This window comes from Myotis nattereri (assembly GCF_964212035.1).
Source record: "Myotis nattereri genome assembly, chromosome: 9".
NCBI lineage: Eukaryota > Metazoa > Chordata > Mammalia > Chiroptera > Vespertilionidae > Myotis > Myotis nattereri.
Window position 1 is genome coordinate 3,784,017 of NC_138084.1, and position 243,793 is coordinate 4,027,809.

Genomic DNA, 243,793 nt, shown 5'->3' on the forward strand with positions numbered 1-243,793 from the left:
ATCCAAATATGGGTGAATTGCAAGGAGCCAATGGCTGCCTAGGAGGTGGAGCTTTTGATACTGAGTAGCATAGAAACTGACCATACAGAAGCAAATCTGGGTCAACGGTGAGGAGCCAATGGCTGCCTAGGAGGCGGAGCTTTTGACGCTGACTGGTATAGAAACCCACCAATCAGAACCAAATTGGCCTGCAGAGCAGGGCAGTTGGAGGTGAGATCAGGCTGGCAGGGGAGGGCAGTTATGGGTGATGAGGCAGACAGAGGCAGTTAGGGGCGATTAGACTGACAGGGAAGGGCAGTTGGGGGTGAGATCAGGCCAGCAAAGGGTAGTTGGGGGCAATCAGGCTGGCAGGGAAGAAGAGTTGGGGACAAGATCAGGCTGGCAGGGGAGTGCAGTTGGGGGCAACCAGGCCAGCAGGGGAGGGCAGTTGGTGGGGAGCAGGCCTACAGGGGAGGGCAGTTGGGGGCCATCAAGCCTGCACAGGATGGCATTTGGGGGCAAGATCAGGCTGGCAGGGGAGGGCAGTTGGGGGCGACCGGGCCAGCAGGGGAGCAGTTAGGTGTTAATCAGGCCAGCAGGGGAGTGGTTAGGGGGCAAAAGCGGTTAGGGCAATCAGGCAGGTAGGCAAGCAGTTAGGAACCACCAGCCCCGGATTGTGAGAGGGTTGTCCAAATGCTGACTTAGGCCCGATTCCTGTGGGATTGGGCCTAAACCAGCGGTCCCAGAGTGGTCCCAGATTGGAGAGGGTGCAGGTTGGGCTGAGTAACAACCCCCCCCACACACACACAGTGTACGAATTTTGTGCACTGGGCCTCTAGTCATTTATATTTCCAAATACACACAAGCTCAAAACATGATACCACCCCAGGAAACTTCTTTTTTAAAAGAAGAGGAGGTGGACTTGCCCACGGAGCCCTGTGCACAGTTAGAAGCAAGGACTCACTGTTCCCGTGGCAACGAGGATCACCTTTTCGACACAGTGCTGAGTGGAACGTGAGAATGAGCACTGCAACACAATACACTTCCATCAATTAAAGATGTCCCACCGAACCCAGGAATGCACGTCTATGAGAGCCAGCCCTGAAAAATAAACTTTAAACAGCAACAACAACAACAAAAAGAATCGCACAGAGTGAAGAACCACACATGCAGCACACCGGATGCTGGCCGTTGGGAAGATAGAGTAAGGGAACCAACACAACAACACCCTACGAGAGAGGGGCCTGCAGGCGGGCAGGCTGCCAGGAGCTAAGGGTCTGGCTCTCCTTCCAGCACTGAAATCTCACTAGAGCAGCGGTTCTCAACCTTCTAATGCCGTGACCCTTTAATACAGTTCCTCATGTTGTGGTGACCCGACCCCCAATTTCATTGTTACAAATTGAACATAATTAAAGCATAGTGATTAATCACAAAAATATGTAATTATATATGTGTTTTCCGACGGTCTTAGGCAACCCCTGTGAAAGGGTCGTTCGAACCCTACAGGGGTCGCGACCCACAGGTTGAGAACCGCTGCACTAGAGGAACAATGACTTCATGACAGACACAGCCAAGTCAGCTGAGTCAAAACCAAGAACTCGAGAAATCCTGGTGTAGAATCAGAAGCGCACGTTCTGTAATCCGGGCGCCCGCTCTGTGCCTCTGCTTGTTCCTGCGTGAGGCTGAGGATGGTGTCCACCCTTGTCCAGTGGCTGGAGGAAACGTCAAAAGGTTACTGTTCGGTGACACAGGAAATTCACACGGCAGAGGCCAGACCGTTTCCGGCCGCGGCCACACCCCGGCACCTGCATTGTCCACGGACGCTTCCTACACGCAGAGCTGGGTCCCTGCCGTGGAGACCACAGGGCCTGAGGACCTAAGCCTTCCCTCTCGGGCCTTTACAGCAGGTTTGCCGGCTCCTGTCATAAAGGGATCGGCAGTGCGGCCTCCTCCCTCCCTCAGCTCGGGGACCAGCAGGAAGCGCTGGGAAGAGCTGCCTCCCTCCAGGGCAGGGCTGGGGGTCCGCAGGCAGCACAGGAACCGGGGCCCCTCACCCAGCCCAGGCGGGACAATGGCGAGGCTGAGCCTGCACCCACGGGATTGTTGGACAAAAGGCCTTTATCCTCCCCACAGAAACAGAGCCACAGAGGGCTGTGGAGCAGCCATTTTCTTTAACCAGCAAATTAAAACACGCGATCTGGCCTCCAATATTCACATTGGAAAAACGACCTAAACAACCATTGATAAAAACCAATTGAATAAGTTACTCCCCACCTATACGTACAGGCAGTACAGAGAAGGTGGATTTTCATGAGCAGACATGGGAATACTTGAAAAAAAGTATGCTGAGAAACATTATTATCACCGTTTTTGCTTAAAATACATGTTTATAGCCAAAACCGGTTTGGCTCAGTGGATAGAGCATCGGCCTGCAAGGTTCGATTCCGGTCAAGGGCATGTACCTTGGTTGCGGGCACATCCCCAATAGGAGATGTGCAGAAGGCAGCTGATCGATGTTTTTCTCTCATCGATGTTTCTAACTCTCTATCTCTCTCCGTTCCTCTCTGTAAAAAATCAATAAAATATATTCTTAAAAAAAATTTTTTTAAATAAAAAATAAAATACATGTTTATACATTTATAAAGCAAAATGTATTATACACTATGTATGACCTGAGGAAAAGACACCAAACTGTTGTATATTATGTACTGTGGGGATTGGGACTTTAATATTTTATACTATATGATTTAATTGGTTTTCTACCAACATGAGTTCCTTCCCTAATAAAAAATGTTTTAAGATATTTAGATGGGCAAAAACCCCTCATGATGATGAACTTGCATTTTTTTTAACTGCAAAAGGAGGACATTATCTGTCACCTTGAAACCATCTCCCATCTGGAACCTGAAACTATGGTCATGTTAATGCTGCTTAAAAATGAGTAATATTGCCCAGCATCGACCTATAAACTAGGAGGTCACGGTTAGACTCCCTGTCAGGGCACGTGACCAGGTTGTGGGCTGGATCCCCAGTAGAGGGCGTACAGGAGGCAGCCAATTAATGATTCTCTCTCATCATTGATGTTTCTATCTCTGTCTCCCTCTCCCTTCACCTCTGAAATCAATAAAAATATATTTTTAAAAAATAAGTAACACCGCCATGCTGGTGTGGCTCAGTGGTTGAGCATCGACCAATGAACCAGAAGATCATGGTTTGAGTCCCAGCCAGGGCACATGTCCAGGTGTCAGGCTCAAACCCCAGTAGGGAGTGTGCAGGAGGCAACCGATCAATAATTCTCTCTCATCATTGATATTTCTCTCTCTCTCTCTCTCTCTCTCCCTTTCTCTCTCTGAAATCAATTTTAAAATACTCTTTTTAAAGTAATACTTAAGCCCTAACCAGTTTGGCTCAGTGGATAGAACATCGGCCTTGGGACCTAAGGGTCCCAGGTTCAATTCCAGTCAAGGGCATGTATCTTGGTTGCGGGCACATCCCAGTAGGGAGTGTCTAGGAGGCAGCTGATCAATGTTTTGCTCTCATTGATATTTCTAACTCTCTATCAATCTCCCTTCCCCTCCGTAAAAAATCAAATATATATATATATTAAAAGTAATAGTTAAATGTAACATAAATCAACAAAGCAATTTTTTAACAAATACAGATGGATGTGTATCAGATCTTGGAATTAGGAAAGACACTCTAAGGATAAAGGCCAAAGAATAATGCATAAATTAAAAGATGAAAAGGTTTTACAATTTTTTAATGTTAAAGTTCCTATTATTGAAAGTTTCTATTATTGCCAGTATGTTCATACTCAGGGCCCGGTGCACAGAATTCATGCACTGGAAGGGGGGGGGGCGGTCCCCTGCACCCTCTCCAATCTGGGACCTCTCAGGGGATGTCCAACTGCTGGCTTAGGTCCGATCTCAAGGATCGGGTCTAATCCGGCATTGGGACATCCCTCTCATAATTATGGACCACTGGTCCCTAATTGCTCACCTGCCTGCCTGCCTGGTCGCCCCTAATTTCTCCCGTCTGCTGGCCTGGTTGCCACTAACTGCGTCCCCCTGCCTGCCTTGTCGCCTCCAACTGTCCAGCCACTAGGCCAGCCTAGCGGCCCCTCACAGCCTGCCAGGCTAATCACCCCCAATGGCCCCCCTGCTGGCCTGGTCACCCACACAGCCTGCTTGTTCAGTCGTTTGGTCGTCCCTTACTAACCCCCCTGCAAGCCTGGTTATAGGCAGCCATCTTGTGAGGGTGTGAGGATTAATTTGCATATTACCTCTTTATTATATAGGACTAGTAGCCCTGTGCATGAATCTGTGCACCAGTAGGCCACTAACGCCCTCCTGTAGCTCTTCCCCTCCCGCTTGTAGCCAATAGGTCACTTCTGGGTTCCTGTAGTTCTTTGCCCGCTGCTCTACCCTCCTCTAGCTCCCCCGTCTCCCTGCCCCCCGCCCCTCTCATAGCTTGCTGCCCTGTCCCCTCTTGTAGCTCTCTGCAGCCCGCCTGTGTCTCAGTGGTTCCCTGGCCCACCTTCTTGCTGATCTGTGATCTGGTCCTGAGGCCCTTGGTCGTTACCCCTCAGGGCATAATGGCTAGTTAGCATATTCCTCTCTTACTATATAGGATTTTCTTTTAAGGGAAAATGATCCCCCACCATCCCAGGTGCCCAGGCAGCTGTTTCACACCCTGTGATGAGATCAAACCGGACTAGATCTGGCTGGACTGGAAGGAGTCAGGGCCCCAAGCAGGTCAGCATCCTATGATCCGCCGAGAGAAGTGGAGCTGGACTAACCACACCCTCGCTCTCAGAAATCTGAATCAAGAAATGAAAAAAAATATAGCTTTTTGGCAGTAGGGGCTGAAACTGAAAAATCGTGATGTAAGGAGGCAAGGAAGGCGCCAGTGGACCATGGGTGGGAGGAGACACCACCCAAATAGAAGCCCCTGGTAATAGCGGGAGAGAAGGGAGCAGGCATATGAAGAGAGCTGGCTGAGCCCTGGCCGGAGTGGCTGGTGGCTGGGCGTTGACCCATAACCAAAAGATTGATGGTTTGATTCCCAGCCAAGGGATATGCTCAGGTTGTGGCTCTATCCCCGGTGAGGGGCTTGTAGGAGGCAGCCAGTCGATGTTCTGCTCTCACATCGATACTTCTCTCTCTCTCTCTCTCTCTCTCTCTCTCTCTTTCTCTCTCTCTCTCTCTCTCTCTCTCTCCCTCTCGCATATAAATATATTTTTTAAAAGAAGAAAGGAAGAAAAAGAAAGCGAGCCCAGTCACATCCATTTGAATGGCAGAGTGGAGGTGCGTAAACTCCGGGGGCTGAGATGCCTGGAACCACCTTGACCCTGACACCTCCCAGCTCTAGGCCCTGGCAGACCAGCCTCATGAAGCTCCTGATGCTGGGTTTTCCCAGAATCCCCTTCCTCTCCACAGAGGTCCTCAGACTACACCTGCTCTCCCTGGACTAGGCTAAGTGGGTGCTTGTTTCTTAGAGAGCCAGACTAGCCCGAGGAACACAGCCCGAAGCTGCCCTCCCCTGCAGAGCCGGTTCTAGAAAGAGCTGGGGACTTACCGAAGCCATTGTGCGCCAGGGCAGGGTCTGCTTTCTGCTCCTAGTGCAACAGGTTTTATACTCGAGTGGACACTTTCGCTTTCATTTTCCTTTTTATTCAGAAGGACTGAACACTAAATGGTTAAAGGAACTCTCAGCATTTCTCTAAGGGGACAGGCCCACGATTTCTGACCTCAAGGCCTGGAATGGCTGGGCCCAGGAGCCCCCCGGAAGCGGTGAGCGTCGCAGGGAAGCCTTACCCCTGCCCTGCCCTGGACACGGGCTCCCACTGCAGGACGGGGCATGGGAGGCCCAGTGGTCAGCCCCAGGCCAGCGGGGGCCCTGATCTTAGACCCGCCCCACGAGGACAGGAGCCACGGGCAGCCTTCGGGGCGGGACCCACGGGAAGGCCTCAGCAGGCGGGAGCCTGGCCCTCGGGGAGCCCAGGGCTCAGTGGCCTCGGGGTGCATGTGGCGGGAGAAGCAGAGCTCCCCTGAGAGCGGCCCCCCAGCCTGGCCCGCGCTGTCCCTGGCACAGGAGGCGGGGGCGGGGCGCAGGCTCAGCCCAGCAGCTCCCGGGCACCAGGGCCCAGGCTTCTCCATCCTGTGGGTCCCGCTCTGCTGCGATGGTGGCTGTGGTGGCAGCAGCCTCCAGGGCACGTTCTCACCGGGCCCCGCCCAAGGGCATCAGAGCTGCTTTCACTCCCTGGTCTCCTCTGAGCGGGGAGACCCTCACCCACAGCCCCCTGCGGCCCGGCCCCGCCTTCCCTGTGCAGGGCTGCGCCCGTTTCCATGGGAACCCGTCCTGGGCAGCGGGCAGGGGCTTCCCCGGGGCTCAGCCAGGTCTGCGGAGGGGCCGGTGCTGCCCAATGAAGGGAAGGCAGGGCTGTGGTGCCAGGCGATGAGTGATGGGTATATGTGCGTGTGGGGTGGAGCGGGCAGGGGAGGTGGCTATTGGCCAGGCAACCAGCACCTAAGCTGCGCTCACCCCTCCCTCCCCCTATGCACGCGACTTTGTGGGAGCCACAGGGAGGCTGCCCAGCTCTCAGGCATCAAGGGGAGAGGGAGGGGGGGAGGTATGGGTGGGGAGGTACTTGGCAGAGCCCTTTCATTCACCAGAAAGGCACCGCCTCTCCCAGCCTGACCCCCATGACCCCCATGACCACCATAATCCCCATGACCCCGCTCCGGCTTCCCTGGGCCACACAGGCTCCCGACTCGCGGGTCCAGCAGCCACTGGTCCTCTGGCCAGGAAGGCAGAAGGGCCTCTGGGCAGCATCTGCCTGTTTCCAAGTGAGTTTCGCTCAGAAAGGCGTCTAAGAGGCCCGGAACGCCAACCTGCCCGCCTGCAGGTCATGCTCTTCAACGGGTGTCACCTGGGCCACTGCCTGCCCTCCCTCCCCCTCATGCCCTCCTGCTCAGGGTGAAGGCCTCACTGTGCCAACCTCAAGGCCGTGAGTGGGGCCCGAGGGCCCACGGGTGGTGCCTGCTCCTCGCAGGCCCGTCTGCAGCTGCTGGGCCATGGACTCCTGCCTCTGAGGCCCGTGTCCAGGCTCCATGTGCTCAGGTGGGTCTGCAACCACGGTCTCGCCACTCCCGCAGCTGCCCCCCTGGGGGCCTGGCCTGTGGGCATCAGCTGCTCTGGGGTTCGGTGCCTCCCCAGCACTGCTGTTCTTGCTCCTCCTTCCTCCCAGGCATGTGTCTGCCTGATGCCGCGCATTCCACTCTCAGGGTCAGACGAGGACAGCTCTCGCCCCCATTAGCCCTGGTGTCCAGACTCACACAGGATCCCGGGAGGGGCTGATCCAGCGCCTGGGGTGCAAGGAAAGCAGCCAGCTGGGGAGGCTCTTACAGGAAGTGGGGTGATTCCGGGAAGGCAACTGCACATTCCAGAGCTCAGTCCACCTGCTTCACTGCTTCTGGGAACCACTGCCTCCCCCAGACCAGGCCCCAGCTCACTGCCCTGCTCCTGGGACAGTGCCCAGGCCTCACCTTAATCCAACATTCCCTTCAGAGTGAGAAATGCCCTTGTTCTCCCCCAGAAGGACACCAACTCGGGGCCTGCCTGGCCTGAGCCCTGGCCCCCTGGCCCTCCAGCTCTCCTGTTCCCACAGGTCCTGCCCTCCTGTTCCAAACCAGGCCCCTCTCAGGACCCAGGAGATGCAGGGAGGGAGGGCTGAGCACACAGGACCCCCTGATGGAGCTCCAAGCCCAGAGGGGGTGAGACAGGCACAGGGACCACAGCAGAGCATGACCACGTGGGGGGAGGTGGCCGTCCCAGGGCTGGGGCCCTGAGCGTGGCAGCTGAGCCAGGGTGGGTCTCAGGGCAGCTCCTCAGAGGAGGGGTCTGTCTGTGGGGAGGAGAGGAGGAGTGGGTGTGGGACAAGGGCTGGGGGCAGAGAGAAGGGGGCGTGCAGAGGAGCAGATGCCAGAGGGAGATGTGGGGAGGGAAGTCAAGTCCTTCAGCCAGCCCGGGGGGCCGAGGGCAGGGAGGGTGAAGAGGCTGAGGAAGGGTTAGGAGGGGCTGTGGCTGCCCAGGGACATCCTGTGCCCTGAGGCCAGAGGAGGATCATGGACAGATGGGACATGTGGGAAGGACACCGGGGGCCTGGGGGACTGGATGTGGAGGTGAAGGGACAGGGGGCAGGGAACCTTCTAGGGAAACTGTGGGTCACAAATTAGGGAACTGGTGCCCTGAAGGGAGTCATGGTGGGAGGTGGACGGGGAAGTGAATTCAGGACAGAACCCCGTCTCACGATCAGAAGAATCTGCTTGTCACTGACCAAGTTCTGTACGCCGTCACCTACACTGACAGAGTGGAAAACGGTCAGAATGGATGGCAAATAGTAAGCGAAACCCACCTAATGCAGACGGCACTTAGGAGGCTGGGAACAGGGAGTGTGAGTGTGAGGCCCGGGCCCTGCTGTAGTTCAGGCTGCCCCTGGTTGAATATTGAAATGATTCACCAACACTTTGAGGACAGGGAAACTCCCGTGTGACACTGTAAGGATGGGTACGTGTCATCATAATGTGTCCAGATTCATAGAACGCACCACACCCAGAGCGAATCTAGGGCTAAACTTAGGTCTTTGGGTTATTACGATGTGCTGATGTAGGTTCATCAGTTATAACAAAAATACATGGTCTGGACAGGGATGCTGATAATGGGAGAGGCTCTGCATGAGTGTGGGATGGGGGCATATGGGAAATCTCTGTACCTTCCGCCCCATTTCTTTATAAACCTAAAATTTATCTAAAAATAAAATTGAGTCTTTTATAAAACATAACCTCCTCAGCGTATCCCTCTGCTAGCACCTAGTGTGCCCTGGGCGTGGTCTCTAAAGGGGCGGGTACCCTTTCCCTCCTCTTCCTCGCCTGGCCTCTGCCACCAGTGGCCCCACTGAATGGCCGCTCTCCGTGGTGGCAGCACAGCCCCTGACACTCTGACTGGAGACCTGGGGCGCCCCCTCCCCTGGGCTGCGCCTTCCCGGCAGGAGAAAGCTGGGGCCCCGATGCCCTCGGTGCACAGACTCCAGGCGGGGACGGAGCTCGGGCTTCAGAGGTTGAAGGAGGAGAAGGACTTGTACTTGCTGCCCAGCACGGCCCTGCTCAGACCCCAGGGGGAATGTCCGCCTCCGTGCGGGTCCGGGAGGGTCCATGCGGGCCTCGCTCCCAGGCTGCCTCTGGGTCAGAGGGCACAGCCGCTCTGTGGGCCCAGCACCCAGCGGGTGGGATGGGAGAAGGCTTTCTCGCTTCCGGGCCTAAAGCTCCCCCATAGCCGTGGGAGGCGGGGAATCCGGGACTCGGGTCTAATGGGAGGCGTGAGCTCCGGGCTCTAATTCCAGGCAGGAAATCTCCCCTGGGACCAGCCCCAGGCTCCCAGCAGCTCTGGAGGGACCCCAGGGTGGTGCCAGCTCCGCCCCCTCCCCTGGGTGCCCCTGGACCAGGGGTGCGGAGCCATGGAGTTTGGTTCACCCACAGTCCCCTCCAAGTGAAACTGCCTCTGCCTCCGGGGTCAGGTGTAAACCATGTGACTGGCCCCATCAGTCAGAACTGATTGGCTACGTGTGCTCACCTGACCCAGCAGCAGCCAATCAGGAGGCTGAGCCAGGAGTAAGCTGAGCCAATCAGATTCTCTCTCGGGAACTGGAACAGGGAACCCAGGAGCTGCAGGCACTGAGGAGGGAGGCTGCTGAGCTGATGCGGAAAGAAAGGCCGGGGAGCGAGGAGTCAGGGGACCGGCGCCGCTGGGGAGAGGACGGTACTGATTGTTCCAGAACCAGGAGGAGGAGAGAGTGGCAGGAGGAACGGAGCCTCGGCCACTGGGGCTGCGTCACAGTCATGGCCGGGAATCCAACCCAATCCCAGCCGCTGAGCCCCGGCGGCCAATGAGACCTGCTCTGGCCTCACAGGTGTGTCTCCCGCCCTCACCCGTCCTCGCCCCCCGAGAGGAAACCTGGGAAAAGCAGAGAATGGCCGGGACGCACTCAGGCGGCTGGGGAAGAGCCCGGCACTGAGCTCGGCTGCCATGGCCACCCCCCGGCTGGGGCTCAGCACAGACAGTCATGTCTCACCGTCCTGGAAGCGGACAAGTTCAAGGCGAAGGTGCTGGCAGATCCAGTTCCTGGTGGAACCTCTTCCTGGCTTGCAAATGGCCACCTTCTCACTCTGTCCTCACATGGAGGAGAGAGGGCTCTGGTCTGTCTTGTAAGGGCACGGACCCCATCATGCCCTCCCGCACCCTCGCCACCACCCCATGACCTCCTCTGAGCCTCATGACCTCCCAGAGGCCCAGCTCCAAACACCATCACATTGGGGGTCAGGGCTGCAACGTGAATGGGGGGTGGGGCGGGGGGCAGGGGCGAGGTGGACACCAAGCATTCAGACCATGATAGAGCCCAACTGTGTCTTTAATAGCATTCACACCAGCCGTATTCCCCCCATTAAATCTTCCTGTGCTTTTATAGCTCCATTGAAAGCAGCCTGAATGCTTGGCTGCTGTGTCTGGATTGTTGATTCATGAACCAAGGTGTTTCGAGTTCAATTCCCGGAGTCTCTATCCCCAGGAGGAAGCGTGCAGGAGGCGGCCAATGATGAATTTCTCCCATTGATGTTTCCCTCTATTCCCTGCTCCTTCCTCTGTTTCTTAAAAAAAATAAAAAATAAAAAAAAATAAAAGTCAGTAAAAATATATTTTAAAAAATTTAGCCGAACTGATTATACAACAGTGAAATCGATAGGAAACCCTAGCCCCGATGGAAATGCAAGTCTTCTCCATACTAGCTGGTTGCCAGTAGGATGATTCCGTGGCCTCACCACTTTTTCTGCTCACCTCAGTTCGGCAGGACCATCAATAGGGACTGATCGCAGCCATGCCTGCCCCTAGGACGGCTGATATCACGCCGCCTGCCACAACCGCTTCGGTGACCTGCAGCACAAGACATGAGGAGTCACACTCCACGTCAGGGGCCCGACCACGGACACACCCACCAAGAATCTTCACTCAGGAGAGACCCGTGTCCCCTTCAACGGAAATACAGAAGGAGCCGGTGTTTGCAGGGCAACAGGCCACCAGGAGAGCGGAGAACAGGCGGGGAGGGAACGGGTGGGGGAAGGAGCTGTGGGTGTGAGGGAGACAGCAGCCCTGTGGGTGCTGAAGGCTCAGAGAGCCACAGGGGGTGCCGTGGGAAGGACACAGGCAGTGCCCGGACGGGCTAGGTTAGGGCTGGCCACTGGGAGCCTGAAGCCAGTGCAGAGTTGGAGCAACCCCCCTGTGAGCTCTCAGGACCCAGGGCTGGGCCGGGATGGTTCTGGGCGGCCCAGGAGCTGAGCCCGGCCCAGGCACAGCGTGGGCGCTGGGGGAGGAGCTGCTGATCCCATGTCGTGACTGGGCAGCGGCTCATGGAGCGAGATCACCTGCTTCTGCGCTGACCGGGGAGGGTCCTGGACAAGGAAGCAGACACTCGGACAGCAGGGATGAGGCGGTGGAGACCTCAGGATGGTCCCTGAGGGTCGTGCACTCGGCAACACCGTGTGAGCCACCCCTGCCCACAGCGCTGTGCTGGGGAAGTGGGCCAAGACCCTGAGAGCGGCTGCTTTCCAGGCGTCAACACTGGGCGCGACTTCCCAGGCTCTCAATCATCTCCATCTGCCCCAAACCCTACTGATACCCGTGTTAGATGCCCACTGTACAGAGGGGAAGACTGAGGGGGACAGGGGAAAGAGCTCCCCAAAGCCACCCCACGCCCAGTGACAGGGACCAGGACGCCTGGTGTCCTAACAAGCCCGCCTAAGCCTCCTCCGCCGGAAGGAAAAATGCTCAAAACAGAGCACATGGCAGGTTTCTGTGGAAGATCGTGACTTGGCGCCACGTGAGCGGCTGGGGAAGGAAAAGCCGCACCGCCCACTTCATTCAGAGACACTCAGACCCGCTCCCACGTGTCCACGATAAACACACTTTCCTCAGCTCCACTCTGACTGGCACAGTGGTGACAGGTGTTTTAAAGGGTGCGCAACGGAGGGGGACAGCGGGGTTCAGGAATCCGTGAAATGAAAGTTTAAAGAAGGGCCGGTGAGCATCAGTGTGGTTGGGCCTGGTGTCAGCCCGCTGGACGGATGGAAGCCCGGCTCCCAGCCTCCCACGGGAGAGGAGGCAGAGGCCGGGCCCTCCTGACACTGCATTTCTCTATATATATTTTCTGTTAAGAATAGTTTATTGATTTGAGAGTGAAAGGGAGGGAGAGGGGGAGGGGGAGGAGGAGGGGTAGGGAGAGGGGGAGGGAAGCATCCATGTGAGAGCACATCGATGGGCTGCCTCCTGCTCACACCCCTGTGGGGATCAAGCCTGCAACCCCGGCGTGGGCCTGACCAGGAACTGAACTGGCGACCTCCTGGTGTGCAGGATGACACCCAACCAACGGAGTCACAGGACCAGGGCGGAAGAGGACATTTCAAAGGACAGAGCCCAGGTCCTTGAGAGCGACACTCCTGAGCTGCAGGCCATACTTGCCTTTCCCGGGGCAGAGGTGGTTCCCAGTGGCAGCCCCTGTCAGTAAGCGCTCTGAGAGGCGCTCAGGGCCTGGCAGCCTTCCGCTTTTCCCGCAGGCATTTCAGGGGGCTGGGGCCGGCCTAGGGGTGCCCACTCGCTTATGAAGGGAGCTGGAGGGAGTCTCTGTAGGCACAGAACCAGGGAGAAGAAAGGAGTAAGAGGGAGACAGACAGAGTTACCGGTCGTGGAAGGAGCTCAGAAGAGAGGCGCCAGGGACAAGCTGCTCAGGGAAAGAGACCTTCCCGAGACCCTCCAAAGCAGAGCAGATGGCCAACCACCCCTGAATAGTTGGGGTCCCCCAGATTGGTCTTTGGGGGTTCCAGTGTTGTATTGTAAATCATCGAATGAGATACAAGATACCTTAATGAGCCAATTAATTAGTGTTGTGGACCAACATTCGCGAGAATAAGACCACCGACTCCAATTAGGTCTTAAACAGCAAGCGAGGATTTATTGAGCTGGCCAGCGACTACAGTTACCGCGCCCTGCCAAAGCTGAGGCTGAACTGTAGTGCCCACTACAGGAGTTACATTTCATCATTAAATTCTGTGGACGCCCAGAGAAAATGTGTCTTTCAAATTCTGGGCCCCCCAATATGGAGGAAACTCTCTTTATTTATACTTTCTCCAGTCCTTTGTCTCCCAAATTTGGAATGAGACTTCCGGGCCTTCTGAAAAAGAAGGCCTGCGTGCTGGGAAGGGGCCATGAGACCATATCTCAAGGCCTGGCCTGATGTCAGTACCTTCCTATCTCTGTGTTTTAGGAACAGACAGCACAGCATGACCTGTCTGGCCAAAGCGCCAGATATGCAGCACATTCCCCACTGGTTTATGTACATGAGTCAAATCATTGACCCTTTTCGGTCTTTGTTGGGGAGGGAGTTATATTGACCCCTGAGGACTATAATCTTGATAGAATTAATTCTTTGCCGAATAAAGTCAGTGGGCCTGTTTATATGATAAGGGCCAGGAGTGATCTTTAGAGGGTCCGAAGAGTCCTTGGCTCTCTATTTTGCCTGGGCTGTCTTAAGCCGGGTGTGATGAAGCCACATCAGGATCCCATCGACCTTGACTGCCGTGGGAGTGGTCCTTTCCAGGTAGGAGTCAGTCCTTGGGTGGCAAATTTCTTTACCCAAACAGAGTCACCAGGTTGGAAGGGATGAACCGGATACAGACAGATCATCTCAGACGTGCTTCTGGTCTGCTTTCTGGGTAGACTATAAGCCTGAAAGAACTTGAGTAAAGATTAGTTATGGATTTCAGCTTTTCTAGATTGGGTTTCCATGTAAGCTGGTGAGGTGAGTAGGTCAGGATCTGGAAGAGTCACTAGAATCTGTAGAGGCACCATTGGTTTTAGGGCAGCCTCCTGAGCGGCTTTATCTACAACCTAGTTCCCTCTTGCTTCTGGGGAGTCCCCTTGTCTTACATACATAGAGGTGGAAAGACGTAGTTACATCTGGCAGTGCCAATTGGCCCATCGTCCTTGCTCTGCTCATGTCTGTCTAACTGCCTCCTATATTCCCTCAAGGATCCTGGCTCTGAATTCTTTCAGGGAAAATGGGCGTTGGATTTCTTCTGTAACTGCTTCATGCTGAGGAGGGACAGAAGTTTCTCTCAGAGCCAAGAGGTCCTTGCTGTCAGTCAGAGGGACGATGAGGCCTGGGCACAGAAGGAGGTGGGCTTGTGACCAGAAGGAGACAAACTTTAACAATTGGTCTGGTGGAAGGGAAAGAAAACATGTCAGTTTTAATAACCTCCATTGAAATAGGGTTTTTCTCCTTAAAATTATCCCTCTGTTTATTAAAATACTAATTCAATTTGGCCTGATTGTTTGCATAAGCACAACAAGAATGGTAACTGACTACCTTTGCTGGAATTTCATGATTGAATCTTAATGTGCCCCATAGGGACAGGAAGCCAAGCCATCCAGCCGCCATCAGGCCTGCCTGCAGTATCTGCTGCCCATTGTCCTTGCTTTAGGCCCTTTTCAGTAGCCCTCCTACTCGTCACGGCCCAGAGTGCATGGGGGTTCTGTGCTCCCCTTCCACTCTGACCAACTGCCAGTGATGGTAGGGCATGGGCCTGACGCTCCAGTGCCAGCTATTTTCAGGGCTCCCAAGCAGGTTTTCTCTATGGCACTCTTATTGGCTTCAAGTCTTCAAACCTCAGATAGGGCTCTTTAAAACATAATACTCCAGTCAAAGTTTCCAGCCAATAAAACCACTATTGGAAACTGGTATTATTGAATTTATGCAAAGAAATGTATTGCCATGATTTATTTAGCATTGCCAAATTTCATAGGAATTACATAAGGAGAAAAATATACTGACCTGCTTTAAGATCTTCTGACTTTCCTTGCCAGTCCTTTTTATGGACTCTCCAGAGTTATAACAAAACAGCAACTGTTGGAATTCTTTTATCAGTCCCCCCTAAGTACTTTGGCATAACTATTTACCCTCTGTTTAGGGAGGCAGAATGAAAATTATTTACTCTTTCTGGCTTACTGGCCTGTATCATTTAATTAATTTCCTTTCAACATTTCTCTTCTCCTTCTTATTACATACACAGTCTTTCTAAATTTCATACTTTCAAATTAGCCTTTAAACCTTCTTTCTATGTCCTTTGAAAATGCATAACCATGCCTCAGACCTTCTACTCAGTAATTCCTTATTCTTAGAAACCTCAATCCTTTCATGATTACTATAAAGTAAACAGCCAGTATTTCTTAGATCACTAAGAGCAGGTGCTTCCTTCCCTATGTAATTTCAAGTATACTGTATTAGTCTAATTTAGCATTGGAAGGGTTAAAGAGAACAAAACGGGACAGAGAAAAACTTACTGTGCTTAGTAGCAGCTTGCGGCCTTGAGTCCAGCATAGTTCAGATAAGTAAAAATAGCAAAAAATATCTCTCCCTGCTCTCCCTGCTGACTCGCCCCCCCCTTTTTCTGCATTAACCATTTCCTTAGCTGCTCTCCCTCCTAGATTTTTCCTTCTTCCACTCTAAGCCCCAGAGGCTCAAATCCTTCTCCTCTTTTACCACTTTTGACCTCTCTGGCCATCCCCCTTTCCCCCACCCTAAGGCTCCTCCATCTCAGCAGGCTGAGAGCCTACTACGCTAATTAGTGAATCCTACCGGCACTACCCCATCTCACACCCGCTCCAGAGCAGTTTTCGGCTCTCTTCCTCCCCGAGTCAGAGTGGATGCTGTCCCTAACAGAGACCTACTGTAAATCTATCAGGAAGGGCAGGCAGGTTGCAGGTCTCGGGACCACATGATAAAAATCCAGCAGTCCCTCTCCCTCACCCTACACAGGCCATGAGAAAATGTACTAGTCTTAACCTAACAAGCCTTTGTTTAAACTTCTCTGGGTTGCAACCTTATACCTTTAAATTAACCCTAGACTTCTACAATTTTAACCTAACACAGCAAAATCATACATCAGAGAAAAGCAACTAAAAGTTCTCTACTGTCTTCCCCTAAAGCGGGGTTTGCCCTATCTTTAAACACATTAAACAACAGAACAAATACTCTCATGTGTACAGCCAGACAGCACAAAGTAGATTTCGCTTCATACAGACTCTCACACTTACATTCATACACCAGACAGTCCGAGTTTTTGACTTCTACCAAATGTTTAGTCAGAGTTTAAGCAATCCAACCAATTCCTGACTAATTGCCTAAGGGAGCTCTATGGCTTCCCAGGAGGTGATCAAGCTCCCCTTCCACCCACTTGGAGTGGGCCTGACTGGTAGGGGGTCGACGAAGACGACTGGCCCTGACCCATTTTGACAAAGACAAAGACAACAAAGAACAAAGACAACAAACACAGTGCAGCCTAAAGCCGCACAAACCAGGGACCCTGGCCACCATCGTGGCCGCGGGTCAGGACCAGGAGTACCGCTGCGTCCAGCACTCCATATAGGTCCTTCCGTGGGACGTACCAATTCCAGTTTAATGACCGGTCTTCCTTACCTCTCTCGAGAGTCCAGGCGGCTTGGTTTCCGAATTGAAAGCTTTGGGTGGACTCTCCTCCACCTCCCTGGGACCCGGGATGGAGACTGGAGGCCTCCTTGGTAGTCATTCCCCACAGGGATGTGGGGTATCTCGCTGCGTGCCTGGCGATAAATGGGGGAGAGCCTCCTTCCTTAAATAGGGGGTCCCTCTCACCCCTGCTGGAGATCTCACTGGGGGCCTCCAAATGTTATGGGTTCACTTCAGCAAGACAGACCACTGACTCAGAATTTAAATTTAGGAGCCTTTATTGAGCTGGCCAATGACCACAGTTACAGCACCCTGCCGAAGCTGAGGCTGAACTGCAGTGCCCACTACAGGAGTTACATTTCATCATTAAATTCTGTGGACGCCCAGAGAAAATGTGTCTTTCAAATTCTGGGCCCCCCAATATGGAGGAAACTCTCTTTATTTATACTTTCTCCAGTCCTTTGTCTCCCAAATTTGGAATGAGACTTCCGGGCCTTCTGAAAAAGAAGGCCTGCGTGCTGGGAAGGGGCCATGAGACCATATCTCAAGGCCTGGCCTGATGTCAGTACCTTCCTATCTCTGTGTTTTAGGAACAGACAGCACAGCATGACCCGTCTGGCCAAAGCGCCAGATATGCAGCCCAGCACAATTAGGAGTCATTTATTGCACACGGCCCAGAGGGAGGTGTCTTTTTCTAAATCTCTGAGCAACCAATACAGGAAGATTGTCCGTATTTATACTTTTCGAGCCTCTTTGTTTGCAGATATTACAAAGGGCTTTGTGTGAGTTATTGTTACAGACAGTTGTAACCTTGAATACGTACTGAGTTTGTACTTGGCAGAATTATTATCAGTATTAGTCTATTACATTGGATGGCTAGCTTGCAAGGTCAGACAGTTGAGTTTATCTTTTTCTATTATTTGAACTAAAAACAAAGTCATTTTACAGAATAACAGACTGTCTTAAAGTGACAGAGTTTATAATGACAGAGTTTATAGGACTAGGGAATGTCTAACAATAGCAGAGAATTCAAACAGCAGTTTTATACAAGATGGAGGTTACTATGCTTCACCAGCACAGATGCATGATAGGCAGCCCCGGACCCACAGCCTGCAATGCCTCTCTCCTAGGCTCAAAGGAGGGAGACCCCACAGCAGGGTCCCCGGGGGCACCAGGGGGCACTTCCCAGTGGGTTCCCTGCCCCTCCCCTTTCACCATAGCCCTTCTCCCCCTCACAGAAGAGGAGCTTCGTCCTCACCGACTGGGATCTACAGCCTTGGCCGAGGCGTTAGGTTCCAGCGAGGATGAGGCACCCACTGCTTCCAGACAGACCGGCCGAGGGAAGAACCAGGAGACCACATCCCACCCCAGAGAGGCTCCCTCCACCTCTGTTACTTTAGATGGGAATTCCCACCCCAGACAGGTGCCATGGAAACCTGCTGTAATGTATTCATTTGAGTTGGGGGGAGGGGGAAGCCAGCTTTTTTCCTAAAAGAAGTGAAGTCTGGCCCTAGCCAGTTTGGCCTCAGTGGATACAGTGGAAATAAGGGTGCCAGGTTCAATTCAGGTCAAGGGCACGCAACCTTAGTTACAGGCTCATTCCCAGCCCAGGATGGGGCTCATGTGGGAAGCAACCAATCGATGTGTCTCTCTCACATCAATGTTCTCTCTGTGTGTCTCTCCTCTCCCTTCCACTCTCTAAAAATCAGTAGAAAAATATCCTCAGATGAGGATTAACAACAAATAAATGTAAATAAATGAATGATATTAGGTCTGCTTTGGCTGACTGGTTGGCAGTAATGCCTGCTCTGACTATTTAAATGACATGGCAGGCATTTTCCATTAACTGCGTGAGCTAACTGTGCAACGCCAAGGACGTGGAGAAAATAGACACATGTGTACCACGAACCAAAAATGCCGTCCTCTGAACTCTTTAGTATTTATAAACTGTTTAAATGTTTGATGTCAGCTAAGAATGTGTGAGGGGTATGTGGTTTTTCAAATTATCTGAGACCAGGAGTCTACACACTATGGCACAGGGGCCCAAGCGAGGCCCCTGCCAGGTCTGACCACATAATTGAGTCGATACCCCCTCCCCTGGGCACTGACCTTTAGGCCACTTCACAACCGACATTCCCTTTTGCTTAGACCACATTCCACTTGCTAAGACCACATTCCACTTGCTAAGACCACATTCCACTTGCTAAAACCATTGTCTTTCCCCTCAGGACCAGCCTAGAGAATTCTCCGCCCAGAAAAAGCCTGCCTGGAGTCCTTTAAAATCTCTGACTCCCGTGGGTGCTGGTGCCATTTTGGGGTTCAGCCCATTTGGTATCCAGATGACCTAATAAATTCATAATATAAATGGCTAATATGCTAAATGTCCTTCCCAACTCTCCAATCGGTCGCTATGATGCACAATGACCACCACAGGGGCAGATGCTCAATGCAGGAGCTGCCATGACGCGCACTGGCCATTTACAAAGAAACGACACCATGGGCCTGGAAACAACAAAGCAACACTCAGCTTCCCCCAAGTGGGACACAGGCTCCACCACCAGCCAGGAGCGACAGCCCACCAAACTGCATTAAGGCTGCAGAGAGCTCATGGTGCAAAATGTGGCCCACAGCCCCGCCCCGCCTGGAAATGGTCACTGTGGATGCCAGGTAATGACGTCACGCAGCAACGCCTGGCTTCCTCTCCCTAGCAACAGGCCATTTAACAATAAACAGCACTACGAACCTGGCGCCCACAAAGCAACACTCGGCTTCCCTCAAGTGGGACGCAGGCCCCACCACCACCCCAAAGCAGCAGCCCACCAAATGGCAGCCAACACTGCCAAGACCCCAAGGCGTAAAATGCGGCCCCCAGCCCAGCCTGGAAATGGTCACTGTGGGCTCTGGGTAATGAAGTCAGGTAGCAATGCCCCGCTTCCTCATCCTAGCGACCACTAGCCTCCTTGCAGTTTCTTCAGCCCAGCAACAGGACTTGCTTTATAGCCAGGTGCAAACATTTTACACTTTAACCAAATGTCTGTACAGCATTTTCCCGTGTTTCATCTCATTTGATCCTCTCAGAAGTCCTGGAGTAGGTAGATGGGAGACTCCATAGAATCCTATTTTTTCATTACCCAGAAAATGGAGATTTAGAAAGTTTAGAAACTTGACCTGACTGAAAAGAAGTAAGAAATGGTGGGCCTTGAAAATGACTTCAGGTTTTCTCACTGTGCAGAATATAGTCAAACACGGCTGCAGTTACATATTTTACCTTTGTTCTCCCTACATGATCTACAATAATAATCTGCTTCATGTTGATATTTACTGCTTTGTTGCTGACAATGACCTGAAAGAGAAGTTGGGGTGCTTCACTGGGCTGGAAAAAGTTTAGCTACATCAGAAACCAGGTCTAATTAAGTGAGTTTATCTATATATATAAAGCTCTCGCTGGCGCCAATCACACATGTGTGTTTCCATCTGTCATTGTCAATCATGAATTTGGTTGACACTTCTATTAGTATTATAGAGAAAAGTTGAATAGCAATATTTAAATGTTTCTTCTAATTAATTTCCTTTCAATGTGTATGAATTCATGCACCCCACCTCTAGTAAATTCATAATTCTTTACCCCTTTTGACCTCGTGCATTCCTCCTTCGGCAATTCTAACACCCACTGCTGTTTTTATAAAAAGCTTTTTTAGGAATGGCCTTACCCACTCCATTAGGGATTGTCTATGACTGCATTTCTGATACAAAGCTGTGGAGTTGAGTGGAGAGACAGAGAACACGTGGGCCAGAGCCAAAAGGTAACGTGGCCCACATGTCTGAGTGATACGGGCTTGATAGAGCTCAGGTGCATGTAATTGAGTAGATTTGAAACTCGTGAGAACTTTGTAACTACGCCCTTACTTTGCCTCGTGGAATCTGGCTATAAAATAAAGAGACAGCTTACAGGCTGTGGCACTGTCTCTCTCCATCAGAGAGGGCAGCATCCCACCCAGACCCAGCTTTCTCTTGTCTGTCTTCTCTAAATCCTTCAGATCCCCCACTCAGGTCCACCCTTGGCCGTGCTGGTGCGGCACACTTAAGAAATAAGGCGAGCCCCCAAGTTCAGGGGTCCTGTAGAACACAAAGCACACTCAGGAGCCAGGCAGCCAGGCAAACATCTTTCTCCTGCAGGAGGGACACACCACATGGTCTGGGAGCAACTGAGCAGGCGGCTGCTGGGCTTTTTAATCCCAATGCACGTGACCTGTCCCTCACTCCTGATTGGAGCTCAGGCGCTCAGTCTTTCATGATTGGCTAATTCAAAGGGAGGAGTTGGCCTTTGCCATTTCAAGATGGTGGACCCCAGGGGAGCTTCAAGCCATGCAGCCAAAATAGTGGCTACCATGTCACTCGGTCCAAAATGGGAACTGCCTCCAGTGGTCAGCAAACTCATTAGTCAACAGAGCCAAATATCAACAGTACTTCTTCAAAATAGACTCGCCCAGGCCAAAAACCGACTTCTGCGCATGGGCCACGAAGTTTCAATCGCACTGTATGTGCACGCCCGCACGTGTATTTTGTGGAAGAGCCACACTCAAGGGGCCAAAGAGCCGCATGTGGCTCGCGAGCCGCAGTTTGCTGACCACAGGCCTAACCTATTCTTTAACAGAAGAGATGACTTGTTTCTTCTCACATTACTCAACCTCCACGAGTCTATTAAGACGCAGGTGTTCGAGCAGGTTGTCCATAGCGGTGCTGAGTAGCCTCCTCCTCAGACTCTGTCCCAACCACCAGGCACTCATTCATGGAGACACGAACTGAAGGCTCCTCAGGGCCACACAGTGGGCACCTGGGCCAGGCACCCTCCCTGGTGGCGACCACACAGCTGCCAGTGGGACATTTCCATCACACGCACCCACTCACCCAACAGCACCTCAGGCCAAAGGGCCCAACAGGTCCCCACTCCCGGGTGTGGGCACGGGGACTGGTGAGGTTGAGGGACTTACCCCAGATGGCTCAGCCGGACAGCAGTCTGCCCTTCCCGCTCCCACACCCGCCCCCAATCGAGGCTGCTTTTCTCCACGTTCACACGCCTTCCCAGCGAATGAGTGTCCGCCCCACAGGGCATCCTGTCCCCATGGAATGAAGCCTGCTCTGTCCCTCTGCTCCTCCTGTCCCCGTCCTTCTGGCGTCACTCAGCCCAGCTTGCTAATCAGAGGTCTAGTCATGCTTCCCTCCTCCTTCTCCCTCAGCCCCACATCCAAGTACCAAGTGCCTTGAATGCCACCTTCCTCCATCCCCCTCCCTCTAACATGGGTCCAATTCCACCCAATCTTACCCACTGGTGTTGACCAGTAGGACCTTCACAGGGAAAATCGGGCAATGATTTACCTAGACCCTCAGAATGCTGTCCACACCCTTTAGGCAGCTCATGGTCCAGTTCTTCATCCTCGTCCCTCTCACCCTCATCCCTCTTCACCTTCTTGTCTCCCTCCTCCCCCTCCCCCTGATCTCTCTTCACCCTCCTCCCTCTCACCCTCCTCCCTCTTCTCTTCCCTCTGTCTGCTCTATCTGAGCTACCTGTGCTTCTCCACCTCACGCTCTCTCTCCGGCTCCTCTGACGCCATGTTCTCTCTCCCTCCTACACCCTCCGAGCCCTCCCCGTGTGACACACAGTCTCCTCCCAGCAGACAGTCTCTCCTCTGGGCACCTCACTGCCTCAGGCTGGACCAGCTGCCCTCCTCTGTGCACAGATGGCTTGGATACAACTTTCTGTGCCTCTCTGCCAGCGCCTCTGGTTTGGGATGTACGGGGAATGGTAAGAGCAGGGCATGAGGACCAGCCTTCCCAGCACCTCTACACTCACAACAAGGCCAAATACATTTTGGTGAAGGTCCTTGAAGAAGGTCTCCCAGCTTGGAAGCCACAGTGTGAGACCGGACTGGCTGTCCGTGACTTTCAGAGCACTGGGTTCCCACTGCCACTGTCCTGGGCTGATGATCCCTTGGAATGTGCTTCCAGACTGAAAGGTGCTCTTCAATGCCAGAGGCTAAAACCAGCAGTAGTTAGCATTAATGCAAAAAGACCCATTGGAAGACCAATGGACTTTGATATTTAGCAGGGCTGAAAATCAGCATAATATTTGCCCTGCTGTGAGCTCAACGGCTGAAGGCAATGCCCTAACATGATAATCCTTTTACTGTTTCCCAAACTTTACCTTTGATATGCCTGTATGCATTTCTGAAGGGCAAATGTGTATTAAAAGCTAACAAGGCCAGGGTTTCAGTGAGCTTCTCCTCTAGAAAGAGGTTTTACCTGGTCACCTATGCCTTCTAAATTCACATTTCTTGTCTAGTGTTTTCATTTGTGCATCACACCTTCTTCAGATCCTGAACACTAGCCGTGAAAGTTTGGGGCACTTTAAGGAAATGATACATCTGGGTTCACTCCTCATCTCATGTCAGATACATTGGAGAAGTTTCCTGAACTCTGTGTGCCCCATTGCTTGCTGTCAGGACTTAGTGAGCTAAGAGCCCTCACATGCTGGGCATTCCTCTAGCATTACTGTGAGAACCAATATGCAGTATTACTGTGAGAACCAATACTGCAGCATCACTGTGAGAATCAATACTTCAGCATCACTGTGAGAACCAATACTGCAGCATCACTGTGAGAACCAATACTGCAGCATCACTGTGAGAACCAATACTGCAGCATCACTGTGAGAACCAATACTGCAGCATCACTGCGAGAACCAATCCTGCAGCATCACTGTGAGAATTAATACTGTAGCATCACTGTGAGAATTAATACTGTAGCATCACTGTGAGAATTAATACTGTAGCATCACTGTGAGAATTAATACTGTAGCATCACTGTGAGAATTAATACTGCAGCATCAGTGTGAGAATTAATACTGTAGCATCACAATGAGAATTGAGGCTGCAGCATTACTGTGAGAATTAATGCTGTAGTATTAATATAACAATTACCATGCAGGCTTCACTGGGGGTTCCCCAAAATCCTACCCATTATTTCACTCTAGAAAGAACCCCAGAGGGTAGAGGGTCACCCTCTGGCAGTGGCCACGATGGGTCTTCTCTGCCTCCTCTGTTCCTGCTCCTGTTACCTCCCTCCCTGCCTTGCCCACCTCCGTCCTGCTCCTCAGTGCCCTCCCAGGGCACCACGGCTTCATGATTAGAGAATTTTTCAGCTTTTCTGTGTCTCTGTGTCTGACCTCAGCGAATGAGAAACCTCCTGCAGCCTAAACCCCAGGCGGCCCAACCTGAGACCAGGGCTCCATACTTTGCCCCATTCCATGCCGGTTCCCGGCAGGTCACGCTCACCCTGGATGTTTCTCCTGAATTAACTTCCTCATCCATCTCCCATCCATGACTCGGTTCAGGGCACCCAGTACTAAATTGTGTGACCCCACAATTTCCTAACAAGGTTCCCTGCTTTCCCTTCACCTCCACATCCAGTCCCCCAGGACCCCCGGTGTCCTTCCCAAATGCCCTCATCCCGAGCAGGAGGGCATGAGGGAGGAGAGGGCGGGCAGTGGCCCAGGTGACACCCGTGCGAGAGCATGGCCTGCAGGTGGGCAGGTGGGCGCTCAGGGCCTTCAGACGCCTTTATGGGCGAAACTCACTTGGCAACCGGGAGACGCTGCCCAGAGGCCCTTCTGCCTACCTGGCCAGAGGACTAGTGGTCCCATCTGTCCATGACCCTCCTCTGGCCTCAGGGCACAGAATGCCCCTGGGCAGCCACAGCTGCTCCTGACTCTTCCCACCCTCCTGGCCCTCTCTGCCCTTGGCCCCCGGGCTGGCTGAAGGCCTTGCCTTTCCCTCACCACAGCTCCCTCTGGCCTCTGCTCCTCTGCACCCAGCTTCTCTCTGGCCCCAGCCCCTGCCTCACACCCTGTGTATGTGTTCCCCCACGTCCCGCGTGGTTCAGGGTTCAGGATCTGGAAGAGGAGCCGCACACAAATGAAAGAGAAGAGACAAGAGACAATTTGGAAATAATGGGGGGCCAGGTGGGCAAGTCCAACTCAAGGGGGAGGACTTCCACTGGTACGCAGGCCTCGCCAGCCTTTTATTCACCTTTAGATACACATCGAGTTCTTAGGCAGGTTATTGTGGTAACAGCCAGACTGTCTTAAAGGTCAGTAAAAATTAGAAGGATTTACTCTGAAACTATTTGATCAGGAAATAGCTTGAGCCCCCATTGTCTGGACTAGACAATCGGTGCTTAACTCTGGCCCTTGCCATAGGTTCAATTTTCACCAGCATTCCGGGATCCTTGTTTGCACTTCTCTGCTAGTGAAGACAATGGGTGGCTTCGTGCAACGCCCACTCCTCCTCTCCTCCCCCCAAAGAGACCCCTCCTCTGAGGAGCTGCCCTGAAGTCCCAGCCTGGCTCAGCTGCCACTCTCAGGGTCCCTGCCCCGGGACCGCCACCTCCCCCCACGTGGTCATGCTCTGCTGTGGTCCCTGTGCCTGTCTCACCCCCTCTGGGCTTGGAGCTCCATCAGGGGGTCCTGTGTGCTCGGCCCTCCCTCCCTGCATCTCCTGGGTCCTGAGAGGGGCCTGGTGTGGAACAGGAGGGAAGGACCTGTGGGAGCAGGAGGGCTGGAGGGCCAGGGGACCAGGGCTCAGGCCAGGCAGGCCCAGAGTTGGTGTCCTTCTGGGGGAGAACAAGGGCATTTCTCACTCTGAAGGGAAATGTTGGATTAAGGTGAGTCCTGGGCACTGTCCCAGGAGCAGGGCAGTGAGCTGGGGCCTGGTCTGGGGAGGCAGTGGTTCCCAGGAGCAGTGAAGCAGGTGGACTGAGCTCTGGAATGTGCAGGCGCCTTCCCGGAGTTGCCCTAATTCCTGTAAAGGCCCTGCCCAGGTGGCTGCTTTCCCTACACCCCAGGCACTGGGCGGGCCTCTCCCAGGATCCTGTGTGAGTCTGGACCCCAGGGCTATTGGGGGTGGGGAGCTGTCCCCATCTGACCCTGAGAGTGGAATGCGGGGCATCAAGCAGACACAAGCCTGGGAGGAAGGAGGAGCAAGAACAGAGGTGCTGGGGAGGCATGGACCCCAGCAGCAGCTGAGACTCACAGGCCGGGCCCCCAGGGGGGCAGCTGCGGGAGAGGGGAGACCGCGGCTGCAGAACCACCTGAGCTCGTGGAGCCTGTACAGGAGCCTCAGAGGCGGGTGTCCATGGCCCCGCAGCTGCAGCCGGGCCTGCGAGGGGCAGGCACCTCCCATGGGCGCTCAGGCCCCACACATGGCCTCGGGGCTGGCACAGGGAGGCCCTCACCCTCAGCAGGAGGGCATGAGGGAGGAGAGGGCGGGCAGTGGCCCAGGTGACACCGTGGAGGAGCATGACCTGCAGGCGGGCAGGTGGGCGCTCAGGGCCTTCAGACGCCTTTATGGGCGAAACTCACTTGGCAACAGGGAGACTCTGCCCAGAGGCCCTTCTGCCTACCTGGCCAGAGGACCAGTGGTCCCATGTGTCCATGACCCTCTCTGGCCTCAGGATACAGGATGCCCCTGGGCAGCCACAGCCACTCCTGACCCTTCCCACCCTCCTGGCCCTCCCTGCCCTCCCTGCCCTCCCTGCCCTCTCTGCCCTCAGCCCCAGGGCTGGCTGAAGGCCTTGCCTTTCCCTCCCCACAGCTCCCTCTGGCCTCTGCTCCTCTGCACCCAGCTTCTCTCTGGCCCCAGTCCCTGCCTCACGCCCTGTGTATGTGTTCCCCCACGTCCCGCGTGGTTCAGGGTTCAGGATCTGGAAGAGGAGCCGCACACAAATGAAAGAGAAGAGACAAGAGACAATTTGGAAATAATGGGGGGCCAGGTGGCCAGTCCTCAAGGGGGAGGACTTCCACTGGTACGCAGGCCTCGCCAGCCTTTTATTCACCTTTAGATACACATCGAGTTCTTAGGCAGGTAATTGTGGTAACAGACAGACTGTCTTAAAGGTCAGTAAAAATTAGAAGGATTTACTCTGAAACTATTTGATCAGGAACTAGCTTGAGCCCCCATTGTCTGGACTAGACAATCGGTGCTTAACTCTGGCCCTTGCCATAGGTTCAAGTTTCACCAGCATTCCGGGATCCTTGTTTGCACTTCTCTGCTAGTGAAGACAATGGGTGGCTTTGTGCAACGCCCACTCCTCCTCTCCTCCCCCCAAAGAGACCCCTCCTCTGAGGAGCTGCCCTGAAGTCCCAGCCTGGCTCAACTGCCACGCTCAGGGTCCCTGCCCCGGGAACGCCACCTCCCCCCACGTGGTCATGCTCTGCTGTGGTCCCTGTGCCTGTCTCTACATCTGGGCTTGGAGCTCCATCAGGGGGTCCTGTGTGCTCGGCCCTCCCTCCCTGCATCTCCTGGGTCCTGAGAGGGGCCTGGTGTGGAACAGGAGGGAAGGACCTGTGGGAGCAGGAGGGCTGGAGGGCCAGGGGACCAGGGCTCAAGCCAGGCAGGCCCAAAGTTGGTGTCCTTCTGGGGGAGAACAAGGGCATTTCTCACTCTGAAGGGAATGTTGGATTAAGGTGAGGCCTGGGCACTGTCCCAGGAGCAGGGCAGTGAGCTGGGGCCTGGTCTGGGGAGGCAGTGGTTCCCAGGAGCAGTGAAGCAGGTGGACTGAGCTCTCGAGGGTGTAGTTGCCTTCCCGGAGTTGCCCTAATTCCTGTAAAGGCCCTGCCCAGGTGGCTGCTTTCCCTGCACCCCAGGCACTGGGCGGGCCTCTCCCAGGATCCTGTGTGAGTCTGGACCCCAGGGCTATTGGGGGCGGGGAGTTGTCCCTGTCTGACCCTGAGAGTGGAATGCGGGGCATCAGGCAGACACATGCCTGTGAGGAAGGAGGAGCAAGAACAGAGGTGCTGGGGAGGCATGGACCCCAGCAGCAGCTGAGACTCACAGGCCGGGCCCCCAGGGGGGCAGCTGCGGGAGAGGGGAGACCGCGGCTGCAGAACCACCTGAGCTCGTGGAGCCTGTACAGGAGCCTCAGAGGCGGGTGTCCATGGCCCCGCAGCTGCAGCCGGGCCTGCGAGGGGCAGGCACCTCCCGTGGGCGCTTGGACCCACTCACGGCCTCGGGGCTGGCACAGGGAGGCCCTCACCCCCAGCAGGAGGGCATGAGGGAGGAGAGGGCGGGCAGTGGCCCAGGTGACACCCGTGGAGGAGCATGACCTGCAGGCGGGCAGGTGGGCGCTCAGGGCCTTCAGACGCCTTTATGGGCGAAACTCACTTGGCAACAGGGAGACTCTGCCCAGAGGCCCTTCTGCCTTCCTGGCCAGAGGACCCGTGGCTGCTGGACCCAAGAGTTGGGAGCCTGTGTGGCCCAGGGAAGCCGGAGCACGGTCATGGGGGTCATGGGGGTCATGGGGGTCATGGGGGTCATGGGGGTCAGACTGGGAGAGGTGGTGCCTTCCCGCGCCCCTGCACACAGAGCTTCTTGATGGAGGGAAGGGCTCTGCCTGGTCCCTCCCCTCCTTGCTGGCTGCCCCCTCCCGCCTGCAGTGCGTCTCCCCGTTTCGCTCCCCCTGATGCCTGCGAGCTGGGCAGCCTCCCTGTCGCTCCAGTAAAGCCGCATGCACAGGGGGCGGGAGGGGTGAGCGCAGCGTAGGTGCTGGTTGCCTGGCCAATAGCCACCTCCCCTGCCCGCTCCACCCCACAGGCACAGGCACCTCCACAGCCCTGCCCTTCATTGGGCAGCACCGGCCCCTCCGCAGACCTGGCTGAGCCCCTGGGAAGCCCCTGCCCGATGCCCAGGACGGGTTCCCATGGAAACGGGCGCCGCCCTGCACAGGGAAGCGGGGCCGGGCCGCAGGGGGCTGTGGGTGAGGGTCTCCCCGCTCAGAGGAGACCAGGGAGTGAAAGCAGCTCTGATGCCCTTGGGCGGGCCCGGTGAGAACGTGCCCTGGAGGCTGCTGCCACCACAGCCACCATCGCAGCAGAGCGGGACCCACAGGATGGAGAAGCCTGGGCCCTGGTGCCCGGGAGCTGCTGGGCTGAGCCTGCGCCCAGCCCCCGCCTCCTGTTCCAGGGACAGCGCGGGCCAGGCTGGGGGGCCGCTCTCAGGGGAGCTCTGCTTCTCCCGCCACATGCACCCCGAGGCCACTGAGCCCTGGGCTCCCCGAGGGCCAGGCTCCCGCCTGCGGAGGCCTCCCCGTGGGTCCCGCCCCGAAGGCTGCCCGTGGCTCTTGTCCTCGTGGGGCGGGTACATGATCAGGGCCCACGCGGGCCTGGGGCTGACCACTGGGCCGCCCATGCCCCGTCCTGCAGTGGGAGCCCGTGTCCAGGGCAGGGCAGGGGTAAGGCTTCCCTCCGACGCTCACCGCTTCCGGGGGCTCCCGGGCCCAGCCATTCCTGGCCTTGAGGTGGGAAGTCGGGGGCCTGTCCCCTGAGAAATGCTGAGTCCCTTTAAGCATTTAGAGTTCAGTCCTTGTGAACAAAAAAGGAAAGTGAAAGCGAAAGTGTCCACTCGGGTATAAAACCTGTTGCCCTAGAAGCAGAAAGCAGACCCTGCCCTGGTGAACAATGGCTTCGGTAAGTCCCCAGCTCTTTCTAGAACCGGCTCTGCAGGGGAGGGCAGCTTCGGGCTGTGTTCCTCGGGCTAGTCTGGCTCTCTAAGAAACAAGCACCCACTGAGGCTAGTCCAGGGAGAGCAGGTGTAGTCTGAGGACCTCTGTGGAGAGGGAAGGGGATTCTGGGAAAACCCAGCATCAGGAGCTGTCATGAGGCTGGGCCTGCCAGGGCCTAGAGCTGGGAGGCGTCAGGGTCAAGGTGGTTCCAGGCGTCTCAGCCCCCGGAGTTTACGCACCTCTACTCTGGTGCTCTGCCATCCACATGATGTGACTCCGTTGGCTTCCTTTTTCTTTTCTTTCTTATCTAAAAATAATTTTTATTGATTTTGAGAGAGAGAGAGAAATATCGATGTGACAGCAGAACATCAACTGGCTCCCTCCTGCACGCCCCTCACTGGGGATAGAGCCACAACCTGAGCATGTCCCCTGTCCGGGAATCAGACCATCAACCTTTTGGTTATGGGTCAAAGCCCAGCCACCTGCCACACCGGCCAGGGCCCAGCCAGCTCTCTTCATATGCCTGCTCCCTTCTCTCCCGCTATTACCAGGGGCTTCTATTTGGTCTGAGTTGGTGGTGACTCCTCCCACCCATGGTCCATTGGTGTCGCTCTTGCCTCCAAACTAGTTTTTAATTTGCATTTAAATTGCATTGAAACGATTTTTCAGTTTCAGCCCCTACTGCCCAGAAGCTTTTTTTTTTTCATTTCTTGGTTCAAATTTCTGAGCGAGGGGATTTGGTTAGTCCAGCTCCACTTCTCTCGGTGGATCATAGGATGCTCACCTGCTTGGCGCCCTGACTCCTTCTGGTCCAGCCAGATCTAGTCCGGTTTGATCTCATCACAGGGTGTGAAACAGCTGCCTGGGCACCTGGGATAGTGGGGGATCATCTTCCCTTAAAAGGAAATTTGAACATAATAGGCAGTAATAGAAATTCCCAATAATAGGAACTTAACATTAAAAAATTATAAAACCTTTTCATCTTTTACTTCATGCTTTTTTGGCCTTTATCCTTAGAGTGTCTTTCCTATTTCCAAGCTCTGATACACATAACTCTTTATTAGTTAAAAAATTACTTTGTGGTTTTATGTTACATTTAACTATTACTTTTAATATATATATATATATATATATATATATATATATATATAATTGATTTCTTTACAAAGGGGAAGGGAGAGGGATGGAGAGTTAGAAACATTGATGAGAGCAAAACATTGATCAGCTATCTCCTGCACACCCCCTAATGGGATATGCCTGCAACCAAGGTACATGTCCTTGACTGGAATCGAACCTGGGACCCTTCAGTCAGAAGGCCGATGTTCTATCCACTGAGCCAAACAGGTTAGGGCTTAAGGATTACTTTTAAAATATATATTTTAAAATTGATTTCAGAGAAAGGAAAAGAAAGAGGGGGGGAATATCAATGATCAGAGAGAATTATTGATTGGTTGCCTCCTGCACGCCCCCTACTGGGGTTTGAGCCTGACACCTGGACATGTGCCCTGGCTAGGAATCAAACCATGATCTCCTGGTTCATGGGTCGATGCTCAACCACTGAGCCACACCAGCATGGCGGTGTTAAATATTTTTTTAAAATATATTTTTATTGATTTCAAAGGGGAAGGGAGAGGGAGAGGGAGATAGAAACATCAATGATGAGAGATAATCATTGATCGGCTGCCTCCTGCACACCCTTGCTGGGGATCCAACCCACAACCCAGTCGTGAGCCCTGTCAGGGACTCTAACCGTGACCTCCTAGTTTATAGGTCCATGCTGGGCAATATTACTTATTTTAAGCAGCATTAACATGGCCATAGTTGCAGGTTCCTGATGGGAGGTGGTTTCAAGGTGACAGATAATGTCCTCCTTTTTCAGTTAAAAAAACGCAAGTTCATCATCATGAGGGGTTTTTGCCCATCTAAACATCTTACAACATTTTTTATTAGGGAAGGAACTCATGTTGGTAGAAAACCAATTAAATCATATAGCATAAAATATTAAAGTCCCAATCCCCACAGTACATAATATACAACAGTTTCATGTCTTTTCCTCGGGTCATACATAGTGTATAATACATTTTGCCTTATGATTGTATAAACATGTATTTTAAGCAAAAGTGGAGATAATAATGTTTCTCAGATGCTTTTTTCAATTATTTCCATGTCTGCTCATGAAAATCCACCTTCTTCTCTCTAGTGGGCAGTACATATGGATGGGGAGTAACGTATTCAATTGGTTTTTATCAATGGTTGTTCAGGTCGTTTTTCCAATGTGAATGTTGGAGGCCAGATCGCGTGTTTTAATTTGCTGGTTAAAGAAAACGGCTGCTCCACAGCCCTCTGTGGCTGTTTCTGTGGGGAGGATAAAGGCCTTTTGTCCGACAATCCCGTGGGTGCAGGCTCAGCCTCGCCATTGTCCCGCCTGGGCTGCGTGAGGGGCCCCGGTTCCTGTGCTGCCTGCGGACCCCCAGCCCTGCCCTGGAGGGAGGCAGCTCTTCCCAGCGCTTCCTGCTGGTCCCCGAGCTGAGGGAGGAGGCCGCACTGCCGATCCCTTTATGACAGGAGCCGGCAAACCTGCTGTAAAGGCCCGAGAGGGAAGGCTTAGGTCCTGCAGGCCCTGTGGTCTCCACGGCAGGGACTCAGCTCTGCGTGTAGGAAGCGTCCGTGGGCAATGCAGGTGCCGGGGTGTGGCCGCGGCCGGGACACGGTCTGGCCTCTGCCGTGTGAATTTCCTGTGTCACCGAACAGTAACCTTTTGACGTTTCCTCCAGCCACTGGACAAGGGTGGACACCATCCTCAGCCTCACGCGGGAACAAGCAGAGGCACAGAGCGGGCGCCCGGATTACAGAACGTGCGCTTCTGACTGTGCACCAGCATTTCTCGAGTTCTTGGTTTTGATTCAGCTGACCTGGCTGTGTCTGTCATGAAGTCATTGTTCCGCTAGTGAGATTTCAGTGCTGGAAGCAGAGCCAGACCCTTAGCTCCTGGCAGCCTACCCGCCTGCGGGCCCCTCTCTCGTAGGGTGTTGTTGTGTTGGTTCCCTTACTCCATCTTCCCAGCGGCCAGCACCCGGTGTGCTGCATGTGTGGTTCTTCACTCTGTGCGATTCTTTTCTTGTTGTTGTTGCTGTTTAACATTTATTTTTTCAGGGCTGGCTCTCATAGACGTGCGTTCCTGGGCTCGGTGGGACATCTTTAATTGATGGAAGTGGCTCCAGAAACCCTGTCCATCTCTTCTTTGTCCCCCAAAGAGCTCACTTCCAGCTCAGCAGCCCCAGTAAAGGAGGGACTTTCCATCTGTGCGAGGAGAGCGCCCTCTTCCATTTCCTGGAGGAGATGCTCAGAGGGAGCTTGCAGGCTGGGCTGGGGCTCCTTACAGGTCAGGTTCTAGAATGTTCCCTGTGAGGACTAACCTCAGTCTGTCTCTGGTTTTTCAGTCACAGGCTGAACCGAAACCAGGAGACCTGATTGAGATTTTCCGCCCTGGCTACCAGGACTGGGCCGTCTACGTGGGGGATGGCTACGTGGTGCACCTGGGTCCTCCAGGTGAGGCTGGTTCTCCGCTGAAGCTCAGGGCAGAGGGGGGAGTGTCAGCGGCTGCACACTCGTGCGCTGTTCTCACCCAGTGCCCGGATGGTGAGCTCTCCCTGGCCAATTGCTGCATGAGGTTCCCTGGTAGGTCTGCAGCCGCTCCTCTTCCTCAGCAGCGAGTTCGTGGAGGACGGACTGTTGGCCTTTATTCCAGGTGATACTGGGGTTCACTTCCAGCCAACCCACTGTCCCAGGGAAGCACCCCTTTGTGTGTGCTCCATGTTCTGGGGGCAGATGAGTAGGACACAGCATACAGCTGGCTCAGAGGCATGGAAGGAGCGTGGCCTCCCACTTAGCAGAACCCGTTTGGGGTCCTGGGGCCTCCGCTTGCCGACCTGTGACTTGTCTGTGTGACTTGCCCCCTAAGCTCAGCTGCCCCCTCTTTAGAGCAGATGAGAACCGCACCTCCCGGTGTGCAGGGTGGGATGCAGGACCGCACGGGGGAGCTCAGGCGGTAAGGCAGGTGCCGGGTCAACCCCCCTTCCCTCCCAGAGCTTCGTGGCATTAAAGCAAAGGCCGAAAGCTTGGGAACCACCAACAGCAGGGAACTGGCCAAATAAAATCGGTGCCTGCATTTCTTGGCTGATGGTGCAACCATTACAAACAGCTGTACAGCAGGTATGGTTATACACATGTGAATTTTAAAGCCAAATGCAAGCTTTAAAAAGTGAGGCTTATTGAGGAATAACTTACTGTTTTATTTTTTTGTTAATCCTCATCTGAGGATATTTTTTTGCATTGATTTTTAGAGAAGGGAGAGGGAGAGAGAGAGAGAAAGAGAGAGAGAGAGAGAGAGAGAGAGAGAGAGAGAGAGAGAAACATCAATGTGTGAAACATCAATGTGAGAAACATCTCGCCCTCTCTGTGTACAAGACGATGCTCCAACCTACTGAGCAACACTGGCCAGTGTAAAATGCCCTTTAAAAAGAAAATAAGAACTGGTGAACTAAAGAGTACACACACTCACACACACACAGCCAGTGAATGTAGAAGCTGGTCATTGGATGAACTGGCTGTTCAGAGATTGACGTCATACCAACAAGGTTTTTTGTGAGCCCAGCTCCATCCGGCAGGTCCACTGGCCCCTCCCTGAGGGCTCCAGGGCCCATTACTCTGCCTTCTCCTGTCAGCTTTCCCAGAAGCCTGGGTGAGGCAGGAGGCGGGCGTCCTGTTAGGGCAAATCTGAGAATTCAGAGCTGGGAGAGTGTGGCCACCACCTGACCCAGGCCCTTCCATCTGTAGTGATGACAGCCCCTGAGAGGAGAAGGACTGGCCTGAGGCCACACGGTGGGTGGGGCTCTGGGTTGGCAGGTCAGGCCTGGGCTTCCCCAGCAGCCTCCTTTCCTACTATTGGAAACATGTCACCCTGGCCGCTGAGGGCCCACCCCGCTCTGGCTGGGCTGCACCTGGGGTCTGTGCCCCGTACCCTCTGCCCCTCCTGCATCTTTCAGGGACAGCAGCGCCCACAGGGGCCTTTAGGAGAATCCACATCCTCGGCTTTAGAAATGAGGGAGCCAGAGTCCAGGGGCAGCTGTGACTTCTCCAAGGGCACCCAGGCGGGGTCGGCCTGTGTTTGAGGTTGAAGCCAGGCAGGGCCGGCCTTTCCCCAGCTCATCCTCACTGATGATGCCCAGGGCAGTGGGGCTGCCTGCTTGCCCGCTCTCAGCCCCGACCATCGCCTTCTTTCCTCTTTGGGAACCACAGGTGACATCACAGGAGCTGCGTTGGCCAACCTCATGTCCTCCGGGTCCGGGAGGGCCATAGTGAAGAAGGAGCTGCTGTCCGTAGTGGTCGGGAAAGACAAGTACCGTGTCAATAACAAGCATGACCGGAAGCACAAACCACTGGATCCCAGCGAAATCGTGCGTCGGGCAGAGGAGCTGGTGGGGCGGGAGATGCGCTGCAATCTGACCAGTGAGAACTGTGAGCACTTTGTGAATGAGCTGCGCTACGGAGTCTCCGGCATCGGCCAGGTGCGTCCTCACCCGTGTCCCTGTCCCCAGGAACCAGACCATTCCCTCCGCTGACAGTGGCCAGGCATCCGTGTGGGCACCCGGGGTGGAGGCGGAGGCACAAAGGAATCAAAATAGCAGGGACAGAATCCATGCCCTCAAGGGAGTGACAGTCGGGGTAGGGATGAGGGTGGGGAGAAGTGCCAGTCGCTGTGCAGACCAGTGAGGTTCGGGGGTGATGTTGCAGCCATGACAGTCACCCCTGGCCCCTCCCATAGCTCTAGAGGAGGGTTTACAGATGGGGAAACTGAGGCTCATGGTGCTTTCCTAGCTCACCCAAACTCATTCCACCACTAGGCATTGAGTCTCTAGCACCTGACAGCCATGTGGAGAGGTGGGATTTGAACCCAGGTGCCTGATCCAGGAGGCATCACGGAAGAGGTGACGCCTGAGCTGAATCTGATTTAATTGTTTTGATTAAATTGAGGCTGGAAAATGAGCTGGAGATGACCAGAGAGTAGGGGTGACATGCACTACAGGCTGAGGGAGGAGGAAAAGTGGGAGCCAGGAGGAGGAAGTGCCACACAGACGTTTTCTGGGAAGGGCCAGGGGGCGGGGGGGGGACACCTTTCGGGCTCTGGACCACATGGGCTCTGTCTCTCCACTCTATTCTGCAGCTTTGTGCAGGAACGCAGTCGTGGACAATCCCTAACGGAGTGGGTGAGGCCGTTCCTAAAAAAGTGTTGTATGGAAACAGTGGTGGGTGTTAGAATCGCCGAAGGAGGAACGCACTAGTCCAAAAGGGGTAAAGAATCATGAGTTTATTAGGTCACCTGGAGACCAGATGGGCTGAGCCCCAAAATGGCGCCCCCACCCAGGGATGGGGGGTCAGAAGTCTTAAAGGACTCCAGGCGGCTTTTCCTGGGTGGAAAATTTTCCAGGTCGGTCCTGAGGGGAAGAATAATGGTCTTAGCAAGTGGAATGTGGTCTAAGCAAAAGGGAATGTCGGTTGTGAAGTGGCCTAAAGGTCAGTGCCCAGGGGAGGGGGTATCACCTCAATCATGTGATCAGACCTGGCAGTGGGCTCGCTTGGACCCCTGTGTCATAGTGTGTGGACTCCTGGTCTCAGATAATTTGAAAAACCACATACTCCTCACACATTCTTAGCTGACATCAAACATTTAAACATTTTATAAATACCAAAGAGTTCAGAGGACGGCATTTTTGTAGCTTGTACACATGTGTCTATTTTCTCCACATCCTTGGCGTTGCACAGTTAGCTCGTGCAGTTAATGGAAAATGCCTGCATGTCATTTAAATAGTCAGAGCAGGCATTGCTGCCAACCAGTCAGCCAAAGCAGACCTAGTGTCATTCATTTATTTACATTTATTTAGTGTTAATCCTCATCCGAGGATATTTTTCTATAGATTTTAGAGAGAGTGGAAGGGAGGGGAGAGAGAAACATTGATTTGAGGGAGATACATCGACTGGTTGCCTCCCCCCTGAGCACCATCTAGGGCCGGGGATGAGCCTGCAATTGAGGTACGTGCCCTTGATCTGAATTGAACCTGGCACCCTTCTTTCCACTGTATCCACTAAGGCCAAACCGGCTAGGGCCAGACTTCACTTCTTTTAGGAAAAAAGCTGGCTTCCCCCTCCCCCCAACTCAAATGAATACATTACAGCACGTTTCCATGGCACCTGTCTGGGGTGGGAATTCCCATCTAAAGTAACAGAGGTGGAGGGAGCCTCCCAGGGGGGATGTGGTCTCCTGGTTTTTCCCTCGGCCGGTCTGTCTGGAAGCAGCGGGTGCCCCATCCTCGCTGGAACCTTACGCCTCGGCCAAGGCTGTAGATCCCGGTCGGTGAGGACGAAGCTCCTCTTCTGTGAGGGGAGAAGGGCTGTGCTGAAAGGGGAGGGGCAGGGAACCCACTGGGAAGTGCCCCCTGGTGCCCACGGGGACCCTGCTGTGGGGTCTCCCTCCTTTGAGCTGAGGTGGGAGGCTGGCAGCCTGAGGTCGGGGCTGCCCATCATGCATCTGTGCTGGAACTCCGAGGGCCAATCTGGGGACCCCAGCGTTTCAGGGGTGGTTGGCCGTCTGCTGTGCTTCCGAGGGACTTGGGGAGGTCTCTTCCCCTGAGCAGCTGGTCCCTGGCGCCTCCCTTCTCAGCTCCTTCCACGGCCGGGAACTCAGCCTTGCTTATCTCCCTCTTACTCCTTCCTGCTCCCTGACTCTGTCTACAGAGACTCCTTCCATCTCCCTCCGTAAGCGAGTGGGCGCCCCTAGGCCGGCCCCAGCCCCTGAAATGCCTGCGGGAGAAGCGGAAGGCTGCCAGGAGAAGGGACTGGACAGCCAACCTCTGAGCCGGGCCCTGAGCGCCTCTCAGAGCGCTTACTGACAGGGGCTGCCACTGGGAACCCCCTCTGCCCCGGGACGGGCATATGTGGCCTGCAGCTCAGGGGTGTCGTTCTCAAGGACCTGGGTGCCGTTCTGTCCTTTGAAATGTCGTCGTCCAACCTGGCCCAGTGGCTCTGTTGGTTGGGTGTCATCCTGCGCACCAGGAGGTCGCCAGTTTAATTCCTGTTCAGGCACACGCCCTGGTTGCAGGCTTGATCCCCGCTGGGGTATAAGCAGGAGGCAGCCCATCGATGTGCTCTCACACGGATGCTTCTCTCTCTCCCTCTCCCTTCCTCTCTCTCAAAATCAATAAACTATTCTTAACAAAACATGTAGAGAGATGCTGTTAGGGCAAAGTAACCAAAGACGGGACACAGACCACCAAGCCCTCGGGAGATGCAGAAATTCCCCTTTATTCCCAATGCAGGGCTGCAGGCTCAGGGGAATCAGTTTCCCAAAAGCTGAGCAAAACCTATTCTGCTGAACCCAGATATATCTGTCCCTAGATTCTGTTTCTTGCTTCTGGGTCTCTGTGTGGTTTTGTCTAAAAGCTATTTTGCTGCAAAGTAGGTTATAAGAAATCTTCTAGCTGACACCTGACAGGTTCAGAGTGGGCCGGGGTCTCGCACCTATGACATGAGGCCATAATGGATCAAAAGAGATTTGATTCCCGACACCTGGGTGCAGGTAGGCTGAGACCGAGAAAGGCGTCCGCGGAGAGAGCAGGGAGAGACAGGTTTCTGTAGATCCTTGGTGGCTGCAGACGCTCTGCAGACGTGGGGGTCTGGTCCGTCCTTGGTTCCTCCCATGCCAGGTGTCTCCTGGTTATCTGAGCTGTGCTGTGCTCAAGGCTGCAAGCTTTCTGCGAGATATCTGCTAAGTCTTTCTCTGCCCCGTTTTATTCTCTGTAAACCTTTCATTCCCACTGGGAACATCTACGTCTGGGTTTCAGTTCAAGACTCTGCAAACTTATTGTTCCAGGATGTGAGTTTGCACCGTGCAGCAGCGAGGGCTACACGGATTATAGATCAGCAGCATCCTGTCACGGCTGGGGGTTGGGTTAAGCTGTCTTCACAGTTCCTATCATCACGCCTGCTGTCCTTATCCATCATAATGCAGTGTCAGGAGGGCCCGGCTTCTGCCTCCTCTCCCCTGGGAGCCTGGGAGCCTGGCTTCCATCCGTCCAGCGGGCTGACATGGGCCCAACCGCACTGATGCTCACCGGCCCTTTGCAAATTCTCATTTCCCGGACTCCTGAGCCCCCGCTGTCCCCCTCCATTGCGCACCCTTTAAAACACCCGTCAGCTCTGTGCCAGTCAGAGTGGAGCTGAGGAAAGTGTGTTTATCGCCGACACGTGGGAGCGAGTCTGAGTGTCTCTGAATGAAGTGGGCGGTGCGGCTTTTCCTTCTCCAGCCGCTCACGTGGCGCCCAGTCACGATCTTCCACAGAAACCTGCCATGTGCTCGGTTTGAGCATTTTTCCTTCCGGCGGAGGAGGCTTAGGCGGGCTTGTTAGGACACCAGGCGTCCTGGTCCCTGTCACTGGGCGTGGGGCGGCTTTGGGGAGCTCTTTCCCCTGTCCCCCTCAGTCTTCTCCTCTGTACAGTGGGCATCTAACACGGGTATCAGTAGGGTTTGGGGCAGATGGAGATGATTGAGAGCCTGGGAAGTCCCGCCCAGTGTTGACGCCTGGAAGCAGCCGCTCTCGGGGTCTTCGCCCGCTTCCCCAGCACAGCGCTGTGGGCAGGGGTGGCTCCCACGGCGCTGCCGAGTACACGACCCTCAGGGACCATCCTGAGGTCTCCACCGCCTCATCCCTGCTGTCCGAGTGTCCGCTTCCTTGTCCAGAACCCTCCCCGGTCAGCGCAGAAGCAGGTGATCTCGCTCCATGAGCCACTGCCCAGTCACGACATGGTATCAGCAGCTCCTCCCCAGCGCCCACGCTGTGCCTGGGCCGGGCTCAGCTCCTGGGCCGCCCAGAACCATCCCGGCCCAGCCCTGGGTCCTGAGAGATCACAGGGGGGTTTCTCCAACTTTGAACTTGCTCAGGCTCCCAGTGGCCAGCCCTAACCTAGACCGTCCAGGCACCGCCTGTGTCCTTCCCCCGGCACCCCCTGCGGCTCTCTGAGCCTTTGAGCACCCACATGGCCTCTGTCTCCCTCCCGTTCTCTCCCCGCCTCTTCTCTGCTCTCCTGGTGGCCTGTTGCCCGGGAAACAACCGTTCCTTCTGTGGTTCCGTTGATGGGGACACAAGTCTCACCTGAGTGAAGATTCTTGGTGGGTGTGTCCACGGCCCCGCCCCTGACGTGAAGCGTGACACCTCATCTCTTGTGCTGCAGGTCACCAGAGCGCTCCTGGGTGTCGGCGTGGGGATCCTCACCACGGCGGGCAGTGCTGCTGTCAGCTATGCACCTGGCGTGCTGGGAGGCTTCGCTGTAATAGGTGTGGCCATCACAAGCCTCATCAGGGCCCTGCGGCACTGAGGCGAGCAGACAGAGCGGTGAGGTCAAGGCATCATCCAAGCGGCAACCAGTTAGTCTGGAAGAGACCAGCGTAGCCAGCGGTGGTGGGGTTTGCTTTAGAGAATCCACTCAGTTTTATACTCATTTAGGCCAATGTTTTTAAAAAATATGTTTTTATTGACTTTTTTTGTTTTTGTTTTTTTGAAACAGAGTAAGGGGCCGGGAATAGAGGGAAAGATCGATGGGAGAAATTCATCAGTGGCCGCCTCCTGCACGCTTCCTACTGGGGATCCAGCCTCCAGGAATTGAACCAGACACACCTTGGTTCATGGAACAACACTCAACCACTGAGCCACAGCAGCCAGGCCAGTCAGGCTGCTTTCAATGGAGCTATAAAAGCACAGGAAGATCTAATTGGGGAAATACGGCTGGTGTGAATGCTATTAAAGATACAGCTGGGCTCTGTCTTGCACTGAATGCGTGTGTCCCCCACCCCCACCCCCATTCACGGTGCAGCCCTAACCCCCAATGTGCTGGTGTTTGGAGCTGGGCCTCGGGGAGGTCATGAGGCGCAGAGGAGGTCATGGGGTGGTGGCGAGGGTGCGGGAGGGCATGATGGGGTCCGTGCCCTTACAAGACAGACCAGAGCCCTCTCTGCTCCATGTGAGGACAGAGCGAGAAGGTGGCCATTTGCAAGCCAGGAAGAGGTTCCACCAGGAACTGGATCTGCCAGCACCTTCGCCTTGAACTTGTCCGCTTCCAGGACGGTGAGAAATGAATGTCTGTGCTGAGCCCCAGCCGGGGGGTGGCCATGGCAGCCGAGCTCAGTGCCGGGCTCTTCCCCAGCCGCCTGAGTGCGTCCCGGCCATTCTCTGCTTTTCCCAGGTTTCCTCTCGGGGGGCGAGGACGGGTGAGGGCGGGAGACACACCTGTGAGGCCAGAGCAGGTCCCATTGGCCGCCGGGGCCGGGGCGCAGCGGCTGGGATTGGGTTGGATTCCCGGCCATGACTGTGACGCAGCCCCAGGGGCCGAGGCTCCGTTCCTCCTGCCACTCTCTCCTCCTCCTGGTTCTGGAACAATCAGTACCGTCCTCTCCCCAGCGGCGCTGGTCCCCCGACTCCTCGCTCCCCGGCCTTTCTTTCCGCATCAGCTCAGCAGCCTCCCTCCTCAGTGCCTGCAGCTCCTGGGCTCCCTGTTCCAGTTCCCGAGAGAGAATCTGATTGGCTCAGCTTACTCCTAGCTCAGCCTCCTGATTGGCTGCTGCTGGGTCAGGTGACCACACGGAGCCAATCAGTTCTGACTGATGGGGCCAGTCACATGGTTTGCACCTGACTCTGGAGGCAGAGGCAGTTTCCCTTGGAGGGGACTGTGGGTGAACCAAACTCCATGGTTCCGAAGCCCTGGTCCAGGGGCACCCAGGGGAGGGGGCGGAGCTGGCACCACCCTGGGGTCCCTCCAGAGCTGCTGGGAGCCTGGGGCTGGTCCCAGGGGAGATTTCCTGCCTGGAATTAGAGCCGGAGCTCACGTCTCCCATTAGACCCGAGTCCCGGATTCCCCGCCTCCCACGGCTATGGGGGAGCTTTAGACCCGGAAGCGAGAAAGCCTTCTCCCATCCCACCCGCTGGGTGCTGGGCCCACAGAGCGGCTGTGCCCTCTGACCCAGAGGCAGCCTGGGAGCGAGGCCCGCATGGACCCTCCCGGACCCGCACGGAGGCGGACATTCCCCCTGGGGTCTGAGCAGGGCCCTGCTGGGCAGCAAGTACAAGTCCTTCTCCTCCTTCAACCCCTGAAGCCCGAGCTCCGTCCCCGCCTGGAGTCTGTGCACCGAGGGCATCGGGACCCCAGCTTTCTCCTGCCGGGAAGGCGCAGCCCAGGGGAGGGGGCGCCCCAGGTCTCCAGTCAGAGTGTCAGGGGCTGTGCTGCCACCACGGAGAGCGGCCATTCAGTGGGGCCACTGGTGGCAGAGGCCAGGCGAGGAAGAGGAGGGAAAGGGTACCCGCCCCTTTAGAGACCACGCCCAGGGCACACTAGGTGCTAGCGGAGGGATACGCTGAGGAGGTTATGTTTTATAAAAGACTCAATTTTATTTTTAGATAAATTTTAGGTTTATAAAGAAATGGGGCTGAAGGTACAGAGATTTCCCATATGCCCCCATCCCACACTCATGCAGAGCCTCTCCCATTATCAGCATCCCTGTCCAGACCATGTATTTTTGTTATAACTGATGAACCTACATCAGCACATCATAATAACCCAAAGACCTAAGTTTAGCCCTAGATTCGCTCTGGGTGTGGTGCGTTCTATGAATCTGGACACATTATGATGACATGTACCCATCCTTACAGTGTCACACGGGAGTTTCCCTGTCCTCAAAGTGTTGGTGAATCATTTCAATATTCAACCAGGGGCAGCGTGAACCACAGCAGGACCCGGGCCTCACACTCACACTCCCTGTTCCCAGCCTCCTAAGTGCCCTCTGCATTAGGTGGGTTTCGCTTACTATTTGCCATCCATTCTGACCGTTTTCCACTCTGTCAGTGTAGGTGACGGCGCACAGACCCTGGTCAGTGACAAGCAGATTCTTCTGATCGTGAGACGGTTCTGTCCTGAATTCACCTCCTCGTCCATCTCCCACCCATGACTCACTTCAGAGAACCAGTTCCCTAATTTGTGACCCACAGTTTCCTGACAAGGTTCCCTGCCCCCTGTCCCTTCACCTCCACATCCAGTCCCCCAGGACCCCCGGTGTCCTTCCCACATGTGCCATCTGTCCATGATCCTCCTCTGGTCTCAGGGCACAGGCATGCCCCCGGCAGCCACAGCCCCTCCTGACCCTACCTCAGCCTCTTCACCCTCCCTGCCCTCGGCCCCCCGGGCTGGCTGAAGGCCTTGCCTTTCCCTCCCCACAGCTCCCTCTGGCCTCTGCTCCTCTGCACCCCCCTTTTTTCTGCCCCCAGTCCCTGCCCCACGCCCATTCCTCCTCTCCTCTCCACAGACAGACCCCTCCTCTGAGGAGCTGCCCTGAAGGCCCCGCCTGGCTCAGCTGCCACGCTCAGGGCCCCAGCCCTGGGACGGCCACCTCCCCCCACGTGGTCATGCTCTGCTGTGGTCCCTGTGCCTGTCTCACCCCCTCTGGGCTTGGAGCTCCATCAGGGGGATCCTGTGTGCTCCGCCCCCCCTCCCTGCATCTCCTGGGTCTTGAGAGGGGCCTGGTTTGGAACAGGAGGGAAGGAACTGTGGGGGCAGGAGGGCAGGAAGGCCAGGGGGCCAGGGCTCAAGCCAGTCAGGCCCAGAGTTGGTGTCCTTCTGGGGGAGAACAAGGGCATTCCTCACTCTGAAGGGAAATGTTGGATTAAGGTGAGGCCTGGGCACTGTCCCAGGAGCAGGACACTGATTACCAGGATTGGGAAGGGAAGCTGTTACTACAGAGCCTGCGAGCACCGGGGGCTCCCAGGGATCCTGTGCACAGCGTTACTCACACTTGACATTCTGGAAGGGCAGTGAGCTGGAGCCTGGTCTGGGGAGGCAGTGGTTCCCAGGAGCAGTGAAGCGGGTGGACTGAGTCCTGGAGGGTGCAGGCGCCTTCCCGGAATCGCCCCTCTTCCTGTAAGAGCCCCGCCCACTGGCTGCTTTTCCTGGTCACCAGGCACTGGGCCGGCCCCTCCCGGGATCCTGTGTGAGTCTGGACACCAGGGCTAATGGGGGCGGGGAGCTGTCCCTGTCTGACCCTGAGAGTGGAATGTGCGGCATCAGGCAGACACATGCCTGGGAGGAAGGAGGAGCGAGAACAGAGGGGCTGGGGAGGCATGGACCCCCGCAGCAGGGGAGCCCCACGGCTACATGTCCTACAAGGCACTGGTCCCCCAGAGAGGATTGATCTGGCTCAGGACGGCATTGGTGCTGAGGCGGAGAGTCTCTGCCCTAAGCCCTCACTAAGAATACAGAAGAGGAGGCCAAGCTAATGAGTCCATAACTGGGGTTAATGGAAACAAAAAATACTCAGTTAAGATCAAAAGCAGAAATAGAAAAAGAAGGGAATAGAGAAATCATGGGACAACTAGAAAACAACATGTTTCTAAATAACCCCTGGGTCAAAATGAAGCCCTAAAAAATGTTAAATTGATATTAACAAATAAATATACAATAGATAAAAATCCATGCGATGCAGGGACAGCAGCAGTGACCGGGAAATGTGTACCGTAAATGCTCGGGGAGGGGGATTGGAGGGAGAGGAAGTCCCCGATTACTATTCCAGCTCCACCCCAAGAAACAGGAAAGGGGAGGAGAAAAGCAAGGCCAGGGCAAGGAAGGAAATAACAGCGCAGAAGCCAGTGAAGCTGACACACAGACAGAACCGAGAAAATCGAACGAACAAACGCTGGGTCGTTGACAACATCGCTTATGTCAGCAAACTCCTAAAAAATGACAAAGGAACAGAGAGAAGACACTGATTACCAGGATTGGGAAGGGAAGCTGTTACTGCAGAGCCTGCGGGCACCGGGGGCTCCCAGGGATCCTGTGCACAGCGTTACTCACACTTGACATTCTGGAAGAAATGGGCCAATTTCGTGAAAAAGCACAACGCACACACCTCAGTAAGAAGAGAATCCTCACCCCTCTTCAGGGTGTTTCAGTGGAAAGAACCGCTCACGTGCTGGTCGCACCCACAGCGGAGGCCTTGAGGGGGACGCAGTCAGGAAGGTGGGCGAGAGCCACACCCACAGGCCGGGCCCCCAGGGGGGCAGCTGTGGGAGAGGCGAGACCGAGGCTGCAGACCCACCTGAGCACCTGGAGCCTGGACACGGGCCTCAGAGGCGGGTGTCCATGGCCCCGCAGCTGCAGCCGGGCCTGCGAGGGGCAGGCACCTCCCGTGGGCGCTTGGACCCACTCACGGCCTCGGGGCTGGCACAGGGAGGCCCTCACCCTCAGCAGGAGGGCATGAGGGAGGGTAGGGTGGGCAATGGCCCAGGTGACACCCGTGGAGGAGCATGACCTGCAGGTGGGCTGGTGGGCGCCCCGGGCCTCTTAGACGCCTTTATGGGTGAAACTCACTTGGAAACAGGGAGACGCTGCCCAGAGGCCCTTCTGCTTTCCTGGCCGGAGGACCCGTGGCAGCTGGACCCGCGAGTCCTGAGCCTGTGTGGCCCAGGGAAGCCGGAGCCAGGTCATGGGGATTATGGGGGCCATAGGGGTCATGGGGGTCAGGCTGGGAGGGGCAGCGCCTTCCCGCGCCCCTGCACACAGAGCTTCCTGGTGGAGGGAAGGGCTCTGCCTGGTCCCCCGCTGGCTGCCCCCCTCCCGCCTGCAGTGCGGCTCCCCCTCCCGCTCCCCCTGTGGCCTGAGAGCTGGGCAGCCTCCCTGTGGCCCCAGCAAAGCCTCCTGCACAGGGGGAGGGAGGGGTGAGCACAGCTTAGGTGCTGGTTGCCTGGTCAAAGGCACCTCCCCGGCCCGCTCCACGCCCTCTCCCCCCCCCCCCCCCAACGCGCACACACAGGTACTCAACTTGCACATGCACACATACCGCACAGACACACCACACACTCACACGCACAGGCACCTCCACAGCCCTGCCTGCCCTTCATTGGGCAGCACGGGCCCCTCCGCAGACCTGGCTGAGCCCTGGGGAAGCCCCTGCCCGCTGCCCAGGTCGGGTTCCCATGGAAACGGGCGCCGCCCTGCACAGGGAAGCGGGGCCGGGCCGCAGGGGGCTGTGGGTGAGGGTCTCCCCGCTCAGAGGAGACCAGGGAGTGAAAGCAGCTCTGATGCCCTTGGGCGGGCCCGGTGAGAACGTGCCCTGGAGGCTGCTGCCATCACAGCCACCATCGCAGCAGAGCGGGACCCACAGGATGGAGAAGCCTGGGCCCTGGTGCCCGGGAGCTGCTGGGCTGAGCCTGCGCCCCGCCCCCGCCTCCTGTTCCAGGGACAGCGCGGGCCAGGCTGGGGGGCCGCTCTCAGGGGAGCTCTGCTTCTCCCGCCACATGCACCCCGAGGCCACTGAGCCCTGGGCTCCCCGAGGGCCAGTCTCCCGCCTGCTGAGGCCTCCCCGTGGGTCCCGCCCCGAAGGCCGCCCGTGGCTCCTGTCCTCGTGGGGCGGGTACAAGATCAGGGCCCCCGCGGGCCTGGGGCTGACCGCTGGGCCGCCCATGCCCCGTCCTGCAGTGAGAGCCCGTGTCCAGGGCAGGGCAGGGGTAAGGCTTCCCTCCGACGCTCACCGCTTCCGGGCGGCTCCCGGGCCCAGCCATTCCAGGCCTTGAGGTGGGAAGTCGGGGGCCTGTCCCCTGAGAAATGCTGACAGTCCCTTTAAGCATTTAGTTTTCAGTCCTTGTGAACAAAAAGGAAAGTGAAAGCGAAAGTGTCCACTGGGGTATAAAACCTGTTGCCCTAGAAGCAGAAAGCAGATCCTGCCCTGGTGAACAATGGCTTCGGTAAGTCCCCAGAACTTTCTAGAACCGGCTCTGCAGGGGAGGGCAGCTCCCTGCATTACATGAGGGCCTGGGGCTGTGCTCCTGCTGGTAGCTCCAGGCTGTCTCTAAGGCTTCCATGGAGACCCGTATGTTGTTTAAGTCTCTTTCGCTGCAGGACTGGGAGGTGTTCGGGCAGAGGGAGCCCCGCTCTGGGTCTGGCACCGTGTGGGGTCAGGCGCCATGTGGGAGGGTGTGCGGTGTCTGTGCTGTGCCCGCCTGAGCTGAGGAAGGAGCTGGAGTGTGGGCTGATGGGGGACCTGGGTCTTGGGGAGCAGTGGGTCCCGGAGCCCTGGCCTCAGATTGGGCCGCCTGGGGTGAGGGCTGCAGGAGATTTCTTATTCACTTAGGTCAGACACAGAGACACAGAAAAGCTGAGAAATTCTGAAATCATGAAGCAGAGGTGCCCTGGGCAGGACACTGAGGAGCAGAGAGAGGTGAGCAAGGCAGGGAGGGAGGGAGGAAAGGGGGTGAGGAGGAGACAAGACAGAGAAGACCCCCTGCAGCCACTGCCAGCTGAGTGTCCCTGGGCAAGTCCCTCTGCCTCTGATCCTGTTTCCCCAGCTGAGCAAGGGGTGCTGCTTCCTGCCCCTGGGCTGTGGGAGGTGGCAGTCATGGTGGGGAAAGTGCCAGCAGAGCCTGCTGCCTGACTGTGTGAGCCCCGTCTGCCCCCTCCCCCACCCAGCTCCGGAAGCTGGGCAGCCACACTAGGGCCTCCTCAGAGCTCAGTCCCCTTACGAGGCTGTCAGTTCCTGTCCCTCAGGTCGGCATCTCCGAGGGCGGGTGCACCGGGGCTGGAGGGGCAGAGTGTGAGGAGAGCCTGTGGGCCAGGCACAGCCAGGGCAACAGGCATGTGAACACCTGCGGGCAGTGTGGGAGGCAGAAGCTCAGACTCGGCTGCCCCACGCGACTGGGATGGGCCTGGGCCGCAGCCTCCGGGAAGGGGCTTTGCACACAGCAATCCTGTCATCACCCTCCAGACACGTGCACAATACACCCACGTCTGCATCCTCGTGTGTGTATGTACACGTAGCACATACAACACACATGTGCACAGTACACACAGACACGCATACATTACACACACTCTCTGGACAAGTCTTCACTCTCCCAAGGCACAAGGTCATGTTTCCAGGCTTCCCTCCCTCGGGGCGACCAGATTCCAGGCTCCCAGTTCCCCAAGGGCAACCTCTAAAAGCGCCAGAGGCTGAGGGCCTCACAGGGGCCAGAGTCCCCTCCACACGCTCAAGGCGCTGACATCAGCGTGGACTCCCCAGCCCAGCTGCAGCTCCAGCCCGGGCCTCCGCAGCTCCCTGACATCTGTCTCACTCTCCTGGCTGTTTCCTTGCAGTTTCGTGAAGAGCCCAAGCCTGGAGACCTGATTGAGATTTACCGAATTGGCTACTCGCACTGGGCCCTCTATGTGGGCGATGGTTATGTGATCCACCTGGCTCCCCCAGGTAAGGGGGGTTGAGAGTGTGATTGACAAATATTTATTAGCTTAATGAGAATGATTCAAAGCCAAATGTCACCCTGGAACCCACATTGGTTTCTCCCTGGGCAGGGCTTGTGCTCACTGTACATCCGTGTCCCTTGGGGGCATCTCAGTGGTCCCTCGGGTCCTGACCCAGCAGGGAAAGAGGTCCGTAGGCCCCAGGGAAGCCGGGATGCGCCCGCATTGGACGCTCTCCAGCTCCGGCCCCGTTAGCTGGGTGCTCAGACAGATTTGCCTAAACCAGCAGCGTCTCTGGGGGTCCCGCTCTCAGGAAGGGACTGCCTCTCAGCGCTGTGTCCTGTTGCTCAGAGGATGTCACAGAACAGGGCGTCCTGAGAGGGTTTCCTGAACACCCTCCACGGAGCAGCTCTCCCAGGTCCCACATCACAGAGAGTCTCACACAGACGCACACGAGCACCTGGGACCTGGATGGACCGCGGGGACAGCAGAAGCAGGATGACAGCCGGTCAGAGGAGCAGGCAGGCCCCACACTGTGTATCGACCATGAAAGAAAAGTGCTGGGATGAGACCGCGGGCTGGGAGCACAGGGGCTGGGGCCCTGCAGAGCAATGGCACCCACACCTCGGACAACAAGCGTTTGCATTCTCGCTGGACAGAAACCGTCTCATGATCAGAAGAATCTGCTTGTCACTGACCAGGTTCTGTGCGCTGTCACCTACACTGACAGAGTGGAAAACGGTCAGAATGGATGGCAAATAGTAAGCGAAACCCACCTAATGCAGACGGCACTTAGGAGGCTGGGAACAGGGAGCGTGAGTGTGAGGACCGGGTCCTGCTGTGTGAGTGCAGGTGGTGTTTCCTCAAGGACGGGTGCTCAGTGCAGCCTCAGCCTCGAGTCTCAACACATACAGGGAGCCCGCTGGTTCGCTTGCTCTTTAGCTCCCTCCTCTTAGACAGCAAAACCCGGGCTCCAGGTCAATGGGATTTGGACGCCACCAGCTGGAAGCGCTGTGTGGACTCTCCATGTGGCCAGAGCTGCCAGAAAAGGCTGATGATGCCTCAGGGTCCAACATCGGTTGTAAAACGGAGATGAGAGTATTTACCATGAAGTTCAGAAGGAGAATAAGTGAGGGAATATATGAAATTTGCACAGCAGAGTCTGAAACACATTGGGGACTAAACAACTTTGATCTCTTTATGAAACACACAAGTGCAAAGATGAACAAATACAATTTAATACCATTGTTTACGGTGGATAAGCTATGGACCAGCCAATACTAGGGACTTGGTCAACTAGATGATGTCCATTCATATAATGGAACACAGTGGCAGCCACTGACCATCACAATATTGATTAACATGAAAAGTATTACAACTTGTTAAGGAAAAGAGCAAAATCACTGAAACCTCCAATCACGTTGGTGAAGGGACAGAAACCAAAGCTCAATAGCAGATTCTTTTCGTGCTTCCTCCCTGCCTGGAACCCTCTCTCCCTCCCTGGCCTCCCCTGAGTTCCTGATACTCTTGTGTCTGATTCCAGATGAGTACCCTGGGGCCGGCTCCTCCAGCCTCTTCTCCGTGCTGAGCAGCAGAGGGAAGGTGAAAAGGGAGCTCCTGAGTGACGTGGTGGGGGGCTGCCGCTACCGGGTCAACAACCACTTGGACCGCGAGTACTCACCCCTGCCCGTGAACAAGATTATCAGTTCTGCGGAGGAGATGGTCGGTAAGGAGTTGGCGTACAGTGTTCTGAGCAGGAACTGTGAGCACTTTGTCACCGATCTGAGATACGGCAAGGCCCGCAGCCCGCAGGTAAGGCTCTCACTGGGGGGCTCCCTCTCCCTTCTGGAGGTCTGCTTGGGGTGGGGGTGACAAGGCAGAGGCAAGAATTACCCTGAATAATTCAAAGAGGAGCTCTCAGGGTATTGTTGGCTGGGAGTCAGGATGTTTGAGCACAAATCTCGCATCTGCTTTTAATCTACTCGGAGGCTTTGAACAGGTCACCTCCTTGTGACCTCAGTTTCCCCATGTGCAGAAGGAGGGATGTTTGGAGGACCTCTGGGGCTCTGGCCACCACTGTCCCTTTAGGATTCTTCACCTCTAAGACCCACCTAAAGGCAGCTCCTGATGCCCTGTGTGCTGTCAGGGAAAGTCTGGGCCAACCCGGGACCATGACAGGTCTCCTAAGGCCCCAGAGAGCCCTCGGGCAGGAGATGCTCATGGTCTGCGGCCCATGTAGGAGCTGGAGGACATGTTCTGTGAGGTCTGGGCACGTCCTACCGCTCCCTCTTCCCTCTTAGCAAAGCACAGCTAGTGAGAGGCAGGAGCAGATTCAATGCCCAGTGCTCCCGGCTCTTTCTGCTGAACCACAGCACCTCCAGGGCTCACAGCCCTTGTGACTGGGTGACGGGCAGCCTGGATGGAGGAGATCAGGGGAGGAGGAGCAGGATTGGGAGAGGAATTAAGGATTTGATGCTCAGGTGGGGTGTTGAGGTGACCAGTTAGACATCCAGGTGGACCTGTTGAGTAGCAGCTGGACGTGTGAGTCTGGAGTGGGCTGAGGTGGGGCTGGACATAGAAGTTTCCAGGCTGCTCTTGGGAACAGTACACAGAGCACAGTGATCCCTGAGGCCATGGCTTCCCATTGTCCCCCCTCAGCGCTGCCACCACCTCCCTCTGCAGAGGTGGACTAGACCACAGAGTCATTCCACTTTTACCCCAGAGCTCTGGCCCCAGGAGCCCCCCTCCCCTACCCACTCCCGTGAGGACCAAATTGCCCCACCCTGGAGGCTCACACAGAAAGATCCCATCACTCCATCCGGCCAGTTTCGGGACACACCCGGACAAGCCCAGCACTAACAAGTGGTCACACCTTCGGCTTCCCAGGGAAAGGGTTGTTGGGCCAAGGCCAGCATCTCTGAGAGGCCAGGCCGCGGGAGGTGGGGGTGGGGGTGGGGGGTTGGAACATGAGTGTGGCCTTCAGCCTCTTTGGCGGGAGGGAGAACCTGCCTGGACTTGCTGTGGACTCTGAACCTGGGCTGCTCACTTTCAGGCAGAAAAGTTCGTGACCGGAGCAAGTGTGACCCTTGGAGCTGCAGTTGTGGCTGCTCTTGCCTGTTCTGTTATGAAGAAGCGATCCCAACACCAGTGACAGCCTGAAGGGGCACAAAACCCCACATTAGAAGCTGCTGTAGAGACGACCTCGCACTGTCCTGTCCCCCTAACCCGAGCTCTCGGGCAACCTGTCATTCTGTCTCTCACTGTCCCTCTCTCACTGGCTGAAGGATGGACTGACTGTGCCAAGACTGAGGAATTCATACGTGAACCTATCTACCCTCCAGGGAGGGGTCCCGCTGCTTCTGTGGCGCCCAAAATTGAACGGAAGCACCTGGGCACCTGGTGGGGACCCAGCGTTTTCTGTCCGTGTGACCTGGGGAAGCTCTGGACTCTCAGAGCCTCAGTCCCTTCCTCTCTGAGCCGGGGAAGTGACCCGCTCGAAGGTGCACCGTGAGGATCAGATCAGGTGGTGGGTGGAGGACCCCAGCCCCTGTCCGGCCTGTGGCAGGGGCTCCATGGATTGTCTCCTTGTTCCCTGTAGACTGACCACTGTGCTCAGCAGCCGTCACTCATTTACTCTCCTGGTGCAAAGAGAAACACACGATGACCTCCCGTGCAGCCCCGCCGTCTGTCCGTGAAACCCCTGATGAGGCGTAAACATCTCCCAGCGTCTTTCCAGTGCCTCCTACCTCCTCCAGCCAGCCCTCCTTCTAGAAGTTTTGTTTTTCTTTCATATTTTTTTCAGAGAGGAAGGGAGAAGGAGAGAGAGAAACATCAGTGATGAGAGAGGATCATTGATCAGCTGCTTCCTGCACATCCCACACCAGGGACTGAGCCACAACCTGGGCCTGTGCCCTGACGAGGAATTGTACTGTGACGCAGGGTTCATAGATCAACGCTCAACCACTGAGCCATGGGGCTTATTTTTCTTTTCTAACTCAAAGGTCAAGTCCTCATCCATCTGGATGACCACATGGAATTAAATCATCTTCCCATGCCCAACTTGCCATGGCTCAAGCTGCCCCTGGTTAAATATTGAAAATGGGTCACCCCCACTTTGAGGGCAGTGAGACTCCTGTGTGACACTGTAATGATGGATACGTGTCATTATAACGTGTCCAGATTCATAGAATGCACCACACCCAGAGCGAATCTTGGGCTAAACTAAGGTCTGTGGGTTAATGATGTGCCGATGTAGGTTCATCCGTTATAACAATAATACACGCTCTGGACAGGGATGCTGATATTGGGGGTGGCTCTGTGTGAGTGGGGGGTGGGGGGACATGTGGGAAATCTCTGTGTCTTCCTCTCAATTTCTCTATAAACCTAAAATTTCGCTAAAAATTAAATTAAGTCTTTTTAAAAAAATTAACCTCCTCAGCGTATCCCTCCGCTAGCACCTAGTGTGCCCTGGGCGTGGTCTCTAAAGGGGCGGGTACCCTTTCCCTCCTCTTCCTCGCCTGGCCTCTGCCACCAGTGGCCCCACTGAATGGCCACTCTCCGTGGTGGCAGCACAGCCCCTGACACTCTGACTGGAGACCTGGGGCGCCCCCTCCCCTGGGCTGCGCCTTCCCGGCAGGAGAAAGCTGGGGCCCCGATGCCCTCGGTGCACAGACTCCAGGCGGGGACGGAGCTCCCCCATAGCCGTGGGAGGCGGGGAATCCGGGGACTCGGGTCTAATGGGAGGCGTGAGCTCCGGGCTCTAATTCTAGGCAGGAAATCTCCCCTGGGACCAGCCCCAGGCTCACAGCAGCTCTGGAGGGACCCCAGGGTGGTGCCAGCTCCGCCCCCTCCCCTGGGTGCCCCTGGACCAGGGGTGCGGAACCATGGAGTTTGGTTCACCCACAGTCCCCTCCAAGGGAAACTGCCTCTGCCTCCAGGGTCAGGTGTAAACCATGTGACTGGCCCCACCAGTCAGAACTGATTGGCTCAGTGTGGTCACCTGACCCAGCAGCAGCCAATCAGGAGGCTGAGCTAGGAATAAGCTGAGCCAATCAGAATCTCTCTCGGGAACTGGAGCAGGGAGCCCAGGAGCTGCAGGCACTGAGGAGGGAGGCTGCTGAGCTGATGCGGAAAGAAAGGCTGGGGAGCGAGGAGTCAGGGGACCAGGGCCGCTGGGGAGAGGACGGTACTGATTGTTCCAGAACCAGGAGGAGGAGAGAGTGGCAGGAGGAACGGAGCCTCGGCCACTGGGGCTGCGTCACAGTCATGGCCGGGAATCCAACCCAATCCCAGCCGCTGAGCCCCGGCCCCGGCGCCAATGGGACCTGCTCTGGCCTCACAGGTGTGTCTCCCGCCCTCACCGTCCTCGCCCCCCGAGAGGAAACCTGGGAAAAGCAGAGAATGGCCGGGACGCACTCAGGCGGCTGGGGAAGAGCCCGGCACTGAGCTCGGCTGCCATGGCCACCCCCCCGGCTGGGGCTCAGCACAGACATTCATTTCTCACCGTCCTGGAAGCGGACAAGTTCAAGGCGAAGGTGCTGGCAGATCCAGTTCCTGGTGGAACCTCTTCCTGGCTTGCAAATGGCCACCTTCTCGCTCTGTCCTCACATGGAGGAGAGAGGGCTCTGGTCTGTCTTGTAAGGGCACGGACCCCATCATGCCCACCCGCACCCTCGCCACCACCTCATGACCTCCTCTGAGCCTCATGACCTCCCAGAGGCCCAGCTCCGAACACCAGGACATTGGGGGTTAGGGCTGCAACGTGATCAGGGGGAGGGGGTAAGTGTGACACACACATTCAGTGCAAGACAGAGCCCAACTGTGTCTTTAATAGCATTCACACCAGACGTATTTCCCCAATTAGATCTTCCTGTGCTTTTATAGCTCCATTGAAAGCAGCCTGACTGTTCTGGCCGCTGTGTCTTGAGTGTTGATCGATGAACCAGGGGTCTCATGTTAAATTCCCAGAGGCTTGATCCCCAGTAGGAAGCGTGCAGGAGGCGGCCACTGATGAATTTCTCCCTTCGATGTTTCCCTCTATCCCCGGCCCCTTCCTCTATTTCTAAAAAATAAAAATAAAAAAGTCGATAAAAACATATTTTTTAAAAAATTTAGCATAAATGAGTATAAAACAGTGAAATCAATTTGAAACCCCACCCCCGCTAGCTATGCAAGTCTTCTCCATACTAACTGGTTGCCACTAACATGATTCCTTGGCCTCAATACTTTTCCTGCTCACCTCAGTTCCGCTGGACCGTCATGAGGGCCCCGATCATGGCCAAGCCCATGCCGAGGACGCTTGTAAGCACGCCACCTTTCAGGATCGCTTCAGTGACCTGTAACACAAGACATGGGGCGTTACACTGCAGGTCAGTGACCGGGCCACGTTTACTCAACACATTCATGTTCACTCAGGAGTGACCCGGGTCCCCTTCAACGGAACCACAGAAGGAATCATTGTTTGCAGGGCAACAGGCGACCAGGAGAGCAGAGAAGAGGCGGGAGAGAACGGGAGGGGGAAGGAGCTGTGGGTGTGAGGGAGACAGCGGCCCTATAGGTGCTGAAAGGCTCAGAGAGCCGGAGGGGGTGCCATGGGAAGGACACAGGCGGTGCCTGGACGGTCTAGGTTAGGGCTGGCCACTGGGAGCCTGAAGCAAGTGCAGAGTTAGGGAAACCCCCAGTGAGCTCTCACGACCCAGGGCTGGGCCAGGATGGTTCTGGGCGGCCCAGGAGCTGAGCCCGGCCCAGGCACAGCGTGGGCGCTGGGGGAGGAGCTGCTGATCCCATGTCGTGACTGGGCAGCGGCTCTTGGAGTGAGATCACCTGCTTCTGCGCTGACCGGGGAGGGTTCTGGACAAGGAAGCGGACACTCGGACAGCAGGGATGAGGCGGTGGAGACCTCAGGATGGTCCCTGAGGGTCGTGCACTCGGCAGCGCCGTGTGAGCCACCCCTGCCCACAGCGCTGTGCTGGGGAAGCGGGCGAAGACCCCGAGAGCGGCTGCTTCCAGGCGTCAATACTGGGCGGGACTTCCCAGGCTCTCAATCGTCTCAATCTGCCCCAAACCCTACTGATACCCGTGTTAGATGCCCCCTGTACAGAGGAGAAGACTGAGGGGGACAGGGGAAAGAACTCCCCAAAGCCACCCCACGCCCAGTGACAGGGACCAGGACGCCTGGTGTCCTAACAAGCCCACCGAAGCCTCCTCCGCCGGAAGGAAAAATGCTCAAACAGAGCACATGGCAGGTTTCTGTGGAAGATCGTGACTGGGCGCCACGTGAGCGGCTGGGGAAGGAAAAGCCGCACCGCCCACTTCATTCAGAGACACTCAGACATGCTCCCACGTGTCGGCGATAAACAGACTTTCCTCAGCTCCACTCTGACTGGCACAGAGGTGACGGGTGTTTTAAAGGGTGCGCAACGGAGGGGGACAGGCTGGGATTCAGCAGTCTGTGAAATGAGAATTTGCAAAGGGCCGGTCAGCATCAGTGAAGTTGGGCCCGGTGTCAGCCCTCTGGACGGATGGAAGCCAGGCTCCCAGGCTCCCAGGCTCCCAGGGGAGAGGAGGCAGAAGCCAGGCCCTCCTGACACTGCATTGTGATGGATTAGGACAGCAGGCGTGATGATAGGAACAGTGTGAAGACAGCTAAACCCAACCCCCAGGCGTGACAGGATGCTGCTTATCTATAATCAGTCGCCCTCGTGGCTGAACAGTGCAAACCCACATCCTGGAACAATAAGTTTGCAGAGTCTTAAACTGAAACCCAGGCATAGATGTTTGCAGTGGGAATGAAAGGGTTAAAGAGAACAAAACGGGGCAGAGGAAGACTTGTTGTGCTTAGCAGAAAGCTTGCAGCCTTGAGCACTGCATAGCCCAGAAGACCCTGACATGGGAGGAAACAAGGACAGACCAGACCCTTGTGTCAGCAGAGCGGCTGCAGCCAGCAAGGATTTGTGGAAACCTGTCTCTCCCTGCTCTCTCTGCTGATGCCTTTCTCGGTCTCAGCCCACCTACACCCAGGAGTTGGGAATCAAATCTTTTTGATACATTGTGGCCTCATGTCAAAGGTACGTGACATTGGCCCACACGGAACCTTTCATTTGGTGTCGCAACCTGGGAAGGTCTAGTGAGGGGTCCGGTAAGAGCCATCGCAGGGTTCCAGCAACCGGGCACTGGGCACTCAGAGAGACCGTGATCTTCCGGCTCCTGAGCTCCCCTTGTGTCCGGGGAAGGCTCCCCAGCCACACTCCTGCATGGCTGAGCTTCTGCTGAACTCGCGACACTGACTTGGGCCCCCCTAGCCTTCCTCCAGACCGGTCTGGGTCGGGCCGTGACTGGAAAGTGGACCTCTCCTGCCTTGCCTCCTCCCGCATCAATACAGCGCATAGATTCATAGGTAAGTGGCTTTAGTCTGTTTTCCTCCGACGGACTCTCCTGTCATTTGGGTTTGGAGCCAGGCTCCAGGCTGATACTGTTCAGCCGCCCCCCCCCCCCCGCCCCCGGAAATCCAGCGCTTGTCAGGACAGGTCCTCAGGGACCAGGTTCCCTCGCCCCCTCTCCTGACCTGATGGGGACGCCTGTCATGGAGGGAGGGCTCCGTCCGTTTCTGGTGAGCATTAGGGGGAGACAGGGACGTCTTCTCGGCCTTAACTTCACGGAAAGCAGACCTTGAGCCACCGCCAGTCGCCATGGGGAATTCACAGGCGACCATTCTCCGCACCACACCCCTGGACTGTCTACCTAAAGCCTTCAGACCCTAGAAATCTCGCTGGTCTTCTGGCCTCAGTAAAACAGCACTTTTGACTTCCACATTGTAACTGACCTGGACAGTTCCGCCGCAGGCAGGGCAAGTGGCCTGAGGTCTGTATGTCCAGGCTTCTTACACTCAGGGACACCGCCTTCTCTCTGTCACAGCTGCTCTCCCTCACGATTTTCCTTCTTCACTCTGAGCCCCCAGAGGATCTCAGATCCTCCTGCTCCTTCACCACTTTTGATCTCGCCGGCCATCCCCCGGTCCCCTAGCTTAGGGCTCCTCCATCTCAGCAGCCTGAGAGCCCACCACCCTGCCCAGCAGATCCCACCACCACCTCCCCATCTCACACCTGCTCCGAGCAGGTTTCACTCTTTTCCTCCCGACTTTGGCACGAGCCTTAAGTGCCCCCTTCGGGAAATTGCTGGCGCCAAATCTGGCTTCATGCCCAGGCCACACAGCATAGAGCAGACCATATGGTCCAGCCTGCAAGCAGCTCTGCCCACATTAACCTGGCTTTTACCCTCTTTGGGCTTCCTGACACTATTTTCCTCCTCCTCCTCCTCCTCCTCCTCCTCCTCCTCCTCCTCCTCCTCCTTGAGCCCTGCTTTTTAAAATTAGTTACGAAGTTTATAAAAACAAGATTACAAGTCTTAGTTAACCAAACAATAGGACAGTTTGTCCTTAGCCAGGCAAAGGGACCCTATGGGTCTATACCCCAGGAAATAATCTGAATTTACTCCTTAGGTGTCCACAACAGCCCCTCCCACGCATGAAGCGGACAAAGAGGAATGTCAACCCCATCCCCCTTCTTTTCCTTTATATATACCCCTAAAGACGGGAATGAAAGGGTTACAGAGAATAGAACGGGGCAGAGAAAGACTTGTTGTGCTTAGCAGATATCTCGCAGAAAGCTTGCAGCCTTGAGCACAGCACAGCTCAGATAACCGGGAGACACCTGGCATGGGAGGAACCAAGGACGGACCAGACCCCCACGTCAGCAGAGTGGCTGCAGCCAGCCAGGATCCACAGAAACCTGTCTCTCCCTGCTCTCTCCGTGGATGCCTTTCTCGGTCTCAGCCCACCTGCACCCAGGTGTCGGGAATCAAGTCTCTTTTGATACATTATGGCCTCATGTCATAGGTGTGCAACCCCGGCCCACTCCCAACCTTTCAGGTGTCAGCTAGAAGATTTTTTATCACCTACTTTGCAGCAAAATAGCTTTTAGACAAAACCACACAGAGACCCAGAAGCAAGAAACAGAACCTAGGGACACATATATCTGGGTTCAGGAGAATAGATTTGCTCAGCTTTTGGGAAACTGATTCCCTGAGCCTGCAGCCCTGCATTGGGAATAAAGGGGAATTTCTGCATCTCCCTAGTGCTTGGTGGCCTGTTTCCCGTCTTTGGTTACTTTGCCATAACAGCATCTCTCTATATATGTTTTTTGTTAAGAATAGTTTATTGATCCTGAGAGAGAGAGAGGGAGGGAGAGGGAGGGAGAGGGAGAGAGAGAAGCATCCGTGTGAGAGCACATCGATGGGCTGCCTCCTGCTCATACCCCAGCGGGGTTAAGCCTGCAACCCAGGCCTGTGCCTGACCAGGAACTGAACTGGCGACCTCCTGGTGCGCAGGATGACACCCAACCAACACAGCCACTGGGCCAGGGCTGATATTTCAAAGGACAGGATGGCGCTCAAGTCCTTGAGAGCGACACCCCTGAGCTGCAGGCCACACATGCCCGTCCCGGGGCAGAGGGGGTCCCCAGTGGCAGCCCCTGTCAGTAAGCGCTCTGAGAGGCGCTCAGGGCCCGGCCCAGAGGTTGGCTGGACAGTCCCTCTCCTGGCAGCCTTCTGCTTCTCCCACAGGCATTTCAGTCCTAGGGGCGCCCACTGGTTTATGGAGGGAGATGGAGGGAGTCTCTGTAGACAGAGGCAGGGAGCAGGAAGGAGTAAGAGGGAGACAGACAGGCAAGGCTGAGTTCCCGGCTGTGGAAGGAGCTCAGAAGGGAGGCACCAGGGACCAGCTGCTCAGGGGAAGAGACCTCCCCGAGTCCCTCGGAAGCACAGCAGACGGCCAATCACCCCTGAAACGCTGGGGTCTCCCAGATTGGCCCTCAGGGGTTCGGGCACAGATGCATGATGGGCAGCCCCAACCTCAGGCTGCCACGCCTCCCACCTCAGCTCAAAGGAGGGAGACCCCACAGCAGGGTCCCCGCGGGCACCAGGGGGCATTTTCCAGTGGGTTCCCTGCCCCTCCCCTTTCAGCACACCCTTCTCCCCTCACAGAAGAGGAGCTTCGTCCACACTGACCAGGATCTACAGCCTTGGCCGAGGCGTAAGGTTCCAGGGAGGATGGGGCACCCGCTGCTTCCAGACAGACCGGCCGTGGGAAGAACCAGGAGACCACATCCCCCCCTGGGAGGCTCCCTCCACCTCTGTTACTTTAGATGGGAATTCCCACCCCCAGACACTTCCCATGGAAACGTGCTGTAATGTATTCATTTGAGTTCAGGGGGAGGGGGAAGCCAGTTTTTTTCCTAAAAGAAGTGAAGTCTGGCCCTAGCCGGTTTGGCTCAGTGGATACAGTGGATACAAGGGTTCCAGGTTCGATTCACATCAAGGGCACGTACCTCAGTTGCAGGCTCATCCCTGACCCTGGATGGGGCTCAGGTGGGCGGCATCCAATCGATGTGTCTCCCTCACACCAATGTTTCTCTCTGTGTGTCTCTCCCCTCCCTTCCACTCTCTCTAAAAATCAATGGAAAAAATATCCTTGGATGAGGATTAACAATAAAAATAAATAAAAGAATGAGCTGAGTCTGCTTTGGCTGATTGGTTCGCAAAAATGCCTGCTCTGACTATTTAAATGACATGGCAGACATTTCCCATTAACTGCATGAGCTAACTATGTAATGCCAAGAACGTGAAGAAAATAGACACATGTGTACCAGCTACGCAATATACCCTGCTCTGCAACTCTTTTGTATTTAAAAACTGTTTAAATGTTTGATGTCAGCTAAGAATGTGTGAGGGGTATGTGGTTTTTCAAATTATCTGAGACCAGGAGTCAGCAAACTATGGCACAGGGGCCCAAGCCAGCCCACTGCCAGGTCTGATCACATGATTGAGTCCATGCCCCCTCCCCTGGGCACTGACCTTTAGGCCACTTCACAACTGACATTCCCTTTTGCTTAGACCACGGTCCACTTGCTAAGACCATTATCTTTCCCCTCAGGACCCGCCTAGAGAATTCTCCGCCCAGAAAAGCCCCCCTAAAGTCTTTTAAAGCCTCTGACCCACCCATTCCTGGGTGCGGGTGGCATTTTTGGGCTCAGCCCATCTGGTGTCCAGGTGACCTAATAAACTCATAATTCTTTACTCCTTTTGCCCTTATGCATTCCTCCTTCGGCGATTCTAACACCCACCACTGTTTTCATAAAAATCTTTTTCAGGAATGGCCTCACCCACTCCATTACGGATTGTCCACGACTGCGTTCCTGCTACAAAGCTTGCGGAGTCGAGTGGAGAGACAGAGCCCACGTGGGACAGAGCCTGAAAGGTGGACCGCCCCCAGCACTTCCCAGAAAACGTCTGTGTGGCTCTTCCTCCTCCTGGCTCCCACTTGTCCTCCTCCCTCGGCCTGCAGTCCTTGTCACCCTACTCCCTGGTCATCTCCAGCTCATTGTACAGCTTCAATTTAATCAAAACAATTAAATCAGATTCAGCTCAATTATCACCTCTTCTGTGATTCCTTCCTGGATCAGGCACCTGGGATCAAATCCCACCTCTGCACATGGCTGTCAGGTGCTAGAGACTCAATGCCTAGTGGTTGGATGAGTTTGGGTGAGCTAGTAAAGCACCGTGAGCCTCAGTTTCCTCATCTGTAAAGTGGGGATAAAACAACCCTCCTCTAGAGCTATGGAGGGGGCAGGGGTGACTGTCATGGCTGTGATATCACCCCCTAACCTCACTGATCTGCACAGCGACTGGCACTTCTCCCCACTCTCATCCCTACCTTGACTGTCACTCCCTTGAGGGCAGGGATTCTGTCCCTGCTATTTTGTCTCTTTCGTGCCTCTGCCTCCACCCTGGCCGCCCACACGATGCCCAGCCTCTGTCAGCGGAGGGAATGGTCTGGTTCCTGGGGACAGGGACACGGGCTGAGGACGCACCTGGTCGCTGCGGTGGACTCCGTAGCGCAGCTCGTTCACGAAGTGCTCACAGTTGTCGGTGGTCAGCTTGTAGAGCATCTCCTGCCCCACCTTCTCCTCCGCCCGCTGCACAATTTTCCTGGGAGGCAGCGGGGAGTACTTCCGGTCATGCTTGTTATTGACACGGTACTCGTCGTTCCCGGCCACCTTCTTCAGCAGCTCCTTCTTCACTATGGCCCTCTCAGACCCGGAGGACATGATGTTGGCCAACGCAGCTCCCGTGATGTCACCTGTGGTTCCCAAAGAGGAAACAGGCCGATGGTCAGGGCTGAGAGTGGGCAAGAAGGCAGCCCCACGCCCTGGGCTTCATCAGTGAGGATGAGCTGGGGAAAGGTTGGCCCCCTGCCTGGCTTCAAACTCAAACACAGGCCGACCCTGCCTGGGTGCCCTTGGAGAAGTCACAGCTGCCCCTGGACTCTGGCTCCCTCATTTCTAAAGCCGAGGATGTGGATTCTCCTAAAGGCCCCTGTGGGCGCAGCTGTCCCTGAAAGACGCAGGAGGGGCAGAGGGTACGGGGCACAGACCCCAGGTGCAGCCCAGCCAGAGCGGGGTGGGCCCTCAGCAGCCAGGGTGACATGGTTCCAATAGTAGGAAAGGAGGCTGCTGGGCAAGCCCAGGCCTGACCTGCAAACCCAGAGCCCCACCCACCGTGTGGCCTCAGGCCAGTCCCTTCTCTTCTTAGGGGCTGTCATCACTTACTGATTAAGGGACTGGGTCAGGTGACAGCCACACTCTCCAACCTCAAGATTCTCGGATTTGCCCCTAACAGGACACCCGCCTCCTGCCTCACCCTGGCTTCTGGGAAAACTGACATGAGAAGGCAGAGTGATGGGCCCTGAAACCCTCAGTGGGGGGAGGGGCCGTGTACCTGCCAGATGGAGCTGGGCTCACAGAAAGCCTGTTCGTATGAAGTCAATCTCTGAACAGCCAGTTCATCCAATGACCAGCTTCCACATTCCCTGACTGTGTGTGTGTGTGTGTGTGTGTGTGTGTGTGTGTGTTCACTTTAGTTCACCAGTTCTTATTTTCATTTTAAAAGGGCATTTGACCCTGGCCAGTGTGGCTCAGTTGGTTGGAGCATCGTCCTGTACACAGAGAGAGCGAGAGAGAGAAACATCTCACATTGATGTTTCTCTCTCTCTCTCACACACACTCCCTTCTCTAAAAATCAATGAAAAAATATCCTCAGATGAGGATCAACAAAAAAAAAATAAAAAACCAGTAAGTTATTCCTTTTTTTTTTATTATTGCTTAAAGTATTACAAAGGGTATTACATATGTGTCCATTTTATCCCCCCGCCCTAGACAGTCCCCTAGCCTCCCCTACCCCCCAATGCCTTATGTCCACTGGTTATGCTTATATGCATGCATACAAGTCCTTTAGTTGATCTCTTACCCCCCTACCTCCTGCCCCCCAACCCTCCCCGGCCTTCCCGCTGCAGTCTGACAATCTGTTTGAGGCAGCTCTGCCTCTGTATCTATTATTGTTCAAAAGTTTATAATGGTCTCTATTATCCATGAATGAGTGAGTACATATGGTATTTTTCCTTCATTGACTGGCTTATTTCACTTAGCATAATGCTCTCCAGTTCCATCCATGCTGTTGCAAATGGTAAGAGTTCCTTCCTTTTTAGAGCAGCATAGTATTCCATCATGTAGATGTACCACAGTTTTCTAATCCATTCATCTACTGATGGGCACTTAGGCTGTTTCCAGATCTTAGCTATGGTGAATTGTGCTGCTATGAACATAGGGGTGCATATATCCTTTCTGATTGGTGTTTCTGGCTTCTTGGGATATATTCCTAGAAGTGGGATCACAGGGTCAAATGGGAGTTCCATTTTCAGTTTTTTAAGGAAACTCCATACTGTCTTCCATAGTGGCTGCACCAGTCTGCATTCCCACCAGCAGTGCACAAGTGTTCCTTTTTCTCCACATCCTCTCCAGCACTTGTCGTTTGTTGATTTGTTGATGATAGCCATTCTGACAGGTGTGAGATGGTACCTCATTGTTGTTTTGATTTGCATCTCTCGGATGATTAGTGACTTTGAGCATGTTTTCATATGTCTCTTGGCTTTCAGAATGTCCTCTTTTGAAAGGTGTCTATTTAGGTCCTTTGCCCATTTTTTGATTGGATTATTTATCTTCCTTTTGTTAAGTTGTATGAGTTCCCTATAAATTTTGGAGATTAGGCCCTTATCAGATATGACATTGGCAAATATGTTTTCCCACACAGTGGTTTTTCTCGTTGTTTTGTTGATGGTTTCTTTTGCTGTGCAGAAGCTTTTTATTTTGATGTAGTCCCATTTGTTCATTTTCTCTTTAGTTTCAAGTGCCCTAGGAGCTGTATCAGTGAAGAAACTGCTTTGGCATATGTCTGAGATTTTGTTGCCTTTGGATTCTTCTAGAATTTTTATGGTTTCCTGTCGTACATTTAAGTCCTTTATCCATTTTGAGTTTATTTTTGTGTATGGTGTAAGTTGGTGGTCTAGTTTCATTTTCTTGCATATATCTGTCCAATTTTCCCAACACCATTTATTGAAGAGACTATCTTGGCTCCATTGTATGTTCTTGCCTTCTTTGTCAAATATTAATTGAGCATATTGGTTCGGGCCGATTTCTGGGCTCTCTATTCTATTCCATTGATCTATATGCCTATTCTTGTGCCAGTACCAGGCAGTTTTGAGAACAGTGGCTTTGTAATACAACTTGATATCTGGTATTGAGATCCCACCTACTTTGGTCTTTTTCAGGATTGCTGCAGCTATTCGGGGTCTTTTTTTATTCCAGATGAATTTTTGGAGAGTTCGTTCTAGATCTCTGAAGTATGCCATTGGTATTTTAATGGGAAGTGCATTGAATTTATAGATTGCTTTGGGTAGTATGGACATTTTAATGATGTTGATTCTACCAATCCATGAACACGGTATGTTCTTCCATCTGTTTATGTCTTCCTCTATATCTTTTTTCAACGTCCTGTAGTTTTCTGAGTAGAGGTCTTTTACCTCTTTAGTTAAGTTTATTCCTAGGTAGCTTAATTTTTTTGGTGCGATGGTAAATGGGATTGTTTTTATAATCTCTCTTTCTGAAAGTTCACTATTGGTGTATAGAAATGCTTCAGATTTCTTGGGGTTAATTTTGTATCCTGCTACATTGCCAAATTCATGTATTAAGTCTAGTAGTTTTTTGATGGAGTCTCTAGGGTTTTGTATGTATAATATCATGTCGTCTGCAAATAAGGACAGTTTTACTTCCTCTTTTCCAATTTGGATGCCTTTTATTTCTTCTTCTTGCCGAATTGCAATGGCTAACACTTCCAGTACTATGTTGAACAGGAGTGGTGAGAGGGGGCATCCCTGTCTTGTTCCTGTTCTTAGGGGAAATGGTGTTAGTTTTTGTCCATTGAGTATAATGTTGGCTGTGGGCCTGTCATATATGGCTTTTATTATGTTGAGGTATGATACTTCTACTCCCACCTTGCTGAGAGCTTTTATCAAAAATGGGTGTTGAATTTTGTCAAATGCTTTTTCTGCATCAATTGATATGACCATGTGGTTTTTTTCTTTCAATTTGTTTATGTGATGTATCACGTTTATTGATTTGCGGATATTGTACCATCCTTGCATCCCTGGGATAAATCCTACTTGGTCATGGTGTATGATTTTTCTGATGTACTGCTGGATCCGATTTGCTAAGATTTTGTTGAGGATTTTGGCATCTATGTTCATGAGGGATATTGGCCTGTAATTCTCTTTCATTGTGTTGTCTTTACCTGGTTTTGGTATTAGGGTGATGCTGGCTTCATAGAATGAGCTGGGAAGTGTTCCTTCCTCTTGAATTTTTTGTAGTAGTCTGAGGAGGATAGGTTTTAGTCCTTCCTTGAATGTTTGGTAAAACTCCCCTGTGAAGCCGTCTGGTCCTGGGCTTTTGTTTGATGGAAGCTTTTTGATGACTGCTTCAATTTCTTCCATAGTTATTGGCCTGTTGAGATTTTTAGATTCTTCCTGATTGAGTTTTGGAATGTTGTATTTTTCTAGGAATTTGTCCATTTCCTCCAGGTTGTCTAGTTTGTTGGAGTAGAGCTGTCCATAGTATTTTTTAACAATCATTTGTATTTCTGTGGGGTCTGTTGTTATTTTGCCTCTATCGTTTCTGATTTTGTTTATTTGGGTCCTCTCTCTTTGCTTCTTGGTGAGTCTGGCTAGAGGTTTGTCAATCTTGTTTATCCTTTCAAAGAACCAGCTCTTGGTTTCATTGATTTTCTGTATTGTTTTTTTGGTCTCTATGTCATTTATTTCTGCTCTAATCTTTATTATCTCCTTCCTTCTGCTCACTCTGGGGTTTTCTTGTTGCTCTCTTTCTAATTCTTTGAGTTGTAGGGTTAGATGATTTACTACCATTTTTTCTTGGTTTTTGAGATAGGCCTGTAGAGCTATAAACTTCCCTCTCAGGACTGCTTTCATTGTGTCCCATAGGTTTTGGATTGTTGTGTTTTCATTGTCATTAGTTTCCAGGATGTTTCGAATTTCTTCTTTGATTTCATTGGTAACCCAATCAATATTTAATAGCATGCTATTCAGCTTCCAGGTGTTTGAGTATTTGGGGTTGTTTTTATTGTAGTTTATTTCTAATATTATGCCATCGTGGTCTGCGAAGACGCTTTTTATGATTTCAATCTTCTTGAATTTGGGGATACTTTGCTTGTGACCCAATATATGGTCTATTTTTGAATATGTCTTATGAGCATTTGAGTAGAATGTATATTCCCTGGCTTTGGGGTGAAGTGTTCTGAAGATGTCTATTAAGTCCATCTGATCTAGTGAGTCATTTAGGATTGCTGTATCTTTGCTGATTGTTTGTCTAGAGGGCTTATCCAGTGTTGTCAGTGGTGTATTAAAGTCCCCTACTATGATTGTATTGTTGTTGATCTCTCCTTTGATATCTTCCAGGAGTTTTTTTATGAATTTGGGTGCTCCTGCATTGGGTGCATATATGTTTACCAGGGTTATATCTTCTTGTTGAATTGATCCCTTTAGTATTATGAAGTGGCCTTCCTTATCTCTTGTTATGGCCTTCACTTTGAGGTCTATTTTGTCCGATATAAGTATTGCTACCCCAGCTTTCTTTTCCTTTCCATTTGCCTGAAAGATATTTTTCCATCCTTTCACTTTCAGTCTGTGTGAGTCCCTTCTAATGAGGTGGGTTTCTTGTAGACAGCAGATGTATGGGTCATGTTTTTTTATCCATTCAGCCACTCGATGTCTTTTGTTTGGAGCATTTAGTCCGTTTACGTTTAAAGTTATTATTGAAAGGTACTTGTTTGTAGCCATTTCTGTTTTTGTGTGGCTGTTTTCTTTCTGAGCTTTTTATTTCTTATTTTTATACCAGTCCCTTTAGCATTCCTTGCATTGCTGGCTTGGTGGTGATAAACTCCCTTAGCCTTTTTTTGTCTGTGAAGCTTCTTATTTCCCCTTCAAGTTTGAATGATAGCCTCGATGGATAGAGTATTCTTGGATTCAGTCCTTTGCTTTGCATCACTTTGTAAATTTCTGTCCATTCTTTTCTGGCCTGATGTGTTTCTGTTGAGAAATCATTAGACAATCTAATGGGAGATCCCTTGTATGTAACTTTCCGTCTCTCTCTTGCAGCCTGTAAGATTCTCTTTCTCCTGAACATTTGCCATGGTAATTATGATGTGTCTTGGTGTGGGTCTTTTCGGGTTCACCTTGTTTGGGACTCTCTGGGCTTGTGTGACTTTTTTCTTCCCCACCTCAGGGAATTTTTCTGATATTATTTCTTCAAATAGGTTTTCTAAACCTTGTTCATCCTTCTGTTGTTCTGGTACCCCTATTATTCGTATGTTGTTTCGTTTCATGTTGTCCCAAAGCTCCCTTAGGCTCTCCTCCTGTCTTTTAATTTTTTTCTCCAATTGCAGTACATTTTGGGTGTGTTTTGCTTCCTTGTCTTCTAATTCACTAATTCGGTCCTCCGCTTCTCCTAGTCTACTGTTGATACTTTCAATGGAGTTTTTCATTGCAGCTATATCACTCTTCATTTCTTCTTGGGTCTTACTTAAGTTGTTGATTTTTTCATCTGTTTCTTCTAGCTTCTTGCAGAGGTTGTCAATTTTTTCCTCCATCCGGTTTATGCACTCTAGGACCCTTATTCTGAATTCTTTTTCTGTCATGTTGCATGCCTCTGTATTACTTAGCTGCTTTTCTGGAGAGTCCACCTTCTCTTTCCTTTGGGGGTTTCTTTGTCTACCCATGTTTGATCTCACTGACATATCTAGATGTTGAGTCGTTCAGTGGTTGCTCCCTTGGTGGCAGTGACTCCTTGGTCTGTGGTTGCTCTTCAGGCGGTTGCGGTAGCAGCTGCTCTTCAGTTGGCAGCAGCTCCTCTGGTGGGTGCTGTTCACAGCTGTGGTGGCTCTTCTGGCTGGTGGGGCGAGGTTTCACGTACAGCTGCTGTTCCTCAGCAGAGGGTGTGGTGCTCAGGAGGTTGCTGTTGCTTGGATCTGCTGCGTTGATTTAAAGGCACAAAATACAACACAACAAGGCACCACGTACCAGGCACTATACACAAATATATTCACGATATTAGTAACCCCAAATAAAGGTGACCACCTGAATTAAGAGAATTAGGGGATAAGGAAGAAGAGAAAAAGATAAAAGAGAAAAGAAAAGTAGGGACCAAAAAAAGGAGTGCAAAAATGAAATTGGGAAAAAGGAGGGGGGAAAATAAAAGCGAGAAAAGAAAAGAAAAGAAAAAAAAGAGCAAAAAGAGAGAATAAAGTGGAAGAGGGGAAGAGACTTTTTTATATGAGGAGAATACTCCTATAGAACAGCCATTAATCCCAACAAATTCCAGCAACAGCTCCCTGGAGATGAATGCAAACTAGAAACAACCAATAATATAACAATGAAAATAGAATGGAGAACACTAATCCCAAAATAAAATAAAGAGAAAATAAAATGGCACTTTAAAAAAAAAATGGTAAAGTGGTAGCAGTAATAATACTGATTAAAAATAAGAAGGTAGTAATTAAAAGGGTAAAATCAGGTGATGGAAAAAAGAAGAAAAAAAAAGAAAAAAAATTGGTTTCTTAGTTAAAAGGTGAAAAAAGAAAAAAAAAATGCAGTAGTGACGGTCCTTCGGTTAATCTATTCTTCAGTGTGGCTCGCCTTAGACCTGCCAGGTATTCAGGAGAGTGTTGAGTTTCCCTGCGATACACTGTTCCTCTGTGTTGTAAACCACCGTCCTTATTTTAAAGCAAGCCGCATTTGTTTCCCAGACTGCCTTATTTTGTGTTTAGCAAAGAGTCAGTTTGTGGGTCAGCCTCTGGGTGGCAGTGTTCTGGGGTTGGCCTCTGAGGCTATAGGGCCTCTCTGTCCAGTGGAAGTTCACTGCCCAGAGCTGGCTGCGTAATAGTTAGTTACAGGCGCTGTGTTGTTGCTGGGATTGAAAATCCCTCTATAGGCCAGACCCTGTTAACTCCCAGGGACTGATCAGGTTATTTTAATCCTTGATCTCATACAGGGTGGAATCTGGGTGTGGCTGTGCTCCTTGCCTGGGGGTTGGGGGGAGGAGTCTCACTCTCTGGAGAGGATGGCTGCCCCAGTCCTGGGCTCAGGGGTGTCTCAGCGCTCAGTTCGCTGCCACCTCTCCCGGCCCCCCTTCTCTCCTCAGTCTCTCCCCAGATTCCACTCCTCCGCACACTCTCCCTCTCTTCAGCACAGGTGAGTGTCTGTATCCGAAATGTCCCACGAACAGGATTCAGTAAAAACAAACAAACAAACGCCAGCCGCGGAAACGGGAAAGGCTTGGTTTCTGTAAGCTTCTTTTACCGGGACTGCATGGTCTGGTCAGCTCTCCAGGCTGCCCCCTTTAGGCTCAGTCCTCTGTGATCACAGAACCCAGCTCTCAATTCCCCCTGCGGCGCCAGGAATCCCGCGGTTCTCCTTTCCCCCGTCAGGGGCTGTGCCTGTCCCAAGGGACTCGGCTGTCTGCCACGCGGTCTCCCTCCGACTCTCTGGGCTCAGAGGTCTGGCAAACTTTGCTGCCCAAATCCCTGGGTTTTTTTTACCTTTCCAGGGGAGTTCTGCTCTTCCCGGCTGTGAACCATCTCACCAGCTGAGCAATTTCGCCAATTCGGGGTGGATGTTACTAGTTTCAGCTGCTCACTCCATCTGCTCCGGGACACGACCTGGGACGCGTCTGCCTATACCGCCGCCATCTTCTCTCTCCCCCAACTTTTTTACCTGGGTTGCAGGTTTGATCCCCAGTCAATGTGTCTCAGTTATTCCTTAATAACCCTAATTTTTTAAAGCCTGCATTTGGCTTTAAAATTCACATGTGTATGTTCACATCTGCTGTAGAGCTGTTTGTAACCTTTGCACCTTCTGTCATGAAATGCAGGCATGGATTTTATTTGGCCCGTTCCCTGCTGTTGGTGGTTCCCAGGCTTTCGGCATTTGCTTTAATGCCACAATGCTCTGGGAGGGAAGGGAGGTTGGCTCAGCACCCACCAGGCCCTGCCCAGGCTCCCCCGTGCTGTCCTGCATCCCACCCTGCACGACCGGGAGGTGGGGTTCTCATCTGCTCTACAGAGGGTGCAGCTGAGCTAGGGGGCAAGTAACACAGGCAAGTCACAGGTTGGGAAGCGGAGGCCCCAGGACCCCGAACGGGTTCTGCTAAGTGGGAGGCCCACGCTCCTTCCATGCCTCTGAGCCAGCTGTACGCTGTGTCCTACTCATCTGCCTCCAGAACATGGAGCACACAAAGGGGTGCTTTCCTGGGACAGTGGGTTGGCTGGAAGTGAACCCCAGTATCACCTGGAACAAAGGCTAACAGTTCGTCCTCCACGAACTCGCTGCTGAGGAAGAGGAGCGGCTGCCAGACCTACCAGGGAACATCATACAGCCAATGGCCACTGAGAACCCACCATGCCAGGCACTGGGTGAGAACAGCGCACAAGTGTGCAACCGCTAACACTCCCACTGTAGCTGGTCATTTGTAAACAAGGATCTGAAGTCCTGCCAAGAAGAAGTGAATGTTCTATCAGGAGCCCAGTATAACTTGCCAGTGAGTCATGCTGAGTCAAGATTGCACACAATCTTGAGTTCCCGGAACATTTACCTCCCTGAGAAAGAATAAGATTACATAGCCATGGGTGTAGAGCAGAAAGGGAGGGCACAGCTGCAAGTTGTCTTCAATACGCTATTGTAATAATATAGAACAAAACGAGATTTAGTTGATTAACTGCTGACACACTAACCTTGTACCAAACCCCAATAAAAGTGATGGTGAGAGTGCAGAGTTTGCTACATGCCTGAGCAAGCTGTAGCCCTCTGTCTGGCATCAATCATCCTGTATGCTTGTCTTACCTCTGCATCTTCGGTTCACTAAACATCCCTCAACACCCACCTCTGCCCTGTGCTTATTTGGGGAACCAGCCTTACCTGGAGGACCCAGGTGCACCACGTAGCCATCCCCCACGTAGACAGCCCAGTGCTTATAGACCAAGCGGGAAATCTCAATCAGGTCTCCAGGTTTCGGTTCAGCCTGTGACTGAAAAACCAGAGACAGACTGAGGTTAGTCCTCACAGGGAACATTCTAGAACCTGACCTGTAAGGAGCCCCAGCCCAGCCTGCAAGCTACCTCTGATCATCTCCTGCAGGCAACGGAAGTGGGCGCTCTCCTCGCACAGATGCAAAGTTCCTCCTTTACTGGGGCTGCTGAGCTGGAAGTGAGCTCTTCAGGGGCAAAGAAGAGATGGACAGGGTGTCCGGAGGGGAGGTGTGGGCAGGTGTGCAGCACGGGGGTGTGGCCGAGAGGTGGGCAGACATGGGCATGGGCACATGTTATGCCAGAGCATGTTGGTGTCAGTGAGTGAGTATATGACTGCCAGGAAGTCTCAAATGCCTCATCAAGGGCCGCCCACCTTGTGCCAGTCCTGAGTGATTCTGAGTGATAGAGCCCGGACTTGCACAGCCAGACACGGTGCTCAACAGGGCCCACATTTGAGATCCATCACTCCTTTGACCACAAACTGTCATGACCCCATTTGACAGATGAGAAGACTGAGTCTCAGGAAGGTTAGGTAACATGCAAAGATCCTTACCCAGTGAACAGAGAGGAAGATCAAACCTAGTCTGCATGTTACCAATGCTGCGCCCTTAACAGGCGGGCGGGGGCAGCTGAAGTCTGGGCGCCAGGCCAAGACCCAGCTGGGGACCCTAGGGTGTGACTGGAGTTGGTGGCAGGGCAGTGCCCTTCTGGGGTTTGCATGAGCAGGAAGTATGTTCCCCTCATCCCACTGGGAATTCCAGAAATGCCCTTATCACAAAAGTTGTATTTTAGGATCGCTCAGAGGCAGCCAGCACCTCTCCTCCCTAACTCAGCTGAGTGGGGTCACAGGGACCAGACTATCACGACCTGGGTGGGTGGCTGTTGCTGGGTGAAGTGAGGATGGCTGTCAACCGGAAATCTCCTGGGGAGACATGCTTGAGAGTAAAGCTCTTGACTACAGGCGTCTTGGGACAACCTGACCAAAGATGGAAGAATTTAAGCATAAAAAAGAAACACATGAGATATGTGAATAATAATATCAATGTGTTCATAATGACACTTTAAAAATGCGTTAGTCACCTTTGGAGGATGTGAAAGAGTCATCATGTCATTTAAAAAACTGGTAAATAAAGGAAAAGATTCAAGCATTTCCTAAGTGAACTGTACTCAGACAAGCAAGTTAAGAATGACAGCGAAACCCAAAGCCACAAAACTACATTTAAAAGGTGCCTACACTTCTATATGCAAAAGTCTAGCAAACACCTGGCAGGGCAGAGGAGGGACTGTGTGCCGGGGGTGGGGGTGGGGATGAGAAGGGGGTGCGGTGCAGAGGACTTTAGCCTTAATATTAGGTTTCCATTTGGGTTTGGGGAGGGGGGAAGAGGGCTAACAAGGAGAATGTGCTCACATATGTGTAGCAGAGATTAAATAACAGCCTTTTGCATGGTGTCGGGATGCAGCGAGCGTTCGGAAATGTGACTGTTACGGAGCCAGAAGGAAGGAGCAACATGTGGAAGGGAAGAGAGGGATGGAAAGAAAAGCAGAGGGAACAGGTGAGCTGCTTGGAGAGGAGGGTGGACAAGACCCCTTCCTGAAGCCCCCGCCTCGGCCCCACACCGCTGGGAGCCATTTCCTGTCCCTCCCTCCCAGCTCCTCCCAGCCACGCAGGACAGTGTGACTGAGGAGGTGGGACAGGGCAGTGGGCAGAGGCTGCCTGCCCTGAGCCCACCATTCCTGCCTCCTCAGGAAGCTCTGGGGAGCCCTCCCACCCCGGGATAGCGGACCCTCAGGGCTCAGTAGGCGCCCGAGCCTCTCGGTGCCAGCGCTGCAGCCCAGCAAGGAGACCCACATCATCTCCACTAACAGGATTGCGGTGTTTGAAATAAAAGCTTTCTGGGCACTTACCAGAGCCATCCTTCTGTAGCCAATAGATCACTGCCGGGTTCCTGTAGTTCTTTGCCTGCTGCTCTCCCCTCCTGTAGCTCCCCCGTCTCCCTGCCCCCCGCCCCTCTCATAGCTTGCTGCCCTGTCCCCTCTTGTAGCTCTCTGCAGCCCACCTGTGTCTCCGTGGTTCCCTGGCCCACCTTCTTGCTGATCTGTGACCTGGTCCTGATGTGCTTGGTCGTTACCCCTCAGGGCATAACAGCTAGTTAGCATATTCCTCTCTTACTGTATAGGATTTCCTTTTAAGGGAAGATGATCCCCCACCATCCCAGGTGCCCAGGCAGCTGTTTCACACCCTGTGATGAGATCAAACTGGACTAGATCTGGCTGGACCAGAAGGAGTCAGGGCCCCAAGCAGGTCAGCATCTTATGATCCGCCGAGAGAAGTGGAGCTGGACTAATCAAATCCTCTCGCTCTCAGACATTTGAACTAAGAAATGAAAAAAAATATAGCTTTTGGGCAGTAGGGGCTGAAACTGAAAAATCGTGATGTAAGGAGGCAAGAAAGGCACCAGTGGACCATGGGTGGGAGGAGACACCACCAACTCGGACCAAATAGAAGCCCCTGGTAATAGTGGGAGAGAAGGGAGCAGGCATCTGAACAGAGCTGGCTGGGCCCTGGCCGGTGTGGCTGGTGGCTGGGTGTTAACCCATAACCAAAAGGTTGATGGTTTGAGTCAGGGGACATGCTCAGGTGAGGGGCTTGTAGGAGGCAGCCAGTTGATGTTCTGCTCTCACATCGACACTTCTCTCTCTCTCTCTCTCTCTCTCTCTCTCTCTCTCTCTCTCTATCAATAAAAATATATTTTTTTAAATAAAGCAAGCTAGCCGAGTCACATCATGTGGATGGCAGAGCACCAGAGTGGAGGTGCATAAACTCCCGGGGCTGAGATGCCTGGAACCACCTTGACCCTGACGCCTCCCAGCTCTAGGACCTGGCAGACCAGCCTCATGACAGCTCCTGATGCTGGGTTTTCCCAGAATCCCCTTCCCTCTCCACAGAGGTCCTCAGACTAGGCCTGCTTTCCCTGGACTAGCCTAAGTGGGTGCTTGTTTCTTAGAGAGCCAGACTAGCCCTAGGAACACAGCCCGAAGCCCTCATTTATACCAGGGAGCTGCCCTCCCCTGCAGAGCCGGTTCTAGAAAGAGCTGGGGACTTACCGAAGCCATTGTTCGCCAGGGCAAGGTCTGCTTTCTGCTCCTAGTGCAACAGGTTTTATACCCGAGTGGACACTTTTGCTTTCATTTTCCTATTTATTCAGAAGAACTGAACTCTAAATGCTTAAAGGGACTGTCAGCATTTCTCAGGGGACAGGCCCCCGACAACTCACCTCAAGGCCTCGAATGGCTGGGCCCGGGAGCCGCCCGGAAGCGGTGAGCATCGGAGGGAAGCCTTACCCCTGCCCTGCCCTGGACACGGGCTCCCACTGCAGGACGGGGCATGGGAGGCCCAGCGGTCAGCCCCAGGCCCGCGTGGGCCCTGATCATGTACCCGCCCCACGAGGACAGGAGCCACGGGCAGCCTTCGGGGCGGGACCCACGGGGAGGCCTCAGCAGGCGGGAGCCTGGCCCTCGGGGAGCCCAGGGCTCAGTGGCCTCGGGGTGCATGTGGCGGGAGAAGCAGAGCTCCCCTGAGAGCGGCCCCCCAGCCTGGCCCGCGCTGTCCCTGGAGCAGGAGGCGGGGGCGGGGCGCAGGCTCAGCCCAGCAGCTCCCGGGCACCAGGGCCCAGGCTTCTCCATCCTGTGGGTCCCGCTCTGCTGCGATGGTGGCTGTGGTGGCAGCAGCCTCCAGGGCACGTTCTCACCGGGCCCCGCCCAAGGGCATCAGAGCTGCTTGTCACTCCCTGGTCTCCTCTGAGCAGGGGACCCTCACCCACAGCCCCCTGCGGCCCGGCCCCGCCTTCCCTGTGCAGGGCTGTGCCCGTTTCCACGGGAAACTGTCCTGGGCAAAGGGCAGGCTTGTGTCTGCCTGATGCTGCGCATTTCATTCTCAGGGTCAGACAGGGACAGCTCCCCGCCCCCATTAGCCCTGGTGTCCAGACCCACACAGGGTCCCGGGTGGGGCCGGCTCAGCGCCTGGTGTGCAGCAGAAAAGCAGCCAGCTGGGCAGGGCTCTTACAGGAAGTGGGGCGATTCCGGGAAGGCGCCAGCACATTCCAGAGCTCAGTCCACCTGCTTCAGTGCTGCTGGGAACAACTGCCTCCCCCAGACCAGGCCCCAGCTCACTGCCCTGCTCCTGGGACAGTGCCCAGGCCTCACCTTAATCCACCATTTCCCTTCAGAGTGAGAAATGCCCTGTTCTCCCCCAGAAGGACACCAACTCTGGGCCTGCCTGGCCTGCGCCCTGGCCCCCTGGCCCTCCCGCCCTCCTGCCCCCACAGGTCCTTCCCTCCTGTTCCACACCAGGCCCCTCTCAGGACCCAGGAGATGCAGGGAGGGGGGGCGGAGCACAAAGGACCCCCTGATGGAGCCTAAAGCCCAGAGGGGGGTGAGACAGGCACAGGGACCACAGCAGAGCATGACCACGTGGGGGGAGGTGGCAGTCCCGGGGCTGGGACCCTGAGCGTGGCAGCTGAGCCAGGCGGGGCCTTCAGGGCAGCTCCTCAGAGGAGGGGTCTGTCTGGGGGGAGGAGAGGAGGAGTGGGCGTGGGGCAGGGGGTGGGGGCAGGGAGGGGGAGGAGGGTGGGGAAGGGCCAGGAGGGGCTGTGGCTGCCCAGGGGAATGTCTGTGCCCTGAGGCCAGAGGAGGGCCATGGACAGATGGGACATGTGGGAAGGACACCGGGGATCCTGGGGGACTGAATGTGGAGGTGAAGGGACAGGGGGCAGGGAACCTTGTCAGGAAACTGTGGGTCACATATTAGGGAACTGGTGCCCTGAACGGAGTCATGGTTGGGAGGTGGATGGGAAAGTGAATTCAGGACAGAACCTTCTCACGATCAGAAGAATCTGCTTGTCACTGACCAGGTTCTGTACGCTGTCACCTACACTGACAGAGTGGAAAACGGTCAGAATGGATGGCAAATAGTAAGCGAAACCCACCTAATGCAGAGGGCACTTAGGAGGCTGGGAACAGGGAGTGTGAGTGTGAGGCCCGGGTCCTGCTGTAGTTCAGGCTGCCCCAGGTTAAATATTGAAATGAGTCGCCAACACTTTGAGGGCAGGGAAACTCCTGTGTGACACTGTAATGATAGATAGGTGTCATTATAACGTGTCCAGATTCAAGAATGCCTAGAGCGATTCTTGGGCTAAACTAAGGCCTGTGGGTTAATGATGTGCCGATGTAGGTTCATCCGTTATAACAAAAATACAGGCTCTGGACAGGGAGGCTGATAATGGGAGAGGCTCTGTGTGAGTGGGGGGTGGGGGCATATGGGAAATTTCCTCTCCATTTCTCTATAAACCTAAAATTTATCTAAAAATAAAATTAAGCCTTTCATAAAATGTAACCTCCTCAGCGTATCCCTCCGCTAGCACCTAGTGTGCCCTGGGCGTGGTCTCTAAAGGGGCGGGTACCCTTTCCCTCCTCTTCCTCGCCTGGCCTCTGCCACCAGTGGCCCCACTGAATGGCCACTCTCCGTGGTGGCAGCACAGCCCCTGACACTCTGACTGGAGACCTGGGGCGCCCCCTCCCCTGGGCTGCGCCTTCCCGGCAGGAGAAAGCTGGGCCCCGATGCCCTCGGTGCACAGACTCCAGGCGGGGACGGAGCTCCCCCATAGCCGTGGGAGGCGGGGAATCCGGGGACTCGGGTCTAATGGGAGGCGTGAGCTCCGGGCTCTAATTCTAGGCAGGAAATCTCCCCTGGGACCAGCCCCAGGCTCCCAGCAGCTCTGGAGGGACCCCAGGGTGGTGCCAGCTCCGCCCCCTCCCCTGGGTGCCCCTGGACCAGGGGTGCGGAGCCATGGAGTTTGGTTCACCCACAGTCCCCTCCAAGGGAAACTGCCTCTGCCTCCAGGGCCAGGTGTAAACCATGTGACTGGCCCCATCAGTCAGAACTGATTGGCTCAGTGTGGTCACCTGACCCAGCAGCAGCCAATCAGGAGGCTGAGCTAGGAGTAAGCTGAGCCAATCAGATTCTCTCTCGGGAACTGGAACAGGGAGCCCAGGAGCTGCAGGCACTGAGGAGGGAGGCTGCTGAGCTGATGCGGAAAGAAAGGCCGGGGAGCGAGGAGTCAGGGGACCAGCGCCGCTGGGGAGAGGACGGCACTGATTGTTCCAGAACCAGGAGGAGGAGAGAGTGGCAGGAGGAACGGAGCCTCGGCCCCTGGGGCTGCGTCACAGTCAAGGCCGGGAATCCAACCCAATCCCAGCCGCTGAGCCCCGGCGGCCAATGGGACCTGCTCTGGCCTCACAGGTGTGTCTCCCGCCCTCACCCGTCCTCGCCCTCCGAGAGGAAACCTGGGAAAAGCAGAGAATGGCCGGGACGCACTCAGGCGGCTGGGGAAGAGCCCGGCACTGAGCTCGGCTGCCATGGCCACCCCCCCGGCTGGGGCTCAGCACAGACATTCATTTCTCACCGTCCTGGAAGCGGACAAGTTCAAGGCGAAGGTGCTGGCAGATCCAGTTCCTGGCGGAACCTCTTCCTGGCTTGCAAATGGCCACCTTCTCGCTCTGTCCTCACATGGAGGAGAGAGGGCTCTGGTCTGTCTTGTAAGGGCACGGACCCCATCATGCCCACCCGCACCCTCGCCACCACCCCATGACCTCCTCTGCGCCTCATGACCTCCCCGAGGCCCAGCTCCAAACACCAGCACATTGGGGGTTAGGGCTGCAACGTGAATGGGGCGGGGGACACGCATTCAGTGCAAGACAGAGCCCAACTGTGTCTTTAATAGCATTCACACCAGACGTATTTCCCCAATTAGATCTTCCTGTGCTTTTATAGCTCCATTGAAAGCAGCCTGACTGTTCTGGCCGCTGTGTCTTGAGTGTTGATCGATGAACCAGTGGTCTCAGGTTAAATTCCCAGAGGCTTGATCCCCAGTAGGAAGCGTGCAGGAGGCGGCCACTGGTGAATTTCTCCCTTCGATGTTTCCCTCTATTCCCGGCTCCTTCCTCAATTTCTAAAAAATTAAAATTAAAAAGTCAATAAAAACATATTTTTAAAAAAGTTTAGCATAAATGAGTATAAAACAGTGAAATCAATTTGAAACCCCACCCCCGCTAGCTATGCAAGTCTTCTCCATACTAACTGGTTGCCACTAACATGATTCCTTGGCCTCAATACTTTTCCTGCTCACCTCAGTTCCGCTGGACGTTCATGAGGGTCCCGATCACGGCCAAGCCCATGCCGAGGACGCCTGTAAGCATGCCACCTTTCAGGATCGCTTCAGTGACCTGTAACACAAAACATGGGGCGTTACACTGCAGGTCAGGGACCGGGCCATGTTTACTCAACACATTCATGTTCACTCAGGAGTGACCCGGGTCCCCTTCAACGGAACCACAGAAGGAGCGGGTGTTTGCAGGGCAACAGGCCACCAGGAGAGCAGAGAAGAGGCGGGAGAGAACGGGAGGGGGAAGGAGCTGTGGGTGGGAGGGAGACAGCGGCCCTGTGGGTGCTGAAAGGCTCAGAGAGCCGCAGGGGGTGCCGTGGGAAGGACACAGGCGGTGCCCGGACGGGCTAGGTTAGGGCTGGCCACTGGGAGCCTGAGGCCAGTGCAGAGTTTGGGAAACCCCCTGTAAGCTCTCACGACCCAGGGCTGGGCCGGGATGGTTCTGGGCGGCCCAGGAGCTGAGCCCGGCCCAGGCACAGCGTGGGCGCTGGGGGAGGAGCTGCTGATCCCATGTCCTGACTGGGCAGCGGCTCTTGGAGCGAGATCACCTGCTTCTGCGCTGACCGGGGAGGGTTCTGGACAAGGAAGCGGACACTCGGACAGCAGGGATGAGGCGGTGGAGACCTCAGGATGGTCCCTGAGGGTCGTGCACTCGGCAGCGCCGTGTGAGCCACCCCTGCCCACAGCGCTGTGCTGGGGAAGCGGGCCAAGACCCCGAGAGCAGCTGCTTCCAGGCGTCAACACCGGGCGGGACTTCCCAGGCTCTCAATCATCTCCATCTGCCCCAAACCCTACTGATACCCGTGTTAGATGCCCACTGTACAGCGGGGAAGACTGAGGGGGACAGGGGAAAGAGCTCCCCAAAGCCGCCCCACGCCCAGTGACAGGGACCAGGACGCCTGGTGTCCTAACAAGCCCGCCTAAGCCTCCTCCGCCGGAAGGAAAAATGCTCAAACAGAGCACATGGCAGGTTTCTGTGGAAGATCGTGACTGGGCGCCACGTGAGCGGCTGGGGAAGGAAAAGCCGCACCGCCCACTTCATTCAGAGACACTCAGACCCGCTCCCACGTGTCCGCGATCAACAGACTTTCCTGAGCTCCACTCTGACTGGCACAGAGGTGACAGGTGTTTTAAAGGGTGTGCAATGGAGGGGGACTGGTTGGGGGTCAGGAGTCCGTGAAATGAAAGTTTAAAATGGTCGGTGAGCGTCAGTGCAGTCGGGCCCGGTGTCAGCCCGCTGGACGGATGGAAGCCAGGCTCCCAGCCTCCCATGGGAGAGGAGGCAGAGGCCCGGCCCTCCTGACACTGCATCTCTCTATATATTTTCTGTTAAGAATAGTTTATTGATTTGAGAGAGAGGGAGGGAGAGAGAGAAGCATGCGTGTGAGAGCACATCGATGGGCTGCCTCCTGCTCACACTCCTGCAGGGTCAAGCCCGTAACCCGGGCCTGTGCCTGACCAGGAACTGAACTGGCGGCCTCCTGGTGTGCGGGATGACGCCCGAGAACGGAGCCACAGGACCAGGGTGGACAACGACATTTCAAATGACTGGACCTTGAGTGCTCAAGGACCAATAAGTACCCAGGTCCTTGAGAGCAACACTCCTGAGCTGCAGGCCACACATGCCTGTCCCGGGGCAGAGGGGATTCCCAGGGGCAGCCCCTGTCAGTAAGCGCTCTGAGAGGTGCGCAGGGCCCGGCCCAGAGGTTGGCTGGACAGTCCCTTCTCCTGGCAGTCTTCTGCTTCTCCCGCAGGCGTTTCAGGGGCTGGGGCCGGCCTAGGGGCGCCCACTGGTTTATGGAGGGAGATGGAGGGAGTCTCTGTAGACAGAGGCAGGGAGCAGGAAGGAGTAAGAGGGAGACAGACAGGCAAGGCCGAGTTCCCGGCCGTGGAAGGAGCTCAGAAGGGAGGCGCCAGGGACCAGCTGCTCAGGGGAAGAGACCTCCCCGAGTCCCTCGGAAGCACAGCAGACGGCCAACCAGCCCTGAAACGCTGGGGTCCCCAGATTGGCCCTCGGGGTTCCAGCACAGATGCATGATGGGCAGCCCCGACCTCAGGCTGTCACTCCTCCCACCTCAGCTCAAAGGAGGGAGACCCCACAGCAGGGTCCCCGCGGGCACCAGGGGGCACTTCCCAGTGGGTTCCCTGCCCCTCCCCTTTCACCACAGCCCTCTCCCCCTCACAGAAGAGGAGCTTCGTCCTCACCGACCGGGATCTACAGCCTTGGCCGAGGCGTAAGGTTCCAGCGAGGATGGGGCACCCGCTGCTTCCAGACAGACCGGCCGTGGGAAGAACCAGGAGACCACATCCCCCCCTGGGAGGCTCCCTCCACCTCTGTTACTTTAGATGGGAATTCCCACCCCAGACAGGTGCCATGGAAACGTGCTGTAATGTATTCATTTGAATTGTGGGGAGGGGATAGTCAGCTTTTTTCCTAAAAGAAGTTGAGTCTGGCCCTAGCCGGTTTGGTTCAGTGGGTACAGTGGAAAGAAGAGTTCCAGGCTCGATTCAAGTCAAGGGCATGTACCTCAGTTGCAGGCTCATCCCTGGCCTTGGTCGGGGCTTAGATTGGAGGCAACCAATCGATGTGTCTCCCTCAAATCAATGTTTCTCTCTGTGTGTCTCTCCCCTCCCTTCCACTCTCTCTAAAAATCAGTGGAAAAATATCCTCCGATTAGGAGTAACAATAAATAAATATAAATAAATCAATGAAAGTAGGCCGGCTTTGACTGATTGGTTGGCAGTAATGCCTGCTCTGACTATTTAAATGACATGCAGGCATTTTCCATTAACTGCACGAGCTAACTGTGCAACGCCGAGGACGTGAAGAAAATAGACACACATGTACCACCTACCAAAAATGCCGTCCTCTGCACTCTTGTATTTATAAACTTTTTAAATGTTTGATGTCAGCTAAGAATGTGTGAGGAGTATGTGGTATTTCAAATTATCTGAGACCAGGAGTCAGCAAACTATGGCACAGGGGCCCACGCGAGCCCACTGCCAGGCCTGATTACATAATTGAGGAAGGCCTGCGGTCTGAGGGTCCCAGGTTCAATTCCAGTCAAGGGCATGTACCTTGGGTGCAGGCACATCCCCAGTAGGGGGTGTGCTGGAGGCAGCTGATCAATGTTTCTTTCTCATCAATGTTTCTAACTCTCTATCCCTTTCCCTTAAGCTCTGAAATCAATGAAATATATTTCTTTTAAAAAATAAATCAGATTCAGCTCGAATGTTGCCTCTTCTGCGATGCCCTCCTGGATCAGGCACCTGGGTTCAAATCCCACCTCTGCACGTGGCTGTCAGGTGCTAGAGACTCAATGCCTAGTGGTTGGATGAGTTTGGGTAAGCTAGTAAAGCACCGTGAGCCTCAGTTTCCCCATCTGTAACGTGGGGATAAAACAACCCTCCTCTGGAGCTATGGAGGGGCCAGGGGTGACTGTCATGGCTGCAACATCACCCCCTAACCTCACTGGTCTGCACAGCGACTGGCATTTCTCCCCACCCTCCTCCCTACCCCGACTGTCACTCCCTCGGGGCAGGGGTTCTGTCCCTGCTATTTTGTGACCTTCATGCCTCCGCCTCCGCCCACACGATGCCCAGCCACTGTCAGCGGAGGGAATGGTCCGGTTCCTGGGGACAGGGACACGGGCTGAGGACGCACCTGGTCGCTGCGGTGGACTCCATAGCGCAGCTCATTCACGAAGTGCTCACAGTTGTCGCTGGTCAGATTGCAGCGCATCTCCCGCCCTACCAGCTCCTCCGCGTGGCGTACAATATCGCTGGGATCCAGCGGGCAGTACTTCCGGTCATGCTTGTTATTGACACGGTACTTGCATTTCCCGGCCACCTTCTTCAGCAGCTCCTTCTTCACTCTGGTCCTCCCGCAATCGGAGGACATGAGGCTGGCCGACAAAGATCCTGCAGTTTCACCTGTGGTTCCCAAAGGGGAAAGAGGCCGATGGTCGGGGCTGAGAGCGGGCAAGCAGGCAGCCCCACTGCCCTGGGCATCATCAGTGAGGATGAGCTGGGGAAAGGCCGGCCCTGCCTGGCTTCAACCTCAAACACAGGCCGACCCCCTGCCTGGCTTCAACCTCAAACACAGGCCGGCCCCCCGCCTGGGTGCCCTTGGAGAAGTCACAGCTGCCCCTGGACTCTGGCTCCCTCATTTCTAAAGCCGAGGACGTGGATTCTCTAAAGGCCCCTGTGGGCGCAGATGACCCTGATAGATGCAGGAGGGGCAGAGGGTACAGGGCACAGACCCCAGGTGCAGCCCAGCCAGAGCGGGGTGGGCCCTCAGCGGCCAGGGTGACATGTTTCCAATAGTAGGAAAGGAGGCTGCTGGGCAAGCCCAGGCCTGACCTGCCAACCCAGAGCCCCACCCACCGTGTGGCCTCAGGCCAGTCCTTCTCCTCTCAGGGGCTGTCATCACTTACAGATGGAAGGGCCTGGGTCAGGTGGTGGCCACACTCTCCCAGCTCTGAATTCTCAGATTTGCCCCTAACAGGACGCCCGCCTCCTGCCTCACCCAGGCTTCTGGGAAAGTTGACAGGAGAAGGTGAGTGATGGGCCCTGGAGCCCTCAGGGAGGAGCCAGTGGACCTGCCGGTTGGAGCTGGGCTCACAGAAAGCCTGTTGGTATGACGTCAATCTCTGAACAGCCAGTTCATCCAATGACCAGCTTCTACATTCACTGGCTGTGTGTGTGAGTGTGTGTATGTGTGTGTGTGTGTGTGTGTACTCTTTAGTTCACCAGTTCTTATTTTCTTATTAAAGAGCATTTGACCCTGGCCAATGTGGCTCAGTAGGTTGGAGCATCATCTTGTACACAGAGAGGGCGAGATGTTTCTCACACTGATGTTTCTCTCTCTCTCTCTCTCTCTCTCTCTCGCTCTCTCTTGCTCTCTCTCTCTCTCTCTCCCCCTCTCCCTTCTCTAAAAATCAATGGAAAAAATATCCTCAGATGAGGATTAACAAAAACATAAAACAGTAAGTTATTCCCCAATAAGCCTAATTTTTTAAAGCCTGCACTTGGCTTTAAAATTCACATGTGTGTGCCCACACCTGCTGTACAGCTGCTTGTAACGGTGGCACCGTCTGCCATGAAATGCAGGCACCGATTTTATTTGGCCCGTTCCCTGCTGTTGGTGGTTCCCAGGCTTTGGGCCTTTGCTTTAATGCCACGAAGCTCTGGGAGGGAAGGGAGGTTGGCCCAGCACCCGCCAGGCCCCACCCTTCCGCCCCCCGTGCTGTCCTGCATCCCACCCTGCACGACCAGGAGGTGGGTTCTCATTGCTCTACAGAGGGTGCAGCTGAGCTTAGGGGGCAAGTCACACAGGCAAGTACCAGCTCCGCAAGCGGAGGCCCCAGGACCCCAAACGGGTGCTGCTGAGAGGCCCTCGCTCCTTCCATGCCTCTGAGCCTGCTCTACGCTGTGTCCTACTCATCTGCCCCCAGAACATGGAGCACACACAACGGGGTGCTTCCCTGGGACAGTGGGTTGGCTGGAAGTGAGCCCCAGTATCACCTGGAATAAAAGCCAACAGTCCGTCCTCCACGAACTCGCTGCTGAGGAAGAGGAGCGGCTGCAGACCTACCAGGGAACCTCATGCAGCCAATGGCCAGGGGGAGCCCACCATCCGGGCACTGGGTGAGAACAGCGCACGAGTGTGCAGCCGCTGACACTCCCACCTCTGCCCTGAGCTTCAGCGGAGAACCAGCCTCACCTGGAAGAGCCAGGTGCACCACGTAGCCATCACCCACATAGAGGGCCCAGTGTTCGTAGGCAATGTGGAAAATCTCAATCAGGTCGCCAGGTTTCAGTTCGGCCTGTGACTGAAAAACCAGAGACAGACTGAGGTTAGTCCTCACAGGGAACATTCTAGAACCTGACCTGTAAGGAGCCCCAGCCCAGCCTGCAAGCTCCCTCTGATCATCTCCTGCAGGAAACGGAAGAGGGCGCTCTCCTCGCACAGATGGGAAGTCCCTCCTTTACTGGGGCTGCTGAGCTGGAAGTGAGCTCTTTGGGGGACAAAGAAGAGATGGACAGGGTGTCCGGAGGGGAGGTGTGGGCAGCTGTGCAGCACGGGGGTGTGGCCGAGAGGTGGGCAGACATGGGCATGGGCACATGTTATGCCAGAGCATGTTGGTGTCAGTGAGTGAGTATATGACTCCCAGGAAGTCTCAAATGCCCCATAAAGAGCCGCCCACCTTGCGCCGGGCCTGAGTGATTCTGAGTGATAGAGCCCCGACCTGCACAGCCAGACACGGTGCTCAACATGCCCACATTTCATATCCATCACTCCTTTGACCACAAACTGTCATGACCCCATTTGACAGATGAGAAGACTGAGTCTCAGGAAGGTTAGGTAACATGCAAAGATCCTTACCCAGTGAATAGAGAGAAAGATCAAACCTAGTCTGCATGTTACCAACGCTGCGCCCTTAAAATCCCAGAGCATCCCAGGCGGGCAGGGGCCACTGAAGTCTGGGCGCCAGGCCAAGATCCAGCTGGGGACCCCAGGGTGTGACTGGAGTTGGTGACAGGGCAGTGCGCATCTGCAGTTTGCATGAGCAGGAAGTATGTTGCCCTCATCCCACGGGGAATGCGAGACACGCCCTTATCACAAAAGTTCTACTTTAGGATTGCTCTTTGGTCAGCTAGCACTTCTCCTCCCCTGACTCAGCTGAGCGGGGTCACAGGGCCTGACCATCATGACCAGGGTGGGTCGCTGTTGCTGGGTGAAGTGAGGGTGACTGCCAACCGGAAGTCTGCTGGGGAGACATGGTTAAGAGAAAAGCTTTTGACTAGAGGCATCATGGGTCCACTTGACCAAAGATGGAACAATTTGAGCATCAAAATGAAACACATCAGATATGTGAATAATGATATCAATCCTATATAATAAAAGCCTAATATGCTAAGTGTCTGGTTGTCCAGTCATCCCATCAACCAATCAAAGCATAATATGTTAATGATATGCAAAGGCCCCTCAACTGCTCGCTATGACATGCACTGATCACCAAGGAGCAGACAGTCGAATGGTAGACCAGTCCCTATGACATGCACTGACCACCAGGGGGAAGATGCTTCGACCGGTAGGTAAGCTTGCTGCTGGGGTCTGGCTGATGGGGACTGAGGGAGATAAGCCAGACACACCCTGGAGCCCTCGCATGGTCCCTCCCCGGCTGGCAAACTGACCACATCCCTTCCTGGCCCCAATTGTGCACCAGTGGGTCCCTCAGCCTGGCCTGCACCCTCTCACAATCCGGGACCCCTCGGGGGAGTCGGAGAGCCAGTTTTTTCCTGATCCCGCAGGGAAGGCCAAGGAACCCAACTGGTGCATGAATTCGGGCACCAGGCCTCTAGTGTGTTCATAATGACATTTTTAAAAATGCATTGGTTACCTTTGGAGGATACAAAAGAATCACCATATTATTTCAAAAGCTGGTAAATAAAGGAAAACATTCAATCATTTCCTAAGTGAACTGTACCCAGACAACCAAGTTAAGAATGACAGCAAAACCCAAAGCCACAAAACAACACTTAAATGGTGGCTACACTTCTATATGCAAAGGACTAGAAAACCCCTGGCAGGACACAGACGGAGCCGCACAGAGAAGGGACTGTGTGACCGGGGGTGGTGCAGTGCACTTTAGCCTCAATGTTAGGTTTCCATTTGGGTTTGGGGGGGGGGGCAGTTAACAAGGAAAATGTGCTCACATATGTGTAGCAGATATTAAATAAAAGCCTTTTGCATGGTGTCAGGATGCAGCGAGCATTTGGAAATGTGACTGTTATGGAGCCAGAAGGAGCGAGCTACATATCGAAAGGGAAGAGAGGGATGGAAAGAAAAGCAGAGGGAACAGGTGAGCTGCTTGGAGATGAAAGATGGATAAGAACTCTTCCTGCAGTCCCCGCCTCGGCCCCACACCGCTGGGAGCCGTTCTCCTGGTCCCTCCCTCCCAGCTCCTCCCAGCCACGCAGGACAGTGTGACTGAGGAGGTGGGACTGGGCAGTGGGCAGAGGCTGCCCGCCCTGAGCCCACCACTCCTGCCTCCTCAGGAAGCTCTGGGGAGCCCTCCCACCCCAGGTAGCGGACCCTCTGGCCTCAGCAGGCCCCGTGCCCCTCGGTGCCAGCGCTGCAGCCCAGCAAGGAGACCCACATCATCTCCACTAACAGGATTGCGGTGTTTGAATTAAAAGCTTTCTGGGGACTTACCGGAGCCATCCTCCTGTGCAGCTGTGTCTGTGTGCTGCTGCCTCAGGCCCAGACTTCTGTGATCAAGAGTTTCGTTTTCCCTCTGACCCAGCCCAGGAACACAAACACCTGTACTTAAAGCCACGTCATGGGCTCCTCTCTGAGACATGTGTCCAGGTCACGTGTCAGGTAATGATTTAGTGAGAGGAGGGTCATGTTCTCCACATTTAGGTTTAGCATGTATTACCATGCTTCTAATAAATACATTTTTGGGACCGGAACTAAGATGGCGGCATAGATAAACACCGGGAAATTGCCGCCTCCCACAACAATTGAAAAATACGGCAAAGGACAGAGCAGACATCATCCAGAACAACAGGACGGCTGGCTGAGTGTAAATTCTACAACTAGAAGGAAAGAAAAGCACGCTGAGAGCCAGAGGAGCTGCGGAGGTGAAGTGCAGAGGTACGGCGGCTCGCGCGCAGGCAGAAAGGGGGTGGCACCTGAGGACGCGGCTGTCTTTTTGAATCACAAGCTCCCAACTGCTCTGAACTCCGGTTCTGGGAAGTCTCTGGGGACCCAGGACTCATACGAGGAGAAGCTGGTCTGTCGGGCAGCGGGCGAACTTGAGGGCGGCTTTCCCTCAGAGGTGCTTCAGCAATTATCGGGTCACTGAGACTCGCGTTTCCGGGCGGAGAATCAGCCATAGCTCCTTGCTCCGCCCTTTGATTCCCTGAGACCCCACCCCACCCAGGCTGCGGCAGAGGCTTTTGCATGTGAATGCACCTAACTGCAGCCGAGCCAAGCAGACCCGGAACTTCTAAGAGAAGGCCCAAGGCCCCGCAGCGGCTTGCATTGCTTCACAGCTGAGCCTCTTCGTGGCTCCTGCTGTGTGGCCTCAGGCAGAGGCTGAATTAGTACCTCCTTAGATCCAGGAGCCACTGTACCCAGTGGTCAGAGGGGGACCATCCAGATTACAACCCCTCAGATCCATAAGGGACACACTCAGGGAGCAGACTCAGTGAGCACCAAAGCCCCACTGAAGCAAGTCTTGCCCCAGAAGGGTGTCTTCAGCACAGAAGTTCTCCCACTTCAGACACAGCTGATTCTCACAGCCAATTGGCCTGGAGGTCAATTCCTCCCAGTGATCCTACAACAACCAAGGCACCAAGAGTGCACCAAGAGTGTCCACCCCAGGTAACTGGGGAGGCTGAGCCACTGGGCCCTACAGGACACCTGGCGCGCAGGGCCACTCTATCAACACAGAGAAGCAGCCAAAATGCGGAGACAAAGAAACAGGTCACAAATGGCAGAAATGGAGGAAAGCAAACGACTGGATATAGAGTTCAAGGCCACGTTTATAAGGTTTTTCAAGAATTTTATGGAAACCGCCGATAAATTTAATGAATCCCTCAATAAGTATAGTGAGACCATGGAGGACATGAAAAAGGACCAACTAGAAATTAAGCATACACTGACTGAAATAAAGAATAATTTACAGAGATCCAACAGCAGACAAGAGGATCCCAAGAATCAAGTCAAAGATTTGAAATACAAAGAAACAAAAAATACCCAACCGAAAAAGAAAAAAGAAAAGAGATTCCAAAAATATGAAGATAGTGTAAGGAACCTCTGGGACAACTTCAAGCGTACCAACATCAGAATTATAGGGGTACCAGAAGAAGAGAGAGGGCAAGATATTGAAAACCTTTTTGAAGAAATAATGACAGAAAACTTCCCCTACCTGGTGAAAGAAATGGACTTACAAGTCCAGGAAGCGCAGAGAACCCCAAACAAAAGGAATCCAAAGAGGACCACACCAAGACACATCATCATTAAAATGCCAAGAGCAAAAGATAAAGAGAGAATCTTAAAAGCAGCAAGAGAAAGACAGTCAGTTACCTACAAGGGAGTACCCATACGACTGTCAGCTGATTTCTCAACAGAAACCATGCAGGCCAGAAGAGAGTGGCAAGAAATATTCAAAGTGATGAATAGCAAGAACCTGCAACCAAGATTACTTTATCCAGCAAAGCTATCATTCAGAATAGAAGGTCAGATAAAGAGCTTCACGGATAAGAAAAAGCTAAAGGAGTTCATCACCACCAAACCAGCATTATACGAAATGCTGAAAGGTATTCTTTAAGAAGAGGAAGAAGAAAAAGGAACTCTTACCATTTGCCACAGCATGGATGGAACTGGAGAGCGGATAAATACCACAGGATCTCACTCATTTGTGGAATACAATGAACAACATAAACTGATGAACAAGGACTGATCCAGAGACGGAGAGGCATTGATTGGACTGTTGGGCCTTGAAGGGAAGGTAGGGGAGGGTGGGGGTAAGGGGGAAAGATCAACCAAAGGACTTATATGCAAGCATATAGGCCTAACCAATGGACATGGACAACAGGGGGGTGAGGGCATGAGCGGGGGGCGGGGGGGTAGAGGGTAACGTGGGGACAAGGACACATATGTAATATCTTAATCAATAAAAAATATATTAAAAAAAAAAAAAGAAATACTTTTTTTTTTTTTAAATAAAAATGCAGCCGTAACCGGTTTGGCTCAGTGGATAGAGCGTCAGCCTGTGGACTGAAAGGTCCCAGGTTCAATTCCGGTCAAGGGCATGTACCTTGGTTGCAGGCACATCCTCAGTAGTGGGTGTGCAGGAGGCAGCTGATCGATGCTTATCTCTCATCGATGTTTCTAACTCTCTATCCCTTTCCCTTCCTCTCTGTAAAAAATCAATAAAATATATTTTTAAAAAAGATTTAAAAAAATAATAATAATAAAATAAAATAAAAATGCAAATCAAAGATCACACAAAATCTTATCTATTGTTTGTTCAAAGCAGGGCCAAGGTACAGGTCAGGTAAACAAGCAGGCCTGAAAATCAGCCAGAGATCAATTAATGTCCACATGACTAATCAGAAGGATTCGGTGGTGGCCACAGTCAGCGTCACGGTCATCAGTCACCAAGTCTCAGGGCCCAGAGAAGAGGAGAGAGGAACAGCAGGGTCAGGGGGGTGTGGGGTGAGGAGGGATGGAGAGACCGAGGAGGGAGGAGCTCCAAGGAGACCCGAACACGGGGACTGACCATGACCAGAGCACACCAACAATCCCAGCAACCTCTAACAGATGGAACCAGACAAAACGTGTCATCAGAGGCGCATGCCCCACACTGGGAACAGGGTGCCCGCTCGCTCCTTGCCCTTCCCCTTCCCCCAGTTCAGAAACACAGCCCAGACCAAATGGAAACCCAAATTTACCACTGCCTGGGTGTGGAGAGGCCGCTTTCTTAGACAACAGCAACCTACCCCAACCAAAGCCCCAAATATGAGTCTCTCACTGACACCCCCTGTGGCTGTAACATCCTGGACAAAGGGGTGAGGGGAGTGGGGAGGGCCCGTCGCATCCTCATTGTGTGGCATGGGGAGTTGTAGCCAATTTCCTGAATTTTGTGTCTATGATTGTCTTGCTCTTAGAAAACATTTCCTGCGTATAAATGTGTCCCTTAAACAACATATACATATTTCGTTTGCATTTTTTGAATGTGGTAAAATCAGAATCAAGTGTCTTACGTTGCACAACTTGATGATGTTTGCCCAATATTAGGTTCCTTGTGGATTTGTGTTCATTCCCATTATGTGGAATGCAGCACAGTTTAATCATCCTCTCCTGTCAGTGCACATTGGGGTGTTCCCAGGGTGTTGCATTACAGACAAAGTTGCCATGAGCATCCTCACACAGCCTCCTAGTGCACCTGGAGTCTTCTCTAAGCAGAGGCTGTTCCACCTTTTTAACCAAGATCCACGGTAAGAAATACATTTTATAAGGAACCAGGATATATAGAGACTTCAGGCATATTAATAAAAGTCTTACCAAAATCTAGATGAGATACACTCTGATAAATTCTGTTCTTTATTTTTTCTAACATACTGACTGTGACCGACTAAACTAAAGTTATCACTGACTAAAGGGTCACAAACCAGAGTTGTTGGGTTGTATGGTATTGTTAGGCAGGATAGATGGCTGCTAGGGCAGAAGGAGAAGAAGTGGGTAGGGAAAGAGGGAATTTTTCTCACCCCCTGAATGAAGAAGTCAGCAATCTTGGGACTTGCCAAGATAAAATTGCCAATTGTTCTCATAAACTTGGAGGAAAGCCACAACAAGGTAAAAGGGGGATCTGGAAATCTAGTCTCCTGCCCACGATATCCAGCAGGGGAATCTTGAAACCTATAAGAAGTGGAAAATACAAAACCCTTGAACCCCCACTAGGCAGGGCACTGAGACTAGCTGAGTTGCTCGCTTGTGCTTTATGCCAAGTGTATTTTTAATAAATGTTCTTGCTTTGCTTCAACACTGCTTTTGGTCACTCATCTGAATTCTTTCTCAAAAGCATGACAAGAGCCAAGGCAGTGGGAGAGCCCCCTCCAATGCAAGCAGCTCTCTGGTAGCAGTATGACCTTCTTCAACTTTCTTAAAGAATGCACAATTAAGTTTCCCTTGGCAGTACACCAGAGTCACAATTGCTCAACATCCTTTTAAATATTTGTCAACATGGTAGTAATAGCATGGGATCTTTTTTACATGTCTATGTTTATTGGACATTTGTATTTACACCGTGAGCTCTGAGGTTGTTTCCAGAAGAAATTAGCATTTAAATTAGGAGACTGAGTAAAGAAGGTGACTCACCAGTGTGGGCAGGCATCATCCAATCCATTGAGGGTCCAAACAGAACAAAAATGTGGAGAAAAGACTAACTGTCTCTTCTTGAGCGGGGATGTCCATCTGTGATGCCCTTGGACATCATAGTTCCTGTTTCTCAAGGCTTTGAACTCCAGTGTTGACACCAATGGCCTTAACACCTTATTTGCAGTCCTTTAGCCTCTCAACAAATTACACCACTGGCTTTTCTGGTCCACTGCTTGCAAATGACAGATTGTAAGACTTCTCGGCCTCCATAAGCATGTGAGCCAATTCATGTAATAAATCTTATATATCCATATCTGTATCCATATCTGTATCCTATTGGTTCTTTTACTCTGAAGAACCCTAACACATTGCCCTTTGCATTTGTTAAAAAATAAAATTCAACCTTGTAAATTTGAAGATCTACTTGCTTTATTAAGGAATTTATGAATGGGGCAACATCTCATCCAGCAAGTACAAGGGCAATGTTAACATAAAAACATTCAAACCTGTAAGGATTTTTGTGAATTTATCTGAGCCAAGCTGTCAACAATTGCCGGGAAGCAGAATCTAAATGGACTGGAACAATGCTCCAGAGAATGGCGGTTTTTCATCTAATTTTATACGTGTAATCAAAGGAGGGGATATGGGAAGGTTACAAGAAATCCACTGGTGATAAATTAGGGAGGTGGGAGAAAGCAAAATGGGGAATCCTCTGGGATTGGATAAAAAGTAAAAGATAGACACATACTTAGGTGGGTGCAGGATAGTTAACAGTCAACAATTAACATGATAACAACAACAATGAAGGAATCTGTGGTCTCTGTCCTGGCGCCCAGGCACATTTGGTTGTACCCTGAGGGGTCCAGAAAAGGGGAAGTTACAAGTTACCCAGGCATTTCAAGGACATGTTATCAGAGATGCAGAAAGACAGACAGGCTCAGTTAAGGTAAAGGTTGACCTTGTCAGTGAAGATACCAGCCTAGGCGGTGACTACCCACCATAACTGCTTTTAGTTAAAGTTTAATTTCAGACCATCCTTTGGGGTTACTTTAGGTCTCTGAGTTGGCAAGATTGCCATGCAGGTCACCCCTGAGCTTGTCAGGTTAGCATTTAGCCCTTTTCGTCCACAGCACTCTGAGGGATTGTACAAAATGAAAGGTGTTTTATAGGGAAAAGGGTAGGGCAAGAGAGCTCTTCACCAAAGAAAAGAAAGGATTATTTTTTAGATCAGGACCTGGGTTTGGGGGAAAGGGAACAGCAAGGCTTTTTGTCATGCAGGTTGCCTCTTTTTTCTATGGGGAGGAGGTCGGGGAAGGAGCCTACAGGACAGATTACTTTACCGGTGCCCAATCAGAAAATTCCAAATAGGTTGATTAAGATTTAATTTCCAGAAGAAGTTGAGACTACAATCAAATCAGGTATTAAATCTAAGGTTGGTATCATGGGATTTTAGCACAAGTGATGCCATTTGGGCCTAGAGATTTCTCTATACAGTGTGTCAGTGTAAGAAACATTCAAACTTGTAAGAATTTTTATGAGTTTATTTCATCCAAACTGATAACAATTGCTGAGAAGCTAAATCTCATCAGATTAAAAAAAATGCTCTAGAAAATGGCAGTTTACCACTTATTTTCAGAAGGAAACTGGTCTTGCAAGGTGTGTCAGGCCATAAAAACTGTGAACAATGCACTGCCCTGGGTTGGAGGAAGGGGGCACGGGGGAGGGGGGCGAAGGTCATTATCGCTGGCCCCAGGACAGATAATTGGATATGGCCTGGGGACCTCAACACCTGGGGGGCTTCCTGTAAGCCCACGAAAGGGGGCAGAACCATATCTGCAAGACAAAGGCTCCAGAAGGTTATAAAAAGTGAAGCCCTCTGCGTGTTTCTTTACTCTGATTTGGAAATTATTCCCGGAGTCCACTAGTGTTAATAAACAGGGTCCCTCCCTTTCTCTAGGAATCATACTTGGTATTTCTTTGGTCTTCTGTAACATATGGTCCCCTGACCTGGGAAGCTAACTACGTTTGGCTCTTGCCTTCCATGAGTGCATGGGGTTTGGGGCCCGGGGGCCCAGGACAGGCCTCCGGAAGGCGCCCGCTGCTGATTTTAGTAGAATTGAACTGGGGGCAACTCCAGGCACTCCCGGACTTCAGCCCAGGACCCGGCCAGCATCTGGAGAAAGTGGACTGACACCTCTGGACCTGTTGACAGAATCTGTAAGGTAGGGGCCCCAGTCAGTCAGGCCCACTCCAAGTGAGTGGAAGGGGGAGCTTGATTACCTCCCCGGAAGTCATCAGACTTCATCAGGTAAATCAGGAATCAGGACTCCGGAAGTGAGTGAATTCAGATTCAATTAAGGATTTATGGGTTCACTCTTCTGTTTGTTTGTGTGTGGGACTAGCCAATTTGCTACCAAGAAGGGAGGCTGGACGCAGCCTTAACTCCTCCAGTAGGTTCTCACTGAGACGTTGGTTGAGAATTCTGGTCTGGGGCATGGGTGCCAGGAGTGCCCCCATGCCCATCTGGGGAGTTGGGCATTATCTACTCAGCTCCAGTCTGGGCTAGTCTGAGAGATTGTGAGTACGGATGTTTGTCTGTCTTGGCATAATTATCTGCTGATTAACTGGTCTGTGTGAAAGCAAAAGCTACTTTGATTTTCTATTCGCTCATCTCGTTAAACTTTTGATTTGCTGAAGGCTGAACCCGTGATGGTCTGTAAAAGTCTCAAGCAGTGCTGTTGAGTTAGTTTTCTCAGAGTCGTTTGCTCTCTATCACGGGAAGAATCAGCCCACTTAGTAAAAATTTCTGTCTATGTTTGTATACTAGGGACTTTGGTTTTCTCTGTGATTTTGCTGTGTTAGGTTGAAATTTTGGAATTCTGGGGTAGATTTAAAGGTATTTGTGGCTTTTCTTGTCTGACTGGGACTTTCAGAGGCATGGCTCACAGCTCCGCAGGGCAGAGAGATTTTATAGGCCCTGCCTCCTGCCTGTGCTGAATTAAGGATCTTTTCTTTAAGGAGACCCTCCAGGCTTTTAGTTAATTTCCCTGCACCCTTGTCTGTCTCTCGCCACCGATCATCATGGGGTTGGGACAAAGTAAACCCACTGTTCTCAATTGCATGTTGGAAAATTTTGAAAAGGGTCCGAGTCTGGCCTGCCTTTGAAAAGGGTAGGAGAGAAGCATTCCTAGGCAGTTTTCTACTGCCTCTGTTCAGGGGCTTGTTCTGTATCTCTGCACCATTGAAAGTGATTTGGTGGTATTCTGTGGTGTAAATGTGGCACGTGCCGGTGTAAAAGTGTTTTCATGTTTGTTTCTGTTTTGTTTTTTAAAAAAAAAACCTTCTAAACCTCCCCCGAGTTTCCGTGGTGATTCAGAGTTTTAAATGGGGAATGTTATCTGTCTTTATTGTTTAAATATGTGTCTTTGTTGTTTGTTTAAAATTGTTTAGCTAGTGAAATTTCTGTTTGTGTCTCTTAAAAAAATATTAATGTATTGCTAATCTGAGGAATGTTAATTATTTACATGTCACCTAAAAATTAAAGCTGAGTTCTAACTAACTGGAAAGTATGGCTTTGGTGTAATGGAGGAAGGTAAAGAGAAATGTTGAAAGTTGAATGGATGACAGGCCAGTAAGCTGGGACAAGTAGAATAGGGAAACTGAGCAGAAATCCTGTCTTCCCTAAGTCCTTAAATCCTGTCTTCCCTAAATCAAGGACATTGGAGCCATCTTGTAAATCCTGTCTTCCCTAAACCAGGGACACTTGGGAGTAAATGATTTGCATTTGCCTCCCTAAACAGAGGTTAAATAATTTATGTCAATGTATTCAGGGAGACTGATAGAAATCTGATTAGTGTCATTTGCTGTCCACACCCAAGGACAAATGAGGTTAGAAAATAAGCCTTATTTTTATTAGTTCTTTTATTCGGGTATTTTTTAAAGAGGAGGCAACCTGGTTCCTCCCTGCAACATGGGTAATACCTCCTCCTCAAACTCCACGGTCTTAGAGTGTATGTTAAGGAAGTTTAAAAAGGGGTTTCTTGGGGACTACGGAGTAAAACTAGTCCCCTGGGAGTTAAAAAGGATGTGTGAAATAGACTGGCCATCTTTTGGAGTAGGATGGCCACCAGAGGGCACATTGGATGTCCCCATGATCAGGAATGTTCACAGAATTATCACCGGAGACCCAGGTCATCCCAACCAGTTCCCTTATATTGACCAGTGGCTAGAAATAGCAGAGCTTAAGATGCTTTGGATCTGGTTTTGTGTATATAAGGAAAAAGGGCAGGACCCTCAGAAGGGGAATAAGCCTCCTATTCTGCAGGAACCCCATGAGGAAGCCCTGCCAGTTCTGCCACCTCCATATGTGCCTCAAGCAGTACCCAGTGGCCCTTAAGCCTAGCCAGGGAAGCTTAGATACACCACCTCCTTTCATCTCCCCTCAACTGGACTCTACAGTCAGTTGGACGACGTTTGCGCTCAGCTGATCGGGGACCCAAACCACTCCTGGCTTTCTAGATGCCTTTCCAAGAAATGCAGGGTCCTCATATAATTGGAGAAAACAGGACCCCACAAGAGGGGGAATCAGTCTTTTACTACCAGCCTTTCACTATGACCGATATCTTAAATTGGGGGCATCACATTCTCACTTATTCTGAAAAACTTCAAGCTAATCTTTCAGACCCAGAAGACCACTTGGGTCGACTGCAAGCAACTCCTTCTCATGCTCTTTAACACTGAGGAGTGATGAGAATAATAACAGAAGCTTGGAAATGGCTCCAGACCCAGGCCCCGCCAGGGACACTAGACACAGACAGATGAGCCAGGGAGGCTCCCAGATGTGGAACCCAGATGGGACCCGAATTCGGAGGATGGGAGGGCCAGGTTAGAGAGATATTGACTGGCCTTCCTCCAGGAGCTCCGGGCTGAGGCCAAGAAGCCCACTAATACGGCCAAGACCTCTGAGGGTTTCCAGAGGCCTGATGAAAGTCTGGCAGCCTTTTATGAGAGACACCGTGAAGCATATCGAGTTTACACTCCCTTTGACCCAGAGGCCTCAGGGAATCAAACTATGGTCAATGCAGCCTTCCTTAGTCAGGCTCAGCCAGACATAAGGAGAAAGCTACAGAAGCTTGAAGGATTTGCGGGAAAGAATGCAACCAAGCTACTAGAAAGAGCAAACAAGGTTTTCATTAATTGGGGGGCTTGGCTCCCTCAGTTGCTGGGAGTGACCAAGAGAGCCAAGCCCCCCAAGCCACCCGCTCTCGGCCCGCTCTCCCACTCAGCTCTCTGTCTGGCCATAGGCCCGCCATCTTTGTCAGATTAATTTGCATACTCACTCATGATTGGCTTGGCCATTGCAGATGTATGGTCAATTTACATATTTCTCTTTTATTAGTATAGACTAGAGGCCCAGTGCACAAAATTCGTGCATGGGGAGGGTCCCTAGGCCTGGCTGGCAATTAGGGCCTATCTGTGGGGCTACCGGTGGGGCAATTGGGGGCCCCCTGGTGGCACCCGCCTTGGCTGGCCTGGGGCCTGAGGGCTGGGGGCAGCTCCTGAGTTGAGTGCCTGCCCCCCTGGTGGTCAGTGAACGTCATAGCAACTGGTCATTCAATTTGCATATTATGCTTTTATTATATAGGATTTTGCCCTTTAGCAAAGCAGACACACATATCAAAGGTAAGGTTTGGTAAACAATAAAGGATTATCAGGTTAAGAGAATTGCCTTCAGCTGTTAATCCAGCAGCAGGGAACAATATGCAGATTTTCAGCCCTGCTGAATATCAATAGTCCATCAGCCTTTTGAGGACTTTTCGGATTTATTATGACCTGCTGGTCCTAGCCTCCAGCAAGAACCAATACTGTAGTATTACTGTCAGAACCAATACTGCAGCATGATTGTGAGAACCAGTACTGCAGCATCACTGTGAGAACCAATACTGCAGCATTACTGTGAGAATCAATACTACAGCATTACTGTGAGAGCGAATACTGCAACATTACTGTGGGAATTAATACTGTAGCATTACGGTGAGAAGTAATACTTTAGCATTACTGTGAGAATCAATACTGCAGCATCACTGTGAGAATCAATACCGCAGCATCACTGTGAGAATCAATACTGCAGCATTACTGTGAGAATCAATACTACAGCATTACTGTGAGAGCGAATACTGCAACATTACTGTGGGAATTAATACTGTAGCATTACGGTGAGAAGTAATACTTTAGCATTACTGTGAGAATCAATACTGCAGCATTACTGTGAGAATCAATACTGCAGCATCACTGTGAGAATCAATACCGCAGCATTTCTGTGACAACCAATATGGAGCATTACTCTGAGAATCAATACTGCAGCATCACTGTGAGGATTAATACTGCAGCATCACCGTGAGGATTAATACTGCAGCATCACTGTGAGAATCAATACTGCAGCATCACTGTGAGAATCAATACTGCAGCATCACTGTGAGGATTAATACTGCAGCATCACTGTGAGGATTAATACTGCAGCATCACTGTGAGAACCAATACTGTAGCATTACTATGAGCATTAATATTGTAGCATTACTATGAGAATTAATGCTGCAGCATCACTGTGAGAACTAATGCTATAGTATTAGTGTGAGCATTAATGCTGTATTATAAATATAACAAATACCCTGCAAGATTCATTGCGGGTCTCCCAAAAACCCACGTTATGACGTCTAGGAAGAACTCCAGAGGTTAAAGGGTCGCCCATGAGGGACACTCAGCTGGCAGTGGCTGCACAGGGTCTCCCTGCCCTTTCCCTTCCTAGTCCTGTTACCTCCTCCGTCCTGCTCCTCCGTGCCCGCCCAGGGCACCTCTGCTTCATGACTAGAGAAGTTTTCAGCTTTTCTGTGTCTCTGTGTCTGACCTCTGCCAATGAGGAACCTCCTGCAGCGCTCAGCCCAGGCGGCCCAGCCAGAGGCCAGGGCTCCGCTTCCTTTGCCCCATTCCAAGCCGGTGCCCAGCAGCCCACACTCACCCTGGACGCTTCTCCTGATTCACCTCCTCGTCCATCTCCCGCCCATGACTCCGGTCAGGGCACCCAGTTCTGGATTTTGTGACCCACAGTTTCCTGCCAAGGTTCCCTGCCTTCTGTCCCTTCACCTCCACATCCAGTCCCCAGAACCCACTGTGTCCTTCCCACATGTCCCATCTGTCCATGACCGTCCTCTGGCCTCAGGGCACAGGATGACCCTGGGCAGCCACAGCCGCTCCTAACCCTTCCTCCCCCTCCTCCCCCTCCCTGCCCTCGGCCCCCCGGGCTGGCTGAAGGCCTTGCCTTTCCCTCCCCACAGCTCCCTCTGGCCTCTGCTCCTCTGCACCCCCCTTCTCTCTGCATCCAGTCCCTGCCCCACGCCCACTCCTCCTCTCCTCCCCCCAGACAGACCCCTCCTCTGAGGAGCCGCCCTGAAGGCCCACCCTGGCTCAGCTGCCAGGCTCAGGGTCCCAGCCCCTGGGACCGCCACCTCCCCCCACGTGGTCATGCTCTGCTGTGGTCCCTGTGCCTGTCTCACCCCCTCTGGGCTTTGGGCTCCATCAGGGGGATCCTGTGTGCTCAGCCCCCCGTCCCTGCACCTCCTGGGTCCTGAGAGGGGCCTGGTGTGGAACAGGAGGGAAGGACCTGTGGGGGCAGGAGGGCTGGAGGGCCAGGGGACCAGGGCTCAGGCCAGGCAGGCCCAGAGTTGGTGTCCATCTGGGAGAGAACAAGGGCATTCCTCACTCTGAAGGGAATGTTGGATTAAGGTGAGTCCTGGGCACTGTCCCAGGAGCAGGGCAGTGAGCTGGGGCCTGGTCTGGGGGAGGCAGTGGTTCCCAGGAGCAGTGAAGCAGGTGGACTGAGCTCTGGAGGGTGCAGGTGCCTTCCCGGAATCGCCCCATTTTCTGTAAGAGCCCTGCCCAGCTGGCTGCTTTCCCTGCACACCAGGCACTGGGCTGGCCCCACCCGGGACCCTGTGTGAGTCTGGACACCAAGGCTAATGGGGGCAGCTGTCCGCGTCGGAGGCTGAGAACCGAATGGGCAGCATCAGGCAGACACATGCCTGGGAGGAAGGAGGAGCCAGAACAGAGGGGCTGAGGAGGCATGAACCCCAGCAGCAGCTGAGGCCCACAGGCCGGGACCCACTGCTCCCCAAGTCCCGGGTCCCCCATCAGCCCACACTCCAGCTCCTCCCGAGCTCAGGCGGGCACAGCCCAGACACCGCACATCCTCCCACATGGCGCCCGACCCCACACGGTGCCAGACCCAGAGCGGGGCTCCCTCTGCCCGAACACCTCCCAGTCCTGCAGCGAAAGAGACTTAAACAACATACGGGTCTCCATGGAAGCCTTAGAGACAGCCTGGAGCTACCAGCAGGAGCACAGCCCCAGGCCCTCATGTAATGCAGGGAGCTGCCCTCCCCTGCAGAGCCGGTTCTAGAAAGAGCTGGGGACTTACCGAAGCCATTGTTGACCAGGGCAGGGTCTGCTTTCTGCTTCTAGGGCAACAGGTTTTATACTCGAGTGGACACTTTCGCTTTCACTTTCACTTTCCTTTTTTGTTCACAAGGACTGACCACTAAATGGTTTAAGGGACTCAGCATTTCTCAGGGGACAGGCCCCCGACTTCCCACCTCAAGGCCTGGAATGGCTGGGCCCGGGAGCCGCCGGAAGCGGTGAGCATCGGAGGGAAGCCTTACCCCTGCCCTGCCCTGGACACGGGCTCCCACTGCAGGACGGGGCATGGGCGGCCCAGCGGTCAGCCCCAGGCCCGCGTGGGCCCTGATCTTAGACCCGCCCCACGAGGACAGGAGCCACGGGCAGCCTTCGGGGCGGGACCCACGGGGAGGCCTCCGCAGGCGGGAGCCTGGCCCTCGGGGAGCCCAGGGATCAGTGGCCTCGGGGTGCATGTGGCGGGAGAAGCAGAGCTCCCCTGAGAGCGGCCCCCCAGCCCGGCCCGCGCTGTCCCTGGCACAGGAGGCGGGGGCGGGGCGCAGGCTCAGCCCAGCAGCTCCCGGGCACCAGGGCCCAGGCTTCTCCATCCTGTGGGTCCCGCTCTGCTGCGATGGTGGCTGTGGTGGCAGCAGCCTCCAGGGCACGTTCTCACTGGGCCCCGCCCAAGGGCATCAGAGCTGCTTTCATTCCCTGGTCTCCTCTGAGCGGGGAGACCCTCACCCACAGCCCCCTGCGGCCTGGCCCCGCTTCCCTGTGCAGGGCGGCGCCCGTTTCCATGGGAACCCGTCCTGGGCAGCGGGCAGGGGCTTCCCCGGGGCTCAGCCAGTTCTGTGGAGGGGCCGGTGCTGCCCAATGAAGGGCAGGGCTGTGGAGGTGCCTGTGCGTGTGGGGTGGAGCGGGCAGGGGAGGTGGCTATTGGCCAGGCAACCAGCACCTAAGCTGCGCTCACCCCTCCCGCCCCCTGTGCACGCGGCTTTACTGGAGCCACAGGGAGGCTGCTCAGCTCTCAGGCCACAGGGCGAGCGGGAGGGGGAGCCGCACTGAAGGCGGGAGGGGGGCAGCCAGCGGGGGACCTGGCAGAGCCCTTCCCTCCACCAGGAAGCTCTGTGTGCAGGGGCGCGGGAAGGCACCGCCTCTCCCACCCTGACCCCCATGACCCCCATCACCCCATGACCCCCATCACCCCTGTCATCCCATGACCACTTGACCCCCATCACCCCATGACCCCCATCACCCCCAAGACCCTATGACCCCATGACCCCCATCACCCCATCACCCCATGACCCCCATCACCCCCCATGATCCCCATGACCCACATGACCCCCATGACCCCCATAATCCCCATGACTCCCGATCCCGCTTCCCTGGGCCACACAGGCTCCCAAATTGCGGATCCAGGGACCACGGGTCCTCCGGCCAGGAAGGCAGAAGGGCCTCTGGGCAGCGTCTCCCTGTTTCCAAGTGAGTTTCACCCATAAAGGCGTCTAAGAGGCCCGGGGCGCCCACCTGCCCGCCTGCAGGTCATGCTCTTCCACGGGTGTCACCTGGGCCACTGCCCGCCGTCCCCTCCCTCATGCCCTCCTGCTGGGGGTGAGGGCCTCCCTGTGCCAGCCCCGAGGCCCTGAGTGGGTCCAAGCGCCCACGGGAGGTGCCTGCCCCTCGCAGGCCCGACTGCAGCTGCGGGGCCATGGACACCCGCCTCTGAGGCCCGTGTCCAGGCTCCACGAGCTAAGGTGGTTCTGCAGCCGCGGTCTCGCCTCTCCCGCCGCTGCCCCCCTCGGGGCCCGGCCTGTGGGTGTGGCTCTCGCCCACCTTCCTGACTGTGTCCCCCTCAAGGCCTCCGCTGTGGGTACGACCAGCACCTGAGCGGTTCTTTCCACTGAAACACCCCGAAGAGAGGTGAGGATTCTCTTCTTACTGAGGTGTGTGCGTTGTGCTTTTTCAAGAAATTGGCCCATTTCTTCCAGAATGTCAAGTGTGAGTAACGCTGTGCACAGGATCCCTGGGAGCCCCCGGTGCCCGCAGGCTCTGTAGTAACAGCTTCCCTTCCCTTCCCAATCCTGGTAATCAGTGTCTTCTCTCTGTTCCTTTGCCATCTTTTTAGGAGTTTGCTGACATAAGCGATGTTTTCAAAGACCCAGCGTTTGTTCGTTGGATTTTCTCGGTTCTGTCTGTGTGTCAGCTTCACTGGCTTCTGCGCTGTTATTTCCTTCCTTGCCCTGGCCTTGCTTTTCTCCTCCCCGTTCCTGTTTCTTGGGGTGGAGCTGGAATAGTAATCGGGGACTTCCTCTCGCTCCCAATCCCCCTCCCCGAACATTTACGGTACACATTTCCCAGTCACTGCTGCTGTACCTGCATCGCATGGATTTTTATCTATTGTCTATTTATTTGTTAATATCAATTTAACATTTTTTCAGGGCTTCATTTTGACCCAGGGGTTATTTAGAAACATGTTGTTCTCTATGTTGTTTTCTAGTTGTCCCATGATTTCTATATTCCCTTCTTTTTCGACTTCTGCTTTTGATCTTAGTTGAGTATTTTTTGTTTCCATTTCACCCCAGTTATGGGCTCATTAGCTTATGGAATCATTAGCTTTGCCTCCTCTTCTGTATTCTTAGTGAGGGCTTGAGAGCAGAGACTGTCCACCTCTACACCAATGACGTCTTGATCCAGATAAATCTTAGCTGTGGGGGCCTGTGCCTTGCAGGACATGTAGCCGTGGGGCTCAGCTGCTGCTGGGGTTCATGCCTCCTCAGCTCCTCTGTTCTCGATCCTCCTTCCTGCCACGCATGTGTCTGCCTGATGCTGCGCATTCCATTCTCAGGGTCAGACAGGGACAGCTCCCCGCCCCCATTAGCCCTGGTGTCCGGACTCTCACAGGATCCCGGGAGGGACCGGCCCAGAGCATAGTTTGCAGGGAAAGCAGCCAGCTGGGCAAGGCTCTTACAAGAAGTGGGGCGATTCCGGGAAGAAACATGCACCCTCCAGAGCTCAGTCCACCTGCTTCACTGCCTCTGGGAACCACTGCCTCCCCCAGACCAGGCCCCAGCTCCCTGCCCTGCTCCTGGGACAGTACCCAGGCCTCCCCTTAATCCAACATTCCCTTCAGAGTGAGAAATGCCCTTGTTCTCCCCCAGATGGACACCAACTCTGGGCCTGCCTGGCCTGAGCCCTGGTCCCCTGACCCTCCAGCCCTCCTGCTCCCACAGGTCCTTCCCTCCTGTTCCACACTAGGCCCCTCTCAGGACCCAGGAGATGCAAGGAGGGAGGGCCGAGCACACAGGACCCCCCTGATGGAGCTCAAAGCCCAGAAGGGGTGAGGCAGGCACAGGGACCACAGCAGAGCATGATCGGGAGAGGTGGTAGTCCCGGGGCTGGAGACACTGAGCATGTCAGCTGAGCCTGGCTGGGCCTTCAGGTCAGCTCCTCAGAGGAGGGGTCTGTCTGGGGGGAGGAGAGGAGGAATGGGCGTGGGGCAGGGACTGGGGGCAGAGAGAAGGAGGGTGCAGAGGAGCAGAGGCCAGAGGGAGCTGTGGGGAGGGAAAGGCAAGGCCTTCAGCCAGCCTGGGGGCCGAGGGCAGGGAGGGGCAGGTGGGTGGGGAAGGGTCAGGAGGGGCTGTGGCTGCCCAGGGGCATCCTGTGCCCTGAGGCCAGAGGAGGGCCATGGACAGATTGGACATGTGGGAAGGACACTGGGGATCCTGGGGGACTGGATGTGGAGGTGGAGGGACAGGGGGCAGGGAAACTGTGGGTCACAAAATTCAGAACTGGTGCCCTGAAGCGAGTCTTGGGCGGGAGATAGAGAGGAGGTGAATTCAGGACAGAACCGTCTCATGATCAGAAGAATCTGCTTGTCACTGACCAGGGTCTGTGCGCTGTCACCTACACTGACAGAGTGGAAAACGGTCAGAATGGATGGCAAATAGTAAGCGAAACCCACCTAATGCAGACGGCACTTAGGAGGCTGGGAACAGAGGGTGTGAGTGTGAGGCCCGGGTCCTGCTGTGGTTCACGCTGCCCCTGGTTGAATATTGAAATGAGTCGCCAACACTTTGAGGGCAGGGAAACTCCTGTGTGACACTGTACTGATAGATACGTGTCATTATAACGTGTCCAGATTCATAGAACGCACCACACCCAGAGCGAATCTAGGGCTAAACTTAGGTCTTTGGGTTATTACGATGTGCCGATGTAGGTTCATCCGTTATAACAAAAATACACGCTCTGGACAGGGATGCTGATAATGGGGGAGGCTCTGTGTGAGTGGGGGGTGGGGGACATATGGGAAATCTCTGTGCCTTCCTCTCCATTTCTTTATAAACCTACAATTTATCTAAAAATAAAATTGAGTCTTTTATAAAACATAACCTCCTCAGCGTATCCCTCTGCTAGCACCTAGTGTGCCCGGGCGTGGTCTCTAACGGGGCGGGTACCCTTTCCCTCCTCTTCCTCGCCTGGCCTCTGCCACCAGTGGCCCCACTGAATGGCCGCTCTCCGTGGTGGCAGCACAGCCCCTGACACTCTGACTGGAGACCTGGGGCGCCCCCTCCCCTGGGCTGCGCCTTCCCGGCAGGAGAAAGCTGGGGCCCGATGCCCTCGGTGCACAGACTCCAGGCGGGGACGGAGCTCGGGCTTCAGGGGTTGACGGAGGAGAAGGACTTGTACTTGCTGCCCAGCAGGGCCCTGCTCAGACCCCAGGGGCAATGTCCGCCTCCGTGCGGGTCCGGGAGGGTCCATGCGGGCCTCGCTCCCAGGCTGCCTCTGGGTCAGAGGGCACAGCCGCTCTGTGGGCCCAGCACCCAGCGGGTGGGACGGGAGAAGGCTTTCTCGCTTCCGGGTCTAAAGCTCCCCCATAGCCGTGGGAGGCGGGAATCCGGGGACTCGGGTCTAATGGGAGGCGTGAGCTCCGGGCTCTAATTCCAGGCAGGAAATCTCCCCTGGGACCAGCCCCAGGCTCCCAGCAGCTCTGGAGGGACCCCAGGGTGGTGCCAGCTCCGCCCCCTCCCCTGGGTGCCCCTGGACCAGGGGTGCGGAGCCATGGAGTTTGGTTCACCCACAGTCCCCTCCAAGGGAAACTGCCTCTGCCTCCAGGGTCAGGTGCAAACCATGTGACTGGGCCCATCAGTCAGAACTGATTGGCTCCGTGTGGTCACCTGACCCAGCAGCAGCCAATCAGGAGGCTGAGCTAGGAGTAAGCTGAGCCAATCAGAATCTCTCTCGGGAACTGGAGCAGGGAACCCAGGAGCTGCAGGCACTGAGGAGGGAGGCTGCTGAGCTGATGCGGAAAGAAAGGCCGGGGAGCGAGGAGTCGGGCGACCAGCGCCGCTGGGGAGAGGACGGCACTGATTGTTCCAGAACCAGGAGGAGGAGAGAGTGGCAGGAGGAACGGAGCTTCGGCCACTGGGGCTGCGTCACAGTCATGGCCGAGACTCCAACCCAATCCCAGCCGCTGAGCCCCGGCGGCCAATGGGACCTGCTCTGGCCTCACAGGTGTGTCTCCCGCCCTCACCCGTCCTCGCCCCCCGAGAGGAAACCTGGGAAAAGCAGAGAATGGCCGGGACGCACTCAGGCGGCTGGGGAAGAGCCCGGCACTGAGCTCGGCTGCCATGGCCACCCCCCCGGCTGGGGCTCAGCACAGACATTCATTTCTCACCGTCCTGGAAGCGGACAAGTTCAAGGCGAAGGTGCTGGCAGATCCAGTTCCTGGTGGAACCGCTTCCTGGCTTGCAAATGGCCACCTTCTCGCTCTGTCCTCACATGGAGCAGAGAGGGCTCTGGTCTGTCTTGTAAGGGCACGGACCCCATCATGCCCACCCGCACCCTCGCCACCACCCCATGACCTCCTCTGAGCCTCATGACCTCCCCGAGGCCCAGCTCCGAACACCAGCACATTGGGGGTCAGGGCTGCAACGTGAATGGGGGGGGGGGGGGACACACACACATTCAGTGCAAGACAGAGCCCAACTGTGTCTTTAATAGTATTCACACCAGCCGTATTTCCCCAATTAGATCTTCCTGTGCTTTTATAGCTCCATTGAAAGCAGCCTGACTGTTCTGGCTGACGAGGCTCAGTGGTTGAGTGTTGTTCCATGAACCAAGGTATGTCTGGTTCAATTCCCGGAGGCTTGATCCCCAGTAAAAGTGTGCAGGAGGCAGCCACTGATGTCTCTCTCCTATCCATTTTTCTCTCTGTTCCCTGTACCTTCCTCTCTTTCTAAAAAACAAAACAAAAAAAAACCATATTTTTTATAAATTTAGTCTAAATGAGTATAAAACAGTGAAATCAATAAACCCAAACCACCCCCGCTGGCTAAGCAAGGCCTCTCCAGACCACCTGGTTGCCGCTGGGATGATTCCTTGACCTCACTGGTCTTCCCACTCGCGTCTGCCCCGCAGGGACCCGATGAGGGCCGCCACGAACAGGCCCACGCCGAGGAGGCCCACTGCCACACCGCCCGCCACGACCGCTTCCGTGACCTGCAGCACAAGAGACGGGTGTCACACTCCTCATCAGGGGCCTGGCCACAGACACACCCCCCAAGAATCTTCACTCAGGAGAGACCCGCGTCCCTCCAACGGAACCACAGAAGGAGCGGGTGTTTGCAGGGCAACAGGCCACCAGGAGAGCGGAGAACAGGCGGGGAGAGAACGGGAGGGGGAAGGAGCTGTGGGTGTGAGGGAGACAGCGGCCCTGTGGGTGCTGAAAGGCTCAGAGAGCCGCAGGGGGTGCCGTGGGAAGAACACAGGCAGTGCCCACAAGGTCTAGGTGAGGGCTGGCCACTGGGAGCCTGAAGCAAGTTCAAAGTTGGGGAAACCCCCCTGTGAGCTCTCAGGACCCAGGGCTGGGCCGGGATGGTTCTGGGCGGCCCAGGAGCTGAGCCCGGCCCAGGCACAGCGTGGGCGCTGGGGGGGAGCTGCTGATCCCATGTCGTGACTGGGCAGCGGCTCATGGAGCGAGATCACCTGCTTCTGCGCTGACCGGGGAGGGTTCTGGACAAGGAAGCGGACACTCGGACAGCAGGGATGAGGCGGTGGAGACCTCAGGATGGTCCCTGAGGGTCGTGCACTCAGCAGCGCCGTGGGAGCCACCCCTGCCCACAGTGCTGTGCTGGGGAAGCGAGCGAAGACCAAGCGAGTGTTGACCCCAGTTGCAGCTGCTTCCAGGCGTCAACACTGGGCGGGACTCCCCCGGATCTCAAGTGTCTCCATCTGCCCCAAACCCTACTGATACCCGTGTTAGATGCCCCCTGTACAGCGGGGAAGACTGAGGGGGACAGGGGAAAGAGCTCCCCAAAGCCGCCCCACGCCCAGTGACAGGGACCAGGACGCCTGGTGTCCTAACAAGCCCGCCTAAGCCTCCTCCGCCGGAAGGAAAAATGCTCAAACCGAGCACATGGCAGGTTTCTGTGGAAGATCGTGACTGGGCGCCAGGTGAGCGGCTGGGGAAGGAAAAGCCGCACCGCCCACTTCATTCAGAGACACTCAGACCCGCTCCCACGTGTCCGCGATCAACAGACTTTCCTCAGCTCCACTCTGACTGGCACAGAGCTGACGGGTGTTTTAAAGGGTGCGCAACGGAGGGGGACATGTTAGGGCTCAGGAGTCCCTGAAATAAAAGTTTAAAAAGGGCCGGTGAGCATAGGTGGGGTTGGGCCTGGTGTCAGCCAGCTGGACGGATGGAAGCCCAGCTCCCAGCCTCCCACGTGAGAGGAGGCAGAGGCCCGGCCCTCCTGACACTGCATCTCTCTATATATTTTCTGTTAAGAATAGTTTATTGATTTTGTGAGAGAGAGGGAGGGAGAGGGAGAAGAATCCGTGTGAGAGCACATCGATGGGCTGCCTCCTGCTCACACCCCTGCGGGGTCAAGCCCGTAACCCAGGCCTGTGCCTGACCAGGAACTGAACTGGCAGCCTTCTGGTGCGCGGGATGACGCCCGAGAACGGAGCCACAGGACCAGGGCGGATGACGACATTTCAAAGGACAGGACGGCACCCAGGTCCTTGAGAGCGACACTCCTGAACTGCAGGCCACACACGCCCGTCCCGGGGCAGAGGGGGTTCCCAGTGGCAGCCCCTGTCAGTAAGCGCTCTGAGAGGCGCTCAGGGCCCGGCTCAGAGGTTGGCTGGACAGTCCCTTCTCCTGGCAGCCTTCCGCTTCTCCCGCAGGCATTTCAGGGGCTGGGGCCGGCCTAGGGGCGCCCACTCGCTTACGGAGGGAGATGGAGGGAGTCTCTGTAGACAGAGGCAGGGAGCAGGAAGGAGTAAGAGGGAGACAGACAGGCAAGGCTGAGTTCCCGGCTGTGGAAGGAGCTCAGAAGGGAGGCGCCAGGGACCAGCTGCTCAGGGGAAGAGACCTCCCGGAGACCCTCGGAAGCACAGCAGACGGCCAACCACCCCTGAAATGCTGGGGTCCCCAGATTGGCCCTCGGGGTTCCAGCACAGATGCATGATGGGCAGCCCTGACCTCAGGCTGCCAGCCTCCCACCTCAGCTCAAAGGAGGGAGACCCCACAGCAGGGTCCCCGCGGGCACCAGGGGGCACTTCCCAGTGGGTTCCCTGCTCCTCCCCTTTCAGCACACCCTTCTCCCCTCACAGAAGAGGAGCTTCGTCCACACTGACCAGGATCTACAGCCTTGGCCGAGGCGTAAGGTTCCAGCGAGGATGGGGCACCCACTGCTTCCAGACAGACCGGCCGAGGGAAGAACCAGGAGACCACATCCCCCCCAGGGAGGCTCCCTCCACCTCTGTTACTTTAGATGGGAATTCCCACCCCAGACACTTCCCATGGAAACGTGCTGTAATGTATTCATTTGATTTGGGGGGACAGGGATAGCCAGCTTTTTTCCTAAAATTAGCGAAGTCTGGCCCTAGCCAGTTTGGCTCAGTGGATACAGTGGAAAGAAGGGTTCCAGGTTCGATTCAGGTCAAGGGCATGTATCTCAGTTGCAGGCTCATCCCTGGCCCTAGATGGCGCTCAGGGGGGAGGCAACCAATCGATGTCTCTCCCTCACACCAATGTTCTCTCTCTGTGTCTCTCCCCTCCCTTCCACTCTCTAAAAATCAATGGAAAAATATCCTCGAATGAGGATTAACAATAAATAAATGTAAATAAATGAATGATATTAGGCGTGCTTTGGCCGACTGGTTGGCAGTAATGCCGGCTCTGACTATTTAAATGACATGCAGGCATTTTCCATTAACTGCACGAGCTAACTGTGCAACGCCAAGGACGTGAAGAAAATAGACACATATGTACCACGTACCAAAAATGCCGTCCTCTGAACTCTTGTATTTATAAACTTTTTAAATGTTCAATGTCAGCTAAGAATGTGTGAGGAGTATGTGGTTTTTCAAATTATCTGAGACCAGGAGTCCACACACTATGGCACAGGGGCCCAAGCGAGCCCACTGCCAGGTCTGATCACATGATTGATCCGATACTCCCTCCCCTGGGCACTGACCTTTAGGCCGCTTCACAGCCAACATTCCCTTTTGCTTAGATCACATTCCACTTGCTAAGACCATTATCCTTCCCCTCAGGACCCACCTAGAGAATTCTCCACCCAGAAAAAGCCTGCCTGGAGTCCTTTAAAATTTCTGACTCCTGTGGGTGCTGGTGCCATTTTGGGGTTCAGCCCATCTGGTATCCAGATGACCTAATAAATTCATAATATAAAAGGCTAATATGCTAAGTGTCCCTCCAACAGTCCAACCGGTCACTATGACATGCGCTGACCACCAGGAGGCAAACGCTTAATGCAGGAGCTGCCATGACGCGCACTGGCCATTTACAAAGAAATGGCACCATGGACCTGGCATCAATAAAGCAACACTCGGCTTCCCCCAAGTGGGACACAGGCCCCACAACCACCCCAGAGCCAACAGCCCACCAAATGGCAGCCAACACTGCCAAGACCCCTTGGCCCCATGACGCAAAATGCAGCCCCCAGCCCAGCCCAGCCCAGAAAGAGTGGCTGTGGGCGCTTGGTAATGACATCACCTAGCAATGCCCAGCTTCCTCTCCCTAGCAACTAGCGTCCTTGGAGTTTCTTCAGCCCAGGAACACAACTTGCTTTATAGTCAGGTGCAAACATTTTACACTTTAACCAAATATCTGTGAAGCGTTTTCCCGTGCCTCATCTCATTTGATCCTCACAGAAGTCCTGGAGTAGGTAGATAGGAGACTTGGTAGAATCCTATTTTCTTTTCATTAGCCAGAAAACAGAAATTTAGTAAGTTTAGAAATTTGACCTGACTGAAAAGAAGTAAGAAATGGTGGACCTTGAAAATGACTTCATGTTTTCACACTTTGCAGAATATAGTCAAACACGGCTGCAGTTACATATTTCACCCTTTGTTCTCCCGTGTGATCTACAATAATAATCTGCTTCATGTTGATATTTACTGCTGTGTTGCTAACAATTACCTGAAAGAGAAGTTGGGGTGCTTCACTGGGCTGGAAAAAGTTTAGCTACATCAGAAAGCAGGTCTAATTAAGCAAGTTTATCCTGTATAATAAAAGAGTAATATGCAAATAGATCGAACCACAGAACAACCAAACAACCAATCAAAGCATAATATGCTAATGCCATGCTGAGGCTGCTCAACTGCTCACTATGTCGCGCACTGACCACCAGGGGGCAGACAGTCAACTGGTCAATCAGTCGCTATGACATGCACTGACCACCAAAGGGCAGATGCTCCAACCTGTACGTTAGCTTGCTGCTGGGGTCCGGCTGATTGATCAGGACTAAGCAAGATGGGCTGAACACACCCTGGAGCCCCTCCCACGGTCCCTCCCCGGCCCAATGGTGCACCTATGGGGTCCCTCAGCCTAGCCTGCGCCCTCTCACAATCTGGGACCCTCAGAAGATGTCGGAGAGCCAGTTTCAGCCTGATCCTACAGGCACTACCATTGGGAGGGTGCCAGACACAAGGCTCATGGCTGGTGAGCACTGCTGCAGCAGTGCAAGCCTCTCTTGATTGGGACTGATTGGGAATGAGCCCACAGTAGGCACAGTGGAGCCAGGATGAGTGGGAGCAGCAGGTAGGACCTGCAGGCGGCGTTGGACCGTGGGTTTTGGCCCAATCCCTGCCGGCCACCCAGAGGGACCCCATCCGTGATCAAATTCATGCACCAGGCCTCTAGTCTATATATATAAAGCTCTCGCTGGCGCCAATTGCACACGTGGATCCCATCTGTCATTGTCAATCAGGAATTCAGTTGACACTTGTATTACAGAGAAAGGGTGAATATCTATATTAAAAAATTTCTTCTAATTAATTTCCTTTCAATGTGCATGAGTTCATGCACCTGGCCTCTAGTAAATTCATAATTCTGTACCCCTTTAGGTCCGTGCGTTCCTCCTTCAGCGATTCTAACACCCACCACTGTTTTCATAAAATCTTTTTTAGGAACGGCCTTACCCACTCCATTAGGGATTGTCCACGACTGCGTTTCTGCTACAAAGCTGCGGAGTCAAGTGGAGAGACAGAGCCCACATGGGCCAGAGCCCGAAAGGTGTCCCCCCTGGCACTTCCCAGAAAACATCTGTGTGGCTCTTCCTCCTCCTGGCTCCCACTTTTTCTCCTCCCTCAGCCAGTAGTCCTTGTCGCCCCTGGTCATTTCCAGCTCATTTTGCAGTTTCAGATTAATCAAAAGAATTAAATCAGATTCAGCTCGGGCGTCGCCTCTACTGTGATGCCTCCTGGATCAGGCACCTGGGTTCAAATCCCACCTCTGCACGTGGCTGTCAGGTGCTAGAGACTCAATGCCTAGTGGTGGAATGAGTTAGGTGAGTTAGTAAAGCACCGTGAGCCTCAGTTTCCCCATCTGTAAAGTGGGGATAAAACAACCCTCCTCTGGAGCTATGGGAGGGGCCAAAGGTGACTGTCATGGCTGCGACATCACCCCCTAACCTCACTGGTCTGCACAGCGACTGGCACATCTCCCCACCCTCCTCCCTACCCCGACTGCCACTCCCTCGGGGCAGGGGTTCTGTCCCTGCTATTTTGTGACCTTCATGCCTCCGTCCCCGCCCACACGGATGCCCAGCCACTGTCAGCGGAGGGAATGGTCTGGTTCCTGGGGACAGGGACACGGGCTGAGGACGCACCTGGTCGCTGCGGTGGACTCCGTAGCGCAGCTCGTTCACGAAGTGCTCACAGTTGTCGCTGGTCAGCTTGTAGAGCATCTCCTGCCCCACCATCTCCTCCGCCTGACGCACAATTTTGCTGGGAGGCAGCGGGGAGTACTTCCAGTCATGCTTGTTATTGACATGGTACTTGTCTTTCCCGGCCACTTCAGACAGCAGCTGCTTCTTCACGATGGCCTTGTCGGTCAGGGCGGACATGAGGCTGGCCGCCCCCGCCCCTGCGATTTCACCTGTGGTTCCCAAAGAGGAAACAGGCCGATGATCAGGGCTGAGAGCAGGCAAACAGGCAGCCCCACTGCCCGGGGCTTCATCAGTGAGGATGAGCTGGGGAAAGACCGGCCCCCTGCCTGGCTTCAACCTCAAACACAGGCCGACCCCGCCTGGGTGCCCTTGGAGAAGTCACAGATGCCCCTGGACTCTGGCTCCCTCATTTCTAAAGCCAAGGATGTGGATTCTCTAAAGGCCCCTGTGGGCACAGATGACCCTGAAAGATGCAGGAGGGGCAGAGGGTACAGGGCACAGACCCCAGGTGCAGCCCAGCCAGAGCGGGGTGGGCCCTCAGCGGCCAGGGTGACATGGTTCCAATAGTAGGAAAGGAGGCTGCTGGGCAAGCCCAGGCCTGACCTGCAAACCCAGAGCCCCACCCAGCGTGTGGCCTCAGGCCAGTCCTTCTCCTCTCAGGGGCTGTCATCACTTACAGATGGAAGGGCCTGGGTCAGGTGGTGGCCACACTCTCCCAGCTCTGAATTCTCAGATTTGCCCCTAACAGGACGCCTGCCTCCTGCCTCACCCAGGCTTCTGGGAAAGCTGACAGGAGAAGGTGAGTGATGGGCTCTGGAACCCACAGCAGTTCTTATTTGGTTCTTAAAAGGGCATTTGACCCTGGCCAGTGTGGCTCAGTTGGTTGGAGCATCGTCCTGTACACAGAGAGGGAGAGAGAGAGAGAGAAACGTCTCACATCAATGTTTCTCTCTCTCTCTCTCTCTCTCTCTCTCTCTCTCTCTCTCTCTCTCTCTCTCCTCCCCACCTTCTCTAAAAATCAATGGATAAAATATCCTCAGCCCTAACTGGTTTGGCTCAGTGGATAGAGCGTCGGCCTGCGGACTGAAGGGTCCCAGGTTCGGTTCCAGTCAAGGGCATATACCGTGGTTGCGGGCACATCCCCAGTCGGGGGTGTGCAGGAGGCAGCTGATCGATGTTTCTCTCTCATCGATGTTTCTAGCTCTCTATCCCTCTCCCTTCCTCTCTGTAAAAAACCAATAAAATATATATTAAAAAAAATTCACATGTGTGTGCACACACCTGCTGTACAGCTGTTTGTAAAGGTGGCACCGTCTGCCATGAAATGCAGGCATCGATTTTATTTGGCCCATTCCCTGCTGTTGGTGGTTCCCAAGCTTTTGGCATTTGCTTTAATGCCACGATGCTCTGGGAGGGAAGGGAGGTTGGCCCAGCACCCGCCAGGACCCGCCCCCCCCCCCCCCCCCGGTGTGGTCCTGCATCCCACCCTGCACACGGGGAGGTGGGGTTCTGATCTGCTCTACAGAGGGTGCAGCTGAGCTAGGGGGCAAGTCACATGGGCAAGTACCAGCTCGGCAAGCGGAGGCCCCAGGATCCCAAACAGGTTCTGCTAAGTGGGAGGCCCTCGCTCCTTCCATGCCTCTGAGCCAGCTGTATGCTGTGTCCTACTAATCTGCCCCCAGAACATCGAGCACACACAAAGGGGTGCTTCCCTGAGACAGTGGGTTGGCTGGAAGTGAGCCCCAGTATCACCTGGAATAAAGGCCAACAGTCCGTCTCTCCACGAACTCACTGCTGAGGAAGAGGAGCGGCTGCAGACCTACCAGGGAACCTCATGCAGCCAATGGCCAGGGAGAGCCCACCATCCAGGCACTGGGTGAGAACAGCGCACGAGTGTGCAGCCGCTGACACTCCCCCCTCTGCCCTGAGCTTCAGCGGAGAACCAGCCTTACTTGGAGGAGCCAGGTGCACCACGTAGCCATCCCCCACATAGAGGGCCCAGTGCGCGTAACCAAAGCGGAAAATCTCAATCAGGTCTCCAGGTTTCGGTTCAGCCTGTGACTGAAAAACCAGAGACAGACTGAGGTTAGTCCTCACAGGGAACATTAAACATGACCTGTAAGGAGCCCCAGCCCAGCCTGCAAGCTCCCTCTGATCATCTCCTGCAGGAAATGGAAGAGGACACTCTCCTCACACAGATGGAAAGTCCCTCCTTTACTGGAGCTGCTGAGCTGGAAGTGAGCTCTTTGGGGGACAAAGAAGAGATGGACAGGGTGTCCGGAGGGGAGGTGTGGGCAGCTGTGCAGCACGGGGGTGTGGCCGAGAGGTGGGCAGGCATGGGCATGGGCACATGTTATGCCAGAGCATGTTGGTGTCAGTGAGTGAGTATATGACTCCCAGGAAGTCTCAAATGCCCCATCAACGACCCCCACCTTGCGCCGGGCCTGAGTGATTCTGAGTGATAGAGCCCGGACTTGCACAGCCAGACACGGTGCTCACCAGGGCCCACATTTCATATCCATCACTCCTTTGACCACAAACTGTCATGACCCCATTTGACAGATGAGAAGACTGAGTCTTAGGAAGGCTAGGTAACATGCAAAGCTCCTTACCCAGTGAACAGAGAGAAAGATCAAACCTAGTCTGTATGTTACCAACGCTGCGCCCTTAAAATCCCAGAGCATCCCAGGCAGGCGAGGCCGCTGAAGTCTGGGCGCCAGGCCAAGACCCAGCTGGGGACCCAGGGTGTGCCTGGAGTTGGTGGCAGGGCAGTGCCCTTCTGGAGATTGCATGAGCAGGAAGTATGTTGCCCTCATCCCACTGGGAATGCGAGATAAGCCCTTATCACACAGGTTCTATTTTAGGATCGCTCCGAGGCCAGCCAGCACCTCTCCTCCCCTGACTCAGGTGAGCGGGGTCACAAGGGCCAGACCACCGGGAGCAGGGTGGGTGGCTGTTGCTGGGTGAAGTGAGGATGGCTGCCAACCGGAAGTCTGCTGGGGAGACGTGGTTGAGAGAAAAGCTCTTGACTACAGGCGTCATGTGTCAACCTGACGGTAGATGGAACAATTTGCGCATCAAAAAGACACACAGCATGGACCTGCTGGCCGCCCTTGAGCCGGAGCCGCGAGGCGTGGAAAACGGAGCCCGTGCCCCCGAGGCAGAGCGGCTGCCATGGCCAAGTGCCCGGCCCAGATCATGGTGATGGGGCGCAGGTGGCGGGCAGAGCCTGTGCCCGGGCCCTGCGGCAGGAATTTGCAGCCAGCCCGGCAGCAGCTAATCCCCGGGGACGTGCCGGACACCAGCCTGCAGCCGCCTCTCACCTCTCCGGCCTCAGCCTCCGGAGGCACAGCAGATTCCCAGTGTCTCCGAACTGAACCCCGAGGAGATCCAGAAGAAGCACGAACACCTATTCAAGGTGAATGATAAATCTGTGGGCGGCTCCTTCTACCTGCCGTCAAAGGTGGTCCGAGCGAAGGAGCGCCTTGAGGAGGAGCTCCGGATCCAGAGCCAGGAGGACAGGGAGAAAGAGAAGAGGCCACAAACGTGACCACTGGCTCCTCCCACCCCCCTCCCCCCATCCCCATCCCCCTCTAATTTACAGCTCATTAATAAATGTCTTTTCCGCAAAAAAATAATAATAATAAAATAAAAAGACACACAGCAGATATGTGAATAAACACATCAATGTGTTCATAATGAGGCTTTCAAAATGCCTTAGTCACCTTTGGAGGATGCGAAAGAATCACCATATTATTTCAAAAGCTGGTAAATAAAGGAAAAGATTCAAGCATTTCCTAAGTGAACTGTACTCAGACAACCAAGTTAAGAATTAGCCGAAACCGGTGTGGCTCAGTGGATAGAACGTTGGCCTGCGGACTGAAAGGTCCCAGGTTCGATTCCGGTCAAGGGCATGTACCTGGGTTGCGGGCACATCCCCAGTGGGAGATGCGCAGGAGGCAGCTGATCGATGTTTCTCTCTCATCGATGTTTCTAACTCTCTATCTCTATCCCTTCCTCTCTGTAAAAAATCAATAAAAATATATTAAAAAAAAAAAAAAGAATGACAGCAAAACCCAAAGCCACAAAACAACACTTAAAGGCGGCTACACTTCTATATGCAAAGGACTAGAAAACCCCTGGCAGGACACGGACGGAGCCACACAGAGAAGGGACTGTGAGCCGGGAGTGGGTGGGGGGGATGAGAAGGGGGGTGCAGGGGACTTTAACCTTAATGTTAGGTTTCCATTTGGGTTTGGTGGCGGTGGAGGCTAACAAGGAAGATGTGCTCACATATTTGTAGCAGAGATTAACTAAAAGCCTTTTGCTTGGTGTCGGGATGCAGCGAGCATTCAGAAATGTGACTGTTACGGAGCCAGAAGGAATGAGCAACACATGGAAGGGAAAGAGAGGGATGGAAAGAAAAGCAGAGGGAACAGGTGAGCTGCTTGGAGAGGAGGGTGGACAAGACCCCTTCCTGCAGTCCCATCTCGGCCCCACACCACTGGGAGCCGTTCTCCTGTCCCTCCCTCCCAGCTCCTCCCAGCCAAGCAGGACAGTGTGGCTGAGGAGGTGGGACTGGGCAGTGGGCAGAGGCTGCCCGCCCTGAGCCCACCATTCCTGCCTCTTCACAAAGGCTCGGGGGAGCCCTCACACCCCGAGTAGCAGACCCTCAGGCCTTGGCAGGCACCCATGCCCCTCAGTGCCAGAGCTACAGCCCAGCAAGGAGACCCACATCAACACCACTAACAGGATTGCGGTGTTTGAATTAAAAGCTTTCTGGGGACTTACCGGAGCCATCCTCCTGTGCAGGTGTGTCTGTGTGCTGCTGCCTCGGGCCCAGCCTTCTGTGATCAAGAGTTTCGTTTTCCCTCTGACCCAGCCCAGGAACACAAACACCTGTACTTAAAGCGACGTCATGGGCTCCTCTGTGAGACATGTGTCCAGCTGACCTGCGAGGTAATGACTCAGTGAGAGGAGGGTCATGTTCTTCACATTTAGGTTTAGCATGTATTACCATATGCTACTAATAAATACATACATTTTTTAAAATAAAAATGCAAATCAAATATCACACAAAATCTGCTCTTTGTTCAATGCAGGGCCAACGTACAGGCCAGGTAGACACATAGGCCTGGAAACCAGCCAGAGAGAAATCGAAGTCCACATGCAGAGTCAGAAGGATTCGGTGGTGGCTACAATCAGCGTCACGGTCATAAGTCACCAAATCTCAGGGCTGAGAGAAGAGGAGAGAGGAACAGCAGGGTCAGGGGGGTGTGGGGCGAGGAGGAAAGGAGAGACAGAAGGAGGGAGGAGCTCCCAGGAGATCCGAACACGGGGACTGACCATGACCAGAACACACCAATGATTCCAGCAACCACTAAGCAGATGGAACCAGACAAAACCTGTCATCAGAGGCGCATGCCCCACACTGGGAACAGGGCGCCTGCTCACTCCTCGCCCTCCCTCTCCTCCTCCCCCTTCCCCCAGTTCAGAAACACATCCCAGACCAATTGGAAACCCAAATCCACCACTGCCTGGGTGTGGAGAGGCCCATTTTTTGGCACCAGCGAGCTACCCCCTCCAAAGCCCCAAATAAGAGTCTCTCACTGACATCCCCTGTGGCTGTAACATCCTGGGCAAAGGGGTGGGTGGAGTGGGGAGGGCCCTTCGCATCCTCATTGTGTGGCATGGGGAGTTGTAGCCAATTTCCTGAATTTTGTGCCTATGATTGTCTTGCTCTTAGAAAATATTTCCTGCGTATAAATGTGTCCCTTAAACAACATATACATATTTCGTTTGCATTTTTTGAATGTGGTAAAATCAGAATCAAGTGTCTTACGTTGCACAACTTGATGATGTTTGCCCAATATTAGGTTCCTATGGATTCGTGTTCATTCACATCATGTGGAATGCAGCACAGTTTGATCATCCTCTCCTGTCAGTGCACATGGGGTGTTCCCAGGGGGTTGCATTGCAGACAAAGTTGCCATGAGCATGTGTTAATCCTCACACATGCCTCCCAGTGCACCTGGAGTCTTCTCTAAGCAGAGGCTGTTCCACCTTTTTAACCAAGATCCATGGTAAGAAATACATTTTATAAGGAACCAGGATAGGATATATAGGACTTCAGGCATATAAATAAAAGTCTTACCAAAATCTAGATGAGATACACTCTGATAAATTCTGTTCTTTATTTTTTCTAACATACTGACTGTGACCGACTAAACTAAAGTTATCACTGACTAAAGGGTCACAAACCAGAGTTGTTGGGTTGTATGGTATTGTTAGGCAGGATAGATGGCTGCTAGGGCAGAAGGAGAAGAAGTGGGTAGGGAAAGAGGGAATTTTTCTCACCCACTGAATGAAGAAGTCAGCAATCTTGGGACTTGCGAAGATAAAATTGCTAGATGTTGTCATAAATTTTGGGAAAAGCCACAACAATGTAAAAGGGAGACCTGGAAATCTAGTCTGTTGCCCAAGATATCTAGCAGGGGAATCTTGAAACCTATAAGAAGGGAAAATATAAAACCCTTAAACCCCCACCAGGCGGGGCGCTGAGACTAGCTGAGCTGCCGACTTGTGCTTTATGCCAAGTGTATTTTTAATAAATATTCTTGCTTTGCTTCAACACTGCTTTTGGTCACTTGCCTGAATTCTTTCTCAAAAGCCTGACAAGAGCCGAGGAGGGGAGAGGCCCCTTAGACTTAGGCAGCTCTCTGGTAGCAGTATGACCTTCTTCAACTTTATTAGAGAAAAAATGCAAAATTAAGTTTCCCTTGGCAGTACACCAGAGTCACAATTGCTCAACATCTTTTTAAATATTTGTCAGCCTGGAAGTAATAGCATAGGATCTTTTTCACATTTCTATGTTTATTGGACATTTGTATTTACACCGTGAGCTCTGAGGGTGTTTCCAGAAGAAATTAGCATTTAAATTAGGAGACTGAGTAAAGAAGGTGACTCACCAGTGTGGGCAGGCATCATCCAATCCACTGAGGGTCCAAACAGAACAAAAGGTGGAGAAAAGACTAACTCTCTCTTCTTGAGCCGGGATGTCCATCTGTGATGCCCTTGGACATCATAGTTCCTGTTTCTCAAGGCTTTGAACTCCAGTTGACACCAATGGCCTTAACACCTTATTTGCAGTCCTTTAGCCTCTCAACAAATTACACCACTGGCTTTTCTGGTCCACTGCTTGCAAATGACAGATTGTAAGACTTCTCGGCCTCCATAAGCATGTGAGCCAATTCATGTAATAAATCTCATATATCCATATCTGTATCTATATCTGTATCCTATTGGTTCTTTTTCTCTGGAGAACCCTAACACATTGCCCTTTGCGTTTATTAAAAAACAAAATTCAACCTAGTAAATTTGAAGATCTACTTGGCTTTGTTAAGGAATTTATGAATCGGGCAACATCTCATCCAGCAAGTGCAAGGGCAATGTTAACATAAAAACATTCAAACCTGTAAGGAATTTTTGTGAGTTTATTTGAGCCCAACTGTTGACAATTGCTGGGAAGCAGATTCTCAAAGGACTGGGATAGTGCTCGATAATGGCCGTTTTTCATCTATTTTTATACACTGCAAACAAAGGAGGGAACATGGGAGGGTTATAAGAAATCCACTGGTGATAGATTAGGGAGGCGGGAGAAAGCAAAGTGGGGAATTGGATAAAAAGTAAAAGATAGCCTTGGCCGGTTTGGCTCAGTGGATAGAGCATCAGCCTGTGGACTCAGGGGTCCTGTGTTCAATTCCGGTCAAGGGCACATGCCGAGGTTGTGGGCTCGATCCCCAGTCGGGGGTGTGCAGGAGGCAGCCGATCAATGATTCTCTCATCATTGATGTTTCTATCTCTCTATCCCTCTCCCTTCCTCTCTGAAATCAATAAAAATATATTTTAAAAAATAAAAAAATAAAGTAAAAGACACATACTTAGGTGGCTGCAGGATAGTTAACAGTCAGTAATTAAAATGATAACAATAACAATGAAGGAATCTGTGGTCTCTGTCCTGGCACCCAGGCACATTTGGTTGTGCCCTGAGGGGTCCAGAAAAAGGGAAGTTACAAGTTACCCAGACATTTCAAGGACATGTTATCAGAGATGCAAAAAGACAGATAGGCTCAGTTTAGGTAAAGGTTGACCTTGTTAGTGAAGATATCAGCCTAGGAGGTGACTACCCACCATAACTGCTTTTAGTTAAAGTTTAATTTCAGACCATCCTTTGGGGTTACTTTAGGTCTCTGAGTTTGCCAGACTGCTATACAGGCCACCCCTGAGCTTGTCAGGTTAGCATGTGGCCCCTTTTTTCCACAGCACTCTGAGGGGTTGTACAAAATTAAAGGTATTTTATAGGAAAAAGGGTAGGGCAAGAGAGCTCTTCACCAAAGAAAAGAAAGGATTATTTTTTAGATCAGGACCTGGGTTTGGGGGAGAGAAAGGGAACAGCAAGGCTTTTTATGAAGCAGGTTGCCTCTTCTTTCTATGGGGAGGAGGACGGGGAAGGAGCCTGCAGGACAGATTACTTTACTGGTGCCCGACCAGAAAATTCCAAATTTGTTGATTAAGATTCAATTTCTGGAAGAGGTTGAGACCACAACTAAATCAGGTATTAAATCATGGGATTTTAGCATAAGCGATGCCATTTGCCCCTAGAGGTTTCTCTGTACAGTGTGTCAATGTAAGAAACATTCAAACCTGTAAGAATTTTTATGAGTTTATTTCATCCAAACTTATAACAATTGCTGAGAAGCAAAATCTCATCAGATTGAAAAAATGCTCTAGAAAATGGCAGTTTTACCACTTATTTTATACATCAGAGAGAGAGGAAAGAGAGAAACAATCAATTTGTTATTCCACTAAATTGATTGGTTCATTGGTTAATTCTTGTATGTGATTTGACCAGGGGTCAAACCCGAAACCTTGGCATGTCAGGACAACACTCTAAGCAACTGAGCTACCCGGCCAAGGCTAATGTTTGTGTTTTACTTGGCAAGTTTAACCCATTTGCATCTATGGTGATTACCAATATATCTGGAACTGGTTCTTCCATCTTATTTGGTTATTTCTACACCTTCCAGTTTTTTATGCAATTTGTTAATTTATTTTTTAATTGAACTGGGTGTTTCTGTTTTGCTTTCTTGTGTTTGGAGAATAACACAAGAAAAAATAAAATGGAATAAACATTGCTAAGAGAGTCACTTAAAATGGAGGGAGTTGAGCCGGGTCGGTGTGGCTCAGTTGGTTGAATGTTGTCCTGTGCACAAAAAGTTGCCGGTTAGATTCTCAGTCAGGGCACATACCCAGGTTGCTGGTTTGATCCCCAGATATGTGCTCAGCAGGAGAAAGCTGGCACGGAGCCACCTGTAAGTCCTGAGGAAGGGAAAGGGTGCCTGAGCTCCTCTGTCTCATCAGCAACCAGGGAAGAACCAGGGGCCTTACTAACTAAGATTCTTTACTAACCGCAGGGCTAGTCACACACAGACCCTGCAATGCTTCCCCACTAAGGGCCACTGATTACCAGAGAGAGTGTCCGTCCTCTCTCCATCCTGGTCAAAGAGTCATCTCAAGAGTCTCAAAGCAATTCCATTGTTTCCACAGCAGGAGGTTCAGCAGCGACTCAACCTCCTCTTTTCTATGCGTCCCTTCCAGCTGATGTCAAACAACCATGGAAGCTTATGTACCCGAGTCGTAACTTCTAGTGCAGTGGTTCTCAACCTTCTGACCCTTTAAATACAGTTCCTCATGTTGTGACCCAACCATAAAATTATTTTCGTTGCTACTTCATAACTGTCATGTTGCTACTGTTATGAATCGTCATGTAAATATCTGATATGAAGGATGGTCTTAGGCAACCTCTGTGAAAGGGTCATTTGACCACCAAAGGGGTCACAACCCACAGGTTGAGAACCACTGTTCTAGTGTCAATCGTACCTTCACTTACTTTTCTGCCTACATAAGTCCCTCTCACTCCCCCCAAGTCAGAGCACTGTTTCAAGGCCCGCCCTCAACAAGTCTTCAATAAAACTCTCTTCTTAAGTTTACAGAGTCCGTTTTCTTTTCCTTGACAGTCCTGTCCAGGATTCCAACAGACACATGGTCCCCTGACACCAGGACTGACAAAGGAAACATTCGCAGCACGAGTAGAGTGTCGCTGAGGAACCCACAAAAGCCCCTTTTAGAGAAATGGCCACTTTGAACACCTTCTAAGCCCAGAGAGCAGAAGCAGACCTCAAGGGACTCGCCACAAGGGGTCATTCCCTCCCCCAACCCCTCCCAGGAGGGTTGGGCAGCAGAGAGGTCAGGCTGGGGCCTGCCACACCCCAACCCAGAAGGTGTGAGGCAACCACCATGTGACCTGGCCCCAACAGGAAAGAGCTGATTGGCCTAATATGGTCGGTCACCTGACCCAACAGCAGCCAATCAGTAGGCTGAACTAGGATTTGGTGAGCTGATTCTCTCTCAAGAATTTGAACTAGGAGCACCTGACAGGCAGTGGGGAGGGACAGAGCTGAGCTGATATGGGGAGGAGGGGCCAAAGGAGGGGATGTGGGATCAGAGCCTTCGGGATTGTCCCAAGCCCAGTGGTGAGGAAGCAGGAGTTCTGGGGATGGGGTGGGGGAGGGTGAAAGCAACAAGACAGAGGAAAGATGCGAAGAGCAGAGGGGTAATAAGGCTGGTTTTTAGATTGGCAAGAGCATGTATTGAGTTTCTTTATGGCAAAGGTTTGGTTTGGTTTGAACTCCAGTGAACGTCTGCAGACTCCGGCTGCTGAGCCTAGAAGCCATCCTGGGTCTAGTTCCAGGCCACGGTCCTGACTCTCCCGTGGTTCCTGTTCTTGTATGTCCACCAGGTCTTGCTGTTCAGTGTGTCCTCACAACCAGAAACGCCCATCACTTGAGGTAACAGGAGTTGGACTGTGTTTCCTGCAAGGTCAAGAACGCAGCCGCAAAGAAAAAGTGAAAGAAGATCACCAAAGGGCCAGGGCACAAACTGGCGTCACCAGGAACAGAGCCCAGCTGTGCCCTCAACGGACTTCACACCAGGCAGTTCTGGCTGCATTTTCCCCAATAAAATCCTCCTTTATTGGGCTGTATTTAATTCTGTGAAAATACGCCTTATTATAAAAACAGAATGAAAGCCATAAACCAAACCTCAAAACCTCTAGCAAAACAAGATCCCGTTAATGTTTAAAGTAATTGCTGTCAGGACAGTCCCTTCAACTTATTGCTTTTGTCGCTTGTTTCTTGAGATCACGGCTCCAATGAGGCCCACGGCTGCCAAGCCCACTCCCGCGATGCCAGCCGCCATGATGGCATCTCTGACCTGCAAAGAGAGGAGGTGGGTCAGACTCTGTGTCGGGACTCTGAGTACAGGCTGTGCAGTCAACAAGAATGTTCAGCTCATAGAGCCTCGCATGCCCCTCGGTCTCCATAACAAACTCAGAAGTCAACAAATATTGGCAAGGAAATGGGGAGAGAGGGCTGGAAGGGGAAAGAGTTGGTGGATGGAGCCAGCTGGCCAGGAATGGGCCTGGACTTGAAGAGGGAACCTCGATTCCCCCGGCGGGTATTTAAATCACATGAATCCCAGAGGGTGGCTGTGGAAAGGACAGGGAGATGCAGCCAGGATGGCTGCGGTCCTGGCTGGCCAACAGGGAGCCCATGAAGCTAGTGTGAAGTCAAGGAGGAATTGCTACTGAATCATCAATAAACTATGACCTCCATGAAAGCAAGGACCTCGCATGTCTTGTTCATTGCTGTATCCCCAGGGTCCAGCCAGGTGCCCGACCAGCCACAAGCAACACCAGCTCCTGTGATAACGCCAAGGGAGAGCAAGCTCTGTCTTCAGCCCACAGCAATGTTCCCCATGAAGGCACAGGGCCCAACGCAGCAAAGCTCTACTTTCTCCCACTGAAGGCTTGAAAGGGTCTTGAGCACAAATAGAAAAATCTCACCCCAAAACCACGCCAGGCAGTTAAGCAGAATCAAGAACAGCAAAGGAAATAAATATATAAATATATAAATAAATAAATAAATAAATAAAACAGGAAAGGACAAGATTCTTAATCATTGTATGCCAAGAAGTTCAATGAAGACAGTGTATCAAACATCCCAGGAATAAGAAGGATGAAAATGTGGACCTGATAATCTGAACCCACAGCCTTACATGGCCTGGTCAGCGCTGCCCTCGCTACTCTAACCACAGAGCTTGCCTGGACTGTATATGTGTGGCTGCCTCAACCCCTAGGTGACCAGTGCAGGAAAGAATGTGGAGCTCCTCTAGGGATATATATAGATGCCAAATGTGTCCAGCTGTGTGAGATGTCAGGAGACACCCGTGTAACTAACATGACAAGGCACCCTTCACTGATGTTCTTAGCAGCCAGAGAATGTGATGACAGAATTGGAGGAAGCTACCGACCTGAGGTTTGACTGCTGCTCAGTTTAACTTTCCCCTAAAAGGCCATGAGGCACGGCTTTGTGGCCGCCCTGGTTCTGCTGGGTGAACTTGCTAGGAAACCGGCGTAAATCCACTTGCACCCAATGTTTTCCTGGCTCAGCTCTGTGTCAGGCGGGAGACGTGGTTGGCAGATGATGGAGGAGGCACAAGGGCCCCCAGTTCTCTACAGAGAAAAATGCTGATGCCGCTGGATCATATAAAAGACACTTTGTCAAGGCAACAGCAGCAGCCCCATTGTCTGCGGTCACGCTGTGTGCAGAGTATAATGAAGCCCAGGAGAGTGCCCTCCGGTTAGTCCTGGTGGTGCAGACGCTACAGGAAAACCATCCTGGGAGTCAGCGCGACTGCAGAGGCCACGGACGGCTCCCTGGTGCGAGGCTGGTGGGCCCAGCGCAGCTTCCGTGCTGAGACCACCGGGGTTCTGACCAGGAAAACGGGCCACACGGCGTGCGTCACAGGCCTCAACTCAGAATGCTATGAAGGAGAAACGTTAAGAAATCCATCTTTCTTTTTTAAGTGGACAAACTGAAATACTGTCAGACTACAGAAAACTCGCTGTCTATGCTACTACACAGCTTCTCTCAGTTAAGCGCCAGAATTGTTTCTGGGAAAAAGAAAATTTTAAGGTGTTTTCTGCAAATTCAGTAATGTTCTACGTGGATAAAAGAACAGTGTTGCCGAAACCGGTTTGGCTCAGTGGATAGAGCGTCGGCCTGCGGACTGAGAGGTCCCGGGTTCGATTCCGGTCAAGGGCATGTACCTGGGTTGTGGGCACAATCCCCAGTGGGAGATGTGCAGGAGGCAGCTGATCGATGTTTCTCTCTCATCGATGTTTCTAACTATCTCTCTCCCTTCCTCTCTGTAAAAAATCAATAAAATATATTTAAAAAAATAATAAAATAAAATAAAATAATCATAAAAAAAGAAATCTAACTTTAATAATTACAATAATAAAAAATAATTCCTTGCAATTTATCCAGATTTATGTAATATATGCATTACCATTGGCCACATCTTCAATTTCTATTTATTCTAATACTTTATCTGACAAAGAGTAGACTTCACAATGAGCGTGGCTCCTAGTTGCTTTTTTAAGAAGTTCTATCAGCAGGCCAGAAGGAATTGGCAAAAAATGTTCATGAAGTGATGAAAAGCAAGGACCTACAACCAAGATTACTCTACCCAGAAAAGCTGTCATTTAGAATTGAAGAACCTATAAAGAACTTCCCAGACAAGAAAAAGTTAAAGGAATTCATCACCACCAAACCCTTATTGTGGTGAAATGTTAAACGGTATTCTTTAAGAAGAAGGGGGGGAAAAGGCAAAAAATATGAACAATAATATGTCAATAAATACATGTCTATTAACAAATGAATCTGAAAATACAAAATAAATGAAGAAGCAGAACAGAAACAGACTCATAGATACAGAAAATATTTTGATGGTTGTCAGATAGGAGGGGTCAGGGGATGGTTAAAAAAGTGAAGGGATTAAGAAGTACAAATTGGGCCCTACCTGGTTTGGCTCAGTGGATAGAGTGCCAGCCTGTGGACTGAAGGGTCCCAGGTTTGATTCTGGTCAGGGGCACATGCCCAGGTTGTGGGCTTGATCCCCAGTAGGGGCACACAGGAGGCAGCCGATCAATGATTCTCTCATCATTGATGTTTCTATCTCTCTCACTCCCTCTCCCTTCCTCTCTGAAATCAATAAAAATATTTTTTTTAAAAAAGAAGTACAAATTGGATTGTTACAAAATAGTCACAGGAATGTCAAGTTTAGGAAATATAGTCAAGAATATTCTAATAACTATGTATGGTGTCAGATGGGTACAAGATTTGTCGAGATGATCACTTAGTAATTTATATGATATCTAATCACTGGGTGGTGGGGTACACCTGAAACTAATATAATATTGTGTGTCAACTGTAATTGAAAAATTAAAAATGACTTAAAATGAAAGAAAAGTTAAATTAAATTAAAAGTACTATTCAGAATGGCAGCTTATTTACAAAAGCCTATAAATATATCCTTTTTGAAGCCTGAGGATTTTTAGGTAGGTGGAAAGTCATGGAATCATTTTTTAGAAACTCAGGCATGTAAAGCACAAACCAGCCCTGGCTCATTTGACTCAGCGGATAGAGTGTTAGCCTGCAGATTGAAGGCTCCTGGGTTCTATTCCGGTCAGGGGCACATGCCCAGGTTGCGGGCTCGATCCTCACTAGGGGGTGTGCAGGAGGCAGCCGATCAATGATTCTCTCTCATCATTGATGTTTCTATCTCTCTCTCTCCCTCCCTTACCCTTACTCACTGAAATTAATAAAACATATTTAAAAATTAAAAAATAAAGCACAAACTACATTTTAGTCTAAATCCATTACCACCCTTTCTTTTAATATATATATATTGCCCTAAATGGTTTGGCTCAGTGGATAGAGCGTCGGCCTGTGGACTGAAACGTCCCAGGTTCAATTCCGGTCAAAGGCATGTACCTTGGTTTCGGGCACATCCCCAGTAGGGGGTGTGCAGGAGGCAGCTCATCAATGTTTCTAACTCTCTATCCCTCTCCTTTCCTCTCTGTAAAAAATCAATAAAATATATACATATTTAAAAAATATTTTTAATTGATTTCAGAGAGGAAGGGAGAGGAAGAGAGAGATAGAAACATCAATGATGAGACAGAATCATTGATCGCCTATCTCCTGCATGCCCCCAATGGGGGATCGAGCCCGCAACCCCAGCATGTCCCCTTGACCAGAATCAAATCCATGACTCTTCAGTTTGCAGGCCAACACTCTATTCACTGAGCCAAACCAGCTAGGGCCATTTCTGCCCTTTCTAACTGGTAAATTAAATGTCATAAATATTCTGTTGAAGGAAAATCTAATCTATTTCAAAGAGCACAGCACAAGTAAACATAATGACTGACCAGATTGTTAAAGACAAACAAAAATGTCCTCGTGGGTGAAATGGAAAGGGGACTGCCACTTGGACAGCACTTACCAAGGAAACACTGCTAGACATTTCAGCACCCTCAAACCACCACCCTCACGAGATGGGAGACGTGTGGAAGCTACATTTAGTTTGTTCACATCATGTATTGTGACCGTTACTCACTAGGCCAGTAGTTCTCAGCTGGGGACAGATGAGCTTTGCCCTCTGGGGGAAATTGGCAACAGCTACAGACATTTGTTCCTCATACCTGGCCGTGAGGAAGTGCTACTGACACCTAGTGGGGAGAGGCCACAGGTGCTGCTAACCACCTGGCAATGCACAGAGCAAGTCATGACAATGAAGAATTGTCTCCATTGTCAATAACCCAAAACGTCAGTAGTACTGAGGTTGATAAACCCTCATTTTTAGGCCAAGATATGAAAGAAGGGATGTTTGAAAACATTATAAATGGCACCTCTTTTTGTCTTGTAATATATTCTGGTTTCATTTTTTTGTGTGTGTGGGGAGGTCCAATAGAATTGTTTATGCTGTTTTATTGTTGCTGTGTGGTCATTGTTTTGTCTTTCCCGTGGGTGGCAGTGCATAGGGCTAAAGCCATAGGAAGAAAAGTGTGACGTGTCCAATTTCCAATGCTTCATTTTGCAAGAAGAGTTGAATTATTGTTTCTATAGAGTAAACGATAGAAACTATTTCTTAGCTATTTTACTCTCAAACTTGGAATTATGTTTAATTGCTCTGAATATTATTCGTGCCTAGTGACATGAAATTATGTAACGATTTTGTATTGACACATAATTCTTCATTTATATAAACCTGTGAGTCTGTTCTTTAGTCAATTAATCAATGGAAAATAATAAAAAATGAGATGACTAGGAGATATTCTATAAATCTACCAAATCTTCCTAATGTAGCACCCTGAATTTATAGAGTATCTTACTGCTTTCAAGTTTCTAGAGGGACTTTTACTTCAAGTTTATTGCTGCATAGGAGTATGGAAATTTGCCTGAAGTAAAAGCCACCTGGGAGTGAGGACCTCACTTGTTAGGCAATATCTTCAATAATGAAAACAGATTTATTTAGCATAAATTTCTCTTTTTTATGTGATAGTGTCACTGCTACTTTTTAGAAAAACTTCTTGTATACCCAAATCTATCAATAAATGTTAGTGTTCTCATTTAAAATAAATAAATAATGGAAAACAGAACAGAGACGAATAATAAAATCATAGGAGCAGTCTGGGGGTTAAACACTGGATTAACTGGAGTTTCAGAATGAGAGAAGAGAAAATGGAAATTTTCCCAGAACTGAAGGAAAGAGGTTTCCAGAGTGAAAGGAATCATCAAGTGCCCAGCACAATACATAAAAATAGCCAGAACCAGTTTGGCTCAGTGGATAGAGCGTCGGCCTGCAGACTGAAGGGTCCCAGGTTCGATTCCGGTCAAGGGCATGTACCTTGGTTGCGGGCACATCCCGAGTGGGGGGCGTGCAGGAGGCAGCTAATCGATGTTTCTCTCTCATCGATGTTTCTGGCTCTCTATCACTCTCCTTTCCTCTCTGTAAAAAATCAATAAAATATATTTAAAAAACAAATAGATCCACACAGCTATATCGTCGTGAAATTTCAGAGCACTGAAGGTAACGAAAAGATTCTATACCTTCTGGAAAGACAAAGTAGACCACATATAAAGGATCCAAAATCTGAACCATTTCAGACTTCTCGACAACAAGAGCATTCGTTATCTGACAATGAAGCAATGCCTTCAAATTTGGGGGCGGGGGGGAATATACTCTTTTGCATCAACATGCACCTAAGAACGTTTCCAATGTTTTCACACACAAAAAACAAATGGTCCTGAAGGTGCAGGAAGGGAGAGGAGGAGTGAGAGGGAACAGGAAAGAAGTTAGCTTCCCAAGAGAAAAAGAGATTCCAAAAGAGAGGGATCACGGCCAAAATCAAACTTAGAAAATGAACAAGACTGCATCCCCTGGTGCCCCCTGGACTGGCCCTGGGGCTGCGGCAGGGCTGAGAGCAGCGCCTTTCACATGAAGAGCCGTGCCAGGCAGACCTGGGCTCCAAATCCCACCGCTGCTACTGATCGGCACAGCTGCCGACCCCAGGAAGACACAAGTCCCAGGTCTGCAGACTCAACACAGATTTGTTTGGTCAAACAAATGGTCCTCGACAAGTTACTTAAGTGCTGTGAGCCTCGGCTTCTCCATCTGTAAAGTGGGGATAATAAAACCCGCCTCTGGGCCTGTGGGAAGGGTCCAACTCCCAGGCAGCCAGGGAGGCCTTGGCAATGGGGGTGACATCACCCCCTAACTGAACTGCTCTACTCTGCTGATTGGCAGTTCTCCCCCACCCTCCTCCCTACCCCGACCGTCACTCCCTCGAGGGCAGGGATTCTGTCCCTGCTATTTTGATTCCTTTGTGCCTCCACCTCCACCCCGGCCGCCCACACGATGCCCAGCCACTGTCAGCGGAGGGAATGGTCTGGTTCCTGGGGACAGGGACACGGGCTGAGGACGCACCTGGTCGCTGCGGGGGACTCCATAGCGCAGCTCGTTCACGAAGTGCTCACAGTTCTCACTGGTCACCTTGTAGAGCATCTCCTGCCCCACCAGCTCCTCCGCCCGCTGCACGATCTTGCTGGGAGGCAGCGGGGAGTACTTCTGGTCATGCTTGTTGTTGACATGGTACTTGTCTTTCCCGGCAACAAAATAAAGCAGCTCCTTCTTCACTATGGCCTTGTCGGTCAGGGCGGACATGAGGCTGGCCGCCCCCGCTCCCGCGATTTCACCTGTGGTTCCCAAAGAGGAAAGAGGGTGATGGTCCAGGGCTCACAGCGGCCTTCCTGCTGGGCACCCACCCTTGGCAGACTCAACACAGATATTTTAAATAAAATAAATGGTGATCGGCCAGTTCCTTAAGGGCCGTGAGCCTGTTTGCGCAGAGGAGCGGATGTGAAAAGGAAAAGAGGGGAGGGTCAGACACACACTGTGTGGCTTTGGAGTAGGTGCTTGTGGTCTCTGGGCCCTGGTTTCCTCATCTGAAATCAGGAGTTAGTGAAGGTCCATGATTCGTGATTTTATTTTAACGGAGAGAGGCTGGCCTTCTGCTCCCTGTGCCGCCTCAGAGGCCCTCTCGGTTATGCAGACATGGGCCCTGAGCGCACCCATCTCCCTGGGCCAACAGAGTATGAACCTCCTGCGATTCTATCGGGGCTACACCTCCTTGGCGTATACAAAGCTGACTACTGTAGGAAGGGGGAGGATTTGCACATGTCGTTCCTGCCCTTCTGGGAGCAAAGGGACAAAACCCCATAGCTGCTCCCTGCGAGGTGACGCCAGGGAGGCCCCGTGGGCTCCCCGGCACGGCCCTGGCCAGGGCTGAGGCGCTGGAAGGGGCAACATAGCAGAGTTTGGAAACCATTGCCCCGACCAAACTGCCTTCTTGCAGCTCGCAGGACCCACTGCCAGTCCAGGAACAAAGAGCTTTGCCCACAGCTCCCGTCTCCCTGTCCCCCAGCCCCAGCACAGTGGGGGCCCTGGGCATCCTTACTTGGGGGGGCCAGGTGGACCACATATCCATCACCAACGTAGACGGCCCAGTGTCTGTAGAAGGGGCGGAAAATCTCAATCAGGTCTCCAGGGTTGGGCTCTGGCTGCAAAACCAAGAACAGGGCTGTGAGAGGCGGCAGGAGGAGAGCTTGGAACCCTGGGGCAAAGGGGGGTCCCCGCCCGGTGCTGTCAAATCAGAAGCGTGTCCCGCAGAGGCTCCACGCCTGGCCTGGGGCCTGAGAACTGGTGATGAGTGTGTGCGGGGGCATGTGTGCATGTGTGTGTGTGTGCGTGCATGTGCGTGTGTATGTGTGTGCGCATGTGCATGCGTCTGTGTGTGTGAAAACCCTTCCTCCCCTCTGCTGTACCCCCACCCACATGTGTGGGTTTTCCACATCAAGTAATTCAATCTTCAGTGAACACTAACCACCACCCTTAACGCAGACCCCACAGGTTAAAGGCTCGGTCCCACGAGACTGCCCCCCGCAATTCAGGTGCCAATCACAGGTCCAACTTGTCACCTGAGCCTCTGACCAACCAGCTGTACGTTGGGAGTTCCCACAACCCCTTCTCAGCTTCAATCATTTCCTAGAGCAGCTCACGGGACTCAGGAAAACCGTTTACTTACTGGATCGCCGGCTTAGAACAGAAGGATAACACTCAGGAACCGCCAGATGGAAGAGATGCTCTGGGCAAGGATGTGGGGAGGGGCCCAGCGCCACGCCCTCACCCAGCGCCTCCCCGTGTCCGCCAGTCCCTGACAGCAGGGCTTGGATGGACGAGGTGGGCACCATTGATTCCATCATTGGCCATTAGTGACTGACAACCTCCAGCCCTCTTAACACAGGGCTGCCTCCCTGGCTCTGAGCCCGCATCACCTTACTAGCATCAATTCAGCTATGGTTGAAAAGGGCTTATTATTGGGGTTGGGGGGCGGAACCTGCTCTCACCCAATCACTCAGGAAATTACAAGGGTTATAGAAGCTCTGTGCCAGGAACTGGGGACGAAGACCAAATATGCATTTCTTTTCTTTTTTCTTTTTTTTTTTTTCATTTCAGAGAGGAAGAGAGAGGGAGAGAGAGAGAGATAGAAACCTCAATGATGAGAGAGAATCATTGATTGGCTGCCTCCTACACGCCCCCTACTAGGGATTGAGCCCGCAACCTGGACATGTGCCCTTGACTGGAATCGAACCTGGGACCCTTCAGTCCTCAGGCCAATGCTCTATCCACTGAGCCAAACCAGCTAGGACCAAATTTGCATTTCTTATTCAAGCCAAGGAAGTGTGGGGGGGAATATGTGTGTGTGCATGTGTGTGTGTGAGAGTGTGTGCAGGGGAAGGTGGGGAGGGTGCTAAAATCCGCTTAGAGGCCCACCCTGTTAGGGGAGCACGAACAGAGCTTGACAAACATTCCGAGAGGTTCGAGATCACTTTCGTTCAATATTATTGAGGTGCCAACACAGTCTGCTAAGTGCTGGGCGGGGGACATTGGGACTTGGATGGGAATCAGGGGTGAGAGCCTCTCTGGTCCAAGCCCACCTTAAATCTCTCTAATGAGCCAGGAAGCCATCCCTTTAGGACACATCCAGCGCAGTGAAGAGGTGGGTCGTGGGTTTGCCCACATCCCACCCCCACGCTCTGTGGGCCTGGCTGAGAGATTCCAGCCAAGCTGAGGAGCGGAGAAGGAGGCAGCCTTGTACGGGCTCCTTAGGGATAAAAACGACGGGCAGTGGGAATAGCCAGTCACATCGCAATGCCTGCAAAGCCAGGTCTATGGCAGTTCATTTCATTCACAGGAACATAAAAACTGAACACACAAATGCACATACGGTAAGGGAAAGGGGGGGAATTTTTCACAGGACTTTTACAGAGACTTCTCCGGTGCAGTAATTACCATTTATATTTCCAAATACACACAAGCTCAAAACATGATACCACCCCAGGAAACTTCTTTTTTAAAAGAAGAGGAGGTGGACTTGCCCACGGAGACCTGCGCACAGTTAGAAGCAACGGCTCGCTGTTCCCGTGACAACGAGGGTCACCTTTTCGACACAGTGCTGAGTGGAACGTGAGAATGAGCACCGCAACACAATACACTTCCATCAATTAAAGATGTCCCGCCGAACCCAGGGATGCACGTCTATGAGAGCCAGCCCTGAAAAATAAACTTTAAACAGCAACAACAACAAGACAAGAATCGCACAGAGTGAAGAACCACACATGCAGCACACCGGGTGCTGGCCGTTGGGAAGATGGAGTAAGGGAACCAACACAACAACACCCTACGAGAGAGGGGCCCGCAGGCGGGCAGGCTGCCAGGAGGTAAGGGTCTGGCTCTGCTTCCAGCACTGAAATCTCACTAGAGCAGCGGTTCTCAACCTTCTAATGCCGTGACCCTTTAATACAGTTCCTCATGTTGTGGTGACCCCCACTTTCATTGTTACAAATTGAACATAATGAAAGCATAGTGATTCATCACAAAAACAATATGTAATTATATATGTGTTTTCCGACGGTCTTAGGCGACCCCTGTGAAAGGGTCGTTCGACCCCCAAAGGGGTCGCGACCCACAGGTTGAGAACCGCTGCACTAGAGGAACAATGACTTCATGGCAGACACAGCCAGGTCAGCTGAGTCAAAACCAAGAACTCGAGAAATCCTGGTGCACAGTCAGAAGCGCACGTTCTGTAATCCGGGCGCCCGCTCTGTGCCTCTGCTTGTTCCCGCGTGAGGCTGAGGATGGTGTCCACCCTTGTCCAGTGGCTGGAGGAAACGTCAAAAGGTTACTGTTTGGTGACACAGGAAATTCACACGGCAGAGGCCAGACCGTGTCCCGGCCGCGGCCACACCCCGGCACCTGCATTGTCCACGGACGCTTCCTGCACGCAGAGCTGAGTCCCTGCCGTGGAGACCACAGGGCCTGCAGGACCTAAGCCTTCCCTCTCGGGCCTTTACAGCAGGTTTGCCGGCTCCTGTCATAAAGGGATCGGCAGTGCGGCCTCCTCCCTCAGCTCGGGGACCAGCAGGAAGCGCTGGGAAGAGCTGCCTCCCTCCAGGGCAGGGCTGGGGGTCCGCAGGCAGCACAGGAACCGGGGCCCCTCACCCAGCCCAGGCGGGACAATGGCGAGGCTGAGCCTGCACCCACGGGATTGTCGGACAAAAGGCCTTTATCCTCCCCACAGAAACAGCCACAGAGGGCTGTGGAGCAGCCGTTTTCTTTAACCAGCAAATTAAAACACGCGATCTGGCCTCCAATATTCACATTGGAAAAACGACCTGAACAACCATTGATAAAAACCAATTGAATAAGTTACTCCCCATCCATATGTACTGCCCACTAGAGAGAAGAAGGTGGATTTTCATGAGCAGACGTGGAAATAATTGAAAAAAGTATCTGAGAAATATTATTATCTCTATTTTTGCTTAAAATACATGTTTATACAATCATAAGGCAAAATGTATTATACACTATGTATGACCTGAGGAAAAGACACCAGACTGTTGTATATTATGTACTGTGGGGGTTGGGACGTTAATATTTTATGCTATATGATTTAATTGGTTTTATACCAACATGAGTTCCTTCCATAATAAAAAATGTTGTAAGATGTTTAGATGGGCAAAAAACCCTCATGATGATGAACTTGCATTTTTTTTAACTGAAAAAGGAGGACATTATCTTGAAACCACCTCCCATCTGGAATCTGCAACTATGGCCATGTTAATGCTCCTTAAAAATAAGTAATATTGCCCAGCATCGACCTATAAACTAGGAGGTCACAGTTCGATTCCCTGTCAGGGCACATGGCCGGGTTGTGGGCTGGATCCCCAGTAGAAGGCATGCAGGAGGCAGCCAATCAATGATTATCTCTCATCATTGATGTTTCTATCTCTCTCTCCCTCTCCCTTCCCCTCTGAAATCAATAAAAATATATTTTAAAAAAATAAGTAATACCGCCATGCTGGTGTGGCTCAGTGGTTGAGCATCAACCCATGAACCAGGAGATCATGGTTTGATTCCCAGTCAGGGCACATGTCCAGATTTCAGGCTCAAACCCCAGTAGGGGGCATTCAGGAGGCAACCGATCAATAATTCTCTCTCATCATTGATATTTCTCTCTCTCTCTCCCTCTACCTTCCTCTCTCTGAAATTTATTTAAAAATATTTTTTTAATATATTTTATTGATTTTTTACAGAGAGGAAGGGAGAGAAATAGAGAGTTAGAAACATCGATGAGAGAGAAACATCAATCAGCTGCCTCCTGCACATCTCCTACTGGGGAGGTGCCCGCAACCCAGGTACATGTCCTTGACCGGAATCGAACCTGGGACCTTTCAGTCCGCAAGCCGACGCTCTATCCACTGAGCCAAACCGGTTTTGGCTAAAAATATTTTTTAAAAAGTAATACTTAAATGTAACATAAAACCACAAAGCAATCTATAATATAAAAGCATAGTGAGCCATAACCGGTTTGGCTCAGTGGATAGAATGTCGGCCTGCGGACTCAAGGGTCCCAGGTTCGATTCTGGTCAAGGGCATGTACCTTGGTTGCGGGCATATCCCCAGTGGGGGTGGTGCAGGAGGCAGCTGATCCATGTTTCTCTCTCATCAATGTTTCTAACTCTCTATCCCTCTCCCTTCCTCTCTGTAAAAAATCAATAAAATATATATTTTTTTAAAAAGCATGGTGGGTGGGGGCCGAGGCAGAGGCCCGCGGAGGCGCAGCCCTTGCACAAATTTTGTGCATCGGGCCTCTAGATTTTTTAATAATACAGGTGGATGTATATCAGATCTTGGAATTAGGAAAGACACTCTAAGGATAAAGGCCAAAGAAAAAAGCATGAAGTCACACTAGCTGGTTTGGCTCAGTGGATAGAGCTTTGGCCTGCAGACTGAAGGGTCCCAGGTTCAATTCTGGTCAAGGGCACGTGCCTGGGTTGCAGGCTCGATCCCCAGTGGGGGTGGGGGGCGTGCAAGAGGTAGCCAATCAATGATTCTCATTGATGTTTCTATCTCTCTCTGAAATCAATAAAAATATATTTCCCTTCTTCACTGAAATCAATAAAAATATATATTAAAAAAAGAAAAAAGCATGAAGTAAAAGACGAAAAGGTTTTATAATTTTTTAATGTTAAGTTCCTATTATTGGGAGTTTCTATTACTGCCTATTATGTTCATATTTCCTTTTAAGGGGAGATGATCCCCCACTATCCCAGGTTCCCAGGCAGCTGTTTCACACCCTGTGACGAGATCAAACTGGACTAGATCTAGCTGGACCAGAAGGAGTCAGGGCGCCAAGCAGGTCAGCATCCTATGATCCACCGAGAGAAGTGGAGCTGGACTAATCAAATCCCCTCGCTCTCAGAAATCTGAACCAAGAAATGAAAAAAAAATAGCTGTTTGGCAGTAGGGGCTGAAACTGAAAAACAGTGATGTAAGGAGGCAAGGAAGGCGCCAATGGACCATGGGTGGGAGGAGACACCACCAACTCGGACCAAATAGAAGCCCCTGGTAATAGCGGGAGAGAAGGGAGCAGGCATATGAAGAGAGCTGGCTGGGCCCTGGCCGGTGTGGCTGGTGGCTGGGTGTTAACCCATAACCAAAAGGTTGATGGTTTGATTCCCAGTCAGGGGACATGCTCAGGTTGTGGCTCTATGCCCGGTGAGGGGCGTGCAGGAGGCAGCCAGTCGATGTTCTGCTCTCACATCGATACTTCTCTTATTCTCTCTCTCTCTCTCTCTCTCTCTCTTTCTCTCTCTCTCTCTCTCTCTCTCTCTCTCTCTCTCTATATATATATATATATATATATATATATATATAATCAATAAAAATATATTTTTTTAAATAAAGCAAGCTAGCCAAGTCACATCATGTGGATGGCAGAGCACCAGAGTGGAGGTGTGTAAACTCCCGGGGCTGAGATGCCTGGAACCACCTTGACCCTGACACCTCCCAGCCCTAGGCCCTGGCAGGCCCAGCCTCATGACAGCTCCTGATGCTGGGTTCTCCCAGAATCCCCTTCCCTCTCCACAGAGGTCCTCAGACTACACCTGCTTTCCCTGGACTAGCCTCAGTGGGTGCTTGTTTCTTAGAGAGCCAGACTAGAACACCTATGCATGGGGAAAAATACCACAGGCAAACTGTCTTGGCCAATTGAAAGAAAATTACAGAAAAACAGTTAATATCTTTAACAGATAAAGAGTTTTTATAAATCCATAAAATATATTTCAAGCCCTAGCTGGTTTGGGTCAGTGGATAGAGTGTCGGCCTGCGGACTGAAGGGTCCCGGGTTTGGTTCCAGTCAAGGGCACATGCCTAGATTTCAGGCTCGATCCCCAGTTGGGGGTAGGGGCGGGGGGGTGCAGGAGGTAGCCGATCCATGATTATCTCTCATCATTGATGTTTGTATCTCTCTCTCTCTCTCCCTTCCTCTTTGAAATCAATAAAAACATGTTTTTTAAATGTTTTAAAAAAATTATTCCAACACCAAAATAGGAAAAACTGGCCAAAGGGCATGAGAAATAATTTTAAAGAGAGCAATACATTACCACTAATAAAAGGCAACATATTCTACCTCACTGCTAATGAAATAAATGCAAATTAAAAACTAGTTTGGAGGGAATTAAAACAGGAATACTAAATATAGAAAAAGACGCAGGCAAACCTACTCTCATTCACTGCTGCGGGGCCTATAAATCAAAGTACAACGTCTTTGAAGGGCAACCTGGCAATTTGTCTCACTAGCCTTAAAAATACTAGTGGGGTGTAAAGGAAAGAGGAGCCACCATGACCCCAAGGTTTCTGGCCGGAGCAACGGGAGGCTGGGGGGCAGGCTGGGCTGAAATGCCACCCGGTAGCCAAAGGGAGAGGCTCGGGGGCCGCTGAGCACGTGAGCCTGGAGGTCAGGAGAGCGGCTGGGATGGGGGCCATGGCCACCTTCATGAAAACAGGTCCTCCTGGGACAAAGCCTGGCTGACCCGGCCCTGAGAGAGAATGCGGGGAGCGGGACTGGAGACGGAGCTAGAAAAGGCAGCGCCTGAGATGCTGCCAAAGGGAGCGGGATGTGGCAGAGACAGAATTCAGACCCAAGCCCCACACTCTCCACCCTCACACTCTCCTGCCAGGAGAGAAGGCTGTGGAGGGGGTGGCCTTGCAGGGGGCAGGGGGAGACAGGTCAATAGGGGTCGGGCAGAGGGTTCTCAGGAGCAAACGCACGCTGGGCGGGGACCTCGGGATGGTTTGGGGGTTTGACCAGAAGCAGGACCTCTGAGAGGAAGCCCAAGGCTGGCGTTTTTTGAAATATTCCAGGCGAGCCCTAGCCGGTTTGGCTCAGTGGATAGAGCGTCGGCCTGCGGACTGAAGGGTCCCAGGTTCAATTCCGGTCAAGGGCATGTACCTTGGTTGCGGGCACATCCCCAGCAGGAGGTGTGCAGGAGGCAGCTGATCAATGTTTCTCTCTCATCGATGTTTCTAGCTCTCTATCCCTCGCCCTTCCTCTTGGTAAAAAAATCAATAAAATATATATTTTAAAAATAAAATAAATAAAATATTCCAGGTGATTCTACGGTGCAGCCCGGGAGAGGGTGTCTGAAGGGGAGTGGGGGTGAGGCCGAAAGGTTCGTCTGAGATGAGCAGTCAGACCTCATTTTGCAGGAGGGAAACTGAGGCTGGGAGAGATGAGGTCACCTACCCGGGGTCAGCCTGAAAGTGGCAGCACGGGGGTTGGCAGCACCGCCCCTGCCCCACCACAAGGAAGGGAAGCAGATCTCACCGGGTCCGCCCTGCAACTCCGACCTAGGGCCAGTCCTCGGCCGGGGGCACCGGCCGGGCCCGAGAGGGAAGCGAGGGCACTTCTGGAGGAATTTTCAATCCAAGGGTTGAAACACAACAAAGAGAATGCTTTTCCCGGAGGCCTGTTCACGAGGAAGTATTCCAGTCCACCCATACTCGGCCCCACTTAGCCCCACCGTCAGGCGCCTGTCACTTCGGTCTTGTAATGAAATATTTCAGGCGTAGAAAAAAGGCAGCGAGTGGACTGTGTTTCAGTCGAGGTGGATTTAGTCTTTAGAAACAGTGCACTGGTCACAGCCGGGGCTCAGAGCCAAGCAGCCTGGGTTCAAATCCCGACTCTGCTACTTACTAACTGGATGGTCTGGGGAAAGCTACTCATTTTCTCCCGGCCGCCGTTTCCTCCGCTGTAAAATGGGAGTCATTAGAGCACCTGATTCCTGGGGTTCTCCTGACGATCAAATAAGTTCGTACCCATGACACACCCAGCAAGTACCGCCCGGCACGGAGGGCGCATGCTAGAGGCGGCAGGGGTTTTGTTTGTTTTGTTGGGTTTTTTTGTAACATTTTTTTAAATATATTTTATTGATTTTTTACAGAGAGGAAGGGAGAGGGATAGAGAGTTAGAAATATCAATGAGAGAGAAACATCGATCAGCTGCCTCCTGCACATGTCCTACTGGGGATGTGCCCGCAACCCAGGTACATGCCCTTGACCGAATCGAACCTGGGACCCTTCAGCCTGCAGGCCGACGCTCTATCCACTGAGCCAAACCGGTGCTGGCTGTTTTGTTTGATTTTGAGAGACAAAGAGAGGTGGAGTTGCTGCTGCACTTATTTATGCATGCATTGGTTGATTCCTGTATGTGTCCTGACTGGAGATCGAACCCAGAACCTTGGCGAGTCGGGAGGATGCTCTAACCAACGGAGCTCCCCAGCCAGGCCACAGATGGCGGGTTTGCTGCCACTGTTCTATTTTTGACTTGGAAAGGTCGGAGGCAGGTCCGGGACTAGCTGGAGACACTCGGGATGTTGTGAAACCCAATCTGGGAGCAAGTTCCTCTCCCTGCTGTGAGTGCGGCAACCCCGAGCCTCATCCCCTGCATTTCTCACACTCTGGGCAAATGTCTAGAAGCTGGGGATTTCAAAACAAAAAGGACTGCAGTCCCAGGTGGGTGCTGGGAAGGGACTGGCCAGCTGGGAGAGGGGAGTTTCCGTGACGGCGTCCTAGGAAGAGAAGAAAGCCCTGAGCACTTGGCTGTCCATCCTGGCTATCTGAGGTGCCTTCCACAGTCCAGCCGAGACTGAGGCCCTCTCTGCAATATTGCTGTGTGACCTCTAGGAGTCACTTAACCCCTCTGAGCTTCTCTGGTAGAACCGGGCTATTATGATCCAACAGGCAGGGTCCGTGTGGAAAATAAGATAACAGGGGGAAGTTGTAGAACTACTTGTGCCCAGGAGAGGGCTGAGACCTGTGCCCCAGGCAGGGTGGGTGCAGGGAGCGTGAGGAGAAGGCCTGACTGCCCAGCCTCCCCAGCCTCAGGCCCAGAGAGAAGATGGAGGAGGGGTTGGGCTGACACATTACCTCTGCCCTTGCCAGCTGCTGGGAAAGGGACAGTGTTGGCTCCAGCAGGCACCCGGCCCAGCCCCAGTGGCCCAAAGGTCACGGGTATTCTGGGGAAAAACTCATCCACCCTCCCAGGCTCTTGCCCTCCGGCCCACAGGTCTGTTCTGTGTCCAACCCCACCCCATGTGAATCGGGACTGCCCCGGACTCATCTGGAAACCACCTCCATCCCCACCAGGCACTGCTGGGGTTGTCACGCATATCTGGATCCTTAGGGCGGTCCAGCTCACCAGGAAAAGGCTCAGAGATGGGAAGTCACTTGCCCAAGGTCTCAGAGCTCTCCGAGAGGTGCCAGGTCCCAAGGCCAAGCTCTTTTCCCCAATTCCAGGCAATTCACACAAAGGTCCTGTAATCCGATGACAGCCCCATAGCACACTTTGCCTCTGCATCCTTGTACTCGAGGCCTGAAATTCTCTTGGCTGTTCCCTGGCAAACTCCTACTCATCCCTCAAGACAGTCTCAACGTCTCCACCCTCACTGCCTCCCCAAAGCCCCAGCTCAGAGTGGCTGCTGCCTCCAAAGCCACAGCCCCGCTGTCCAGTGACTAACTGTGAGCTGAGCCCCTGGGAAGGAGTGATCACTTTCCATGCCCAGCCTGCCAGCTAGGTTGAGCCACCAGCCTGGCACTTATAGGTACTCAGCAGAGGCTTGCGGCCCTCCCAGTCTGGGCTCCTTCGGGGAGGGGAGGGGGAGCTGGGGGACTCTGCAGGGCCGGAAGCCCCACTGCTCTTTGAGGAGGTCCTCTTCTCCCTGCCCCTCTTTGCTCCTTAGGTAGCTCCGCAGAGACCTGCTAGATCAGGCAAACAGGGGGTCAGAGAGAAGTGAGTCCAGAAAGTCGGAGACCAGACCAGGCCTATCCATTTCCTCATGTTCTAGACTCTCAGTTTCACTTGGATATTCACTTCCCCAGCAGCAGCTGCTCAACAAGACAAAGATTAAGGACAGAGGGTAGGAGTCGGGGGAACAGGGGATGGGGGGGGGGGGGACAGAGGCTCCTGGCCCACTTACTCTAAGCACATTTGGAACACAGACAGGAGAGAATCAGGGACACACCAGCACTGGCACTGACCGGGAGGCGTTCCGGGCTGGACAGAGGGCTCAGGGAAGCCAGGGCCCTACCATAGACCACAGCGTCTCCATCCCAGGGTGGTCTGGGGAGCTGCTGTACCAACAGCTAACCTTTGTCAAGCCCTAAGAGCCGGGCAGTGACACACCCAGCGCGGGGAGGTGCCAACCGTATTCCCTGGGTGCAAAGAGGAGTGAGTTGTCCGTGGAGAATTTTAAAACAATTGCTGAACCGGTTTGGCTCAGTGGATAGAGCGTCGGCCTGCGGACTGAAGGGTCCCGGGTTCAATTCCGGTCAAGGGCATGTACCTTGGTTGCGGGCACATCCCTACTGGGGGGCGTGCAGGAGGCAGCTGATCGATCTCTCTCATCGATGTTTCTAACTCTCTATCCCTCTCCCTTCTTCTTTGTAAAAATTCAATAAAATATATTAAAAAAAAAAACAATAAGACACATGAAAAGTCAGTCTCCTGTTTATCATCTCCACATGCTGACAATTTTAAAGACCATCAGCGATAAAATACAACTCTCCCCAAAGCGATTTTGTCGCTCTAAGTTTTTATTTCTGCAGATTTAAGTTGTATTTCTGAGATTTAATAATATAGATGTGAGCCTCAAGCTAGCCTGTTTTTATTTCTTATTCTTTAAAACCCCTGTCCTCGACATGGAAGTTTAATCAGAGCAGCCAGTTAGACCAGCGGTTCTCAACCTGTGGGTCGCGACCCCTCTGGCGGTCGAACGACCCTTTTACAGGGGTCGCCTAAGACCATCCTACATATCAGATATTTACATTACGATTCATAACAGTAGCAACATTACAGTTATGAAGTAGCAACAAAAACACTTTTATGGTTGGGTCACAACATGAGGAACTGTATTTAAAGGGCCAGAAGGTTGAGAACCACTGAGTTAGACAGTCAGCCCCCAGCACACGCTCAGCTACACGTGTCTGTCCCAAAGGTAATTTCCCCAACAGCTCAGCAGGGTCCGAGCCCCCTTTTGACAGGGTTTGTGTCACCAACATCTTCCTGTGCTGAGACAAGACAAAGAGGCTGTTTGCCCAGTGCCCCAAGAACTCAAATGGAAGTGTTTGAAAGCCTGGATCATTTCCACCAAGAACTAGACTCTCATTTGAAAGCAACGGATTAAACAAGTGTCTCCATCACTCAGCCATCTCCTCTGATTTTTGCAGGAAATAAAGAACACATGGGAGAATTTTGCCAAATAAGATAAAAACTTATGATGATTTTTCTGGTGAAGATGTTTTGGTAAAAATGTTTCAAATGTGGAGGTATTTAAGAGCCACCAGAATTGATTTTTCAGAAGATATAGGCAGTATTGCAATTTCTGGAGTGTATTATGAGATGGGGTTTTTAATGAATCTCTGACAAACTTACCCTAATGTTTATGGCCTTTCCTATTTGTATATCTGTTGTTTCATATGAGAGAAGCTTTTGAAATTAAAATTAATAAAAAGTGTTCTTCAATCAACCGTGAGCAATGATGAGCTGACAAGTTAGCTCTACTGAGTTGTGAACATTAATAAGCAAAGAATAATTTTTAAAATTTCTTTAAGGAGAACAACTTTGACAAAGTCATGGGCAATTTTTCAGAAGTTAAAGTTCCAAAACTGAAACTGTAATGTTAATTCCTTCCTGTGACCAACCTGTATGTAAGGATAACTTTTTTTCCAAAAATATGTTAAAGCAATTAGAACCTATCAAGTAATCCATTACTTTTTTCTGTTTTTCTCTATAACACTTACTTTTCACTTTTTTATTTTTTCACTGGCATGCGTTCATATACAAAGCTCCATAAAAGAAAAGTTTTACTGTTTATTATGACTATTCATTATTATTATTCATTTCATTATTATTACTGAAAACAATGTTGTCAGATGAAGGAGAGGGATATTTAAAAATGACCACCCCAGGTATCAAATATGCCAGGTGCCCCCAGGCACTTGTGAAGCTGTTTAATAATAATAATAAATCACAATCACAGTAGAGAATTGCGGTTGCGCACTTCACGTGTGTGCAGAGCACTGTTTGAGCACTTCCTCAGTCTTAAGTCATAAGATCTTCACTCGAGAAACAGAATGGATTTGAAACTTGGCCCAAGTTCCACAGCCAGGGGCTCGGGAACAGGTCCCGGGCGGGTCTGTGCCCCAGGCTGCGCTGGGCTCCCACTGCAGCCAGAAGGGCCAAGTTGGAGGGAAGCATTAGCTAAGCGCCTTTCTGACCCCTGAGCCGCATCACAGGTTTTAGAGAAAAGTGCAAGCGGGGCAGTCGCTGGCCGGGCGGTCACGAGGCGCATCAGCGGAGACCAGAAAAAGCCACTGTGATCAGACCCCAGCGGCACCTGGGGCCCCAGGTCCAGCCCCGGGAGCCAATTCAGGGGTCTGGCCTTGGAGGGGCAAGGCGCCCCTGGCTGTGCCCCCCTCTTCCTGCAGGACCTGCCTTCACCGGGGTCCATGCAAGTCCAAACACTGAGACAACCCCAGCAGGTGCCTGCTGCCCACACCTGACACCCGATGCCAGGGCGGGTGGAGGTGTGGCCTCTGACGTCAGAACTCCGGGAGTCACCACTAAAACACGGCCCGGCCCAGCCCCCGCTGCCCCACACTTACTATGGGCGCCCGCATCTTCTCTCCTGCTGTGGACCCTCAGCTGCGGGCTGGAGTTTGCTTTGTCCGCTGCGTGAGTGCCTGGGGCAGGGCGGGCAGGGGGAGCAGGGGTTCATGACGTCAGCAACAGGTAACGGCGACCCCACGATCCCAGGGGGGACAGCGGCTCCGGGCAGGGAGACCAGACCGTGCAGCCGGTCTCTGATCCTCCCGGGAACCACCGCCCCCCCCATAGGGGTCCCTCGCTTGCCTCCTCCCTGCCCTGTGGAAGGACGAACCCCCTGAAGGGGCAGAGGGGTCCACCGGAGACCTGGGAGGCGGGGGCGCAGCTGCGGAGCGCGATCGGGTCGCCTGCCAGGCGGCCGCGCCCCAACTGTCAGCTGCGCCACCGGCGGAGGTGCCGGGAGGCGGCCGCTGCTCCCGAACTTGTGGGCCCTGCCTCGCCCAACTTCTCCATCTCCCACCCGACCGGAGAGCCACCCCCACTCCTCACCCTTCCTGAGTCCGGGAAGGAACCGCCCCACCCACCTCTCGGACAGACAGACGGACGGCCGTGGGAGGCTGCAGGCTGCGAGGCCGGGGCTGCCGCGGCACAGGCACCGGGTTTAAAGGCCTCAGTCCCGCCCAGCGTGAGGTCACCAGCCCTTCCCAGAGCCACTGGCTAATGAGAGCCTCGCCGAGCCTCCTGCCCGCGACAGGGACCGCCTGCTCCCGCCTCCGCCTCCGACCGGCAGGTCTGGATGCCTCCGGCGCACCGACCCTCCCCCTCCCTGCTCGCTCCTCCGCCGGGAGGCACCCACTGAGCCGCCCCTCCTCACCTCGTCCACACACGCGCTGCGGGGAGGCCAACGTTCAAGAACAGAGCTGCTGTATACGCGATCCCTGTGTACACATCACACTGGAATGTAAGCAATTTATCTCCTCCTCTAGAGCCGGCTTATAGTTCAAACCTCTATTGAATTTTTTAAAAATATATATTTTATTGATTTTTTTACAGAGAGGAAGGGAAAGGGATAGAGAGCTAGAAACATCGATGACAGAGAAACATCCATCAGCTGCCTCCTGCACACTCCCTACTGGGGATGTGCCCTTGACCAGAATCGAACCGGGGACCCTGGAGTCCACAGGCCAACGCTCTATCCACTGAGCCAAACCGGCCAGGGCCCTCTATTGAATTTTAAAGATATTAGAAGACAAGGGTATAGCAGAGGGAAAGTACTTTTAACTATTGGGTCTTAAGTCACCAGATGTACCCCCAAACCTGGCACACAGTAGGCATCCCATGAATGAATGAATGAATGAATGAATGAAATGAATGACCAAACATAGGTCCTTTCTCACAATGGGCTGTGACCCCACAAGAATAGAACCAGCTCCTGTCCATCTCCATGTTACCATCACGCCCCACTCCCAGCCTTGGAATCAGGATGCCTGGGCCACACCCTGGCCGTCACTTGCTAGCTATAGGATCCAGGCACCCTTCCTTGGGCCTCAGTTTGTTCATCTGTAAAATGGGGTGATGACGATCCTATACAACATGTAAGATAATATATAAAACTACATTCCCCAGAGGGAGAGCAACAAATAGAATGATGCTTATAAAGTGCCAGGCACGTGGCAAATCATGTTATTAGCATGAGGTAAGGTATATGCTCATCAGCTTTACACGTTATTCACCAGCGTCCGGGCAGGAAGAGTCAGAGGCAACGTAATACCAGAGCTTCCCGAGAGTTAACACTCACCCAACAAAGCGCTGTGCACGTGGAGCCAGCGAGCAGCTGGAAGGCAGTCCAGACCCAGGAAGCAGAGGTTCGTTGGGAGGAAACCAGACTGCTTTCTGCCTCTCCTTACTCTCTGCTCCCAGAGTTGCTCAAACGTCACATCTTTTTTTTTCCTGTCCTATTCCTGTGCCAAGAAAAACAAAACGAAAAACATCGGAGGGGCAGGGTCGTCAGGGTTCTATATTGTTACTTTCCAAGCAGCTCTCCGAGGGGGAGCTCTGTAAGGAAGGCCCCAGGCGATGCCAGCACTGCCAGCAGCACCATCCTCAACCCCATTCTGCTCGGTGAGCACCAAACAGGGGGCCGCCGCCAGGATCCAGCTGTCACCTGCCTCCGGGCTTCTCTGCGATGGGCATGGGCCCTGTGGAGAGGCACGTGTTACTTAATCATTTGCAATCTCTCCCCGTTGTCTGCCTTCTGAGGAGGAGGAAGGCTCCTCCCAAGATTGTTTTGTGAGCCTCCGAGGAAGGAATAGCTGAGAAGTAGGAGAAAATGGCACAAGGCTGAATAGCGTGTGGGGATTCTTTTTTTTCTTTTTTTCCCACTTGTGAGCATTTAATGAACTTCCGTCCATGTGGCTTCAAGCTACCAGCACGCTGGCCCCCACAACACTGTCTTCTCCTCAGTCTTCTGCTGATGAACTTGGCCTTCACCATGACAGGCGGCTTAGGGAGCCATCCCTTCCCCAGACTCCGTAGTAGCCCGACCGCACCACGTCAGTGATGGGAGCGGCTACCGTCTTGTCTTTGGCAGCATTTACCTGTCTGCTCACTGACCGAGGGCCACAGGTGACTGAGGCTGACAGTGGGGAAGAAGTCTGGGTCCCCTTAAGTGGCCATGCCTCACACCAACTTCCCCCAAGGAACCTGGGCGGTATTTGTCGGAGCTGATCTTGTGACGATGCAAGTCACCAGCATTACCTCGGCCCCCGGGTGCTTGCCGACGTGGCCAGGGCTGTGGCTCATGTGACCCTGAAGTTTCCGGGTCTTCCTTTGTCTGGCGGGCATGCCATGGCCGAGAAGCCCCATGTGGGGATTCTGAGCACGTAGGTAGGAGTGGAAGCGAGGCCAGAGCTGAGGAAAGGGGGTGGGGTGAGGGGCAGGCAACAGCATTTATGGGAAGCTGTTTGCGATGCTTCTGTACACACAGGAGCAGAAGCATGGGATCGTTTTGTGGTAACATGAGGGTTTGTATTGCTAATAGCAACTCTCAAAATGGGAGCTCCTCGGGAAGGTGCTCCATCAGCACCCTGTACAGCTCTTTACACCCACACAGGCTACTCGGCTACGGCTCTGAGAATACACCAATTTTGACAGTTTGCTCTGAACAGAAAAATCGGGCTTTTCGTATGAAAAGGAAGATGAAATATAACTTCCTGCAGAACCTCCCTCCCAGCTCTGAAACCCCTCAAATCCTACTGAGGCGATGATGAATCCCTACGAGACCCTGAAGAGCTTCCACTGCATTGAGTGGAAGCCTAACCACCTCTACTGCCCCTTAAAGGAACACCCTGAAAGGAACACCCAGGCTCCCATTCCACTGTGGTCAACGGCCAGGCCGGGGAACTGGGGGCTGTTGTGGACACTCGTTTTTGTCTGCCCAGCAGTCTTTCAATTGGTGACTGTGGGGTGCTGGTGGGGCTGCCTCTTCCAGTTCCCCATCACCCCGACTAGAGAACCTGTGACCTCGGTCTGTCTGGTTGCTGTGCCCCAGCCCCCAGACCAGGGATTGGCCCTGGAAGGAGCATATGCCCCAAGCCAGACCCATCAGCAGCTTTCTCTAGAATGGAGCTATATATACACACATTTTTAAATAGGCAGTGGCTCAAAAAAAAGTCTCTTTCCTCCAGGGATATGAAAGGGGGATGATGTAAGCCAGGAACCATTTGTGCCTGCCCTACCCTGCAGCCGGAAGGAAGCCCTTCTGCGAGAGCAGATAACCTGGCCACTGCAGACGAGAAAATAGCCTGGTGGCATTTGAATTCTTCCAGTGCCTGATGTCAGCTTTACTCCTTAGACAGCCAGTTTTCCCAGTTACCATTCCTTTTTTTATTTTTATTAGGGTTGTCTTATTGTTTTACTATTTAAAAATATTTTTAATTACAGCTGACATACAGTATATTATTTTCAGGTGTACAACATAGTGATTAGACATTTATATAACTTATGAAGTGATCTAGTTAGATCTATCTAACCCTGATAGATCTAGTATTCATCTGACACCAGGCATAGTTATTACAATACTAGAGGCCCGGTGCACAAAAATTTGTGCACTTGGGAGGGTCCCTCAGCCCGGCCTGTGCCCTTTCACAGTCTGGGACCCCTCGGGGAATGACCACCTGCTGGCTTAGGCCTGTTCCCTGGGGGATTGGGCCTAAGCTGGCAGACATTCCTTTGGCAGCCCGGGAGCCCTCGGGGGATGTCCACTTGCAAGCAGGGAGCAGGCCTAGCTGCAGTTGGACATCCTTAGCACTGCTGAGGAGGCAGGAGGCTCCCACCACCACCGCTATACTGGCAGCCATCAGCCAGGCTTGTGGCTGAGCAGAGCTCCCCCTGTGGGAGCACACTGACCACCAGGGGGCAGCTCCTGCATTGAGCGTCTGCCCCCTGGTGGTCAGTGTGTGTCACAGTGACCAGTGATTCCCAGTTGCTCTGCTGTTAGGGTCAATTTGCATATTACCCTTTTATTATATAGGATAGAGGCCTGGTGCATGGGTGGGGGCCGGCTGGTTTGTGCTGAAGGGTGTCCCGGGTCAGGGTGGGGGTCCCACTGTGGTGGCTGGCCAGCCTGGGTGAGGGGCTGAGGGCCATTTTCAGACTGGCCACACCCCCTTCAGGGTTGGGGGTCCCCACTGGGGTGCCTGGCCAGCCTGGGTGAGGGGCTGAGGGCCATTTTCAGGCTGGCCACACCCCCTTCAGGGAGGGTGGTCCTGCTGGGGTACCTGGCTAGCCTGGGTGAGGGGCTGATGGCTGTTTGCAGGCTGGCCAAGCCCCCCAGCGGGGACCCTTACCCATGAGGGTGTGGCCAGCCTGGGTGAGGGGCTGATGGCTGTTTGCAGGCTGGCTACAGCCCCTTCAGGGTGGGGTCACCCCTGGGGTGCCTGGCCAGCCTGGGTGAGGGGCTGATGGCTGTTTGCAGGCTGGCCACAGCCCCTTCAGGGTGGGGGTCCCCGCTGGGGTACCTGGCCAGCCTGGGTGAGGGGCTGACATTTTTTCAGGCTGGCCAAGCCCCCCAGCAGGACCCTCACCCCATGAGGGTATGGCCATCCTGGGTGAGGTGCTGATGGCTGTTTGCAGGCTGGCCACAGCCCCCAGCCACCCAAGCTCCCAGTGGAGGCTGGTTGGAAGCAGGTATCTGGGACTTATTTAGCTTCTATAATTGAAATTTTGTTGCCTTTTGCAGAGCCCACAGCCGGCCAGAGCAGGCGGGAAGCTTGGCCTCCTACATCGCCGGAGCAATAAAGCCTCCTATTTGCTTCAGTTCCGTGGCTGCCGGCCGCCATCTTGGTTGGGTTAATTTGCATGTAGCCGCTCTGGTTGGCTGGTGGGCGTGGCTTGGGCATAGCGAAGGTACAGTCAATTAGCATCTTTGTCTTTTATTAGTGTAGATTATTCACATCCCAGTCTACCATTTCTTTTTTAAAAATCAAATAAAGTCGAATTGATATTTGGCAAACTGATATATGCTAATCAAAGGCAAGAATGCCAGTGTGCCCAAAACAAGCCCATTGGCTTGACCCCTCCCACCCACACATGGCCACTTCCCCCAGCTTGGCCTTCCTTCTCCCAGCTTATAGTGAGGCAAGCATCAACACTCTGATGGGAGCGCCCAAGTTTTCACCATGTTCTTCAAATCATACCAACTTGTGGGTTTGCCCCTTCCCTACTAATCTGTGATGAGCTCAGTGAGGCCCCTAGCCTGATGCCTGACAGATGACCATCACTAGGGGTGGAGGGATGAATGGATGGATGGATAGATGGAGGCTACTGACCCGACCCAGTGTTTCAAACTAGTGAAACCTTTTTTACTGCAAAGCTAAGTAGAGCATATCTACTTAGTCAAGACATGAGAGGGTCACTGCAGCTCCCCCCTGCTTCCAAGGTGGCCGATGAAAGAGAAAGCTTTCAGTAGAACTTGACCTCACCCCACCCCAAAGAGGAACCATTTAACCAGGTGGGTCCAGATGGGACAACCACCATGGAAGTGCCACAAATTCAAGGGTCGTCATCAGTCCATGTTACTATAAATAAAACTTGTATTGGATTATAAGCACCACCACCAACACCATAGCCTTCTCCAGCACCATGCCAGTAAGATACTGTTTTGTAGGACAGAGAAAGCTGACTCACTCAAACCTCATTATCACTACATTTGACACCAAGTTACTTATCCTCTTAGATATCCTATTCACTTTGCCAAGCCCAAACCTGTTTCACAGATCTTCCCACATTAACGAGAAAAAACACAGAGACAACATGAGGCTGTGATCTTTATTCCATTAAATGACCTTACAGAAACAGAAACATGCTTTTAATATACTAATAGCATCATCTCATCCTATTGCACTTTTTTAAAGTATATTAAATTTTAAAGCCATTTTTAAAGGGTATAAGAGAAAAGTACTTTCAACAAATCATTTAAAAGAAATCTGAGAAGGAAAATTGTATATGTTCAAGATTAACATCCACTCCTTTAAGGCTTTAGTCTATGACAGCATTTTTTCATCTAAATTGGAAAGTTTTGGGAGTCAAAGTCCACCTTCCCTTGGTCACAAGAACACCACATTTAAATTTTTCTGGCAAACGAAATTCTTCCCAAGAAAGAAATATTTTTTAATCTTTCTGCTCCTAGATTTTGAAAAGTTCCTAATATGGGTTACTTTTGTTGCTAATTTTCAAAGTTATGGTCATCTCCTGTCTTTTTGTTCATTACTTTTATTTATGGTTTAAGGTTTTCTGTGTATGAGTTAGGGGTTCAAGTTACAGTGCTGAATTTTGCTTTTTAAAAGAAATACAACTTTTACCCTGGCCAGGTGGCTCAGTTAATTGGAGCGTCTCCCATACACCAAAAGGTTGCTGGTTCGATCCCTGATCAGGATGTATACAGGAAGCAACCAATCGATGTTTCTCTCTCTCTAAAAATCAATGGAAACATATTCTTGGGTGAGGATTAAAAAAAAGAAACACAACTTTCAAACTTTTTTTTAATCTTAATGACACCTGCCACTAAATAGGACACTTGTGTAACTTGTACATTCATTGCTCAGAGAAGGCACTGTGACATCCTCATTCTGAGGAACAGCTTCAAGGAGCTGAGATAATCCTCCAATTATAGGCGCCCTGACTGTTCTGAACACTGTGCACTGTCAGTGACTGCACCTGGCAGACCACCTCATCTGAACTGCAAGGAAAAGCCACCCACTTGCCGCCAGGCCATCCTGAACTGCACTTTCCCACCATGCAGTGCAGTCTCTCTCTGCTGTCTCTGAGGCACCTGCACTACTGTATACAAAAGCAGTGATTCTGGGGCCAAAGACCAGACCAACTGAGGCAACCCCTGGGGTAGAAAGCTGGTAATTTAAACTTTTTAAACAAGAATTCCAGGTAAGTCTTATGTACTCCAAGATAGGTAAAAACCAATACTCAAAACATAGTTACAGTATGATTTAACAAGGAAAACTATCCAATTGCAAATGGTCTTTTACAATGGGGTAAAAAAAAAAAAAAAAAGTTCCATGAAGCCCCAACAGAGTGACTCAATGGGTTGGAGTGTCGTCCAGCACACCAAAAAGGTTTCAGGTTCAATTCCTGGTCAGGGCACATACCCAGGTTGTAGGCTATATCTCCGGTCAGGACCCATATGGGAGGTAACCGATCAATGTTTCTCTCACTCTCCCCCCACCTTCTCTCTCTCTAAAAAAAATCAATAAACATACACTCAGGTGAAGATTAAAAAGAAAAAAGGTCCATTATGACTTCCATGTAAACTATTTAAAAAAAAAAAACTCTAGGAAAAATATAGAACATTTTTACATCAATTTACTCGACTGTTCTGTAATTCATACATGCATACCCTATCTGAGACACACCCATGAGAACGGTGGGTACGATGCTAAAGAAACACACTGCCAGCACAAAGCAGTTTGTTTGCCTAAAGCATTTAACTTCATATAAGAGAAAAAAGAAAAACAACAGGTAAAACAAAACCAATATTCCCAAGCGACTTTACCGAGTGTTAGTACATAGCCCTCCGTGGAACAGATTGCTCAGGGTACTGCTAAAACGGAATGAGTCTGAAGATGTTTCATTATCACACATGACAACATGACAGTTTGCCCTCAGTTTGTCTACAAAGCAATCTAGAAAGACTTCCCCATGAAAGAATCAAAACTTTTATTCTATTATTTTTACTCTAAGCTTATTGGAAGTATCAAAAAACAACAAAAAAGCCTTAACATTTAACTTCTCCTGAAATGAGTTATTTTAAGAGGAAAATTTGAAAACCTCCTTTTATGTTAATAGGAGCGCCCATATACTGTTAGGAATGTGTAAATAAACAATGCTGTGTGGAAAGGCCAGCCAGGATGGCAGAGCAACAAACACTAAGCAAACAATCTGAACTCCTAATGTCCCTGACCCACTAACTAAAGGCTGAGGGAAGTTCCGAGGTAAAAGACATTCTTTTCAGCCTGGTTATCCATCTCCCCACGACTATGTAGGCCAGCAATGAGAATGCATCTTTTATTGAAAAAGGTGATATAAAGTCATCAGTTCACTGTTAAAAGAGAAGAGAGGCCAAAGAAAATTCATAAGAATCCTCACTGAGAAAACTTTATAAACACTTTTCAGAGGCAGAATATGTTAACTGATAAAGACCCAAAAAACAAAGTTTTCCCGTAGGTAATTAAACCAAGTTATTCCTTTAAGATCAAAACAAAAAATGGTGAATTTAAACAGTAAATCAATCCTAAGATTTCATTAAATCATACATTATCATGTTTATTTTTAAAAATCTAATACTTTAGAATTAAAGTACCTTTTAGACACATCTTTCTTTTCTCACCACTAAAAGGAGTAGGACCAATCTAGACAATTATTCTGAAATCTATAAATATGCTTATAAAATGCAGTAAGGCTTTTTTTTTTTTTTTAGCAAAAAGTAAAACATGTAAATAGTAGGTTTATTAAACCCAATATCAGTAATTTAGTTCTAGCGAAACATCATCCATCACATTGATGTTTTCAATCTGAACTATAGTGATTCTGTAGGTTTGTTTTTAGTTAATATCTGTAAGGCCTTTCGCTGAGAAGTATGAGCCTGCAGGAAGATGAGAGGCCCCTGAAAATGCACTAACTTTTCAAAGCTAAGCTTTCAATTTAATATTCAAAACTAAGCATCACTCATAAGCAAGGAAACAGTTTTTAGAACAACCTGAAATTCTTCTAAATCTAACAGCAAGTGAATAAAATAGCAAGAACTTCAGGGCAAGATGGTATGTAAATACGAAAAAAATATAAAATGCTTGGAATTAATTCAGGCCTTATAAAAATACTTAAATGGTTAAGTGTTAAAGTAGTCAAAAAAATCCTTAATAGATTATATGCCAGAAGAAACTTTGTTTTCCCACCTTCCACTCATACTTCATACATATAGAATTTTCCCAGATTTTGCCTAAGGCTTCCTTACCACCCTCCCACAAAAATGAAATTATCTTAAGAATTAAGGCTCACATACCTGAATGTTTATATAAATATTTGCAGGCAAATTTTAAAATCCATAATAATTCACCATTATAAGCCAAAGAAAAAAGCAACTACAGATAAAAAATTTTATCACACAATCAAGGTAAATGAAGAATTCTTAGATATTTCTGGATATTGTCCATATGTGGATAGGGCTTTGGTCCTTACTAAGCCAAAGCTATTTTAAAGCTACCAGACAGGTCAAGTAAAGTTAAATAAAGGAAGAATCACTAAATAAAATTGACAGTTTTAGCTCCATTACTAAATATATTAAACAGTGCATAGGAAAGAAGACCTGATTTACTGCCAAGCCATGTGCAACAGGACATCACTTAAAGGCCATACTGTTTGGTACCATCTTTCCTCTAATTAATAATAAAGTTTTGTTCTTATGCGGAACTTTCAAAAACAAAACTTCTCAAATGACAACTGTGTGAGGGTAGTGTATAATACATATACCAATATAATAAAGCCCTAATATGCAATCGACCGAACGGCGGAACGACTGGTTGCTATGATAAGCACTGACCACCTGGGGGCAGACACTCCACGCAGGAGCTGCCCCCTAGTGGTCAGTATGCTCCCACAGGGGGAGTGCCACTTAGCCAGAAGCCAGGCTCACGACTGGTGAGCACAGCGTCACAGCGTTGGTGGTGGGTGCCTCTCTGGCCTTCGCTGCAGGCGGGGTGGTAAGGAGCAAGGGTTCCTAGACTGCAAGAGGGCACAGGCTGGGCTGAAGGACACACACCCCCACCCCCCCAGTGCACAAATTTCATGCACCGGGCCTCTAGTACCAATATAAACCTACAAACAGTGAATCTGGCCAAGGCACAAGTTCAAGTGACTGATCAGAGGTCACATGGTTCATTTAAACTCTAGCTCTTTTCTTAAATTATCAAGTTCATTCCTTTTACTATGAGCCTCTGGCTTTTCAAGGCATGTTTGCTCTTTTCTAGAAAGAAGGTCTAGGAATAAAGGCAAAAGAAAAAAATATGTTCCAACAAAACTGACAGCCTGTCAGGTAAAAGACCTTACATTTCAGTGAATAGATTTAAACAAGATAGTAGTTTTCCACCCTGTGTGGCAGACAGGATTCTCTAATATTGTAAGACTTTATGTAATGGCATCATTTCAGTCTTTAGCTCTAAAGCTTTTGCCAGTTTTGTAAACTTTTTAAAAAGGAATCCTTCTCAATAGAGGGAGGTATAAAAGAACTGACAAGTTTCACCCCAAACAGACTCTTTCCTGAGGCTTCCTCAGTCCCTCCCTATCATGCCTGCAAAAGCACGAATTCAGTTTTAAAAGGCACTAAGTGGCGCATAAAGGACTTAAAACTGCATTTCCATTTTCTCCTTTAGCTTCCCCCCCATAAAGTGCACAAAGCAGAGAGTAATAAAAAACAGACGCAAGCTTGGATCTCTATCATAAGCAAGGAAAAGAAACGCTTCCCACAGAAATGGAAGTGTGTTTAAGAGTTTGAAACCACAGGAAAGGTCTATTCCTTTATTGGTGCCATGTTTCAGCTCTTCCTGGGTGGTCCCAAAGCTACATTCCTCTGGACCTGTACCTGTGGCTACAGCAGAAATGCAGAAATCAGAAGGGGCTGGTTGGGTTCTTGTTGGATCCTCTTGTTAAGATGCTATTGAGCTTTTTTATCCATAGGTTGTCTCCCAACAATTGCATCCCTCACAGCAGCCTGAGTGGAATTACCAATGTGAGAAGAAGCCTGCAAAAGTCCACGAGGCAACATGTAAGTTAAGGAAATACAGCCCAGCATCAACAGAATACGTCCTTGGAGATCAACTTTCAAAAATTTCTGTCTACATCATCAGTATGTTACAGAAAATAGGGGAATGAAAATGTGGGGGAGAGGAGCCTGTGACAGCAGCTACCTCCCAGGAGAGTTAGCTGACCCTTTGCTTCGTTATTGTGTTATTAGAGGCTTGCCAAATGCTTATTCCTTTAGTAGAAAAATATTTTCACTCAGGAAGCTAGAGTTTGGGATTGACATTGTAAAAATAATTTGTTTCCCTTCACAAGCCTCTAACTTAACTGATTTGTTCAAGCAACTCAGAAAAAGAAACCAGAGTCTCGAGATCTATATAACTAGAGATCATGTCAATGTCAAAGGCCACTGGCTTCTGGAAGATTTTAAGGGGAAAAAATGCCATCCATTAGTAAGATTTAAAACAAAAAAATTTGTTAAGTTCATATTTTTCAAAGCTCTTGATTTTTAATAAAGCAAATTAATCTTGGATGAGGGAAAGAATCACACAGGAATTGTGTCTGACAAACATATAGTTAAAAGTTTCCTGCAAGGAACACAATTGTGTCTAAGCTGAAAAACTTTCTGCATTGAAGGATAATCATTGGGCATGAAAACAAAATATCAAAATTAAACATTAATATCCTAAAAAAGGATAATAAACATAATGCTCATCAGAAAAAAATAGTCAAGGAAATTTTCTCATGCCTTCGTTCACGAGGAAGCTCTGCCAAGTGGAGATACTTTATAAAAGAAACACAATATCTGTCCATTGTCAACCCTCCCACTCCCGGCCGGCAGCACTTACCTGCTCTAGTACATATGCTGCTCCAGAATCGATAGCTCCGCCCAGCTCACGATACTGGCCAGAGTACCTGATGTACCCCCAAGTGAGAAGCGCTATTAGCAGCAGTCCAACTATACAGTTGAACAGCTGGGCCACAACCTCCAGACCAACGAAGCCAGTGAGGCCCGAGGCGATGTACAAAGCCACGATGCCCGTGAAGAGCACCGCGGGGGTTCGGAAGGTGCTGAAGATGTTCTTGCTGCCGTTGTGCTTGCAGAAGTTCTCATAGAGTTCCTTGATTTCCTCCTCCAGCTCCTGCTGGTAGCGAAGGCTGAAATCCTTCCCACCCATCTTCTTGGTCTTCTTAAAATGGTCCAGAGCAAGTTGTCTGAATTCACAGTGCTTCTCCTCTAGAATGTCTGGAGACAAATAAGGTTTCTCTCCCCCACACACCTAAAAAATAAAGAAAAAGACGCAATGTGTTGAAGATCCCTTTAAAAACAAATGACAAATAAAATTTATAAAGTGAAAACGCTGAAAAGCTTAGGCTATTTTGGTATTAGAAATTAACTGTAAATGATGACCAAGGCCAGCAGAGCTCAGGTGGCTGCCCCCGAGAGAACACTTAAGTTCCGGGGCCATGGTGCTCGGTGAGAGCAGCGACACAGCAGGAGCCTTGGCTAGAAAGCTGACAGCAGGCCCTCATTCCCAGGGGGCCTGGGTACAGCTGTGTTCCCTCGGTATCTTGAGACAGTAAAAAGGATCAAGTTTGGGCTTTTAAAGTCAGCAACCATGTCCAGGTTATAGATATTTCAGAATAAGACATACGCCCAACATACCTCTTCCATGTTGTTGTAATAAATGTCCTTGGCAGAGGCTGCAGCTGCCAAATTGTTGGCTTCAGCAGTGGCCTTGAAGAAAGGAAAGCATAAGCTGTAAGTCCTTCCTCTTTTAATATTCTTCGACAAATAACCACGTAAAATTTTTCTCACACCTTAGTCACCATTCTTTCTTTCTTATTATGCTTCTGCTATTTTTTAGGTTTCCATATAGCCCAGTTTATTAAATAAAATACATCTTTTCTGCCAAAAATGTTCCCACACATAAGAACCTTTATCATAAATTGAACCTCTCCAAAATCATTTCCTTTGCTTCAATTTTTACTTATTGATTTGAGAGAGAGAGAAAGGAAGAGGGTGTGTGAAAAACATCAATGTGTTGTTCCACTTATTTATGCATTCACTGGTTAATTCTTGTATGTGCCCTGATGGGAGATTGAACCCAAAACCTTGGTGTATCAGAACGATGCTCTAACTAACTGAGCTACCTAGCCAGGGCCCTTTGCTCTAATTTTAAATGTTAAAAAACAGATGTAAGTCAAAAAAGAAGGGAAACAGCCCAGCCAGCGTGGTTCAGTGGTTGAGCGTCGACCTATGAACCTGGAGGTCATGGTCTGATTCCTAGTCAGGGCATATGCCCAGGTTGCTGACTCAATCCCTAGTGGGAGGGATAAGGGAGGGCGTGTGCAGAAGGTGGCCGATCCATGATTCGTTCTCATTACTGATGTTTCTCTCTCTCTAGCGCGCGCTCTCTCTCTCTCTCTCTCTCTCTCTCTCTCTCTCTCTCTCCCTTCCTCTCAGAAATCGATAAAAATATATTTATTTTTTTTAAAAAAAGAAGGGAGAGCCCTAACCGGTTTGGTTCAGTGGATAGAGCGTCAGCCTGCGGACTGAAGGATCCCAGGTTCGATTCTGGTCAAGGGCATGTACCTTGATTGCGGGCACATACCCAGTAGGGGGTGTGCAGGAGGCAGCTGATCGATGTTTCTCTCTCATCAATGTTTCTAACTCTCTATCCCTCTCCCTTCCTCTCTGTAAAAAATCAATAAAAATATATTTTTTAAAAAAAGAAGGGAGACAAATTATCTTTACAATGTCAATCCCAAACTCTAAATTCCTGAGTGGAAAGATTTTTTCTACTAAAGGAATAAACATTTGGCAATAAATGGCCTTATGTTCAGTACATGAAAATCAGAATCATGTTTTAACAAAACAAGGCTTTGAAAATACCAAAATGTTGAAAATATAACTCATTGGAAATTAAATGCTGACTCATCAGTAAGTAGACACATTAGGACATGCTCTAGTAAAGCAGACAGCAGGAAACAGGAAAATGGCCTGTCCACACAGCTGGGGATGTCTCCCTGGGGACAGCAGGCAGGGGTGTCACAGTATGTTTGGTGGGAAGACCAGGCCCAGTGAGAGGCCGTGCTGTTTAAGCTGAACCACCAAGAACACAGATAAGAAAACCAGAAGGCAACCACACTGCTGGAATGTGCTGGAAATTAAGAGCTCAGCATAATGGGAAAGGAGAGCAACAGCACCGTCTTCTTAAAGGACTCTGCTTGCTGGATCCGGATCAACTCACGAAATCGAAGTTATCACTTAGGCTGTCCAACAACTGCGTACCTGAAGCATGGATTTGGGGTGAGGCAGATCTTCTCCTTGGTAAATTTTAATATATGCCTGAAAATATAAACATAAAAATAATTACCAAAAATGTCATTCTGTCATAATTAGTCATACTTGTAATTGTAGGACCAGTAACCAAACAACTTAATTTTCCTAAAGACCTAGGTCAACACCCAGGAATTAGCAAAAACACAACACACCTTGTGCACATTAGCATTTTTAGTTCACTGAAAATGGTCTCAAGCAGCAGAAGCCTGCTAAGATTCCCGCCAGGCTCCCCACGCACACTGGCCTCACCACTACCTGTGGGCAGAGTGAGCATCCGCCTTGAGGTAGTCATGTCACATTTAGGTGCCGTCTCCCACTCACAGCAACATCCTAACCACCTCCTGTCCACACCATCTTCCTGGAGGAACAATCTTCCTTTAGCCACAGTCATCACTCTAAGAGAGTGCAAAGAACATCCATTTGGTTCTTAGACCGATACTGCCACCCAGTGGCCCATTCCTGGAAGGACACTGAAGTCTGAAAATGCCTCTCATCATTTCTCCCATGAAACTTTTGCCTAAGCTTTAAAATACCGAAATTCAAATTAGTTTAAACCTAGACCAGTTTTACCAAAAGCCCAACATTTTAATAATTAAAGCCCATAATTACCTTAAAATACTCCAATAGCCCCCGACAGGTGACTTTTGAGCCATTGATCTCCTTTTCCATTAAGTTTGCTGGGTTCAATATATACGGAATCAGTATCTGTAACTGCTCTTTGAATTCACTGGCAATATCTGTTCACAGGACCATGAAGAAGGAAACAATCAGCCAAACAGACTTCAACCAAGGTAAGCACAAAACAAATGTCTAAATGTCTTAACATATGTCAGTCAAAGTGGAGGGCAGGGTCCCAGGGCAGGTGTCTGACGTTTTCAGCTCTGACCAGAACAGCAGTCTGTTCTATGTGCCTTGGTTGTCCCCTTCCCTTCCGCAGTATTAAGACCTCCCTAATCGAGAAGAGAATATACAGAATATCCTTACCCTGGTTTTCATTCTGGGAGGTTCAGGTCTACTCCCTAGCCTTTCAAGAAATTTCACTTTTTTATTTTTTTTTATTTTTTTTAAAATATATTTTATTGATTTTTTACAGAGAGGAAGGGAGAGAGACAGAGAGAGCTAGAAACATCGATGAGAGAGAAACATCGATCAGCTGCCTCCTGCACATCTCCTATTGGGGATGTGCCCAAAACCCAGGCACATGCCCCTGACCGGAATCGAACCTGGGACCTTTCAGTCCGCAGGCCGACGCTCTATCCACTGAGCCAAACTGGTTTCGGCAAGAAATTTCACTTTTTTAAATCCTCACCAGAGGATATTTTTCCACTGATTTTTTTAAAGAGAGAGTGGGAGGGAGGGAGGAAGGGGAGAGAGAAACATTGATGTGAGAGACACACTGACTGGTTGCCTCCCACATGCGCCCTAACCTGAGCCTGGGATCAAGTCTGCAACCGAGATACATGTCCTTGACTGGAAATCAAACCCGAGCCTCTTTGGCCTGAGGGCCGATGTCCTAACCACTGAGCAACTGGCCAGGGCAAGAAATTTCACTTTTTTAAGAGTTTCATTAACCAGGTCTTCAAAAGATCAATTATCAACCCCTTGCCGAAACCGGTTTGGCTCAGTGGATAGAGCGTCGGCCTGCGGACTGAAAGGTCCCAGGTTCGATTCCGGTCAAGGGCATGTACCCGGGTTGCGGGCACACCCCCAGTGGGAGATGTGCAGGAGGCAGCTGATCGATGTTTCTCTCTCATCGATGTTTCTAACTCTCTATCTCTCTCCCTTCCTCTCTGTAAAAAATAAACAAAATATATTTAAAAAAAAAAATTACCAACCCCTCAAGTCCTCAGACCAGGCCCTGGCTACACCCTCGTGCTCCCCTTGCTTTTTAGAAATCACTATTCACCCACGTCTTTGTTTTTGTTCATTTTCCTGGTGACGGGGACAAGCGCCCGCACTCCATGGTAGTTATTTCTAGCGCCTCCTTAGAGAGGAGCTCCGGGCCGCCCGAGGGAAAGCCTCCTGTCTCGGAAAGGGGACAGCTTCTCTGCAGTTTCTACAAAGTTCCCACAGAGGACTCGGGAGAGCCATTAAACAGCTCTTTCCTCAAGGTGAGAACGAGCTGGTCCAACTATGGAGACACGGGAGTCTGATTTCCGTCATCTAACATCTTCCTGGGTTTCCAGCTAACTCAGACTATCAACTGATAGTTATCACATCAAGGTAAGAACTCTTCAACACTCCATAACCCTAATTTGTAAAATTGAAGTGTTCTTATTTCATTTATGGATTCAACAGTTTTTGAGCACCTTTTCTGTGGCCAGCATTGTTGCAAGAGTTGGGGATAGAGCAGTGAATAAACAAAAGTGGTTTAGAAATTTTTCCAAATTACAAATATCACTATAAAAATCTCTATAAAGCCCTAGCCGGTGTGGCTCAGTGGATGGAGCATTGGCCTGCAGACTGAAGGGTCCCAATCAGGGACCCTTGATTCCAATCAGGGAACAGGCCCAGTTTCAGGCGCAATCCCCATAAGGCGCATGCAAGTGATGTTTCTCTCTATCCCTCTTGCTTCCTCTCTCTCAAAATCACCCAGCTAATCAATCAATAATAAAAGAATTCCACTGAACAACTCCCCTACCGGTGAGGAACAAGACCAGAGTTTAGGTGTGGTAAAAGTGTGTCTAATAATGGAGTGTTATAACCCTAAAAGACACATCACCTACACACTCAACTTTCTTTCCATATTCAACTCTGAAAAGTCAATCACGACTGCTTTTTTTGGTTAAAAAGAAAAAATTCTAGTTCCAGTGTCGCCTAAGCAGATTTCTCTCCAAAGCCAGGCCACAAACTCAGACTTTTTTTTTTTTTTTTTAATATATTTTATTGATTTTTTACAGAGAGGAAGGGAGAGGGATAGAGAGTTAGAAACATCGATCAGCTGCCTCCTGCACACCTCCTACTGGGGATGTGCCCATAGCCAAGGTACATGCCCTTGACCGGAATCGAACCTGGGACCCTTCAGTCCGCAGGCCAACGCTCTAGCCCAGGGGTGGGCAAACTTTTTGACTCGAGGGCCACAATGGGTTCTTAAACTGGACCGGAGGGCCGGAACAAAAGCATGGATGGAGTGTTTGTGTGAACTAATAAATTCAAAGTAAACATCATTACATAAAAGGGCACGGTCTTTTTTTTTTTTAGTTTTATTCATTTCAAACGGGCCGGATCCGGCCCACGGGCCGTAGTTTGCCCACGGCTGCTCTAGCCACTGAGCAAACCGGTCAGGGCAAACTCAGACTTCTGAGATGCCATCTAAAGGCTCCGGAAGTCTGCTCAGGAAGCTGCCACTACATAACATCATACAGGTGGCGAATAGAAGGTGAAGGTAAGTCCCTAAAACTCAGTTTCTTTTGTAACATTACAATCGACTGGAACATAAATCTTTTTTTTTTTTTTTTTTTAAATATATTTTATTGATTTTTTACAGAGAGGAAGGGAGAGAGATAGAGAGTTAGAAACATCGATGAGAGAGAAACATCGATCAGCTGCCTCCCGCACATCTCCTACTGGGGATATGCCCGCAACCCAGGTACATGCCCTTGACCGGAATCGAACCTGGGACCCTTCAGTCCGCAGGCCGACGCTCTATCCACTGAGCCAAACCGGTTTTGGCTGGAACATAAATCTTAAGCAAGGACATTAACTTTCTTGCATCGAATGAGTCAAGTTCTCTTGGTAACTAAGCAGTACATGTCACCTAAATTGCTTCCCCACGTAACAGAAGTCGTTTCTGCTTCAGCACAGTATGGATTTGGGTCAAGAAGAATCAGGATATGAATCTCTGTCTCACCACTTACCTGTGTACACTGAACAAGTTACTTAACTTTCCTAAACCAGTGTCTTCATCTGTACAATAAGGAAAATATCAGTTTCATGGAATTACTGGAAGCATTAACACATTGTTTGCGGGTAGTTTTTATCGCGCACTAACAGGTGGCGCGGGCCATTTTTGCTAATTTTTTGCGCAAATGGCAACGTTCAGTAAAATTACGATAACTTTAGTTTATGTATTTATACGTTACCCGCATTCTACCGCTAGTCTATAAAAAACGTATTAATACGTGTCCCGCGCTCTACTATACTGGTAGAACGTATAAATACGTAAAACGTGTAAACACGTTTCCCACATACAATGTGTTAAGTGCGAAAGTAACTAGTATCGTGTTGGTGCTATGGTCTGAATATTTTGTCCCCCCTCCCCTTGTAGGAATCATATGTTGAAATCCTAACCCCTAAAGGTGATGGTATTAGGAGGTGGGGCCTTTGAGAGGTGAGGAGGTCATGAGGGTGGAGCCCTCATGTATGCGATTAGTGCCCTTATAAAAGAGATCCCCCAGAGCTCGCCAGCCCCTCCCAACATATGAATATACAACCTGAGACCAGGAAGATAACCCTTTACACACCATGCTGGCACACTAATCTTGGGCTTCCAGCCTCCAGAATGACAGGAAATAAATTTCTGTTGTTCATAAGCTACCGAGTCTATGGTATTTTGTTATAGCAGCCCAAACAGACTAAGAGAGTTGGGAACATGACTGGATATCTAAAATTGGCAACTACTATTATTTCTACTTTACTGGGAACCTAAGAAGCTCAGATAAGTTCATAAACAAAAGTGCTTAGTTTAACACATGGGGAAACTGATGTCTAGCCATTAAATGACTCAAGGTCTCAAAGAACAAAAATAAGATAATGGAACCCATGAGTCCCAACTCTGATTTCTCTAAGCTACTATTTAGTCAGCACTTCCTGATATTAACAAATGACTCAGCGTCAGGTTCTTTCATAATCACAAATAAAATGAAAACAATAGCCATGCCACACATCGTGTTATCTTTCTTTGGGAAGTTAATTTTACTCGATAAACATTAGCTGACTAATGTTTAGTCTTCTTTTACTTAGCATTTTCATCTTTTATAAACCGATAATCATAACATGTCTCTTAGAAGGATCATTAATGGATATTGCCAACACCATTTCAGATGGAGAAATTAAGATGAGCTAATTCTAATTCTGATGGTCACAGTGAGGCAAGAGCAAAAACTGACCCACACTCCAAATACTATTCTTTCTTAGAGAACATACTACTTCTCTTAAGCATTCACCAGATTCTTTCTTTCTTTTTTAATATTTGTATTGATTTCAGAGAGGAAGGGAAAGGGAGAGAGAGAGAAACATCAATGATGAGAGAGAATCATTGACTGGCTGCCTCCTGTACACCCCCCTACGCCCCTTGGAGATTGAGCCCGAAACCCAGGCATGTGCCCTTGTCCAGAATTGAACCTGTGACTCTTCAGTCAGTGAGCCAAACAGGCTAGGGCAGCCGTGGGCAAACTACGGCCCGTGGGCCGGATCTGGCCTGTTTGAAATGAATAAAACTATTGAAAAAAAAGACCGTACCCTTTTATGTAATAATGTTTACTTTGAATTTATATTAGTTCACACAAACACTCCATCCATGCTTTTGTTCCGGCCCTCCGGTCCAGTTTAAGAACCCATTGTGGCCCTCGAGTCAAAAAGTTTGCCCACCCCTGGGCTAGGGCAACACCAGATCCTTAATTGACATTTTCTGGTCACTATTTAATTCCAAAGATCATATCACATGTTTAAAATAACATCATTTGTGCTGAAACCGGTTTGGCTCAGTGGATAGAGCGTCAGCCTGCGGACTGAAAGGTCCCAGGTTCGATTCCGGTCAAGGGCATGTACCTGGGTTGCGGGCACATCCCCAGTAGGAGATGTGCAGGAGGCAGCTGATCGATGTTTCTCTCTCATCGATGTTTCTAGCTCTCTATCTCTCTCCCTTCCTCTCTGTAAAAAATCAATAAAATATATTAAAAAAATAAATAAATAAAAATAAAATAAAATAAAATAACATCATTTGTAACACACCTTTCAATTTCCCATCAAACTCAGGGCTTGTGGCCACCTGGAGTCCTGGATGTGGCAGAAGAAAACAGGAGACGCTCGAGAAACATGAGTGAATGTGATTTCGGACATTCTGAATTTCTTCATGCTGATGTTCTTTCACCTGCCAATGAAGATCCACAATTTACAAAAGACCATTTGTTTCTCTTCACAGGAACTACTGGTGTAAGACAAAGGAAAGAAGACTTCCCAACTCTGATGGGTCATAGTGGCCTATGTTATTTCCAATAAGAAAACACAGAACCCTAAGAAGCAATAAATGGCCAGGTTGTGGGCTTGATCCCCAGTGTGGGGTGTATAGGAGGCAGCCTATCAATGATTCTCTCTCATCACTGATGCTTCTATTTCTCTCTCCCTCTCCCTTCCTCTCTTAGATCAATAAAAACATATTTAAAAAAAAAATACACATAAGAATTTTGAACAAGAAAAACAGACTGAAGTTCTGAATGTGACATTCTAAAGACACATGTGGAACCTGACGTACAATGTGAAATATAATTACAATCAAAGCTGGGGCTTTTGCCCAGAGTTCTTCTCCACAATACCTGTGCACTGTATACCCAGGTTCTTTAAAACATGAATAATATTAGTGTGTTAACATGCATAAGTATTTAACAAACTTAATATAATTTTCTGTAATCTGCTTGAAATACAATAGCTAAGGCAAATGGGAAAGTTATCACTGCTTTTAGGTAATTCCCATATTATATTTCTACTTACCTGTAGACGCTTATCCAAAAATGACATTCCTCCCTGTAGTCCATAGCTGTATTCATAAGGGAAACTCCAGTCTCGAACCAAAAACATCAGTGTCTATTTAGGAAAAGAGCAGCACACATTATAATGTTGCATAAATGCATTTTCAAAATTACAATTTAAGTACTCCTTTGCACAATGCCAGCTTCTTTAAAGGAGACCAGAAAACGTGCTGAAGGATTGAGCTATTCTGTGATGTCTCTGAAACCTTATAAACAAGTGTGCCAAAGGCAAGGATGGGGAGTACAGTATGGCACTAGCTAGTCATACATCAGATCTACTTTCCACATTAGAATGGAAAGGAAAACAAATAATACTTAATGCTCCTCTAATCTCACTCAGGTTACTATGCATTCCCGTCCTCATGAAATAATTAGCTAAAACAAAGGTCAGTAAACCTTTTCTGTAAATGGCCAGAGAGTAAATATTTTAGGCCACTGTAGCACAAGACAGCCATGAGCAATACAAATAAGTATAACTGTGTTCTAAATAAAACCTTATAGACACTGACATTAAAATTTCAGATAATTTACATGTTATAGAATAGTATTCCTCTTTTGATTTCTTTCAACCATTCAAAAATGTAAAAACCATTCCTAACTCATAGGTCACATAAAATAGGCAGCTGGCCAGAACTGGCCTGTGAGCTGCAATTTGCTGATCTCTGAACTAAAATAAAGATTTGAATGGCATTTATAGTGAACATTCTACCTGGAAGGGTTTTTGGAAAATTTCATCCATTGCCAGACGACCATATTCTGTGAAGAGCTTAAAAAAAAAAGAAGAAAAAGAGTTATGGCTTGTAAGGCAAAATTAAAGTATTTCTGTGGCAATTTTTTTGGGGGGTGTCCCTCAGAGTTCAGGAGATGCAGGCGTGTGGGGGATGAAGTGGGGAAAGGGAAAGGCACAGACACCCTGGGAGGGAGGGAGCCTTCTGTGGCTATTCTTTATCAAAGTATTCATTTAACAGACCTGACTCCTACTTATATGAAACCAAAGTTCTACAATTTCAAAGCCCACAGGAGCCATAAACCTTAAAATAATCCTGGATCTGTCTTACATCCCAATTCATCAGCAAATCCAGAATCCAACCACTCACAAATTCCATGTAGCTTGGAATATTGCAATCGCTTCCTAATTGGTCTGCCTGCCCCTCCTCATCACCATTCTCCATACAACAGCCACCATGGCTCTGTTATCAATAAGGTTAGTTAGATCACACCCAGCCTCTGCTCAAAACCGTCAACCACATCCTATCTAATAAAAGAGAAACATGGTAATTGGCGTACGACCGCTACCCTTCCCATTGGCTAATCAGCGAGATATGCAAATTAACTGCCAGCCAAGATGGCGGCCGGCAGCCAGGCAGCTTGAAACTAACATGAGGCTTGCTTGCTTCAGTGACGGAGGACTCCAACGTTCCCCGCCTGCCTTGCAGGCCTCTGAGCTTGCAGTTTAAGAAACATTGTAACGAATATAGAAGCTAAACAAAACCCCAGAAACCTGCTTTCAGCAAGCCGAGCGGGGATCTCAGAGCTGGAGTTGATACAGAGTTTCAATTATAGAACCGAAACAAACCAGATACCTGCTTTCAGAAGCAGAGGCCTAAGAGCTGGAGGCAGAGCTAAAGCTGGCCCAGAATAAAAAAAGAAAAAAGAAAAAAAGGAGCAGTTGGGAGCTTGTCACCCGCCAGCCTGAAAACACCCCTCAGTCCCTCACCCAGGCTGGCCAGGCACCCCAGTGGGGACCCCCACCCTGAAGGGTGTGTGACCAGCTGCAAACAGCTATCATCCCCTCACCCAGGCTGGCCAGGCACCCCAGTGGGGACCCCCACCCTGATCCAGGACACCCTTCAGGGCAAACCAGCCGGCCCCAACCTGTGCACCAGGCCTCTATCCTATATAGTAAAAGGGTAATATGCCTCCCAGCACCGGGCTCAGCAGAGCCGCGAGGCCTCAAAGCACCGGGATCAACGTGACAGGAGGCAGTGCCCAAACCCCCTGATTGCCCTGCAGCTCTGTGACAGGGTGCGGCGCCCCGGTTAACCCCCTGATCAGCCCTGCTGTGTGTGTGACAGGGGGCAGCGCCTCAACCCCCTGATCGGCCCTGCTCTGTGTGTGACGGGGTAGAGCCATAACCTCCCCATCGGCCCTGCCCTGAATGTGAGAGTGGCGGTGCCCCAACCCCCTGATCGGCCCTGCTCTGTGGGTGATAGAAGGTGGCGCCCCAACCCCCACCCCACGGGCCCTGCTCTGTGTGTGATGGGGTAGAGCCATAACCTCCCCATCGGCCCTGCCCTGAGTGTGACAGTGGCGGCGCCCCAACCCCCTGATCTGCCCTGCTCTGTGTGTGACAGGGGGCAGTGCCCCAACTCCCCTATCGGCCCTACTCTGTGAGTGAAGGGGGAGAGCTCCTCAACCCCCTGATCGGCCCTGCTCTGTGCGTGACAGGGGGGAGCTCCCCAACCCCCTGATGGGCCTTGCTCTGTGCGTGACAGGGTATGGAGCCCCAACCCCCTGATTGGCCCTGCTCTGTGCGTGACAGGGGGTGGCGCCACAACCTCCCCATCGACCCTGCATTGAGTGTGACAGGGGGCAGTGCCCCAACCCCCCAGTCGGCCCTACCCTGAGCATGACTGAGGGTGGCATCGGAACCTCCCAATCCGCCCTGCTCTGTGCATGACGGGGCGGCGCCCCAACTCCCCAATCGGCCCTGCTCTGAGCCCGACCAGGGGCTGCACCTAGGGACTGGGCCTGCCCTCTGCCACCCGGGAGCAGGTCTAAGTCAGCAGGTCGTTATCTCCCGAGGGGTCCCAGACCTGGAGAGGGCACAGGCCGGGCTGAGGGACCCCCCCCCCCCAGTGCACAAATTTTTGTGCACCAGGCCTCTAGTTCAGTATAAAAGGCCAGGTCTTATAATGTGATGCCAGCATGCTGGCCCTCCTTGATGTTCTTCAAATGTGCTGGGCACACAGCTGCTTTAGGGTCTTTGTTCTGACTTCTCTTCCTACCTATAATGTTCTTCCCCTAAATAGCTGTGCAATCAGGTCCCGCATTTCTTAGTTTTTTTTGTTGTTGCTAATCCTCACCCAAGGATATTTTTTCCACTGATTTTCAGAGAGAGGAAAGGAGAGAGAGAAGGAGGGAGGAAAGAGAGAGAAGAGAGAGAGAAAAAAAATCAATGTGAGAGAGATACAGTGATTGCCTCCCAAATGCTCCCCAACCAGGGCCAGGGATCAAACCTGCAACCCAGGTACATGTTCTTGACCAGAAATCGAACCAGAAGCCCTTGTGTGTGCAGACTGATGTTATCACTACTGAGCAACCAGCCAGGGCGGGTCCCTCATTTCTTAAGATCTTTACTCAAATGGCTCCTCCTCAATGAAGCCTTCCACCACCACCTACCGAAATATTACAATTCTCCACACAATGGTTCCTACCCATGCCTCTTTTTAAAATATATATATATTTTATTGATTTTTTTACAGAGAGGAAGGGAGAGGGATAGAGAGCTAGAAACATCGCTGAGAGAGAAACATCAATCAGCTGCCTCCTGCACACACCCTACTGGGGATGTGCCCGCAACCAAGGTACATGCCCTTGACCGGAATCGAACCTGGGACCCTTGAGTCCGCAGGCCGACGCTCATCCACTGAGCCAAACCGGTTAGGGCTACCCATGCCTCTTTTTAATTTTTCTCCTTAACATGTCCCACCATCTGACATACTATGCCTGTACAGTACTTATCTTGATCAATGTTTGTCTTCACGACTAGCACTGAAACTCCCCGAGAGCAGGAATGCTTGCTTTGCGCACTATTGTACCTCCAGCAGCAGGAAAAGTACAGGGCCCACAGTATACATGTCATTCAAATGACAGAACAAACAAATTCTTTAAGTTAGTGTTTACCCATACATTTTACCTCTATTTCTTCATGAAGCCTCACTAAAAGTACAGCAAAAAGCAGTTAAAAGTTATAAATTTACAGGACAAAGATGATGAGAAATAATATAACAACAGACAAGAGTTGTCAAAAACACTGGAAGGAAGACAGACAAACAAGAAGTGCCTTGGGTTTGGGCTTTCTCTGCCCTAAGACATCGCCAAGAGACAGGGGCCATCCAGAAATAAGCAGATTCTCTCGGTGGAATCACTGAAAGGCTCAGAAATTAGAAGCAAGAGATGAGAGAGATAACTAAAGAAATGGTTGAAAGTCTTTGGAGAAAGCACCTAACACTCCCAGATCCTGCTCCCTTCCCCATGCTCTTCCTGGCCCCACAGAAGTTGGGATTACACTTTCTGGAGAGGATAAGCCAGAAAGAATACAGATGTTGATTCCAACTCAGCTGAATGAGAAGTCCCCTACCTTACTGGAAACTAGTGGCCCGGTGTACGTATCTGTGCACATTGAAAGGAAATTAATTAGAAGAAATATTTTAACACATTGCAGATGGATCACGAGAATTCTCGTGGTTTCTGTTCTAAGGCATGTGGCCAATCATGAGAATACTTTAAAAACATATCAGCTTGTAAGAACATGTAATAAATAACTTCAAAATGCAATGGGTATTTAATTTTAAAGCGTGCCTTTAACATTTATGTAAAACGTTTTTTGTACTCATTCACAGAAACTTATCTGGCCACTGGGTAAAGCTAGCAATAAAACTACTGGTCAAAAATGTGTTAATATCACTATTTGACCTTTATCTATAATAGAAGTGTCAACCAATTTCACGATCGACAATGACAGATGGAAACACACGCATGCAACTGGCAACAGCGAGAGCTTTATATGTACTGTGCATGTGCGAGTCAACTTAGCCTTTTATAGATATAGAACAAACTTGCTTAATTAGACCTGTTTTCTGATTTAGCTAAACTTTTTGCAGTCCAGTGAAGTACCCCAACTTCTCTTTCAGATAACTGTCAGCAACACAGCAGTAAATATCAACACAAAGCAGATTATTATTGTAGATCACACGGGAGAACAAAGGGTGAAATATGTAACTGCAGCAGTGTTTGACTATATTCTGCACAGTGAGAAAACCTGAAGTTATTTTTAAGGTCCACCATTTCTTACTTCTTCTCAGTCAGGTAAAGTTTCTAAACTTTCTAAATCTCTGCTTTCTGGCTAATGAAAAGAAAACATGATTCTACCAAGTCTCCTATCTACCTACTCTAGGACTTCTATGAGGATCAAATGAGATGAGGCATGTGAAAATGCGTCACAGACATGTGGTTACAGTGTAAAATGTTTACACCTGGCTATAAAGCAAGCCGTGTTCCTGGGCTGAAGAAACTCCAAGGAGGCTAGTCGCTAGGGAGAGGAAGCCAGGCATTGCTACTTGACGTCATTACCCGGCGCCCACAGCGACTGTTTCGGGCTGGGCTGGGGGCCACATTTTGCGCCACGGGGGTCTCGGCAGTGTTGGCAGTGATTTGGTGGGCTTTGGCTCCGGGGTGGTTGTGGGGCCTGTGTCCCGCTTGAGAGAAGCCAAGTGTTGCTTTGTCAGCGCCAGGTCCACGGTGCCATTTCTCTGTAAATGGCCAGTGCACGTCACGGCAGCTCCTGCGTTGCGTGTCATAGTGACCGATCAGACAGTCGGAGGGACACTTAGCATATTGGCCTTTTATATATGTAGATAGTCACTTAAATCAAAGTCTACAAACATACTGAACAGAGAAAGAGAAACTCTTTAGCCCTCACACTCTGTTAGAGCCTTAGCAAGCTTCGACCCTCCCAACCTAGGCAGTTTAAAGAATTCTCTGAGGAATTTGACAGTCCAACAATAGTCTGCAAATACAGACATACAGCAGTTGCAACCAAACAGCTACATCATCTTCCCAGTCACTTCTCTGCGATCCAGAACAGTATACAAAGCTGCCCCTTACCAAAGCTCTCAGTCAGATTTTTAGCAGCTCACTGTTAACTACAGAGGGTCAAGGACCACCAGACCTTTGAAAAAAACTCCTAGCAGAAAAGACAGCCCTAACTGGTTTGGCTCAGTGGATTGAGCATCGGCCTGCGGACTGACGGGTCCCAGGTTCGATTCCGGTCAAGGGCATGTACCTTGGTTGCAGGCACATACACCATAGGGGGTGTGCAGGAGGCAGCTGGTCGGTGTTTCTCTCTCACCGATGTTTCTAACTCTCTATCCCTCTCCCTTCCTCTCTGTAAAAAAATCAATAAAATATATATTTAAAAAAAAAAAAAAAAAAAAGGAAAAGACAGAAACTCATGTCCTTCAATTCTAGATCATCTTATATTATTCCTTTTATCATTTCTTTCCCTCCATTTTCTGTTTTCTTTTACTAAAATACCTTCTATTATGTTAAACCTCGCCTGAATTATCACATTTTCCGTTTCTTCTGTGCCGTACTGGTCTCCCTCTCCTCCACCTCCACCTGTCCCCACCTCCCCCTCTAGCTCTCTCCCTTTCTCTCTTGGCTTCATTTCCTTCCCCTTTCTTATTTCTATTGTTTTCAGCCACCCAGCTTATGGTGCTGTTATATCACCCATACCTACTTATTTATGTATCTCTCTCACTGACTGGATCACAAAATCCATAAAGATTTTGAATCATGTCTGCCTCAAGCACTATTGTATCTATAACATTATTGTACAATTGTATCTTTGAATTCCCAGTGCCTCACACAAGGTGGGCATTCAAAGAAATGAGAGGAAGGAGCTTAGAAAGAAAATAGTTTCAGGTGAAAAGGTGTCAAATGCAAGTTTGTTTGTTTGTTTTAATATATTTTTGATTTCAGAGAGGAAGGGATAGGGAGAGAGAGACAGAAACATCAATAATGAGAGAGGATCACGATTGGCCACCTCCTGCAAGCCTCATACTGGGGATCCAGCCCACAACCCAGGCATGTGGCCTGGCCAGGAATTGAATCATGACCTCCTGGTTCAAACGCTCAACCACTGAGCCATACCAGCTGGGCTCAAATACAAGTTTTTTTTGTTGCTGTTTTTTTAAATATATTTTATTGGTTTTTTTACAGAGAGGATGGGAGAGGGATAGAGAGTTAGAAACATCGATCAGCTGCCTCCTGCACACCTCCTACTGGGGATGTGCCCGCAACCAAGGTGCATGCCCTTGACCGGAATCGAACCTGGGACCCTTCAGTCCACAGGCCGACACTCTATCCACTGAGCCAAACGGGTTAGGGCTCAAATACAAGTTCTGATGGAAATGTTTTACAGAGCAACAGCTCTCAACCACTGACTCATGGCACTGGTGTAGAACCACTGATTATAAAGCATGAGTAATTCCTAGTAGTAACATTAAAGGCCAAAGTTTAGGAATTATTTGTTTTTAAAGAAATATTATATTGCTATTTCTTGATCCTGCCAAGCACACTCCACCTCACAATCTTTCTTCTTGCTGTTCCCTCTCCTATGCCACTTTCCCCCAGATATGTCTACAGAACTTACTGGCCACTTTCTTTAGTTCCCTGCTCAACTCATTAAGGCCTTCCCTGACCACTTCAGTGATAGACATACGGAGTGTGGGATTATTATGAACAAAAACCTTCCTCCATATTTCAATCTTTTGCTAGACCTACTCAAGTAAAATTTTTCTGTCTTAAAACTTTTAAAAGGAGCGTGTGGGTCTCTTCCCTCTTGCGGCCATCGTAGGAGCACCAGCAGTCAAAATGAAGTTCAACCCCTTTGTGACTTCTGACCGGGGCAAGAACGTAAAAGGCATTTCAATGCACCTTCCCACATTCGAAGGAAGATCATGTCGTCTCCTCTTTCCAAAGAGCTGAGACAGAAGTACAATGTTCGGTCCATGCCCACCCGAAAGGATGACGAGGTGCAGGTTGTTCCAGGACATTACAAAGGGCAGCAAATTGGCAAAGTAGTCCAGGTTTACAGGAAGAAATACGTCATCTACACTGAACGAGTGCAACGGGAGAAAGCTAATGGGACAAGTGTTCACGTGGGCATTCACCACAGCAAGGGGTTATCACTAGAGTAAACCTGGACAAAGACCACAAAAGGATTCTTGAACGTAAAGCCAAATCTCGCCAAATAGGAAAGGAAAAGGAAAATACAAGGAAGAAACAATTGAGAAGATGCAGGAATAAAGTAATATTATATACAACTTTCATTAAAAACTTAAAATGAAAAAAAAACTTTTAAAAGATATATATGATATTTAAATGAGGAATATATACCTGTAGCTGTTGAAGATCATCTTCCTGAATGTTCTGAGACAAGTTATAAATCTAGAAAATAAACATCCAAATTGATACTTTAGCTAATTTCAAACAAACTCAAATAAGCCTAAAGCACTGCTTTGTACATTTAAAAGTCTGCATATAAAAATATGAAGTCTGTTCAAACAATAGCACCTGTCCTTTGAAAAACTATCTCTTATATGGTTGAAATAACATAACTCTTCCTTTACAGTTTAAAATACAGTCTTCTTACGTTATTAACAAATCTACATTTCCTATATGATGTCATTTCCATTTCCACTTTCAGACTCTTATTAGAGACTTTTATTTTTTTTTTTTTTAAATATATTTTTTATTGATTTCTTACAGAGAAGAAGGGAGAGGGATAGAGAGTTAGAAACATCGATGAGAGAGAAACATCGATCAGCCGCCTCCTGCACAATCCCTATTGGGTATGTGCCTGCAACCAAGGTACATGCCCTTGACCGGAATCGAACCTGGGACCCTTGAGTCCCCAAGCCGACGCTCTATCCATTGAGCCAAACCAGTTAGGGCTTATTAGAGACTTTTATATAAATTTATGACCAAAGTAGAAAAATAGTTTAGGTTCCTTCTTAAGCCTGTAAGAGGTTAACTGATATCTGTGGTCTATAAAGAACATTTATGTATCACCGTAGAAATTCTGATAACAAAACAATAACTAAAACTAGATGTAACCCCTTCATCTTATTTCCTCTACAAATGTGTTTTCCTAGTCGAGTGGTTTTTTTTACCTGAACAGAACTAGTCATGGTGCTTAGAGCAAAGATGGTAGCACAATCTTTCACAGTGGACTGGCTGTCAAATGCCCCCTGGGTATCCATCAAAACAACTGCAACCTAAATAAAAGGAAAATACAAACAAAATATGTTAAAGTGAGAAGGGGGAAATGTTCAGGAGAACTTGAGAAATACAGGTAACATTAAAATGAGGCTTAAGCGGCTGTTTATAGGTTTTATCAGAAAAGTAATTATTTAGGTGCCTTGTTTTGAGCAGAGAACCTGCAACCTGGGCATTCCGGCTCAGCTGGCTGGAGCGACACCCCGTGCACCAGGTCACAGGTTCCATTCCCGGTCAGAGCACATGCCAGGTTGCCGGCTTGATCCCAGTTGGGGTGCATATGCGAGGCAACCAATCCTTGTCTCTCTCATTGTCTCTCTCTCACATCAATGTTTCTTTCTTTCTTTCTCTCTCTCTCTCTCTCTCTCTCTCTCTCCCTCTCCCCCCCCCCACCCCACCTCCACTCTAAGATCAATAAAAGAAAAAAATGAGAAGAGATTTTTTAAAAAGACCTAAAGAACTTCCAGAGATGAAATTATGTCTGAAATGACAATACACTGAATGGGGTTAACAGAGTATTAGGATTGGTGAATTTAAAGGCCTACCAAAAGAAACCATCAAAAAGGAAACAGAGCCCTAGCCAGCTCTGCTCGGTGGACAGAGCACTGGCCCTCAGGCTGAAGGTTTCCAGATTCAATTCCAATCAAGGACACATACCTTGGTTGCAGGCTCAATCCCCAGCCCTAGTCGGGAGGCAACCAATCTATGTGTCTCTCTCACATCAATGTTTCTCTCTGTGTGTCTCTCCCCCTCCCTTCCACTCTCTCTCTAAAAAAAAAAAAAAAAAAACAATGGAAAAATATCTTCAGGTGAGGATTAACAAAAAAAAAAGGAAACAGAAAAATAAGAATTAAAATAAAAACAAGCCATGAGACAACTTCAAGCAGCCTGACATATATGTAATGTAAGTCCCCAAAGGATATGAGGCAAAATTGTATTTGAAAAAATGAGTGCAGAAAATGTCCGATTTTGATAAAAATTATAAACCTGCAGATTCAAGAAGCTCAACATGGTCCAAATACAAGAAACATGAAGAGAACTGCACTGACACATTATAACCCAATTGCTAAAAGAAAACATAGAGAAAACCTTAAAGGCAGGCAGACAAAAAGACGTTAGGCACCTGCGGGTAACAGCAGGATTTCTCAGAAACAATGGCAAAAAGTCAGGGGAGTGACATCTTCAAAGCACTGAAAGAAAAGCCTATCAGCCTGGACTTCTATACCCAGCATATATGTTTTTTAAAACAAAGACGTTTCAGAAACATGAAAGTTAAAAGATTTCAGCACCTGCAAAGCACTATAAGAAATGTTAAAGGAAGTCCTTCAAACAGAAGAAAAAAAGTGGACAAGAAAATGGAAATATGGACACACAGAAAATGAAGAGCACAGTTAATGCTAACTACATGGGTAACTATATGACTTTTTATTACTTAAATACCTTTAAAAGATAACTAACCATTAAAATAAAAACAAAAACAATATTAAAGTAAAATATGTGACAATAGCACAAAAGCTAGGAAGGGAGGAATGAAATGTCAATTATAATTCAATAAAGCTGTTAAAAGAATTAAAAGGTTGGATAAAATAATATCTAAAGTTCCTTCTATAAAAAAGTTACTGTTATATTTCAATGTTATAATTCTTCATTCTCCTAGATTATCTTTCTTTACAAAATGTGATAAGCTCATTGCGGTACACATTTTTTTAAATTTTAAAAAAAAAGGGGTTTCCAATATATCTTTCTCCTGAAACTTTCACTCAAATAGAGAAATAAAATAATAAGAAAATGCATAGGAAAAGGAATAGAAAATATAAAAACAGCAATAAGAGTTGTGCATCAGTCTTCAGCCACCAAAATAATGAATGACTTAGCATTTAGGAAAAGGCTACAACTAAACAACCTGAAGAGGGGATGTGGAACCTTAAATCCCAAAAAGATCCAAAAATGAGAGAAATGAGCAGCTGTGAAGATGTGTTTTAGGAAGGGATGGGTTAAAGGTTGTTTAAAAAAAACAGTGGTACTTCCAAAGCCCCTCTTCCACTTTAAGACACACATGACTTGCCCCTCCTGACCCTTACAAATAAATTTGGGGATAGCTTCTACAGCTGTAGCTTACTATTATTTTTAATCCTCACCCGAGGATATTTTTCCTTTGATTTTTAGAGAGAGTGGAAGACAAAGGGAAAGACAGAGAGAAATATCAATGTGAGAGAAACACATCAATTGGTTGCCTCCTACATGCGCGTTGACCAGGGCCCGGGTCGGGGAAGAGCCTGCAACTGAAGTATGTGCCCTTGGCCGGAATCGAACCCAGGACCCTCCGGTCTGCAGGCCTAAGCTCTATCCACTCAGCCAAACCGGCTAGGGCTGTAGCTTACTATTTTTTGTTAGAAGCCTTATATTATTATTTGACCTTTTAAACTACATTCATGGGTTATGTTTAAACCATAAACATATCATTCTAATAAAAAATTATTTTTAACTGGATTACTAGTATCAAAATATGCATTAAAGTTCTTATTTTGTTGTTTTATTATGTAAGCCTTTTTCTTCCTTACCTTCTTCCCATCTGGCTTTTCCACGGTGAAAACTTCATTCCAGATCTGAATCCCATTAGTGTCTGGGTCAGAGCCCCCTCTCCATGAAAATCCTGTTAACGGCTCTTCGGCATCACCTAACCAATTTGAATGGCCACCTTCTTTCTACAGGAGAAATAAGACATTTCCATTAAACCTAAAATTTTGAGTACTTTTAAACATCAAGAGTAACACATGAACTTATTTTGCTCTTTCGAACATAAATTCTCCTTTTCTGATTTGAAATGAAGTAATTCTACCTTACCTGGAAATACAAGTACCGGAGCAAAAAGTCCAGAAGGAAAGACTTGCCCTTTCGGAAGGCTCCAGCCACTGACACCACCACCACATCAAGGTCTCGAATGTGGTCCTGCAAGAGGATGCTGGCCAAGGCTTTCTCTTCTAACTCAAAGGAATGCTGGTCTTTCTGAACCAAAACAACTTGCACTGGACCAGGCTTTCCACTCTCCATGGCATCACCTATTTGTTACAGAGAAAAATATTAGTTTCAACATATTCTTAAATATGTATTTTTGAACAGGGAAAAATCAAGAATTTAAGGTACAAAAACACTAATCATAAAAAGAAAAAATGACAAATTAGACTTCATTAAAATCAAGAATTTTTGTTCATTAAAAGATACCATTAAGAGTAAAAATGCAAACCACGGGATAGGAGAAAAATATCACAATACCTATATCCAAAGAACTCATATCCAGAATCAATATAGAAATCCATAAGAAAAAGACAATTATACCAGCCCTGGTATATTTGGTTGAGCACCAGTAGTTTCCCTACCAGAGTTGAAAGCAAAAGGATAATTCTTGGAAATTCAAAGCTACCTAATAGCTATGGATATGGGGAAAGTTTACAAAAAAGTAGCAGTGGGGCCCTAACTGGTTTGGCTCAGTGGATAGAGCATCGGCCTGCGGACTGAACGGTCCCAGGTTTGATTCTAGTCAAGGACATGTACCTTGGTTGCAGGCACATCCCCAGTAGTGGATGTGTAGGAGGCAGCTGATCGATGTTTCTCTCCCATCGATGTTTCTAACTCTCTATCCCTCTCCCTTGCTCTCTGTAAAATATCAATAAAATATATATTAAAAAAAAAAAGTAGCAGTGGGGCTCAGGACTGAAGCAAAGCACTATTTCCCTAAGTGAGAGTCTATCCCACTGATATTAAGAGATGTTTTAGGCAGTTAAAAGGATATTTTATTTTAATAATTATGCATTTTAATGTATATTAGGAAACAAAACCACGTTTTAATGGATCATGGCTTAGAAGGAGGCTAAGTTTAAAGAATGAATCCATTTAAAGTAAACTGAAGGACAAACATAAAGTAAAGCATACACAGGTAGGAAGATGTGGTCAAAACTCGTAAGAGTGGTTCCCAAATTACTTTGCTCTGGGAAGGACAAAAGGCTGCATGATCATAGCAGCCAAAGTCAACAACGCTTGACTGCCAGAGTCTATCTACACTTTAAGCTACGGAACTGCTGCTCACTTTCTATACTTCATCACATAACAAAAGGGTTCTTGGCACTTTTTAATTTTTTTAAATATATTTCTTTATTGATTTCAGAGAGGAAGGGAGAGGGAGAGAGGATCATTGATCGGCTGCCTACTGCATGCCCCCTACTGGGGATCGAGCCCACAACCTGGCATGTGCCCTTGGCCGGGATCGAACCTAGGACCCTTCAGTCCTCAGGCCAACGCTCTATCCACTGAGCCAAACCAGCTAGGGCACTTTTTAGTTTTTTACAAACTATTAGAAAACAAATACATATTAAGTGTTATGCTATTGTTGTAATAAATGTATACCAACACTTTTCTTTACCATTATTGGTGATAAGAAAGGAAACATTTCTGTGAATAATCTCTTAGGGTTCTTCTTATTGCCATAACAGCAGGTGAATCCAGGACTTAAAAACCTTCAGTGTTTCATATAAAAGAGTCCATGAGAACAATTCATTCAGACCTTATGGATAAACCGCTCAAAGCAGAACCAAAGTCTCTGAGATAGCTGGTTGTTCACCCAATGTTTTCCCTCCTGCTAGGTAATAGATTTTTAGCTGGGCATCTTAACTGCCCAAAAGAAACACATTTCTAAACCAACCCTGCAGCTAAGGTGTCATCGTGTGACTAAATTCTGACTGGAAATGATATAGCAACTTCCAGGTCACGCATTTTCCCCCTTCCTGCTGGCTAGATGGAGAAGTGAGAGTGAGTCATCCTGGACCAGGCACATGAGGGCAACACCCTAGGAATATTGGAGCAACAAGAGAAGTAGGGCCTAGGACTTCATGTAACAGAACTGCCATGCTGGCTCACTTTTATGTGGAAGAAAAGTTAAAGTGTACCTTGCTTGCCCCAGCTGGTTTGGCTCTGTGGATAGAGCATCAGCCTGTGGACTGACGGTTCGATTCCGGTCAGGGGCACATGCCCAGGTTGCAGGCTCGATCCCCAGTGTGGGGTGTGCAGGAGGCAGCCAATCGATGATTCTCTCTCATCATTGATGTTTCTATCTCTCTCTCCCTTTCCCTTCCTCTCTGAAATCAATAAATATATATATATATTTTTTTAAAGTATATCTTGCTTAAATCACTTATCTGGAGGTTCAATCACATATACCCAAACCTAGAAACCAATACAGCAGTCACCCAGGACTTCACAATTAAGTTCATGATACTTTCAATTTCATCTATTTCACTATTAAAGTTTACTGAGCAATGTGAATGTCCTGGTATACAGCAGACACACAATAAACAATCGTAAGAAAGAATGAATAGGTGCTGTAATACAGTTGAAAGCTGCAACCCTAAGGATGCAGGTGGTGCTGTTAGGGCAAGGGGCATGGAAGATAAGGATACACGGGCCGCAGACAGGGTAGAATAATCCAACGACAAAAATGTATGCAGTTGGGCACGAGTTGCATTTCAAGAGAAGGTGGAGACCACTGAGAAGGTTTTTTGTTTTGTTTTGTTTTGTTTTTTAAGGGTGACAAAGCCTTCACGCATGGCTTCCTCTCTGCCTAGAGCACAGTGAAAAGGAAGAGAAGCAGGCTATGTTTAGTGGGATGATCCTGCACTTCTCTTCAAACAGTGTAGTGGGCACACCGGGTTTTAAACAGATCTTGTTCTTCTGGCTTGAATTGTAACCAAAATTCAACGTAAGCAAATAGAGCTGCTCACTTTCCACCACACCATCTTTCTCCTTGACTTTCTAGGACAGTGATGGCGAACCTGTGACACGCGAACTCATTTTTTTGGTTGATTTTTCTTTGTTAAATGGCATTTAAATATATAAAATAAATATCAAAAATATAAATCTTTGTTTTACTATGGTTGCAAATATCAAAAAATTTCTGTATGTGACACGGCACCAAAGTTAGGGTTTTTCAAAATGCTGACATGCCGAGCTCAAAAGGTTCGCCATCCCTGTTCTAGGACAATGGGTCTGTATTACTCATCTGCCAAGTAAAAACTTTACTTCTACTCATCTCTTTCCAGACGTCATGTGAATGTCCTGACTTATCCTCATAGCTCAGACTCCCCAATCCCTTAGAACCCTTAATCCAAATTTTAGGGCCCATTCCTAGGCTAAGCCATCTTCCAACATTTCTTGCCTATAAGGTTGATCATCCAAGTCACCATCCACAACTGTTTCTTTTTTTTCTTTTTTTGCCTTTTAATTGCTTTTATTACTCAAAAAAAGCTTCATTTTTTAACTTATTTAGCTTTCTGACTCTGCTTGGGCCTTCACTACTTTCACAACGATCTTCTGCCCCTCAGTGAGGAAGGCACGCTTGGTCCCGTCCTGGACACATTTAGCACATGTGGCCCCACCACGGCCCTCCTGACAAGTCTTTTCATTGTAGACAACCTCATGAGAACTGGAGGCCTCACAGCATGAAAGCCTCTAAGTCGGCCTGGGCACGCACCACAGGGAGATTCTGGTGCTTTCCCAACCTTCTTGGCATAAAGGTAAGCAATTCTATTGCCAGGGGCTGGGGGCAGCCTAGTTCTGTCAGAGGCTGTATTGCAGGACAGCCTCTGACGGCATGTCCAACATGGACCATGGGAAATGCCTGAAGTCACCATCCCCGGAAGAGGGGCCCCAGGTGTTTCTTTGATGATGTTACCTCAGTCCCTGAGGGCTGAACTCCTTCATTACAGTACATGAACATATCATGACAGCAACTACATAAAGGCTACCACAAACATTTTATGGACAACTTGAAACTAAAACCCCACCCCTCCACTGCCTTAGATCCTCTAACTTATTCTCCTCATTCTCCCAGGCAAATGTATTCTTGTTGGTCTTGCTACTGGGAGAGCGTTAGGATTCAGGTACTATCCTACCCTAAACCTCCAGTGTTCAACCTACTCAACCATTTGTTCTCACCGCCTAAAATGCTTCTCCCCCCTTCACTCCCCACAAACACACCTGTTCATCCTTCAACACTCACCTTCACCCTCCCGTTGTCCTGATCTCCCCAGCCTATCCCTCAGAGGACACATCACCTAAGTATATGGGATACAAGGCAAGGCTTAAATCCTTACTTTCTCCCACCGAGAATGTAAGCTCCATGAGGGTAAGAATTTTTGTCTCTTTTTTTTTTTTAATATATTTTATTGATTTTTTACAGAGAGGAAGGGAGAGGGATAGAGAGTAAGAAACATCGATGAGAGAGAAACATCAATCAGCCGCCTCCTGCACACCTCCCACTGGTGATGTGCCTGCAACCAAGGTACATGCCCTTGACCGGAATCAAACCTGGAACCCCCCAGTCCGCAGGCCGACACTCTATCCACTGAACCAAACCGGTTAGGGCAGAATTTTTGTCTCTTGATCAGTGCTATATTCCCCAATATCCTCGAACAGTGTCCACACATAATGGACAGCCAATAAATATTTGTGGAATAAACTCCACCCTTAGTCACAATGTGACTATGGATAAATTTCTAACCACTTAAAGCTCCGTTTATTTATAAATCTAATACCCACCTCAAAGCCCAGTGTTTGACACATTTCAGGGACTTAATAAAGTAGACCCACTCTCCTATTTCCACTAAAACCTTGTACATAGCTATTCTACTCATCACAATGATTATACTGTACTTCTGATTCACAACCCAGGCTGGGAACCCCTGAGGAGCAGAGCAACTGGGAGGCACTCAGCCTCAGCACCTAACACAGGCAGGGTAATAGTTTCTTAGTGTTGTGAACACTAAAGCCAACAGTAAACCTCAATAAAGATCGGCTTCTTCCCTTCCCCGTCCCAGTCTTTCTTTCTTTTCTTTTTTTTTAATATATTTTATTGATATTTTACAGAGAGGAAGGGAGAGAGAGGGAGAGTTAGAAACATCGATTCAGCTGCCTCCTGCACACTCCCCACCAAGGATGTGCCCGCAACCAAGGTACATGCCCTTGACCGGAACCGAACCAGGGACCCCTCAGTCCGCAGTCCAACGCTCTATCCACTGAGCCAAACCGGTCAGGGCCCAGTCTTTCTTTCATTGTCAAACGCCTTGAAGGTATGTCGTCATCTGCATATGGAACCATTCCCTTTGGCGCCTTGTATCTGATTTTCCGCTCAACCTCTCCAGTTTACTGAAGACCTCTCCTGCCAAATCTGACAGCCTTTCTTGATTCTCATGCAAGCCTCTCTCTGTGACAAAACACAGCGGCCCCGGCTTCTAAAGCTTCTTAAAATCTACACACTCGGTGACAGTGTACATTCCTAGTTCCCTTCGAACCTCTGTATCATCTTTCCCTTCTTTCCCTTCTTTCCCGCCTCCTATGACATACACCAAGGCTCTGCTTCAATCCTTTTGGAAGTTCTCACTCACTCGCTCAGTGAGCTGTATCATTTCCTACACCCTCTATGTTGGTGATACCACCTCTTTAACTTCTAACCTGCATTCGGGTCCAAATGTACAACTGCCTAAGGGGCAGATTCACCTGGATATTCCACTGTCACCTCTAAGGAGTACTATGTAGAAATATATGGCACAAGAGCCAGGACACAAGATCCTGTTCCGGTTCTACCGCAAACAATCTGTGTGATTCTGGGCATGTCTAGTCTGTCTCAACAGAAAAATGAGTCAAGATTTAAGCTCTAGCAACCCTTCCAACACTAACATTTTAGAAATCTACATTTAGTGCCTTCAAAATGAATCCTCAGTTAATCCACTTCTCAAATCTCCTTGGTTCAGACTCCACATCTTCCCTATCTTCCTGTGTGCAATACACCATCAAATCCTGTCACACCTTCCTTCCATGATTTGGCAAAGGTTGTTATTCTAGTGAGGCAACATGTACAGGAGTAAGGCCTGCTCAACCATCAGGAAAGACCAGCGTGTGGGGCCCAGTTGTGCACGGAATGTACCAGCCTGAATAAACCACTTTCTTCTCTGTGTCTTGGTTTTCTCTACAAAATCAGCTGGGGCGGAGCCAGCCGCAGTGCTCATCCTTACTGTCCAATGAGTTCCAAAAAGCAAATCAACTGAGTTAGAAACATTTCACTGAGTAGAGTGCATGACTCAGGGTAAAGCTATGACCCGAGCTTTCCACTCTCCTTTTGAGATCCATTCGCTAGTCAAAGAGCAACACACTCAGAAACAGCATGCCATTTTCATGCCTTGTCCGTGCGGGCAGTTTTTAAAGCTCCCAATTCACAGACCAGGCCAGAGAAAACATCATCACAAGAGAAAGTACAAGCCCTCAGCCAGCTCCAGAACTGCTGGGTGTGGTTCCTTTGTGGTGATGATGAGTAAGTACTTTTATGTGCTCTACTTTGTCTCAAGGTAGGAGTATGATGGTAGATACCCATCACTTTTTAAGGCTGTTTCAGTGAAAGTACTACTTAAACCCAACTAAACAATACCAGGGGAAATTTTACATCTTGATTAATTAAAGGATTTTGGAAGAAGCTTTTTCTCAGTTCATCTGTTGTAAAAAATCTTTATATTTTATTTTAGCACAGAATGCTGAACAAAACCATTTGTCAATTAAGAATTGTGGAGTGCTTCATGATTTATGAAGATCAATTATGACTAAACAGTATTGAAGATTCAGAAATGCAGAGACCCAACTGAATCTAAAAATGATGCTAGGCATCTTTTTAATAGAGAATGAGTTAATATTCATCTCATTTGACTTTTCCCTAAAAATGAGACCATCACTAAAATCATTCTCATTACCTGAAGGTTTTAATTATGTGTTCCAGTTTAGTAAGGCTTTCTTATTTGGCAGTATTTATTTGCCTGAGATTCCTTATCATTTCAAGGCATAAGAAGAGTTAATCACTTGCTTATTTGCCTACTCTACCAGTGAAGCCTGTTTCCTGATCTGTAACATTCTTTAGCTGTGAAATAGATTTAACCTGTTCTAACCATCAAAATGCCAATAAAAAACATTTCTTTAGAAATTTGCAATGAAGAGCATCAACTTCTAACACAAATACTGAATTACAAATTATACTTCCTATACAGTAACAAACCAATTCAAACATAAGCAACCACCTATAGGGAAATTTGATTATAAATTAGTATGAAAATTAGATTTGGATTTTTTTTAACTGTTGCCTGACCATTCAATGAATTAAATCAGAATCTCTGGGTGGGTCCCAAGCATCCACAGGTTTTAAAAAAAAAACAGGTTATTCTAATGCACAGCAGTGCTGAGAACTGCAACGCTATGGCAACTAAAAGATTTTTCTTTTAAATAAAAGCTTTCCCCGCACTTCCCCCCTTGATAGATCTTAGAGAATATGCTTCTAAAATGTCAAAGGTAACTTGGGGAAATGTTTTAGAACTGAGACTAACTTTAAAACGTAGCTGTGTTATTTGAACAATTTCTCAAAATGAAAAAATAAGGCCGTAAAACGTTAACAGGCACGCCTAGTCATTAAAGGTAAATTCTAAACCCGTTCTCAAACAAGTTCATACAACCCAGGGTTCCCTAAGGTACTTCACAGGAACCTTAAAATGTGTGACCCCAAAAAACAAATAACAATATGTGACCAAATTATTAATAATGACCACTGGGGAACAGGAGAAGTAGAATAAAACTTTATATTTCTTGCTTCTTACAATTCTCTATTTTATTTTAAATAATTAGCATGACTATATTCTTTATTCTATGATTTAGAAATCATAAAAATGAAAAAGTGCTGTACCGATTTTTTAAAAGCCTGTTTAGTGACAACTAAGAAAATGAGGCTAGTACACCTCTTCACATTTATCCTCTTATTTATTATTGCTTTTCTGAATTGCACGTTTACTCCAATGAGATAAACCCTAGCTAATAAGACCATGTGCTGTACTAGTGTAGAGAACTTTTCATCCAAGTGTTTCATTTGCAGGTGGTTACGCAGAAACAGCAGGGATTTCTGGACTACAAGCTACTGTCTATGGGGGCTGCAAAAAAAAGGGACTAATTTTAGAATTTCGGGACTTTGCCATGTCCAGTACTTGCCGCAGATTAAAACTATGTGGGTTCTGCTTCTCCAAACCCAAGTCAAAACGTGAGGTCGCGTTCCCGGTCCGTTAGCTCTTCCCGCCCTTTCGCAAAGCATCCCACCAACTCCGTCTTCAGCCGGGAGGGCGCGGGTCCATTTACTGACCGAACCAAACGATCCTCCAGTGTTTCCAGTGTTACCGTCTCCTCTCGCCTCTCGATTTCGCAAGTGAAACGTGTGGCAATTTCAACAGCACCCGCGTTAAACCATAAAGCCAGGTAACTGGCAGGCGAAGGCGGACCCGTGATTTACGGTCACTTCTACTTGGTTTTCATTTAAAACTTTTTTTTTCTTTTTTTTTTCTTTTTTTTGGTCTTCAGGAAAGCAAAGGAACAACGTGCAGTACCACACGAACTAAAAGAACGTCCTAACAGATAACTCGGGCCGCATCTGTTATCTCCTTCGTGGCCATGCGGCGTGGGCTCAAGACCAACTTTCTCGATGCTTGTGGTGGGGCCTCAAGGTCGTCAGGACAGAAACGGAGCGCCCAGCTCCGAAGCGTCGCGTCCCCCAAGGCCTTCCTACCGGCGGGACGGGGAAAGCATCCGCCTTCCCGCTCCCTCGGCGTCGGCCAGGCCGGAGTCACCCGGCGCCCGGCACCCCGGGCTCCCGGCCCCCGAGCGTGCGAAGCGCTGGGGCGGGAAAGGGGCCGAAGTCCCCGCGCGCCGGGCTCTGCCCAGAGCCGGGCTGAAGCCTCCGGACCCGCCCCAGGGGTGCGGGGGGCGCCAAACCCGCAGCAACAGCCCAGGAGAGCACTAGCGCCCTCCCCCGGCGCAGGGCACGACCCCCGACGGCGGCCGCTCGCTCCCAGCCGGGGGCCGAGTAAGACGCCGCCCGCGCCCGACCGACCGGGCCCAGCGAGCAGCCCTCGGCTCCGCATTCAGGGACAGACGGTCCCAGCCCCGGGACAAGGAAGCACGGCGGCGCGGTCGGGCGGTCCCCTCCGAGTTCTAGCAGGAAGGGCGGCGGGGGTGGCCACACAGTGGGCCCGGGGGCGGGGGGGATGATTAGGCGCCTCACCTGCTCCTCCCGAGGCAGCCGCTACCGCTCGATGGGGAGACAACATGGAGCCTCCGCCCTTAGCAGAAGCAGCAGGGCTCAGAGAGGGAAGGGCTTGGGCGGGAACAAACTTGGCCTTGGAGGCGGGAAACAGGCGGGGCCTGGGCTCTGGGAGAAACTGGAGAGACAGAGGGGAGCGCGGAACTGCGAGGGAGCGAGCACAGGGCGGGTGGGCGAGGCCCGACGGGAGGCTGCGGGAACGGCGAGCCCTGGACGAGCTGGAGCGGAAAAGCGCACGCGGCCGAATGCCGCCACCGCCCCGACCTGTGCGCGCCTGCGCGGGAGCGCGGAGCGCGCCGCCGTCTACCTAGGTCTGCGCACTGGGGCCAGCGGTCCGTTGGGAATTGTAGTCCGATGCTCTCTGGGTCCCCGCCAGGGCTCCTGGTTCTGCGCACTCATCCCCGGGCGGGAAGGAAGCAGAAGAAGGGGGATGGGCTTCTCTGGGCTTTTCGACAACTGAACTACAACTCCCAGCAGGCCTTGCGGGGAGGTGAGGGCCGGCCGGGGCGGGAGCCCGCCTGCGAGTCCCGCCTGGAGACCCGGCCCGGGACCCAGCCCTTGGGCTAACCGGCTCCGAGCCCCCGTCGGCCCGGCGTTGGAGACGGTTTCGGTGTTTAACTCTGCTCGGGGCCACAGGTGGGCGGCACTCTGCCCTAAGGACCGGAAGACGGCCTTAACCCGGGGTGACGTGAGCGGCACCGGTTTTTCAACGATTTTGACTTCACAAGGGGAGGAGGCTGTGACTTCGTTACCAGCTTCCCCCATTTTCCCGTCCCGGGCCGAGCCCGACGGCGCAGCATCCCCACTCTCAGAGCTAATGTGAGCGGTGAAACCCGTCCACCGGCCTTGTCCAGCCTCAGCCACGGCCATCTTTTGTTAACCTCAGGTTTACAGGCGCTTTTCTGAAGCTGCTTTGCAAGCACATCCTTAAACTGTATGGTAAATCAACGCAAAACAAGCTTCTCCGAACGTGCTTTTATTCACACTTCACATAGGATTGCGGAAATGTCCGTTGCCACAATTGAATAAATAGTGTTGTTATTTTGGATTTACTGAGGTGGGGCAGTTCTCTTGGGGTTAAGTAACTGGTGAAGCTTATGGGAGGCTAAAGCATCCATCATACACCACCTCTTGGCATCACCATGGCCTCATTCACTTAAAAAAAAAGTATTCACTTTTTTTTCTTCTGCCTCTGAACTAGGATAACCTATCCAGCTACTTCTAGGTCCTGCCAAGCCCTCAAGCTGTTAACTAGTGATTAGATCAGAGGTGAAGAGGTAAAGATAATTCTGCCTAATCTTACCTAAAAAGGTCCTCTTTTGATTTATTTTCCCCTGCCCCTTTTGAGTCTCCCCAAACTCTCAAGATCATTTGAATATCTTCCTCCAGATTTTAGATTTCAGGGTCTAGATTAGATCTAGACCAACTGGGGCCGGAAGGAACTAGACATGAACATCGGGGAAAGTGTTTACTGAGGTTTTACACGGAGCAGAAGGCAGGACCTTCCAAATCCCGGGTATTATCTGGCAGGCTCAGAGAGAGAGCGGGGTGAAAAGCCAATGATGTCACAATTGCATTACACAGTGTAAGAATTTAAAACTGCATTTTCTATTCCCTTTCCCCGTCCATCTCCGTAAGACTTCTTACCTGATGGTGCGCCATCTAACTAGTTTTCCTTTTCTTTTTATCTTTTCCCATTAGAATGTATGTTCTAAACAGACAATTTTTTGTCTCTTTTGTTCACAGTGCCAGGTAGATAGTAAAAACTCAAAGATAGGTAGATGATTGATAGATAGATAGATAGATAGATAGATTTAATTTCAGAGAGGAAGGGAGAGGGAGAGAGAGATAGAAACATCAATGATGAGAGAGAATCATTGATTGGCTGCCTCCTGCACATCCCACACTGGGGATCAAACCCACAACCTGGGCACATTCCGTGACCGGGAATCGAACCATGACCTCCTAGTTCATAGGTTGATGTTCAACCACTGAGCCACAGCAGCTGGGCAAAACTCAAATAGTTATTGAATGGTTGAATAAAGAAGGTATATGTTGCACCTAACACCACTCACTTACTTTCTTGTTACTTTAATACAAAGTATCTAGTTTTGCATTTGAACAAAATACCCTATTCTATTACAAGGGCTACCAATAGAGATCCACTGAAATCTATTCTTCAGGAAGTTACCAGCAAATACTGATGTAACATCTGTCTCAATATAACATTATCAAGGTCATCCTTAGCAACATCAGCCTTCCTCATACCTTGTAGAAGCTTTGGGCTTTTGGAACAACACAGTACAAATTACAGGTACATGATTAATGAGAAACATGTTTTGTTGTTATTGTTGCTGTTTCCTTCCCAACTATTCAGGGTCATCAAAACAGTGGACATTCAAAATGCTAAATATTCGCCGAAACCGGTTTGGCTCAGTGGATAGAGCGTCGGCCTGCGGACTGAGAGGTCCCAGGTTCGATTCCGGTCAAGGGCATGTACCTTGGTTGCGGGCACATCCCTAGTGGGAAGTGTGCAGGAGGCAGCTGATCGATGTTTCTCTCTCATCGATGTTTCTAACTCTCTATCCCTCTCCCTTCCTCTCTGTAAAAAATCAATAAAATATATAAAAAAAAAAAAAAATGCTAAATATTGGTGTTACTGATTACAGCCTGCCTTCAGCCATCTCGTTCTGAATTGAGTCATGTGGTCTGACCAGAGGCTGAGCTTCTCATGTGGTTTTCCCTAAGTAGGTGACAGGTAGACGTGTTTGAATGGTTAAGGCCATTGGCTTTGACCTGGCTTTGAATTCTGACTCGGAGGCTCACTAGCTGTGCAAACTTGAGTTACTTAACTTCTTTGAACTCATTTCATCATTGTCAAATGATTTGCCTACTCAACTCACAGTATTGTAAGTTAACTGAGATGTGTTTGGCAATTGTGGCTGATGCCTAGTTAGCGCTCGAAATGTGGTAATCACCATTCTGGGACAGCAAAACAAAGCCGTAAATACTTAAGGTTCCTCAAGTATTTTTATGAAGCACAAAAATAGCAAAATTGTTTTCTGCGGTTCTGGCCACTGTGACTCAGGTGCCAAGGCGCTTGTTATGGGCCAGGCGCCGCGCCAGGCAGTGATGCTGCAGGGGCGGCGAGAAGCAGTCCTGTCTTCCGGAGACGCACCGTCTTGTGGGTAAATGGCCAAGGAAAGAGTCCCTCGCTGTGACTGCGCCAGCCTTCTGACCTTCCACCTACTTGCAAAATCCATGTTTAAGCAACAGTATGGGCACTCAGAGGGACAGACGGGACTGCTTGCATCCTTTGGTGGCACTGAACTGTTCGTGCCTGCCTTTGTTCATGTATAAAATGAGGTAGCGACTTGGTGTCCTACTTTATAAAAAGAAAATAGTCAACCCCCAACTCACAGGGTATTAGAAAGCTGAATGTCTGCCCTTCACATGGTAACACAGTAAGAAAGAGCTCAAGACCTGCCAGCTGCTTCCTTGTTGTTTCAGCCAACAGCACAGCCGTCTAACATTCAGAAAGACGGAAGGAACGAGCACTAGAATTTACTCTTACGGAAAAGAAGCAAGATGCCTAACAGTGCATAGCATGCTAACGTTTGTATTAAAAAGGGTGGGTGAAGATACAGCTTTGCTTTCTTCACCTTTGCACTTGCCACGAAAAGCTCCTAACAGTTACCTACATGTATGTAGGTAGAGAGACTGGTGGGTGGAGAGGGGTGGGTATAGAAGAAACTTTATAGTGTATTGTATATACTTTTGAAAAAGATGTGTGGGCATGCACGTGTACATGAACATATATATGACATGTGAATATATTTTTTAAATGTTTAAGATACATACTTTTTTCCTAAAGAAAAAAAAAAAATGGGGTAATGAGATGGCCTAGAACAGCCGTGGGCAAACTACAGCCCGCAGGCCGGATCGTTTGAAATGAATAAAACTAAAAAAAAAAAAAAAAAAAAGACCGTACCCTTTTATGTAATGATGTTTACTTTGAATTTATATTAGTTCACACAAACACTCCATCCATGCTTTTGTTCCGGCCCTCCGGTCCAGTTTAAGAACCCATTGTGGCCCTCCAGTCAAAAAGTTTGCCTAGAAGCTGAGATGGTACATTAGCTGTGTAAAAACCAGTCCTGTAAGGACAGGGCCGAGGAAGAAGAGGCCCAGCTCAGTGCCTCAGCATTAAAAATTGCTCAACAGAAGTTCTGAGGAATGACTAAGCTACAGTGAGCACTTTAAAAATCCCATGGGGCCCTTCCCTGCCTGAAAACTTTCACTGAATCCCCATTGGTCTTAAGACAAAGCCTCCTTGCCCTGGCTGGTTTGGCTCAGTGGATAGAGCGTCAGCCTGCGGACCGAAGGTTTGATTCCAGTCAAGGGCACATGCCCAGGGTTGTGGGCTTGATCCCCAATAGGGGGCGTGCAGGAGGCCCATCTCTTTCATCATTGATGTTTCTATCTCTCCCTCTCCCTTCCTCTCTGAAATCAATAAAAAAATATATTTTTTTAAAAAAGACAAAGCCTCCATTCTTTAGTTCTATATTACAGCTTCTCTACACTCTGACCCCAATGTATCTTCCCCATTTTATCTCCCGCTTTTCCCAGTGCAAGCCATTGGCTCTAGCCAACTTGGGTTAACCACACTCAAAACACCTTCTATACAGACACACTTCTGAGCCTCCAGCCACTTCAGGAGGCCAAGGCAGCCTGTGAAGGGGAGAGGTGAGAGGGGATCCAATCTCAGTTTCTTCTGCTAGACAAGCCAGCACTGCGGTGCATCATGGGCTGGGCTGGGAGCGGGGTTCTGTGATTGTTCTGCCCAGAAGGAGGTCTTACTGTGTATTTGCCTCACACCATTCTTCTCCTGCCTTCAATGCCCTCTTTACCACTCCAAAGCCCTGTCTGACTTTGGGCTTCTTCATAAAAACTCCCCAAATCACTATAAGTCCATAGTGATTCCCTCTCCTCTTAAATTCATGCAATTCATTTGCCATCTAATTATAGCATGATAGTATTGTGTTGTGTGGGATTGTTTGGGGTTGCTATTTAATTTGTATTTTTTAACTTTATGTGAGTATGTCCGAAGCCCCAACTAGCTTGTAAGCTCATGGAAGACAGAATAAACATTTTTTTTTAATCCCTCCAGGTTTCCCAGGATAGTGCCACACACACAGCAGGTGATCAGTAAACATTTGTGGGACAAATCATGTGTACAAATAACATCCCAAGTCAGTCTCGCTTACTGGGAAGTTTGCTGGTAAAGTAGGAGAGATCAGGAAGGAAAGAGCTCCGACAATTGGACCTGGCACAAAGGCGTCTTACATTAAAATATCTGAAGGGTCTGAAGAGACCACCGAGACCACACCAGTGTCTTGATTTTTAGCTTCTTTTTCTCTGCTTCTAGAAAGATATCACGGAAATGGGTTTCCTTTCTGGCCAGGGTCTCCAGATTCTAGCAATTGCTTCGTTTCCTTATGGAGCACCTACTATCATAAATTAAACTTTATCCATTTATCAGGATGGGCTTGGTCATCCGTTGGCTGGTATTTCCTCTTGCCATCTAAAGGGCAGAGTCCTGCATTATCAACTGATGCTGTAGGTGCCAGAGTAAGATGTTTGCCACAAAGTTATTTTGGGAAATATGCTTCTGTGCCTTTATTCAGTGTTGCAACAGCCAGGAGTTTTTCTCCTGTCTAGGCTTTGTCTGACCTTAAAAACTGCCAAGGGCAGATGTAGTCCACTGTTCTAGCGTATTTCCATTGGTCAGACTGCTTTTCCTTTCAGGCCACCTGGCTAAGTACCTCGACCTTCATGAGGCAGCATCTTTACAGGATCTGCTGATCCTGCAGTTGCCCTTCGGGTCATCAATTGCTGCTTTAGCAATAACAAAGCCTGCAGCCTTGATTTTTATTATTTCCAGTCTCTGTTCCCCTTTGTAAAGGAATTATGCACATTTCAAATATTTTGACCAAATGTAGGGAGAAGGCTTTGAATTTTGCAGACCAACTATAGTGAATTCCAAAAAATGAACAAAATCTAATATGAGCTAGATATTTGGTTTCAAATACATTTTTCTGCTAATGACCCCTATGAATCAAATTCAGTCGTGTATTTTGTACCATATTCTCAATTTCTAGTACCTCATCTTACCATCCCCTCTGACCACAGCCAGGGTGCTATCTCCTGGCTCTTCTTTTCTCAGAAGCTCAGGTTTTTATCCGTCAAAATTTGCCTTCTTTACCTGATAGACTGTTCGCAGGAAGAGACGATCTGAAGACCCAAGGCGGTCTAGAGCCCTTTTGGGGAACAGTAATGAGGTAAGAATTTGAAGCAGGTTCTGCAGCTGCATTGCAATGTGACTGGAATGAGTAATCGTTTTCCATTCTGTGCAGCATCTTTCTCCACCTACCAAATGGCGGACCGTGCCCTCTCTGCCTCATGGTGAAAACATATCGTGAGACACATCCAGAAAAATTCATAAAGCACCTCGCAGAGTGGGCCTACTCCACCCTGTGGCTTGCAGGTTTCATTGGAGTCACAGGTGGAAACGCATCAGACAAAAGACGAGGGCTCTGGAAATGACGGGAAAGAGAGTCCACCTGCTGAGAGCAAAAAGAGACGTCTATCCTTAGAGCCCGGAACCCGCCGGCCCTAAAACACTCACGGAGTCACGAAGGAAGCTAATTCGCAGGCCCCCCTCCCACTGCAGTCTCGGTGGTGGGCGGGGCTTGGCGCTTGGCCACGCCCCTTTGCGGTTGCTCTCCTTCCCCGCCCCCCCAGGGGCGTGGCGTGAAGAACGCGAAGGGACAATTCTTGCGCCTGCGTCCTGCGTCGCTGGGCACCTCGACGCGGCCGCCGCCCGCCCGAGGGCCCTCTCTGCGCCTGCGCACTCGCGCTCCCGCCCTCTCGCTGTGCCCGGCCGAGTCCGTCAGTCTGTCGGAGCCCGTCCTCGCAGCAGCAGGAGCGAAAGGACTTCGCAGAGCCCCCCGTCCTATCATTTTCTTTCCCCGCCCTCTCTCCCGCCCCACATCTCTCTTCAGCCCGCTCTCGCCCTTGCGCAGCCATGGCGGACCTGTCGGCGGCCACTCAGTCCCCGTCAGTCTCCTCGACGTCCTCCGGGGCCGAGCCCTCCGCGCCCGGCGGGGCCGGGAGCCCGGGAGCCTGCCCCGCCCTGGGGACGAAGAGCTGCGGCTCCTCCTGTGCGGGTGAGGCGCCGGGGGACCCGCCCTCGGGAGCGGGTGTCGGGGGGCCTCGGGGCAGGCAGAGCGCCCTCCCTCCCGGCGGCTGCAGCCCGGGGCCGGCGTCGGGAACCGGGCGGAGGGGGAAGGGAGCGCCGGTCGCGCGGGCGGTGAGGAAATAACGGGGCGTGAGGAAACAGGCTGCCGCGGGGAGCCGTCCCCGGGAGTGGGCGTGGGCCGCGGCCCGGCGGGGGCCCCCAGCTCGGGGAGCAGCCCCCGGACCGGGCGGCTCAGGAGTGAGGGTCGGGCGGACGGGCGGGCTGGTCCTCGGAGCGGGGATCAGGGGCGGCTTTCGGGGGACGGCGGCGGAAGGGCTGCAGGGCAGGTTTGCAGCAGGTGTTGACACCATCAGACATTCCTGGTGGTCATCCAAACGAAAAAAAAATTTTATTTTTTTTTTGGTTACCCGTGTGGGGAGGACGAGGAAGTGTCGTGGACACGTCGGAGCCGCGTTCTACCCCGTTTTTACCTGCCTTTGCTTTGCCGTCGCCGGACTCGCTAAATGCCCGGATTGTCGGAGGCTCCGAGGCGGAGGGAGGCGTGATGAGTGCGAGCAGCGCGGGGAAGGTGGGGGGTGGAGGGGAGCTGCCGATGGTCCAAGATGGATCCGGGGCTGCATCTGCAGCGCCGCCCGCTCCTCCGGGCGCGGGTGGGGGAGGGGCCGCGCCGGCAGCCGCCTCTGTTCTAGAAGGTGATCCTCGGAGCCGGGCCGGCCCGCCTCGGATTTTGATTTCATGCTTTTTCTGTTGGGCTGCTGTTGATGGCGGTGTAACAAAAGGGGGTGTTTAAACCGCAGAAAAGGGGGAGGGGGAGGCGGTCAGACAAAGCTGGTGGGACCCCCCTCTTCCCTGGCCGTGAAAGGCGGGGAGGGATGCTGCAGCCGCTTTTAGTTTCCATTGTATGCGCGTCTGCCCGCCCGTCGGTGGGAGCTGGCTGGCAAGCTCCCCCAGGGCGGAGATCTGCAGTGCAGGCGTCTTCTGCAGGAGGAAAAAACGCACCCGAGCAGGTGGCAAAGGAGCTCAGTCTTCGGAGGGGGGAAAAAATGTATACACACACACACACACACACACACACTGAGTGGCCAGATTATTATAACCGGCCAGATTATTATGACCACCCCATCAGTACTTCATTGACACTTCCAAAAATACTGAACATTGAAAACTTCCTAAGCAAATACTCTCAAGGTTTTATTATTATTATTTGCATAACTAATTCACTTCATTGTACCTATGGGGTGGTCATAATAATCTGGCCAGTCATAATAATCTGGTCACTCAGTATATATATGTGTATATATACATATATATATGTGTATATATATATACATATATATATGTGTATATATACACACACACACACACACACACACACACACAGATGATGTTGCTCTCTATTTAGTTAGTTAAAGGATTTTGGGGAGATTTAAAAATGCTTTCTTGTCTTCTTTGCCAGAATCTTGGGTTGATGGTTATAAAGAACTTAACATTTCTGATCTTGGCTTTAAGTATATCCTCTACGTGTTTCTCGAGCCGTGGATTTCCCACGTAAGAGTTGTGGTGCCCTGTAGGATTTCCCCAGTGTGGTGGTGACCATTTCAGTAGAAGCAGTAGCAGAGGAAGCTTCTGCAATGTCAAGATCGGCTGTCCAGTGGAAGGAATGAGGCAGCAAATTTAGAGCCCTTGTTCCCTTTACACCACCAAGCATTTCTGCTCCCAATTTTTGTGTTCTGGGCAAAGGTCCAGGTGAACAGCAGCTTCCCTATGACTTAGCCACTCCATTCGCCAAAGCGAATTGCTTGTCATTGCTTACTGGTCTCCATCGCTGGCCCTTGTGTGCATATCTTTTGATTTTTCTTGATTTAAAATGTTCTACTCACCTGAAAGATAAACTAGATAGATTCCCTATCTTGAATTCCTATCCCTTGGAAATGTGTATTGATACTGTCCAGAAATCATTAACACAGGTTTGGTGGCCCCTGTAAGATACTGTCATGCCTAGTTATCATTTCATTGCAGAAGCTTTTCCCTGTTGCAGAATGTTTTCTCCATCTCTCAGAGGAAATGTCTCAGGCTTCGGCACCGTGAAAATAAGGTGGACTTTGTTATTCCAAAATGTAACTCATTTAAAGCGAATACTAAGAAAAACCTTGATGGTTTAAAAATCTACGTGTGTTGATGTCAACCTTCACGTTATTTCACCGAGCTCCTCTCGGTCTCAGAGACGTTCAAAAAGAGAAGAGTGAACGGTCACTCGGTGTCCTTTAGGGAACAGTTTTGTCTGTCCGACCTGCTGAGTAACGATTTTAGAAATATTGGTTCCTACCTAAAGGTAGAGAACGAGCGATGGCCCTGTCCGGTCCGGTCCGGTGCCTCGGACGCCGTGCAGGAGGTCAGGGGCCACACTTGGCTTCCCAGCTTCCTGCCTTTGGAGGAAATTGAAGATTTCAAGGCAGAAATTTGAAGTTGAGGTGAAATAGATTTACATATTTAGTGCTCTTTTCAGGGTGAGGGTTGTATTATTGCTGTGAAAATCATGATGCCAAAATAAAGCTGCATTTCTTGTATCTGTTCTTGGAAATTAGCTCAAAGCAAAAACAGCCTGGACTGCCCTCGCTGGTTTGGCTCAATGGATAGAGTGTTGGCCTGCAGACTGAAGGGTCCCAGGTTCGATTCCGGCCAAGGGCACATGCCTGGGCTGCGGGCTCGATCCCCAGTAAGGGGCATGCAGGAGGCAGCCGATCAATGATTCTCTCTCATCATTAATGTTTCTCTCTCTCTTTCCCTCTCCCTTCCTCTCTAAGATCAATAAAATATAAAAAAAAAAACAAAAAAACAGCAGCAACGAAAACAGCTTGGACAACTTTTCTTTTTTAAGTTTATGCTTTAAATTTTTCTTCATGCATGAAACTTAGTTGTTCTATGTACTTTTTAAAATAGGTTTTATTGATTTTTTACAGAGAGGAAGGGAGAGAAACAGAGTTAGAAACATCAATGAGAGAGATCAGCTGCCTCCTGCACACCCCCTACTGGGGATGCTCCCGCAACCAAGGTACATGCCCCTGACCAGAATCGAACCTGGGACCCTTCAGTCTGCAGGCCTACGCTCTATCCACTGAACCAAACCAGTTAGGGCTGTTCTATGTACTTTTTATGGCATCATTTTCACACTTTGTTCTAACAAGTCAATCAAATGTAAGTATATAATTTGTATTTTCAGTCTGAACCCTTAAATAAAAAGGAATCTGACTGACTACCTGTTCAACACTGACGTTATCTATATTGTATTCATGTCACATCATCAGTGGCACTGTAATACGGTGATAAACACAGACTTGAGTCCCTGAGACATCTGGGTTTTAGGCTGACTCATTAATTATATGGCCCAGTGTAAACCCTCAGCCTCAGCAATGTGACCTAGACAAATTTGCCTTGACCTCAACTCCTTTTATTGAATTACAATACCTAATATTTTGTGCATTTGTTTGCATATTACAGACTTTTGCACCTAGGTGCAAAATAGCAATTGAATTACAAGTGAGAAATCATAATCTTCCTCATAATAAAGGGAGATCTTAATACCTTTTTCTTCTTTCTAAAAGTGAGTTCTTTCAACTTTTGACCCCTCACATTAATGTCTTAAAGCTGCTACCCCTTTCACTCAGCTGGTCTGTTAAAGAAGTGGTGGTTGGTCCTAGCTAGTTTGGCTCAGTGGATAGAGCGTCAGCCTGCGGACTGAAGGGTCCCAGGTTTGATTCCAGTCAAGGGCACATTCTTGGGTTGCAGGCTCCATCCCCAGTAGGGGGGAGGCGCAAGAGGCAGCTGATCAATGATTCTCTCACATCATTGATGTTTCTGTCTCTCCCTTCCTATCTCTGAAATCAATAAAAATAACTTTTTTTTTAAGTGGTGGTTGGGGGCAGGGAAAGGCAAGATGTTTCATAGATGGCTTGACATGACATCTGTATGCTTAAATATTAGCTACAGCATTCTGACCAGAATAAATGTAGTAATGATACATTATGAAGCTCCTATCAGTGGAAGCAAGAGTACAGGAGTCAGCAAGAATGGTCATGTCAATATAGTTTACAAAATGCCTGTTGATTTGGAGGGTTTTTATTCCTCAGGAATGAAAGGTTTCTTATAATGCTGTTCTCTTTTAGGGTCAAATTCACAAGTAATTTAACCCCTCTGATCAAACAAACCAGTTGGTATATATATTTAACAGGCATACCTTAACCTGAAATTGAAATCCAGAGCATCAGTGTTTTTAGTTTTTATTTTAGAGATGGTCTGAAAACAAAATAAAACTAATATAATTGCTTTTATTGTATTCTGTGGTGAGGAAATGATATATTCTTCCTGATATAGGAGTCGCCTGTTTAATCCTATGTATTTCAAGAACTTGTAAAAAAAAAAAAAAGAACTTGTAAATTAAGTTTGGTATTGAAGGAACTGGTGACAAGTCATTGAAGAGAAAGGGAAAGATAAGGTTTCCAGTTTTGTTTGAGCCAAGAGGTTGTTCTGTAGAAAGGCATTTATTTTTAGACCAGCCATAATCCTAGAATTGATTAACTATGCATATTTTTATAAAGGGATAGAGAGTAGAAGTACTATTTTATTTTTTTACTATATCTTTATTGATTTCAGAGAGGAAGGGAGAGGGAGAGAGAGTCAGAAACATCAATGATGAGAGAGAATCACTGATCAGCTGCCTCCTACCCTCCCCCTACTGGGGATGGAGCCTACAACCCAGGCATGTGCCCTTGACCGGAATTGACCTGGGGACCACCCTTCAGTCCACAGGCCGACACTTTATCTACTGAGCCAAACCAGCTAGGGCTAACTATGCATATTTATTGTGTGTACTTAGCTTATAGTTTGTGTTCAAACTTAGCTTATAATTTATTGCCTAAACCAGTGGTCAGCAAACTGCAGCTCGCGAGCCACATGCGGCTCTTTGGCCCCTTGAGTGTGGTGCTACCGGGTGCGGGCGTGCACATACAGTGCGACTGAAACTTCGCGGCCCATGCGCAGAAGTCGGTATTTTGTGGAAGCGCCACACTCAAGGGGCCAAAGAGCCGCATGTGGCTCGCGAGCTGCAGTTTGCCGGCCACTGGCCTAAACTGTACAGACTTGTGGGAAATACGTAAATTTCATAGTAAAACTTTTTAAAGCCCTTTTAGAAAAGGTATGTTAATTAAGTTTATCCATAATTAGTATTGCTTGAGATTGCATCATTGAAGTCTTTTACTACATGTCTACATGTCTTTGACTTATGTAAGACATGTAACTCTCTGTGATCTTGTAATTTCAGAGAGAATTCCTTTAAATACTGTATAAGATTTGTATTTTACATTATCTGGGGGGGGGGGGTTGTCAGCAGGTAGCCCACTGTTGTGGTCTTTTAAAATTTCAGATAAATGTTCTTAATCTTTTTTCTCCCTTAAAAATTAACTCACTCCTTTTTTCTCCCTGTAAGGACATCATCATAACCTAACCAAGAGGGGACATGTGAGCTTTTTTTACATGTTTTTCATTTGCAGCTTGCCCTTGAGGGTATATTGAAGGGTAGACTAATACAAAGCTCTTTTTGTCCTGTTACTTGAAAGCACTTCAACAGTGAGCATTGTCTTCATTTTACATAGGAAGTAGAAATGTTTAATTTTTATATCTTACATTTGTGTATTGCTTTATGGTTTACTAGTAAATTGTGCCCATATATTAACTTAATTCAACAAATATTCAAGCAAACATTAAAGCTCTTTGTTAGGTGCCTTAGGAGATAGGAAGGTAAATAAAACCCAGATAACCCCTCTAAAGGCTATATTCAATAGAAAGACTTGTGTCATGTTTATCTGTGAGTTAGTCAAGTAGTGATATAAACCTCATTTTACAGATGAGAAATCAGACTCATGTGAAATGATATACGCAAAGGTTTGTGGCTGTGAAGTTGAGGGTAGGTTAAAACTAAGGGGTTGAGGGCCTAATTCAGTTCTCTTGCAAATATACACAATGCCTCTCTTTAAAATTTGAAATAGGATAAAAAGTGGTTCTCTCGCCCTCTTGAATTAAGTTACCAGTTTTAACTTTGAGCTAATTTCTGGTCCCATGGTTTCTAAGCCAGGTACCTTTTTGCTCTGCTGTTCTACAGAAACTTCCCTCAGGTTCACCAGTTATTTTCCACATTGTTAAATCCAGTGGTCACTTCTCAGTCCTCATCTTAAATGCTCTTTCAACAGCTTTTGGTAAAATTCATCACTCCCTCCTCTTTGAAATACCTTTTTCAATGTGTCCTCCATGTCTTTAACTAGCTGCTCCTCCCTTGTCTCCTTTGCTAGCTGTTTTGTTGTGTGTTTGTGGTTTTTTGTTGTTATTTTGAGACATAAATTCACGTAGCATACAAAACACCATTTAAAAGTGGTTTTTAGTGCATATATACAAGGTTGCCCAACCATCATCACTGTCTTATTCCAGGAAATTTTTATCACCCCAAAAGAAGTCCCTTATCTATTAGCAGTCACTCTCCATTTGTTTCTTCCCCCACCCCTTGGCAAACACTAATCTTTGAGTCTAGATTTTCTTCTTACTGGGATTTTATAATGCTAATTCTTTATCTTCACAACATCTAAAATTTAGAGTGCTCTAGGACTCACTTCATGTAACTTTTTTCTACCTGTGTTCATTTGTCTCATTTATGACACCCATCTTGTGGTTTGAAGTACCATTGATGACTTCCAAATCTTTATCTTCAGCCTCCACATCTAATAGGCATCTCAAGCTTACTATTTCTAAACCGAACTCCTGATCTTTCCTTTTAAGTCTGTTTCTCTCACAGGCTTTTCCATCTCAATAAATGGTTATTTTATCTATCTTTTTGCCCTAATCAAAAAGCTTGGAGTCATCCTGGACTTTCTTTCCTTCATACAACTGTCAGCAAATCCGACAGACTCTACCTTCCAAATCCATCCATTGTCTGACCAGTGTTCTCAGCTCCCATTGCTACCACCCTGTGCTGTTGGAGCTCTCCTGGATTATCGCAATGCCTCCTAACGTCTCCACACTTTCTCCCTTGCCTCTAGCTTCAGTCTAGTCTCCGCACAGCAGCTGGTGTAAATCTGTGAAAATTTTAAGTCAGATCCTGTCACTCATGGGCGCATGCTCCATTGGCTTCCCCTCACAGAGTGAATGCCTAAGTCCTTAGAGGGCTTCTGCAGCCCTATGTTACCTGGCCCCAACCTCTCCTCCTGGATCATCCAGCCTCAGTCACACCGATCGCCTTGTTCTTCACACCAAAAATACCCCTCCTTCAGTCTGATTTGCTGTTCCCTCTGCCGAGGGTGCTCTTCTCCCTACATCCTCACAGCTCTTCGCTCTTTCTCACCTTCTTTAGGTCTTTGCCTGGCCAAATTATTTAAAGGGCACAAGAGTGGGGGGAAAAACACAAATCACCTTATAGGCCTCCTCTGTTTTATTTTTGTTATTACTTGTCATAATCTATCTTATTATATTTGACTTATTTTGTTTGTCTTCTCTACCAGAATATAAGTTCCATCAGAGTGAAGATTTTTGCTGTTGTTTTCACTGTTCTATCCCTAATGCCTGAACAGGACCTGGCACAAGGCAGGCCTTTGGATCTTTTTGAATGAGAGCAGAAGTTTTAACCATTAAAGAAAATTTTTAATTGATTTTAAAGGAAGGGAGAGGGAGAGAGATAAAAACTTCAACGATCAAGCCTGCAACCCTGGCCTGTGCTTTTACCAGGAATTGAAGCACAACCTCCTGTTTCATAGGTCAGTCCTCAACCACTGAGCCACACTGGCGGGGCCTGCACTTGGCTTTTTAATTTAATGTAACAAGATACATATCAGCATCTATACCTGAACCCCATTCTTTTTCACAACAGCAACTATTCCATAGTTTTCTGTTGATGGTCATTTAGATTATTTCTAGTACTTAACCAGTGCTGTTATGAATATCCTCATACACATGTCTTTGTACATATGTGTACATATATCTGTAGGTTAAATTTCTAGACGTTAAAGAACGTGTGGAGGGTGGGAGGTACCTTTAAATTTTTGATACATGTCGCCAAGTTTAGAGGAGTATAATTTTAAAAGATGAAGATTTCTCATGTAGTACTATTTTCCCTGTGAATTGCGTTTTGTTTTTTAAGTATTCAGGGTCAACTTTGCATATTTGCCAGCTATGTATGTTTAAATGCTCATATTTTAGTGGCTGACTTCACAAAATGCAGTTTAAAATGGTTAAAAGCAAATATCAGTTAATAATCAGATACTTATTTTTCCTTTCCCACAAAGAGTTGCAGGGGAGCATTGCCTTCCTTGAGGCTGTACTTGTTTAGCAATGCTAGGAGCCCCTCTTTTCTTCCTATGGAGGCGAGACTGTTTGACTCCCCCCCCCCCAAAAAAAAATGGATTAACTTTTAGAAATGCATCTCAAAATGAAATAAGATTTTGCTGCCAGGTGAGTGAAAACAGTAATTGGAAATAAAGACTTGGGTTTTTCTCTCTTGCTCAAACCCAATGGAATTATGATGCTTGGCCAAAATAAAAGAAAAGTTAAAATTCCTGTGTGAGGTGGTCAAATTCTCACGCTGTGTATTTTCTTTCAGATTCCTTTGTTTCTTCCTCTTCCTCTCAGCCTGTATCTCTATTTCCGACCTCACAAGGCAAGTCTGTCATTTTTTTATGTACATTAATAAAAGAAAAATGTTGAGAAAGAGGCTGTAACTGGGAATATATGGCACAAGTTGATTGCCCCCGATCTCTTAAAATAAAAACTAATTACAAGCCAGTTCTTTATACTATTTAGCAGTTTCCAATGGATTTTCTGTAAAGGTTAATGAAGTAGAATGAGGCTAGGTGGACCCTTTAACATAGCCTAAGCTTGAGTTGTGGTGGTGAGTATTTCTTAAAAATCAAAAACTCACCTATCGAATTTGGAACAGATAGAATTGTGGTTCAGAAAACCCCACCCCCAGAATGCATTTAACTTACAGATTTGCAGTTAAGTAACTGCTTTGGAGAGGTATTGGATTGGGGGTGGGTGGGTGGGGAACAATATAAAAGTGTGCTTCCACTGAACTAGTATACTATCTTAGCTAGAGTTTTTTAGTGTGAACTTCTCTGAGATTTGTCCGAAGAGCTAGGCTAGTTCCAAATAGCCTAGAAACATTGAACAAGTCAGTTGACTTTTTGGCAAGCGAGGCTTGTTTTCCTACAGATTAAGCTGTGGCTTTTTTTTTTTTTTTTTTTAGATCTGCCAACAAATAAGGAAGGGAGCATGAGTGAGACAGCTATAGGCTTGTGGAGGTGGTAGCACTGCTAGGAAAGCTGGAGGAGAGAGTGTTGTGTGCTTCGTTGATTTGCACTAATAAAGTGCTGTTTTGTTGGTGCTGTTGTACTTGACATCAAATATAGATCAGTGGAAAACCCGTATTTTAAAAAAGATAATTAAACTCACTAGATAGGTCTAAGAAAACCTTTGCAGTTGATTGTCCCCGCTGAATTCTAAAGTCTGGATACTGGCTTGTTAGGAAGACTGATCTTATAAAAATAAAAACATAATGAGGTAAAATGAACCCCACAAGATTTTTTTCAGAGTTTAATCTGCTTTGTAAGAAACATGATAGATAATTTGTTGCTTCTAAGTGATAATTTGTTGCTTTTAAAGGCTGCTAACATTAGATCCCCAAACCCTTTATAATTTGCCTCACTGTTTTTGATATCTTGTGGGTCAAATTACATTAAAAGATAGATATTTTCTGAGTGTTAGAAAGTAACTGAAACCTACAAAGTGATTCTTGACGTCGGGAACCTGACCAGAATGATATTTTTTGAAGGGTTTTTCCCCCCTCATTGGAAATTAAATAATTTAGGTAAATAGATATTACACTTATTCCACTGCAGAAAATAACCCAGTAAAAACACAATGTAAATAGAACAAATAATTATATTTCTCTACTTTTAGAAATGCATCTTTTAAAATACATTCAGATCTTTTAAAATATTTCAGATCTTTTAAAATACATTCTTTGTCCGTAACCAGTTTGGCTCAGTGGATAGAGCGTCAGCCTGTGGACTGAGGGGTCCCAGGTTTGATTCTGGTCAAGGGCATGTGCCTTGGTTGCGGGCACATCCCCAGTGGGGGGTGTGCAGGAGGTGGCTGATCGATGTTTCTAACTCTCTATCTCTCTCCCTTCCTCTCTGTGGAAAACCAATAAAATATATATTTTTTTAAAAATAAATAAATAAAAATAAAATACATTCTTTGTAGTTATAACTTTCAGTCACCTTTTGAGAAGATAACTATCATAGATTTAAACGTTATTTTAATCCCTGTTAGAAAAAATTACACATACAAAGAGTTATTTTGAAATCAATAAGTATGTCCTTGGATGAGGTTTAGGGGAAAAAAAGTTATTTTGACCAGTGCAGATTCAGGATAGTGTTATTGCTAAAAGGGTATTGTACAAAGTCAGTTAAAAATGTCAGATCCCTGAAGGTGTTCCAGTCCAGCCTCTATTATGGTATTTTCTTTTGCAAAATACAAACACGCACACACACACGTGCTCCTTGCTCGCATAATGGAAAAGTAACCCAGTTAGTACTCTACTTCATTGGCAAGCCTAAAGATCAGCCTGTTCAGTTGTTTGAGGTAACGCCTTGGCAAGTGACTAGGTGTGCTCTAGGATAGCCAAGGCTGGTGCTTCTAGTGTCTTTAATAAAAACAAGGAGGCCCTGGCTGGGTAGCTCAGTTGGTTAGAGCTCATCCTGATAAACCAACGTTGCGGGTTCAATTCCTGGTCAGGGCACATACAAGAATCAACCAATGAATGCATAAATAAGTGGAACAACAGAATTGATGTTTCTTTCTCTCAAATCAATAAGTAAAAGTAAAATTTTAAAAGGGAAGAGTGGGCTAGAAGAGGTCAACAGGAAAAGGGGGGACATATGTAATACTTTTAACAATAACGATTTTTAAAAATAATAAGGGAAGAGGAAGTTGATGGTGTCCTTGATTAAAACCCCTGGAAGAATAGCTGAGACCAGTCCAACCAATGAAGGCCTTTCAGAGTAGCTGCTGCCACCAGCAGACACCTTGAGTCCATCATGGCACTAACCCAGCTAACATGTCTCTGGCTTCCATATCCGGAGCCTAATGCTGTGGAGAACTGTGCCTCACTTTTGTGTCTATCTAAACCAGGGGTGGGCAAACTTTTTGACTCAAGGGCCACAATGGGTTCTTAAACTGGACCGGAGGGCCGGAACAAAAGCATGGATGGAGTGTTTGTGTGAACTAATATAAATTCAAAGTAAACATCATTACATAAAAGGGTACAGTCTTTTTTTTTTTTTTTTTTTTTTTTTTTTTTTTTTAGTTTTATTCATTTCAAATGGGCCGGATCCGGCCCGCGGGCCGTAGTTTGCCCACGGCTGATCTAAACCATACTAAGCAATATGTAGCAATCATTAAATGAGGCATTTTCATATTTAAGAATGACATTTTAAATCCTGGGATATATACTTATCACTATTGGGCTTCAATGAGATGCATGTACCAAAACTTATTAATTTGGACCGAGTAAAGAAAGGCAGTTTAATATTTCAAAAAGAAATTATGTAATATTAATTAAGTTGTACTACTTTGAGGTATACAGCTACGTAAGCTAACAGTTTACAGTTTTTGAAAGCTAATGAATAGATTTGTGATGAGAATGTCAGTGGAATAATCCTCCTGAGTTGGTCTTTTGCTTATTGACTCCTTTTTTCTCATTAAAGAATTAAGTTTCAGCCTAATCTCTGAGCATTTCAAAATAGGGGAGTAAATTTTGATAATGTTTTCCTGTACTGTAAAATAAAGATATTAACAGATGTGTAGATGTAGTATGGGGTTAATTTTTATTGAGCTTATATGATGCTCAGTACTTTATTTTTTAATTTATTAATTTTTGAGAGAGAAAGGGAGAGAGAGACACACATTGATTTTGTTCCACTTATTCGTGCATTCATTGGTTGATTTTTATCTGTGCCATGACCAGCAGGGGTCCTCAAACTACGGCCCGCGGGCCACATGCAAATACAAATATTGTATTTGTTCCTGTTTTGTTTTTTTACTTCAAAATAAGATATTGCAGTGTGCATAGGAATTTGTTCATAGTTTTTTTTTAAACTATAGTCCTGCCCTCCAACGGTCTGAGGGACAGTGAACTGGCCCCCTGTTTATCAGGACGGTGCTCTGACCAACTAAAATATCAGACCAGGGTGCAGTACTTTATATGAATTATCTCACTTAATCTTCATAGCCAATTTTATGGAGTAAAAATACTATTCTTTTACCAATTGAGGAAACTCGAGTTTAAAATGGTGAAATAACTTGCTCAAGGTCACACTGTAAGTGACAGACCTAGGATTCAAAGCCCATGCCCATAACCACTACCTAATGTAAAAATGATAAAGTATATTAATTGTATTTTAGGGTTTACAGGTATTTTTAGAAATGTCATTTTGAGGTTAATGTTAAAATCATAAGAGCAGAAGAGGCAGAAATTAGTAATTTTTAACCATGTTGCTTTTAGTTACGCAATTTAGTGTCATTTGAGGGATGTATTCCTTTCATCAGACACAAAATAAAACTGAAATTTGGTTTCTACTTTTGAAACCTTTGATAAAAGTATAGGCTTGAAAATACTATGATTTTATTTAGAAGACATTGGAAGAAAGTAGGTAAAAATAAGATTGGAAAGGATTTTTTATCTACATGCAGAATTGGAAGTGCATTTGCAGTAATCAACATTTATATTCAATTTGAGTAACGCAGTAGGCGTCTGGAATAGGAAGTTATACACTAAACTTTGGGGCAAGCATTGAGGGGGAAATTTTGCCAGTTACAGCCTTTTTTTTAACAAAAGCAAAACATTTTTCTTTGTACAAAAGAGACTTTTTGTTTAGGATCTAGCTTGGCTGCAACGTGTCTGCTGGCTAACTTCCTATTTTGATGCTGCTGTGGCTGAAAGTTGCTGGTGTTGTTTTGCACGAAAATTTGTCTTTCTTGTTTTGTGAACATGAGAAAATTCAAGTGTAGGAAAACCTATACCTGAATATTTCAAGCCTCCCTTGTATGAATAAGCATATAGTATGTATGTGAAAAAGTAACTTAGTGGCTACTTACAGGCTGGCAGTCTTTCTTCACCCATGTGTATGGCTTTTCCAAGTTGCAGGTATCCTTTTACTTAAAAGTAATGAATGCCTAAGGAGAGGGGGGAGTAACTAGTGGCAACTAGAACAGATTTCTAAGCTATTCATTCTTCTTAGGGAGAACTAAGGGACAGTTTGGGGAACAAGAAACAGTAAAAAGAACATATTTTGAATCGTAGAGTAAATGTATATGGTTTTCTTTAATTTGAATAATTTACTTGATGTTATAAAGCATTCACTTGGAAGTTTTTTCATAATGTCATTTTTAACTCCCATCTTGTTCTGTAAGATAAAATACTCTGGGCATAGAAGAGGAAAAATTCTTCAATTCTCATACCATATTTTCTAGCTAAATGGCACTCTTCTTATTCCAAGCAAAATTCTCAGTTACTGTACAATTAGTATAGAGATTATTTAAAGCAGCACCAAGGACAACACCTGTCCCATCCCCTACTAACCTGCAAGTTGTGCTCCTGGACAAAGATGACTCTGGTGAAGAGTGAGAGTGTCAGTGTCATCTGGCATTTTTCAGGACTAGAGCTCTGATATGCAGCTCAATCTTCCTGCTCTTTCAGAAACGCATAAAATCCAGTCAAGGTGTGGTTCTCAAACCAGGTTCATTATCTGGGAAACTTGTCATGCAGATTCCTGAGCTTTATCCTCCTCTGGAATCTCTGAGTCAGTAAGTCAGAGATTAAACCAGTGAAGTACTAGTGCAGTACCAGTCATTGCTCTAAAGTTTGAAAGGGACTGTAAAAAATGGTGCCAAAGGCTAGTTCTGTGCTAGGTTATTAAATCGCTCAGCTAGTCGGACATTGAACTAACATTTACTTTGACCTTGATAGTGATAAAGATCATTTGCTGAAACATTTTGTTCAGGAAACTTATCTTTCAACATTGGCTTATAATTTTTTTTATATATATATTGGGCTGCCTTAAATGTCTTTATCCACATAGAACCTAGCAGTTCTTGGCATGTCATAGGCATTTGGTTTGTACTAACTGATTTAGAAGTTGCATCACCCAAAATTTGAAATAGATGAAAACTCTTTAAATTCCTTTCTTTTATTTGTGAATGGTAGTAGGAAAAGTGTCCAAAGCCCGGAATCAGGATTTTCTGTATTATCACCAGGTGAAGGTGGTTATGATTTGACAATATGTCTTTTTTCTCTCCCCTAATAAAAAGGCAGCTGGTCTGGAGTCTCTGTGTCAGGAGATTTTTTTTTTTAGAATATGGTGTTTGGAGACATTTATTGAGAATTTGATAAGTGTCAAATACTGTTCTAAGCGCTTCACTTGTATTGACTCATTTAATCTTGACAGCAGTTCTTGAGTTAGGTGCTTTAGTATCCCCTCTTTTTTAGATGAGATTAAGCAATTTGCCAAGGCCACATGATTAGTACGTGTGATGAAAGGATCTTGCATTTTTGGCTTGGGAGTGGTCTAGAAATTTAGACCATGAGTGCCAACTTAATTTCCTAGTCTTATTTCAGAAATGGAGTCTTATAGGAACTTAGAGTTTAAGAAGATAAGGGTAACCAAGGAGCTCAGTACTGGGTCATTTGGGAGACATTCTATGATTATTGAGTTATGACATTTTTCTCTTACCATACGTTGATTCCCTTCTAGTAGATGTATAATCCTTGTTTGTTAATAGAGTAGTGCCATATTTTTAAGTGATTAGCATTTTTGAAGATGAATGTGCACATTAAATCTCATTATAGCAAATAACTAGAATAAATTCATGATGGGGGAATTTTTTGACAGACATTTGTCCTGAGTAATGTTGAAAGTTTCTTGTATTGCATGTGAAGGGCTATCTTTTGAAAGAGGAAAGGGTAGTGGACATTTTCTGAGATGTAAGATAACCCGGAGTTATTTCATCAGGCAGTTTTACAATGTATAGTGTTTTAAAAACGAGCAATTTTCAAACTCCCTAGAGTTTTCTGCCATTTTATCAAGACAGACTTGGACAACACCAATGACTTAATACGTGCCATACTGACTAATTGGAAGAGTCTTTGCTTATGGTAGCTGCTCTAAAAGACTTACTACATTCTGGCCTTCATTCTATTTAATGTTTTCATTTCTTTATAAACTCTTTACTTCCAGCCCATTTTTCCCATTGTCTTGGTACAACTCAGGTCTGTCCAAGTTTGTTAGGGTTTTAACTAGCCAAGGAAATGTTTTTTTCATATTATAGAATCTTTGGTAAAATGCTTGCAGTCGCCCTCGCCGGTTTGGTTCAGTGGATAGAGCATCAGCCCACGGACTGAAGGGTCGCAGATTAGATTCTGGTCAGGTCAAGGGCAAGTACCTCAACTGAAGGCTCAGCTCCTGTCAGGGCTCATGCAGGATGCAACCAATTGATGTGTCATGATTTCCTCTCTCTCTCTGTCTCTCTCCCTCCCTTCCACTCTCTCTAAAAAGTTAGGGTATTTTTTTTTTTAATATATCCTCATTGATTTCAGAGAGGAAGAGAGAGGGAGAGAGAGACAGAAACATCAATGATGAGAGAAAATCATTGATCGGCTGCCTCCTGCAGGCCCCCTTCCCCCTCAAGCGGGGATCGAGCCCACAAGCGGGGATCGAGCCCACAAGCGGGGCACGTGCCCTTGACCCGAATCAAACCTGCGACCCTTCGGTCCACAGGCCGATGCTCTATCCACCAAGCCACACCAGCTAGTAAAAAGTTAGGATCAACAACCACCACAACAAAAACGCTTGCAGCCTCAGGCAGTCATGGCATTCAGTATAGGACTTGTTGGTATTGTGAGAGTAAGATTTCTGACCTAATCTAACTTTATTTCAGATTATAATACACTTCACTCAAAACTTTTAGAGTATTAAGAGTTCAAGAAAGATAGGAGAGAAGCAAGGCTTGGGTAACTGACAAATTTGTGTCCTGACAAAGCATAGAATTCTTCTACCATGCTTGCCGTCCCTCCACCCCCGGCAAACTGTGTATTCTTTGATTAGCAATCAATATAAATTGCTTTCTTTTTCATTTCACCAAGGCCACCACCACATCATCCTCATTTTACCTACTGGTTTTGCTTATTGTTTGTCTCCTACTCTGTATTGTTTTGTTCAACTGTTTTTAACCTAGTTTCTAAAACAGTGTCTGCTACATGATAGGCACTCAGATTTTTGTTGAACTATTACTAACTCATTTTGCTCACTTTGGCCTGTAAGATGACAGGTCTGAATCATCTGAAACCTCAATCTCTATAAAAAGGATAGGCTGAGCATTCTCTGTCAGGGAGTCAGTTTTATATGCCTCAGAGTTGTGTTCCTGTTTGAAGAGAGAGGTACCAGTTTTACCTTAATCCAGATTTAGTACATTGAATGTTTCCTGGTAGAAACAGTAACTAGTAAATTTAGTAACAATACATAGTTCATATTGTGGAATATTTCTGACTTAAATGTAGCCTATAGTTCTTTAAATTTCAGGGTTTTGAACCTTTTAACCTATAATGCTGAGTTCCTTTATATCCTTAACCCAGTCTTGCTGAATATCATACTTTATAATGATAATGATACATGTGACCATGTTTATTTACTACATTAAAACCAAATTTGAGCCCTAACCGGTTTGGCTCAGTGGATAGAGCGTCGGCCTGCTGACTGAAAGGTCCCAGTTTCAATTCCAGTCAAGGGCATGTACCTTGGTTGCGGGCACATCCCCAGTAGGAGGTGTGCAGGAGGAGGCTTATGTTTCTCTCTCATCCATGTTTCTAAGTCTCTGTCCCTCTCTCTTCCTCTCTGTAAAAAAATCAATAAAAAATATATTTAAAAAAACACTAAATTTGAATTGCAGCTTATTTCAAATATTTTCTGTATCATCACACTTTTCTTTAAAAGACTTTATATATATGTATATATATGTACATATGTGTATATACATATATATGTACGTTTTTTTTCTGGAGTGAGAGAGAGAGAGTTAGAAACATCAATGATGAGAGAGAATCCTACATGTCCCATACCGGGGATCAAATCCACAACCTGTGCATGAGCCCTGACCGGGAATTGAACTGTAACTTCCTGGTTGATAGGTCAACATTCAACCACTGAGCCACTGAGTCCTAGAATAGTATGCTTGTACCCAGATTATAGTCATACTATTCTAAAGGCCCGATTTCTATTACATCAAATTTCAGTGATGTCTTGAAATAAAGGAACGTTATCTGGCATTTAGGAACACTTTTATAATAGTGGAATTTATTCATTGCAGTAAGATATTCTTATTTATTTTTGAGTTATAAAATTATCCTACATAATAAAGAGCTAATATGCTAGTTAGACCTGACTGCAGAATGACCAGTGGGCAGGACCGCGAGGCAGCTGAGGCACAAGGGCCAAGGCAGCCGGGCCGCGAGGGCCAAGCCCCTCACATGAATTTAGTGCATCGGTCCTCTAGTTTTGAATAAAGTAATAATTTTTCTTTTTTCTTTTTCTTTTTTTTTTTAAAAATATATTTTATTGATCTTTTACAGAGAAGAAGGAAGAGAGATAGAGAGTTAGAAACATCGATGAGAGAGAAACATCGATCAGCCGCCTCCTGCACATCTCCTACCGGGAATGTGCCCGCAACCCAGGTACATGCCCCTGACCGGAATCGAACCCGGGACCTTTCAGTCCACAGGCTGACGCTCTATCCACTGAGCCAAACCGGTTTCGGCTTCTTTTTTCTTTTTTTAATAATTTTTCTTTTGTCTTGCCGAAACCGGTTTGGCTCAGTGGATAGAGCGTCGGCCTGCGGACTGAGGGGTCCCGGGTTCGGTTCCGGTCAAGGGCACGTACCTGGGTTGCGGGCACTTCCCCGGTGGGGGATGTGCAGGAGGCAGCTGATCGATGTTTCTCTCTCATCGATGTTTCTAACTCTCTATCTCTCTCCCTTCTCTCTGTAAAAAATCAATAAAATATATTTTTTAAAAAATAATTTTTCTTTTGTCTGATTATTTAGCTTCTCACATGAAAAAGAACATAAGCTGAATAAGTAATCCCAAAGGTTTTTCTCTTTCACATCTTCCCAATTATTCACACTCAAGGCTTTGCTACCTTGGGTCTGCTTAAGTCTCACCTGTTCAACCTGAACCTTTGATTCATTCATATGGAATGATTTAAGACCTATTTTGTTCCAACTCTAAAGATCCAACAATGTGGAAGAATGCACCAAGACAATGTCTGCCCTTGGAACAGTTGTTTTTAATCTTTTTTCCCCAGTAAAAACTTGCTAGCTTGGGCAGTTGGAAAGCAGTGTGCTAAATCAGTGGCTACAGTGGTGTTAATAACTGGTAAGCCTTAATGTATACTTTTTAGAATGATATTTTCTGTTTTAAAAGGATTTCTGGAGTTATCTCTTAAATCAATTTGCATAGTTCAGTTTTGGTTGAATTGGCAAATCGGTGCTAGGATTTTGGAGCAGGCAAGCTTTTTCAGTACCTTTAGCTTAAAATGTTGAGGCCATCTGTACCTGGGACCAGTCTTCCCAATGGATAGAACAGAATAATTCTAGTCTGATTTTTAGGCTCAGAGGGGAATTCACTGTATCAAAAAGAACTCTGGTCACTGTTTGTTCTTCTCAGATTCTAAGACTGTAGCAGTGGATTTATAGAAGCAGTGTCTTCTGAATTGTTCAGTTTACAGATGAGAGTTTATCAGTACTTCATAACATCAAGTTGTTTTGTATGGATGGCGTTATTTCTGTTAAATAGCTCTACCAAAACAAAGGAGGGAAACTTTCCCAGGTGTCCCAGTCTCATCTCTTCTTTATGCTTCCCCTTTACAATAGAAAAAGCATACTGAAAAGTATTTGTCATGAACTTTTTTTGTCATTTGCAATTTGTAGCATGATGTGGCTTTTCTGTTTCACCATTGGCAATTGTATGCATGTCTTATGGGATAACTGTTGGCATAGTTTTTGTTAAATATTTGTGTGTGTATATATACATCCTGTGTGTATATATGTACTTTAAAAAATAAAACGCATGCTGCTTGGCCTGACTAGCTAATGTGTAATTGTACTTGGTAAACAATTCTTTTCTTTCAAATTTCAATCATAGAGGGTCTCTGCTCTGATGAGCCACCTTCAGAAATTAGGACTTCCTCCTTTTTTGCATCTTCTGAAATACATAACACTGACCGTACAATACTCCATGGAGAGCAAAGCAAAGAGTTAGGCAGCCAGCCTGTTTTAGCCAAAGAAGGAAAAGGAAAGGACTGCTTGGCTCTTCTAGATGTGAAAACGATGGAAAAGCCTCAGGGGACCAGTAAAGACGGAGCCAACTCCCCAGTTTCTGTTGCAGAAGGAGGTCACTGTAACCATCCTTCCATCCCAGCCAGTTTCCCAGATCGTCCTGCTTTTCTCTCGGAGAAAGTTGTTCAGATGGAAGAGCAAATAAATAAAAATCAAGAGTCCAAGAACGTAAATGAGATACCAAGTAGGGACAACAAAACTGCCTTGGATGCTGATGACAAGTTCATTTTGCTAACTGCCCAGAAACCACCCACTGAGCAGTCTAAGGCAGAAGGCATTTGTACGAACTCCTTGTCCCCGTGCAAAGTTGCAGGAGGTGGTGTTATAGAAAAGGATTCCCCTGAATCACCATTTGAAGTAATTATTGACAAAGCAACATTTGACAAAGAATTTAAAGATGCATATAAGGAGAGCGCAAATGATTTTGGTAGTTGGGCAATGCACACTGATAGAGAATCATCTGCAGACATTTCAGAGTCTAATGACAAAGTATTTCCACTAAGAAATAGAGAGGCAGGGTGTTACCCAACCTCTGCATTGCTCACTAGACAGTTTTCACACACAACTGCAGCATTGGAAGAGGTGTCTCGATGTGTGAGTGATATGCATAACTTCACTAATGAGATACTGACTTGGGATTTGGTTCCCCAAGTGAAACAGCAGAGCGATAAATCTGACTACATCACCAAAACTACAGGACTTGACATGAGTGAATATAATTCAAAAATTCCAGTTATAAATCTTAACACTAACACGCATCAGAAAACTTCTGTGTGTTCTATTAATGGGAGCACTCCCATCAGTAAATCAACAGGTGACGGGGCAGAATCCTCTCTCTCACAAGAAAATGCTGTCATTAGAAAACCTGTGCCCGGCTGTCTCAATTCCAGGGCAGACATCAGTAGTAAAGGTGTGCGAGGCAATGTGCAGAAGCAAGATGACACGCTTTCAGCGTTACCTGTGTCTCCTTTTGAGAAATGTGTCCCTCTGGGTTCTGGAGGGGCCACAGCGAAAGTGCTTTTACCTGATGGCCACCTGAAAGGCGAAATGAACTGGCAGAGCTCTGTGTTGGGAGAAGGGACAGAGGCTGATAGTTCTGGTGAGTCTGATGACACAGTAATAGAAGACATCACAGCCGATGTTTCATTTGAAAGTAGCAAAATTCAGACTGAAAAACCTGTCTCCACTTCAAGTGCTATTGTAAAAGCAGATGAAAGAGAAGTCAAAGAAATTCTCAATTATAATAGGGAAACCAAAACATCTGAAACCTTTGAAGGGTCTGTCAATGACTCTGAGCCAAAAGGTCAGCCTGATATTCTTAAAAGGAGTCCAGCCAGTATGGTGGCATGTTCCCAAGTACATGATATGATTGTCATGTCAGGAGATGTGCAGCAGTCAGACAGAATGAGTGAAACTGCTCCTGCTGAAAAGGTTGTTATAACTGAGGACCCAAAACTTCCTTCAGCAGCATCTTCAAATCATTTTAATGAGACTGAATTCTCACTAAATGTGACAGCCTCTGCCTATTTGGAGTCATTACATGAAAAAAATATTACAGATACAGATGATTCTTCCCCAGAGGACCTGATAGCAGCCTTTACAGAAACCAGGGAGGAAGGAATAGTAGATAAAGATAAAGGAAATGTATTTGAAGCAACATCAGAGAAGACTATGGATTTCAGAACAACTCTTCCTGTAGAAGTCTTGCATGAAAGTGAGTCAGGTGGTTCTGAAATTAAAGACCCAAAAAGCAAATACTCTCAACAAAACAAACAAACAAGTGGAAGTGAGCTTTTGGATGTTTTCCCCACGCACAGTACTTCAGTAGCATCTCTCGACTGGGAACAGGAACAGCTCACAATCAGAGCCCTTAAAGAACTGAGTGAAAGGCAGGGTGAGAAGTTAACAGATAAAATAGAGTCTCCTTCTGAAGAAGTACTCAAGCAGACTTTCACATTTGCTCCCGAATATTCTCAGCCACAGAGATCGCATGATGTCCTAGAACACGCCGATGTCAAAACTGGATCTGACCTTGGGATTTCTGAAAAGCCCACTGTTATCAAAGAAACTACTAGCATAGATTTTATTTCCAGCCTTAACAAGACTGAACTGGTAAACAAGCATGTCCTAGCAAGACTTCTGACACACTTCTCAGGTAACCGTTTTCATTTGAAATACTGCATGCGGTTAATTCTGCTATGATTACTTTATCAGAGTGCCATTTTTCTTAGTCTCTGATTTATATCACCAGATTATGGCTAGGATAAAAACACACTGTTAACTTGGGAGAGGAAGGGTTGTTGTTTTTTTAATGTTTGCTTGGTTTGCTTATACAAATATTTCCCAAAGCAGACCAATTGTTAAAGTTAATATTCTAAAAAAATATTTTTTTATTCCAGTCTTAGGTTCTCCCTAGGGTGAACACTGCTTTTAAGAATCTCTTGCCAGACAGGCATGGCTGGGTGGTTGAGGGTCAACCTATGAACCGGGAGTTCAGGGTTCAAGTCCCGGTTAGGGCACTTGCCCAGGTTGCGGGCTCGATCCCCAGTGTGGGGTGTGCAGGAGGCAGCCGATCAATGATTCTCATCACCGAAGTCTCTCTCTCTCTCTCCCTCCCCCCTCCTCTCTGAAATAAATAGAAATATATTAAAAATATATATATATATATTTTTAAAAATATCTTTAGGCTCTTATTTACAAAGCTTATTTTAAATCTTCATAATAATAACACTATTTAGCACTTGAGTTTTCTGCTATGGGCCTTGTGCAGTCTATTTGACAATCAAAGATAAAGGAATTCCTGCTGGGATAGACAGTAAATGAAACTTTTAATTAATTTGATCTTATACCATAGAGATTTTATGCTCTGAAAGTAGGTAACCTGTATTATAGTACTATTTTGTGAGTAATACTTAAGACAACTTATGTATCCTACTTTGGACCTTACTTAATATTGTTCAGGCCGCACTCATTATATATGGTACTAGAAGCCCTCCCCTAATACTCTGTTTATTTAAATGATTACTTTCCTAGCAACTGACCTTCAGTTAAAATGCTGTCTTTTCTAGAGTCTTGGAAAGTGTAAGAAAAAAAGGATATTTAAAGCCCTCCAAAAGGGACCATCAACCTCTAACCTGATACCAAGTTCTGTACTTCCTTTGTGGTCAGTGTTAGGTGCTATGTGGGGATCTGTGGTTTTTCAGACTTTTGACAATCCCTTTTTTTCAAATGAAATCATAGAGAGTTATCTAAAACAAAAGTGAGATTTTTGTTAGTATAAACTTATGCGCGATTATACCACTTACCTTTTTTTCTGTAAGGTTTTTTTATGCAGAGTCGGGAGGGGGCTCAGACCTTGGCAACTAGTTTCCCCTTCTTACAGCCAGAACACTGCTCAGCTCCTCCTACTGGGCTGCCCTTCATGAGGAGCAAATCTCACAATTCTCAGACCTTGTCCCTCACCAACTTGCACTACTTCGGTGTGCTTGGTGAGGTGCCCATGTTCCTGGCTGTGCCTCAGCTTCCTGGTATTCTTGCTCACTTTGTGGCCCTTGTTGGGGCCCATGGCCATCGGGTACCACAGAGCTATGGCTGCTGTGGCAGAAGGCACCATTTACCTTGTATGAAGGCATTTCTTCACTGAAGACCAAGCGCAGATAACTTGATCTTCCTAAATTTTAATCCTTGCCCGGTTGGTGTGGCTAAGCCATTGAGTGTTGACCCAGGAACCAAGAGGTTACTGGTTCTACCCCAGTAGGGGGTGTGCAGACGGCAGCCAATTGATGTTTCTCTGTCATCGATGTTTCTATCTCTATCCTTCTCCCTCCCTCTCTCTCTAAAAAAAATAATAACATATTTTTAAAAAATAAATAAATTTTATTCCTTAAAATAGAGATAGTAATTTATAATACTATTTTGAAGAATAAATGTGAAAATGCAAGTAACAGTGCCTATGACATAATAAATATTCATTTAGCACCAAGTGTAGGGCCTGGTCAGATAATTATTTAATTAATTGTTAATTAAGTGAATGCATTGTTCATAGTTATCAGTAAAAACATCGAGGCTTTTTTTATATAAACTCAAGAATTTGAAATGGCAGTGAAGGATACCTGTTCTTCTCGAGTAATTGAAGATTATTGAACTTGGATTTAGGAGTGCCAAATTCTCCCATTTACTGTGTTTAGAAGTGTGACATTGAACAATCTGTAAAGTGAGGATATTGAAGTAGATGATCTTTAATATCATTTTAGTAATATGATTCTCTGACTCTGGTATAACTTAGGTTTCTACATGAGTTGTTATAATTCTTACAGTAGGTCTTTTGAGTGATGAGCCATATGATAATTAGACTATAAGAACTCCAGTGTCTAATTCTGGCAAGTTCCTGCTTTAGTGTGACCTTAGACAACCGGCCTAACTGGTTCAGCATCTTCCTTGTTAATATGGTGGTAATTATTTTGCTTTACTTTATGGTGTTGTAGTATTTAAAGTTGTTCGCAACTAAGTAATTCCCAACTGAGTTATTTAATCCAGTGTGAGAGATGAAAACGGCTATGGAAATTTAGGATATTTGTCACTGACAATTCTATGATTAGTAGATATTTTTAGATGATAATTAAGGAAGACCAGTATAATTAGACCAAGAACATGACAGATCTTCCTTTGTGGGTTTCGGAATTGAAAACCTTTTAAAATTGTCTTACTTTATGAATAAATCTCTTCAAATATAAGGTTCTTCAGTAAGATGTATCAGTCTCTAGTTCTTTTCCAGGGGTACAAGGTATACATTCACCAATATAGACAGTATGCTAGGCCATAAAACAACTCGGTAAATTTAAAGGATTAAGATAATATCAAATAATGCTCTAAGAATATAATGAAATTAAATTTTAAAACAGGAAAATAAGATACCTAGGAAAATTCCCAAATATTTGGAAATTAAGCAAAGACACTTTTACATAATCTATGGCTTAATGAAATCACAAGGAAAATTTTTAAATATTTTAAACTGAATGACAATGAAAATACAATACAGTGTATCAAACTTGTGGAACACAGTGCTGAAAGGGAAACTTATAGCTCTAATACTTAGATTAGAAAAGAAAAATATCTAAATCCAGTGTCTAATGTTTCCACTTAAGAAGCTAGAAAAATGCCTGGCCGGCGAGGCTCAGTGGCTGAGTGTCAACCTATGAACTATGAGATCACGGTTCGATTCCTGATGAAGGCACATGCCCAGGTTGCCAGCTTGATCCCCATTGTGGGGTGTGCAGGAGGCAGCCAAACAATGATTCTCTCTCATCATTGATGTTTCTCTCTTTCCTTCTCCTCTCCCTTCCTCTCTGAAATTAATAAAACTACATTCTTTTAAAAAGAAGCTAGAAAGAGAACTAAGTAAGCCCAAAGTAAGTAGAAGGAAGGAAGTTATAAAGGTAAGGGCAGAAATCAATGGAATAAAAAACAAAATTAAGGATGCCAAAATCTGGTTTTTGGAAAAAGATCAACAAAGTTGATTTCTTGATTAATCAAGAAAAAAAAGAGAAAACAGATTACCAATATCAAGCATGATAAAGGGATTATCACTTAAGATCCTATTAAAAGGATAATAGAATATTATGAACTTTATGCCAACGAATCCATCGATTTAAATTATGTGGATGAATTCCTTGAAAATTATAAGCTTACCAAAGCTAACACAATTTCTATTAAGTTTGTTTTCGAAAAATCTTACCCAAAAAAATGTCCAGGCTCAGGTTTTACTAGATTCTTCCAGGCATTTAAGGAAAAAGAGCACTTTCCAACTCAGACTAGTATATAGTAACACCAAAACTGGACAAAGATATTACAAAAAAGTTTATAGACTAATGTTTCTCGTGAACATAAGATGAAAAATTCTTAAGACATTATTAGCAAATCAAATCCAACAATATACCAAAAGGCTAATGCATCATGGCTAAGCAGGGTTTGTTCCAGGAATACAGCTTGTTTTAAGATTGGAAATTTAATAAACATAATTTACCACATTAACATAACAAGAATAAAAACTATGTGATTATTTCAATTAATACAGAAAAGGCATATGAAAAACATCCTTATCTGATTTAAAAAAAGGTTTGGGTTTGCTTGTTTGGGTTTGGTTTTGGGGTGTTTTTTTGTGTGTGGTTTTTTGTTTTTGTGGTTTGGTTTTTTGTTTTGTTTTTCAGCAAACTAGGAATAGAAGGTAATCCCAGTCTAATAAATTGCATCTGTTTTTTTGTTTTGTTAATCCTTACCAAAGCATATTTTCCCCCAGTGATTTTCAGAGGGAGAGGGAGAGGGAGAGGTGTGAGAGAGACATCAATTGGTTGTCTCCCACACGGAGATAGAGCCTGCAACCAAGGTATGTGCCCTTGACCAGAATTGAATCTGAGACCCTTGAGTCCACGAGCCAACGTTCTAACCACAGAGCCAAACTGGCTAGGGCTAAGTGGCATCTATTGAAAAGTACAATTGATGTTGTATTTAACGCCAAAATATTGAGCATTTCATCCTAAAATTGGGTAAGGCAAGGGTGCTCACTCTGGCCATTTGTATTCAGCATCACACTGGAAGCCCTACCCGTTGAATTACAACAAGATATAGAAATAAAAGGAAGTCTGGAAAAGAAATTGTTAAACTGGATTAATTTACAGATGACATAATTGTTTACATAGAAAATGCTAAGGAATCTACAAAGCGACTAGGAGTAATAAGTGAATTTAGCAAGGTTATACAGGATATTAGGTTAATACACAAAACTCAAATGTTTTATTTATTACTAGAGGCCCAGTGCACAAAATTTGTGCACTGGTAGGGTCCCTAGCAGCTGCCAGCTGCCAGCCGGGGCCTCCCTCCCTTCCCCTGGCCGGCCCCACCCCCTGGTCGAACTCCTGGTCGAGGAGACAATTTGCATACTACACTTTTATTATAGAGGACTAGGGGCCTGGTGCATGAAATTTGTGTACTGGAGGGGTGGGGTTCCCCTCAGCCCAGCCTGCCCCCTCTCACAGACTGGGAGCCCTCAGGGGATGTCCTACTGACGGCTTAGGGAGTGGGCCTAAGCCGCAGTCTGGCTTCCCTCTGCGGAGGCGACCAAGCTGATCAGGGGAAGGTGCCAGCCCCATCACCCCACTGCTGCAGCCACTGCCAGCCACCACAGCCGCCAAGGTGTTTTCATCAACACAAACTCCAGTCCCGTCACCATGAAAAAATGACAACTTTAGGCATTTTCAAGATGTGTCTTCCATAGGATATGACCTTTCTTTCTTTTTTTTTATCCTCACCTGAGGATATGTTTCCATTGATTTTTAGAGAGTGTGGAAGAGAGAGGGAGAGACAGAGAGAAACATCAATGTGAGAGGGACACTTTGATTGGTTGCCTCCTGCATGAGCCCTGACCTGGGCCCCAGCCAGGGAGGACCCTGCAAACTAGGTACCTGCCCTTGATCATAATCGAACCCGGACCCTGCGGTCAGCATGCCGAGGCTCTATTCACTGAGCCAAACCGGATAGGGCAGGATATGACATTTCTTAGCCCCTCCAGCAGCGGACCTTCATTTGTTCCTCCAGGAGTGTAGTGGAAAAACCCTACATCACCTTCTTGGATTTTTATAACCCAAGTTACCAAGAACACCGCAAGTGGTGGCGTACAGGGAGCTTAGCCAGTGAGTGGTCAGAAAAGGTGTTTATGCTCGAACTGGTTTGGCTCAGTGAATAGGGCGTTGGCCTGCAGACTGAAGGGTCCCAGGTTTGATTCCTGTCAAGGTACAACCAAGGATGTACCTTGGTTGGGGGCACATCCCCAGTGGGGAGTGTGCAGGAGGCAGCTGATCGATGTTTCTCTCTCATCGATGTTTCCAACTGTCTATCCCTCTCCCCTCTTCTCTGTAAAAAAAAAAAAAATATATATATATTTTTAAAGGTGTTTCCTCTGCAGCTCATGCGCAGAGAACCCCCTGTGTTGTGTCCACTGGCTAGGGGCGTGTCCTCGACGCAGGGGGGGCACACCCCCAAGGCCAGCAGCCAGCCCCATGTGTTGTGGGCACCGGGCTTAGGGACATGCGGAGACCCTGGGCCGTGCATGCGGTGGCCACTGGGTCTCCGCACGCCCCCAAGGCCGGCAGCCAGCCCCGCACGTTGTGGGCACCGGGCTGGGGGGTGTGGACCCGGGCCGCCACTTGGCGCTGGTGCATGCACAAGTGGCCACGGGGCGGGAACATCTGCCTGCGCCCGGAGTGGCCGGGGGCATTCTGGGACCCTGGCCACTCAGGGCCTACGCGCGGGCCTACAAGCTAGGGGCGGCCTGGGTCCCGAGGATGTTCCTGAGACCCAGGCCGCTCAGTGCCTGTGTATGCAAATTAACCCGCCACCTTTGTTGGGTTGATTTGCATACTCCTGATTGGCTGGTGAGCATAGCGGAGGGATGGTCAATTTACATGTTTCTCTTCTTATATAGAATATACACTAGCAGAAAATAATCCAAAGTGAATATTTTTTAAGTTTAATTTACAATGGCATCAAAGGCATAAAATAGGAATAAATTTAACAACAAAAAAAAAATGCGCAAGACCTCTTTACTGAAAACTACAAAACTGTAAAGAGAAGCTAAAGAACTGTCTAAGAGGAGAGCTATGCTGTGTTCATGGATTGGAAGCTTCGAAATTGTTAACGTCTAGTCCTGCCCAAATTCATCTATGGATTCAAGGCAATTCAAAGTCATGGAGAATTTTTCTTTAGAAATCAACAGGCTCATTCTAAAATGTCTACTAGAAATGCACAGAACCTAGCAAGTACAAAGCCATCTTGAAAAGCACAAAATTGGAGTACTTGGAATGCTCACATCAAGACATAAACCTTCAGCCCTGCCTGCGTGACTCAGTGGCTGAGCATGGACTTATGAACAAGGATGTCCCCGTTCCCCGTCAGGGCACATGCCTGGGTTTCGGTAGGGGCTTCAGGAGGCTGCGATTGAAGATTCTCATCGTTGATGTTTCTGCCCCTCTCCTGCCTTCCTCTCTCTGAAATCAGTAAAAACATTTTTAAAAAGACAATTGACCTTTGGGAATGACTGAAGTTGTAGTCAAATCAAGGGCTTCCCCAAAATTCAGTAATAAAGATCAACGGATAGAGAAGCAACAAGGTTCACTGCCATTTTCTCTAAAATGGCAGGAGCCAGCCAGTATCTTTTTCCTTAACCTTGAGATTACCATTGGGTGTGTTAGTGCCCTCTTTTGGTGTAAGAAGGGTACTGCAGCGGGCATCTTTTATTAAGGGTAAGAGATAGGCACCCTTTAAAGTTTTAATTTATTTTTTATTAAATTATTGGTGTGACATTGGTCAATATGAACATATAGGTATCAGGTGTGAGTTTCTCTGTTATAAGATCTGTATATTGCATCATGTGCCCACACCCAAAAGTCAAATCTCCTTTCACCATATATCAGGATCTGCTCCCCTCCCCCCCCTTTAAAGTTTTAAAAATAAAAGTAATAAGGTCACATATAGAAGATTTGAAAAATAAAAGAAAGGAACCACTCATAATTCCACCAGCAATAGAAACGCTCTGGTGAACACAGACATTCTCTGATGCTTCGTCTGCCATTAGCAAAAGAAAATGACTGAGAAGTGATTGGTTATGCTCACATAAAGTTATAAAAAGAAGCTGTGTTATGTATTGAAATGGATTCTAAGAGAATAAAAGGCATAATTAGTACAGCACAAGACTTGAAACATATTGAGACACAACAGGTCTTTTGCATTTCCATAGGAATTTTAGAATCACTTTGTCCATTTTTCCAAAAAGAAAATTATGTTAGAATTACATCAAATTATAGATAAATTTGGGGACAGTTAACATGTTAGCAATTTTTAGTTTTTTTAACTCATGAAAACAGTATAGCATTCTATTAATTTAGGACTTCATTAGTTTCTCAGCATGTTTTATAGATTTAAGTGTACAGGTGTTATATAGCTCTAGCTAGAATCTATGTCTAAGTGTTTTCATATTTTCATGCTATTTTAAATGGTATTTAACTCAATTTCTGAGTGGTTAATGTCAATATGTAGAAATGTAATTGATTTGTATATTGACCTGACATTCTGCAGCCTTGCTGAATTCATTCTGTGCTTTCATGTAGCTTCCGTCAGATTTTCTGCACAGGCATCATGCTGTCTGTGGCTGATGACAGTCTTACTGCTTCCTTTCCAGTGTGGGTGCCTTTTGTTTTTACTGACTGACTGTACTGACTGGACCCTCTAGTGCAGTGTGTCATGGAGGTTCTAGGAGAGAACACCCTGGCTTCTTTTATTAAGTATATTAGCTCTAGGTTCCCTTTATCAAGTTGTAGACATTTCCTTCTCTCACCTAGTTTGCTGAGAGATTTTATCTGAAGGGATATTGCATTCTTGTTAAATGCCTTTTCTGTATCTTTTAAGATGATCATATCTTTTTCAGTTTGTTGACAGGATGAATTATATTGAATGATTTATGAATGTTAAACCAATCTTGCTTTTTCTTTTATTTATTTTTTCCTCACCTGACGATATGCTGCTTTTTTTTTTTTTTTTTTTTAGTTAATTTTTAGAGGGAGGGAGGGAGGGAGGGAGGGAGGGAGAGAGAGAGAGAGAGAGAGAGAGAGAGAGAGAGAGAGAGAGAGAGAGAGAAATCCATGTGAGAGAGAAACATTGATTGCTTGCCTCCTGTATGTGCCCCGACCAGGATCAAACCAGCAACCTAGATACGTGCCCTAACTGGGAATCAAACCTGCCACCCCACAGTGTATAGGACAGTGCTACACTGGCCACACTGGCCAGAGCCCAGTTTATCCATTTCTTTTCTTTTTAAAAAAATATATTTGTATTGATTTCAGAGAGAAAGGGAGAGGGAGAGAGAGACAGAAACATCAGTGATGAGAGAGAATCATTGATTGGCTGCCTCCTATATGCTTATTCCTGATTTTTTATATAAATAAAATCATATAACATGTGGCTTCTGTAATTGGCTTTTTTAGCCTAATGTCTTCAAGCTCTGTAGCATCAGAACTTCATTCCTCTTTATTGCAAAATAAAAATCCCATTGTATGGATATGCTACCCTTTATTTGTGCATTCATCAGTTGTTGGTGTTCGGATTGTTTCCACTTTGGGGCTATTATGATAATGTTTCTATAAACATTGATGTGTGCAATTTTTTGTGTCATATGTTTTCATTTCTCTTGGGCATTTGCCTGAGAGTGGGATTGCTGGGTCATATAATAACTGTGTGTAACTCTCTGAGGAGCTGTCAAGTTGTTATCCAAAGTGGCTGCACCATTTTTCATTCCCAGTAGGAAGGTAGGCTCCAGTTTCACCACATTCTTACCAGTATTTGTTACTGTAATTCTTTATTATAGCCGTCCAAGTGGGCTCAGTGTGGTATTGATTTGCATTTCCCTAATGACTGATGATGTTGAGCATCTTTAATGTACTTATTGGCCATTTGTACATCTTTGGAGAAATAACTCTTCAGATCCTTTGGTCATTTTCAATTAGACTAATTAGTTATATATAATTCTTTATATATCTAGATACAAATACTTTACCAGATATATAATTTGCAAATATACTGTTATTTTATGAGTATCTTGTCACTTTCTTGGTACCATTTACAGCACAGAGGTTTTTAATTTTGATATAGTTCAGTTTATCTTTTGTTTTGTTTTGTTTTGTTTTGTTTTGTTTTGTTTTTGGTCATTTGTGCTTTTGGTGTCATATCTGAGAAGCCATTGCCTAAGGTCACGAAGATATACTGTGTTTTCTAAGAGCTTTAGGACACTTTCTAGCTCTTTTGAAATAACCATTTTATATCTTTTCCTCTCTCTGTAAACCTACTTTGCTCCCCTGACCCCACCCAGCTAGTGATCTCAGCTCTTTCTTATTGAGAAAATAGAAGCATTCAGAAAGAAGTCCCTCTTCCAATCTTCAGGTCTATGAATGGGCCTCAGAGTTGGCCCTTCTTCCCTATCAATACTCGGTAACCTCATCCATTTCGTATCTCTAGTTCAGACTTGCCTTGTGTACTCCACACTGGTGGACCTAACCGCCTCTTTAATAATGGATACCTCTAGGCATCCATCCCAAAATTAACATACTCTGTACTCTACTCTTCCTCTTCTCCATAAATGACACTACACCCATCCATTTCTCAGGCCCCAAACCTAGGTGTCATTCATATTTCATCACCTTCTGCATCCAGTCCATCAAGTTCTGCCTGTTCTACCTCAAAATTATAGCTCAAATCTGTCCACTCATCTCCATCCTTATCTAAATGGCCATCATCTCTCACTTGAACCTTCACATTAGCCTCCTAGGGAACCTTTCTGTTTTCACACCTGCCCCATCACAATCCATTTTCTCTTTGCAGCAGTAAAAGGGTTTCTCTTGTTAAAATATATCATGTTATCGCCCTGCTTGACAGTCTGTGGTGACGTAGCATTTCATCTGAGGTAAAATCCAAGGTCTTTTCCTTGCTCTATGAAAGTGCTCCATGATCTAGCCCCTCCCTCAGCTCCAGCATCCTCTCATGCCACTCTCCCCTTCCCTCGCTATATACATGTCATCCAAGTTGTGTACTGCACACCTCTAGGGGGCACCATTCACATGTGTTAACCATTGTAGGTTTGCGTATTCCTTATGACAGTTTTCCAGCAGATGGCAGTGAAGTCATGAGGATAGGGTGGTTTTTCTGATTTGCACAAAATACTTTTATTTATTTGCCTTTAGAGACTGTCGCTTGAAGTCATGAGGATAGGGTGGTTTTTCTGATTTGCACAAAATACTTTTATTTATTTGCCTTTAGAGACTGTCGCTTTTCTCTTCTCTGATACAGCATGGTCTTTTACTCTCTGGGGCCCAGCCTTATTCTCTAAGAGTTTCTTTTTCTTATTCTTTCAAATATTTCAAATTTACAGACTAAAATGCATAGTACAAAAAAACTCCCATATAACCCTTGGTCTAGTTCACCAGTGTTAACGTAGTCACTTTTGCTTTATCCCTCCCTCCCTCCCTCTTTATAGATTCAGGGTTTTCCCTGACCATTTAAGAGCTAGTTGCAAACATCCTGGCCCTTTATTCGTAAATCAGTGGTTCCCAGCATGGAGCACACGCCCCACGGGGCAATTTGACTTCTAAGGGGAGCAATTTGAGATTTAGTTATTAATAGTGAGTTTTTTGCATTTCTTATGGTTCTAGGGCCTCATATACAGTATATAAATACATATTGTGACATTTATGCATTTCGGTTCTCATATGTTTTGAAACTTTATTTGCTATTTTTTATATTATTATTTTTTAAACAATTTCTTAGTGATTTCTTCCTCAGTACTTCAACTGTCCTTTTGTTCTTTTATTTTTCTCTTTCATGGATGCCATGTTCTTGGGAAGCTTGTTTAGCCCAAGTTAATGGCCTTTTATTCTTCCTCCATGAATAGGAGTTCACTCTTTTTTTTTTTTTAATATATTTTATTGATTTTTTACAGAGAGGAAGGGAGAGGGATAGAGAGTCAGAAACATTGATGAGAGAGAAACATCGATCAGCTGCCTCCTGCACACCCCCGACTGGGGATGTGCCCACAACCAAGGTACATGCCCTTGACCAGAATCGAACCTGGGACCCTTCAGTCCGCAGGCCGACGCTCTATCCACTGAGCCAAACCGGTCAGAGCAGGAGTTATATGTCACAGGGGGGCATCAGGATTTTAGCGATGCTTAGGTGGGGCGTGGCCAAAAAAAGGTTGGGAACAACTGGCCTGAATACTTTGGAGTGTGTTTCTTTTGAATGATAAATTTTTTTGTTTCATCGTACACTAAATTTTTATCAAATGTAGGAAATTTAACACTGACACAGTACTTTTATCAGTTATATAGTTTACATCCAAATTTTGTCAATTGTCCCCATGATGTTCTTTATAGCTATTTTACCCTGGTATTCAGTGTCCAATCTGTGATCTCACTTCGCATTTATGTGTTGTCAAGTCTCCTGTCTTTCACACCATTGATATTTTTGAAGAATACAGGCTAGCTGTTTTGTAGACTATTTCTCAGTCTGTGTTTGTCTAGTGTTTTCTCATTAGATTCAGTTTGTATGTTTTTGGCAAGAATACCATACAAGTGATGTGTCCTTCCCAGTACATTACATCAGGAGGCACATGGTATCAGTTTGTTCCATCGCTAAGCGTTCTGTGTTGAAACTCTTCCTGTAGATAGATATATGAAAAGTGACATACATATACTTGGACTCTGGTTATGGGAATTGCTCTCATAAGTAGGTTAGCATTCTGTTCAGCTTTCCTGCTCAGTCCAGTGAGCCTAGTTGCCTCCCATTTCTCTCTCTCCTTTGCAACATCGCTGTCTGGGACTCTCGACCTCCCCTCAGCGATCCTAATCCCTACTTTCTCCTAGTAGTCACATCCCTTAACCGGAATCTTGGAACCAGTGATTATTTCTTCTAGACAATAAGTTTATCAGTTTCAAGTTAGGTTCCCTTGGCTCTAGCTAAGGTTAGGCTTCAGAGAAGAGTATTGAAGGTGACCGTGGGGAAGAACTAAGTGCTAGTGGGTCAGCTGGAATCAGGTTCAAGTTCACTTTACCCCCAATCACAGAATTCCTTATTTTGCTTATAGTTCACATTTGAGTGGGTACTGTGTGTCATTTGCAATGCTACACTTTCTACACGCCTTAGCCACATATATTCCTTAAAACAGCGTGGACATAGGTGTCACTTTCTTCACTTTATAGATGAGAAAACAAGGTTTAGAAAGGTTAATTAGGCTGATATGACTGCAAATTACCAGGACTCATGCTCATGCTTCTCCAGCTCCAGAGCCCTTACTCTTTTTTGTGTAAGCGAAGAATAGCACAGAGGAAAGTTGAAATAGAGTTACTGATGTTGAGGTCAGCCTTCGCAGATTGACATTCCAGTGTAGTACCATTGCTAGATTGGCGGGGATTGCCAGCAGTTTACACCCAGGGTTTTTGAGGTCTCTTCAGTGCGGATGTCCCCGACCATAAGACCCACTTGCTGCCGAGACCGGTTTGGCTCAGTGGATAGAGCGTCGGCCTGCGGACTGAGGGGTCCCAGGTTCAATTCCGGTCAAGGGCATGTACCTGGGTTGCGGGCACATCCCCAATGGAGGGTGTGCAGGAGGCAGCTGATCGATGTTTCTCTCTCATCGATGTTTCTAACTCTCTATCTCTCTCCCTTCCTCTCTGTAAAAAAAGTAAATAAAATATATTATAAAAAAAAAAAAAAAGACCCACTTGCTTGGGACAGCCTTGGTTTATTATACCCATTTCCTAACAATTACTATTAGTAGCCCCACTTACTCTCAAAAGTATTGTTTTTTAGATAATTATATGGTCCCATACCCATAATCCTTCCTGAGTACTCTTCAGATGAACAGAGACTGGTGTTTAATTTTAACTAACACTAAGAGCTTGATATATTTTTATTCACCACTCTCTCTGCCCCCAGCCCAATTTATAAATTTCATTTTAGCTTTGGTTTTATAGCTTGTTGATCCAATTAAACTGTAGGCAACGTATGTTTAATTTAATCAACAGTTATCAAGATTTTACCACACTTGCTCTACCATCCTTTCTGCTGAAACATTTGAAGTAAATGATAATTTACCCCATTGTACTTGAAGAGCCACCTCTAAAAAATAAGTTCCTACATTTTTATAAACCTGTCCAGAAACTAGAAGAACCTTTTGTAGCGTGAATCATCACCCCTGACATATGTGATTTTCACCTATCAGAGTCTCTGCAGGAGGGGGCACCTGTAATTGAATGCTAGTCCCGGCTTCTCAGGCGGCAGGACACAGCCAGAGGGCCATCCCGGCCAGTGGCTCGGGCTGTCCGTGTAACTTACGTCCTTTTCTTTCGCAGTGCACGATCTGATCTTCTGGCGAGATGTGAAGAAGACTGGGTTTGTCTTCGGCACCACGCTGATCGTGCTGCTTTCCCTGGCAGCTTTCAGTGTCATCAGTGTGGTTTCTTACCTCATCCTGGCTCTTCTCTCTGTCACCATCAGCTTCAGGGTCTACAGGTCTGTCATCCAAGCTGTGCAGAAGTCAGAAGAAGGACATCCATTCAAGTGAGTTGAAGGATCACAAGGAATACTTTACAGTTTAGTAAAAGGGTTCACTGAGGCTGGGCAGGTGTAAAAATCAGACCTGATGAAAAATTAAGAATTATAGGGCCCAATCAGTGACATGAAACATCAATTAGACACCATGGGACTACTTTAAGAAATGGCCAAGGACTTCTTGACCAGCTAGAGTCTCACACTTTAAGACCAAAGAGGACTGTCTGAATTCCTGAGCAGGGAAGGGTAGCGCTGAGGACAGCACTCAGTTAGACTGCGCCCAAGCACATGTGTAAGCCCCACATGTCAAATCTTTTTTTTTTTAAATATATTTTATTGACGTTTCACAGAGAGGGATAGAGAGTTAGAAACATCGATGAGAGAGAAACATTGATCAGCTGCCCCCTGCATACCTCCCACTGGGAATGTGCCCGCAACCAAGGTACATGCCCTTGGCCGGAATCGAACCTGGGACCTTTCAGTCCGCAGGCCGACGCTCTATCCACTGAGCCAAACCGGTTAGGGCCACATGTCAAATCTTAAAACGACTTTGAAAGCTGGGTGTTGAGGCTGCGCTCTTGGTGATGATCAGACTTTGGTGTGTTGCCCTTGGTTTTATACTGATTTCCTTCTTCCCTTTGTTATATATATTTATTCTTTATACATATAATTAAAAACCTGACTCCATTTAAAGGTGTGTGATGCAAGGGAGTGTCTCGGTACAATAAAACCGTACAGGTAAGATCTGCCGCCCCTCAGGCTAGCTGCCAGGGTTCAGCACCATGGGGTTGTCTGTAGTGTGAGGGTCTGTACCAGGCAGGTGGGCCCTGGCTGGGGTCTCAGGGCACGCAGCCCCCTCTTTATCTTTCCTTTAGTTTTCTTAATACCAGGGGCAAGTTTTGATGAATGTAGGTCATGCATTTCTGAAATCCAGTTGCTAGCTTTTTTGACTGGGCTATAACTGTAACACCTGTATTCCTCACGTTTCCTCTTGAAAATCTTAGACCATAAAAAGTGTTAACATTAGCAAATGACAATGTTTTAAAAACCCTTTTCTCATAGAGAAAGAAACCCCGTTGTGACCTCTCAGAACTGTGACAGGATAGGTGTCGGCTGTGGCCCTTGTGTTTTCTCTTGGTGAAAATAGAAGGAATAATTTAAACTATAGGTGACATTTGAAAAGTTATTGCAAATTAGCTTTAACAAATCAATAGTAGTTCAATGAAGGAGTGAATACATTTTACTATTTTTCCATAAGCTCAGATGTCATGTCTCTTGCATGACACTGTTGTGGATTTGTAAAATGTGTTTTGCCAAGTTGCATTAATTTTTATAATTTTCGTATTTGGTGGTAAATGTTTTTTTAATAAATAGGAAAGAAAAACATGCCTGTTTCTCTGTTTTCCCACAAGACTGTAGGCTCTCTAAGACAAAAGCAGCCTTATCGTTCCTGACGACCCAGCCCCTCAGAGTGGCTCTCAGTAGGCACTCAGAGTCCTCAGTGAATGACAAGTTACCAGCAGATGTTTACATCTCCAGTCTGTAGTGCCTCTGGGAACAGAACCAGGTGTTTCTTTTTCTGTAATTTTCAACCCAGTCAAACTCAATAGCTCCCCTCCTTTATATTTTTTTAATAAATATTTTATAATGCCTCCTTTATCATTTTGAAATGAAATTTATAAATAACATATTTATAAACAAAATTTTTATAATAGATCTTAATTGTAATATAAAGAAATGACAAAATAGTATGTATAGTAAAATAATGTGTTCCAGTCAATATATAATTGCTTGGAAATGAGTACACCAAAAAACAATAATAATAGTAAAACATCAGGTACTTGGCACCTACATGTATAATCTACAATACAGATGTGATTTTCCAAAATGGTGGGGGGGAAAACTTAGTGAAGTTCAGTAAACAAAATACAAATTTTAGAAAATTCAAGATATGTTAAAACTGTGAGGAAAAACACCTTGTGGACCATTTTACACTTCGCAGACATCTGTCATCTTTGCCTCTGCCATTAAATGACAGTGGTGCCCCCACCCCATCCGTGACAGCAAAACATGCCCCTAGAGATTTCTAAGGTGCGTCCGTGGGGGAATTTCACACTCTCAAGAACGGCTATGCTCACAGAAAGAGGTCTTCTCCTTCCGTGTCAAATGTCTGACTGTTGTTTCTTCTTCTGGAAGATCCTACCTGGATGTAGACATCACTCTGTCCTCAGAAGCTTTCCATAACTATGTGAACGCTGCCATGGCGCACGTCAACCGGGCCCTGAAGCTCGTTATCCGTCTCTTTCTGGTGGAAGATCTAGTTGACTCCTTGAAGGTTCGTTCTGCTACTCTTTAAGCTTTAGGTGGTGAGGAAAAGGAAAACCAGAGATTAGGTTAGACTTCAGAGGAAAAACAGTAAGTAGGGTTTCCACAGATAAAAACAATTGTATGCTTGTTTCCATCAACCTGTAAAAATGAAGACAGGAGTCGGTGGAGAAGGTATCTCATAAACCTGGAGAACTAACAGGATAATGTAATCGACAGAAATGCAATTACAGTCTTTGGGCCTAAGAGAACTACAGAATTCTCTTATCCACCCTCAAACGTACAGTGCAAATGGGGTAACCTTTATTTTGAAATGATGTATGGCATACATCACTAAATTTATGTAGACTTAACTAGCTAGAGGAAAATGGCATTGGCTAACCTGAAGCTTGTGTCATATTATTCCTGCTTAACCCCCTGATATTGGCCTTCACAGCTGGCCGTCTTCATGTGGCTGATGACCTATGTTGGTGCCGTTTTCAATGGGATCACCCTTCTGATTCTTGGTAAGATGGCAAGGAAAATGTCTCCATGCTCTTTGAAGTCATTGGTAAGAGTTTACAGCGAAGAGAACGCCCAGCATGGCTCCATTGCTTCCGAATGGCCCCGCCTTTAACGTCCATGGAGACCTTGAACCTAGATATTGTGTGGCTGTAGGTTTATTAATTTGGTCCTAATTTTAAATATCAGAACAGCTAGAAGCAAAGGAGAGTCATCTAGATTTGATTTACATATGGGGATCTTAAATTTATAAGAATCAATGTACCTGTATCTAACTGTCCTTAATTGAGAGATCTAGACATTTCTCATATTGGAGATCTGTGTTTCCCTGTATTTCATGAGGAAAACCTGTGTGTTACTTGAGTCCTGAGACTTTGTGACTGTCTCACACTTACACTTGCCATGTCCCGTGATTCTGTCTTACAGCTGAACTGCTCATTTTCAGTGTTCCAATTGTCTATGAGAAGTACAAGGTAAGCTTCGGCCTGCTTCCAGCCAGATCATGCCAGTTGATGTGTGACTAGTTTTAGTTCATTTTTTAGGTATGGACAGTTCAGAGCAGTCTCTTCCATTCCTGTAGTCCGACTTTATAAGTCAGGTGCCTGTAAGAAACTGGTAGCAGTGGTTTCCTCTAGTAGACAAACTGTCTAGGAGAGATGAGGACAGGAAGACTACTTTTTATGCTTAGTTGTGTGCCTTTTGTGTTTTTATCACATAGCTGCATTATCTGTTAAAATAAGTTGGAAAAATATTTAAAGAAATAAAAGCTCATATCTAAAAAGAAAATATTAAGGGTAATATGGGACTCAATCAGTCTGAGCAGGTGTTTGCATTGTGGAATGGTGCCTAAAGAGTATACTAGATTTATGAGGTTACTATTTTTGGATTAAGTCATCCATCAGCAGACTATTTGGTATTAAATGAATTAGTCTTACCCAGGAGCCAAAATATATTTATGATTACAGGAAATAGATTAGATACATTATCTAGTATTCAGAAAATGCTATTAGAGTCCAGTTTCTCTAAAGAAAACACCTAGCAAGTAAGACTCTGCAGAAGAAATTAGTGTTTTTTACTGCAACTGAATATGGGATGTTTATGGTTTAATTTAAAGTCTGAAATCTGGAGTTTTAAAAACACTTGTAAAAGCTGGGCATTATTTTCATTTTCCAGAATATTCAAGTGTTTTTTAAAAATAGTTACACTTAGAGAAAAGAACATTGCCCTCAGGAAAACTGTTAATCTGTGTTGCCACAACTAAGTCACTTTCCTTCCTTAAAGACCCAGATTGATCACTATGTTGGCATCGTGCGTGATCAGACCAAGTCGATTGTTGAGAAGTAAGTATGCTTAGGTTCCACGTTTCCTCACAACGTGCTCCCACCCCCGCCCCAATGACTTTTTGTCCCGGTGTAAAATGTTGGTGCCAATTTTTCACCCTGAAATGTGATTTTCACCTTGGGGGCGGGGGGGGGGGCACCTTGGTTAATAGTTTGATTTTACAAGAAATTATTTCAGCTCTTTTTTTAAAAAAATCTTAACCTGGTCTTGTTAGGTGTACATTGGAGCTAAAACCAGGCAAGGACAGTTAACACAAAATATGTATCTAGTTGCTGTTCACTCAGGATTTTGAAAGGCGATCCTTGCTTACTTGGCTTTGAACCTAATGTCTTGAATTGGTAGTATTGGCTGACTTGGCCCCCTGCTCCGGGATATAACACTTGTAGGGAACAGTTTTGACATTAGCTGAGGGGTGTGAATGGCCTTAGTCATGGGGACACTTAATAAACAAAATAAAAGGCAGCTTTGGTGTCCCATAGGGGACGGGGAACTGTTGCCAGTTCCTATAGTGTTTTACTATGTCTCCTTGACTCTGAGTCCTGGTTTCTTTTATGGCACCAGTGGGTGAGCAGGCATTTTCAGAGAAATGGGCTGCCAGTGTGTAGTCAGCAGATGTTACGCCCAGGTCCTTCTGAACCCCCTCCCCCCCAGTGAAGGACCCAGGAGGTCCTGGCAGTGAAAGAGGCAGCAGGCAGCAGGCTTAGTGGCAGCGCGGCAGGAAATGGATCTTGGCAGACCCCTCACCTTGACTCACACCAGACTCTTCATCCAGAGGAAGCCTCCGGAAATGGGAGCGGTTTTTCACACTGTCCAGCGAGTCTAGGACTGCCTGCTAGCATCACTATTAAAATAAAACCTAGAACTAATGGCTACTTTTACCTTTTTTTCCTCCCCTCAATAGGATCCAAGCAAAACTACCTGGAATCGCAAAGAAAAAGGCAGAATAAGTACATGGAAACCAGAAATGCCACAGTTACTAAAACATTTAATAGTTATACTGTTGTTACTTGTACTATGAAGGAAAGTGCTCAGTGTCAGCTTGAGCCTGCATTCCAAGCTTTTTTTTTTTTCAATTTGGTGTTTCCCCCTCCTTTCCTTTACCTGCAGAATCAAGCACAAGAATTATTGGACTAAAAAATGGACTGATATCTTAAAACATAAAAGAATAAAGACAGAATCAATTGAATAGGCAAAATCAATACCTTAATGATGGTGGAGCCTTAATAGTGATGTAGTTTGAAAGGGGAAAAATTGGAGGGTAAAGGAGAAGAATATAAAACACCCCTCTTGGGTTCTATTTAGTTTCCAAAGCTATGTAATTTTCTTACATAGCTGCCCCTCAAAATTTTTCCTTTATTTCTAAGTTAAGAAATAATGGTTAACTTAAGAAATTATCTGGGGATAAGAGTGGGATTCCTTCCCATGAGCTTGTGGGGTTTTTTGCAGCCCTTGACCCCCTCTTCCTGCCCCACAATGTGAGCAGCTACTCTTCATATTCCTCTTCTTCACTTATAGATAAAACTTTCAACTCTGAATAACTTATAGGTGATAGTAATAATTCCTGGTTACCAGAATGCCAGCTGATGGCCGAGAAGGGAAACAGCCCAGCGGGTGGGATTGGAGCGGGGGGGCCTACGGGAGCTCTGTGAGCCCCGCTCCCTCCCGCCGACCCTGGAAGGAGCGGCTCCGCCATGGGGGAAGGTGGTGTGTGGGTCTCTTGGACACTAGTTCCAAGCTTTAGTTTGGGAGCGTATTTCTGAATGTGCTTTCCTCCCTCTTCCCTCTCCACCTCACCTCAAGTTTAATAAATATGGTTGTACTTTTCTTATTCTGAAACAAATGTCTGTAACTGCTGTAAACTGCTGTAAACTTGTGAGAGGAAATCCCTGCATGTGGGCTCCTCGGTTGTTATTGTGATCCTATCTCAGTCCGTGGAGGGGGACATTCTCCAGAGGCAAACCACAGAAACACAGGCTTCTCTGTATCTTTTCCCTGCAGCCTCCCCCTTCACAGCTACATCTCTACCCTGTGCTCAGCGTTTCACCCTGAGGGCCCGGCCGCTGGCTTGGGAGGGGATGGTGTCTGTAGTTGAGAGCACAGAGGAGTGTAGGGTCATAGGCAGTTGGAACAGAGGCTGGCTGCTGGCTGTGATGTTTTGAGGGTTCCTTTCCTCTTGGGGCGCATAGAATGTCCTAGCACCTGTGCCAGGCCCACAGTGCTCCTCCTGAGTGTGTTCCAGGAGCCAGGTCAGGGCCGCCCGCAGGGTCAGATGGTGTTGATGGGCTCTGTGCACAATTAAGACAACAGAACAGCTCACATGGAAGGGCGATGGGGGACCTTGGATTCCCGTTTGAGACTGTCTTCCTCCCCTTCCAGCAGGAAAACTCAGTAAACGTGAAAGGCACCGGTGAGTTCCTTCAGGCGGAGCTCATGCTAATCCGGAGGGAGTATGCACGGTGACTTCCTGGTCTCTGATGGCCCCAAAGCACTGCGGTGTAGAGGGTGGCAGAAGGAAAGTGTCTTTCTGCTTTTGGGGGGAAATTACTTAGGAATTTAGATGGGTAAAAGGCATCCTTGCCTTACTCCATTCTATTTCTTAGCCCCCTTTCCTTTGGAAATTTTCAACTGATTTCATGTCATGGCATAGAAAATGCATTCTCCAGCCCCGTCCTTGGCCCTCCCAGGAAGTCAGTGCACTGGTGATCTTTTTGGGCTTCCCCTCCCAAGGACTTTGTCTGCACTGGAAGCCTGCACCCCTAGCTCTTTTGTTCTGTTAGTGCTGTGTTTAGATACTTGGGCAGATCTTTGTGCCACACAGGAATTTTTTTTTTAAAGAAAAACCCATAGATGAAAAATTAATGAAACTGTGCGTGTGTGTGCGTGCAACATTAAAATATAGTAGCACTAAGGAGCTTGAATCTTGGTTCCTGTAAAACTTTAAATTGATGTGGTATTAATAAAAATTAAAAAGAAAAAGCCTGGTGTCATTCTGCTAACTTTATTCTTTATACACAGTTTGAATAAAGAACCAAACGGCTTCCACTGGCCCCCACCCCACTCCGCTTTTGCGGCTTTTAAAAGCAACTAACAGTTGATACCAGTATTGATGCCCAAGACTGCGGAACTTCCACAGGACAGCGAGGACGTGCACTTGGTTTCTGACAGGAAGTAGGAGCCCCTCTAAGAGGTGACCCTCAGGAGCAAGCTGAGGAGTGGAAGGGCCAGCGGGGTCTGCACCCCGTTCAGTCTCACACCAACCGAGGGTCCCTGCCCAGAACACAGGAAGCAGCTTCCATATCACACACGGCCCCATGCACTCAGTCGCCATGGAAAACGGAAACTAAATACGTCGGGTCTTTGCTGAAACAACCTGTCGCCTGGGACTCTCTCTCCTCCAAAACTAAGGCTGCCCTGCCCCTTACGCTGGATTTTTAAAACTTACTGGACATACCTTACAAAACTTAGGCTGAAACTTAAAAAAATAGTAACTGATGCAAACTTGACAAATATGCATACAAATGTTTGAATAATGTCACTAACATGGTACATAAATATGTATTCAGAGTAACATTTACATATTGGCCATAATAGCAAGCATACCATTAACAAAAAGTTCATGAAGCAACGTCACCTGTTCACATCAGACCCCGAGGCAAGGAGGCATACACCTAGAGATGAGGACGCCCTGAGCCCTGGGCAGTGAGGCCTTAGCTCCAGCCAAAGCAGAAGTCACCCCCTGGCCCTTCCTAGATCGCTGGTGCTCAGCGTTGAAGGGGGCTCCGTTTGTGATCATTGAAGGGCTCATCTGAACAGATTGCTGGGCCCCCCCCCAGTGTCTGATGCAGTCAGGTGGGGCCTCATTTCCGTGTCTGTTAGTTCCAATACAATGCTGGTCGGGTGGCTACTTGGAGAACCCCTGGGGTGCTTGGGGCTGCCATGGCGCCTTCCACTCCCATCAAGAGTAAACACCATGCCTAACCCGCCTCTGCCCTGGCTTACCTGAACTTCGGCAGTGGGCTTGGGTGAATCTAACAGGCTGCCCCAATATGCCTACTGTTTTTGAACAGGCAGAGTAGCAAAAGTGGTAGAATACTAATTCTAGATTTGAGAACAGCTTGTGTGAAGGAGAATGAAAGAATGGCAGTGCACAGCCTGGTGCCATCCATAATCCCTGGTCTCAAGCTTGTAATACTGCCTCAAAAACCCTGGAGGTGCACACACTAGTAACTCACTTTCCAGTCAACTGCGAGGCCATGCCCCCGCGGCTACACCACCCACACACAATGGCGGAGCCCTTGCCCTAAGGGGAGGAAGGAGAGGGCTGCCGCCCACACCGCCCACACCTCCCGCTGAGCCTGCGTGGCAAGGCCTGCCTTAGTCATTCCAGGGACGTGTGCCTTCTTCCGCCCCCAGGTCACAGCTAACTGCACGGACGGCCTGCAGCACCAGCGCGGGCCATCCTGTGGTCGGTCAGATGGGAACATTTTTATGACTTACCAGAGATTGGGAGGCAGTGTCATATAGTGCAAAGAAACTGAATTGGGAGTTTTTTATTCTGGTTTTTGTATGTTCCTAGCTGGCTGTGATCATTCAGTTTCTGGGCTTCCTCTTACCTATCTGTGAAAGGGGTGGAGGCGGATACTAGTTACTCTGCAAGGTCTTGCCAACTCTGACAATCTTGAATTATATAAAAATGCTATAAAATCCGTGGTATAAAATCCAATTCCCAAATCAGGAAGAGTCGAGGGGACCGGGCCTGCGGCACTTGAACCCTGGGCTCTGGCCTGGGGGGGGGGAGGGGGGGCTTCCTCCTTGCTGTTCCCGCCCGCAGAGGCAGCGCTGCCTCCCCACTCTCAGGCCTTAAGACCCAAAGAACCGGCCTATGCGAAGAGCAGGCGCTGGGGCCGCGGAGTCACCGCGTGGGACGTGTGGGACCCTCATCCCCCTGCCCTCACTCCGTTAAGTCCTTTCTCCACCGCCTCGCAGCTTATCTCTGATACTCGCATAATAAATAAGACATTTGCACGCAAAGGTGACTGGGACAGCTCTCTCCCCGCCCCTCCCCTTTCATATAAAAGCATTAAATACAGTTTCAAAATAAAATACAAAGAGCAAAAGGGCCTGCTTTGGGGGCCACCTGTTCTCCACAGGAGAATGAATCTACACATCCCTCTCGGACCTGCCTGGGAGATGGCGGGGCCCCTTCCCGGCCCGCCGCGGGGAGAGAAAGGCCGAGGCCCGGCCCCAGGCCCTGGGCCCTGAGCACGGGCGGCGCCCACCGCGTACAGAGGGGGACGGGGAGGGAACGGGACTCTCCCGCCCGGGCCGGGACCTCCAGTGCCCGGTTTCGGCCCACGGAGGCGCCCAGGGAGGCAGCAGCGCCTGAGCTGCGGGGTGAACGGGGGCCCCAGAGCAGGAGAGGCGCAAAGGAAAAAGTGCTAATCCCTTTCGATCTCGGTCCCGCAGGCGCGGGGGGCACCGGGAGGCCGGTGGGGCCGCCAGCGCGCGGTGCCCGCGGGAGGAGGGCGCAGCCCGGGGGGGCCCCCGGCCAGCTCATCCCGCCCACTAACAGCCGCCAGCCCGGGTGCGGCGCACCTTCCCCGCCGGGCGGGCCCCGGGCCCCGCCTCCGGAGCTGCCGGCGTCTGCGTCCAGGCCTCCGAGCGGCCGTGAGGAGCAAGGCCCAGACGCCGCCTGACCCGGGCTCCTGCCGCCGGCGCGCAGCGCTGCTGAGCCGGGCCCCAGGCCAGGGGAGGGGCGGCGCGGCCTCCCCGCCCTTCCCGCAGCCCCGACTCGGCTCCTAATACTGACTGTCGGCGCCCCGATCCTGGTCCCGCACGGGACCGCCGGGCCGGGGCTGCAAGCTCTCGGTGCAAACGCCTGGAGGCGGCTGTGGCTCCTCGGGAAACGCGGGGTCCGGTGCGGGGAGGGCCAGGGCGCGAGGTCCGATTAGCCCGGGGAACTCCAGGGCCCCCCACCGATCCCCGACCTCCGCCCGGCCCGGCCAGCGGGGGGCAGTGGCAGCGCTCTCCCCGGCCAGGCCGCCCCCGCCCGGCCCGCGGGTCCGCTGCTCCCATCACGCCCGACACACGGCGCCCGCCTTGAGGTCCGCGCCGCCGTCGCGCGGCGCCGGGGCGGGTGGCCCGAAGCCCTCGTGGCCGTAGCAGCGCAGCGCCGCCTCCTCGTAGGCCTCCAGGATGGTCTGGCGCTCCTCGGGCGTGAAGTCCATGGAGAAGGGGTGCACCTGCAGGATGTGCCGCTTGATGGTGCTGACCTTGAGCGTGGCCAGCGCGCCCCCGCACACCATGCACACCAGGCCGCGCCGGCTGCCGTCGTAATCCATCAGGTACTCGCCCCGCCAGCGCGGCTGGTAGTTTCGCCGCTGCTCTCGGCTGCGGGGCGGCGGCGGGGGCGGGGGAGGCGGCGGCGGCGGGGGCAGGGGCGGGAAGGCGAGCCCCCCGGGCTCCTGGCCGTCCTCCTCGTCTTCCTCTCCCTCCGCAGGCCGCTCCGACGGCTCCCCGGGAGAAGGCGGGGCGTCGCCTAGGAAGGGACAAAGACCGCATTGGCGCGCGTGGGCCGAAAGCCGCAGCGTCCTGCGCCTCATCTTCATACCCGCCCCCCGCTCCCCCCATCTCCTGCCCCATCCTCCCCAAGCTTTCTCCAACCTTCCACTCACTGCCCGCTGCGGCCCAGCCCGCTCTCCCTCTCCACCTGCCCTGCGCTCCACCGGCTCACCCCACCACTCCTCCTCCTGGTCCCCTCCCCCCGCCTCGGAGGCTGCGGCTGTGCTGGGGGCGGCAGGGTCCTTGGGGGGCTCGGGGCAGGGCAGCCCCAGGGCCAGCAGGTGGGCGGCCTTCTCGCTCCACTCCTGGGCGATGAGGGCCTTGACCGGCCCGCTGAGGCGCGTGGAGCCCGGGTGGCGCTGGCGGATGTGCCGCTTGATGGTGCTCATCTTGAGCGAGGCCAGCGCGCCCCCGCACACCATGCACACCAGGCCGCGCCGGCCGCCGTCCAGCTCCATGAGGTACTCCAGCCGCCAGCGCTCCTGGTAGTGGCGGCGATGGTCGCGGCCCCGTGGCCACCGGCCTGGGACCCCCACCCTCTCGCCCTCCTCCAGCTCCTCCTTCTTGTCTGCGGGCCCGGGCCTCTCAGGGACCCCCCCAGCCTCTTCCTTTACGTCTGGGGGACTGAGATCCTGAGAGGAGGGGGCTCCAGCAGCGGGGGCCGAGTCCTGGCTTTTTCTGGTCAGGTCCTGGGGGACGAGGTCATCGTCTGTTGGGGAAGGGGTGAGGGAGAGGGGCTCAGCCTGCGGGCGAGGTTGCCCTTACCCACGCACAAGGGGGGGCCCTGTTCCTCACCCCAGGCCCAAGCTAGAGGGCCGAGCCAGTGGGGAGGGGGGGGGGAGGAGAGGAACAGACCCCACTCTGCAGGGCCACCTGGGCCCTGGGATGGTCCTCGCACCTGGTGGGGGCTGAGTGAGCTCAGACAGTGTCTCGGGTTGGCCACCCCAGGCCTGCAGCAGGGCACTGCGCTGGGGACCGCTGAGCCCCAGGGAGCTGGGGTGCACCTCCAGCACGTGGGCACGGATGTCATCCAGATGCAGGCTGGGCAGTGCCCGGCCACATGCCATGCACACCAGCCGGTTCCCCCGAGGGTCATAGTCCATGAGACACTCTGCCCGGAACCAGTTCTGCAGGGACTCCTTCAGCCTCCGTTCCAGGCGCCGAGCCCCCAGCCCCCTGCTGCCCCTGGCCCTCCGGGAGGCCGAGTGGCGCTGGCGCCGAGCCCGGGGTGCCACTGGGCCCCCTCGTCGCTGGCGCCTGCCGGCCCCACCAGCTGGGGCTTTGCCTGAAAGGGTTGGAGGGAGGGAAGGAACTGAGATGCTGCCCTCTGGGGAGCCCCCCACCACCACAGCCAGGTCCTCCACCAGCCTCTGCTCACTGACTCAGCCCCTGGCCTAGCTGTTGTCCTCTTGTTCTCCCTCCTATCTTCAGTCCCCCCTCTTCTAATCCTCCTGCACACAAACTGAGACCCACCACTCCGCCCCCGACCCAGATTCTAGCACCGTCTCTGGACTTCGCTGTGCAGCCATACCTTTCCAGCACCCTCAGTTCCCAGCCCTTCCCCTGCCTACCCTCCAGCCTCCACTCTCCTTGATCCTTCCAAAGCCACCGAAAGTCAGAGCTGTCTGGGATGCTGGAGACTCCCTGGCCCCGCCGTCCCTCCCCCACTACTGTGCAAAGGGCAGTGAGCAGACCCCACCCAGAGGGAGTCAGGCAGTTGGCTGAGAAGCCAGGGTTGTCCCCACTTGGCCCCACCTGCCACCCAGGCCCCTGCCTCTCCATGTCCTACGTTACCTGGGCCCTTGGATGGGCAAGCTTGGAGGTTAGCCCCCTCTTCTTCCTCTTCCTCTTCCTCCTCCTCCTCCTCCTCAGGCCCCTGGACCCCCAGGCCCTCAGCCTCTCCACAGGCCCCCAGCCCCAAGTGGGCATCCCAGCTGTTGCTGATCACTTCCTTCTCCCGGGGACTCCAATGCAGGGAGTAGGGGTGCTTCTGGCGAATGTGCCGCTTGATGGTGCTGAGCTTGAGCGTGGCCAGGGAGCTGCCGCACACCATGCACACCATGCCGTGCCGGGCAGGGTTGAAGTCCATCAGGTACTCCAGCCGCCAGTGGTCATGGTAGTACCGCCTGTGGTCACGGCCTGGGATGCGGCTCTTTCCGGGCCTGGAGGCCCGGGCCTCGCAGTGGTCTGAATATTTCCTGCCTGAAGATGGTAGTCCCCTGGACCTGGAGGAGGGGAGGGGGGCACTCCCCCAGGACCCCAAGGCACCCCCTTCCAGATGAAGATCTTGCCCTGAAGAGGGGGAAAGGGAGACAGTTTTTCAATCTCCGATTTCCAAGGAAAGAACCCAGGGCTTTGGTGTTTTGTAGCCCAAGAAACGGAGGGAGGGCTCGCTCAGGGGCAGGGAACCGATGACAACAGCAAAAGCAGGGCTGCGGGAGAGCAGGGAGTCAGAACAGTGGCCCTTTAGAGAGGGTGCGGGCCCTTTAAGAGAGGATCAAGAACAAAAGGATGCCGGGCACTGCGAGGGACTAGCTCTGACTTTTTAAAAAATAAGGTGAAGACCAAGGAAGCAGCGGGCGCTGTAAGGCACCCTTTTTGGACAAGAGCCGTAGGGGTAAGGCCAGGAGAGCAGCATGCTGGGCGGTTACAGCCGGAGCGGAGCGGACAGCGGGGCGAGAACAAAGGGGGCATCTGTCTGTATCCAGGGCTGCACGCAGGACCCACCCGAGTGAGGCCCCGGCCAGGAGGGCCCCACCCAAAGAGCTTCTTCCTCTTTCCAGGGCAGCCTCCTGAGAGTCCCGTTTCAGGGGGACTAAGCACTGTCAGGTCCCCACATAGAGGCAGCCACAGAAGGGATCCCCGTGACAAAGCTGTCAGCACCTCCAGGGAAAGGCATGTTTGGGACCCTGACTTCCCTGGAGACTTTAAAAGGGGTTCGGTCAGCAGGAGGGCCACCAGAGTGGCCCCCGCCCCTGGGAGCCCAGTAAGTCTGTCTGTAGATTTGTTTTTCGCTCTGGCCGGGAGCTGGCCACTGCCCAGCAATCAGAGGGCGGGCACCCGAGCCGCCAGGAATGAGCCCAATAACCCAGCAACGTTCCCTTTTGCCAAACAGACGGAGATCCAGACCAGGCCCCCACCCTAACTACAGTTTGGACCCAATTTTTATTCAAGCCGAATAGACAGGTGTGATTATTATCCAAGTGGAGAATCTCAGGGTACAGGGTAGGGGAAACAAAAGACAGGAGGACCAGAGAGGGCTCCCGTCGCCACTGTGTTTAAATCGTTCCAAAGAAAAAATACGGGCTTCAGAGTTAAAGGCCTGGGTTCGAGTCCCGCCTTCACTGGTAACCTGCTCTGCGGCCTTTCATAGCTCATGTCGCTCTCTGGGCCTAAGCTCTTTGTCTGCAAAGGCACTGGATAGCTCGCTGGTCTCTTAAGCATCCTTCCAGCGCTGGATCTCTGATAGTCTACGGTGGACTGGCCCTTTAAGAGCCGAAAAAAGGGGGAGGAGCCGAGATTTTTTAAAAACAAAAGGGGACAGGGAGAGTGGGGGGGGGGGCGTCTCAGAGGTTGGGGCCAGCTCCCGGGCCTGACAGCCTCCACGGGTCTTAAGGCGTTGACCTTGCAGCAGGGAAGGAAGCAGCGGTCTCCTCTGGGAGCGAACGGGGAGGACCGGCTGATGCCACTACAGCTGACAAATTGTGGCCAATTTTTCTGAAAAGTCCGGAGCTACGCGGACAGGAGGGGATGTCAGCCTTTGTGGGCGAGCCCAGCCCTTTAAAACTGCCCGCGGCGGGGAAGGTAGGGGCGGGCCCGAGGCGCCGGCCGTCCGCTTTCCCAGGGAGAGCGTGGGGTGCCGTCCCTGAGCAAAGGCGAGGGGCGCCCGAATGAACACGGCGGAGCTCCCGGCTCCGCTCATCTCGGGGGACCCCCAAGGGGACCCACAGTCTGCGCGGACTTGGAAGAGACCGCGGATGAGGGAGAGCACCTGGGAATCTGCGACGGAAAGGGGCGGGGGCCGCAAGTCCGACAGCCGAGAGCGCGCGGCCAGCCGCGCCCGGCCAGGCCCTTTTTGGGGCCCTCGGACCGGACCTCCAAGGCGGGGGCCACGGGTCCCTTTAAGGGGTGGGGATCCGCCCGAGCCCCGTGGGCCGACCCCGGGAGCTGGGCGGGGGGCTCCCCCGCTGGCCCTGCATCCGCGACCCGCGCCCGCCAGGTGGCGCCCCCGGCCGCCCGGCCCGTGTCCCCCCCTTTGTTCGGCGGCGTAGAGGGGCCCGGAGCCCGGAGCCGCAGCCCTCCCATCCCCCATGCCGGGGCCCCCACCCCGGCCGCCGGCCCCAGCGCTTACCGCCGTCGTCGTCCTCGGGCTCCGCGCCGCCGCTCGATCCCGCGGGCGGCAGCCGTCGGCCCCGTGCCGAGGCCGCTGCTGGCCCGGGGCCGCCCCTGCCGCCGCCGCTCCGGCTCCGGTGGTCCCCGCCGGGTTCCATGCGCCGCGCCGTGGAGCGGGGCCCCCGGGCGGCGGGGCGCGGGGCCGGCGGCGGCCCGCGCGGGGCACTCGGGGCGCGGGGCGCCGGAGCGCGGGGCGCATGCAGGGGCAGCGGCCGCACGGACGGCTGGCTGCTCGCTCGGCGGCGCGGGCTGGACCGGGGTGGGGATTCCTGTCTGGGGGCCCCTGGGGCTCCTTTAAGGGCTCCTGGGTAAATTTAAAGGGGCCGCGCGCTATTTCCTTCTGCCAGCTCGCGGGGGGCTCGGGGGGAGAGGCGGGAGGCAGCGAGTCAGGCCGAGACTC

At 49.5% G+C, this 243,793-nt stretch overlaps 8 protein-coding genes and 2 pseudogenes across 19 annotated transcripts in view; 4 read left to right on the plus strand and 6 right to left on the minus strand.

The window, feature by feature from the left end:
* LOC308525046 (phospholipase A and acyltransferase 3-like) overlaps positions 1-7,211 on the minus strand; it is an 18,005-nt gene extending 10,794 nt beyond the window's left edge. The window contains exon 1 of one of the 2 annotated variants that reach the window (XM_081099749.1): positions 6,980-7,211. In XM_081099749.1, coding sequence (XP_080955875.1) covers positions 6,980-7,093 — 114 coding nt within the window. In that variant the 5' untranslated portion in view covers positions 7,094-7,211. Of the gene's footprint in view, positions 1-5,556; positions 5,614-6,979 lie in introns of those variants that run through there. The other variant, XM_081099751.1, reaches the window with a different exon arrangement.
* Positions 7,212-29,052: 21,841 nt separating this feature from the next.
* LOC308524736 (uncharacterized protein) lies at positions 29,053-49,676 on the plus strand (the record flags this gene model as incomplete). Its single annotated transcript, XM_081099289.1, has 7 exons — positions 29,053-29,081; positions 32,557-32,665; positions 34,415-34,683; positions 39,401-39,541; positions 47,336-47,444; positions 48,981-49,249; positions 49,584-49,676. Exons 1-7 carry the CDS (start codon positions 29,073-29,075, stop codon positions 49,674-49,676), a joined length of 999 nt encoding a protein of 332 aa, XP_080955415.1. The 5' UTR covers positions 29,053-29,072.
* A 3,563-nt stretch (positions 49,677-53,239) lies between these two features.
* Positions 53,240-73,098, minus strand: LOC308525047 (phospholipase A and acyltransferase 3-like). 2 transcript variants are annotated; one of them, XM_081099753.1, is made up of 5 exons: positions 73,076-73,098; positions 69,861-69,969; positions 60,361-60,629; positions 53,676-53,772; positions 53,240-53,498 (listed from the first exon to the last, which is right to left on the minus strand). In XM_081099753.1, the coding sequence occupies exons 1-4, from the start codon at positions 73,082-73,084 to the stop codon at positions 53,677-53,679; spliced, it is 483 nt and encodes a 160-aa protein (XP_080955879.1). In that variant the 5' UTR covers positions 73,085-73,098; the 3' UTR covers positions 53,240-53,498; position 53,676. The 2 variants fall into 2 exon arrangements, with proteins under 2 accessions (XP_080955879.1, XP_080955878.1); XM_081099752.1 differs by lacking the exon at positions 73,076-73,098 and adding an exon at positions 71,876-72,379.
* Positions 73,099-76,714: 3,616 nt separating this feature from the next.
* Positions 76,715-117,274, minus strand: LOC308525044 (phospholipase A and acyltransferase 3-like). 3 transcript variants are annotated; one of them, XM_081099744.1, is made up of 9 exons: positions 116,573-117,274; positions 115,772-115,966; positions 115,522-115,682; positions 112,683-112,791; positions 110,671-110,939; positions 82,916-83,024; positions 80,855-81,123; positions 77,155-77,251; positions 76,715-76,977 (listed from the first exon to the last, which is right to left on the minus strand). In XM_081099744.1, exons 3-8 carry the CDS (start codon positions 115,528-115,530, stop codon positions 77,156-77,158), a joined length of 861 nt encoding a protein of 286 aa, XP_080955870.1. In that variant the 5' UTR covers positions 115,531-115,682; positions 115,772-115,966; positions 116,573-117,274; the 3' UTR covers positions 76,715-76,977; position 77,155. The 3 variants fall into 3 exon arrangements, with proteins under 3 accessions (XP_080955870.1, XP_080955869.1, XP_080955871.1); XM_081099743.1 differs by lacking the exons at positions 112,683-112,791; positions 116,573-117,274 and having other exon boundaries at positions 115,772-115,807; XM_081099745.1 differs by lacking the exons at positions 112,683-112,791; positions 115,522-115,682; positions 115,772-115,966; positions 116,573-117,274 and adding an exon at positions 111,408-111,473.
* Positions 113,905-114,280, plus strand: LOC308525048 (mitochondrial import inner membrane translocase subunit TIM16-like; annotated as a pseudogene). The gene has a single exon. The product of its transcript is annotated as a mitochondrial import inner membrane translocase subunit TIM16-like (transcript).
* Positions 117,275-119,442: 2,168 nt separating the features above from the next.
* On the minus strand, positions 119,443-143,700 carry LOC308525049 (phospholipase A and acyltransferase 3). 2 transcript variants are annotated; one of them, XM_081099755.1, is made up of 5 exons: positions 143,637-143,700; positions 142,822-142,899; positions 129,713-129,815; positions 128,683-128,951; positions 119,443-122,061 (listed from the first exon to the last, which is right to left on the minus strand). In XM_081099755.1, exons 2-5 carry the CDS (start codon positions 142,834-142,836, stop codon positions 121,960-121,962), a joined length of 489 nt encoding a protein of 162 aa, XP_080955881.1. In that variant the 5' UTR covers positions 142,837-142,899; positions 143,637-143,700; the 3' UTR covers positions 119,443-121,959. The 2 variants fall into 2 exon arrangements, with proteins under 2 accessions (XP_080955881.1, XP_080955880.1); XM_081099754.1 differs by lacking the exon at positions 143,637-143,700 and adding an exon at positions 143,347-143,449.
* Positions 143,701-149,076: 5,376 nt separating this feature from the next.
* On the minus strand, positions 149,077-185,651 carry ATL3 (atlastin GTPase 3). Its single transcript, XM_081099756.1, has 13 exons — positions 185,349-185,651; positions 176,069-176,283; positions 175,786-175,929; positions 173,119-173,223; positions 172,343-172,393; positions 164,868-164,924; positions 164,121-164,213; positions 163,365-163,503; positions 158,022-158,149; positions 157,362-157,418; positions 155,733-155,804; positions 154,915-155,346; positions 149,077-154,067 (listed from the first exon to the last, which is right to left on the minus strand). The coding sequence occupies exons 1-13, from the start codon at positions 185,392-185,394 to the stop codon at positions 153,981-153,983; spliced, it is 1,626 nt and encodes a 541-aa protein (XP_080955882.1). The 5' UTR covers positions 185,395-185,651; the 3' UTR covers positions 149,077-153,980.
* Positions 171,782-172,252, plus strand: LOC308525051 (large ribosomal subunit protein uL24-like; annotated as a pseudogene). The gene has a single exon. The product of its transcript is annotated as a large ribosomal subunit protein uL24-like (transcript).
* A 6,557-nt stretch (positions 185,652-192,208) lies between the features above and the next one.
* RTN3 (reticulon 3) lies at positions 192,209-235,422 on the plus strand. 4 transcript variants are annotated; one of them, XM_081099180.1, is made up of 8 exons: positions 192,348-192,616; positions 201,284-201,340; positions 228,075-228,282; positions 230,470-230,608; positions 231,035-231,104; positions 231,526-231,572; positions 232,381-232,439; positions 233,342-235,268. In XM_081099180.1, the coding sequence occupies exons 1-8, from the start codon at positions 192,475-192,477 to the stop codon at positions 233,385-233,387; spliced, it is 768 nt and encodes a 255-aa protein (XP_080955306.1). In that variant the 5' UTR covers positions 192,348-192,474; the 3' UTR covers positions 233,388-235,268. The 4 variants fall into 4 exon arrangements, with proteins under 4 accessions (XP_080955307.1, XP_080955308.1, XP_080955306.1 ...); XM_081099181.1 differs by lacking the exon at positions 201,284-201,340 and having other exon boundaries at positions 192,209-192,616; positions 233,342-235,422; XM_081099179.1 differs by lacking the exons at positions 192,348-192,616; positions 201,284-201,340 and adding an exon at positions 210,865-214,285.
* Positions 235,423-238,291: 2,869 nt separating this feature from the next.
* Positions 238,292-243,491, minus strand: ZFTA (zinc finger translocation associated; the record flags this gene model as incomplete). 2 transcript variants are annotated; one of them, XM_081098825.1, is made up of 5 exons in its annotated part: positions 238,292-238,978; positions 239,174-239,710; positions 239,900-240,286; positions 240,796-241,293; positions 243,353-243,491. In XM_081098825.1, 5 exons carry the CDS (start codon positions 243,489-243,491, stop codon positions 238,515-238,517), a joined length of 2,025 nt encoding a protein of 674 aa, XP_080954951.1. In that variant the 3' UTR covers positions 238,292-238,514. The 2 variants fall into 2 exon arrangements, with proteins under 2 accessions (XP_080954951.1, XP_080954952.1); XM_081098826.1 differs by lacking the exons at positions 239,174-239,710; positions 239,900-240,286.
* Between the last annotated feature and the right edge of the window lie 302 nt (positions 243,492-243,793).

Bases quoted from the DNA above. Each gene is read 5' to 3' on its own strand.
- LOC308525047 (XM_081099753.1), bottom strand. The intron at 60,630-69,860 runs GTAAGGCTGGTT...TGGGAACCACAG, and splicing joins GGTGCACCTGGGTCCTCCAG to GTGACATCACGGGAGCTGCG. The intron at 53,773-60,360 runs GTGCGTCCTCAG...CTTGTGTTACAG, and splicing joins GAGTCCACCGCAGCGACCAG to GTCACTGAAGCGATCCTGAA.
- LOC308525044 (XM_081099743.1), bottom strand. The intron at 83,025-110,670 runs GTGCGTCCTCAG...CTGGTTTTTCAG, and splicing joins GAGTCCACCGCAGCGACCAG to TCACAGGCCGAACTGAAACC. The intron at 77,252-80,854 runs GTGCGTCCTCAG...TTTGTGTTACAG, and splicing joins GAGTCCACCGCAGCGACCAG to GTCACTGAAGCGATCCTGAA.
- LOC308525049 (XM_081099755.1), bottom strand. The intron at 128,952-129,712 runs GTAAGGATGCCC...TGGGAACCACAG, and splicing joins GGTCCACCTGGCCCCCCCAA to GTGAAATCGCGGGAGCGGGG. The intron at 122,062-128,682 runs GTGCGTCCTCAG...CTCTCTTTGCAG, and splicing joins GAGTCCCCCGCAGCGACCAG to GTCAGAGATGCCATCATGGC.
- ATL3 (XM_081099756.1), bottom strand. From the start codon at position 185,394: ATGTTGTCTCCCCATCGAGCGGTAGCGGCTGCCTCGGGAGGAGCAG. The intron at 176,284-185,348 runs GTGAGGCGCCTA...TGTAACAAATAG, and splicing joins GGCTGCCTCGGGAGGAGCAG to GTGATGCCATGGAGAGTGGA. The intron at 155,347-155,732 runs GTATGTTGGGCG...TTTATTTTTTAG, and splicing joins ATTACAACAACATGGAAGAG to GTGTGTGGGGGAGAGAAACC.
- RTN3 (XM_081099179.1), top strand. From the start codon at position 212,122: ATGGAAAAGCCTCAGGGGACCAGTAAAGACGGAGCCAACTCCCCAGTT. The intron at 231,105-231,525 runs GTAAGATGGCAA...TCTGTCTTACAG, and splicing joins GATCACCCTTCTGATTCTTG to CTGAACTGCTCATTTTCAGT. The intron at 232,440-233,341 runs GTAAGTATGCTT...TCCCCTCAATAG, and splicing joins ACCAAGTCGATTGTTGAGAA to GATCCAAGCAAAACTACCTG.